This window comes from Peromyscus californicus, unplaced genomic scaffold (assembly GCF_007827085.1).
Source record: "Peromyscus californicus insignis strain IS unplaced genomic scaffold, ASM782708v3 Scaffold_2__1_contigs__length_46816999, whole genome shotgun sequence".
NCBI lineage: Eukaryota > Metazoa > Chordata > Mammalia > Rodentia > Cricetidae > Peromyscus > Peromyscus californicus.
The window spans coordinates 35,127,897-35,368,766 of NW_026294540.1; the positions used below are offsets into that span (position 1 = coordinate 35,127,897).

Consider the following 240,870-nt stretch of genomic DNA (forward strand, 5'->3'; position numbering starts at 1 on the left):
AAGAAGGTAAGGCCTCCCATGGGGAATTAGCAAAGCCTGGTACATTCAGTAGAGGCAGGTCCAAGTTGCTCTCCCTGCCTCAAGGCTGTGCGAGGTGTCCCACCATAGGTAGTGGGCTCCAAAAAGCCAGCTCGTGCACCAGGGATGGATTCTGATCCTACTTCCAAGGGGCCCCTTAAACAGCTACACAACTGTCTCGATTATGCAGAATCGAGGCTCCACAGGTGTTGGTTAAATTTCATGAGTTCCCACTAGTTTGGTTTGGTTGTCTCTGTAGGTTCCCCCATCATGATCTTGATGTCCCTTGCTCATAGAATCCTTCCTCTTCTCTCTCTTCCACTGGACTCCTGGAGCTCGGCCTGCTGTTTGGCTGTGGATCTCTGTATCCGCTCCATCAGTTACTGGATGAAGGCTCTCTGATGACAATTAGGATAATGAACAATCTGAATACAGGGTAGGCCAGTGTAGGCACCCTCTCCACTATTGCTAGGAGTCTAAGCTGGGGTCATCCTTGTGGATTCCTGGGAACTTCCCTAGCACCCGGTTTCTCCCTATCCCCATGATGTCTCCCCCGATCATGGTATCTCTTTCATTGCTCTCCCATTCCATCACTGTTCCAGCTAGAATATTCCATTCCGTTATGTTCTCATCCCCCATCCCCTACCCTCCATTGCTGCCCCCCCCCTTCCCAGGGCAATCCATGCATCCCTCTTTGGGTCCTCCTTGTTAGCTAGCTTCTCTGGAGCTGTCACCCACCCATTTTTAATAGCCATCCGGTTTGCCTGCCTTGCTGTGGGATGGTCTGTATGTCAAATGTGTTGCTGATTGGTCAATGAATAAATCACTGATTGGTCAGTGGCCAGGCAGGAAGTGTAGGCGGGACAAGGAGGAGAATAGAGCTGGGAAGTGGAAGGCTGAGGAGGAGACATTGCCAGCCGCCATCAGGACAAGGAAGATGTAAAGTACCGGTAAGCCACAAGCCACGTGGCAAAGTATAGATTAATAGAAATGGATTAATTTAAGCTGTAAGAACAGTTAGCAAGAAGCCTGCCACGGCCATACAGTTTGTAACCAATATAAGTGTCTGTGTTTACTTGATCGGGTTTGAGCGGCTTGGGACTGGCGGGTGAGAGAGATTTGTCCTGACTGTGGGCCAGGCAGGAAAACTCAAGCAACAAATGGCGTCCAACGTGGTGGCAAGAGTTTCCACCTAAAAACTGACAAAAAAGATTCTAAAACGGAGCTAAAAACAGTTCCTAATTGTTTCTCTCAAATGAGCGGCAGCTGCCGGTTTGAGCTACTGGCGGGTTGCTGGCGTGCGCTCTCGACCTGCAGTATGGCGGGAATGAGGCCTCTGCAAGTGGCACATTAAGCTGCTTGATGGATTTAGCCTTTGCTAGTACAAAACAAAAAAAAAGAGGTTTCTGGGCTACATGCTGCTTGGATAAAAGCATAGACCCACGATGGCTCCCAGAACTGGCGGTAAGCATACCGCCGTCGCCATGTTGGGAAGCTGAAGTGGGCGGAGCCAGCAGCCACAGCACCAGCGCCGTTTCAGGCTTAGAAGGCTGCAGTTCAAAGCAATAGGCTCAAGCTAATATAAAAAAATAAGCCACGTAAAGATGGCTACCACACAAAGAATCTGGATTATGTTCTCTTTGATATTCGTAACTAAAGAAAAACATTTGATTACAAAAGCTGTTGAGTTATGCCAAAATGTATATTTTAAAGGTACCTTGACTTCAAAATTTGGATATAAGGATATGTTGCTTTGGAAAGGAGATTCTGCTTTTGTTTCCACAGAAAGCCACAGGCTATGGATTTGTTCCAGATTAAGACACATCAGGTTTGACCAGCCAAGACCACCTGAAAGGTCTCCGATGACACCATGGCACAGATGATCCAACATCCAGAACCGTTTCAAGGCAACTGGCTCAGACGATATACCCTCATGGACTACTCCATAACCCTAAAATTTTCTTTGTTTCCCCAGAAGATACAGCGCCCCCCTCCAGCAGGAAGTAGTAAGAGAAGCTACGCCCAAATTCCCAAATATACCAAGCTGACTTTGGAGATGTGTAAAGGTTAAAACCTTCCTTTTTAAGAAAAGAAAAGGGGAGGTGCTGTGGGATGGTCTGTATGTCAAATGTGTTGCTGATTGGTCAATGAATAAATCACTGATTGGTCAGTGGCCAGGCAGGAAGTGTAGGCGGGACAAGGAGGAGAATAGAGCTGGGAAGTGGAAGGCTGAGGAGGAGACATTGCCAGCCGCCATCAGGACAAGGAAGATGTAAAGTACCGGTAAGCCACAAGCCACGTGGCAAAGTATAGATTAATAGAAATGGATTAATTTAAGCTGTAAGAACAGTTAGCAAGAAGCCTGCCACGGCCATACAGTTTGTAACCAATATAAGTGTCTGTGTTTACTTGATCGGGTTTGAGCGGCTTGGGACTGGCGGGTGAGAGAGATTTGTCCTGACTGTGGGCCAGGCAGGAAAACTCAAGCAACACTGCCTGCTTTAAAAAAATATGCCAATTGAAATAGCCGAATGAATAGTGGGAAGCAGAAAAAGGAGATTTATTTAATGTGACCACATTGGGAAGGGTCAAAGGGCTTCAGAGACCCCCCCCCTCTCCCCCCCACCCCCCACCCCCGTCATCTGAAGTGAGATGCAAGTTTACATAGAGGTCAAGGGTGTGCACATTTGAGCAGTCCTGGTCAGGCTTGTGGCTTCAGTCTTATCCTATAAAGTGGCCTGACGCGTTGTTAGTGATAGATTCACAACATGCCCCCACGGTTGGGCATGTCTGGCGGACCTAGACACTTCCGCCTAGCCAGTTCCAGGTCAAAATAGCCATTTCCGGGTCAAGGCGTCTTGCGTGACCAGGACCCCGTGGCTTTGCGTGGTTGCATAAGAGCGCGCAACGCAACCATGTGATCTGCGCGCGTGGAGTAACCACAGGGACCTGTGTACGCCTGCGCGACCCAGCCTTTATAAGCTGGCGCCATATTCCCGGCTTCCTTTTTCTTCTCCATGCACGTGTCTCTTTAACAGGCCTGAGCACGCCTGTCTTTCTCTGTTATCGTAATAAAACTCTTGTTAGTGGATTCTGCCGTGTTTCGTGACATTTCCTCGCAGGGTAAGAGCGCCGCCAAATAACTAACAGAATTCTGTGAATTCTCTTTCCCGGAAACAAAGTTCCCTCTCCGGCTGGTGCCTTTTCCTTCTCCTAACATGAGATCCTGGGGAAACTTCCATTTCTCTGGGGTCTGTTGTTTCTAAAGTCTGATGGTCAGATGGAAAGACACACGCGTCTCTTTAGAATATCTTCCTTTCCGTCGGGGTCACTGCATTTGCTCCACTAACCTTAACAACCTGTGATGCTTAACAACTGGGCAGCGCTGCCTCGTGTAGGCACAGCCCCGCTGAGGCCACAAGAGGGCGCGCAGGGGACGGATAAACCATCATTTGAAATGCCGCTGGAAGGGTTGTCCGCTCGGTCCCGTGCCCGCAGCCCCTCGGGTCATCTGTCCGCGACAGCATCCCTCTGGATACCGGGAAGCACATGGTCCAGGGCAGGTATCCCACCAGCCCACTCTCAGTTTCTAACCCCGAGGACTCTCTAAAGCATCCCTCTGTGGGGACAATCGACATTATCCCTCAGTGCTAAACCAGATCTGCAAGACTTCACACGTCGACCTGAGGTTGCCCGTTCACAGACGGCAGTAGTTTCTGTGGTGGCAAGTCACAAGCTTTACAGAGGTCACAGAATCTGGGTCCTTCTTGAGAAATTTAGCCTTATCATGGATTTTGGTGGTACCTCATGCTTCAGGGGAAACTCAGGTGAAGTAGAGATCTATCATAGAGACTATAGGGAGGGTCCTTGAGGTCCCCATCCTGTCCTGAGTCATTCTAGGACAGGTCACTTGGTGTCTGGAATGCCATAAGAGCCTCTAGACTGTCAAAGACACTCAAACGGGGCTGAAGTTTAGACATGGCATCTCACCCAGGAGGGACATAGGACAGCTAGCTAGGATCATAAAGGAAGGTGTGAAATATTTGTCCATTATGCAGGTCAAAGGGGTATAAACCAGGCTGGTTGAGGTCTCCCATCAGTGACAGTGAGGAATAATTGGAGACTGGAAGGTCAAAGGTCAAACCGGAAAAGGTGGGCAGGGCTGAAAAACTGGCATCGAACAAAAGGAAAGCAATCTCACTTCCTGCCACATCTGGGGTTATCCAGGCTCATCTATAGATATAGAGAATACAGGGCCCTGTAGATCGTCAGGTCCCTGTCGGTCCTCAGAGGAGAGGGGGCTTATTTCCTTCCTTGCTGGCTCCATAACCTGGGAGCAGAGTCAGGGGCACTGGCCATTTTTCAAGTCTGACCTGAGTGTGAGGTACGTGTATGGATGTTGGTCCTCGATTCCAGTGGATCCCCATTTTGCTGACATGTACCTAGGGAAGTCTATAACCTGGTGGCTTTGGGCACTGCCGCCTGACACGTTCCTGACTGACCAGAGGCCAGGTTACCTCTCTTTGGCTGAGCCTAGTGTCCACTAGAGGGAGCCCTAAGATTTTTCTGAGATAGGCAGGGAAAAAGGATTGTCGCAAGCAGTGAGCTGGAGGGGACACAGGAAAGTATTAGGATACATGGGTGAGCAGGTGAGAAAGAGGAGTGAAAATTAGCTACACACACACACACACACACACACACACACACACACACACACACACACTAGGCTTTTGTGTGTGTACATGTGAGGTGTCAGATCCTCCTGGAGATGAAATCTCAAATGACTGTGAGTGACCTGATGTGGGTTGTCGTTGATGGGAACTCAGATCCTGTGCAAGGGTAGTTAAGTGTTCTTAACCACCGAGCCAACTCTGCAGCCCCCACAGTTCTCCTTTGGGGACTATGGCTGTGGAATGAAAGAGGGGATTCTCTAGGGAATCTGTTCAGGTTAGTGGACACCTAGAAATCATTCTGGGTCTCTCTGTCTCTGTCTCCCTGTCTGTCTCCCTCCCTCCCTCCCTCCCTCCCTCCCTCCCTCCCTCCCTCCCTCCCTCCCTCCCTCCCTCTCTCTCTCTCTCTCTCTCCTCTCTCTCTCTCTCTCTCTCTCTCTCTCTCTCTCTCTCTCTCTCTCTCTCTCTCTCTCTCTCTCTCTCTCACTCTCTTTCCCTCCTCTCTCTCAACCAATGACATTTGACAAAAAAAGGACCGACTCTTGGCGGCCTGCCTGAGAAAATGCACCTCATTTTCTCAGGACAGCTGCAAGGAGACCTGTTTGCCAGAAGAGGGCGCCCAAACACAGCACTTAGCTTCCCCTCCTAGTGAGCGGAGACTTTACCTACAGCACAGAGCTGTGGTCAGGACAGAGCCCGGTGATTTTTAAAAATTAATTAATTTTATATGTGCGCACGGGCTGGGAGACACGTTCCATAGCCCACATGTGGAGACCAGAGGTCAACTTGCAGGAGTCAATTCTCTCCTTCCACCACAGGGGGCCCAGGGATTGAAGCTTGGTGGGAGTGCCTTTACCCCTGAGCCATCTTGCCAGCCCCAGGAGATAGTAAAAACATCTTAAGTGACTAACTAAACCCAAACTTGTGGAAACAATTGGCAAACTAGCTTTCACCAAACGCGGGATCTAGATAAGGAGCCTTCCTCTTGTGATCAAAGTAATGTTTAAATGGTTTTCTTAGGGGCTGGAAAAATGGCTCAGAAGTTAAGAGTGCTGGCTGCTCTTCTGGAGGACCCGAGTTCGATTCCCAGGACTCACATGGAAGCCATTAACTGTCTATAACTCTAATTTCAGGGGATTTGACAACCTTCTTCTGGCCTCTAGGCAGTGATGCAGGGCCACCCCCGTGATAGGTAAATAGTCTGCCATTAATTTATATCTGAGTCCTCTGATGACCATCCCCACGTAAGGCTGGCCTTAAGGTCACTCAGTCCAGGCCAGCTGTCACCAGAGTAGCTGGGATGACAACCCTGCCTTACCACACAGTTTATGAGAGATTGTTTCTATCTGGCTAGAACTTCAGTGGTCCTCTGCCCCCTGAATACTGCCATGAAAGAAGTGAGCTAGCACACCTCACAAGTATCTTTATTTAATTATCATTATTACTTTATATGGAGGTGTGAGATGAGCTTATACCATGACACATCAAGTCTTGAATCCATTTTTATGAATTGGCATCTTCTTCACTGAGCTCTGCCTACAGCGATGTGAATGATCTAGCTATCTTTCTCATGTTCGGAAATGGCTTGAAATTATGTCTGCCCTAGCTTGGTGCCTAGGGCTTGTCAATCCAGCATTCACTTGAAAGGCTGAGGCAGGAGGATGGTGAGGTTAGCCCGGGCTATTCAGATAGGCAGGCTGAAGAAAGAGAGAGACTATGGACTGTGGAAGGAGATGGATGGCTCCTTCCTGGTTTATGGTGATGGCAAAGAGTCTTCCTGTTTGTGTTTGATGCATGATTGACTGTGAGGATTCTGTCTGCTTTTGGCTTCCTGCTAGGGTACATGCCCATTTCTCCTGAATTGCCTGAAGGATGAGGATGCATCTCACAGAAGAGCAAGTCTGCCTTTCCTTTTCCTCTGACTGGGACCCAGTGTCTGTGCTCTTACCTTAGTGTATGGAATGATGGACATGTTGCGGTTACTTCCTCTCTGATCCTAGCCTCTATGGTGCACGAGCAGGATAAAGGAGTGAACGTTTGGGATAGCCAAGAGAAGTTATGAGTCGAGAGTGGCCTGGAGAGCATTTTGAAGCACCATGAAGACTCACCACAAGATTTCAGTTCCCTTCCAGCTGTATTTCTTTACTGCAACCAAAATGCACTGTGCCTTCAATAACAGGGCCTTACCATCTGTTTGTGGTAAACAAGAGCAATATTGTGTGTGTGTGTGTGTGTGTGTGTGTGTGTGTGTGTCTGTATTTAGGACCTCCCTAGATGTAGTCTGAAATTTTTTGTCTAATACCCTAGCCCTTAGAACTCCTTAAACTGTGCTGTGGGCCACGTTAGCCCTTTGTGATATATGACCTACAATTATATGAGTATATAGAAATGGGCTGTGTGATATGTCTCGTAAGCAGTCAGGTTTTAATGGAAGTAAACAATGGGGACACGGTGGAATGTACCTATCATCCCAGAATCATAGGATGTGTGAGACCCCGTGTGATGGCTATTCTTGATTGTCAACTTGACTACATCTGGAATTAACTAAAAAGCCAAGCAACTGGGTACACGTGTGTTTTTTTAATTAAATTATTTGACGTGGGAAGACCCTTTGAGGGTCTTTGAGACAAGGAATGGGTAACTGTTTTCTGACCAGTCAAAATTCCTGGTGTTAGTGTTTTAGGATTGGATCTGGGTCAACAACAGTCACTTTCTGATTGACATTCCACTGAGAAGCTCAGCATTCAGTGGGTTGGGACAGAAGCCTAAAGTCCTTCAAGCTCACCCCTCCTTGCAATGGAAAATCTACACTTGATCAATAGTAAGGGAACTTGAAGCATGGGCATTTCCACAGTGAACCCATGCCTGAGCCACTGTTACCAAGCCTGGATCAGGGCAAGAAGGGAGCCTTGCTTTCCACCACACACACACATACAGGACCAAGGCACATTGTAACAGATCACCAGGGAGGGAGGTGTGCTGAATCACAGGCCTAAAAAGATATCTCTCCATGGGAACCCAGAGCTAGCCTCATGTTCTTGTCTACAACAGAACAGCTTTCCCACTTTTCTGACCTAGGAAGGAGAAGAAAGTAGTTTTGGTTCAAATGTCAGGCTTTCATATATACAAATATATATATATATATATATACACACAAATATATATATACAAATATATATACACAAATATATATATACACACGAATATATATATATATATATATATATATATATATATATATATATATATATATATATATTCGTGTGTATGTGTGTGCGTGTGTGTGCACAGATGCTGTGGAACAGGATCATTTCTAGATAATTGTACGACATTGGATTCTTTTATTTTTTACCACTTAACTGAAGAGCAGGCCTATAGAGCCTCTCAATGTCCTGCCAGATGTTCCAGATGTTGAGTCCCAGTGGTTTTTTGTTTGTTTGTTTTAAAGAAACATAAGATTTATTGTCTTGCATGTTTCTGTGGTGCTAGGTGTTGAACCCAGAGTCTTTTTTAAATTAAGAATTTTTTAAATTCATTTTACATACCAATCGAATATCCCCCTCTTCCCTCCTCCTGCCCCTCCAGCCTCCCCCTCCCAACCCTCCCCCCAGGGTTTCTCTGTGTAGCTCTGGCTGTCCTGGAACTTAGCCTATAGATCAGGCTAGCCTAAAACTCAGAGATCTGCCTGCCTTTGCCTCCCAAGTGCTGGGATTAATGGTGTGCACCACCACCACCTGGTAATGGCTAGGTCCTTGGATACTGGCCATGTCCATGCCCAAGATTCCCAGAGTATTCCCCTCTCGGATTTGGAGACGGGGTTTATCTGTATAACAGCCCTGGCTGTTCTAGAACTCACTCTGTAGACCAGTCTGGCCTCGAACTCACAGAGATCCACCTGGCTCTGTCTCCCGAGTGCTGGGATTAAAGGCGTGTGCCACCACCGCCCGGACCCCTTTCTCTCTCAAAGTACAAATCCCCATAAAAATCTGGTTTGTGTACCATTTTACTGGTCTCAACTGTTCCAATGGCCTTGTCAGCTGTGATAACCCCAGAAAAGCTGTGATATCTGCACATAGCAACCACAGCTTTAATAAACCACATCTACCTCTAGAGAAAGAATAAATTCCCTGTGATTGGCACTTGTTTTCTGTTGTCGCCTATGTTATCTGGAAATATATACTCTATCCTTTCCCTTGGGAGCTGTCACATTTTTTTCATAGATTGGAAATGCAGGAATTCAAAATTGAGTTTTCACTGTCCCATGCATCTTGTAAGACAGGATAAAAACTTGTCTTTCTGCTGGAGCTGCAGGTGCATTCCGTTTTCAGTAACACTTGGGCTGTGGCTTTGTCATTCCCATTGACCTCTTATCGCATAGTGTTCTCATCTCTGTATACGGATTCCATTTACACTAGATGATTAGTCACCCCATATCTCATCTCTAACCATCAAACAGGGTCACATTTTCTTAATCAGAGACAATGACTTGAACACATACCTTGAGACATGATTTAACTTGTAACAATATTGTTATAGTCATACTCTTTCCCCATTGCTGTGTTACAATACTCTGGCAAAACCAACTTAAGGGAGAAGGGGTTTGTTAAGCTCATAGTTCAAGGAACAGTCTGTCATGATGAGGCTCAAAGCATCTGGTCCCATTGCATCCACACCAGAAAGCAGAGTAATGGATGGGTGCATGCTCAACTTCCTTTCTTATATAGTTCAAACTCCCTTGGCCATAGGATAGTTCTGCCCAGTTTTAAGTTAGGTCTCACTATAATGAATGATGCTCTAGACACTGAGCTATGTTTTGCCACATCTATCTATCTGTCTATCTATCTATCTATCTATCTATCTATCTATCTATCTATCTATCTTATGTATACTGGAGATTTTGCCTGAGGATACAAAATGCAAAAGCATGTACCCTATTACTGAGGGAGGTACACTCATACCTCCTGTCACACTTGTTGTGTACGTATTATCTGTTCAGTAATGTTGGGTTCCCTCAAGGCATATACGGGATGGTATATATAGTGTCCATTGTTCAGCACCATGCTTGGCTCTGTCTACTGGGATACTGTGTCAATTACCAGCCTCCAATATGACAAGAAAGTCCAGTATGTGTGGAATAACAGAGCATCATTCATGTTTATTAGAACACTTTTCTGTAATTTAAATTGTGACTCATAATCCACGATTAACAAATCTATTTGAAAACTAACATCAAGTTGTATGAATTGATACTTTCTTCCACAGATTTCTGATGCATGGAGCATCTGTTTATGCACCAACTCCTTTATTTATTTATTTATTTATTTATTTATTTATGCCAAGTAAAGTGTTAGTAATCCAAACACATCTGAGGCTGGGCGGGAGGATCAAGACTTTGAGATTATCCAGGGTTATATTATGAGTTTGAAGACAGCCTTGACTATATTTCAAGCCCTCAGCTAAAATATCAAACACATAAAACAAAGCAAGCAAACAAAAAACTTGGCTAGGGAGATGACTCTGTAAGTAAAGTACTTGCCATGAGGACCTGAGTTTGAATCTCCAGAACCCATGGAAAGCTGGATGCAGTGGCAGACATCTGTACTCTCAGTACTCCCATGGTGAGATTGGAGGTGGAGACAGGAGAGTCTCAGAAGCTTGCATCCTGGCTAGTCTGGCACACGTAGACCCTGGCTCAAAGTGGAAGGCAAAGTCTAACACCCAGGGTTGTACTCTGACTTTCAGACATATGCCGTGGCACATGCATGCCCATGTTCACACACAAGCAGTACACACACTGCACACACACATACAAAAATAAATGAATTAAAAATAAAAATCGTTAAGATTTATTTTACTGAATGCAACCAAAGAAAGCATTATCAATGGACTGCAATTAATTTGAGCATATTTGACAACACAGGCTACTTGTATGAATTTGAAAGGATGGGTAACACATGACACAGACTCTGACAGTGAACCACATGCCAGCCTTTTTCAACCGTTGACATTCAGATGGCCTCTGCAATGCCTGTAGATGTGTGACTTTGAGGAACTTCACAATCTCGACATATGGAGGCTTCTAGCATGGACCTCTGATGCACAGATGAGTGAGGTACAGCAGCAAAGTCCCTAAGCTCTTCCTGAATGTCTGTCTTCATGGTGTTCTGATGCCAGCCAAACTTCAAATCCCACTAAAAGTTTTTAAGAGTACTTTCAGATGGTTCCAAACTGGTGTGTTTCCAGTGTCCTATATGGAGAGGATCCAATATAGTTTGACTGGACTTTCTTTATTAAAAACATTTTTATTACAAGCCAGGCGTGGTGGGACACACCTTTTATCCCAGTACTTTGGAGGAAGAGGCAGATGGATCTCTGAGTTTGAAGCCAGCCTGGTTTACACAGAGAGACCTAGTCTTAAAAAAAGAACAGGGTGTATTACTCTGTTGTCCAGGCTAGCCTTGTCTCAGTACAAGTGAAATGTAAGCATCAGTGCTCAGAGAAGCTGAGGGGAAAAGCAAGTGCTCCTTGAAACATCTCCTGATTATTCATACTCACGGGATTCCTTACTTGCCAAGGGCTCTCTAAGCTTCCCTAGACTAGCATGTTTTCTCACCTGTGTGATTTTCTGGTAGGCAGTGAGGTCTGACTTGCTGACATTTTTTCCCATGTTGTTTGAACTTAAATGGCATCACAGTTATGAGTTCTCAGGCAGTAAGTGATTTTTTTTATGATGGAAAGCTTTTCTGCATTGTTTACATTGACAGCATTTATGCCTGAATACGCCATCTCTTGTTGTGTTGAGCTTTACATCGTGTATATTCGTAGGGTTTATCACTAAATGAATTCACTGACTTATAGAGAGGTGTAACTTAAACATAGATCCCTGCATTTCCTATGGCTTCCCAACTGCTTATGTATTCTGACATATAGTGAGGCATAACTCCCGTATAAAACTTTCTCATACTTTGACATTTATAGGGTTTATTACTGGCATGAGTTTTTTGATGTTGGCTGAGGAGTAACAGCAGGACATTTCCCTACATGCATGGGGCTTCTCATCTGTATAAGTCCTCTGTTGAGTCTGACTAGTTGAAGGAAGTTCTTTATCATTTGCATCCCTACAGTTTCTCACCTCTATGTGTCTTCTGATGGCGTGTGAGGTATGACTTACGTGAGAAAGCTTTCCCACATTTCTTACATTCAAACGGCTTTTCAGGTTTATGAATTACCTGGTGTCGAGTGAGGTATGCCTTAAGATAGAAAGTTTTCCTGCACTCTTTACATTCATAGGGTTTCTCACCGGTATGAGTTGTCTCATGTTGCATCACTTGTGATTTACGAGAAAAGGTTTTCCCACATTCTTTGCATTCATAGGGCCTCTCACCTGTGTGGGTTTTCTGATGTTGAGTGAGGTGTGACTTACGGGCAAAAGCATTTCCACATTCTTTACACTTGTGTGGCTTCTCCCCTGTATGGATTTTCTGATGTTGAGTGAGGTGTGAATTACGGAAGAAAGCTTTCTGGCATTCTTTACACTCATAGGGCTTCTCACCTGAATGAGTTCTCTGATGCTGAGTGAGCTGTGACTTCAGGTAGAAAGCTTTCTTACATTCTTTACATTCATAGGGTTTTTCAGGTGCATGGATTCCCTGGTGCCGGGTAAGGTGTGACTTGTGACAGAAAGCTTTTCTGCATTCTTTACATTTATGGGGCTTCTCCCCTGTATGAGTTCTCTGATGGCGAGTGAGTTGTGACTTGTGGGAGAAAGTTTTCATGCAATCATTACATCCATAAGGCTTCTCAAGAGTAGGAGTGTGATGTTGAGTGAGGCTTGATATATAGAAGTAAATTTTCATTAATTCTTTGCATTCATTTTGCTGTTCATCTGTGTGAGCACTCTGATATTGAGACAGTAAGGAATTGTGGTAGAAAGCCTGACTGTATTCTCTACACTCACAGGATTTATCATCTGTATAAAGTCTCTGATGTTGGGTGAGGGTCGACTTATCATAGATAGCTTTCCTATATTCTTCACACTCACAGGGTTTCTCACAGGTGTGTGCTCTCTGATGGTCAATGTGCTGTGACTCGTGGTAAAAGGTTTTCCCAGATACTTTACATTCATAAATTTGTTTCTCTATGTGCATTTTCTGATCAACTGTTTGTAGTTCAGCATCCAGACAGAAGAATTTGACATTTTCCTTGCATCCTTGGGGTTCTTTCCCTGCATGTGCTTCCTGATGTTTTGTAAGGTGTGATTTGTTAAGGATGGGTTTCTCATAATCACATTTATAATCTTTCTCTTCCATGTGCATGTTGTCATGGTTGCCGAGTTCAATCCTACTAGGGAACATTTTATGATATGTATTCCATCCCAAAGCTTGCTTTCTTAACTGAGTCATATATTGGGCAGGAAGAGCTACCTCATCCAAGGATTTCTCACTGAACTTCCGAGAGGTTTCCTGAACATGAAACTTCTTAGGTGTTAATGTTGTGTTCATGTGGAAGGCTTCATCTGGCCCAAAATACTGAAAATGACCCTCTGAACACTGATTCTTGCTATGGTGAGTAAAATGGTCAGGATATGAGAGAACTTCCCGAATTCCATTCAAATCATGAGTTACTTCTGTTACCTGCCTCTCATCAGGATCACTAGGCAAAGGTACATCTTGCCATGGATTAACAAGCTCCTGATAGAACATTCTAGAGTAGACTTCATTCTTCATGTTCATATTTGAAATACAGTTTGAGTCCACATTGAATATTTTTTCTACTTCAACCATATCTTCAATTGATGTATTTCTCTTGGTGATTTCAAGTTGGCCTAAATACTTCTCTTGAGCTTGCTCTCTTGTTTCAGCCAGGGCACTCCATTTATGAACGTCTAAAATGGTATTAAAAATGATCATTTAATAAGTGAAATACGGTCTTAAGAGGCAATATTAAAAACTTGCATTTGACATTCACAGCTATTTATAGAAATTTGACTATCAATCTTAGAAATTACATAATGTCACTTTTAATAAAAACATATCTGAGGGTGCATAAACTCTCTTATATATCTTGATTATGATAGTGATGCTTATGTGACTATACAATAAACTGGAAGAGTGAAATTTGCTATATGTTAAAATAAAAATTGAGAGGTAGGCTGCATACCATCATACCCCATAGGTCATCAGGCTCCTCTGAAATCCTGCTTCTTTGTTCCTCCAGGAAGGCCTTGCTCTTTATCACCCCATAGGACACATGACTTCTCCAAGATCTCACTTCCTTGTACTGCCAGGCAACAGACTTTATGTCTTATTCTTTCAGAATCCCACTCCCCTGTGATGGATGCTAGACTACCCCTCCTCTATGGGATACTACACCCCCATGTTCTCAGTAGGTCCTCTATTTCCACAAGATTCCAGGCTCCTCTAGGATCTCATTTCCCAGTGTTCCTAGGTAGAACCACTCTCTTCATCCTATAGGTCTCCTGACATCACAGCTAGCTTTCCTAGGATCTTGTGCCCCAACTCCACCAGTTGACCAGAGCTTAACATAGGGTATCCAGGCATGGAGAGACATCAGAAGGCTGTGGAAGAGAGGGCCAGCAAGAGGTATGCTGATCACTAGATGACTGTTGGCATAGATAGTAAAGGACTCTCAAAAGACTACTAATGACAGAATGTGCAGCCCTCAATACTAACTCCACAGGGGAAATAAAGTCCCAACCCTCTTACAAATTAGTCATCTCCTGAACAGTGCACACAACTGCACTGAAAAAGAAAGGGATTTGAACAAAAAGAGAGACTCAATAAACACATTACTTCAGATGCACATCCCAGCATAGAAACAAAAACAACTTGAAAATCATGACAACTTGCTTTCCCCCAATTACTAAGCCCATAGTCATGATCCCAGTGGAATGACCTGGAAAAATTCCAAGACAACGAATTCAAAGGAATGATTGTAACTATGTTCAAACAACTCAAAGAAGGTATGAACATATTGCAAGAGAACAAAACTACAGCTGAATGAAATAAGGAAGTCAATCTAAGACATGAAACTAGAATTCAATAAAGAGACAGAATTGCTGAAGAAAATCCAAACGGCATCAAATGCTAGAAATTAAAACTCAATAAGCCAAATAAAAACTTTGATGGAAAGCCTCATCAACTGACTGGATCATATGGAAAACAGTGTGAGGGCTAGAAGACACAGGAGAGGAATTGGATTACCTAATAAAAGTCAATGATAAGTTTTAAAAAATGAACAGAACATGCAACACCATAAGACACCTAACTTTTGAATTATTGGGCATAAAAAGAAGAATACCATACCAAAGGCATAAATAAAAAATAATAAAAGAATTGCCCCAAAATCTAGAGAAAGATACACTTATCCAGGCACAAGATGCCTACAGAACACCAAATAAACAGGGTCAGAAAAGAAACTCCCCACAACATACCATAGTTAAAACACTAAAAGCACAGAGTAAAGAGAGGGCATGGAAGCTACAGGGGAGAAAGGTCAACTTACTCATAAATGCAGGCCAACAGAATAACAGTAGATTTGCCACAGAAACTTTTAAAGGAAGAGTGCCTGGAAAGATGTATTCCAAGCTCTGAATCATCAACTGCCAAGCCAAAGAAAAAAGATTAAAGAACTTATGACCAATAAGCTAGCTCTACAGAGGACACTGGAAGGAATGGGGGGATAGCAGAACACAGGCAACATGAAATAAGTGTGTGTGTGTGTGTGTGTGTGTGTGTGTGTGTGTGTGTGTGTGTGTGTCTGTCTGTCTGTCTGTCTGTCTGTCTGCCTGCCTGTCTGTCTGTCTATCTTGGAGAGGATTAAGTGAATAGAGGGATTAGGGAGAAGAGAGAGCATGGAGTGGATTTGCCAAAACTAAGGATGTTGATAAGGCTTATGGAAATCTACTAGTTTGTAAAGTAATTTAACACACACATACACACACACACACACACACACACACACACACACACACACACACACACCCAGGAGTTTGAACAGAAGTACCCTTTATGGGTGTACAATGCAGAAGTCATGAATTATCATATGAAAATTTCAGTGCAAGGTAAAGGATTCCTCCGTATGAGTTACTGGTCCCTGAGACCCCAGAGGTACCCAAAACAACACAGGCTATTGACTTTTTTCTTGGCTGCCCACTATTAACCAGATGGTTACTAAAGACACCACTCACTGTGGATGCAGACATATTGAAGCTAACCTCAGCTGAGTAGGAAGCTTGGTCTTTGCTGTGGGGCTTACAGAGTGCCAGAAATTGCTATTCAGGCTGCTGGGGGTGCAAAGGCATCCGAGGTCTTACTCTGTGCTAGACCCTGCATGACTCCTACTGATCTGCCTGGTAAGATGTGCCCGTAGGTATAACAGTGGTAGTGATGGGTAAGGGGATAACCAACCACTTTTTTTTTTGCCTAGATAGGGGGCTTGCATCACAGGAAGTATTTCATGCCTGGTATTACAAACCTGGTCAAAAGTCCATAAATGTTAGTATGTCTTTTTAAAATTTTTTTAAAGATCAAAACAGTAGCGAAAATACGATCAAGAGAAGTTCGGAATCAGGGGGATTCCCTGCCAAATTCTCCCAAACCTTCAAAGAAGAGCTGGCAAGAATGCCTTCCTTGTACTGTTCTGTAAGGAGAGAAACATCACACCCAACTCATCCTAAGACACCGACCTGATACCCAAACTTGGGAAGGATACAAGAAAATGACAGGACTATCTTCCTGATGATCGCCAATGCAAACATCCACAGTAAGATTCTTTTTTTTTTTTTTAAAGTTTATTTATTTATTTATTTATTTTTATTTTTTAATTATGTATACAGTGTTCTGCCTGCATATATCCTTTCAGGCCAGAAGAGGGAGCTAGATCTCATTACAGATGGCTGTGAGCCACCATGTGGTTGCTGGGAATTGAACTCAGGACCTCTGGAAGAATAATCAGTGCTCTTAACCTCTGAGCCATCTCTCCAGCCCCACAGTAAGATTTTTGCAAATCCAATTCCAGAGCACATTAGGGAGATCACACACAAACTGAACAGCACCCACTAAACCAACCAGATACAGACATGAAAAATAAGGACAATTGCCAGCCTCGCCAATGCCACGGGAGGGACAGGCAATAAACAGTGGTGAATAGACTGTGAGGTTAAAAACAAAAATCAAATGAATAATAAAAGGACAAGCTAAAGGAAGGAGGGAAAGAAAGGGATAAAAGAGAGAACTGGGGTTAAATAAAAGACAGAAAAAGGCCAGGCATGGTGGTACACACCTTTAATGTCAGCCCTCAGGAGGTAGAGGCAGGCAGATCTCTGTGAGTTCAATATAGCGAGTCCAGAACAGTTGCAGCTACATAATAAAGAGACTTTGTCTCAAAAATAAAACAAAATCTAGGCCCCCCAAAAAAGTGTGAGGAAGAAGAGAGCACATAATGCAAAAAGCATTTGGTTACAAAGTAAGAAAAAAAACACATAAAAGTAGAGACGGTACAAGGAGGGCTAAAATAAATAAAATAAAACTTAAAAAATGAAAGTGAACCATCAAAAAGAAAACAAGGCCGGGCGGTGGTGGTGCACGCCTGTAATCCCAGCACTCGGGAGGCAGAGGCAGGTGGATCTCTGTGAGTTCGAGGCCAGCCTGGTCTACAGAGCTAGTCCAGGACAGGCTCCAAAGCTACAGAGAGAGACCCTGTGTCGAAAAACCAAAAAAAAAAAAAAAAAAAAAAAAAAAAGAAAAGAAAAGAAAACAAGCCAGAAAAGGAACTGGTGAAGCTTTTAATCTGTTCTAACATTGCCTCCAGCAGCGAGGAGTGGAGACTGAGGTTGTGCTTGGAGTCTTTATCACATTATCAATCTGTGCTGGGTGCTGGCAGAGGGTTAGGCCCATCAAGGCTATGTTGTGACAGGCTGTATTTCATTTAGAATCTTTCCTGTTTGCAGAAAAGAGCCACTGTTGACCTCAGTGAACTTGGTGGTATGTGTGCCAGGCAGGATCCTGCTTGCTCCAGAGACTAGTTTGTGCATGGAGGGAAGGTGATGTCTACTTGAGTCTGATTGAGGTTTTAGACTTCAGAAGCAATCTGCTGACTGCAGGCTGAGTCCTGCTATTCTCTGCAGAAACCCAGAAGTGATCAGGGCTCTGTCTTAGGGTTTCTATTGCTGCAGCAAAACACCACGACCCAAAAGCAAGTTGGAGAAGAAAGGGTTTACTTGACTTATACTTCCACAGCATTGTTCATCACTGAAGGAAGTCAGGACAGGAACCCACACAGAACAGGAACCTAGAGGCCGGAGCTGATGTAGAGGCCATGAAGGGGTGCTGCTTACTGGCTTGCTCCTCATAGCTTGCTTTGGTTGCTTTCTTATAGAACCTAGGACCAACAGCCCAGGGATGGCACTATCCACAGTAGGCTGGGCCCTCCCTCACTGATCTGTAACCTTAAAACTTTCTGTAGGCCACTTTTACATTTGTTTATCTAGACTAACCAAGATTGCTGGTTTTGGTTGCTGGGATGAAACATCATCAACAAAAGCAACTCGGGGAGGAAAGGGTTTATCTGTCTTAAACATATTGCTCACACTCCATCAATGATGGAAGTCAGGGCAGGAAATCAAGGCAGGAACCTAGAGGCAGGAACTGAAGCACAGACCATGGAGGAACACTGCTTACTGGCTTGCTCTCGATGGCTTGCTCAACCTGCTTTATTATAGCATGCAGAACCAGCTGCCCGGGGGTGGGGGTGGCAGCCCACACAGTAGGCTGAGCTCTCCTCCCATCAATCACCAACGAAGAAAATGACCCACAGGATTGCCTAGGGGCCAATCTGAAGGAAGCATTTTCTCTCTTCCCAGATGACACTGGCCTATGCTGATGACTGCTGTGGGATGGTCTGTATGTCAAGTGTGTTTCTCTGATTAGTCATTAAATAAAACACTGATTGGCCATTGGCTAGGCAGGAAGTGTAGGCGGGACAAGGAGGAGAATAAAGCTGGGAAGTGGAAGGCTGAGTCAGAGAGACACTGCCAGCTGCCACGATGACAAACAGCATGTGAAGATGCCGGTAAGCCACGAGCCATGTGGCAAGGTATAGATTAATGGAAATGGATTAATTTAAGCTGTAAGAACAGTTAGCAAGAAGCCTGCCACGGCCATACAGTTTGTAACCAGTATAAGTCTCTGTGTTTACTTGGTGGGACTGGCAGGTGAGAGAGATTTGTCCTGACTGTGGGCCAGGCAGGAAAACTCTAGCTACAGATGACAATGAATTAATGTACACCATCATGATCCAGTGTTTCTTTTGTAAGTAAGTAATTCACTAGATATTAGTTCACTTGATGCTTTTCCTAAAATAGAACCCCATGCTTTTTCCTCTCCTCTGGCTCAACAACCTTTGTGCCTCTTCTCTCTCTCTTTGTTTCACTTTTCCTTCTCAAGATACATTTGTATGATGACTATTGCCACCTAAACAATTACAAAGACAACAACCCTTAAGCTAATCAAAGCTCAAGAACTGAAAAAAAAACCCAACATGTCAACAAATGCCTAATAGAAATCAGTCTATGGAAAGGAGGAAAGGACAAGTGAGGGGTGGGGGTGGGCATAGAGCTCAGTTGCTAGAGTGTTTTCCTAGAACACACAAATCCCTGGGCTTGATCCTTAGCATTGAAAAAAAAAAGAAATAGAAAAATAGGGAAAGTATTTAACCAAAAAAATGGGTGAGAAGTCCCACATAGTGGTAGTGGATTTGGGCAAATATAAGGATACTTCAATAACAGCAACAACCAAACCAAACCAAACCAAACCAAACCAAACCAAACCAAACCAAACCAAACTAAACCAAACCAGGGAAAATGGTTTGACACAGAGTCCCTGATTTGGAAAGTATATAAAGTAAGTGTCAGGTTCAAGAGCCCACTCCCTTCAGGTCTGGCTTTGATAAGAATTGGCTGGCTTTGATAAAAGTTGGTGAAAACATCTCAAAGGGACCAATAGCCGAGTTGCTCATTTTTTGCTGTCTCTTATCCAAATAGCATTGACTCACCTGGCAGGCACTGTTCTGTGGTTTCTGCACCATTCCATGGCACCAATCCTTCTTCCAACTTGGAAATCAACTCAGGTTTGGCTAAACAGTGCCCTGTAAATGGGAAATAATAAAAGATTTGTGCCAAGTCAGGTTTATGGAGAAAAGACAACGGTCCCATTTCAGGGTCTTTGTCACAGTGGCTGAACTAGAACTTGTGTTAGAGAGGGTTTACACCATAGTCTTCACTCACTGGAATAGCACCCTTATGGGGAATTCAATTGTATGACAGACACATAACCCAATGTGATGATGTAAGAAAACTCGGAGGAAACACAAGAAGTGAAGAAAAACAGAGACATTGGAACTATAACTCAAGATCTTTAAGAGAAATGGAGAAAGTAGAGAGTGATCACAAAAAAGAACCAGCCAGAAGTTTTGGAAGCAAAGGCCTCAATTCATGAAATAATAAAAGAAAGCTGATGGATGAAATCACAGATCTCACCAGGCAGGAGAACAAATTCCAGGGAATTTAAAAATAACCCAGGCAGGTTTTCAAACCTGAAAGAAATACAAAGGATGACAAAGCTGTTGATGGACATGCACTGCTGTGGAGAAAGCAAGCATTTCATCATGGTGTTCCAAAAGGAAAAGGGACATCAACACACAGATCGAACGGAAGGACTTTATGCCATGAGAGGATGTTTATGTCCAGATATAAGATGCTTAAGAACCCCTACCAGACTGGACCAAGAATAATTTTGAGTCATACTAGAGTCAAACTGACAAAACTCCATGGCAAAGAATATTCTAAAATATACTGGAGAAAAGTCTATAGTTACTTATAAAACAAAGGCCATTAGAGGAATATGGTGGTTTGAATGAGAATGGCCCTTATAGGCTCATATATTTGAATACTTGGTTCCCAGCTGGGGAAACTTTTTGGGAAAGATTAGGAGGTGTGGCCTTGTTGGAGGAGGTGTGTCACTAGGGGTGGGCTTTGAAGTTTCTAAAGCCCACACAAGGCCCAGTTTCTCTGCCTCCCTCCCTCCCTCCCTCCCTCTCTCTCTCTCTCTCTTTCTCTCTCTCTCTCGTGGATAAGATGCAAGCTCTCAGCTACTGTTCCATCAGGCCTGCTTGTCTGCTGCTATGCTCCCTGCCATTATAATCAGAACCCCTGGAAACTATAAGTAAGCACACCCCAAATTAAGACTTTGTTTTTATAAGTTGCCTTGATCATGGAGTCTCTTCATAGCAATAGAAAAACAACTAAGCAAAGTCTCAACCACTGTAGCTGTAACGATTTTAAAGCTGGCATGGACACAGCAAACCAACTACACACCAATAGACTTCAATTCTCAGCAAGACAGAAAATCAAGTGGAATGGAATATAAAAAGATAATAAACAGTGACTCTAATTTTTTGGATTTATTTATCTTGTTTTATGAGTTGTTTGCCTGAATGTATATCTGTGTATCATGTGCATGTCTGATGCCCTTGGAGGTGAGAAGAGGGCATTAGATCCCTTGGAACTGAAGTTATGGATGGTTGTGAGCCACTGTGTATGTGCTGGAAATTGAACCTTGGTCCTCTGCAAGAGCAACAAGTGCTTTTTAACCACTTAGCCATTCCTTCCAAATGCTAAACTGTGATTCTCTGTAATTTGTTCCAGGGTATAACTTTCATGTTATGAAAACTCACAAGTGTAAACCACCTTACCAACAGAATGAAGAATATAAAGCCACATGAACATCACTATCCATGCATAAAAAGGACTCGAGAAAATTCAACATCCTAGCTTCATGAAACTCCATAATTAGAGACAGAAGGACTATACTTCAGTGCTATGGGAGTTATATACAACAGACCCATAGTCCACAGGTTAATGAATGACGAAAACCAGAAATTATTTCCTCTAAGCTCTCAAACAAGACAAGGATGCACTATTTTTTTTTAAGATTGATTGATTGATTGATTATGTATACAGTGTTCTGTCTGGATGTATGCTTGCGGCCAGAAGAGGGCACCAGATCTCATTACAACAGTAGAGTAAGGGAAAGAAATAAAAGGAATTAAAACATGAAAGGGCAATATCAAAAATGTCCTTTTTTGTAGGTTACATGATTTTTATATAGAAGACAAACAAATAAACAAGCACAATACATAACTAAAAATAACAATAGTTGGATTAGTTGAATCGGTTCCCTGGGAGTATGGAACACAAAGTAAAAACACGCAGATCTGAAGTTACATGCTTATTAATAACGGAATTGCTGAGAAGTAAATTCAGAATTCAATTCAATCCCCAATAGCTATAAAATATTTTTATTGTTTATGTTTATTTTATTATTTATGTTTGTGTATGCTGTGTATGTGGGTGATGGTGGAGGCCAGAGGAGGAGTTGGATCCCTGCCCTCAGGGAGAGTTACAGGCAGTTGTGAAACACCTGATGTGGGTGCTGGAAATTGACCTCTGGAAGAACAGCAGGTGCTCTTAACTACTGAGCCATCTCTCCAGCCATTACAAATTATTTTTAAAAATTAAAATAATTTAAAAATTCAATAACCAGGATACACATTGAAACTCTAAAACAGAGAAAAAATGTTTAAGAAGACACACTGACAAACTGACACACGCACAGACACAAAAATATCCTATGTTCGTGGTCTAAAAGTAAATTGCTAACATTTCCAACTGACCAACATGATTTACAGATTTAATGAAATTCCCATTTCAGTACCAATCATATTCTCCACAAAACTGGAAAAATACTGTCCTAAACATCTTAAGATCTAAAACTGTGAAAGCAACTTTAAACAAAAAGAACAACCCTAGAGTCATTATAATACATGTCTTCAAAACACACCCCAAAGATACAGTAACTCAAATGGTGTGGACTCAGCATCAAAAGAGACATACACCAGTGGAACAGAGGGGAGAACCCAGATCCAGCTCTGTATATGCAGTGTTATACTTTGAATGCTACACTTTGAATCCAAAACATGTTAAAGATCATGGGACATCATCAGCTGCTGGGAGATGAGACCTAATGTAAATGGGGTCATAAGGACAAATTTGAAGGGGATATTGGGCAACAGTTTCTCCTCCTTTGCTTCCTGGCTTCAATGAGGTGATCAGCTTTGTTCTAACACATGTGCTCTGCCATGATGTCACCACAGAACAAGAGTGACAGGGCCAACTGATCATCGACTGAAACCTCTGAAAAACGTAATCCACAAGAATTCTTCTTTCAAGATGCTTGTGTCAAGCATCTTTTTTGTTTTTCCCAGTGACAGAATTCTGACTAACACATTCAGCCAACTGATTTTCAACACAGCTTTCATGCACTTGCACCCAGGAATACTCAGTAATAAATCATACTAACTGAGAAAAGGAATTAAATTCTCATTTCTCGCCATAGATGGAAATCACCTGAAAACACTCAAAGAAGGGGATGTAGGACCTGAAGCTACGAACTCATACTATCTATGTGCAATTCTTCAGCACAATGACCTAGGCAAAAAGTCTTCTTGACATAATGCCAAAAAACAAATCAATAAAAGCAAAAATCAGTGACTATTATAAAAAAATTCAGAATTGTCTGTTCAGAAAAGCAAGCAATCAGAGCTGACATATAGAATGAGAAAACATAGGCCAACAACCTGTCAAGACATTAGCTTTTAGAATATATGAATACTTCAGATGCTGTTGTTTTAACTTCAGCATAGTGGGGCTCTGCCTAAGTCCACTGCTATTTCTGCCCACAATTACAACCCCGCAGTTACCAGCCTGCTTCTCTAGCAGCAGCCAGGTGAGAATTCTGTTCCTGCAGGCAATGGGCTCTGTCCTTGCCTCTAAAGGTAGCTGTAACTAAATCTCCATCGTTCTACGTATAAATAAGACTCAAGATTCAAAGACCCGGGTGAAAACCTGCTAGCTCAGAGAGGCTGGGTCACAATTAGCTAACCTTCTCTCCTTGCTGGCCTCTCTGAAAGACCTGTGTTTTGGCTTCACCAAACTAGAAAAAACTGTGTCACTCCAAACCCCACCCTATTACTTTCTCTCTTTCTCTATCTCTCCTAGATGCCCACTGAAGCTCTATGATTACTTTCTGTCAATTAGTTGTTAATGGAGCTCCTGACCGACCCAAGGTTAATTTTATTTAACTAACGTAAATGCAAACTCAGGGCTCACAGTGTGATTGAACACCCCCCAACAAGATGCCTATGGAACAATGATGTGAATGAATGCTTCTCCATCAGGACACACAAATAGCTTCAGGAATTCTCAACACCATCAGAGAATGCCTGGGACAACCACACAGGATATCAGCACACTGAAGCTAGAATGCTATCCAAGGAACAAAATCACAAGTGCCAGAAGGTCCTACACACTGATGATGGGCAGGTAAATTAGTCCAGTTACCATGAAACCAGTACAGAGGTCCTCAGAGTCTAGAAACACACTGGCACATGGATTGTTTGCACATGTCTTTAATGGATGTGCTATTGGAGTGCTGAAACCTGCATTTGTTGTTATTGATTTCATATTTTACTTCTTAAAATGATTTATTTTTATTTTAAAAGTTGTACGTACTTGTGTGTGTCTGTTCTGTGTGAGGATACGCACATGTGAGTACATCTGCCTGTGGAGGACAGAAAGGGGTGTTGAGTTCCTGGAAGCTGGAGCTGGAGCTACAGCTGGCTGTGAGCCACCAGATGTAGGTTCTGGGAACAAACTCAGGTTCTCTGCAAGAGGAGCAAGTGCTCTCAAGCCCTCATCCATCTCTCCAGCCCTGTTTTTCATTTTGAAATAGTCTAATGCAGCCTAGTTTGGCCTTGAACACACTATATAGATAAAGAATAACCTTGAACTTCTGATCCTCTGCCTCCACCTCCTGAGTGCTAGGATTACAGGAGGGTAATGAATAGTAGTTTATTCCTGGTTTAAAACCTTTGGTCTTGTGTTCATTACAGTACTGTTCACAAAGCAAAAAGATGTGATCAATGTAGGTGTTTATTAACACAGGAATAGTAAGTAAAATAAAATAAAATAAAAAGTATACTTAGAAATGGAACATTTTCTATTAAAATAAATGAAAATTCTTTCCTAGTGACGTGACAGAAAAGGAGGGTGGTACAGCTATAGTACATCTAGTTCCTCTGTGAACAGTCACCACCATCTTGAAGTAGAGCAGCTGTGGCCTACAGGAGACACTAGCCTACTCACAGCAACAGAATGGAGTGAACTATATAGCAGACATCTAGGTCTATGACAGAAGTTCTCAACCTGTGGGTTGTGACCCTTTGGGGGGTTGAATGAACCTTTAATAGGGATTGTCTAAAGCCATCCTGTATATCAGATATTTACATTACAATTCATAACAGTAGCAAAATTACATTTAATGAAGTAGCAATGAAAATAATTTTATGGTTGGGGGTCATTACAACATGAGGAACTGTATTAAAGGGTTGCAGCATTAGGAAGGTTGAGAACCACTGGTCTGATAATAGTAATGGGATGTTAACATCCCCTCTTAAGACAGTCATTAACACCTCACATGAAATTCCGATAATGGCTCCCTCCTGCCCAACTGTACATGCGCTTAATAAACTAACTTTGGAGTTTCGGCAAAGGGAATATATACTTCTGTCAGCTTCCTCTTATTTGGGGTGGGCCTAGTTTCTTTTATGCCTCTCCAGGAAAACCACAATACATAAGTGAAATATATCGGATAAAAAGCAAAAAACAAAACCAAAAGCTAAGAAAGAAATAAGGAAAGAAAGAGAAAATCAAAAGGACAGTGCTGCATGTTCTCATTGAATGCTTAAGTTGAACTCGAAGAAGTAAAGAACAGAGCAGTGGTTACAGCATGTGGGAAAGGAGAGGGGTCGGGGATGGTTAGTGCATCCTGGGGTACGGTGAAGGGAGGAACAATTTCTAATGCTGTATAGTCTGAGTACTACATGGCAGTTGAAAATGTATACTACCAATGAGTATGAACAGATATTATTAACTTATCAACAAAGAAGAAAGCAATTACTGCTGAGAGTTGCCTCGGAGTCAGACTCACCCAACCACACCAGGCTCTTGTAGTTCTCCAGCATCACATCTCTGTAGAGGGTCCTCTGAGCAGCATCCAGCTCCTGCCACTCCTGCCAGGTGAAGTCCACAGCCACGTCCTCAAATGACACCAACCGCTGCAATGACACACTTCTGGTCAACCCAAGTCCTTAGCCTTGAAAACACAAAATCAGAGTTCGTGTATTTGTATTTCTCTCTCTCATACACACACACACACACACACACACACACACACACACACACACACACACATACACACACCACACCACTGTCTTGTTAGTGTTTACAGAAGGTACAGCTTGATTTATATTGTTTTATGTGATAAAGAAAACTGAATACAAACATCCTACCTTGGGTCAATTCATGGATTAAAAAAAATTGGTTTCCTAGGAATCACAATACAAACAAAATCCATGGATGAAAAGTTTTATTACTTTTTTAATAGAATTAAAGTAATGGAGGCACTAGAGGGATGGCTCAGCTGTAGAGAGCGCTGGCTGCTCTTCCAGAGGACCCAGGCTCAATTCACAGCACCTGCATGGCAGCTCACAGCCATCTGTAACTCCAGTTCTGGAGGAGCTGACACCTTCTTCCGACCCCTGTGGGCACCAGGCATGTACATGGGGCACATAAATACATGTAGGTAAAACACTAACTATGCTGGATAGTTTTATGTCAGCTTGACACAAAAAGTGTCATCTGAGAGGAGGGAACCTCAAGAAAATGGATTTCTGTGAGTTCAAGGCCAGCCTGTTCTTCCAGGACAGCCAAGGTTACACAGAGAAACTCTGTCTTAAAAAAACCAAAAACACCAAAACAAAACAAAACAACAAAAACTGGGTGGTGGTGGTGGTGGTGCACGCCTTTAATCCCAGCAGAGACAGACAGATATCTGTGAGTTCAAGGCTAGCCTGGTCTATGGAGTGAGTTCCAGGTCAGACAGGGCTACACAGAGAAACCCTATCTCAACTGTCTCAAATAACCAAAAAAAAAAAAAAAAAAAATCAAGCAAGCAAGAAAAAAAATTGGGTTGCAGGCAGGCCCATAAGGCATTTTCTTAATTAGAGATCAATGGGGGAGGACCCAGACAATTGTAAGTGGTGCCATCCCTGGGCTGGTGGTCCTGGGCTATGTAAGAAAGCAGGCAGAGCAATCTATGAGGAGCAAGTCAATAAGCAGCACCCCTCCATGGCCTCCAAATCAGCTCCTGCCTCCAGATCTCAGCCCTGCTTGAGTTCCTGTCCTGAGTTCCTTCAATGATGGACAGTGATATGTAAACAAATGAACACTTTCCTCCCCAAGTTTCTTTGGTCATGGTGTTTTGTCACAGCAATAGAAACCCTAACAAGACATTCATATACATAAAATAATCTTTAAAAAAATAGCAATAGGGGTTGGGGAGATGTGCAGTGGGTAAAACATTTTCTATGCAGCTGTGTGGACCTGAGTCTGAATCACCTAGCCTGCATAAAAAGCTTGGCATGGATGTATATATCTGCAAGCCCAGCACCGGGATGGGGGAGGGAGGGATAGAAAATGATGGCTCCTGAGAGCTTGCAGGCCAGCCAGCCCAAGTGAAATAGTGAGCTTTTAGTTCAGTGAGAGACGGTCTCTCAGGAAAACAAAATGGAGAGTGACAGAGAAAGACACCTAGTGTCTATCTCTGGCTTCCACATGTGTATGCATGTTTGAACATTTATGTGCACGTACCACACACCCCCAGCTCTCTCTCTCATATGTCTGTCTCTGTCTGTCTCTTTCTCTCACACACAGACAGTAACAGTCTATATAAATGTAACTATAAAAATTAAATTAAACATGAAAAGAAGGAACAATGAAAAGGCAGATGTTGGGGCTGGTAGTACAGGACTATGGTACAGTGTATGTCCAGAAGGTACAATGTCGTACATCCTTACTCCATCCATGAACAATCTGAATGAACATGTAGATATGTTTCAAGTCTCTCTCTAGGGCATAAATGAGTTGACAGACTTCTGTGTACTAAGAATTTGTGGAAATACTCCCTATCAAATGGGTAGGGAAAGCAGAGGCACACCTGGCAACCTTTGGCAACATACCATGTCATTGAGAAATGATCCTAACAAATAATGCGAGTGGAAGATTTGGAAATCTTGCATGCATATGGTACCCTATCTCTATAGTCTTATATGGGTGGATATTAATTCATCTCACACTGGGAGGACACAGATCTAGGCAAGTATGAATCTACCTAGACCATAGAATGAACTCATGGGTTTGTATGGGTTTATAAGTACTCCTCTTGACTTCAGCCCCTGGGATCAGGGCAGAGGAGACCCAGTTTATCCCTGGAAGGGATATATCAGCACAGCCTGCTAATTGATGAGCTGATAGCTAAGCTTTTATGCAGCCTGCCCCAGAGAGTTAATCCAGAAAAGATCAGTAGGCCTCTGGCAGCTTACCTGGGAACTCTGCATATCCTGAGCCACCCCACCCATCCCCCACTGCCCACCACACTGACATCTCCCAGGTCCTCTGGTTCCTCCAATATGGAATTTGCTATGCACTGAGTGTCTCAACTTTAACACATTGTATTTGAGGGAATATATGCCAAATCTTCAAGATCTGGGAGCAAAGGCATCTGGACATGTGCAAATAACGCTGGATCCCAGGAAAACAAATGTCCTAAGTGGCATACAGTACTTCTATAGCCTCAAATCTCTAGCATGAATACAGGGATTGATGGGAAGGTACAGATCTCCATTTATTCCCAGAGGAACATTTAAGTACTTTCCAGTGCCTACTTCACAGCCTGGCTCTAATAAATTTCCATTGTGAAGTACACACATCCCTGAAGACATGGTGGAATGCCTGCAGCCTGAGCAGTGGTCAGTGCTATGATTAAAACACTGTCAGACAAAAATAGCCTTTGAGAGGACACTGATGCACCAAGGAGGAAACCCTAGTGCTCTGCTGGAATTTCACATCAATGCAGTGGGGCTGGAGAGATGGTTCAGCAGGTGAGAACAATGGCTGCTCTTTCAGAGGACCTGTGTTTGGTTCCCAGCACCCACATGGTGGCTCACAATCATCTGCAGGGGATATAGCACTTCTAAGGACAGATTGTCATTGTCATGTTTGGAGACAGAACATAACTGGAAGAGGTCACTCTAAGGAAAAGGCACTATGTCCATCTAAGATCCAGAGAGGTCTGGCATCTTGAGGCTTAGTCACAGATAAAGATCACCCTATAAGGAGTTTTAGACTTTTAATGACCTACCCTCCTTGTCCTTAGATCTCTATTAGAATACTCCATCAATACCACTGAAATCTCCAACTGGCTACATACTTAACCAGCAAAAACAACTTGACCTGGATAAGCTAAAGAGAAAGCACCTTTATTTATTTATTTTCCTACAATATGGTCTGGTTATAATATAGATTAGAGAAATTACAGCAGTGGCTGTTTCGTGGCAGCCTTAAACACATTGTAGTACAATTAGGCTTACTTTATGAGAGAAGTCAGATGGTCAGAGATGTCTTACATACAGGCAGGCCTTCATGGTCTCTTACTAAGGACCTTTGGTTTACAAAGGAGCCAAAGGAGCCTGGAAGGGACTCCACTACAGACCCTGATATTGTGACTAATCCACTCCTGAGAGGTCCATGTGTATCAGGGATAGTTACAGCCTCCTCCCCTTACCCTCCCTCCTCTTACGCTCTACCAACACAAAGGCAAAGAATGTCAATCACACAGCATCTGAGGGCCATAACAGAGATTCTCTGCTTTGTGATAACTTGCCTACAGGATGTTTCTACCATGTATTTTAAAGCATCTTTTTATATAGAAAAAGCTACATAAAACTGTTACTACACAGGGATGTGGAGTTTGGGGTAACCTAAACATGTGTTCACAGGACATGCATGCATACCTCAGAGGATGGCACCAAGCCACGAGTGAATAAAACCAGAACAGTAAGTTCTTATCTGCAGGTATTTTAAGGTAGAGCTTTCTGTGGGAGAATCTAGCCTACCACTGGACATTTGCATTTAACTTTGCACATAAGGTCATATCAGCTCATGACTTATATATGTATAATATCAGAAACAAATAAAATAAAATTTAAGGCAGACATATAACTTTATTGATTTATGTATTTTTTTAAAAAGATGTTTCCCCTCAGCACTTAGGGGTTAGATGAAGGTGGATCTCTGAGTTGAGGCTCACCTGGTCTGCATGATAGCAATGTTCCAGGATTACACAGAGAGACCCCATCTCAAAACAACAGAAACATTAAAAAAATTTATATTACGTGTTTGTCTGTATTTATGTGTGCCACATACAAGCCTGTTGCTAGAATTACAGATGATCGTGAGCCACCATGTGGGTGCTGGGAACTAAATCCAGGTCCTTTTCAAGAGCAGCAAGTGTTCTTAAACTGAGCTATTTCTCCAGCCCACTTTATAAAAGTTTTAAAGGTAGGCTGTTGGAACATAGTTCAGGAATGGAGTTATGTGAAGAGAATTCTGAGTGCTTGTGAGAACACTCCAAGAAAACAGAACAAGAGTCTTGTGACTTAAGTTTCTTCAAAACATGGGATTGTTCAGGGGATGTGTTTTCATGCCTTCCCGGGAGCGGCAGAGAGGAGTGGGCTTGCTTCAGAGTACCCATTGCCACTTGTTATTGTTATTCAGAATGTTTACAGCTTGAATCATGTGCTCTTTACTCATATGACCTTTTTTTCTGTTGATTTTTTGTTTGTTTATTTATTTATTCATTTTACATACCAACCACAGATCCCCCTCTCATCCCTCCTCCTGCTCCCCCCTCACCTTCCCCACCTACCCCTTATCCCTTTCGCCAACAGGGTAAGTTCTCCCATGGCGGGGGACAGCTAAGCCTGGTATGTTCAGATGAGGCAGGGCCAAGCCCCTCCCTGCTTTATCAGGGGTGAGAAAGGTGTCCAGTCATAGGTAATGGGATCTAGAAAGCCGGCTCATGCACCGGGGTAGATCATGATCACACTGCCAGGAGCCCCTCAAACAGACCCAGCTACACAACTGTCTGCCATATGCACAGGGTCTAGTCCAGCATATGACCTTTCTTAATTCTCAAAGTATATATTGTCTGATATTCTATATAAAGTTGGCTATTGCATGAGATTTCAGGCTGCCTCATTCATCGGATCCATTCTCCCGGGTCCCACCACCTCTGGAGTGATGACAGTGGGCCATGGAGATGGTTCAGTGAGTAAAGGCACCTGCCACTAAGTCTCACTACTGTAGTTCCAACCCCAGAACCCACAAAATGAAGGGTGAGAATTGACTCCCAAAAGTTATCTGACTTCCACATGTGTACTGCTGGATGTTTGCGTGTGCTTATGCACAACCACTGTGGTGGTTTGAATAAGTATGGCCCCCATAGGCTTGTATTTGAATTCTTCATCATCAGGGAGTGACACTACTTGAGAAGGATTAGGAGCTGTGGCCTTGTTGGAATAGGTGTGGCCTTGTTGGAGGAAGTGTGCCACTAGGGGTGGGCACTGAGGTTTCAAAAGCCCAAGCCAGGCCCAGTGGCTCACTCTTCCTGCTGCCTGTGGGTCTGGTAGAACTCTCAGCTATTCTCCAGCACCATGCCTGCCTGCATGCTGCCATGCTTCCCAACATGGGATGATAATGGACTAAATCTCTGAAACTGTAAGCAAGCCCTAATTAAATATTTGCTTTTATGAGTTGCCTTGGTCATGGTGTCTCTTCACATCAATAAAACAGTGACTCAAACAACCACTAAGTCAGCAAATAAAAAAAATTAAAGTGACTTTAATTAAAAATGTTGATGTACATTTATTGTGCATGGTGATAGGTTTCACAGATATCTTAATGCAAGCATATCATATAATTTGATCATATGCACCCTGCCATCTCATTTCTCTCTCTTCCATTCTTCTGCTTTGTTTCTCCAGTCTTGCTGCTACTCTCACATCATATAAGTACATATAGGATTCTAAATTTAGGATCCATAGTGAGAAAATGTAGTATTTGTCTGAGTCTAACTTATTTCACTTTTGATGATATACAGTTCCACCCATTTCCCTGAAAGAAATGGCTTAATTTTGCCCTTTGTATTTGAAAAATGCACATTCTTTTTCATCCAGTCACCTGTTTGAAATCTAGGCTAATTCTGTAAGTTGTCTAGGTTGAGTAACACTGCACTAAACAGACACATAAGTATCTTTGGACATATATCCAGTGGTGGTATGTTTGGGTGACAGGACTAAATTTAAAGTATTTTGAAGACTCTCCACACTGATTTCCACTGGCTGGACGAATTTGCATTCTTACAAATAGTGTATAATGTCCCCGCCCTGCACTTTCATCTTCACCAACATTTATCTGTTTTCTCAATGGCAGTCTAACTGGGGTGAGATGGAGTCTCACAGCACTTCCCCAATGGCTTAAGGATGTTCAATATTCTTTATATATTTACTGACCATTTGTATTTCTTCTCTTGAGATTTTTTTTTTGAGACAGGGTCTCTTTTCATAACTCTGGCTGTCCTAGAACTCATTATATAGACCAGACTGGCCTCAAACTCACAGGGATCCATCTGCTTCTGCCAGGCTGGCCTCAAACTCACAGGGATCCATCTGTTTCTGCCTCCCAAGTGCTGGGATTAAAGACCCGGACACTGAGAACTGTCTATTTCATTTGCCCATTTATTAATTGTTTAGCTATTGGGTATCTGGCTGTTCTTTTTGTTGTAGTTGCTGTTTTTCTGGGTCTGATTCAGGCATGTTGGCTTTGTACTTACTATGTAGCAGAGGAGGACTTTGAACTGTGTGTGTGTGTGTGTGTGTGTGTGTGTGTGTGTGTGTGTGTTTAGGGCAGGGATGCACGCATGTGCCAGGGTCCATGTATGGAGGTCAGAGAACAACTCTGTGGAATTGATTCTTCCTTCTACCTTTATGTGGAGTCTGAAGGTTAAACTCAGGTCATCAGTCTTTTGTGCAAATGCCTTTACTGTTGGGCCACCTCACTGGCTCTGTGTTCTTTATATGTTCTAGACATTAGTCCTGTCAGATGTAGAGCTAAAAAAGGCTTATTTCATTTGTAGGCTGTATCTTACCCCACAACTGTTTCTTTTGTTGTGCAGTTCTTATTTAATCCAATCCTTTGGACAATTCTTAAGTTTTTATTTTCTGAGCAACCAGAGACATTTTCAGAATGTCTGTAACTATATCTTCAAGTGTTTTCTCATTTCATGTTTTACATTAAGGTATTTGATTCATTCTTAACTGGTTCTTTTTGGGGGGTACAGGGTGATATTATAGACCTAGTTTCATTCTGCTATATACATGTGGGTAGTTTGCCTGTACCATCTGTTAAAGAGGGTTGTATTTGCTCCAGTGTATTTTTAAAAAAGTCTTTATCAAAGGTTAGATGCCTGTAGCCATGTGGGTTTATTTCTGGGTCCTCTCTATTCTATCCCATTGATCTACATGTCTGTTTTAAGTTAGCACCTTGCTGCACAGTTTTTCACATCTCTCTCTGTTCCACTTGTTGACCATTCTCACTGTATATCTGGATAATAGCAGTGAGCAGTAACCATGGCACAACCTGAATATTATACCGTGTTGAAACTTACCCCACAAAACAAATTAATCCACCATTTAAAAATTTTAAATTACATTTATTTATGCAGTTATATGTAAGGAGGGAGGGTGCGAATGTGCCATGTAAGAGAAGTGGTGGGAGCTGGTCCCTTCTTCCACCATGTGAGTCCCAGGGATCAAATTCAGGTCATCAGACTTTGTAGCATGCATCTTTACCTGCTGAGCCATCTTACTAGACTGGCCAATTACACTTGAATCAAGATTCATGCAAGTTCTCATCACATGAAAAGAATGAGGCTAGATACTTAGAATGTAACATGAATGACCTCCAGCCCAGTTCCTGGCAAAATCCTTATTCCCCTCTGAAACCTCATGAGCCAGGTCTCCACAGTCCACATTTCTCTCAGCAAATGCTCCACTAAGCTCTGCTTACGGGATTCTAAAACTTTCCTAGTCTGTAAGCCTTCTTCAACGTCTCTATCACAACCAGTTCAGAGGATGTAAGAGCCATATACTCAGATTTCTGGAAACAGTGTTCCCACTCCTGTTACCAATTTTCTGCATTGGTTACTTTTTTCATTACTATGATAAAATACCTGGAAAATCAACTTAAGGAAGTTTCTTTTGCCTCACAGTTTGAGTGTATAGACCATATTACAGGGAAAACAGGAGTATGAGGCAGCTGGTCACAATATATCCAAGTCAGGAAGTCCAGTGAAATAGATACCGGTGTGCTAACTTTCCCCTTTTTTATTCAGTCTGGGACCTCAGCCTATAAAATAGTGCTGCTCACCTTCAGGGTGGATCTTCCAATCTTAGTTAAACCTCTCTCTCTCTCTCAGTTAAAGACCCTCCTACACATACCCAGAAGTTTGTCTTCTACATCCCATCAAGTTAGCAAGCAAGACTAACCATTACAATCACAAACAGATCTCTAATGGTTTAACAGAATCTACAGTTGGAAATAATTTTTTAGCTTGAATTTAATTAATGTAGATGAGGTTGTAACATTTGTTTTTGCATAATCCATTCCTTATGACTCCATATTAAAATTCACCAGTGGTCTAGCTTGCATAAGGATACAAAGAAGAAAAGAAAGGTGTTAGGTTTTGTAGCTATTGTACTGGTGGATGCAATAAGGCTACAATGTCATGCTTGGAACATATTTTTATGATACTTTACCCTGCCAATCAAGAGTACTGTCATGTGTTAACAGCATTTTAGTCAACAACCCACACAATATTATGGTAGCTCTTATAATGCTAACACAAAAAGTTCCTATCATTCAGTGATGTCATGACAAATACGCAATAGTACAAAGTGTGGAATTCTCTGTACCACACTTGAATCCTCATGTTCAGAAGGAGATGTAGGAAGACACTGGGGTCAACTTCAGGTTCTGTTTACATGGAATTGTGGCTGGCAGGAACTACTTACAATCCACAAAAGGAAGGTGAATCTGCCTGTAGACTGACCTTCTTCCCTGCATTCTACAGGAATGGGAATAATTGAGCTGTCCAATCAGGTGCTTTGCTGAAAGAAAAGGGGTGGGGTAAAAGGGGCTACTGAGTTAAAGTACATGAATATGTGTGAATTGTGGTATAGTTTGTGATAGACACATGCTATGAGGCTTACAAACTTCAATGGCTATGCAATATCATCTTCTGTACTATAACTTATATGGCAATCATAGGGAGGATATCAGGGCAACCGAAGGCAGGACATGGTGAATTTGGGCCAGGAAGTCCAGAAGTGTAGATGCATAAGCTATTGAAACCCACATAACTAGCACTTACCACCCTGGGTCTCCACTTGTCTAGAGCCCAATTTCACAGCTGTCCACTCATCCACTGGCTCCTGTCTATTTGTGGTATGGTTCTGGGACCTAGGCTCTTATCTGAATGGTGTCTTGGGACCTGGGGCCCTCTTCAGATGAATGTCCACATGCCCACAGCTTCCCAAACTCTGGAGAGATAAAGGGAGCAGGAACAATGAGGTAATGTGTGGGCTTTGTGCACAGGAGTGTCCATAAAATAGTTCTCATTCAAAGGGAATAAAATGCACTTTATTCCAAGTCAAATATTAGTGGCTGTGGCCTAGCAACATGGATTTAGGTGGAAGTGGTTACATGAACTTTTTTTTTTTTTGGTTTTTCGAGACAGAATTTCTCTGTGGAGCTTTGTGCCTTTCCTGGAACTCGCTTTGTAGACCAGACTAGCCTCGAACTCACAGAGATCCGCCTGCCTCTGCCTCCCAAGTGCTGGGATTAAAGGTGTGTGCTACCACTGCCCGGCTACATGAACCTTTATAGTCACAAAACAAAGTCATAAATCAAGGCATTACTCAATAGAGTGGTATAATAGAGTGGTTGTAAGTGGATGTATTAGTTACTTGTCTGCTGCTATGATAAAATACCATGACCAAAAGCAATGTAAGGAAGAGTTTATTTTGGCTTATGGTTTAAGAGAAGTAAGAGTCCATCATGACAGGGAAGGCATGGCATGGTGGCAGGAGCAAGAAAGTGGTTGATCACATTTTTATCCATGCACAGGAAGCAGAGAGGGAGAGTAGGAAGTGGGGTAAGGCTTTAAGTCCTCAAGGCCTGCCCAGTGACGTACTTCCTCTAGCAATGCTGTACCTCCTAGAGGTTCCATAACATCCCCAAACAGTACCACCAACTGTGGAACAAATGTTCAAATACATGAGCCTGTGGGGGGCATTCCTCATGTAAATCAACACAATGGGTTTAAGCAAAGTGGGCAAACTTCTGGCATCAGCTGCGAATGCTATCTGTAGTTAGCTTTGGGGTGGTGGGAGCCAGTGGTCTGCTAAATTAACACATTCTGAACATTTTACTTGTTACAAAAGGTATCCATTTTTGACACAGGAGGTAGTAATTACATGTCCCTTATATGATACTTCACTGAGCTATATAATTTTGATGTTTGTCACATTTTTCTTTTGTGCAAGGAAATGTTTATTACACAAAATATGATGGGGAAAACATAAAGGAAGGATTGTAAGGACACTATAAAACACAATGGGATCATGGGTATGTTAATTCTGCTGGCTGTGGTATAGGTGCTATGAATGTAAGCATGTTAGTAAACAATATATATATGCAATTCATGTCAATTATAAGCCAATAAACTTCAAGAAGATATGTCAAATCCTGGTGTTAAAAATAGTATTCATTAGACAAAATCAATATTAAGTAAAACAACAAAGAGACTAAGAATTCATTACCTAATCTATGATCTCAATAACTGAGAAAATAAATATTTTGTTTAAAAAAAAAAAAGATGAAGCTGACAAAAATGACTTAACTGGTAGAGACAAAAGGCTTGACACCACGGCTGATGACCTCAGTTCGATTCCCAAGACCTACATAATGGAAGGAGAGAACTGACTCCTGAATGCTGTCCTCTGGTCTCTATATAGTCTCTGTTTCAGACTCACTCACTCACTCATACACACAAAATAAGTAAGTAAATGCAATTTTCAAAAAAGGTTGCAGGGAGACTAAAAAAAAAATTCCAAAATAAAGAAAAAAAAAAGAAGAGGTATTGAAAAGGAGCATATCACAAAGAATATCAGCAATTCCAGGTAACTTCAATAAGGAAAAATTACATGTTCATTTGTGTTATATATTTGAACTCATATCTCACATCATAGTAGAGACACCCTATGAGATGTGTTCTTAGTGATTCTGACATTCTGAAAACATTACCAAGTAAACTTATACAAACCTTGGTTACATGTTACAGCTGTTATCATGTATGAATCTACTGTGAACATAATATCTTGATGTATCACATGTCTATGTATTATAAAGCTATATAGCATGAACTTGGCAATGAGAAGAATAAATACAACTGTGGAAATGAAGACAGAGTCCTTAAAAAAAAAATCCTTGCCTTTCAGATTCATAGATGACAGAGACTGAACTGCACAACAATAGGAAAATACGCTCTTTCCAATGAAAACTACAGGAACACTGGGGCAACTGTATGGCTACAGATGTTTGCATACCCTTTCCTCATACCACGCAAGAAATCATTTATAACTATTTAGTTTATAAATCTAAAAGCATACTAAGACATTCAGAAGGTGTTATGGGAGATAGAGTGATTGCTCTTCAAATATACACAAAGCTATATTTAAAAATTCATAATTTAAACTACACTGAAATAATTGTATTCATCAAATAAAACAAAGGGTTAAAAATGAAGTGGCACAGTGGGAGAAACCCAATTGCCTCACACACATCTAATCACTTATTAATAAGGAAGGCAAAGATAGAGACCTAGGAAGAAAAGTAGGCAAGGGATTTGAAAAGCTGTTTTATATAAGAAGTATGTACATGTTCAATAATCATAAAAATGCAGAGCACATTTAGAAATGAGAAAAAACATAAAACAAAATAACAAGATAGACGAGTAGTATTGATGAACACAAGGAACAACTGTACATAAACTCACAATGAAGTGTAAGTTGTTATTCCTTTGGAGAAAGCAGCTATGAAAGAGACAAAATATTTTCTGTTGCAGGTATAAATGTGTGCCATGATAACACCGGAGACACAGAAATAATAACACAAAAGCTGAAATCCTGGGAGGTGGAGACAAGAGGAGACACAATCAGGAAGTGACAAATAATTACGTGGCCTAGGTGACAATCACACTCAAGGTCTTCTACGAGTAGTTAACAAGGAAGCACAGACTAAGTTCTGCATAGATATTATATGCCTGTCATATTTCGCTTAGACATAAAATTCATAAAGGAAATAGGCAGAACTTATGAGAAAATAAAAATTCAGAGAGGCACATATAAATGACCAAGTTACATATACTGTTTGTGTTGAAAAATTTATAAACATAACCTTTTCTCCTAAATTAATTAATAATATTATCCTATCAGAATTTCAACATGGTTATTTTTAATAGAAGTAAAAGAATCACAAAACCCTGGAACTTTTCTGGAAGGTTCAATATATGCATATAAAAATATATATGTTTGTGTATATGTGTGTATCCACAGTATATATGAAATTAACCTAGAATAAGAACAGTAATTATGGGCTATTATTTTTTTTGTATTTTTTTATTTCATCTCTGTATTCTTTTTTATCCTTTATTTTATTTTGCATACCAATTACAGTTTCCCCTCCCTCCTCTCTTCATGTTCCCTCCCCCAACCTCCCTTCTACCTCCATTCAGATGGGGTGAGGTCTCCCTTGGGAATCCACAAAGCGTGGCACATCAAGTTGCAGCAGGACCAAGCTCTTCCTCCCTGCATCAAGGCTGAACAAGGCATCCCACCATAGGGAATAGGTTCCAAAGAGCCAGCTTATGATCAGGGACAGGGCCCCACAAAAGACCAAGCTACACAACTGTCACCCAGATGCAGGGGGCCTAGATTGGTCAATTATGGGCTATTATTACATAATACTAACACACATTATGTAACTCAAATACTATAACAAACTCCAAGGCATCCCAATATAAGTAAGAACCACTGATAGGTTTATATGGATATGAGGTCTGTATTAAGAGCAACATAAAAATCACATATCAATCCAGCCATATTAAAAAAAAAACACTATTAGCTAGTAGGAAAAAAATAACAAAAGAGTAAAACCTCTGGCATCCAGAATGGGTGCTCAGCACTTTCTAAGCTCCCCACCCTCACCCCAGCTCACCCCATCTACAAGGTCCACCTCCTGGGATGAGTTTTAATACATACCAAGTGTCTTGGTTTTAACGTATTCGGTTTCAAGGAATTAATTCTAAGTCTCAGAACTCTCGAAGCAGAGGGGACTGGGCCTGTGCAAATGGCCATGAATCACAGGAAAAACTGACCTTTTAAGATGGACACACAAGCACATCGTTGGCCCTCAACTCTCACCATTAATGAAGAGTTAAAAGTCACAGACCCCTGTCACCCCAGAAGAGGTTGTGAACGTTCTTCCAGTGGTGACTCCCCGAATCCCAACAGGGACTGGCTACTCCAAACAGCAGACCTCCTGTAGCTTCGGTATAGAGCAAATAGTATCAAAACCATGCCAGACAACAAGTGTTCGAAAAGACATGGACATGGCAAAAGAGGAATCCTAGTACACTGCTAAAGAGAATATAAATTATTCTGTGTTCCATTTCAAAGAACTAAGCAGAACTACGATATAATCCAAACATACAATATTGGTTATGTATTCAAAGGAATAACACATTGCCAAAGAAATGGCATCATTCCCACGATTGCTGTAGCATTAGTCACACTCACAGACCAGACACGGAAACAACTGAAGTTCCTTTTAGATGACAGTATACCAGGGTATTCCTTCCAGTAGCAGGGCATCCAGGTGCTCCCCTGAGAGGCTGCACCCCCACACCTCAGAAAGCCTCCTAGAGGAGGAGAGGACCCAGTACCCTAGAATAAGAGCAGTAAGATTGGCTATCATTACATGACACTAACATGCAGCTTATAACTCGATTACTGTGATTAACAAAGTCCAAGGGTCCTATAAACATAAATATCATCCATCGAAGGATATACATGGATGAAAGGATTGGACTGTTAAGAGCAATAGAAAGACATATCAACATAACCATATGTAAAATAGCATTACTATTAATAGAAAACACACACACACACACACACACACACACACACACACACAACCAGCAGCAAATAAAACAGTGGACCTCTTGGCAGCCTGATGGGACCTTGGCACTTCCTACACCCTCTCCCACAGCTCGCCCCACATTTCAGGTCTACTCAGTGTTGACTTGACAATCACAAGAACTTGGTGTCGGGCAGTTCTGAAACCTACCAACTGGAAAAGACATGAGGGGGGATGAGGACTCTGACAGTTCCCAAATGGGAGGGAACACAAAGGCATTCTCATAAGCTGTCCTGGCCTAGAGGGGTTTTAAAAAAAAAAAGACAAAAGGTACAGTCTTTGTGTAACAAGGACTCAAGTGATTCTTCTCCTGAAATGTTCACAAACATCCTTGGGACTAGAGAGACAGCTCAGCAGTTAAGAGCAGCTGCTGTTCTTCCAGAGGACCTGGGGCTTGGTTCCCAGCATCCACATTAGGCAGTTCACAACCGGCTGTAACTCCAGATCAGGGATTCACACGCCCTCTTCTGGCACTGCCCTCATTTGGTGCACACACACACACACACACACAACACACACACACATACATACACTTTAATTTAAAAAATGTTAATAATCCATTTTTTTGGTACCTGGAAAACAAAACATTTTTTTTTTTTAAAAAAACTGTGTTTTAGATATATCATTAGGAAAATATACTATGAGGAACAAATGGGAGGCTTTCAGGGCAGCCCTCTGGGGGAGCACCTGTGGGAAGCTCAGGGGCGCACAAACAGTGGAAGGGGAAGTTAGAGTGTTTAGGAGTGTGGGCGGGGATGTGGAATTTTAAGAAGATAGAATCAGACTTCAGGGAGCTGGCCTAGGTTCTGGCTTTGAGATCCTGCTTCCCGCACACCTGTAAAGTCCAGGGACTAGGTGGGCCATGGAGAGGATGAAGGGGATTCTAGGGAACATACACAGCTCCTTTCGTGAACGAACGTCACATTGAGAGATCCCCTGATGATCCACCAAGTCCTCGCCACACATGATCCGGAGCAAACGGGCAGCCAGCACAGAGCTAGGACGGCTGCAGTCGCTGACTCAGGAGCGACAGGACGCCCCGGGCTCGGGCAGCCCCACCGCCCAGGCAGGGGACCCAGCGCGAGGCCTCACCGCAGACCCCGCTCGGCCACAGCGCCTCCCGCTCGCGCACCGCCACCTCCGGGCGCCACACGCACACTCACCATGTCCATTTCTTGGGGACGCCGGCGGCGTCTTCCTACCATTGCCCTGCATCCACCGCGTCCCGGCGCTACCAAGACTGCGCAGGAGCTTCCCGGGCAGCAGACACCGAGCCCAAAATGGAGGGTCCCAGACAAAGGCCGGGTGACCCGCAGAGCCCGCCCCCGCCCTCCGTCTGTGTGTCTGATTGGACACGCCTCAGCCCACGGCTTCTGATTGGACAGGGCTTCAGGTCCTGCCCGCTGAGTGACAGTAGTTGGCGCCCACGCACAGCTGCTGGAGCCCAGGATGACAGGTTCTCAGATGCAGCTGTTGGGGACTCTGGCTCCCGTCAGGTCTCAGAGGTTGGACTTCAGTCATCTCTGTGGGAGGCTTGCTCCTTGGTCCCCTCCGGCTATGGGGTAGGGACTTGGCCTGCTGCCATGAGTCCTGTTGCAAATTTAGCAGATTTCAGCCTCTGCTAAGTTCCCTCAAGTCCTTACACTGTGCTTTTAGCCTGCTAGAGTCCTCTCTGGGCCACAGGTCACACTTGCATTTAATTTTATATATAAAGTCATATAAGATTATGAGTTAAATACGTGTATGTGTGTATTAGTCACAAACGGTAAGAAGGTATCAGTTTTCAAAACCCTTCTAAAGTTTCCAAACTGTTCTTTAACTTGGCCTTCAAAATGGGAAGAGATGTCTAATGTAAAGTTTTTTTGTATTCATATTAAAAATGGAAAAGAAACAGGCAAAGTCAATGTTGTTAGGCACATGCCTGTATGTACTTTTAGAACCTGCAAGGTATAGGCAGGGAAATTGCAATCTCAAGTCCAGCTTGGTTACAAGATGAGTTTCATGCCATCTTGGAATGCATATGTAGACCCTGTCCTAAAATAAATAAATACAAGATGTGAAATTGATGGTAACGACCCAAGGCACCTAAAATATCTCTATAATCTGATCAGTGTAACACTGGTGACTTTTTTTTTTTTTTTTTTTTTTTTTTTTTTTGGTTTTTTGAGACAGGGTTTCTCTGTGCAGCTTTGCGCCTTTCCTGGATCTTGCTCTGTAGACCACGCTGGCCTCGAACTCACAAAGATCTGCCTGCCTCTGCCTCCTGAGTGCTGGGATTAAAGTCGTGCGCCACCACCGCCCGGCTAAAACTGGTGACTTTTATGTACTATTGCGACAAAAACAAACAAACAAACAAACAAACAAACAAACTTCACAAATCAACAAATGTTTTAAGCCTCCAGCTTGTCTCAGTTTAGAAGAGCCACAACATCCTTTTGAGAGCTGTGACTTTCTCAGGAAGTAGGGCCTGTTATCCCAGAGGGGAGGGAATTCCTATCGGTATTTCTCCTAAAATCCAAGGAAGGGAACTGTAGCAGCCTAAAAGGGAACAGAGAACTTCAAGCAGAAGTGCCCAGAGGTAAACCACTGCTTCCCAACAGCTGGTGAGGACAGGTCTATTCTTCCAGAGAGTGGACAGAAGCAGGCAGAGAGAGACTGTAGGGTCACAAGAGGAGGAAATGCTGTCTCTTCACATCTGTCTACAGCCTTGGTCTGCAGAGTTCAACAAAAAGATTACCTTTTAATTTTGCTCTTTGGCCTTGTCACTGTTGTGTGATATGTTGATTGCAATGATAATTTGATTGCAACAATAAAGCTTGCTTTTGAGTTAGAGGGCAGAGCTAGCCACTAGCTAACCAAAATTAACCATAGAGGTTTTGGAGGACTAGAGGACTGAGGACAGGTAAGAGACAGAAAGCAGTAACGTGGGGCTGAGAGAGGATCTCAGCCCTTTTGGGTGGAGGAACGGAAGAGATCAGAGGTCACTGGTGGCTTTTCTGCTGCTTCTCTGATCATTCAGATTTTAACCCTGATATCTGACGTCTTTTTTTTTTTTTTTTTTCCAAGATAGGGTTTCTTTGTAGTTTTGGTGCAGGTCCTGGCTCTTGCTCTGTAAACCAGGCTGGCCTCGAACTCACAGAGATCCGCTTAGCTCTGCCTCTGGAGTGCTGGGATTAAGGCATGCATCACCACCGCCTGGTTTGACTTCCAGTTTTTTGTTGATAAAGAATAATTAGATAAACATACCAGGTTCTTAATGGTCAGCCTGTGGGTGTGGCTTTCTCCTGTGATGTGGGATATTGTGTGATTTTTTTTATTTTATAATTAATTTAATTTTACATATCAGCCACGGATTCCCCTGTCCTCCCTCCTCCCACCTCTCAGCCTTCCCCCCCAATCCTCCTCCCATTCCCACTTCCTCCAGGGAAGGTCTACCTTGGGGATTCAGCTTGGCTTCGTAGATTCAGTTGAGGCAGGTCCAGTCCTGTCCTTCCCACACCAGGCTGAGCAAAATGTCTCAGCATAGGCTCTAGATTCCAAAAAACCAGCTCATGCACTAAGGACAGGTCCTGGTATGGTGATATTTTATTTGTATTAAAATGTTATTTGTATGTTAATAAATAAAGTTGCCCGGGGTTAGAGCTATTAGCAAGCCATAGGAAAGCAGGGCAGTGGTGGCATACGCTTGTAATCCCAGCACTTGGTAGGCAGAGCTAGGTAAGTCTCTGTGTGTTCAGGGATACAGCCAGTATTGGATACACATGCCTTTAATTTCAATACCAATCATAGAAAACCTGGAGGTCTATACAGACAGGCCGTCATGAGGCGGTCATGTGGTTGGGTTTACAACCAATGAGAAGGCAGAACAGAAACTACATATAAAGACTTTAACACAGAAAGTAGCTCTGGTTCGGAGAGATAGGACCACCGCAGGAGGAAGGGTAAGGTTTTAGCTCTTAGCTCTGACCTCTTGGTTTTCTTCTTTGCATTGGTTCTGTGTTTCTTATTTAATAAGAAGGTTGGTTACATCTACATCCTGGTTTCACTGCCTGGGGGCCTCCTAAAGAGTTCAAGCTAATCAACTGTCTCACTTATCCAGAGGGCCTGATCCAGTTCCATGGGGGCTCTTCAGCTATTAGTTCGTAGTCATGTGTTTCCACTAGTTTGGCTATTTGTCCCTGTGCTTTTTCCAATCATGGTCTCAATATCTCTTACTTATATAATCCTCTCTCTCTCTCTCTCTCTCTCTCTCTGTCTCTCTCTCTCTCTCTCTCTCTGTCTCTCTCTGTCTCTCTCTGTCTCTCTCTCTCTCTCTCTCTCTCTCTCTCTCTCTCTCTCTCTCTCTCTCTCGCCCATTGGACTCCTGGAGCTCCACCTGGGGCTTGGCCGTGGATCACTGCATTTGCTTCCATCAGTCACTGGATGAGAGTTTCTATCATGACAGTTAGGGTGTTCGGCCATCAGATCACCAAAGTAGGTCAGCTTGGGCTTTTTCTTGACCATTGTCAGTTGTCTGTTGTGGAGGTATCTTTGTGAATTTCTGGGGACCTCTGTAGCACTTTGCTTCTTCCTGTTCCCATGGGGTCTTCATTTATCATGGTATCTCTTTCCTTGTTCTCCTACTCTGTTCCTGATCAAGCTGGTAACTCCCACTCCCCTAAGCTCTCTTTCCCCCAACCCTTGCCCTCCATTAACCGCCCCCCGCCCAGGTCAGGTTGCTCATGTAGATCTCTTCCATTTCTCTGTTGTTGGGTGATCCCTGTGTCTTTCTTAGGGTCCTCTGTAGCTTGAGTTTTCCTGCCTGGCCCACAGTCAGGACAAATCTCTCTCACCTGCCAGTCCCACAGCTGTCAGACCCAACCAAGTAAACACAGAGACTTATATTGCTTACAAACTGTATGGCCGTGGCAGGCTTCTTGCTAACTGTTCTTACAGCTTAAATTAATCCATTTCCATTAATCTATACCTTGCCACATGGCTTGTGGCTTACCGGCATCTTCACATGCTGTTTCTCATCATGGCGGCTGGCAGTGTCTCTCTGACTCAGCCTTCCACTTCCCAGCTTTATTCTCCTCCTTGTCCCGCCTACACTTCCTGCCTAGCCAATGACCAATCAGTGTTTTATTTATTGACTAATCAGCAACACATTTGCCATACAGAACATCCCACAGCAGTCTTCTTTACTAGGTAGCCTCTGGGGAGTTGTGAGTAGCAGTCTAGTCATCCTTTGCTTTACATCTAGTATCCACTTATGAGTGAGTACATACCAAGTTTGTCTTTCTGAGTCTGGGTTACCTCACTCAGGATGATTTTTCTAGATCCATCCATTTGCCTGCAAACCTCATGATGTCATTGTTTTTCTCTGCTGAGTAGTACTCCATTGTGTGTATGTACCACATTTTATTTATCCATTCTTCAGTTGAAGGACATCTAGGTTGTTTCCAGGTTCTGGCTATTACAAATAATGCTGCTATGAACATAGATGAGCATGTGTCCTTGTGGTATGATTGAGCATTCCTTGAGTATATGCCCAAGAGTGGTATAGCTGGGTCTTGAGGGAGATTGATTCCCAATTTTCTAAGAAAGCACCATATTGATTTCCAAAGTGGTTGTACAAGCTTGCATTCCCACCAACAATGTAGGAGAGTTCCCCTTGCTCCACATTCTCTCCAGCATATGCTGCCTTTGATGATTTTGGTCTTAGCCATTCTGACAGGTGTAAGATGGTATCTCAAAGTCGTTTTGATTTGCATTTCCCTGATGATTAAGGATGTTGAACAATTCCTTAAATGTCTTTCAGCCATTTGACCTACTTCTGTTGAGAATTATCTGTTTAGCTCTAGAGCCCATTTTTTAATTGGACTGTTGGTTATTTTGATGTCTAATTTCTTGAGTTCTTTATATATTCTGGATATCAGTCCTCTGTCAAATGTGAGGTTGGTGAAGACCTTTTCCCATTCTGTAGGCTGTCGCTTTGTCTTGTTGACCGTGTCCTTTGCCCTGCAAAAGCTTCTCAGTTTGAAGAGGTCCCATTGATTAATTGTTTCTCTCAGTGTCTGTGCTACTGGTGTTATATTTAGGAAGTGATCTCCGGTGCCAGTGCATTCAAGACTACTTCCTACTTTCTCTTCTATCAGGTTCAGAATAACTGGATTTATGTTGAGGTCTTTGATCCACTTGGACTTAAGTTTTGTGCATGGTGACAGATATGAATCTGTTTGCAGTCTCCTACATGCTGACATCCAGTTACACCAGCACCATTTGTTGAAGATGCTTTCTTTTTTGTACAGTTTTGGCTTTTTTGTCAAAAATCATATGTTCATAGGTGTGTGGATTAATGTCAGGGTCTTCAGTTCGGTTCCATTGGTCCACATGTCAGTTTTTATGCTAGTACCAAGCTGTTTTTACTACTGTAGTTCTATAGTAGAGCTTGAAGTCAGGGATCGTGATGCCTCCAGAGGTTGTTTTATTGTATTCTTTTGGCTATCCTGGGTTTTTTGTTTTCCCTATGAAGTTGAGTATTGTCTTTCCAGGTCTGTGAAGAATTGTGTTGGTATTTTGATGGGGATTGCATTGAATCTGTAGATTGCTTTTGGTAAGATTGCCATTTTTACTATGTTAATCCTGCCTATCCATGAGCATGGGAGATCTTTCCATTTTCTGACATCTTCTTCAATTTCTTTTTTCAGGGACTTAAAGTTCTTGTTATACAGGTCCTTTGCTTGCTTAGTTAGAGTTACAAGGTATTTTATATCATTTGTGGCTACTGTAAAGGGTGATGTATCTCTGATTTCCTTCTCAGCCTGTTTGTCACTTGTATATAGAAGGGCTACTGATTTTTTTGAGTTAATCTTGTATCCTGCTACATTGCTGAAGGTGTTTATAAGTTGTATGAGTTCCTTGGTCGAATTTTTGTGGTCACTTATGTATACTATCATGTCATCTGCAAATAGTGAAAGCTTGACTTCTTCCTTTCCAATTTCTATCCCCTTGATCTCCTTATGTTGTCTTATTGCTCTGGCTAGAACTTCAAGTACTATATTGAATAAGTATGGGGAGAGTGAACAGCCTTGTCTTGTTCCTGATTTTAGTGGAATCGCTTTGAGTTTCTCTCCATTTACTTTGATGTTGGCTGTTGGCTTGCTGTAAATTGCCTTTATTATGTTTAGGTATGTTCCCCGTATTCCTGACCTCTCTAAGACCTTTATCATGAAGGGGTGTTGAATGTTGTCAAATGCCTTTTCAGCATCTAGTGAGATGATCATATGGTTTTTTTCTTTCAGTTGTTTATATGGTGTATTACATTGACAGACTTTCGTATGTTGAACCACCCTTGCATCCCTGTGATGAAGCATACTTGATCATGGTGGATAATCGTTTTCTTGTCTGTTTGCCAGTATTTTATTGAGTATTTTTGCATCAGTGTTCATGAGGGAGATTGGTTTGTAGTTCTCTTTCTTTGTTGCATCTTTGTTTGGCTTGGGAATCAGGGTAATTATAGCCTCATAGAAGGAGTATGGTAACGTTCCTTCTGTTTCTATTGTGTGGAACAATTTCAAGAGTATTGGTATTATCTCTTCTTTGAAGATCTGGTAGAATTCTGTGTTGAATCCATCTGGTCCTGGGCATTTTATGGTTGGGAGACTTTTTAATGACTGTTTCTATTTCCTTAGGGTTATTGGTCTATTTAAATAGTTTATCTGGTCTTGATTTAACTTAGGTATGTGGTACCTATCAGACAATTATCCATCTCTTTTAGATTTTCCAGTTTTGTGGCATACAGGTTTTTGAAGTATGACCTGATGATTCTCTGGATTTCCTCATTGTCTGTTGTTATGTCTCCCTTTTCATTTCTGATTTTGCTAATTTGGATGCTCTCTCTCTGCCTTTTGGGTAGTTTAGATAAGGACTTGTTTATCTTGTTGATTTTCTTAAAGAACCAACTCTTTGTTTCATTGATTCTTTGTATTGTTTTCTTTGTTTCTATTTTATTGATTTCAGCTCTCAATTTTATTATTTCCTGGCGTCTATTCCTCCTGGGTGACTTTGCTTCTTTTTGTTTTAGAGCTTTGAGGTGTGCTGTTAAGTCACTAGTGTGAGATTTCTCCAACTTCTTTATGTGGGCATTTAGTGCTATGAATTTTCCTCTTAGCATTGCTTTCAAAGTGTCCCATAAGTTTGGGTATGTGGTGTATTCATTTTCATTGATCTCTAGGAAGTCTTTAATTTCTTTCTTTATTTCTTCCTTGACCCATTAGTGATTCAGTTGAGCATTATTAAGTTTCCATGAGAAATTTCTGTAAATTTTGTTGTTGTTGAAGTAATCGATAACTACAGAACATTCCATCCTAACAAGAAAAGAATATACCTTCTTCTCAGCACCCCATGGAATCTTCTCTAAAATCGACACATACTTGGCCACAAAGCAAATCTCAACAGATACAAAAAAAAAAAAAAAAAATGGAATAACTTACTATGTTCTATCAGACCACCATGGTTTAAAGTTAGACTTCAACAACAACAAAATTTACAGAAATTTCTCGTGGAAACTTAATAATGCTCAACTGAATCACTAATGGGTCAAGGAAGACACTTTGAAAGCAATGCTAAGAGGAAAATTCATAGCACTAAATGCCCACATATGTTAAGTCCTTTATTTGTCTGTTAAGTTTCAATTTGGCAGATCTGTCCAGTGGTGAGAGTGGGGTGTTGAAGTCTCCCACTATTAAAGTGTGGGGTTTTATATGTGATTTAAGCTTTAGTAGTGTTTCTTTTACATATGTGGGTGCCCTTGTGTTTGGGACATAAGTGTTCAGAATTGAAACTCATCTTGGTGGATCTTTCCTGTGATGAGTATGTAATGTCCTTCTTGATCTCTTTTGATTGATTTTTGTTTGATGTCTATTTTGCTGGATATTTGGATGGCTACACCAGCTTGGTTCTTAAGACCATTTTATGGTGGTATTTTATTTGTACTGAAATGTGATTTTATTTGTATGTTAATAAATAAAGTTGCCTGGGGGTCAGAGCTAATAGCAAGCCATAGCAGAGCTGGGCGGTGGTGGCGCATGCCTTTAATCCCAGCACTTGGTAGGCAGAGCTAGGTAGATCTCTGTGTGTTCAAGGATACAGCCAACCAACAGTGATGAGGTAGTCATGTGGTTGGTTTTACAACCAATGAGAAGGCAGAACAGAAAGTCTATATAAAGACAAACAGACAGGAAGTAGGTCTCTTTTGGAGAGGTGTCTTGGCTGAAGAGGATAGCTGTAGTAGGCGGGTAAGGCTCTTAGCTCTGACCTCTTGGCTTTCTTCTTTGCATTGGTTCTGTGTTTCTTGTTTAATAAGATGGTTGGTTACATCTACACCATTTGATTGGAAAGACTTTTCCCAGCCTTTTATTCTTAGGTAGTGTCTATCTTTGAATTTGAGGTGCGTTTCTTGTATGCAACAGAAAGATGGGTCCTGCTTTCATATCCATTCTGTTAGCCTGTGTCTTTTTATAGGTGAATTAAGTGCATTGATATTAAGGGATATTAATGACTAGTGATTGTTCATTCCTGTTACCTTTTGTTGGTAGTGTGTGTGTACTTCTCTTCTTTGGGGGTTTACTGCTGTGGGGTTATCTGTTTGCCTGTGTTTTCATGGGTACATCTAACTTCCTTAGGTTGGAATTTTCCTTCTAGTACTTTCTGTAGGGCTGGAATTGTGGATAAGTATTGTTTCAATATGGTTTTGTCTTGGAATGTCTTGTTCACTCTGTCTGTGATGACTGAAAGTTTTGCTGGGTATAATAGTCTAGGTTGTCATCCATGGTCTCTTAGTGTCTGCATTATATCTGTCCAGGTCCTTCTGTCTTTCAAAGTCTCCATTGAGAAATTGGGTGTTATTCTGGTGGGTTTGCCTTTATAAGTCACTTGGCCTTTTTCCTTTGCTGTTCTCAATATTCTTTCTTTATTCTGTAGGATTAGTTGTTTAATTATTATGTGGCAAGGGGACTTTTTTTGGGGGGTCTAGACTGTTTGGTGTTCTATAGGCTTCTTGTATCTTCATAGGCATTTCCTTCTTTAAGTTGGGAAAGTTTTCTTCTATGATCTTGTTGAATATATTTTCTGTGCCTTTGAGTTGGTATTCTTTTCCTTCCTCTATCCCTATTATTCTTAGGTTTGGCCTTTTCATGGTATCCCAGATTTCTTGGACATTTTGTGTTATGAGTTTTTTGGCTTTGGAATTTTCTTTGACTGATGAATCCATTTCCTCTGTTGTATCCTCTACACCAGAGATCCTCTCTTCCATCTCTTGTATTCTGTTGGTTATACTTGCATCTGTGTTTCCTGTTCATTTACTCAGATTTTCTGTTTCCAGCATTCCCTCTGTTTGTGTCTTCTTCATTGTTTCTAGTTCCCTTTTCATGTCTTGAACTGTTTTCCTCACCTGTTTCATTGCTTTTTCATGGTTTTCTTTAAGGGATTATTGCTTTCTTCCAATTTTTTATTTGTCTTTTCCTCTATTTCTTTATAGATTTCTTCCCATTTTTTGTTTGACTTTTTTCTCAATTCTTTATTGATTTCCTCCACTTTTTTGTTCATCTTTTCCTCAATTTCATTTTTCATTTTTTCTTTAAAGGCCTCTAGCATCTTCATGATGCTATTCTTAAGGTTGCTTTCTTCTGCTTCTCCTACCTTATGATGTTCAGGTCTTGCTGTTGGAGGAGGGCTAGGTTCTGGTGATGCTGTAATGTTCTTTATGTTGTTGTATATGCTTCTGCCTTGATGTCTGCCCATTTCCTTGTCTAATAGGTATAAAAAATGCCTGTGTCTGAGGGAGTTGCTGTTGGTCCACTCTGTTCTTGTTGTGTCTGTGTCTCAGGGGGCTCTTCTAGGTCTAATCTTAGCTCTTGGTCTAACTGGAACAGGCAGCTTCTGTTTCTTGGAGAGCTGCTCTTGGGTCAACCAAAGCTAGTTGATTCTGTGACTCAAGTATTCATTCTTGGTCTTATCAGGGCTCTTGGTCCAGTCAGAGCTGACAGATTCTGTGTTTCAGGAAGCCTCTCTTGGTCCAATGAGAGGTGGCAGATTCTGCTTCTCAGAAAGCCACTCTTGGTCTAATGAGGGCTGGCAAATTCCCTGTCTCCTGAGGTTACTCTTGGTCTAATGACAGTTCTTTGTCCAATGAGAGCTCTCTCTCTAGGCCCCATGAGAGCTCTCTCTCTGGGCCAGATGAGAGCTGGAGGTTGGTTTTCAAGCCTAAGGAGGTGGTGTGTGTGTGTGTGGGTTCTTGGGTAGATGGGTGTGGGTACAGGGTGTGTAGGTTGCAGGTTCCACTCGGGGGTCTTGGAGAAGGGGAAACTTCCTGCAGGAGCCCTGCCTGCTGGCCAGCAACTGGGGCCGATTTGGGCGGCTGTTCCCTGGGAAAGGCTGGGGCCCAGGAATGGGTCCTAAGGGCAGGCCTCCCTGGGTATGAACAGAGTCACTCACCTCTGGACTGGATGGGAGCTGGGGGTTGTTTTCCAAGCCTCAGGAAGTGACAGGGGTCTTGGGTGGATGGGTGTGGGGGCAGGGTATGTAGATTGCAGGGTCCACTGGGGGGTCTTGGAGAAGGGGAAACTTTCTGCAGGAGCCCTGCCAGCTGGCCGGCAACTGAGGCTAAGTTGGGCATCTCTTCCCCGGGAAAGGCTGGGGCCCCTGTGTGATTTTTTTTGGAACAATATATTTCTATACATACTTCTGTGAACTCAGCAACATCCAACAAAAGGAGAGGGAAATCAATATCTATATGGCACCTATTCTTAGCCAGGTAACTCTTTCCTACTGTAGGCATTTTTACATCATGGAATGAACCATAGTGAAGTTTGTTGGAAATGATTTACTTTTTAGCTGTTCTGGATGATGCACTATGTCTATTAACCTAGCATGCTTGTTGTGTTTTGCTCTCCTTGTTACAGACCTGGAGAGCCACCCTGACTCAGAACATGGAGTTTTGGAGGAGAGAAGGGAGGGCCTTCTTACTTCCTGAGTTGGTTTTCTATATGCTTAAAATAGTACATGACAATTTGCTGATGTCATTTACATTACATTCACATCTGTCTGTTAAGGCTATGACTAATTAGATAAGGCTGGATACAAGCTCCTCCAAAAGTTGTTAGTTCAGATTTGGGCTGGTTAGCAATCTATGCTGAAATCCACTGGGCTCCTTCTGATGTATGTAGTTATCTGATGCCTGACAAGGTGGCTCAGCTGCAGAAGAGGATCTGGTTGCCAACTGGAATACCAGTTGATTTTCCTCCAAACAATATTTCATTTTCTAGCTAGTTACTAGGAACTTGTTCTCATGGAGGTGGCAAGATTCTTGAAGTAAAAGGAAAATGACTCCTCAAAATCTTTCCTGCCTATGTACCAAGCTAATAGGCACTTTCATATTACAGCTTTGTATGAGCCACAGTGGACAAGATCAGTCAAGATTCAAAGTGTGAGGAGCAGATTTTCCCGTTCAGCGGGAGCATCAGTTAAAGCACGTTGCTGACAGGTCGGCTAATTATTGGCTCAGTGATTTTGGCACTTGTGCATTAACTCTGGCATTTAGATTCATAGCACCCATGCAAAAAGTCATATGCCATCCCAGCACCGCGCATGTGGAGACAGGAGGATTGCAAGCTCAATGAGAGACCCTGTTTGTCTTGGTCAGTGTTCTGTTGCTGTGAAGAGACACCATGGCCATGGTAACTCATAAAAGAAAGCATTTAATTGGGGCTGGCTTACAGTTTCAGAGGGTGAGTCCATTATTAGCATGGAGGGAAGTGTGGTAGCATGCAGGCAGACATGGTGCTGAAAAAGAAGTCAAGAGTTCTACATCCAGATCCACAGGCAGCAGAAGAGAGAGCTACTAGGACTGGTCTGAGTTTTTGAATGCCCAAAGCCCACTCCCAGTGATATACTTCCTCCAACAAGGCCACAACTACTCCAACAAGGCCACACCTCCTAATCCTTGTCAAGTAGTACCACTCCCTAATGACCACACATTCAGCTATATGAGCCTATGGGGGACCACCACACTGCCAGAAAGAAAGAAAGAAAGAAAGAAAGAAAGAAAGAAAGAAAGAAAGAAAAGAAAAAGGTAGAGAATGATAGAAGACACTTGTAATCAACCTGTAGCTTTCCCATGTACTCACAGGCAAAAGTACCCAACAATACAAACATGTATGTATATATTTATTCCCCTAATAGCCCAAAGCCTCAACTGTTAAACAAGTGGACTCAGGATGGACTCTGCCTGACTCCAAAATCCAAACACTGTAGGTAGAAGTTTCTCCAATCCCACCCAGCTCCGCGGTCCCACAGCCACTTATAAAATAATCACTCAGAGGCTTAATGTTATTTACAAACTGTATGGCCTATGGCAGGCCTCTTGCCAGCTAGCTCTTATATCTTAAATTAATCCATTTCTATTAATCTATGTTTTGTCACGTGTTCTGTGGCTATACTGGTCTGCTGGCATGTTGTTGCTTCTTGGGCAGCTCGCTCACGTCTTCCCCACTTTGCCTTTTTCTTCTTGTCTCTCTACTCAGATTTCTTGCCTACCTCTAAGCTGCCTTGCCATAGGCCCAAATAGCTTTATTTATTAGCCAATGGGAGCAACAGATATTCACAGCATACAGAAAGACATCCCACAACATATGGCTCATGTACTTCCTTTTGTCCTTTTAGATCTTTGATATACTTTCTTAGTTGATATTATCCCAAATTTTCAATATGTTTACTTTTAAATCATTTATTTGTTTTACTTATTTTAATTAGTCTGTGAGTTCCAAGACAGCAGGACAGGCAGAGTCCATCCTGAGTCCACTTGTTTAAGTCCAGCCATAGAGTAGGCTGGCCTCGAACTCACAGAGATCAGCTTGCCTCTACCTCCCATTGGGCTTTCCTCAGAAGAAGGCATTGGATCCCCTGGAACTAGAGTTTGGGGTGGTTGTGAGCTGCCTGATGTGGGTGTGAGAGCCAAACCCTGGTCCTCTGCAAGAGCAGCGAGTGCTCTTAACTGCTAAGCCATCTCTCTAGTGCTAGCAGATTTCTTAAATTAACAGGAAAATATTTGCTGCTGCTTTGTAGCTTTCTAGTCTTAACTGCATTACTTAATTTCAATCTTTTGCTGGATTCAACTGTTCATCTTGTTTCTGGTTGAACTAGTTCCCCAAGTACCCACTATACGCACAGATTGTGTTAATTGGTAACTGTGGACTGAGAACTTTGCTGAAAAAGAAATAATGTCATACAAAATTGAAACTGCCTGGTATAGTGACACACACCTTTAATCTCAGCTCTTGGAAGACAGAGGCAGGCAGAGCTCCCTGACTTTGAGGCCAGCAGGGTCTATATAGGTCCAGCCAGAGATACATAGTGAGACCCTGTTGGAAAAAAATATATTGAATATTGTACTGTGGACATGACAAGATGGATGCATTCATGAACTCATAGCAGCTGTGGATGCTTGTTAGAGAATAAAGTCAGTCAACATTTCAGAATGGAGGGGGAAAGGCACAGGGACCTACCTTTCCAGAGGCCCTCCTCCTCAACATGAGATGAGGACCTATGGACAGTTGGGGGCTTCTGGGGGAGGGAGAATCTGTTTTAAGAGTAAGAATGTGGACCATGGTAGGTCAATCATCCTTCGGTAGATGGTCCCACATCCATGAGTATATAAGCAGCACAAACTGGGCTCAGTGGGAGAGCAGTAACTCAAAATGGAACGAATCTGGGCAAGTGGGGTTAGAGGAACACAGGTAGGCAGGGGAAAAGAAGGCAGCATCTTTGAGATAGTGGCTTCTTGTTCCTGGAAGACATTGTGAAGGGAAATGGCAGCAAGAGTGGTATCTAAACAGGACCAATAGTGGGAAGGGGAGGACTCAGGGGTTCCTATAAAATACCCAAGCCAGTGTCCACTGAGCACTGAGTGAATGCCCAGGCTTATGGCTTGTCCCACCCTTAAAGAAAAAAGCAGTTACTTTTACTTTTCTTGTGGCTTGGTCTTCTATCTTCCCAGATAATCAATTCTCTGTCTGTTCAAGAAAATGAGCTCAGAAAACCACTAGGCAACTACCAGCATCCCTGTTACAGTGGGGTGATGATGGTTGGATCCAGAAGGGGGAAGAGTCCCAAGTGAATATAATGAAAATACATAGTGTATGTAAAAAAGAGAGGGGAAAACTTCTTTAAAAAGTGTGTGGGCAGGGGAGCTAGCGAGCTGGCTTGGTTGGTAATGGCACAGGCCTCTCGGCCTGACAACCCGAGTCTAGTCCTCGGGACCCCACAGTGTAGAAGGAGAGAATCAGCTCCCACAAGTTGTTCTCTGACCTCTATATATGCACACCAGGGCATATTGACACCATATGCACATACCAACTAACCCCCAAAATTAACGACCAGCTAGTTTCTGACGGACACTTGACAGGGTTAAAATAAAGTAAAAATGTAGCTCACAGGGATACAAGAAGGCAGGGCATCTTCAATGTAAACAAATTTAAGTCTTGATAGGTGACAGTCCTTGGCTATGTCTGGGAAAAGCAATGAGGCCTGCCCAAGATCATATACATTCAGCCTTTAAGCATTACCCAGACTCAGTTCTTTTGATCAAACCATATGACCTAGCCTACTTGCCAAAAGTCATGGAGGCAGACACTGTAACATAGCAAGCTTTGCTTATATACGTGTGTGTGTAATCTAGTTCTCTTAAATCATCAGCTACAGGGCCCATAACCTAATATTAGAGACTTGTGAAAAGTTGGCATCTTATTTCTTCTTGTGACTAGTATGCGTATGTATGCACACACACACACACACACACACACACATACATATCTAATTCATAAGCTTATATGATATTAGATATAAGGATATAAGGTTAAACCACAAATGCCCAATTACAGGAATATATTGTGCTTCACAAGAAGCCCTCCCTACTTAAAATTAGCTGCAGCCAAGAACCTGTCATCCTGGGCTCCTTCAGCCCTGCGTTGGCGCCAACTACTGTCACTCAGGGGGCAGGACCTGAAGCCCTGTCCAATCGCAGGCCGTGGGCTGAGGCGTGTCCAATCAGACACACAGACGGAGGGCGGGGGCGGGCCTTGGCGGTCGCCGGGCCTTTGTCTGGGAGCCGCCATCTTGGGCTTGGTGTCAGCAGCTCGGGGGGCTCCTGCGCAGCAGCTTTGGTGGCGCGGTGGGTGCTGGGTGATGATGGTTGGAGGGCGCCGGCGTCCCGGAGAAGCGGACCTGGTGAGTGTGCGTGTGGCGCCCGGAGGTGGCGGTGCGCGAGCGGGAAGCGCTGTGGCGGAGCGGGGTCTGCGGTGAGGCCTTGCGGGGCGGCCGCGCTGGGTCCCCTGGGCAGTGGGGCTGCCCGAGCCCCGGACGTCCTGTCCCTGCCGCTGTGGCGACCGACGGCAGCTCTGCGCTGGCTGCGTGGTTCCTGCAGGTTGTGTTAGGTTGTGTTCGTCCTATTCTGTGAAGTTTTTGCTGGAGACGAGCTGTCGTCCCCCGGACGCTTAGTCCCCCCTTCCTTCCTGTGACCCCCGCCTGTTTCCTCTAATTTTCCCTAATGTTTGGGCGTTGGAGCCCCAAATCCAGACTCCTGAATGCCAGCCAGACCCGCCCCTCCTTCTTCCATGAGAGCGCTTCCCCCAAATTTGCCTCTTTGCCCATATTCTCAAGCACCAAGTTTCCGTTATGTTAACTGTACCTCATTTCAAATATGCAATATTGTATAATTTATTTTTTTAAAATTCCGGAGTACTAGAGAAAAAATAATTTCTCAAGGACTTAAAAAAAATTTCCTGTGAATATAACACAAAAAGAGAGGAAAACAAGTCATTTGACTCCTGAACATTGTGCAAAATGTCATCAAGTTTTACATGAATGATTTGTGAATGTGTTTTAGCATGCGTGCTACATCAACAAAAAGTAATACTTGTTAACGATTTGCATACCTAAGTATCTGAGAATAACAATAGATCTTAGTTTTGTTTTAATGTTGGCCATGTTCACACATGTCTTTGTGAGATCAGTTGTAGTATTTTGAGGTATTTATGTCATCACCCTTGGGTGAGCCCTAAGAACTGTCAATTTTCGTTTCAATTTAGTGAGTGGCATGGCTTTAGTTTTTGGATGATATGTTTCCCCATGTAGTGCTCATCTTATAGTAATGCTCACTGAAGCTAGGAGAAAACCAAAGTGTTCCATACCTTATTCATGGTAGGACACATCTGGTATTGACTTCAGTCAGGAATGAAGCAATTGCTGAGTTGAACAAATGATATTGATTAGGTAATCTTTGTCAGTAGGTAAGACTGAAACACAACTTTGCAGTAAATTTATTTTATTTATGCGTGTGTGTGTGTGTGTATCTGTGTGAGTGTATGCCATTAACATTCAGGTGTCTCAGAGGCTAGAAGAGGCATTGGATATCCTGGAGCTGGGGTTACAAGTTGTGAGCTGCCTGGGAACTGAACTTGGGTCCTCTGGAAAACCAACAAGTATCCTAAAATGCTCTAGCCATCTCTCTAGCCTCACGATTTTAAATATTACCTAAAGACCAACTTGCAGATAAGCCAACAAAAGATGATGGCTTAAAAAGCAGTGGGTTTGGCCCTTCCCTCACGTTGTGTACTACTGGAAAGCATTAGAGTATTGCTTTCTAGGTTGGGTATTGATTTCAAGGTGGGCTAGTACAGCCATTCTAATTTCATTGGCCCATTTCAACTTGAATTTTGAAGATTTTAAGTCTTTCTGGGCTTAGGAATGGGAGTTCAGGGTTCTAGAAACATTCTCCGTGTGCTATGTATATTTGCCTCATTGCAGCATCCGTTTCAAGTGTTTGGAAACAGCTTTGCCTAGCGAGAAATCAACGAACAAATTGAGAATATTTAGATGTGTCTTTCTCCAAAATTCCAACAAGAGAAAATGCTTTCTCTAATCATATTTTCAGACCACTTTCACAGTAAGATGTTCCAGGCATAGTGATTTGTTTTTATCTGTACAAGAAATCATATACTTGTAAGTGCTGAAAGTGATGGAAATGATTGGCACACCTGTGGGATGCATTATACATGTTTTCAAATTTCTCCTGTGATGAGAAATCAGAAATGTATTATTGCCCTTTGATTTCTTGAGTTCTGCTACTAGAATCAGTGTTCATTATCTAGGACTGAAAAAGACAAGGTCAGTTACATGAGTCATGTTGTCTAGTGGTGATACATGGTCTTTATAGTCAGGCTGAATTGACTCATGTCCTGTATTATCGGCTTTTTTTTTTTTTTAAGATGAGAGCTCCTGAGTAAACTGGGGGTGAGGGGGAGAAATAGAGGGTAGGGGGTCGGGGATGAGAACATAAGGGAATGGCATTGTCAAGCTGGGACAGGGATGGAGTGGGAGAACAGTGAAAGAGATATCTTGTAAGAGGGAAATATCATGGGGATAGGGAGAAACCGGGTGCTAGGGAAGGTCCCAGGAATCCACAAGAATGACCCCAACTTAGACTACTAGTAATAATGGAGAGGGTGCCTGAGCTGGCCTACCCGGATAATCAGATTGGTGAATACCCTAACTGTCATCATAGAGCCTTCATTCAGTAACTGATGGAAGCAGATGCAGAGATCCACAGTCAGGCACCAGGCCCAGCTCCAGGAGTCCAGTGGAAGAGAGAGAAGAGGGATTCTATGAGCAAGGGGCATCAAGATCATGATGGGGGATACTTGTAGATACAACCAAACCAAGCTAGTGGGAACTCATGAACTTTAGACCAACAGCTATGGAGCCTGCATGGGATTGGACTAGGCCCTCTGCATAAGCAATACAGGTGTGTAGCTTGGTCTGTTCAAGGGGCCTCTGGCAGTGAGATCAGGATCTATTCCTGGTGCATGAGCTGGCTTTTTGGAGCCCACTACCTATGGTGGGACACCTTGCACAGCCTTGTTGCGGGGGGAGGGGCTTAGGCCTGCCTCAACTGAATGTACTAGGCTTTACTGACTCCCCATGGGAGGCCTTACTTTTTCGGAGGAGGGGATGGGGGGGGTGGGCTGGGAAGGAAGGCTGGGGAAGTGGGAGGAGAGGTGAGAGGGGAATCTATGCTTGGTATGTAAAATGAATAAAAAAATTTCTCAAAAAAAGAATATTTTTTATGACTGGAGAGACAGCTCCATTGAAGGCTACACTCACAACCAAAACATACAACAGTATTTTTTAAAGTTGATTCTTCATCAGTTTCGTACATGTATAAAATGTGTCTTAATCATATCACCCCTGCTCCCCTCAGGCACTCCCAATAGGCCCTCCTCCCACTTTCATGTTCTTTTCTCCCCTATAACTTAGAGTCCAGTTAGTTAGGTCAGCTGCTTAATACTTGTTGGGAGAAGTTCCTTGACTTGGAACTGGTACAGAAACTTTATCTGCAAGGAAAGACTGAATGATACTGAGTGTCAGAATGTTAGCAAGTTGCCATTAATTAGTTCTCTGGATCCATAACCAGGACAGTCTCATTGAAAGGGAGCTCTATTTCCTGAACCTTGGATCCAGAGTTGCCTATTTATCACGTCGCTTGTGAAGCTGTGAGTGGGAAAGTGTAGTAGAATATTATTTTAAGGTGTGTTACTTTTGTTTATGTTGCATTTGTTTAACTCTGTGAAGCTGTGTTACTGTGCCTGTGTAAAACACCTGATGGTCTAATAAAGAACTGACCAATAGCAAGGCAGGAGAGAGAAATAGGCAGGGCTGGCAGGTAGAGAGAATATGTAGAGAGGGAGAAATCTGGGAAGGGGAGGGGAGGCGAGCAAAGAGAGATGGAGGAGTGAAGAGAGCTAGCAGCCAGAGGAGGAGGATGACTCCAGGGGCCAGCTACACAGCCAGCCACAGATTAAGAGTAAGATTTACAGAAGTAAGAGAATGGAAAAAGCCCAGAGTCGAAAGGTAGGCTGATAAATTAAGAAAAACTGGCTAGAACCAAGCCAAGATAAGGCTAGGAATTTGTAAGTAAGAATAAGCCTCTGAGTGTGGATTCATTTGGGAGCTGGGTGGAGGGCCCCCCAAAAGAGCCAAAATACCAACAACAGGAAAGTGTATTAGTTTGGTACCTGCACTGAAAAGGTCTTTGAATGTATTCACCCTTTCTTTCAGATCGCTGCTATCTCCATGAGAGGAAGACTGCAATAGGGCACTGGAGGAGGAGAATCAAGGAGGAGAATCAAGATGCACCAGTTGACAGTCAGGTCACTCTCTGAAGCTCAGCTGCCTCTTCAGCCATCAGGTAGGTACTCATAACAAAAAGAGCCCACCTGATCCTAGCCTAAATTATTGACCAGCCCAATTACACTATGTTTAATAACATTTTAAGGGGCTTGCTATCTAGTGTAGATAATTATCACCCCCTATGATAGATAGGATTCCAAAATTTAATGACACCTTGCTTATATTGGCAAAACAATAGGTACTTTTAGGTACTGATTTTCTGTAACTGAAAGATACTGTTAGGTCACACAGAAATACATGTAGACATGTATATGTATGATTGGTGTTTCAACTCACAGTACCTGTTATGCTGGTTTTATTCTTTCATGGGTTGGTGACTCTACTGGTACTTAGAGCTCCAGAGGCAGGCCCCCCCCACCCCCCCTGTACAACTAAAGGCACTGGGTTGAGGAATGTCTAATCAGGCAGATGAACAATAGGGGACAGGCTTGCCCAGTCTTGCTAGGACTTTTTACTCTGAAGCTCGTCATCTTGGGATACGTCCCTAGGCTCAGTCTCCTCTACTCTGGAGGTCTAGGTGGCTGTGCTGTAGACTCTGTTGCCCTGTGACGTGCTGGTGCGGGGAGTTCCATAGGGAGGACGCTCGATGCCCTGGAAGCCAGAAATGGTGAGTGTGTGGGCCAGCGTCTTGAACCAGGGACTATAATTGGTGGGAATCATTTGTGGCTCTGGAGTCAACCGGCTGGAACCCTGTATTGGGTCTTTGGACCCCAGGTCCCCTCTTTCTGTGGGGTGGGTGATGGGCTGGTACTTGGGACCCAGGTGGCCTGTCTCATTTCTGCAAGGTTACTTCAGCTCCTATTGGAGCTCTCTCTGTGCCTTTAGTTCCCTACTGACTGTAGGGCAGCAGGCTGAGCCATCAGTGGGCACAGGGTGCATTGTGTTCTGTTCTCAGATGATTAAAATTTTTTTTAAACTTTCATGAGTTTGACTTTTAACATAAATGATACAACTTTAAAAAAATTGTTTCATAATTTCATACGTATGTGTAGTATACTTTGATCCACCCCCATTATCCTTTTATCACCACTGAAAATACCACCCTGAATATTTCTTTCTAACAAGCCTTTCTCTTCCTTTTTTGTATTTTATTTTTTTAATGGCCTTCTGCATTTAAGTAGAGTTGCTGGCATGAGTGTGGGTAGGGGATTATTGGCTGCAAGGACTGTTTAACCAGTGGCAATACCACTAAGGAATACTCAGCTTTCATTAACTGTCCATACTCCTGATGGGGCCTTATGAGTACCACCCTATCCATGATGGATTGTGATGGGCCACTTCTTGTGTAGGTAGCTACTGTCAGTCTGTTTTCCCCAAGGCTACCTAGCTTACCTCATAGATATGTCTTTGGCTTCTTTCCTCTCTGGGTTGCTTGAGCTGAGGCCACTGGCCCCACTTCTACTTCTCATTGCCTCGTCTTTCTCACTGCATTTCAACTTATGCTGTCCTCTTTGGTGTTTCTTAGTGTTCTTCCCCTCTGTTCAGAATAAAGTCTGTCTTTTGTTACCCTGATCATCTCATTCTTGGAGTTGCCTGTAGACAGCTTCTGCTCCTCCTTCTGACCCAAGAAGTCCCCATTTTCAATTAATTTTAATCTTTCTTACTTTTTTTTTCATTATAGGATTTAAAAAATGTGTCAAACATGGAACTTCACACATGCTAGCTGACTGCTGTGGAAATGAGCTACAGTCCTAGTCCACAGAACATTTTTTTTCCTGTTTTTTTTTTTTTTTCCCTGCCCGAACTAGAGGAGGCAACTTTTAAACTATTTTAAAGCATAAAAGATGAGATGGAAACATGTTTAGATTTTAGTACTGCATGTCCTCAGATGTCCACTGGTTCCTTGCTCCTTTTTATGCTTATAAACTGGCATGTGTATTCTGTCCATTAATAACTGTATACCTTGGCCAAATGCAGTGACCGGTACCTGAAATATACTGTTGTTTATGTTTTAAGTCCCTGTAGTAAGCACATGACATGCCGAGCAACACTTGTATTACATTAATAGTTATCCTAAATAATATAAGTAAAACATAGCTTAAGTTACACCACTGGTAGGGGTTAAGTGTCATTTTATATTTAGTATTTGTTCACTTTTAGTTAGCATTTAAGACAGTTTAACAGCATTCTTACACTGCTTGTTATTTCAGGTGATGTTTGTTATGATAATTAATTTTTCAGTAAGATCAGAAGCAAATTTTTCTTTTCTACTTATACTAACCAGTCCATCAAGAGTATAAGAGTATTTGCTTCTCTGACTCAGAGTACCAGAGGAAAAAGATTTTTTTCCTTTGTGTAGTACATTCTCAGCCCTCATGTGAATTTGTGGGTGACACCTTTGACTTCTCCTTAGAGAAGACTGTGCACCCCTTACATGTGACTCCTCTGTCTTCTTCTCAGAAGACTGTACATCACTTGCATTCACATTGTGAAGGGAGCTCAGACAGCAAAGGGAGGCTCCAAGTTGGCTTATGTGAATGTTGCGTTTTGTCAGTATTTCACTTGGATAAAGGCATGGCAATCAGGGCTATTTATGAAGTGTTTTATCCTTTCCTCAGAATTTCTCTATTGAAGCCTATATCCAAATCCACCTGCTGACTATCTGGAGATAGGGCTTATAGGAGGTAATTAGCATTAAATGAGGAAATATGTGTGGGATGCTAACACCATACAGCTGAACTTCCTTACCCAAAAGAGGAAGAGCATTTGTCTACCATGCCCAAAACCACAATTTGAGCCCCAGAAGAAATTAAAAGAGGAAGGGAGAATTATTTTGTTTTTGCATGGAAAGACACTCTGATTAGGCTGTCAACTGGATGTCAGGAAGGGAGACCTTATGAGGAACTGAACCACCTGCAGCCTTGACTGTTGAATTAACTTACACAACTGTGAAAAAATTTCACTTCATCCATTCTGTATAAGTTTTTATTGCAACCCATGGCAACTAATACAGGGGGAAGAATTAGATTTTGAAGAACAGGAATTTAACCTACACTACTCTGTTGGTATTTGTATGTTAATTTTTTAGGAACTTATTTTTTTGTGGCATATATGTCGAGATCAGAGGACAACTTCTGAGAGTTGGTTCTCCTTCCACCGTATGGGGCCTTGAGATTGAACCCAGGTCATCAGATTTCCTAGTGGGCATCTTTAACCTCTACCCATCTTACCAGTATATAAATTTTTTTTTTTTGTAACAACATTGAAATAAACTGTTTTACATCTAAGAAGAAAATGTACTGACCTAAGGAAAATTAATGATATTGTGATGTAGACTTCATCTATTTATTGTATTTTTTGTGATACATAATTTTGTCCATGAATGTGGTATTTATTTTTTTATAACCTTAATTTATTTTCTTATCTGATAAGTTGGTATATTTTTGTTGCTACAGTAGGCACCTTGAATTTGATATTCTGTTATTGTCTGAACATACTCTTATGTGTGAATATTTTCTGTGATGGCTAATCTTGCTTGCCAACTTGACATACCTGGGAAGAGGGAACTTCAATCGAACAATTGCCTCCATTAGATTGACCTGTGGTCATGTCTGTTGGGAATTCCCTTGGTTGCTGATTGATGTAGGGGTCCCAGCTCACTGTGGGTGGTACCATCATGAGTAGGTGGGTCTGGGCTGTATAAGAAAGGCAGCTGAGTAAGCCAGAGGGAGAGAGCCAGTAGCTGCATTCCTCTGTGGTTTCTGCTTCAGTTCCTGCTTTCAAGTTCCTGCTTGAGCTCTTGACTTGGCATCCCTTGAGGATGGGCTCTATCTAGCCTGAAAGATGTAATAAATTCTTTTCTCCTAAAGTTGGTTTTGGTCAGTGTTTCATTGAAGCATAGAAAGCAGTTAAAACAGTTTCCTTTGCTGTTTATTTAGTCATTACTGGGTATTGAAACCAGGGCCCCATGTGCTAGGAAAGCCCTCTACGACTGAACTACAGCCCCAGCCTTTATGTCACTTGTATAGTGTGTTTATTGAATCCTCCTATTTGGAATAATGTCCAGGGAATTCTCTTGGGATTTTAGGTATATGTTGTAAAGATGATACTCTTTCTTGTGTTTTGTTGGATTTTTCTATACCCTTCATAGAGTGTTAAATACTTTTGTGATTGAGCACAAAAGTTTACCCTCTAGTTGTATGAATATTTTTTTTTGGAAAACATCAAATTTCCATTCACCCAGGTAAAGCACCAATGACAGGTGCAAGAAGCTATTCCACTTAAGTCCCAGTGAGCCAGTGTGCTTATTAGTTAGGGTTACTTCATAGGCACATGGGTAATTCTTAAGCAGTTACACCACTGAAGGGAATGTCTCTCTGCTAACTGTCTATAAATCTTTGAGAGTGGTTGAGGTCTTGTGAATCTTTCTCCTTGTAACCATCAACTGCCTATAAATCAGAGGTCAGATTAGTGATGTAGATGGTCATTTGTTATCTTGGTTCATGTAATTTACATATTTTATAGTATGACATGCCTTTTTTTAAACCTTTTGATTTAGGAAGTGGGTAATATAGTCACTTATGTGTGGATCCTAGCAGTTTTTTTTTTTTTTTTTTTGATTAAGTAAGAAAATACAAGAATGGCCATAACTGCAATTACTATTTTTTAAAGCAGGTTTAATTTTTAAAAATTTTATGTATCTCGGTGTATGGATGTTTTACCTGTGTGTCTGTGTGACATGAGTGTGCTTGTGCCCTTGCACACCATTTGATCCTCTGGATTGTGATTCTAGATGATTGTGTTCCACCATGTGGGTGCTGGGATCAAATTTGGGTCCACTGGAAGAACAGCTGCTAATCCATTTCTCTAGCCTCTGAATAATTACTTATGTATGTAATAGACTACTAACAAGTCGATGAAATTAAATTGTTGAATTACTTAAATGCAAAATCACTGGATAATAAATGATTTGAACATTTACTGGTGTTGTCACTCATTACAATGTGAGAATACTCAGACTGGTATTCTGTATAGTTCTGTTAGCCTATCTTGTGTCTTTTGTGCTGTCATAACTGGACTTGTGTTGCTTCATATTCATGAGAATACATTCATGTAAACATTTAAGAGTTCTGTTGTATGTAAGTAGCAGTGTTTTCTATTTCACTTGTCCTGTTGTACATAGAACATTAACTTTTTAAATACACATCAACAATGTGTTTGTACTTTTGTCTTTGGACTATATCAGGTGCTTTCCTGAGGAGAATGTTATTAATGCTGTTCTTCTTAGTAATAAGGATTGTTCAGCATCTATAAGGGGAACTGTATAATTATATTTTCTTGAATTATACTAAATTCATGTGTAGGTAAAATATTACTTTCTCCCTTGATAATGAATACAGATAAATTTTGTGTTATGTAAGACAGGTATCCATAGAAGGATGAGCACTCAGGCTGAGGAGAAATGTGTCATTACAGGGGTTGGTGTCATTTGAGGATATAGCTGTGGAATTTACCTGGCAGGAGTGGCAGGACCTGAATGAAAGTCAGAGGACCCTCTACAGGGATGTGATGCTGGAGAACTACAGGAACTTACTGTTTTTGGGTGAGTGTAGAATGGAATGTAGACTCTATCAAACTAATTGGCCCCATCATTGGTTGTCTCCTCAAATGAAGGTATTTTCTTTCTTTTCTCTGCCTGACTTAGTGGTTTAACATCTCCCATTTACAGGGCACTGCAAGACCAAACCTGAGTTGATCTTCAATTTGGAGCATAGACTTGGGTCATGGATTGTAGGAGAAGCCTCAGACCAGAGCATTCCAGGTACATCAATGCATACTAATTAGGAGGGTGCTCAGAACTGAACAGATATGGTCACCAAATTTATCCCCATTCCAGATCTAAACATGGCTAATCTTATATATTAGACATTTGTCTAATATACTCTCCAAAGATTTGGCTTTTGTTGTTGTTACTGAAATATGTTCTTTTAGATTTATTATAAATCCATTCCCTATATGGATCTTAGAGAAAGAACATACATAGTTTAGTTTAGGAAAAGTCTAATAAACTGAGTTGTAAGGAAGTAGTTAATGCATTTATTTTATTTAGGTAATTTTCCAAGTTTGCTACATAATATGTAGGTGGCTATCTAACAAAGACTTGATAGTAGTCATGAGTATTAATAGCAGAGATATACAAATTAATAAATGAGTAGCTTAAGGCTAGTATTTAATTATAGTTATTTTGGCAGTTACAGGTGGAATTTGAGAGAATAGCATCAGAGTGTTCCAGAGTAAAGTAATAGATTAAAAGTGCTTTATGATTGTCTGAATAAAGAGAGATAGGGTAATAAAGGAGAAAATATCCAAAGTCTTAAGGGCAGCTGAAAAGAAGAAAAACAAAATTGTAATGCATGAGCATGTACCTACACACATAAACACTCACACGGACACACACACACAGACACACATACACACACCCTACATACCACACACCACACAAAGAGGAGGAAGCCTATAACTATCTCCCTGTGCAGAGGAAAACCAAAAGCCATGAGCATAAGGGAAGCCTGGAACATGTAGGCATCCTTGGGGACAACTAGACACAGGAGAAACCTACAGTTTTCAGAAGGCTTAAATCCAGTTGAACATTCCTTGTCTGAAAATAACTTCTTCATAACAGACTAACATTGGAGAAGAAACCAGTTACATTACTCCCTTTACCTTGAAGTGCTATACTGTTGGGGGACCAGCCCCAACCTTTTTTCCCCCTGGTACTCTTGAGGAGTGAGGGATAAGAGATTAAGATAGAAGGATAGAGGGGAGAGAAAAATACAGAAACACAGGATAGCCTTGGGAGGGCCCAGAACTTTATTCAAAAGGACTTTTTATAACAATGCCAAGGGGTGAGACAAAAGACCTCCCCCTTGCTAGATACAGCTAGATGTAGACCCTTCCAAACACCTGGTACCCAAGCCTGTGGTCCAATCATCTTCTAATGCAGCCCTGCTTTTGAAGCAAGCTCAAATCTCAATAGGAAACCTCTGTGGGCTCCCACAGGTCCCTCTTAATATTTTAAAACTCAAGTGAGGGTACAGAGCTTAATTCTGAATCCACTAGGAGCTTGCAAGTAGCTGGAATTACCACAGCATTACTCCTGCTCCCTAGGGCTGCCACATCTCCCAATAAAGGAGTAGAGGATGATAAAAATGGAATATCCTTGTTGAATGGGTCTCAGATGTCTATAGAAGTCTTAGCTGCACCAAGCACTTTTTTAAATCAATAAACTTCTGATGCAACCACATCAAATAAACTCCAGATGCAACTGCATCAAACTTAAAGACTCCCTTAGCTTCACCAAACATTAACAGGTTAACATAATTCTAACATAAATATTACTGTACATAATTACAGTTCTCTCAAACTTACATCCAAAAGCAAACTCTTAATAGAACCATTAACACTTTAAAGACTTTAGCAAAAATACACTTTAAAGCAATCTCTTAATAGAATCATTTGCATTTCTTGTGAATAAAACATAGGATAAACTTCTGATGCATCCACATCAAAGTTAAATAAGCTCCCTTAGCTTCACCAAACCATGGTGCATCAATATCAACAGATTTACATAATAACTCTAACGTAAATATTACTATACACAATTACAATTCCTACAAACCTACATCCAAAAGCAATACTCTCAATATAATCATTAGCACTTTAAAAAATTTAGCAAAAATCCAAAAGCAGTTTCTTAATAGAACTATACAAAACATAGGGTATATTAACACAATTTAACATCATTCCATTTAAGGGACAAGAAAATATTTTTTTTTAATTAAATTAAATAGGCTGGAATATTAACTTCCCTTTTTCCTTATAGTTTTTTTTTAAGTTGCATTTTGAGCTTGAGAAAAGAAACCCCAAACTTCTCTGTTTAGACAGTTCCATTTTTAACACAAAGCAGTTCATGAATCACCACAGTTAATAGAGCCTATATGTGTAAGTAAAGTCAAAATTGTCCCATTACTATGGCATCACTCCTATCCGTCTCATTTCTTAAGCCTGAGAAGTTCAAAAAATAAATTCTTTTAAATATGAAGAAACCCATAACCAAAATCTTTTTGCAGTTAACAATTCTAGTTCAAACAAGTGTCTCTGAAACTTTCGTTCTTGGCCACAGAGGCATTTTCAGTTACAGCATCAGTTTACGGCCAGTCTTTCTTGAGGAACCTTGCCTCAGGACAAAAGCTATTAACTGGCTGAGGCAGAGTCCTTTCAAAAGATTCTTTTCTTACAACTAGCAAATAGAAACTGCAAGGCTTTTGGCTCCTGGCTTTCACAGCTTTCACTGTCACAATCTGTGCCTCCGGTAAACTGGCAGTTTCCAGGATCCCTGTGTCCTGAGGCCCCGAGGGCTTTCAATCACCTCACACCACTCGGGCTCAAGAGGCTGCCCCTGCTATGATCCGCAACTCTCAGCACACAGGATCCGGGAGGAAACCCAGCCTTGGCCAGTCATGGCTGCTGCACTCTGGCTGCATTACCTGCTTTGTTGGGAGTCCTCCAAGAATGCTGTCCTGCTTGCACAGCTGAATGCTGCCCCCAGGGTGACTCCATGGTTCCAGCCACACCCTACTGCTGGGAGCTCGGGCTGGCCTAGATTCTAGCATCTCTGCCATTCTGCCTGAAGCACAGTTCTCACCTCTACAGCTCCCTGGGCTCTAGCGCATCTTAGCTGCTCATTTGGCTTCGACATCTCTGTTCGGCACTCTCCAGGGTCTACTCTCTCTGCTGCACTCCAAGCTGCTCGCTGTTCACCTTTCTCTCAGTGTGGCATTTCTGCTTGTCTCACCATGGTTTTTTCACCACAGAAAGCTTGCAGAACCTTGCTTGTGCTGGCTCTTGGGCATCTGCCACCTGTGCTGCGCTGATGCTCTGTGGGTCTCAGCTGCAGATGCCTGGCTGTTGCGGCTTGTGCTGGCTCTGGTGTCCGCCATTGTTGGTGGCTTCTGGAGCTTCTGAAGCCGCTCAGACTGCTAAGTTTACAGTCTGCCGTGGATGCTGCTTTCTGCGTTCCAGGTTCTGCTTGTACTCAGAGGTGGAAAAACTACTCTAAGTTTCTACTATACCTAAGTCTTATTCTACCCTAATATACCTAAGCCTAAACAATATCCTTATGCTTATAGCTTATTCTACACTAATATACCTAAGCCTACATTTCTATGACTTACTTATACTAACATTTTAAAACCTAATTTTAGTAGAGATTTGAGAGAAGAGAAAAAGAGAAACTTCGAAAGAGATATACGCTGCAGCCTCACTTGGGTATCTTTCAGCCACTTTACTTTCACTCTCGAGAATAACATACTGTCACCTTTATTTTTTCAATTCCTTATCATCATGCCTTCTTATACCCTCGACGCCCCCTCTACTTTTGCCAAGTCCGTGGTCCCTGTTTAGGCACCATTTGTGGGGGACCTGTCCATATCTTTTCCCCCAGGTTACTCTTGAGTGAGGGATAAGAGATTCAGATAGAAGGATAGTGGAAAGAGAAAAAAAGAAACACAAGATAGCCTCAGGAGGGCCTGGATCCTTATCCACTGCCTTTTCATAACAGTGCCATGGAGTGAGGCAAAAGACCTCCCCCTTGTTAGATATTGCCAAGTGTAGACCCTTCCAAACACCTGATATCCAGGTCTGTGATCTAATCATCCTCTTAAGCAGTCCTGCTGGTAAAGCAAGCTCAGATCTCACTAGGAAACCTTTGTGGGCTCCTACACTATATGCAGACTCCAGCTTGAAAGGGGAACTTGAGAGGGCACTCATTCAGTTTTTGAGACTGAGCTATACTGTAGACATGAAATCAAATAATCACAAATCACAGAGAATGTAGACATGCTATCACCATTATTAATTTAGCATACCAGAAGACCTTTTAAGATAAAGATTTAGTGTGTGTCTTCCAATAAGAATCCTAAATATAATTGCTTTTAACTTTAAAGCAGATGGCCAGAATGGAATAACAACTAAGATCTTGTTGTTTGCTGTCTGCAGCATCTCCTCACTGGCAGAGGTACATATGGATTTAAAATGTGAGCAATGTTTCTTGAAACAAACAATGTAAAAGGACTCATAAGTAGCTCTACTCACATGAGTAAGCCAATTTCATGCCTAATTAGCTTAGAAGGCATAAAGAAGTTTACTGAATATTCATAAAGGGACCAATCCATTAAAATATAATTATTCCAAATGTTTATGCACTGAATATTGATGTTGAGTTCCATAAAAATATTTCTAGATACAAAGGAAGACAGAAGTTCTGGATAGAGCAGTAATGAGTGACTTCAGCATTCTAGAATTGTATAATATGCCAATAAATAACAAATCTGAACTAGACAACATCCACTTTCATGAGTGAAGTACATACTGGAGTTGAGTGACTAAAATAGTCTACTATCATGAATGGATAACTCAGGAACAAGATTTAGTAGAACCACTTCATAGTTAACAGTGCTTCAGTGTGACTAAAGAGACATCTATAGTGTATACTGTCTCAGTGTCTGTGAAATATACTTCTGAGCTTTCTCTAAAAGAAATCAAATTTGAGGTCATAAAGCAAGCCCTAATGAACAGATAACACTGGAAATAATTTGTTGTATCTTTTAAAAGTAAAAACTGAGAATGCTGAAAACCAATAGCCAGAGAAAATAAACTAAATAAATATGTGGCTGAATACAGTTTTGAATGATCAGTGACTTGTAAAACAGATGGGGGTTAAGTTTTCTAGAATGAAGTAAACTCAAAAAAGTAGAATGAGCCGGGCGGTGGTGGCGCACGCCTTTAATCCCAGCACTTGGGAGGCAGAGCCAGGCGGATCTCTGTGAGTTCGAGGCCAGCCTGGGCTACCAAGTGAGTTCCAGGAAAGGCGCAAAGCTACACAGAGAAACCCTGTCTCGAAAAACCAAAAAAAAAAAAAAAAAGTAGAATGAGGAGTATCTGGAAGGAGGAAGAGAACCTACAGCTCTGGGCAGAGAAAGGTAGACATGAATTTTACCAGAGTACATTGTGTACATATATAGAAGGAAGACCATGAAATCCCTTTGGGTGTGAATAGCATAAAAACAACATAATATACCTTAGTTTGTACAATTAATATATGTTAAATTTAGAAGTCACATATGACACTGAGTTAGATAAAGGAAAATGGGTATCATTTTGGTAAACAATATATTTTCCTAGTTTTTTCATTTTTGATAAAATGATTAAAAAGCAAATAGATGGCTAAAGCGTAATAGGAATTTTTTTTTGGGGGGGCATTTATCCTCTAGTGGGAAGGAAGACATGTGCATATTAATTTTTATTAATGTCATTTCAGATTCCCAGGAAATGAATACCCTGACCAAGTTCTGTTCAGAAACCAAAGCAAGAAATGTGTGGCAAGTTGTATTTGACCGTGATACATCAAAGGAGTTGACTAGAGTAGGGAAGGCATTCAATGTGAGTGCAAACCATGTTTCAAATGAGAATATAAAGAATGAGAACCCACTAGGAATGAGTCCTAGAAAGCTTATTCTGTGGAAGAATGTGTATATTCATAGTGATGCTGATGAGCTAGAAGTTGGAGAAGAACCTGATGATCTTATTGGAACTGTAAAATCCATCAAATATCCAGAGCATGTTAGTCTCTACAAGTCTCAAAGTTCACAAAGTTATTTTCGAAGTCTTATACCAGGGAAATCTTTCAACACAAAAGCAGTGTTACTGACTCATAAGTTCAGTGAATATGCAAAATCTTTAGGTGATACAGCATTTATTGGCAAAGAGATGGCTCAGATAAGGGAGAAATCTTTTGAATGTGATATATCAGAGATAAAATGTAACAAGTCTGACCTTGATGAAAATGAGCAAATACACTTTGGAGAGAAACATTTCAAATGTAGTGACTTTGAGAACCCTTTCATTACTGAATCATATCTTCTAAAACATAAGGGACAACATGCAGGAGAAAAGCTCTTTGTTCAGGAGGAATATGAGTTTTCTCAGCAGTCAGAAGAGAGTCTCCATCAGAAAATCCACAGAGGGAAAAAGTCCTATGAATGTAAAATATGTGGAAAGTGCTTTCATTGGAAAACGAGCTTCAACAGACATCATAGTACTCACACTGGTGAGAAGCCCTATGAATGTAAGGAATGTAGGAAAGCTTTCTGCCAAAAGTCACACCTCACTCAGCATCAGAGAGTTCATACAGGTGAGAGACCATATATATGTCTAGAATGCAGGAAAGCTTTCTATCGTAAGTCAGAGCTCACTGACCATCAGAGAATTCATACAGGCGAGAAGCCGTATGAATGTAAGGAATGTGGGAAAGCTTTTTGCCAAAAGCCCCAACTCACTCTACATCAGAGAATTCATACAGGTGAAAAGCCCTATGAGTGTGCAGAATGTGGGAAAGCCTTTTCCACCAAGTCCTATTTAACTGTACATCAGAGAACTCACACAGGTGAGAAACCTTATGAATGTACAGTATGCAGGAAGTCGTTTATTTGTAAGTCGAGTTTCAGTCATCATTGGAGAACTCATACTGGTGAAAAACCCTATGAATGCAAGCAATGTATGAAGACGTTCTACCGCAAGTCAGGCCTGACTCGACACCAGAGAACTCACACAGGTGACAAACCCTATGAATGTCAATTATGTGAGAAAGCTTTTTATTGCACTTCACACCTCACTGTACACCAGAGAACTCATACAGGTGAGAAACCCTATGAATGTAAAGAATGTAGGAAATCTTTCTATGATAAGTCAAATCTTAGACGACATCAGAAGATTCATACTATGGAGAAAGCCTGTGAATGCAAACAGTGCAATAAATCTTTGCTGAGTAACACATCTCAACATCAGACAATGTACTATGAATATGAAGAGTGCAAGAAAGCTTTCCAACATAAAATAAACTTTACTTAAACATGTAACACTTCTTATAGGTAAGGGAACCTGTGAATGTAAAGAACATTGGGAAACATTTACCCACAAGTCAGATCTTACTGTACATAGGAGTACCCACATGAGAGATTAAACTGTATGAATAAACAGTGAAAGAAAACTTTGATTTATGCTTGTTTATCAGAGAACTCACAATTGACTATGGCAAGTAATTTTGCTAGGTACATAAAAGTGATGGCTTTTAAACCAACATAAACAGATGTTTATGGTGGAGGGTCACTTGTACTCAGGCAACAGAGGAAGACACCATGGCTTAAAAGAAAACTGGGCAAAATTTTCTACTTGAGGTTTTCCTGACATGATATCAGAGCTCAATGGTGTGAAACCAATGAAAATGAAGAACTGCCTCAAGCTCTGAATAGAATTTGCAACTGATTAATGTGTGTGTTGGTGCATGCTTGTATTCTCAATACTTGGGAGGTCAAGGAAAGAAGATCAAGAGTTATAGTTCTTGGCTACAGAGCGAGTTCACTCCCAGCCTGTGTTACATGGGACCTTAAGAACAAAAAAACAAATAATTAAAAATACAAGAATTTGAGAATCTAATGGCTTCACAAACTCTATAACTGACAAAGGACAAAAATACAATTACATACCTTAATGCCATTTGAATCAAATATGCTATAGGAGTCCTAGTCATGTAAGTTTTGTAGAAACGTGGAACTTTGTGGAAATCATGTTACTGGACATCACTTCACTCATAAAAGTGAGCCCACTTGAATTTAAGCAGTTAGGAGGGCTGTGGATGTAGTTGAGTGGCAGAGTGCTTGATCAATATAAATGTTGCCTTTCATATAGATTACCTGTTACCACCTTAAAAGTTTTGTTATATTTATATGTGCATACATTCCATATCATATATGTCAGGGTCAGAGGACAAACTCTCCAAAGTTAATTCCCTCCTACCTGGTGGGTTCTTCATATCAAACTTAGGTTGTCAGACTTGGCAGCAAGTGTCTTTAGCCTCCGTCTGAGCCATCTACTGCCCTTGTATTTTATACTCATTAATTTTTGTAAAATAAGCAGTTCTGGAGTTATTTCAGTCAGTTCAGAATTCTTTAATGGGTAAGGACATTTCTTTGATCATTTTAAGTGAAGTTTCCCCAACTTTTCAATTTGGAGATAAGGTCTTGCTACAAACACCCTGGTTGATATCAAAGTCCTGTTCTTACCTGTGAATGCTTTGATTACATGTATATGCTACTGTGCCCAGCATAAAATTTTAAGGCTTAAAAAAAATTAAGAACGAACACTTCTGGAGCTTTTTTTGGCTGCTGTCTGTATGGTCTAAATGTTCCATCACTGTGTTACAAAAACGTTGAACAAATGAAAGATTTGATTTCACAGCACGGTGAAAGGATGCCAAATCTGTCAAGATCCAGAAGAATGCAGGTCATGTGAAGTTCAAAGTTCACTGCAGCAGAAACCTATGCCTTGATCATCACAGACAAGCAGAAGTCAGGGAAGCTGAATCAGATAATGAAGGAGCTGAAATAAAACACACCCTCATTTGGATTGTATTAAAATCCTACAATGTAAAAAATCTGTTCGTATAACTTGAGTGTTAATTGGAAGTAATAAGTTATTTAAAAAATTATTTCAAATTGTGTTTAGTTGTGTACAAATAAGCAGGGTGGTCATCTTCAGTCAGCATAAACTGGTCTCCAACCTGGGACACTTGTGGTTGACATAAATGAAAGTTAATAGTTAATACTCAAATCTAGTGAACAGGCTTGAACCACATCTCAAATATAATTATGTTCTATATTATATATTTTTTTTAGAAATCTGAATTGAGTGCACTCAGAATAAGTACAGAGAATTTGTTACATGTGTAACAAATACATTGGGAGACTACTTAAGAGGTAGGGTGCATGCCCTTTTATGTTTGTAGTTCTGATTGCAATTTCAGACATAAGTATTAAGATGCTGTGGTTGTATTAGTTAACTTGGTTTTACTGTGGGCAACCATCTGATAGAACCAATTTAAGGCTGTACATACTTATTTATTCATATAGTCAAGTTACTTGACCCCCCTGACCATGAGCAGATCATGGTTGTCAGAAGCGCTTTTTATTTAACTTCTAGATAGGAAACAGCAAAGAAGTGGCTGAATATCAGGTTTATTCTTTAATTACGTTTAACAGTGACATACATTTAAGATGAAAATAGTCCTTCCTGAAGTTTATATCACTTCTAAATCATTGCCACAATCTGAGACCCAAGCATCCAACACAAGCCTTTGTGCAACATTTCAGATTCAAATCAGAATATACAGTTTTCATATTAAACAACTATCCCATTCATATTTTGTTAAGTATATTCATGTTCATATAGAGTTGTATGGGTTGTTTTATAAAACTATTTCGATTGAATAGAAGCACTATCCACTGCCCCAAGAAGGTGACTGGTAATGTTTTTACAATGTTTAACCAACATATCAGCAATTAATGTTGAAATGTAGAAATCTGATACACAACTGTTTATAGTTGATATCTGAATTAAAGCACTTTTGGTCAACAATTCTTGTTTCATTTTTCATTTTTTTTAACATTTTTAGTTAAGATAATTATATCACATATCCCACTATCCTTTCCTTCCTCCAGGCCCTCCCTCCAATGTTCCCTCCCTCAAGTGATAGCCTCTTTCATTATTATAGTTACATGTATAGCTACAAATATATGAATACAGCCCACTGGGTTAATTTTTTTTTTTTTTTTTTTTTTTTTGTGTGTGTGTGTGTGTGTGTATGTGGTTTCAGGGCTGACTACTTTCTAGTAAAAAAACAGTCGTGAATCCTATTGAACTCTTGTAAAGAGTAAAGACCACTAACCCAAATTTTTTGGTTGAATTAAGCAAGCTTTATTTTCTGTCAGAGCTATCTCCCTAAAGCAGGGTTTAAGAGAATAGCACAGAATATAGGATAAGTTTTTTTTATAGTCCCCAAACTGCAAGGCTAGGGGGTTTCCAAGTGATTTTTAGTTGTGTAGGAACTTGGCAGAACATCTACATTTGGTAGAGCATCTTATCAGTAAAAGTCAGGGTATAGGGTGTAGAACATGTCAAATTCCAGAAAATGGGTAAAGACATGGTCCAACTTAAGTTTTACAGAAAACAGGAATGAACTTATTTTTTACCATGTAACAAGGTGCTTCTAATCTTAAGAAAAGTCAGGTTGGTCTATCATTCCCCCATTGTCTTATGGGTTCCTTTCAAGTCCTTGCTTGAAAAGGGAATAGTCATTTCTATCTATTGTACGGGCTGATGGTGCCAGCAGAGGACAAGTATCTTAATATTTTTATTTGGCAGGAGATGGAATTTGTAGCACTTTGGAATACAGAAGTCCTTGATTGTGAGCATTATGAGTATTAGGAGCCTGCAGCAGCTGAAGCAAGAGTAGTCCCAGGGGGACCAGTTGAACAGGGATTGGTACCCATTGTTTCCGTCTTGTTGGTTTGAGATTGGTTTTTGTTCTATATAGAGCATGTCGAGTATTCTTTCATATTATAAAACTGCTTTAGCTAATAAATTGGTAGATCTTGATCTATTTGATTTTAACATTACCTTTTTGACAATGAGGAACCTGGTATGCCAATAGGTGTTATATGTAGCCATTTCTTTCTCTTTGCCAGGGAGTTTCTAGCCTTTTTTGAAGGCTTTGTTGTTTGTTATACTGATTAGGTCACTGTCTTGCTGCTTCATAAAATGAATTTAGTGTTTGGTGCTCATAGCTGTGGCCCTAATTGTTTAGCTTATTTTAGTTTTGGGTAATAGTGCTGTCTGTGGCTGAGTTTTCCAACCTGAATTGTATTTCCATCATGGAGTCAGTTGTGCTAAGTTTTGGAGGCCTGGTAAGGTTTGGGGCGTCTGTTCTATCACTCAAGAGAGAAGAAAGAGGGCACAATCATAATCTGGACAAGGGAAGACCAAACTTCAACAGTATAAACAATTCAATATGTAGGACTTATTCATGATCCTCTGGGTTTCTCCAAGAGGTCCAGGTCACTTGTCTGGTTTTGCCCTTGGCAGCATATATAGCCTGTCCCATAGAATCTAGCTGGCTGCACCTCATTGTGACTGCTGTTCTTGGTGGCCATAATTTGGCATTGGCATCTCTAAAATTGGTGGGGTCCCTTATTGCAACTGGGCTGCATTTTTGTTATCAGCTTCTCCTGGGATATTTTAGGAAATTAAATCCTGTCATATAGTGCCAAGCTTCAGTGGCCCTCCATGATGCTTTCATGTCTTTAAAACCAGTACCATCTGGGTGACTCATATTACAACGTTTGACTGCCAGAAAAAGGTAAATTTTTATATATAAGTACATGGAGGTTCAGCTTTAATATTTTATTAAACAAGTATTGTTTAATTTGGACAGAGGTAGCTAAACTGGTTAGTTGAAAGATTATAGGAACTTGGTGTTGGACCTGTCCTTGGAGATTGGTTTCTTCAATACCCCCAAACCCAACCCCAAGAATCTTTATTATATAGTCCAACCATATCTTTTAATTGGGGACAGGATTTTCAGCTAGGAGATATTCTTCTGTCATAGAGTAACAAGATTAAGTGGCTTACCAACGTAGGACAGAAAATTAAGAAAAAAAACATGCTTGAGTCTAGAGGTGAGGAGAAGCCATATCCAATTCTAGAGCAAGACTTAAGTCCACTTAAACAATTCTTACCACCAAGTTTTAAGTGCTCCTATTTCACCCTTAGGGATATCTTGCCATGCTGGCCATCACTATGGCTCATGAGCATCACAATTGGATAGGACTAATAATTGCTTCCCTCCTTTGGCAGTTTGCATAGTACTTTCTGGTACTGTGGAAGGTGGATTGCAGGGAGAAAGTTTTCAAGTTAGATCCAAGTTAAATAATCTGAGTCTTGTGTCCTAAGCATGCTCAACAGGAGGGAAATCACACCTGGTACTAGAAATCTAGCTAACTACCTAGGGCTAGAGACCTTAGAAGAGAATCTATTGCTGCTACTTTGCTAGACCAATATAATTCAACTAATCTGCTTAATGAAATGCAGTCTCTGTAATTATTTTCCTTTTGTTCCTATTCCCATCTCTAAATAGGATAGAAAGGAAAATAGTACCATATGATATAAATTTCGTATAGCTAATGAGCATACACTGCTTGAGTGTGCTTGCCAGTAACTTAAGAAAACAATCATGCTCTCTCCCACCCAGAGAGTTCCTGCCACTAGAACCCAGGCCCTGGGACACAGCCAATTCCCGGGAACCACCACCCAACTCTGCCCCAGTTGCCGGCCAGCAGGGAAAACTCCTGCAGGAAGCCCCCCCCCCCAAACAAAACCTCCCATCAGACCGGTCCTGCAATCTACAAGTTCCATGCCCTGCCCCACTATCCATCTGCCTGTGACCCCAGTAACTTCCTGAGACGTGGAAACTAAACTGCCAGCTCTAATTGGACCAAGAGCTCTCACTGGACCAAGAGTAACTTGCTGAGACAGGGAATCTGCCAGCCTTCATTGGACTAAGAGTGGCTTTCTGAGACACAGAATCTGTCAGCTTGTATTGGACCAAGAGAGGCTTCCTGAGACACAGAATCAGCTAGCTTGGATTTGGGCCAAGAGCAGCTCCGAGATACAGAATCTGCCAGCTCCAATTAGACCAAGAGCTAAGATTGGACCCAGAGGGGCCCCCTGAGACACAGATACAACAAGCACAGAGTGGACCAATAGCAACTTGCTCAGACACAGGCACCTCTTACACCTATTAGAGGAGGAGATGGACAGACATCAATGCAAAAATACATACAACAACATAAAGAGCAATATGGCATCACCAGAATCTAGTCCTCCTCCAACAGCAAGACCTGAACATCACAATGTAGAAGAAGCAGAAGAAAGCAACCTTTAAAATAGCTTCATGAAGATGCTATAAACCTTTCAAGAAAAAAATGAAAAATGAAATTGAGGAAAAGACAAACAAAAAAGTGGAAGAAAACAATAAAGAAATTGAGGAAAAGACAAACAAAAAATTGGAAGAAATCAATAAATCCCTTAAAGAAAGCCAAGAAAACCAGAAAAAGCAATTAAACATGTGAGGGAAACAGTTCAAGACCTGAAAAAGGAAATAGAAATGAAGAAGGCACAAAGTGCTAGAAATAGAAAATTGAATAAATGAACAGGAAACACAGATGCAAGTATAACCAACAGAATACAAGGGATGGAAGAGAGAATCTCTGGTGTAGAGGATACAATAGAGAAAATAGACTCATCAGTCAAACAAAACACCAAAGCCAAAAAAGTCATAACACAAAATGTCCAGGAAATCTGGGACACCATGAAAGGGCCAAACCTAAGAATAATAGGGATAGAGGAAGGAGAATACCAACTCAAAGGCACAGAAAATATATTCAACAAGATCATAGAAGAAAACTTTACCAATTTAAAGAGGGAAATACCTATGAAGATACAAGAAGTCTATAGAACACCAAACAGACTAGACCCCCCCAAGTCCCCTCACCACATAATAATCAAACCACTAAACATACAGAATAAAGAAAGAATATTAAGAGTAGCAAAGGAAAAAGGCCAAGTGACTTATAAAGGCAGACCCATCAGAATAACACCTGACTTCCCAATGGAGATTTTGAAGCCAGAAGGACCTGGACAGATGTAATGCAGACACTAAGAGACCAAGGATGCCAGCCTAGACTAATATACTCAACAAAACTTTCAACCACCATAGATGGAGTGAACAAGACATTCCAAGACAAAACCAGATTTAAACAATACCTATCCACAAATCCAGCCCTACAGAAAGCACTAGAAGGAAAATTCCAACCTAAGGAAGTCAGATGTACCCATGAAAACACTTTCTATCCTTACTTATATTACTAACAGAGAATTATCTTATAATGTCTTTCAAATTTATATACTTTACACCTCTTAGTGAGTTTCTTTTCTGAAATTCTTAACAAGGAAAACTATATCTATGACTAATCTTCCACTCACTATAACTGTAACTATCTAATCTTCAGCTCACTATAACTATAACTATCTAATCTTCAACTCCCTCAGAGAACCTAGAAGGAAATAATATTACCAAAAAACCCCCCAAACCCAAAAAACAAAACAAAACAAAGCAAAAAACAACAACAAAAAAAGCATAGGAAGTGCACACAAGCGGCTTCCAAAAAAATTGTGAGTTGACAGAAACAGCCAGCTGTCTCGACAGTCACCTAAGGTTTCTCCGCAATGTTGGGGCATCATTTTCCACCTATAGGCTTAGCGTATCTGACAGGTTCATTTGTGAAGTAAGATGTACAACAGGCCTACAGTTTGAGCTCATATTCGGTGAGAGTAGTTCATGTACCAGAGTCACCTGAATTCCACTAGTGTCCTATCATGATTCAGGATTTTAAATTCTGGAAATTCTTGATGTTTTTTAAATTCAGCTGTCCATTCTTCTTGGCTTGTGGGTGGCTTCATCTTGTATCCTGTTCTTCTCTGCATCCCATTCTTCTTGGCTTGTGGGTGGCTTCATCTCTTTTATTAAATGCCAGTCTACCATTGAGAGGTTAGACTCTGTCAGCTTAGTTACTCTTTCAAAAATAACTGTTTCAGCTACTGTTCCACTGCACGTCAGAAGCTATCCGTCCACTGCCTGTACAGTTGCCTTCAAAGAAAGGGGCACTGTACCTTTTCTGGATTGCAAAGGCCATATTGTCTTGGCCTCAGACGATGCCTGTTGCTAAAGCCACAACCACACTTGTCTTGACAAGAATCAGTAGTCCTTTGTTTCGTGTTCTGTCTGTCCATTTTGTCCTTTTGTCAGCAGTTGATTTGAGGACACTTTGTTGTCCAGTGGCTAACTTTTGCCACAGTGAAAGTTAACTCCATATGTAGTTTCTTCAATGCCCATATCTTCTCTGAAGTAGATTGGTGCTGCCAGGAGCTGACATGTCTCATAGTCATAAAAAAAGGAAAAAATTCTAAGTTATTAAAACATTTTAAATGCCATATTCTGTAGATCTCTGAAGGGTTTGAAGATGACCTGTCTATCTAAAATACCTCTGCTCAACCTTGAAAACATGTCTAATATGACTCCAAGTTCAATTGTAATGTATAACTACTAACTTTCATTTCTTTATATCCTAATAGTTGATAATAATAACATTTAAGGATTAGCAAATTGTATTACATTGTTTTTTTTTTTTTTTTTTTTTTTTTGGTTTTTCGAGACAGGGTTTCTCTGTGTAGCTTTGCGCCTTTCCTGGAACTCACTTGGTAGTCCAGGCTGGCCTCGAACTCACAGAGATCCGCCTGCCTCTGCCTCCCAAGTGCTGGGATTAAAGGCGTGCGCCACCACCGCCCGGCTGTATTACATTGTTAAATGAACTGTATAAGTACAATATCTTGAACAAGATTAGAAATATATGTACAGCATTTTCAAACAATCTCAATCTCAATATATGTAATTTGTACACAATATACAAAAATCCAATCCAATGTAAAGTATTTAAAACTAGTAATTGTCTTTTAAAAGTAGATTCAATAATTAACTATATCATATCTATATCTTCTCTTTACTTTTCAGAGTAGATTCAATAATCTACCCTCTATTCTATCATTTCTATATATCTTTTTTTTTTAAAACAAGAACCTTAAATCTAATCTCCTTTGCTTATCCCTTTTCTTAACCCTTAGCAACAACTTGTAACCAACCCTCCTAAACAATGAAAATTATCCCAGACCCAAAACCCATTAAAAGACCAAAAACCACCCGCCCCACACCACTTCTTTGGGAATGTGAGTGTCATGTTCTTAAAATTGCTTCCTGCTGGTTATGGGCAAAGGCATCTTTATTCTGAAAAGAAAAATTTTGGGTTAATTGTCAAATTCTAGGAAAGGTAGCTATATCCTTTGTTGTCCAGTCTGTGCATAATGCCAAAGTTCAGGGCTTATCTCAAGTCCTTATTCAAGTAGTTTGTGAAACTGGGTCATCTCAGCTAGCCATCTCAAAATTGATCTGAACAGTTTGTAGTCTAAAGCTTATCTGTAGGTGATGTTTGTCAGCTTAGTGGTATTATTATTGTCCACATGGAATTGTTGTTGTGGGGCTCCACCATCTTTCTGGAGACTTCAAATTTGATGTTAGGCCTGGTCGTGATTTCCTGCAGAAAACTGATTAAGACTTGAACAAAATGACATGTATAGGCAGCTAATTGAAGCCTTTTTTCTAGAATTAGTACTCTATATTAGCATTGATATCTTAACAAAGTTTAAAATATATATATATTAATCTTATAAACTTTGATATAAAATTCATAACTTAAGAAAAGTTTAAAGAATCAGAATAGAATCAAAGAATTGAGATTAGTAGTAATAGAATAGTCCCTTTATTTTTTTTGTTTTCTCCTGTCCCATGTCAGAAGATGGCTTTCTTCTGGCATGATACAGGGAGTTTGCATTTTCCTTTTAACAACATGGATGTTTCCTGTACAATGGGAGGCAAAATCCAATCAGCTCTCTTTATAAGATCAATTCAATCGCTTTTGGAATATTTGCTGTTAATCTCTCCCAAAAAATTACTGCAAGATTTTTGCCAAGGTTCACTTTCTGCCCATAATTTTTCAATGTCCTCCTTAGCTAAAGGTATGACAATTTCTGCTGGGTCTATTTCTGCTATTTGATGAAGTCTCAATTTTCCTTTCAAAATCAAGTCAGAGATTTTTTTCCACATAAGTTTTTAATTTTTTATTGTTTATTTGGTAAAATTATCCATTCTAATATAACATCTAACCTCTGCATTATTTTATTTTTTTACTGTTTATTTGGTAAAATTATCCATTCTAATATAACATCTAACCTCTGCATTAAAATTCCTGTAGGAGAATGCCTAGAGGGTAAAATAACCAAAATGCAATCCAGCTTTGGATCAACCCGATCCATATGTCCTTCCTGTACTTTCTTTTCTACCAAGGCTAATTCTTTCTCAGCTTCAGGTGATAATTCTCTTGGACTATTTAAGTCCTTGTCACCTTCTAAGGCTTTGAACAAATTACTCAGTTCATCATTTTTTACCCTAACAATCGTTTGTAGATGGGAAATGCCTCCAAATAATCTTTGAAAGTCATTAAGAGTCTGTAATTGTACCTAATTTGTACCTTTTGGGGTCTAATTTTTTGTAGACCTATTATATATCCTAAATAATTAATTGATATCTCTAAACCAGTTCAGAATTATTATAAGTCCGCACTGTGAAGGCAAATCTTTCTCAGTCTTTTTCTTGTAAGGGTATTGAAAAGAAACAGTCTTTTAAATCGATAACTATAAGAGGCCATCCTTTAGGTAACAGAGTAGGCAAAGGAATTCCAGACTGTAGAGAGCCCATTGGCTGAATTACTTTGTTAGTTGCTCTAAGTCTGTTACCATTCCACATTTACCAGATTTAATTTTAATAACAAATACAGGAGAATTCAAAGGGTCAGTTGATTGTTCAATATACTGAGCATTTAACTGTTCTTCTACCAGCTTTTCTAAAGCCTGGAGTTTCTCTGTTGTTAAAGGCCATTGCTGAACCCATACAAGCTTGTCTGTTAACCATTTTAAAGGTAGAGCTGTTGGTGTCTTTGGATGATCATCAGTTGTTGTGCCCTGTTCTAGTACAATCTGGATGGCTGGTGACTACTCATTAGAATAATACCTTCTAATATTTCTCTCAGAAAGGTGTTAGTTTATGATTTGTTTCTGTGGTTGGAGGGATGTTAATCTGAGTATTCCATTGTTGTAGCAGATCTCATCCCCATAAATTCATAGCTATGTTAACCACATATGGTTTTAATTTTCCTCTCTGTCCTTCTGGACCTATACATTCGAGTCATCTTGCACTCTGTTTCACTTGAGATAATGTTCCAATCCCTAACAGCTGAACGTTTACCTCCTGAAGAGTCCAAGTTGGATGCCAAAATTCTGGTGCAATTATGGTCACATCAGCACCTGTGTCTACTAAGCCAGATAACAAAACATCATTTATTCTTATTGTTAATTTTGGTCTTCATTCATTTATAGAAGTTTGCCAAAAAAATTTGCTTTATGGCTTCTCCTGAATTTTCTATTCTCTCTTCCTCAGCTGTTTTATCACCCTGAGCAACCTGGTTTATTCCAATAGGCATTTGGTTATTTAATTGCTCTGAGTAGGGGTTTCTTCTATGACGGCAGGGAATGCCTGAACTGGATTTGCTGTGGGGGCCTCCCTGAGGCCCCTCTGGGAGTTTCCCAAGGACCAAGGCAAAGGGTTACCTTGTTTGTCCCTTGTTGATCTACATTCATTGGTCCAATGTTTACCCTTACCACACCTCCTGCCTACTCCCGAAGGAAGGGGCATTCTGTTGCCTTTGCTCTTTGAAGAAACATTGTTTCTAGGAATGCCCTGTTTACAGTCCTTTTTCAAATGACCTTGCTTTCTACATCCAAAACATCTGACATTGCTTTTGAAATTGCTTCTCCTTTTTACATATCATCATGGCCATGAGACTCAACATTAATTGTGTCTCTGATCCAATCCTCCAAGGGTACAGATCTTGCCTTTAACAGCCTGATTATTCTCTTGCATGCTTCATTCACGTTCTCAAAAGCCAAAGATTTGATTATTATCTGGCTAGTGTCTGAATTGGGGACCATTCTTTTTACTGCTGAAGACGGTCTTTATAAGAATTCCGTGAAGGATTCTTTTGGGCCCTGTATAACTTTTGTGAATGACTCAGTTTTCTTTCCTGCTTCCTCAAGTCTGTCCCATGCATTCATGGCTGCCATGTGACATAGAATTAAGGTTTGGTTATCATATAAACATTGTCCTTGTATTTCAGCATATTGGCCTTCTCCAAGAAGCTGATCCTGGGAAATTTCCACACCTCTAGCCATCCTTTAACTTTCTATGTTTTTAGCCTCATATTGGTACCACATGCACCACTGGAGTTGTGCTCTGGGTTCCAGGACAGCGGTATCAATTCTTTCCAGTCTTGAGGGATAATCCTATTACAAGTTGACCAGGAGTTTAACATTTTCTTTACAAATGAGGAATGCATGCCATAAGATGCTGTTGCCTCCTTAAACCTTTTTTTATTTTTAAACTTTATAATTTAATTTAACTTTACATATCAGCCACAGATTCCCCTGTCCTCCCTCCTCCTGCCCCACCCTCGCCCTCCCCCCAATCCACCCCCATTCCAATCTCCTCCAGGGCAAGGACTCCCCTGAGGATTCAGCTCAGCCTGGTAGATTCAGTCGAGGCAGGTCCAGTCCCCTCCTCCCTTCACCCAGGCTGAGCAAAGTGTCCCAGCATAGATGCCAGGCTCCAAAAAGCCAGCTCATGCACTAAGGACAGGTCCCGGTCCCGCTGCCTGGGGGCCTCCCAAACAGTCCAAGGTAATCAACCGTCTTACTTATCCAGAGGGCCTGATTCAGTTGGGGACTCCTTAGCTATTGGTTCATAGTTCATGTGTTTCCACTAGTTTGGCTATTTGTCCCTGTGCTTTTTCCAATCATGGTCTCAACATCTCTTGCTCATACAATCCCTCCTCTTTCTTGACGACTGGACTCCTGGAGCTCCACCTGGGGCCTGGCTGTGGATCTCTGCATCTGCTTCTATCAGTCATTGGATGAAAGTTCTACCATGACAGTTAGGGTGTTCGGCCATCTGATCACCAGAGTAGGTCAGTTCAAGCTTTCTCTTGACTATTGCCAATAGTCTGTTGTGGAGGTATCTTTGTGGATTTCTGGGGACCTCTCTAGCACTTTGCTTCTTCCTATTCCCATGGGGTCTTCATTTATTATGGTCTCTCTTTCCTTGTTCTCCCTCTCTGTTCTTGATCGAGCTGGGATCTCCCACTCCCCTAAGCTCTCTTTCCCCCAACACTTGCCCTTTATTAGCCCCCCTCATGTTCAGTTTGCTCATGTAGATCTCATCTATTTCTCTGTCATTGGATGATCCCTGTGTCTTTCTGAGGGTCCTCTTTACTAGGTAGCCTCCCTGGAGTTGTGAGTAGCAGTTTAGTCATCCTTTGTTTTACATCTAGTATCCACTTATGAATGAGTACATACCATGTTTGTCTTTCTGAGTCTGGGTTACCTCACTCAGGATGATTTTTTCTAGATCCATCCATTTGCCTGGAAACCTCATGATGTCATTGTGTATATGTACCACATTTTTGTTTATCCATTCTTAAGTTGAAGGGTATCTAGTTTTTTTCCAGGCTCTGGCTATTACAAACAATGCTGCTATGAACATACCTGAGCATTCCTTGGGAATATGCCCAATTGTAGTATAGCTGGGTCTTGGGGGAGATTGATTCCCAATTTTCTAAGAAAGTGCCATATTGATTTCCAAAGTGGTTGTACAAGCTTGCATTCCCACCAACAGTGGAGGAGAGTTCCCCTTGCTCCATATCCTCTCCAGCATAAGCCGTCTTCAGTGTTTTTGATCTTAGCCATGCTGATGGGTGTAAGGTGATATCTCAGAGTTGTTTTGATTTGCATTTCCCTGATGATTAAGGATGTTGAGCAATTCCTTAAATGTCTTTCAGTGGCTGGGCTGTGGTGGCGCATGCCTTTAACCCAAGCACTTGGGAGGCAGAGCCAGGCAGATCTCTGTGAGTTTGAGGCCAGCCTGGTCTACAAAGCGAGTTCCAGGAAAGACACAAAGCTACACAGAGAAATCCTGTCTCAAAAAATACCAAAAAAAAAAAAATGTCTTTCAGCCTTTTGACCTACTTCTGTTGAGAATTCTCTGTTTAGCTCTAAAGTCCCTTTCTTAATTGGACTGTTGGGCATTTTGATGTATAATTTCTTGAGTTCTTTATATATTCTGGATATCAGCCCTCTGTCAGATGTTGGGTTGATGAAGATCTTTTCCTATTCTGTCGGCTGTCACTTTGTCTTGTTGACCGTGTCCTTTGCTCTACAAAAGCTTCTCAGTTTCAAGAGGTAATTGTTTCTCTCAGTGTCTGTGCTACTGGTGTTATACTTAGGAAGTGATCTCCAGTGCCAATGCATTTAAGACTACTTCCTACTTTCTCTTCTATCAGGTTCAGAATAACTGGATTTATGTTGAGGTCTTTGATCGACTTGGACTTAAGTTTTGTGCACGGTGACAGATATGGATCTGTTTGCAGTCTTCTACATGTTGACATCCAGTTTTGCCAGCACCATTTGTTGAAGATGCTTTCTTTTTTCCATTGTACAGTTTTGGCTTCTTTGTCAAAAATTATATATTCATAGGTGTGCAGATTAATGTCAGGGTCTTCAGTTCGATTCCATTGGTCCACATGTCCTGGTTTTATGCCAGTACCAAGCTGTTTTTATTACTGTAGCTCTATAGTAGAGCTTGAAGTCATGGATCATTGATGCCTCCAGAGGTTGTTTTATTGTACAGGTTTCTTTTGGCTATCCTGGTTTTTTTGTTTTTCCCTATGAAGTTGAGTATTGTCTTTCCTGGTCTGTGAAGAATTGTGTTGGTATTTTGATGGGGATTGCATTGAATCTGTAGATTGCTTTAGGTAAGATTGCCATTTTCACTCTGTTAATCCTACCTATTCATGAGCATGGGAGATCTTTCCATTTTCTGACATCTTCTTCAATTTCTTTTTTCAGGGACTTAAAAGTTCTTGTCATACAGGTCTTTCACTTGCTTAGTTAGAGTTACCCCAAGGTATTTTATATCATTTGTGGCTATTGTAAAGGGTGATGTATCTGTGATTTCCTTCTCAGCCTGTTTGTCACTTGTATATAGAAGGGCTACTGATTTTTTTTGAGTTAATCTTGTATCCTGCTACATTGCTGAAGGTGTTTATAAGCTGTATGAGTTACTTGTTCGTATTTTTGGGGTCACTCATATATTCTATCATGTCATCTGCAAATACTGAAAGCTTGACTTCTTCCTTTCCAATTTATATGTCCTTGACCTCCTTATGTTGTCTTATTGCTCTGGCTAGAACTTCAAGTACTGTATTGAATAAGTATGGGGAGAGTGGACTGCCTTGTCTTGTTCCTGATTTTCCTGGAATCGCTTTGATTTTCTCTTCATTTAAAATTCTTAAACCTTCTTAAATCTAACATTTCAACTGGAGTCCAGTTATTATGTACATGTCCTTGATCAGGTAGCTGCTGTCCAATTACCAGATAAATTAAGTTTGATTGTTTGAAAACAGGCTTTCTTTCTGTAACCTTATAATCCAATCCTGAAATAATTTCACCTTTAAATTCTTTTGTCTGAGTCTGAATTTCTCTATAACTAATTTTAACAGGTTTTTCTAAAGCTTTTTATTCTGGCACTTAAATTGACTATCTTTTTAAATTGTAAAATAAGGATAAGTAAACTAATAATATGCACAATTGATGTTATGTACATTACATCAACATTAATCCTCTCATATAATTGTTTTATTATCAGATTGCCTAATGTTTTATCAAACAAAGACCAATTGCCTTCTATTATAAAGATATTACCCATTTTTTTAATTTGGAAAAAATTTTCTCTTTTAAATATTTTCTCCCTCTAACATATCTGATATCTTAATTGACTTACCAAGTCTTCATAGAATGGTAGAAGTCTGAGGGATTTCAAAACAGCTACCTAGCCTGGTTGGAGAGAGAGAGAGAGAGAGAGAGAGAGAGAGAGAGAGAGAGAGAGAGAGAGAGAGAAAGCAAGTAATCAAGTGCCTAATGTCTTCCAGTAGAAGAGAAAAAAGCTATGTGCCATGTGTTCTGGCTTGATCCAATTTGGGGCCTGAACTCCAGCTTCCTTAAGCTCCAACCAGGTGAGTTGGTGATCTGGCTGCAAGCATCTCCAGCTGCTGTGTGTAGCTGCTGCAGCTACAACTGAGTGCAGCTCTGACCATGTGCAGCCAGATCTGACCGATTATAGCTCTGACCAGGCCTGGGGTCTGTTAACTCTGTCTGAGCTGGGGCCTGTAACCCCTGTCTGAGCAGTGTCCCCTAACCACCAATGGTTTTTATAGAATTTTTGCCACATTGGGCACCAAATGTAGTCGAATTTCTAAACAGTTTTGTTAAATAGGAAACAGAGCCAAATACAGAGTTAAAGCCTAAGCGATCAGAGCAAGTGCCACGACTCCCTTTAGCTTACCACTCACTGTCATCCTTCCCCCTAAGAGAGAGACCTTCTCCTGTGTGTCTTGCATTTTATTGCTTTCCTGTTCTGCCTTCTCATTGGCTCTAAGCCCAGCCACATGACTTCTTTGTCATTGCCTGTCTATACAGACCTCCTGGTCTCTATGGTTGGTACTGGGATTAAAGACTCAAGAGTCACCATGCTTGGCTGTGTCCTTGACCACACAGAGACTCTGCCTGCCATGTGATTGGATTAAAGGCATGGGCTGCCACCGCCTGACTTCTATTCCTGGCTTGCTAGTAACCTCTGATCTCCAGGCAAACTTTATTTATTAATATACAAATAAAATCACATTTCAGCACAATTAAAGTATCACCACAATTCCTTAATATCAATGGACTTAGTTCACCTATAAAAAACCACATGCTAACAGAACGGATACAAAATCAGAACCCATCCTTCTGCTGCATACAAGAAACACACCTCAACTTTAAAGACAGACACTACCTCAGAGTAAAAGGCTGGGAAAAAGACTTTCCAATCAAATGGTCTTAAGAAGCAAGCTAGTGTAGCTATTGTAGGGAAAAGGGGCTGGCTAAAGAAATCCACCTTGACCCTGGAGCCCAGAACTAGGAAACATAGCTCAGGGCAGAAAGAAACACAGTTTGGCCCAGTCATATCAGAGGCATCTCTGTCCCTGGCCAACTGACTTGTGAAACCAACCAATCACAGAGCAGGATAGTAGAACCCATAGTTGACTCCATCCCCAAGACTTCCTGTGTAAACCGCCCTGCCTAGTCAGAAAAAAAGGCTGTTCTCTCCACCCTGGTAGAGGCAGTTACTCTCCTGGACTCCTCCTTCCCAAATAAATCTCTTTCTCAAAAGAGTTTTTTGGGTGTGAACGTCTTCATTCACTGGTATAGAGAAGATCCTTGCTGAGACATCCCCCAGTGGACAAAATAAGGGAGAGCTGAAAGAGCAAGGAGGAGCTGAATAGAAGATCTTTGCTGAGACATCCCTCAGTGGATAGATAGATAGTTAAAGAACTAATAAGTAACACTTTTCTCCAGAGCTAGAGGAGAATGATGCATTTCTGCAGGGATTTCCCCTTTTGTAGAGTGAAGCAAAAGAAGCAACATTTAGACTGGAGACACAGAGCTCTGCTAGGGAGCCCCCTTAAGTGGGGGTTGAGCAAAGCTCAGTTGTAGAGGTTCTCCAGGAGAGGAGCAGGATTGCTATATCCTGTGGGGAGACCATTTCCCATCACACTAGGTATACCTTGACTTTCCCAAAGAGTCAGGATACCCTTCCCTGCTGAAGCAGTTCCAGGCCTGACTCTCCCAAGAAGTCAGAAAAAATTCCCTTCCAGGGTTGGGCTGCTTCTTTGCAGTTTCAGCTGTCAGGGCTGTGCTAAACAGCTCTAGATGTCTGGGATACCTTCAGGGCAGAGCTGTTGTTCTGAGCAGCATGAGGTGTCCAGGTTACCTTGCCCTCCAGGGTTGAACTGTCTCCTTGCAGTTCAGCCATTAGAGCTGTCGAAGCAGCTCAAGGTGTTGCCTGACTCTGCAGGTAGTCAGAACACCTTTCCCCAGAGTTGTTGCAACCAATTTACCTACATTTTTGGTGCCAAAACCCAGCACACCAAATCCACAGAGTTGCAAAACTCATGTTTTGCAACCAGTTTTCTAACATTTTTGTTGCTGAAACCCAGGACACCAAATTCACAGAGTTGCAAAACTCAAACGATTTGTAACAATTTACTTACAGCTATCTTAATATCTAACAAAATAGACTTCAAACTAAAATCAATCAAAAGAGATTGAGAAGGACATTACATACTCATCATAGGAAATATCCACCAAGATGAAATTTCAATTCTGAACATTTATGCCACAAATACAAGGGCACCCACATATGTGAAAGAAACATTACTGAAGTTTAAATTACATACCAAACCCCACATATTAACAGTGGGAGATTTCAACACCCCACTATTACCATTAGAAAGATCTGCCAGCTCTAAACTTAACAGAGAAATAGGGGCCTAACAGATGTTATGACTCAAATGGAATTAATCAATATCCACAGAACATTCCCCTCTAAGAAAAATGAATATACCTTCTTCTCAGCACTCCATGGAACCTTCTCTAAAATCAACCACATACTTGGTCACAAAGCAAATCTCAACAAATACAAAAAAGTTGGAATAACCTCCTGTATTCTATTGGACCACTATGGCTTAAAGTTAGATTTCAAGAACAACAAAAATTACAGAAGCCTAGAATATCATGGAAACTGAATAATGCTCAACTGAATCACCAATGGGTCATGAAAGAAATAAAGAAAGAAATTAAAGATTTCCTAGAATTCAATGAAAATGAATATATGACATACCCAAATTTATGGGACACTATGAAAGCAGAGCTAAGAGGAAAATTCATAGTACTAAATGCCCACATGAAGAAGTTGGAGAAATCTCACATTAGTGACTGAACAGCACACCTGAAAACTCTAGAACAAAAAGAACCAAACTCATCCAGGAGAAACAGATGCCAGTAAATAATCAAATTGAGGGATGAAATCAATAAAATGGAATCAGAACAATACAAAGAATCAATGAAAAAAGAGTTGGTTCTTTGAGAAACTCAACAAGATAGACAAGCCCTTATCTAAAATAACCAAAAGGCAGAGAGAGAGAGAGAGAGAGAGAGAGAGAGAGAGAGAGAGAGAGAGAGAGAGAGAGAGAGAGAGAGAGAACCAAAATTAGCAAAATCAGAAATGAAAAGGGAGACATAACAACAGATAATGAGGAAATCCAGAGAATCATCAGGTCATACTGCAAAAACCTATATTCCACAAAATTGGAAAATCTAAAAGAAATGAACAATTTTTTGGATAGGTAACACATACCAAAGCTAAATCAAGACCAGATAAACAAGTTAAATAGACCAATAACCCCTAAGGAAATAGAAACAGTCATTAAAAGTCGACCAACCAAAAAAAAAGCCCAGAACCAGATGGTTTCAATGAAGAATTCTACCATATTTTCAATGAAGCATTAATACCAATATTCCTCAAATTGTTCCACACAATAGAAACAGAAGGAGCATAACTAAATTCCTTTTATGAGGCTACAGTTACTCTGATTCCAAAGACACACAAAGATGCAAAAAAGAAAGAGCATTATAGACCAATCTCCCTCATGAACATAGATGGAAAAATATTTAATAAAATATTGGCAAACCAACTCCAAGAACAAATCAAAAAAATTATCCACCATAATCAGTTAGGCTTCATCCCAGAGACTCAAGGATGGTTTAACATATGAAAATCTGTCAATGTAATACACCATATAAACAACTTGAAAGAAACAAAACACATGATCATTTCATTAGCTGCTGAAAAGGCCTTTGACAAAATCCAACACCCCCTCATGATAAAGGTCTTGGAGAGATCAGGAATATAATGAACATACCTAAACATAATAAATGCGATTTACAGCAAGCCAACAGGCAACATTAAATTAAGTGGAGAGAAACTCAAAAGTGATTCCACGAAAATCAGAAGCAAGACAAGGCTGTCTGCTCTCCCCATATTTATTCAATATAGTACTTGAAGTTCTAGCTAGTGCAATAAGACAACAAAAGGAGATCAAGGGGATAGAAATTGGAAAGGAAGAAGTCAAGCTTTCACTCTTTGCAGATTATATCATAGTGTACATAAAAGACCCCAAAAACTCTACCAGGGAACTCCTACAGCTGATAAATGCCTTCAGTAATGTGGCAGGATGCAAGATTAACTAAAAAAAGTCAGTGGCCCTCTTATACACAAATGATAAATGGGATGAGAAAGAAATCAGAGAAATATCACTCTTTACAATAAGCCACAAATAATATAAAATATCTTGGGGTAGCTCTAAGCAAGTGAAAGACCTGTATGACAAGAACTTCAAGTCTCTGAAGAAAGAAATTGAAGATGTCAGAAAATGGAAAGATTTCCCATGCTCATGGATAGGTAGGATTAACATAGTAAAAATGTCAATCTTACCAAAAGCACTCTACAGATTTAATGCAATCCCCATCAAAATCCCAACATATTTTTTTCACAGACCTGGAAAGAACAATACTCAACTTAATATGGAAAAACAAAAAACCCAGGATAGCTAAAAGACTCCTGTACAACAAAGCCACCTCTGAAGGCATCACCATCCCTAACATCAAGCTCTACTATAGAGCCGTAGTAATAAAAGCAGCTTGGTATTGGCATAAAAACCAACACATGGGCCAATGGAATCAAATTGAAGTCCCTTACATTAACCCACACACCTATGAATACCTGATTTTTGACAAAGAAGCCAAAACTGTACAATGGAAAAAAGAAAGCATCTTCAACAAATGGTGCTGGCATAACTGGATGTCAACATGTAGAAGATTGCAAATAGATCCATATCTATTGCCATGCACAAAACTCAAGTCCAAGTAGATCAAAGATCTCAATATTAAACCAGTTATACTGAATCTGACAGAAGAAAAAGTAGGAGGTAGTGTTGAACACATTTGCACAGGAGACCACTTCCTAAATATAACACCAGTAGCACAGACCCTGAGAGCAACAATTAATAAATAGGACCTCCTGAAACTGAGAAGCTTCTGTAAGGCAAAGGACACAATAAATAAGACAAAACGACAGCCTACAGAATGGGAAAAGATTTGCACTGACCCCACATCTGACAGAGGGCTGATCTCCAGAATACATAAATACCTCAAGAAACTAGACATCAAAATAATGTACAATCCAATTTAAAAATGGACTATAGATCTAAACAGAGAATTCTCAACAGAAGAATCTCAAAGGGCCGAAAGACATTTAAGGAATTGCTTAACATCCTTAGTTATCAGGAAGAGGCAAATAAAAATGACTCTGAGATACCATCTTACACCTGTCAGAATGGCTAAGATCAAAAGCACTGCAGACAGTTTATGTTGCAGAGGATGTGGAGCTAGGGGAACACTCCTCCACTGTTGGTGAGAGTGCAAACTTGTACAGCCACTTTGGAAATCTGTGTTTTTTCTCAGAAGATTGGTAATCAATCTTCTTCAAGACCCAGCTTTAACACTCCTGGGCATATACCCAAGGAATGCTCAATTATTCTACAGGGACACAAGCTCAACTATATTGGTGAAATTATTAATGCCACTCCACATAGTTAAAAGGAGATTTATTTAATGGCGTAACTTACAAATTAAGGGATAGGTAGGTCGCGGGGTCTGGGGAAGGTGTATCGCAGTCCAGTGGTGTTTTCTGGAGCTCTGCTTGGCCCACCTCCACCATTCAGGGTCCCGGAACCGAGAGAGAGCGCTGGCTCATTCAGATCTCGGGTCTCCAGGCGCCTCCCTTGGCCCCGCCTTGTAGGCGTGACAGTTGCCAAAGTCTCAATGGGGATTGGAACTTCCAGATCAAAGCTGGAATGGCTACCCACTACATCTCCCCCTTTTTGTCTAAATAAGAAGGTTCTAACCTAATACAAGACTATATACAAAGGAATGGTTATCAAATATTGTCCAGAAATAATGAGGGATAATGACCTAGATAAGATGGAACTACAACCAATGCAAACAATATCAAGCAAGAAACACATACTAAAATCCAGAGAAGTATAGAGCATAGGTAAATGGCATGTTACAAAGATCATTCCAAAAGGTGTCCTATCCTAAAGAACCTGAATTTGATACTTAATATGTTCTATCTACTAAGTTGTAACTATAACTGCTAGTCTTCAATCCCATCAAAGACCTGAGAAGGAATATAATGGTACCTGAGAAGTGGTAGATGGATGCAAACAACTTTCGGGAATCTTGCAAGAGTAGATCGAGACAGCTGGCAGCCTGGACAGTCACCTAATGTTTCTCAGCATTGTTGGTGCATTCAAATTGGCTACAGGCCTAGAGTATCTGACAGACCATTTTCAGAAGCAGGAATTCTGAAAGACCATCTTACCCTGTCTTGGCAGAGTACAGTGGTCGCTTTCCTTGTGACCCGCTTGTTCAGAAAGGACAGCATTGCATTTGTACTGTCAGCTGTCGAGGCAAGGTCAGTTCTTTGCCCAGTAGGCCATTTTGTGCCAAGAAGACAAACTTCCAAATGGAAATGTCTTAGAAGCCCAACATTCTCTCAGGATCAAATTGATGCAGCCAGGAGCAATTGTGTCTCACGTCAACAGAATTCTAAGTTATTTAAATGCCATATTCTCTAGGTCTATGAAGTGTTTGAAGATTACCTGTCCATCTGACCTATGTATCTGTAAATCTGGATAACCTAACTAACATAACTATAGTGACGACAAGCATAGGTGACTATAAATCTATAAGTCTTATCTACCGAAATAACCTAAGGACTAAGGCTTCACATAAACAAGGTAAACAGTCTATAAGCAAATGTATGGTAAAGAACGATGACTTCAAAATTGTGACCATACACAAGATATTTATAACAGAGGTAGGAATATATAGTGCTATATGCAATATGACAATAATCTTAAATATATATCAATATACTGAATATCCTAAACAGAAGTAGAACATACATAAAGTATGACAGATATAAATTTACATTTGTATCAATATACAAATTTTTCAAATAAGAGTAGAAATATATGTACATTATAACAAATATAGTTCTGTATTTGTATTAATATACAAATTATCTTAAACAGGAATATAAAAATAGTTTTCATTTGTATCAACATATAAGAATCCATAACAGTGCAAATTACAGTGCAAATTATCTAAGGCTGCTATTTTACTAAATTTGTTTACTAGTATATACAATAATCAACCATAATATCTTATACCTATATATTCCACTTCTTCTTTTCCCTTTTCTCTCTTTTTTTTTTAGAATACTGAGTCTAATATTTTCTTCCACCCCCAACCCTATAACCATCATCCATAACCCTGAGAATTATGAAACCTAAGGGAGAAGGGGTGTCGTTTTCTTAGAATTGCTTCCTGCTGTTTAGGGGGTGATGTTATCTCTGTTGGGTACTGTGAGAAAGCTCAGATAGTTAAATCTCAGTTAGACTAACTGTAGGTTCTGCAGCAAGTCTTAGAGTAATGGGTAAGACTGTCTGAAATTCTGGCAAGAAGTGTAGTATGATGATGATTACCATGGCATCATTCTGGATTGGGTAGAGTTGTTGTTGCAGCCCCATCTTCCTTCTGGAGACTTCCGAGATTGCTATTGGAAAAACTTATTTGTTATCAAAATGGAAGGTTTGGATTTAAAGAGGACATAGCATGTAAGAAAGGATTCTGAGAAATCAAGAGTAAGCATGGAGAGAATTAGAATCTAGAAGACAATGGTCCCTTTTTATTGGTTTCCTTCTGTCCCACACCAGAGGCTCTTCTGATATGGGACTGAAGAATCTCTCAATCTTTTCTTTTAGCAATATGCTTGGTTTTAGAGAATTAGTGAGCCAATTCCATCTCCAAAGCCAGCTTGGCTTATAATTGAATTGGAACCACAACTTTTCTAGATTGATAGAGAGATAGATGTTAGACAGTGAGATTTTACCGTGTGTAGATTGGTACCAATAGATTCTTTCTTTCTGCTGTAAACATCCGGATATCCAAGGCCTTATGATTTTTGGAAGATGGGTATTTCCATTATCCTGGAAAAACAAAAACAGAACCCTACCCCAACCTTTGATTGTTACATTTTTCTTACAACTTGTAGAGATGTCACATTGGTGGATGATCTTTTACTTCTCCTCATCAAGGGGTTTTTCCTGTTCAAATCGAATTTTTATTAATTTTGTTGGTATCGATAGCTTTTCTTCTCCTGCAGAAACAAAGGCAAAACCCCTTCCCCAGCGTAGAACATATCCAGGTTTCCATTCTGAGGTCAGCACATCCTTGAAATAAACCAGTTGGTTTAGCTCAGGAGTTTTGTCTGTCATCCAATGTCTCTCCGCAGCTGTTGTTCCTTTCTCATCAGCATTGAGAAAATTCAAGGTTAATAAAGCACTATGTAATGTATTTCTAGGAGTCATTGTTACCTGTTGCTGTTTATTTAGTATATCCTTTAAAGTTCGATTGGATCTTTCTATGATTGCTTGGCCTGTGGGATTGTGTGGTATACCTGTAACATGCTTTATATTGTAATAAGCAAAGAATTGTCTCATTTTATTGGAGACATATGCTGGGGCATTGTCTGTCTTAATTTGTACAGGTATTCCCATGATGGCCATAACTTCTAATAAGTGTGTAATCACAGAATCAGCCTTTTTAGAACTCATAGGAGTTGCCCATTGATATCCTGAATAGGTGTCAATGTTATGATGTACATACTTTAATCTTCCAAATTCTGCAAAGTGAAACACATCCATCTGCCAAATTTCATTTCTTTGTATACCTTTTGGATTGCTCCCTGTAGGTAGTGGAGTTTGGTTATAGATGGAACAAGTAGGACATTTTTTTCACAATATCCTTAGCCTGTTGCCAAGTGATGGAGACATCCTTCTTCAAACCTTTGCTATTTATGTGGTATTTCTTATGAAATTCTGAAGCTTCTAGCATATTACCTATTAGTAACTGATCAATTTCATCATTACCTTGTGCTAGAGGTCCTGGCAGACCTGTATGGGATCTGACATGTGTTATATATATAGGATGTTCCCTTTTTCTGATGATTTCCTGCAATTGTATGAATAATGAAGTTAATTCTGTATTATCAGGAATAAATTCAGCAGTTTCAATGTGTAAAACAACTCTCTCTGCATATTGAGAGTCAGTGTCTATATTGAGGGGTTCTGTGAAGTCCATCAGTACCATAAGAATGGCATACAGTTCTGCCTTTTGTACAGAGCTGTATGGACTTTGTACCACTTTACTTAAGTCTCCTGATTTATATCCTGCTTTCCCTGATTTATTTGCATCAGTATAGAATGTGAGGACTCCAGAAATTGGCTTTTGTCATACAATGTGAGGAAGGACCCATTCAGTCTTCTTTATGAATTCTATTCTCTTGCTTTTGGGATAGTGGTTGTTAATCTCTCCCAAAAAGTTACTGCAGGCTCTTTGCCAGTATTCATTATCTTTCCATAGTGATGAAATTTCCTCATTAGTTAAAGGTACTACAATTTCTGCTGGGTTCATTCCTGTCAACTGGCGAAGTCTCAGTTTACCTTTTTGAATCAAATCAGAGATCTTTTTCTATATAAGTCTTTAATTTCTTATTTGGTTTATGTGGTAGGAATATCCATTCCAATATAATATCTTCCCTCTGCATCAAAATACCTGTTGGGGAATCTCTGGAGGGGAATATGACAAGAATGCATTTAAGTTCTGGATTCACACGATCCACATGTGCTTCTCGAATTGTCTTTTCTACTAGAGCCAATTCCTTCTCAGCTTCGGCTGATAATTCTCTTGGACTATTTAATTCTATGTCCCCTTCTAGAGTATTAGCCAATTTTTGTAGTCCATCTTTGGGTATTCCCATGATACCCAGTAAGTTGGAAATACTTCCTAATAACTTTTGAAAATCATTAAGAGTCTTCAATCGATCTCTCCTTAGTTGTACCTTTTGGGGTCTAATTTTTTTGTAGCTCTATCTTATATCCTAAGTAATTAATAGAATCTCCTCTTTGTATTTTTTCAGGAGCAATTTGCAGTCCCCAGTGAGGCAAAACTTTTTTTACTTCTTCAAACATGCTTTCTAATGTATCTAACTTTGGATCAGCTAATAGGATATCATCCATATAGTGATAAATTATGGATTGTGGAAACTTTACACAAGTTACCTCCAATGGTTTCTGCACAAAGTATTGGCACAAAGTAGGGCTGTTTAACATTCCCTGTGGGAAGACCTTCCATTGATATCTCTTGACTGGCTGAGAATTGTTATAATTAGGTACTGTGAAGGCAAATTTTTCTCTATCATTTTCTTGTAAGGGTATGGTAAAGAAACAGTCTTTTAAGTCAATAACTATTATAGGCCATTCTTTAGGTAGCAAAGAGGGCAAGGGCATCCCAGTCTGTAGGGAGCCCATTGGCTGAATTACTTTATTAATAGCTCTCAGATCTGTCAGCATTCTCCAATTACCAGACTTTTTTTTAATAACAAATACAGGAGAATTCCAAGGGCTGGTAGGTTCTTCAATGTGTTGAGCATTTAACTGCTCTTGAACCAGCTGTTCTAAAGCTTGTAGCTTCTCTTTTGTCAAAGGCCATTGTCCAACTCAGACAGGTTTATTACTTAGCCATTTTAAAGGTAAGGCAGTTGGTACTTCTGAGAGTTCAACAGCAGTCGTGCTCTGTTTGTGAACAGCCTGAATGGTTGGTGACTGATTTTTATAGCATGTCATGATATTATTCCTAGAAACATGCATTGGTCTGTATTCCTTTTCTGAAAATGTAGAAATTTTAATCTGGGTATTCCACTGTTGTAACAGATCTTGAACCCAAAGATTTACTGCTACATTTGCTACATATGGCTTTAGCCTTCCTCTCTGTCCTTCTGGCCCTATGCATTCAACCCATCTCGGACTCTGTTTTATCTGAGATAGGGTGAAAATCCCTAAAAGTTGGACATCTATATCTTGAAGAGGCCAATTCGGATGCCATGATTTTGGTGTAATTATAGTCACATCTGCACCTGTGGCTACCAGGCCCTCCATAACCAGGCCATTAATTCGAATTCTAAGCTTTGGTCTTTGTTCATTTATGGAAGTCTGCCAAAATATTTGTTTTATACTGTTCTTTGTAAACTGTGATCCACCTATCAGAGCTGTTTTATCATCCATTGCAGTATCGGTTTTTACATTAGGCATTGGTTTATTCAGTTGTCCTGGAGAGAAATTTATTCCACAGTGGCTGGGAATGTTCATACTACATTTGATTTGAGGGCCTGCAAGAGGCCCCCTGAGGCATTTCCTGCCAGTAAAGGGTTGCCTTGTATATCTATTTTTGATCTGCACTCATTGGTCCAATGTCGGCCTTTGCCATACCTTCTACATAATCCAGGAGTTGGTTGGGGCTCCTGTTTAGGCTATTCCTAAAAGGAGTATTACTTCTAGGAGTACCCCACGTACAGTTTTTTTTTTACTTATATGACCTGGTGTACCACATTTAAAACATTTGGTAACACCGGGCCTTCTTTCACCTCTGGGATTTGTCTCTCTTATCCAAGCCTCATTACTGTAGTTATGAGACTCAACACCATTAGTATACTGAATCCATTCTTCCAAAGGAGCTGATCTGATCTTTAATGGTGTAAGTATTCTTCTGCATTCTGCATTAGCATTGTTGAATGCCAAGGACTCAGTTAATACTTTTCTTAATTCTTTATCTAATACAGCTTTTGTTATAGCTGTGTTTAGCCTTTGTAAAATATCGGTGAAGGGTTCGTGCGGTCCCTGAAATATCTTTGTGTATACCTCAGTTGGTTTTCCAGGTTCTGGAATTTTTTCCCAAGCATTTAGAGCTGCTGTATGGCGTAGGGATATTGTATGCTCATCATAAGTGGCTTGTATAATCCTGTCAGCGAAACATCCCTCACCAAGTATTTGATCTTGGGAGATCACAAAACCTCTGAGTTTACCTTGTTCTAAATTTTTTGCCTCTTCTCTCAACCAGCTTTTCCACTGTAGCTGTTGGCTATATTCTAGAACAGCTGAAATTAACTGATGCCAGTCATCTGGGATGATGCTATGTGAGGTAGACCACGAATTTAACATCTGTCTTACGTCTGTAGAGTGTATCCCATAGGTAAGTACTGCTTCCTTTATATTTTTAAAGTCCCTTGTTGAAATTGGTTGTAATGTATTTGTATTATATGACTCGGGGTGTGTGTCATCCGCTGACTTCTCATGGATGATAACAGGATAAGCCATTGTATGAGAGCCATTTGGAGATGTTACAACCTCTATGGTCTTGCTCTTCTGCTTATTAGGTCCCTTGTCATGTTTACTGAGAGTTTCTTCTAAGGCTTGCAAACGAGCACCTAGGGTCTGTTCTAGGGAGTGAACCTCCTCTCTGGCAAGGGACTCCAGATTTCTCATGGAATCATAGAAGTTTTTATGTTTCTCAGAAACACATGATTCCATGGACCTTATCTTATCAATTAATGATAATCTTTCCTCCTTATATAGTGTCTGGAGAGTTAGTGTTCTGTCCATTAAATATTCACATTTATTATCAATAAGATCAATTTTTGGTACAAGCCTGTTTCGTAAATCCTGATCAGCAGATTCCAGAGAAAGAATCTTTTTCTGTAAGCTTTCATTGCTATTTTTTAAAGCAGATTCCAGAGAGAGAATCTTTTTCTGTAAGCTTCATTGCTATCTTTGAAAGCCTGTAAATCCTGGTTAGCAGATTCCAGAGAGAGAATCTTTTTCTGTAAGCTTTCATTGCTATTTTTTAAAGCCTGTATCAGTCCCAATAATGACTCATCTTTGTTCTTGTTATTAAACCAGTGTTTGAACACTGTGTGAATTATTATGATGAATGCCAAAATGGTACAGGCCAGATATGCCTTAGGAAGGTCATATATTTCCAGGAAGATGTCATTTATCATACAGGCAAAAAGGTTTTCAAATTCTTGTGAGGTAATGTTGTTGGCCATATTACAAGGATTACTCAAAATTTGTTAGTCAATTTTAAGGTGTAAAATTATCAAGTACTTTTATTTGAAACAATATGCTTACCTTTCGTGGTTTTGAGGGGTTTAGTAGCACTTTGCGGGCAGCAGGTGGCATTGGTACAGCTCCAAATCAGGCCCTGCTGGTAATCTTGGCTGACTGCAGCTCGCTGGAGTAGAGATGGCGGGAGCCGGAGTTGGCACTTAGGAAGCGGGGGGAGTGCCTCTTCCACTGGTCTTGGGGCTAAGCTAGGGAACTGAGACTGGACTAGCTGCTCCCTTTTTTGGGAATGGAACCATGTAGGCGTTCCCTGATTATATGGAACTTTGCAGGCGGGTTTAGGTACCCGCTAGCCGGGGAGGAGGCTGAGGGTGGGAGCCACCCAGGCCTTTGGAATTTGTCCCACATGAGCACCAGATATTGGTGAAATTATTAAGGCCACTCCACGTAGTTAAAAGGAGATTTATTTAATGGCATAACTTACAAATTAAGGGATAGGTAGGTCGTGGGGTCTGGGGAAGGTGTATCGCAGTCCAGTGGTGTTTTCTGGAGCTCTGCTTGGCCCACCTCCACCATTCAGGGTCCCGGAACCGAGAGAGAGCGCTGGCTCATTCAGATCTCGGGTCTCCAGGTGCCTCCCTTGGCCCCGCCTTGTAGGCGTGACAGTTGCCAAAGTCTCAATGGGGATTGGAACTTCCAGATCAAAGCTGGAATGGCTACCCACTACACAACTATGTTCATAGCAGCATTATTCATAATAGCTAGAACCTGGAAACAACCTAGATGCCTCTCAACTAAAGAATGGATTAAGAAAATGTGATACATATACCGAATGGCGTACTATTCAGCAGAGAAAACCAATGACACCATGAAATATGCAGGCAAATGGATGGATCTACAAAATATCATCCTGAGTGAGGTAACTCAGAGTCAGAAGGACAAACATGGTATGTATTCATTTATAAGTGGATACTATAAGTAAACAAAGGTTAACCAGACAAGAACCCACAACTTCTAACAAGGTAGCTGACAAGGAAGACCCAAAGACAGATGCATGGATAGCCCTGGGATGGGGAAATAGATGACACCTCCATGAGCAAAATGGGGGTGAGCAGTGTGCATTGAAAGGTAGGCCATGGGGTATCAGAACATAAGGGAATGGGATGGTTGAGCTGGAACAGGGATGAAGTCGGAAAGCAATGAGAAAAATACCATGATGGAGGGAGATATTATGTGGATAGAGAGAAACCCAGGGCTAAGGATGTTGCCAGGAATCCCCAAGTTTGACCCTAGCTTAGACTACTAGAAATAGTGAAGAGGGTACCTGAACTGAACTGGCTTTTTCCAGTGATCAGACAGGTGAATACCCTGTCATCACAGAGCTTTTCTCCAATGACTAATGGAGCCAGATGCAGAGATCCACAGGCAAACACCAGGCAGAGCTCCAGGAGTCCAGTCAGAGAGAGAGAACAGGGATTCTATGAGCAAGTGCATCAGGATCATGATGGGGAAACCTGCAGAGACAAGCAATGCAGAGACGACCAAACCAAACTAGTGGGAATTCATGAAAGTTAGATCAATGGCTGTGGAGCCTGCATTGGAATGGACTAGGCCCTCTGCGTGGGAGACAATTGTGTAGCTTGATTTACTTGGGGGGCCTGCTGGCGGTAGAATCAGAATCCATCCCTAGTGCATGAGGGGGATTTTTGGAGCCCACTACCTATGATGGGACACCTCATGCAGCCTTGAGGCAGGGGGAAGGGCTTAGACTTGCCTCTACTGGACGTGGCTCCCTTTGGGAGGCCTTGCCTTATTGTGGGGGGCAAAGGGGGTTGGTTGGGGGGGAAGGCTGGGGGTGGGGTGGGAGTAAGGAATAGGGGGACATCTGATTGCTGTGTAAAATTAAAAAAAATTTTTTCTTAAAAAATGAAAAAAAAGAAAAAATATTGGCAATAAATGAGTTTGTTTTTTTTTAAAAAAAGAAACTATAAGACATTGATGTGGCCAAAATCAGTAGCACGATAAAGCCTGATGGAAGGAAAATTCATGTGTATGGCTGCCCCTAGATTATGATTTTCTAGATATTGCCAGGGAAATTGGGGTCTAAAATATGTATAGCAGATAATTTTTTACAAAATTTTTCCTATAAAACATTTATTATTTCAGTTCATTTTATTTTCATCAAAATATTAATGTGCCATTTATGACATACTTACTTTATGTTGGTCATCTATTCTAGGCATTGTTCCCCAGACAAGACTTTCCCCATCCCACTGCATCATCTTTATTTCATCACACAATTTAAAATAAACTATTTAAAAAGCATAATTTTAAGTTTTTGAAACCATATTTATATTTATAATTTTGGAAATATTGAAGACTTAGATCTTTGTATCTATAGTTTCATGATTTCCAGCTTGGTTTTGGTTCCCCTAAGATCATCAGAAAGGTTGGGTTTGAGGGCCAGTGTCTATATGTTTGATGTCCAGCATAAGGAGTGACCATCATCTCTCAATAAATAGGTTTTCATCACTATTACAGCTAGATCTTGTGAGTATAAGACATCATACAAATGTACATAAATGCTACCAGTTTGTACAATAAAAGCCCAAAGGCCTTAAGGATGCTTTTGGTAATAGAATCTGCATTTAGAGAGGAATATCTTGTATCTATCATTAGAAATTGCCTTGAGCAAAAAAATATTGAAACATCAGTATTTGCCAAGGAATCTGTCAAGTTATGAAGTTTATAGTTGTGAAATTTCTCATTTTTATGGCTAACCTGTGTTGTTGTTGAAGGATTTCAAACCTTAAAGAATATACTCACTATATCATCAATACTTGCGTCCTATAGTTTATATTCTCAATATTTGAACATCATTACATATGAAACATTATTATTGTGGAATAATAATGCGATAAGTAACAGAAACAGCAATGACCCCTTTGAGCAATATTACTAGAGTTAAAAATCCAGGCAAAGGTGTCCACACTTGTGCTCTCACCATCTCTGGCCATTCAGAAAGTATAAAATAAGCACAAGATAAAATCATCATCTCAGTGGTTTCATACAACAATTGATAGAAAAAATGCAGAGATTCCCCCCAGCCAAACATTAGGCAGAGTTCAGTGAATCCTTTGAAGACAGGGAGATAGAAGCCACAGGGTCAAGGACACCCAAAGAATACCCATAGAATCAACTAACCTTGTCTAATAGCATCTCACAGAGACCGACCCCCAAATCAGGGAGTCTGCCTGGCTCTGACCTAGGCACTATGCATATATGTCATAGTTGTGTAGCTTAGTCTTCTTGTGGGACTCCTATATTTGGATAGGGATCTGTCTCTGACTCTTTGGCCTGATTCAGGGAACTTTTTCCTCCTCCTAGTTTGCCTAGTCCAGCCTTCATAAAGGGAAGTGCTTAGTCTTACTACAACTTGATTTACCATATCTAGTTGATATCCCAGGGAGGCCTGCCCTTTTTAGAGAGGGAAGTGGTGGAAGGGGTGGGGTGGGGAAGGAACTGGGAGAGGAGGAGGGAGTGGAAACTCTTGTTGCAATGTGTAGCTGGAGACTTTCTCTCCAGCTCCCACCAAGCTCCTACAGTCCCGCAGCCCACTTATAAAATAAACATACACACTCTTATTTAAAGTCTTTGGCCTAATGGCTCAGGCTTCTAGCTATCTAGTTCTTACATCTTAAATCAACCCATTTCTATTAATCTATAAGTTGCCACGTGGCTCAAGGCTTACTGGTACCTTACATCTCGCTTGTCATGGCAGCGGCTGGCAGTGTCTCCTCACTCAGCCTTCCTGTTCCCAGAATTCTCTTTTCTGTTTGTCTTGCCTATACTTCCTGCCTGGCTACTGGCCAATCAGCATTTTATTTATACAGAGCGATATCCACAGCACTTCCCCTTTTGTTTTTTCTTTTTTTCAGAAAGGAAGGTTTTAACTTTCACATAGTAAAATTACAGATAACAAATCAATTATCAAGCAAGAATTACAGTTACAATATTTAGTCTATTTATAATATCTAATCTGTTTGTATTTGACAAAATTCAAGAAGATATCCTGTCTTATATTTGTGAGTCTAAGGTTTCATATCTAACTTATTTCTTATCATAACTAAGGAAATTATAACTATCTAGTCTTCAACTACATAAAAGACCTCAGAAGGATATAATATTACCTGAGAAACGGGATAAGGATGCAAGCAACTTTTGGGAGTCTTGCGAGAGTAGATAGAGACAGCTGGCAGCCTGGACAGTTATCCAAAGTTTCTCTGTAAAGTTGGGGCATCTGTCTTCAACCCACAGGCCTAGAGTCTCTCAGTCACTTTTCTCTGTGTCCTCTAGAATGTCTGGCAGTTTCCTCTGTGAAGCAGGAACCTGAAGGACCATTTATGGCATGAACCCGCGAACGGCACATTACACTGCCTGGTGCCTTTGCTAGTACAAAAAAAGAGGTTTCTGGGCTATATGCTCAGAGTAGCTGGCAGTAAGGCACCACCACCATGTTCGGAAGCTGAGGTGGGCAGAGCCAGCAGCCACAGTGCTGTTTCAGTCTTACAAATGCTGCAGTTTAAAGCAATAGATTCACAATAAGATATTCAGATGGAACAAGACTTTAAATGCTTTACAATGTGTGTAAAAATGCAGGTAGGCTTGGAAGAGAGAGAAAGGAATATATACAGTTATATAAAGAAATAGTTTTTAAAAATAAAGTCTTTAAAGAGACAGTAAAAGTAATATAAAAAGTAAGCCACATAAAGATGGATGTTGCACAGAGAATCTGGATTGTGTTGTCTTTGGGATTTTTAATTGCAGAAAACCATTTGATTGTAAAAGCTGTTGAGTTTAGCCAATATGTATATTTTAAAGATACTTTGACTTCAAAATTTGGATCTAAGAATATGTTGCCTGGAAAAGAGACTCTGCTTTTGTTTCCACAGAAAGCCAGAGGCTATGGATTTGTTCCAGATTAAGATACATCAGGTTTGACCAGCCAAGACCCCTTGAAAGGTCTCTGATGACACCATGGCCCAGATGATCCAACATCCAGAATGGTTTCAAGGGAACTGGCTCAGATGATACACCCTCACAGACTACTCCATAATCCTAAAATTTTCTTTGTGTCCCCATAAGATTCAGCACCCCCCTCGAGGAGGAAGTAGTAAGAGAAGCTACGCTCAAATTCTCAAATATACCAAGCTGGCTTTGGGGATGGAATTGGCTCACTACTTCTCTAAACCCAAGCATATTGCTAAAAGAAAAGGTTAAGAGATTCTTGTGTCCCATATCAGAAGAGCCCTCTGGTGTGGGACAGAGAAAAACCATTATTTTTATTTAAAACAGTTTGATTATAAATGCAATATCTTTCTAAAAAAGAAAAGGGGATATAGATATGATAGGATAAAAGGGTAGATTATTGAATCTGTTTTTAAAGAGCAACAACTTGTTTAAAATGTTTTATATTGGTATAGATTTTAGTTTATTAATACAAATTTAAAGTCAATTTTGTTATACTGTGTGTATATTTCTACTCTTGTTTAAGGTATTATGCTTGTACATTTTTAATTAAAATTGTAATGGATAATTAAGAAATAGATTAATAATTAGTCATCTATGATAATCATACTCGTAGCCATATTAGTTAAGTCTTCTAGGTATACATAGATATATTTCAGATAGATAGGTACTCTTCAAACACTTCAAAGACCGACAGAATATAGCATTTAAAATGTTTTAAAAATTTAGACTTTCTGGACAGTGAGACATTTCTGCTCCTGGCAGCACTGATTTACTTCAGAGAGGAGGATGGGCATTGAAGACACTCTATGTAGAGTTTATCTTCACCTTGGCAAAAATAGCCATTTGGGCAAGAAATTGTTCTTGCTTGGACTGCTTGATCGACTGAACATGCAGGACCCAAAGGAAGGTGACCACTGAACTTTGCTTGGCAAAATGTTCCTTCAGGTTCCTGCTTCAAGAGAAAATTGCCAGATGTTCTAAAGGACACAGAGGGAAGTGACTGAGGGACTCTAGGCCTGTGGGCTAAAGAACATGCCCCAACTTGACAAAGAAACATTAGGTGACTATCCAGGCTGCCAGCTGTCTCTGTCTACTCTTGAAAGACTCCTGAAATTTGCTTGCATCCTTCTCCCGTTTCTCAGGTAATATTATATCCTTCTGAGGTCTTTGATGTAGCTGAAGAGTAGATAGTTAAAATTTCCTCAGTTATAATAAAAGATAAGTTAGATATGAAACCTTAGACTCACAAATATAGGATAGATAGGATATCTTCTTTAACATTGTAACTGTTATTCTTGCTTGATAATTGATTTGTTACATTTAATTTTACTATGTGAAAGTTAAAGCCTTCCTTTTTGAAAAAAAAAAGAAAAGGGGAAGTGCTGTGGATATCGCTCTGTATAAATAAAATGCTGATTGGCCAGTAGCCAGGCAGGGAGTATAGGAAAGACAAACAGAAAAGAGAATTCTGGGAACAGGAAGGCTGAGTGAGGAGACACTGCCAACTGCCGCCATGAGTACCAACATGTAAGGTATCAATAAGCCACGAGCCATGTGGCAAGGTATAGATTAATAGAAATGGGTTGATTTAAGATGTAAGAACTAGATAGCTAGAAGCCTGAGCCATTAGGTCAAAGAGTTTAATTAATATAAGAGTGTGTGTATTTATTTTATAAGTGGGCTGCGGGACTGTAGGAGCTTGGCGGGAGCTGGAGCTGGAGAGAAACTCTCCAGCTACAGCAATGTAATATATAACAGAAGAACAAATGTAAAAAGAAAAATAAAGAAAAATCTAAGTTGGTCTGAGTTCTTCATTGTTTCACTGGGGAGTTTTGATTATTCATCATAGACCAGTCTGAATGATGGACTACTAAATCCAAAAGAATTGATAATTTTTCAAAAAGTAAATTACATTCCTTATTAAAATTCATTGAAAACCCATCATGGAAAGCATATCTGGATATATAATCTCCCTGCATGGAAATTCTAGTCTCTGCATAAAATTTATTAAATAAAGCATGTTAAAATTTGTTTTCCTACTAAAAATAAATCCAGTAATATGGTAAGACATGATTTGATATGGTTTGACTGTTGAGTCTCTTAGAGATTTTTGTGATTGAGGCTTGTTTGTCTAGATAATGCTGTTGAGGTATTTGACATTATTAACTAGCAACTATTATGAGTCCTCTACTGGCACATTCCATCGCTAATCAACCAAGTTTCTCCCTCATGAAATTATTTCATTCTCTCTGTCTCTGTCTATCTGTCTCTGTCTCTATGTATGCCTGTGTATGTGTGTGTGTGTGTGTGTGTGTGTGTGTGTGTGTGTGTGTGTGTGTGTGTGTGTATGTTTTGTCTTATCATAGGTGTCATATTTACTTGAAATGTTTTTTACAGGATCACATCTTCCTAACTACCATAGTTATCCTAGACTACATAGTTCAACACTTGATATACTTTTTAAATACTTTACTTAAAAAATTTGGTGTTTCTGTATTCTAATAGAATAAAAAATATGTAGTACTAGATGTAAAAAGATTTGATTTGACTTATAATGTAACAATTGTTATTAATTTGTATTAGTCATTTCTTGACCCTGAGAAAAATGACCAGACACATAGAAAACAATGTAAAGGATGAAAATATTTTACATTGTGTGCCTCCCAAGAATAAATTCAGTGTTTCCATGCAGACACATTTGAAGCTCAGGATGAATTACAGAGTGGGAGAGGTGAAGGCATAATTCACCCCTCATATGGTAGACTACAAGGAAGTGGAGACAGAAAGCCTGAGCCAGTAGGTGGTATAACATTAAAAGTCCTAAAGCAATGATCTGCTTTCACCAGTGAGGATCAAATTCTAAAAGTTTCCACAGTCTTCCCAATATCAAAATAATCTGGAGAAGATTTCTAAGCTGGTCACATGGTGTCTTAATTCAGACAGTAGCATTCTAATAGTGGGCTAGCTGTCCCCTTTATTTGTGCCTGAGAAAGAGTTGCATGTCTGTATGTTGTGACTTTCAAGATCATTTCATTCTTGATAAGCCAGTCACCTTGGAGGCATCTTCAGAGATTAACATTTTGCCCATAATATGTTAAATTTATGAAAATCATGCTTCACAAACAACCAACGTTGTAGTGTTGACTGTACAATTTCCAATAGCTGTGTCACCTTTTTTTCCAGCCTAATTGATCATAAACTGCATGCAATAACATTTTTATGTTGTATACCATTTAAGGGAGGGATTGTTATACTTGATTACAATAATATTATACACATTATTTTTTTTGCTAATGTTTAATTTCCAATCCTTTGACATTCTTATGACATGTCTCTGACCTATAGAAAATAATTTTGTAGCAGTGTGAACTTCGGTCTTGTTGTTATGATTCTGAAGGTGTTCAAATTAAGGGTCCTCTGTATTGAAATTGCATATTGTACTATATCCTACAATGATCTTTCCTTTGGTTCTTACCTGCACTTTTTCAGGTGTGAATTCATGAACTGACACAAATTAGAAATCACAAAAAATAAAGGAACCACTGCAGCTTGTGGGACCAATAGGGAAGGGAAGAGTAGGACACAGGTTTTCTGAGTATAGAATTGGGAAAATGGAGTGGGGTGTTTCTAAAATAAGTATGTGGACAGAGGTAAATTCAGAAGTGTGAGGAAGAAGAGTGAAGTGACAGACAGGATGTCTGTAAAATTTATAGGGAAGCATAATATTTATTATCTACATAAAATACCTAAGATACTAAATATATATATATATACTAGCTGTGGGACAGGGGAAGCCAGGAGCGGAATGGTGAGTAAGGAATGCTGAGAGTGGGAGAAATAGTCTCCCGTAGGGAGGTGTGCACCACTTTGAAGAAGAGACTAGAATTAGGACACATGGAAAGTGATATGAAGTAGACAAAATGGGGCAGAAGGGTACACTGAGGATGTATGGGTGCATAGAGGATGGCAGGAGAATCATAACATCTAAGCTAACAGGAAAATATTTTAAGGATATCCATCACTTTTAAAAGCTAGTGTTAAGTCAGAGCCTGACTGACTCAAAATCTTTTTCTGCATCACAGTTTCGAAGACCTCTCTCATCTCCGTATCCATTTTTCCAACTTGCACAATCCTGTCCCCAGTGCAATGCAGTATAAGGGGTTTTGATTTCTATTCTGACACTGACATTTGAACTGTAAGCTAAATTAAGTGCGACAGAAACACAGGATCAGATCTAAAGTACTTATTGCTATCATGAACTATCAGACCCAAAAATACAGAATGAGAATAATAAATATTCTAGTTACATATACTAGGAATTGTATGGTAAATTTGGAGTTATTCTGGTGATTATTTGTAGTAAACATTTTCTACTAGCCCAACCATCTATAGAAATAATACTTTTATCTGGTAATGTTACAATAAGGAACCAATAATGTGTGCTTTAATACATGAGAATTCTCTTCTTTCACAACTCTGGCACACAGAAATTCAAACCCAGTGTTTCTCTCGGTCTGCTTGTCCTCTGAGCCTCTGAAAAAAAGAGTAACTTGTCTTTTCTGAGAGTCAGGTTGTAGAAGTCTCAGCAGCCCTGGATTCTGTTGTCCACATTTTTGCCATGCCATAAGAGGTTCTTTCCTAACACATCAGGTCCACCCATAATGACCTTATCCACAACTGACCACCTCAGCAAGCAACACATTTCCAAACTGGACTCACAAGATATCAGGACTTCGAGTTTAATAGAACTTTTGGGAAGACCTTAGTCTATAGTCACTTAAGATTTCCCTCAAGATAAAGTGCAGGTGATTGTTATAATCAGTAAATGTTCTTTTTTTCAGAAGGGAAACCCTTCCAGTCTATATATAACAGAGGTATGTTGACACGAGTGACAGTGCTCAGGGTAGGAGCTACCTGCTCTATACACCTTTGTCACTTAGATTATGCAATCAAAAAGAAGAAAGGCCTTGCCTAAACCATAGAACCTATATGAATCTATGGCTGAGCTGTTAGGCATAAATATTCATGTGAAATCCTTGAAAACTTAAATTATCAGTCATAGAACTTTTGCCCTTTTAGGTTAACTTCCATTAAATATTGTGAACTAACATGTGGTTGGTGGACTACATGAACTCTTTTGTTGTTTTTGAAAATGGAACAGTTTCATAAATACTTCATGTTCAAAGTAAAGCATAAATAGAGGGTAATGTTTTGTATGGATATAGTGAGGAATAAGAATTTTATATTGTATGAATGATTCACAGTTGACAAGAAGACACACTAGCAGAGTAGATCAGAGTTCCAAATCTAAATAGGGAAACTAATCTAAGCAGTGATATTAACTCATTGTTTTGAAGTTAATGAATTCTCCCTATCAGGTTCCAAGGAATGAGACAGAGAGTACTTTAGACTCTAGAAAGACATTGATGTAATATTGGTTTGCAGACATGAATGATTCATACAGAAAGGGTTTTAAGACTCCTCCAGGCCATTGCCAAGTTAGATTGGCATAGGCAATAATCAGTTTTAGAAAGCAGGGTGTCCTACTGACTTTCAATGCACTGTTTCTGGATTATACATTCTTTCCACATTTTCCATCTCACTCCCCATGGCATCCTCTGTTGGAAGACATTTGCATCATCCCAAGTCACTGTTGCATGTAACTATTATATTACAGAGTTTTGGGCAAGTGTACTTAAGAGAAGTGATCCCTGGGGTCTTGGTATTTGTCCTTGTACATGAAATTGTGTGGCCTGAGGCTAAAGAAGATCTCCAAATATTTTTGGAACTTGTTTTTATCATGAATGCAGGGTCTCACATGAGAAGACCAAGGGAAGGAAGTTTTAATGAATTCTCCATAGAGTGGAAGAGGCTTGCTTAAGAAATATGTGATTAGAGTGATGACTTCACTCACCATTATTACAAATGCATGTGCTCACAAACACACAAACTGTGTATATACCTGATAGCCACTTTCAGACCCATGTGCCCATGCTTGCACTGTGGTAGACACATCTATTTTAAGATGTGCTCTTGGATTTTTATCTTCTGGCTCCTGCAGACTCTTGTTCTTGTGTGCTCCTTCAATGCTTCTCAGTGCTATTTGAAAACACAATGGAATCGATATAGTGATGGAAATGTGGTGATTGCTGCATTTGTTACTCTTTATAATTATTTATCCCAGGAAAATATGATTGATTTTACCACAGAAGAAAGTTATTCCAACCAGTAAGTGCTTTTAAAAATGCATTCATTTTCAGAATTCATTTTCTATTGTACTCAAAGAAAATTGGATGCACACAAAGGTACCTTTTATTTCTGATCCATGCACCACTCTTTTGTATTCACATAACTCTTTTTAAGGTGTGTTTTTCTGATCGTCATTTTGTACTCTCAGGATAGAAGATGGGTTTGTTTTTATTTATACTATTTAAACATTTGATACTCTGATCCTCTCTACCTTCCTCTACCATGCTTTTAGCTGCTCAGGGGTGGAATATTGTCATGGTTTTCTGTGCAGAAGAAATGTTGAATCAATATTAACACATTGCTTTGGATAATTTTCAAAGTGTAGTTGTTCTCCTGTGAAAAATAATGCCAATGATTGTAGTGACTCCGGAGTTCCTTATGTGTGTTACAATGACAGAGACAGGTGCTGGCTGCTTCAGATTGGAGAGGAGGAATGTGAGAATTTGGAGTTGAGATATCTTATATTACAATCCCTTTAGATGACTCACAATATTTTTCTTTAATTTAGATTAGAAACCTTGTAGATTCTGTTAATTTAGCTTCATTTCCCCATTTCATTCTTGTTTCTAAGTATTTGCAAATTGATACAGATATGTTCAGGAAGAAACATTGGTGTTGATGGTGGCCTGTGAGGGTTGTTTCTTATTTAGTTTGATTCCTATAGGATTAGAGGGCACTGGCAAACAATTTGGTAGAATTGTATGGACTCTGCTAGAGAAAAATGCCCATGTATGATTCTTTTTGTAGGATATAGGATTTATTTCATTCCATGAATGCATTTCTGTAGCTGTAGGATCCCGGTATTAAGGTCTGAAATGGAGGAGGATGGCTTGCATTCAATTTAGAACACAAGCCTATAAAGTGGAAATGCAGAAGCAAGTTCCAAGTGGAGAGTCAGCTGATAGACAATTAAGAGTGAAGATAAATTTAGGTTCTTGCTATTTGATTGTATTTTTCATGAAATCTGGGTGAAGTGTTAAGTCACCAGCTAATGGTCAGTAGAGCAGGAAAACTGGTCAAGTAGAAAATTTGGTAGGCAATAAGTATGTCTTGACAACTTAGGCTGAAATGGACACAGCCAATGTGTCCACAGAAATCCAATTATAGATGCATTCTCTTGTCATTACATGCAGAAAGTGGGTTTATTTGTCTTTTTTCCTCTTCAGTTTATTTTCTTCATTTTGATTGAATATACATAGCTATATTCATTCTGATCTGCATAACAGAAGGTCATTAAATGTGAGTTCAGTGATATTTTCTGTTATGGTAATTTTGTGGATTTATCTGTTATTAGGTCATCTTTCATGTAATAATTAAAAAGATGATAAGCAAATAATCCTTAATTTCTGTTAGTGTACATGAAAATTTATAGCCATGTTATGGAAATTGTTTTTCAGGCTTCTCAAACTTTAAAACAGGAGTAAAATACTATATGACCAAATTATGCCACTTCTGGCCTCATTAGTATAAAACTACATATCCTGCCATGGATAGTTTCTATTATTTTGGATAAAGTTCTTATCATTCAGTTGTAAATTTAAAATATTTTTCAAATAAATATTTATTTTTTCAATGTACTTATATAGCTAGATATACTTTATGCAAAATTTGAACCATTTCTTCATGATGAGAGCATTATATGTTCTTTTCTAGCTCTTCAAATCCCATAGTTATTTTCAGTTGAAATTGTGTATCATATGGGTTAGAATAAATACTCCAGGTCCTTTTAAGCATCTTTCATGTTCTATGAATATTTATATTTTTCTATTTGAGTATATGTTACCATTCTAATTGTTATGCTCAATACTAGGTTTTATTATCACTTTACTTGTGCTGTTATTATCATGTGCTTCACTCTTCAATGGATACTTTCCCCTTTTACTTTACACTTTTATTTAGTTTAAAAAGACATATGATATGAGCGACAATTAATCATTTTTTTTCAAGTGTGTTTGATTCTCTGGCTCTGTTCATAAGTACCACATAAATAAGTCTTAGGGCCCATGCTTAAAACCCTAGCACACAAGAGGTGGAGCAGAATAAAGGTTAAGTACATCCTCAGGCCACAGTGAGTTTGAGATTAGCCTGACTCATACTGTATCAATAAATAAAGATATTGAGAATAGCATATATGCTTTCTCAAGCAATTCATTTATTGCATCTCGTCATTAGTTCCCATAATTTTCTAAGTTTTTCTCCAAGGGTCTTTCTTTGAAATTCAGGTACTATTTTTTGCATAGCTACACAAATACATGAGCTACCTTCCTAACCCAATTTTAAATTTTGAGATGTTCAATTTTATGAGTTGTTTTTATGACTGTGTGTCTTACACTCTCTTTTTAGTGTTTCCATATCTTTATACCTCTCACAAATGTTCTTCTCTTTCCATGAATATAGCATTGATTATGATATGTAAGAGGAATGATGAGTAGCCTGACCCATTAGTCCCCCCTGGAGAGAGGTCACTTGAACATGCTTTATATGTTTATGTAGATCTTTCTTAACTTTTTTTTAACTGAACAAAGGGGTGATGTAGAAAATGATATAGATATATAGGATATAGATAAGATAAAAGCATAGATTATTGAATCTACTTTTAAAGAGCAACACCTTGTTTAAAATGTTTTACATTGGTATAGATTTAGTTTATTGATACAAATTTAAAGTTAATTTTGTTATACTGTATGTATATTTCTACTTGTTTAAAGTATTATGTTATGTAACTCATTTAGATTGCAATGGATAAGAAATAAAGATTAATAATTAATCTTCTATGATAATCAAACTTATAGTCATGTTAGTTAAGTTTTCTAGGTATACATAGATATATTTCAATTAGGTAGGCAATCTTCAAACACTTCAAAGACCTACAGAATATGGCATTTAAAATGTTTTAAAAACTTAGACTTCCTGGACAATGAGACACATCTGCTCCTGGCAGCACTGATTTATTTCAAAGAGAAAGATGAGCATCGAAGACACTCCATATAGAGTTTGTCTTCTTTTTTTTTTGAGATTTATTTATTTATTATGTATGCAGTGTTCTGCCTACATGCATGCTTGCAGACCAGAAGAAGGCACCAGGTCTCATTACAGATGGTTTGTGAGCCACCATGTGGTTGCTGGGAGTTGAACTCAGGACCTCTGGAAGAACAACCAGTGATCTTAACCGCTGAGCCATCTCCCCTGCTGAGTTTGTCTTCTTCTTGGCAAAAATAACCATTTGGGCAAGGAACTGTTTTTGCCTGGACTGCTTGACAGAATGTTGTATTGACTGGACATGCAGGACCCAAAGGAAGGTGATCACTGAACTTTGCAAGGCAAAATGGTCCTTCAGGTTCCTGCTTCACAGAGAAATTGCCAGACAATCTACAGGACACAGAGAAATGTGACTGAGAGACTAGGCCTATGGGCTGAAGATGGATGGATGCCCCAACGTTACAGAAGAACTTTGCATGACTGTCCAGGCAGGCACTGTTTCTGTCATTCTAGAATTTTGGAAGTTGCTTACAATGCTCTTCCTGTTTACTTAGATAATATTATAGCCTTCTGAGGTCTTTGATGTAGTTGAAGACTAGATAGTTATAATTTTGCTTAGTTATGATAAAAGATAACTAAGATATGAAACTTTAGACTCACAAATATAGGATAGATAGAATATTTTCTTTAATTTTACAAAATACAAATAGACTAGATATTGTAACTGCAATTCTTGCTTGATAACTGTTTGTTATATGTAATTTTACTATGTTAAAGTTAAACCCTTCCTTTTTGATTAGACAGAAAAGGAGAGGTGCTGTGGGATGTTTTGTATGCTGTGAATGTGTTGCTCTGATTGGTTGATATATAAAACATTGATTGGCCAGTAGCCAGGCAGGAAGTATAGGTGGAATAAGCAGACAAGGAAATTATGGGAAGAAGAAGGTTGAGTCAAGAGATGCCAGCCCACCGTCCAGGGAGCAGCATGTAATGGCACACAGGTAAAGCCACGGAACATGTGGCAACATATAGATTAACAGAAATGGACTGAGTTTAAATGTAAGAGCTAATCAGTTGTAGGCCTGAATTAATGGCCAAGCAGTTTTAATTAATATAAGCCTCTGTGTGTTTACTTGCATCTGAGTGGCTGCGGACCAGGTGGGATACAGGAAAACTTCAGTTACAAGAAAAGGAATCAGCTAGGCTGCCTCAGAGAAGAGTCCTTCTAAGGGTTTAAAATAAAATGAGAAATAAAAATATTCTGATCATAATACAGGCACTGACAGCAGCATTCATATTAGGAATGTGTTATGTGAGTGGAATCACATCAGCAACACACAAACTCAAACTGTCAGGACATTATAATTCCTATTGAGAATGCAGTTAAGATCATATTTGGCATAGTTTTCCCTCAGAGTAGGAAGAAAATAGGCAAGAAGCAATCTAAATACTAACAGCAGGGTTTGTCATGGCTGTTAGAAGATGTGCTTTTTGTCACTGTTGTAAGGATAATAGTTTGGTGGAAACATTTGAGACACTTTGAGCCTAACAGTGGAAGTTCAGGATAAGCTGCTTTCTCTCCTCTATTACAAAGTTTTGGGAAACAATAAGAGGTAAAGTTTGAGCACATACTTTTAGCATCATTATTAGTATGAGTTTTGTTTAGTAAGGTAAAATGTGAATCTTTTCTGGTCTGGGCCATGTTGTAGAGCCTTCATAAAGAAGGTAAGTTTAATCAACTGTTTGCTACATCAGACTTCTGCATAAAGAACAGCTACATGGTAAGAAAAGCCAGTTGAAGTCCAAGGACCCTATGTGGGATTCCAGAATAATCTCTAAATTGGTGAATTTTGAGACAGAATGCCATACCACCCCTTTAAATCAGAGAGCACGAATGGTTAGTGTACTGAAGGACACATTCTACCTGTGAGAAGTACACATTGTGAAAGAGATGATGTTCCATAGTTGGTAAAAACAGCTTTTAGATTTGACATGAGATTTAAGAAGATTACATGGTTTTCATGAGCTGTTGATAGTCACTGTGGTGCTGACGTAAGCTAAAATCTTCTATGGGTAAATTGAACTCTGCATTTATCTTAAGAACAATAAGAAGTGAGAAATTGTTGTCTAAAAACATTTCATGTAATTAAGCATAATTTTTGAGGACTGCCGGCCCTTAAATTGCTAAAGAGACACATTGAGCATTTTAATGGGGATCATACTTTACTGGTGCACACTTAAGACTGCATTTTAGTAAAAATTAAGTTCTGTTTTTGTTCTGTAGAGGTCTATTGAGAATTCAGGCCTAAGTGTTCTCTTGGGCTTCTGAAGAATCTCTGATTGTTCAATCCATTCTTGTGCTATTGTCTTTCTTAGTGAACATAAGTTGACAGCCTCCCTTGGCCTGACTGTGACTTCCCTTGGAAGCACTGAGCGAATTATATCACTGTCCTGAGTCTCATTGTAGAATGGACACAGGGAAGAAGTCAATCTAAATGACAAACAGTTCTTTATAATTGTTTAACTTATTCCACAAAGACTTTAATACCATATGTATTACCTTTAAATCTCGATCTCTATGTACATTAGCCCACTTGTAAGTTCATAACTTGAAAATGCTTTGTTGTTTCCCCCCTCCTTTGGAAAACTCCATATATCATAATCTTGGTATATAAATACTTCCTTTAAAAAACAATTTCAATCTTCACATCATTCTAACATTTTATTTGGTTAATACCATAAGACATAATGAACTTAACACATAAATTTACAAAGTATTGTGAGAATATTTTTTCAGGAATGTCTCCTATTTTTAATTTCTCAATGATACCATGTTTCAAATTCATACCTGTACAGCCAAGAGATGCAGAGAAATTAATTGACTTACTTACAGAAAATTGTTAACATGTTTCTGATGAGAATGTTGGTAACACAGAATCAGTCATATTGAAAATTCTTTACTTAGTGTGTACAAAGAAAATTTTGCATCACATCAATATTCCTTCCAACCTTTTAAAAACACTTGTTTGTCAACTCCTTTCTTATGAAAGAGTATTTACTTTTACCTAGTTTCTTTTTTTTTTTTTTTTTTTTGGATTTTTCGAGACAGGGTTTCTCTGTGTAGCTTTGCGCCTTTCCTGGAACTCACTTGGTAGTCCAGGCTGGCCTCGAACTCATAGAGATCCTCCTGGCTCTGCCTCCTGAGTGCTGGGATTAAAGGCGTGTGCCACCACCGCCTGGCTTACCTAGTTTCTTAATCCACCTCATTCAAAGGTATGAAGATTGCTGTTGTTTAACTTAAAAGATTGGAGAGATCCCTGTGTTGGATCTTTCAAACCCATTTGTTCATTTTTTGTTTTTAATGAGTCTCTGGTGGTTAGAAATATCCTTAAAATTATTAATACAATTTATATCTATATATGCATTCCTATATATATGTATCAGATTTAAAATCACAGATATAAATTAATCTTATTCTTAAAAAGTAATTTTATTCTTCTGCCATCCAATACATTACAACCACAGCTTCCCCTAGCTCCCCTCTTCCCAGTCACCCCCACCTCACTTCTTCTCCAGATCTCCTGATCCTCTGTTTCCCTTCAGAAAAGAGCAGGCCTCTCAGTTGATAACATGGCATAACAAGATGCAATAAGTTTTGACTTTAAGCCTCATATGAAGAGTGGGTGAGGCAGCCCAGAAGGAGAAATAATATCTCAGGAGCTGGCAAAAGTGGCCCAAACTTCACATTCTAGCTGTTAGGAGTCCAACAAAAACACAAGGTAACAACCACAGCATGTACATGGAAGGCCTACAATCTTTCCTTCTCCTCTTCTGCTGGGTTCCCTAAGGTTGTCTAATTTTTTACTGTGGGGTCAGTATCTGCTCCAATAAAATGCTAGAGTCAAAAAGGGCAATATATAATATGAGAAATATATGATAAACATCTCTTGGTCTAGGAGTAATAATCACTTAAAGGTAATTTTTAACTGTAGGAGTAGGGAACATGATGGAGAACCAGAATTGGTTCTACAAATAGAAGATTCCATTGGCTGATTATTTCTCTACAATGTCAAAATACTGGTGGGTCTGCTATGTGGATCTCCTTATTAAAAGATATAATATGCTATCAGTTCAACTCAGCTTTTTCCCTAAGGACTTGTAGATCCACCCAAGACTTTTAGGTGATGAAACTATCACTTACTATATATGCTGGACATTTAAATTATAACCATTCCTGAAATGATATAAAATTATTTGTTGGTAGAAATATGACATAAAAATTACAAAAGCCATTGCATCAAACTGGTAGGCAGTATGGTATGAGTCTTGTTCAACAATATTGACAGAACTTTTCTGCAGGTTCAAGTGGAAGAACTACAAGTGTTCTTTGGCCTTCATATTTGCCATTGAGGAGATCAACAGGAACCCTCATCTTTTACCCAACACATCTCTAGGATTTGATCTCCATAATATCCAAAATGATGGAAGGGATTTGCATAGGGAAGCTTTTCTTTGGCTCACAGGAACGGGGATCAACACTCCCAATTACACATGTAGACAGGAGAAGGAAGCTGCTGCTCTACTTACAGGAACATCAGGGTCAATATCTGCACATATTGGAAGACTGCTGAATCTCTACAAATATCCACAGGTGAGGGATGTGGGTGTGAGGGAGCAGGTAAACTGTATTAAAATGCTGACATTTCAAGTGTTTTCTCATGTAAAGGAGAGAGGTCCATCATTTGTCTATCAAAAGAAAGTCAGGCATTTGTTTATGTAGCCTCATATGTTTTGCTTGAGATAGAAGGAGGTTGGAATCTACAGTGGGTATTTAGAAACTCTATGTCTTGTCAGGAATTTTCAATAAAAGTCTTCAGAAGTAAGATATGATTTAAAAACACTATGAAGAGCAGTTAGACACTACCAATCCCAAGTGCTACCTCAGGTCTAAGATTGTGTTCTATATCAATGTTTTCATTCTTGTTTCTGATTTTAAATTCCCTTCAGCTTAGTTTTGGGCCGTTTGACACCATCCTGAGTGACAGAGGCCAGTTTTCTTCTCTCTACCAGACAGCTCCAAATGACTCATCTCTGTCACTTGGCATTGTCTCTTTGATGATTCATTTCAGCTGGACCTGGGTGGGGTTGGTCCTCATAGATAACCATAAAGGAATTCAGATTCTATCAGACTTGAGAGGAGAGATGCACAGAAACAGAGTGTGTATAGCTTTCATGAAAACGATATCTGAAAACTTGAGTTTCTTTAACTATGCATACAAAGGAACTCTTGAGCTGCTCATGATATCATCTGCAAACGTGATTATCATTTATTATGACAATGAATCCTTACTTTTCATGATCATAAATGCAATGAATTTGTTAATAACATGGAAAGTATGGGTCATGAATTCACAATTGGATGTCGGTACTGTTAAAGAACCTTTTCCTTTTGATTCATTTCATGGGACTCTCCTTTTTGCAAACCACCATGATGAGATTTCTGATTTTAGAAAGTTTATGCACAAATATACCCCTTCTAATTACCCAGAAGACCATTATCTTGCTCTTATTTGGAATACGTTCTTCAATTGTTCTTTGTCTGTACCTGGTTGTGAAATATCAGGTAACTGTCTATCCAATGCTTCATTGGAATTATTTCCTTCAAATCTGTGGAACATGGACATGACTGAAGAAGGTTACAATATCTATAATTCTGTATATGCTGTGGCTCACAGTCTTCATGAAATGAGTGTCAAACAAGTGCAAATTCAACCTCATGTAAATGGGGAGGATAAGGCCCGCCCCTGGGAGGTAATGTCTCTTCCTGTGTATTTTACCAATAGCGATGTGACATACTGTGTATTTACAAAAATACGCAATATACTATTGTACTTCATAGCAGATTTTACCAAAGATCACATGCCAAGCTGTTTGCAATTACTTGTCTAAAAATCATTACATTGCAGATAAATTGTGTCATTGGTAATAAAAAGGATGAAATATATGTATGTCAGTATCCACTTTGTATTACAAATGTTCTCAGAATCTCATGATAATAGGCTCAATTTGATACCCAATTCTGCTTAATACATTTCAGTACCGAAATAGGTGAAGTAGATCCTAAGCTGTCATTTGCTATTAAAGCTGTAAAGTTTAAATGTTGAAGCAATGACTATGTTAGCTAACTGACCATTTTATTACACTTTGGAAATCAACATAAAAATTTAAAAACTGAAAATTGATCATTTTCCTTAAATAATTGTCTATAGCTACCAATTGCAAATTTTGAATATTTGCCTCAATGAGCATTCTTGTGATATCCTTGATTTTCTATGTGTGTGTGTTTGTTTGTGTTGTGCTTTCTTTTGACACTCACTCAAGGTGTAGAAACATTATGAGTGTGTCATTTTGGGGACTTTCATCATTAAAGTCATTAATAGCTTGTAACTTGCATTCAGATAAGAGATTAAAGTCAATGTGAGACTTTGGTTCTTTGGGTTCTGTTGAGTATTTATGGGACTAAATTCATCATAAGATTCTACATCTCTTTTAGCTTCTCCCTTTTCTCAATAAAATCCATTTCAAAAATGGTGCCGGACACAATGTGGTTTTGGATTCACAACGAAATTTAGATGCAGAGTATGACATTCTCAACTACTGGAATTTTCCAAATGGTCTCAGAGAAATGATGAAAGTTGGAACATTTTCTCCAAAAGCTCCACCAGGTCAACAAATGTTTTTGTCTGATCATATGATACAGTGGGCTGTAGGATTTAGTGAGGTGTGTTGAATCTTATATCATTGCCTTGCATTACTTGTAAATAAACATTTGTTTCCTAATGTAATGTTTTCTGATTCTTTATGAGATACTATTCAATATACACAAAACAATTGTCGATATGATGAATTTTTTGTTGACTTATCATGGGCAATATGTTTATTTTTCCATACATTTCTCCCATGGTTAATATTTCAAGTGATAAATTGATTGTCCGTAGTGATATATTGTACATCAAATAAAGCTTGCCTGAGGATTAGAGGACAAAGTCAGCCACTATATCAAACATAGAGGCCACAGTGTTGGCACATATCTTTAATCTTAGTACATGGGAGGCAGAGTTCCATGGATCTCTGTGAATTCAAAGTCACTGTGTACTATATGAGATTGATTCAGTCTAGGAGTGAAACAGGCAGGCAGTGGTGGTACACACCTTTAACCCCAGTACATTGGAAGCACATGCCTTTAATCCAGGTACTAACATGGCTGGGTGAAGAAGGTACATAAGGTGTGAGGAGACAGAAAATAAAGCTTTCTATGAGAGTCTTTCAGCTGGGGATGCAGAAACCAACAGTCAGGCTGTCTTTCACTGAGGAAGCCTTTTGGCTTAGACTCTTTCAGCTGAGGAGGCAGAGGCAAATAGTCAGAGGATTCATAGAGTTGGTGAGGTAAGACGTGGAGGTGGCTTGTTCCTTTGTCTCTATGATTTTTCAGTATTTCTGGCTCTGTTTTTTTAAATTATATGTCCTTTAGAAATTTGAGCAACAATTGTCTATTTATTAAGTTTCATCCTTGTGCTAAATCTATAGTGAAAAGAGGATTAATTTGACTCTAAGAATTGGAAATATCAGTGGATAGTCACTTGCCCTTTTGGTTCCAAGCCATGGAAAAAGCATTGGAGCATGGAGGGCACAAAGCTGTAGGTTAATTAAATGTCTTGCTCCTGCTAAAGGAAACATTTGATCAAACAATCAAAATCATATATCAAACAGAAGCAACTTAAGATCATAGACATAACAGGGTTTCATGTGGCAGGTACAGTCCATCAACATTTAGACAGCCTTGGCTGCAGGAACCTGAGAAAGTTATTCACATTGCTTCTTCAGTCAGGAAGTAGATAAAGGTGAAAACTGCTCTTCACATTCCTTCTTTTTTTTCTGGCTAGAAAAATAGTCAATGATATGGTGATACCTACTTTTAGAGAATATCTTCCTTTTTCAAATACCCCAATATAGATCTCTCACACCATGTCCCCAAAACTTGTTTTCACTGTAATTTGAAATCCTTTCAAGTTTGAAACAAAAGAGCTATTAAATATCACTATTATAAAAATTTTGCTCCCTCCAGCCATTAGAAAGCACACAGCAGGGACACTTTCTGGCATTCTAGTTGTCCTTCCAGACATATATTCAGTGATGTAACTTCAAGTCTATTTTTTTTTTGCCTTACCTCTTACACTCCAACAAATCTTCAAAGATTTATCATTGGATCATTGTTTTAATATATTAAACTTTGTAAGACATACCATATTAAACTAGAAGCATCAACAGAACAATCTACCATTATAAATATAAAAACTTGCCATCTCATTGTTCAATATTGAAAAATAATCTATTTATTATCTTCAACCTTTCTTCTCCTGAGTATTTTCTCTCGTGTGTTTCATTCTCAGCTTCCTCGCTCTGTGTGCAGTGAGAGCTGTGTTCCTGGATTCAGAAAATCCCCCCAGGAGGGCAAGGCGATCTGTTGCCATGACTGTATTCCTTGTCCAGACAATGAGATTTCCAATGAGACAGGTAAGGGTCAGTGTAACGGGCATTTCTACATCGCCACAGTGTTTGGCAATGTCTAAGGAGATGGAAAAGTTCATGAAAGATCAGCACTGATAATCTCTATTGTGTCCTTTAAAAGAAAAAATGTTTCAGTTTATTGTATCATTTTAAATTGCAATCTGGGCCATTGAAATTCATAACTGATCAATGTTGTTTGTTCTCTCTAGGCATTGGTCTTTGTACAAAACCACTTTGTCTGTCCTACTCTGTTGGCTTCATTTTACTCCGGTATTAATTATCAACTTTCCATGTTTTTGAAAGCATATTTAGTTCATAGTGTGCACACTTTTAAAGGTTGTGTCTTTATCATCCTTACTTTCATTATTCCAGTCATGGCTCTGGATTCATCAAAGATGTTCAGAATTTATTTGGTTTACACCTGGTTATATTTATAAATGTTTTAAATAAGGATTGTTCATGTTGTTTTGTCTCTGAATGCTTTGCATGCATGCATGTATGTATGTGAACCATATGATTGCTTGGGACACATGGAAGATAGAAGAGGGCATCATATCACCTGTATATGAAATCAGAGATGGCACTGAACCACCATGTATGTGCTAGTGACAGAATATGGGCCCTTCTTAAGAGCAACAGGTGCCTTGTACCAAACAATCTTTTATCCATATTCCATCCTTTTGATATCTTGCATAAATAACTTTCAACATTCCCTTAATGAATGTCTTTCCTTCCTTGTTTACCTCCATCTCCATATGTGTACAGGAAGCATAATGCTACATAACATCTAAGGGTGGTGAGAGAAGTCTACAGCATAGGTATTAAATTCCTAAAATAGTTGTTGACCACAACATATATGTAAGTGTAGAATGTTACAAACCTACCATGAGAATCTTCCATTGAGCACAATTTTTTAAACCAATGGTTGTCTTTGTATTATGGAATCGAATCTAGATTTGTATCACTTCTTTTGTTTGATTAACCTAAACCTAAATCAATTAAAGTGCTCATTTAGTAACTTATACAAATGACTCTATTTTGTATAATGTGTTAATGGAAGCATTATTTTACATAGAAGGTAAATTATAAAATACTGTCTTGTGACAACTAGTTGAAATGGCATCATCACTTCCATTAGTGTTAGTGTTGAGATTAACCCATGTAGAGATGCACACTTCTGTTCCTACAGCAACTCAAAACTGAAGTGAAAGATTCTGTTTTTCATGGCAGATCTGGTCACAATAGAGGAATCTTGTGTGGGAATACATCAAAGGTACAGGAAATAGGCATGCGGTAATTGAAACAGTGAATTTGAAGATCACACATAGACAAAATCGTGAACATGGCTAGAAAAGCAGAAAGGATTTCCTATGTTGCACAAAACCTAACTGATCTTAATAAAAACTGGAGCCAGATATCAGGGTAAATGCTGAAAGATCAGAGACAAAACAGCAAGCCACAGCCTCCAGCTCTTACCTTGCTAACTCCTGAGCTTGAAAGGAACTGAGCTCCTATCTCCTCTTGCCTTATATTCCTTTCTCTGCCCAGCAATATCACTTCCTGTCTCAATATCTGTGGTGATGTGATTAAAGGCATATGCCTCCCAATTACTGGGAGCAAGGGCATGCGATTCCAAGTGCTGGGATTAAAGGTGTGTGCCACCACTGACCAGCAGCTCTGGCTAACCATTGGCTGGCTTTGCCATCTGAAATCAGGAAAGCTTATTTGTTAGAGCATACAGAAAATACTACCACATCCTATCATTATTATTTCTGTCTAATGAGAGTCTTTGTTTATTAATTTGAATATTTTGAATCAATATTCCTTTCCCCATACATGTAGAGATTTAAAGATTTCTTCATGAAAATACAAATTTTCTAATTTTAGGGTGTTTTTTAAAATTATTATTTTATTTTATAATTAATTTAACTTTACATGTCAGCCACAGATTCCCCTGTCCTCCCTCCTCCCACTCCCCAGCCTTCTCCCCCAACCCAACCCCTATTCCCACCTCATCCAAGGCAAGGTCTCCCCTGGGGATTCAGCTCAGCCTGGTAGATTCAGTTGAGGCAGGTCCAGTCCCCTCCTCCCTACATCAAGGCTGAGCAAATGGGGTGTCTTTTAAGGTGCCTCATTAAAAACATGTATATTAAGAATGGCTATACAGACCGTCAAAGACTAATTGTGCAGATAGATGCTTTGTGTACACTGGTGGCATGATAAGTTCATGAACATGTTACATTTATACATTGGAGGAAACCTAACACCTTGCCCTCAAACTGTAAAAGGTTGCAGTTCAAGAAGACAATTCAAAATAGTTTGAGAAAGAAGAAACTAAAACAAAGCTGTTAAACGGCTCAAAACAGAGAATCTTATTCTTCAAATCACGTAGAGTAAGTTGTATTTACCTTTGAAAATTACATATTTAAATCTGAATGAAATATTTAGCATGTTTTATATGCCCTGTGCTCTTTACTAAATAAGACATGGGGTTATGGCTGTGATGAACTTATGCTCTGTTAGAAACCAATAGCCAGTAAATCCATGGGAAACCGAAGAGGAGTGCCTTGAGAGAGAGGATTGTGTGAAGTCACACAATGCAAGATACCCTTGAGAGCTTGTGTGGAGGTTCTAGCAGGGCAGTGCAGCTACCTGTATACCTGTGACTCAAGACTGGTCATCCTCTATGTAGGGAAGGCCCTCCTCTTTGAACAAGTGTGCACCTTTAGGAAGGATGCACAGGGAGTGGTGAGGGAGGAAGGGGACACCTGTCGGCCAGCCAGATCACATGAATCGAGCCTGGTCTTCAGTGGGGTCATAGAAAGACCACCCTCAAACCATCCTTGCAAGGAACTTGCTAGAGAACTCAGATGCTGTGAGTAGTCACAAGAAGACACAGCACCCCAAGCATGTGTGGATGATATCTTGAGATATTTACCTGTTAGTGAATGTGCAATCAGACCTATCAGTGAAGTCCAAGAGTGCTAACTTTACTAACAATACAGTGAAGTCCAGCACTATCATTAGAGGATATAAAAGTAATAAATATAAAACTATTTCAATACCAATATCTTAATGTTTTCACCTTTTTAAGAAATCAATTTGAAAATGGTCAAATATTATGTAGCATATGACTTAATCGTTTTAGGATATAAAAGTATTGTTTTAGCTTAGTGCTCTGTGTTCTGGTAGCTTATGAAGATTTGGATGCATAAGTATGGCAATATTTTCTCAATAACTGCACATTCTGTTTATATAGGGGTATCACTTTTACAGAAAGTGGTAACTAAATATATAATATTCACCTATGATATCTTTATATACAGTTATGTCTAATTCAAAAAGCATTCGTTCATGTTTACATTGAAATAGCCCTAATATGTCTATTTCAACAACAGCTGCATGTGTGCTATGTAAAATGTACACGACTCCTCTGATTTGTGGAAGAATAATATATATGCATATTTGTTCATCGGTTTAGTTACTTTTCTTGATGCTCTGACTAAATACTTGACAAACTGGCTCTTAGTTTAAGAGTACAGATCTCATGGCAGCAGAAGCAGGATCTGCTGGCCATGTTGGTACTGTAGTCAGGAAGCTGGAAGAGAGATGGATAACTTGTGCTCCATTAGCTTTGTTTCTTTTTATTTAGTCTGGGACTCTAGGCAGTGGAAGGGTGCCCATACTCCTAGTAGGTTTAGCACCTTCCGCCAGAGTGAAACCCCAACTGAAGTGCTCTCACAGACTCACCCAGACATTTGTCTCCTCTGAGATTCTGAATTCCATCAAGATTAACCATTGCAATCTGTCTCTCTTTATTTCTTACTTCCTACAAAATTATTAACAAATCTACTCTATGAGAGTATGAAGTCACTAAGCAAGAAGTGCCTTGTTCTTATTTTGGAAGATCATGCATATGAATATGTGTGTGTAATCAGCTTTTGGTGCCTGTAATAAATTCTTGACATAAAAAAGATAATCTTGGCACTAGCAAAATCATGAATTCAATAAATTGTTGGTAAGAGTTCAACAAATACCAATTTGAAAAAGTCAGTTTGCAGAATATTGAATATATTAACCAAATGAAAATATGGAATAAGTACATTGATATTTATATATTGTTTATTTTAGCTATAACTCACAAGTTCTCATTGGGAAATATTAAAAAAAATCACACCATCACAAACGAAGACTAGTACAAATGTCTTATATTACAAGGCAATGGGGGCCAATGCCTTAATCTAAGCATTCTAGAGGCAGAGGCAGACATATGTATGAATGAGTTTGAGGCCAGCCTATTCTACAGAGTGAGTTCCAGAACATTAGTGCTACATGAGATCCCTGTGTAAAAAAACTAAAAAAAAAAACAAAACAAAACAAAAAACCTTTTATACCTAAGTGTTAAATAAACCTTTTCTCCATGCAAACGACTAAACACTAAACAGTTTCACAGAGGGAAGTTTTCAGGCTATGAGGAATCTAATGATTCTCATTTCTGCATCAACCTTCAGCAAATTAAGAAACTGGAGAATCCAATTAACTCCATAAAAATAGATAAATTTTGGGCCAATGACTGAAGACGACATTACCAGAAAAAAATTTGAAAGTACATTTTCCTGTACTGAACTCAGATAAATTCACACTTGACGTGTTTCACAAGGGTGGAGTCTAATGAATGAGTTAGGTCTATGCAATTTAGGTTAATAATTTATGACAATATAAATAGGAGAAGATTGCCACTTAAATATAGACATATACGAAGGTGAAGAGAATAGAATTGTTCATATCAAGTCCCAATAAAGACAATAGGCAGGATCAGTTTGGAATTATTGATTTCAGACAATTTAGGAATTTTGACTATGGAAGACTAATTTATTGAATCTGAAACAATGAAGGGAAGAGATGCAGGTAACATGCCAGACAGCTGGTGCTGGAAAGGGGCTTGGGATAAAAGGGAAGCCAGAGCACAAACTCGAGATAACATTTATTCCTGACTAGATTTGGATCATTGTGTGAAGTGTCCTGAGAGTCATCATTCAAACACACAACAGAACCACTGCCTCCAGAAAGCTGTGACATTTCTGTCCTATGAAGACCCCTTCGGAATGGTACTCACCTGCATGGCCCTGGGCTGCTCTCTACTCACAGCTGGTGTTTTTGCTCTCTTTGTGAAGCACCACAACACTCCCATTGTCAAGGCCAACAATCAGGCTCTCACTTACATCCTGCTCATCACTCTGATCTTCTGCTTCCTCTGTCCATTGCTCTTCATTGGCCATCCCAACACAGCAACCTGTATCCTGCAACAGAGCACATTTGCAGTTCTGTTCACAGTGGCTCTCTCCACTGTCTTGGCCAAAACTCTTACTGTGGTTCTGGCTTTCAAGGTCACCATTCCAGGGAGAATGGTGAGGTGGCTGATGATATCAAGGGCCCCTAACTTCATCATTCCTATCTGCACCCTCCTCCAGCTTGTACTCTGTGGAGTTTGGCTGAGCACCTCTCCTCCATTTGTTGACTCAGATGCTCACTCTGAACATGGGTACATCATCATTGTTTGCAACAAGGGCTCAATTGTAACCTTCCACTGTGTCCTGGGATACCTCTGCCTCTTGGCACTTGGGAGCTACACTATGGCCTACCTCTCCATGAACCTACCTGACACATTCAATGAAGCCAAGTTCTTGACATTTAGCATGCTGGTGTTCTTTAGTGTATGGGTCACATTCCTCCCTGTCTATCATAGTACCAAGGGGAAGGTCATGGTGGCCATGGAAATGTTCTCTATCTTGGCTTCCAGTGCAGGCCTTCTGGTCTGCATCTTTGCCCCCAAGTGCTACATTATTTTGTTAAGACCAGATAGGAACTCACTGCATTGCATCAAGAACAAGGCACATTCTAAGAGAAATTTCCAACCTATAGCTTAATCCGCATGTTTTTTTTTAATTACATGTAAGTCTTTAAGAAAGTTTAGCATCATTCCAACAGTCAGGTGTAGTGAATGTTTCTGTTTCCTATTTTTTGTTTATTGGTTTCATGTATTGATGAAATCAAGATTTAAGCTCTCTTCTTCAAATATGATATATATATTTCTCTACATTAGAAATTTGATTTTTATAATGTTCATTTTACTTGTCTATTAGTGCTAAAGAGAAAAGAAGTGAGTTGTATATTATTCTTTATCTCTTTAACATTTCATAACTCTGCCTGTAAAGTAACGAATGTTTTCTTTCAAGAAAAGCTCAGTTTTGACATGAGTGAAATATTTTGCCAACTGATTGCTTAATGACCCACATGCTACAGTAGAATGACCCACATGCTACAGCAGAATGTAAATCTTTATATTATAATCAAAAGTCAGATATCAGAAAACTGAATTCTCCAGACAACAGATAATTACAGGAAGCTTCTTTTAAATCTGTGAAGAATATCAATTGCCCATCTGTGTCCAGATCATCGGAACATGTACTCAGATCTCTCCCTGACCATTGATATCCAAATAGTAGTTTTTGTACTGCCCTGTTCACAATTCTCCAATTTAGATAAAATTTTGTATATTATTTCAATTGAAAAATGTATATTGTGTGAATCCTGAACATTTATGAATATCTTTTTCTCAGGAATTCATCAACATTTCATAAAAGCTCTCCAATTCTCTCTCTGAGAACACTTTTTGATCTTTTCTTTTCTAGTGTACTATAATTTGCATAAATATGTAAGTCTTTCTGTGTTGTCTGCCTTGTATATTTTCATCTTTAACCTTCATTAGTAGTACTCAAGGTATAAACTTGCAAGAATAAAGTAGGGGATAAATTATTTGAAGCTGTACAGTTAAAGTAAAAACAAGCTCGAATCTGTCTTTGAGAATTGGTTCATTTGTATGACTCTATCTATCTATCTATCTATCTATCTATCTATCTATCTATCTATCTACCTACCTACCTATTGGCTATCTATACTTCTCTAATATTTTACATTCCAAAGATAGTTTCCCCTCATTTTCCTCTTCCCAGTTGCCTCCCCCTAACCTCACCTCTCCACCAGATCCATTCTCCCTCAATTTATCTTCAGAAAAGAGCAGGATATCAACCAAACATGGCGTATCAAGTTGCAATAAGACTAGACTACTCCTATCATATTAAGGCTGGATAAGGCAATCAAGTGGGAGGAACAGGGTCCCAAAAGCAGACAAAAGAGTCAGAAACAGCCCCTGCTCCCACTGTTAGCAACCCTACACAAAGACCAAGCTGCACAGAGTGTTCAAGGACTTTACATTATTCCATTTTGAAATACATTTATTTCATAAAACATATTGTGATCATGGTTTTTCCTCCCTCATTTACTCCATGATCCTTCCTAGTTGTCCACCCAGCCAGTTCCCTGACTTCTTTCTCTGTATTTTTTAGAGAACAAGCAGAGAAATAAAACAAACAAGCCGATGGAAAACAAAACTAATCAAGATAATGCATGAAAAATCACATACAAAAGCAGACATACCGCACACACACAAGCAGACACAGGTGTGTGTTTGCAAGATATGCTAGTGCAATGTGGGCACAAAGCTTGGGGGAGTAGTCACCACCCTTGATTTGACTTTAGGCCCCTAGCAAGAGGTAGAAAACATACCCAACACTGCTTTGGCGAACAAGCACCTTGGACCAAATAAGTCAAGTACCTATTGTAAAACAAATGACTACAGTTCTAATAAAGGACTATATCAATAAAATGATTACTAATGATGTTCTGGCATATGTCAATGTCTTGCTCAGTCATCATCCGAGAAGTTTCCTCCTGCAGGTGATGGAAATAAATACAGATGACACCCACAGGCAGACGTTATACAGAGAATGAGAGAATATGGAAAACTCAGCTCAAAAGTTATGTCTCCATCAATTCCTTCCCCTTAGGCCTAAGAGAACCCTGTGGCAGATGAGGTAGAAACAGTGTCATAGACATAAGGGATAGAGGACACCATGAAAACAAGACCCTCTAAATCAACAGTATAGATGTAGATATGAAGTCACAGAGACTGAGACAGCGTGCCTAGGGCCTACACAGTATAGAAGTATAGATTGCAGCACATGGCGTTTTAGAATTGAAAGGAGACGTACACACATGTGGCCACATCCCCTTACACAGTAGCTATCTCTTTGCAAAGGAAAATCTGAGTTTCTCCTAGGGAGTCTCACAAGGCAAATAAACAGCTTTTTAGAGTAAGATGTGATTCCAGCATTAGATGGGCAACAGAAAACAAACTCAATAGAATGTTTAAATGTTCCTTGTATCATAGTATACTTTCATGACTTTCCCTTTTTCCCTTTTTACGTTCTATCTTATATTTTATTTTATATTGCATATATATATTTTAACTCCCTTTTTACCATACAGTTATATATTAACTATTTACCCTTTGTGTACATATTATGGCTCCCAGTTAAGTGTTTTATGAGATTCTAGAGCATGTGAACAAATGGGTTCTTGTGTTTGTGTTTCTTGTGCTTTTTCTTGGGCAAATTTCCTTCTGTTTGTTAATTTTTTCCATTCTGATGTGTTAATTTTTGTTTTATATTGACTATATTATTATGTTATATAAATTATACTATATTATATTTTATTACTATCCTTTAGATGCTTGTTGGTTTTCTAATGATAGAAAGAAATGGGGTTGCTTCAGAACAGAGGGGAGATGGGTGGAGCTGGGAGGTGAAGAGGGATGGAAAACCAAAATCATGATATACACTATAAGAAAAAAAATTATTTTCAACAAAAGAAAAAAAAGATTTTTAAAAATGTCATAAAAACACATAATTGAAAATCAGTAAGGTCAGCTTGGCAAATAATGCAGAAACAGAATTATGAGACAACAATATTTTAAGATATTACTGATTTTAACGTCATTTTTTATTGAAAATAGATTTGCTTTTATCCTGTACTTTCTGATCATGGTTTTCCCACCCTCAGCTCCTTCCTGCTCCTCCCCATCTCCCTCTCACCTTAATCTGCACCCCCTCTCATTGGAAAACAGCCATATAAAATAAATAAATGATTAACAAACAAACAAACAAACAAACAAATAAATAAATAAAAAACAATCCAGAATAGGACAGACAAACAAAGGACCAGAAAATAAAGGTAAACCACCTTTTACATAATTTTGTGTAAACATCTGTTCTTCAGCATGGGGCTTGCCATGTGTGTGTTTTTTTTTTTTACATCCGTTGATACACAATTGGAGAAAGGTAATTTTCCCATTAATTTCCTAAACAGATCTGTCTCTGCAGTGATTATTGAAGAAGTTGGAACTTCTTAAAGCAACTCAGTTATGAGAAAGTCATCATAAGAGAAGTGGGAATTTCATACCACTAAAATCTGGGTATTACAGAAGACTAAATTAGAGACAGTACAGCAGTATCATGTTACAAACACCCTGTAACCTTGGTGCACATTACTTTGACCTGTTTGTGTTTACATCTTGTTTGGCTTCCTAGTTGACAGAACGTTTTAAAATATTGTCTTATTCTGCCATCATTTTAACCTGCAGCCTGTCCATGTGAGTATAGTTACAAAGGCCTAGACAACTAAAATTAGCTCTCTTGGGACTATTATGAATGCATGGTCTACCTTCAAGATTTTACTTAATCTGGATTACATATCATGATGATTTTAGTTTTGGTGAGACCTGGGATTATATATATATAAATATATAATATATATATATATTATATTTATATAAAATCTCATAGAAACAGGATATTCAAGGTAGAAAATCCAGTGCATTAAATTCATAGAAATGTTGCACATGAGTCCTCTTCATCAATAATTACAATTCCTCTCTGGTGGTCGAGGACAAGAAACTACCAGTTTTCTTTGTCTTTCATATTATCCACTAAGGATATAATTAGAATCCTAATATTTTAATCAACACATCCTTTGGATTTTATTTCTACTATGTCAAAATCAGCCAAAGGAATGTTTTTCAGGAAGCAACATATGTATATATTGGGAGACTGCTGAATCTCAACATATTCCTATTGGTGAAGGAGGAGGTTGTGAGGGAATAGGAAACCAGATTTCCTCTGGTGATACTTCCATTTTCTACATATGAAAGGGAGAGAGGTTGAGTCATTCTTCTTTCAAAGGGAAGTAGTCAGGCATGCCCTCATGTAACCTTATGTACTCTACTTGGGACAGAGAAGAGAAAGAGCCTGGAGTTAACACAGGTATTTTTGAAACTCCGAGTTTCATCAGGAATTCATTGTAATACTATTTAGAAGTGAGAGAGGACTTTAAACCAAGAAGATAAGCAGTTATTGACCATAGTATTTCCCAACTTTTGATGCAGGAATAAGATTGTTCTGATGCCAATGTTATTCATCATATTTCCAATTAATTTTTCTTTCAGCTTATATTTGGGTCATTTGAACTATCCTGAATGACCATGTCCAGTTATGTCATTTCTGTCAGACAGTCCCCATGGGTGCATCTGTCATTGGATATTGTCTCTTTGATGCTTACATCTATTTGCTCCTCATGGTGATGACGGTCTTCACACTTGACCAAAGAGGTCATTTCAGATTCTATCCAAATTGAGAGGAGAGAGATGGACAGGAAAAAAGTGTGTATGGCTCTTGCAAATATGACTACAGTCACCCTGCTTTTCTCTGTAAACACTATCTTGAAAATTCACCTACTGTTGCAAGCATTACTATCAAATGTGATTATAATTTATAGTGACCCCAATTCTCCAAAGGGTTTAATAGTTACTTTATCACATGCTTTTTTGACATAGAAAGTCTGGGTCTTGAAGTCACAATGACATGCTCCTGTACATCCTTATTGGCTCACGTATGTTCATTCCATTAGAGTTTCACACTGTCATGCAGTATGTGCATTTTGTGGCTCACAGTCTCCATGAGATGACTCTCCATCAAGTACAGATTCAGCTTCCCAGATATAGGGAAGGAATTTCTCCCCATGGCAGCTAAATTCTCTGTCTCTCTTTTAACTCTAGCTGTGTGATGTTCTGCTGTATTATGAAAGCATCCAAAACATTATTTTACGTATTAGTATGTTTTACCAAACTGCATTGGAGAGAATTTTTGTAATTCTCTGCACAAAATTCAATGCAGAACCATGTGTCAGTGTCTCTTCTGAGTTGGGTGTCATTAGTTGGGTGTAGATTAAACATATCTACAGAGAGTAGATGTATTTAAGTAAATATCTAGTCTGATTACAAATATTTAAAAAAATTCCTCATAGTGATATCTTCAGTGAAATTTGAAAATCCAAGATTCCCCAAATATTTCTCATAGCAGATGTAGGAGAACTAAACCCTCACATATCAGCATGCTGGTGAACACGACTACAGTTGTTTTCAGTTTAGTTACCTTTTAGACACCAACACACAAGCTTTGTACACTAACCTCTGACTCTAATCCTTAAATAAATATGAGAAGATAGCTCTTCAAGGAAGCATAAATATGCCTTAGTCAACATTCATGGATTATTTGAAGTTGTTATTTTATCAATGCTATATGTCCACATTGACTGACATTCTAGAAACAGGGATTATTTGAGGGTATTTTATCAATGCTATATTTCCACATTGACTGAGGTTCTAGACATATAAGGATAGTTCTGTTCTCTGATGTAATCATTTGTTTACTATCATACATATTTGGGTTTTAGTTTCATTTTAAAGACATTTAGGAATTTTTCTTAATTGTGCACATCTGTTAGATGTTACTCTGTCTTGAATATCATTGGAACTTGCATTATTATTTATCATTACCCTCTTTAAACATATATTCAGTTTAAAAATCATGCTGGTGCCGGGCGGTGGTGGCACACATCTTTAATCCCAGCACTCGGGAGGCAGAGGCAGGCGGATCTCTGTGAGTTCGAGGCCAGCCTGGTCTCCAAATCGAGTTCCAGGAAAGGCGCAAAGCTACACAGAGAAACCCTGTCTCGAAAAACCAAAATAAATAAATAAATAAATAAATAAATAAAAAAAAATAAAAAAAATAAAAATCATGCTGGTGACAGGGTGGGTTTTAATTGGAATTTGATCCAAATTACAATATTCTCTATCTCTCATTCTCTTTTATTTTTGTCTTTCAAGAAATGATTTTTCTGTGTAGTATCACTTCCATATTTTGAATAAAGTCTTAGACTAAAGACCTAAATGGAAAAATTTCTCCAAGTGCTTCATGGGGTAAACATGTAATTTTGTCTGAGCATAAGATAATATGACCCATAAGACCCTTATAGAAGTGGGTTCATTCTTATCTAAGAGCACTGAACTGCACATAAATGAAAATGTTTCTGAATGGAATGGCTTTGGTGGCTTATTCAGAACCTTCCAAATAAACATAGGAACAGACTTTAAAGCATCTGAAATTTTTTATTGCAGGTCAATGTAACTGATTATTTTCCAATATGTTTCTTCATAGTGACTTATTTCATGTTAAAAATACAGTGTATGTTTAGAAAAATTTCTGTTGCTGTCAAAATGCTTGACAAGGCGATTTGTTCAACAACCAGCTTAGGAAATACCAGTGCATGACCACTTGACCTTTGATTTTAGTTCGAGGCCAGCCTGGACTACCAAGTGAGTTCCAGGAAAGGTGCAAAGCTACACAGAGAAACCCTGTCTCGAAAAACCAAAAAAAAAAAAAATCTTAACAGGAGGTGGGAATGGGGAGTGGGCTGGGGGGAAGGGGAGGTGGGCGGGAGGGGGAAGAACAAAGGAATCCGTGGCTGATATGTAGAACTGAATTGTATTGTAAAATAAAATAAAGAAAAAAGAGAAAAAAATCTTAACAATTTCAACTTAGAGAAGGTGGGAATTATTTTTCTCATGTTTTGAGATGCAGTTATCATGGAATGAATATGCAGGAGCCAGGGAAACGAGAGTCACAGGCTTCCACAACCATGAAGCGTGGAGCAAGTATGATGTTGCTTACAACTATTTTTGTATCTTTTAATGTCAAGTGGATGTCTATGTGGAGATGTGTTCTCATGAGTTTAAGTACTCAGAGTTCAGACGAGAATTCTGGAACTCTTATAGGTTGTATTTTATGGGTCATTAGATGTGGGCAATGAGAAGAAAAAAAAACTCAGGTCCTCTGTGTGAGCAGTAGATGCTCTTAACTGCTGCATCCTTCTCTATACTTCTTCCCGGCCAGTTTCTTTTTCATTTGATGTGGGACAACAGCCAGTAAAATGATTCCACCTGCTATTGCAGTGTATCTTCCCACATCTAGTCCCCTAATATAGAAACTACCTCACAGAAATGCCTAAAGATTTGATTTTGTGTTGATCATAAGTCTTGTCAAGGTTACTCTAAGTTTAAGCATCACATTCTGATCACTTCAGTAAAAAGAAAGCACACAAGCAACAGCTATCTTGAGTCACAACATGACCGTCTACATGATTCAGTGATCTAATTTGCTCCCACTTGGTTGTATCTCTTAATATTTCCACAACTGTTCAGTAGAGTCATTGTCCTAGGGACAGTCTTTCAACTCATGTACAACTATCTGGCATACCTTATTGAAAAATAGCATGGAAACATAATATGTATTTTAGATATAAACACTTGTCCCTTGACTGTTCAATATTGTTGAATTCATAATAATATGAGCATTTGTTAATATATATGTAATTCTCAGGTTCCTTGCTTGAAGTGCAGGACTGTGGTCCAGGATTCAAAAATCCCCTGAAAATGGGAAGCTTGTTTGTTGCTTTGACTACACTCTTTGTCTAGACAATGAGATCTCCTATGTGCCAGTGTAGTGTAATTCCCACTGGGAACATTTCTATCATTTAAGACTTGGACCTTTGTTTCTGTAGTTTCCTGATTGTCAGTTGTTTTTTGATTCTCCCAAGGTGTCAGATAGGTTGAGTTTGATGGCCAGTGTCTATGTTTTTGATGTCCTATAAGGAGCAACCAGCAGAAACTGTATTTACAATTTTTTTTTCTGAATTTACATTACCTTTTCAAAATTGAGCTCTTGCATTACACAATGATACTAGGGTCAAATAATGTTTATTCAACATAGTTAAATAACTCGTAACTACATAAAGAGAAAAGATATCACTAATTGCAAAGGCAGTGTGAGTAAAGATAGAGGAACACAATAAGCTTGCCCCATTTATGTTCCAATAAAAGGAGTGGCTGTATCTATCAGCAATAAATAACAGTAGACCATTTGCAATTTTTCACTGTAGGTGCTGTATCATTACAGTCTGAGTCAATGAAGGCGCATTGAATTACACTCTAGAGAGGTGGGAAGTGGCTTGGAAAAACTACATCAAAGCATATTTGGGGTTCTGTTCCCACTGTGGCTCTCTACTGTCTTGGCCAAAACTCTTACTGTAGTTCTGGCTTTCAAGATCACTTGTCCTGGGCTTATGAGGAGGTGACTCATGATAATAGGGGCCCTTAATTTCATTTTTGGCATCTGCACAATCATCCAACTTGTGCTCTGTGGAATTTGGCTGAGCACCTCTGCTCTCATTGTTGACACAGATGTTCGTGTTCTGACTATGACCACACCATCAGTGTATGCAACAAGGGCTCAGTTGTTACTTTCCACTGGGACCTGGAATACCTTTGCTCCATGACACTTGGGAGCTAACGTACAACTTTCAAGTCCAGGAAACTGTCAAACACATTCAATGCAGCCAAGTTCCTGACATTCTACTCGCTGTTGTTCTTGAGTGTGGGGGGTCACCTTCCTCCTTTTCTACCACAGCACCAACAAGAAAGTCACAGTTGGGCTGAGCTCTGCCATGATTCATAGGAGAGCTGGCTCTGTCCTTTGCCTGAGGGGAGCAGTTCCAGTGGCCCGGACCTACTGGTTCAGATACCACACATACCTCACAAGCTGGGCCTTAGGTTACCTCTCCCTAATATCTACCCCATCTAGGACCTGCTGTAGTGTGTAAAAGGACTGGTCCTGTGGAACAATAACTGTAGGATCTTCATGACTTGGGGCAACAGCATGATATCCTAGAGGAGTTTCTATGATGGTCCAATGATGATAGGCCTTGAACCAAACCAATGATTCACTGTAATGAATATTTGTGGTATTGGACTGATTAGATGAAAGGGTATATTACATGACATACTGCAGGTCCCAATGCCACTAGAATGAATGAAGGGGTGTTGGAAAGACAGAGGAATGAGTTATTTTTTAATTTTTTGTTTTGTTTTTACATATTTTGGGGGGTTCTTTTGGGGCAATATGCTGCACTGGTGAGGTGCTGATATGGGGAAACTGGGAGGTGATCAAGATTGGGGTACATGATGTGAAATTACCAAAGTGTCAATAAAGAATTATGTAAAATAAAACAAAACCATAAAACCAAAAGAATTGGATTAAAGAAATAAGCTTATATTCTTTGTTAAAATTTTTTAAAAACCCACCATGGAAGACATGTTTGGATATATAATCTCTCTGGAAAGAAATTCCAGTCTCTGCATAAAATTTATGAAAAAAGCAATGTTTAAATTTATTTTGATAGTAAAAATAAATGCAATAATTTTGATAAGACATTAGTGGATATAATTTTGGCATATTTAGTCTCTTAGAGATTTTTGTGATTGAGGCTTGTTTTTCAAAATAATGGTGTTGAGGTATGGGCATCATTAGCAACTAGTTTGAGTTCTCTACTGGTACTTTGTATCACTAATCATGCAAGTTTCACCCTTACCAAATGCTCTCTCAATCTCTCTCATTTCTATCTCTATCTCTTTCTCTTTGTGTGTGTAGATGCCTATGTCTAATCATAGATGTTATTTTTATTTGAATTACTTTTTACAGGATTACATCTCCATAGTAACTACAGTTATTTCAGAATCCAAAGTACAAAACTAAATATATGTTTTTATATATAACTTCACAAGTTAGGTATATCTTTAATAGAATCCAATATACATTAGCAGTAGACATATAAAGAAGGTTTGATTTGACCTATAATATAACAATTGTTATTGACTTGTATTAATTACTTGTCTGTTCGCTGAGAAAAATTACCAGACACATACAAAACAAGATAAAGGAAGAAAGGAATATTTTACCTTGTGTATCTCAGAAGAATAAGTACAATGTTGCCATGGAGACATGTTTGAAGCTTGGGATGAGTTACAGAGAGAGAAACATCAGCTACCCCTCACAAGACAGAAGACAAGGACAATGAGACTGAAGGCCAAAGACAATAGGTGGTACAACCTTAAATGTTCTGATGCAATGAGATATTGTCACCAGTCAGGATCAAATTCTTAGAAGTTCCACAGACTTTCAAATATCAACACAACCTGGGGATCATGAAAGGCTGATTTATAAGCTGGTCATATGTTGTCTTAAGTGAGACTGTAGGAAGGAAAGCATTCTGATAGAGAGCTACCTGTCCCCTTTATATGTGCCTGAGAAACTGTGCATGCCTTTGTGTTTTGACACTTAAGGTGGCTCATTCTTGCTAAGTCAATCACCTTGGAGGCATCTTCAGATAAGAACACAACTTGTTCTGTTGGCTGCACATTTCCCAATAGTTGTGACATTTTTTTCCTGCCTAATTTATCATAAGCTGTATGAAATGACATTTTTGCATTTTATACCATTTAATTGAGTTGTTGGTATTCTTGATTACAATAATATTCTACTTTGTATTTTTTTTGCTTAATGTTTACTTTCATAGCCTTTGATATTCTTATGACATGCCTATGAACTACAGAAAACAATTTTGTAGTGGTGTGAGCTCTGCTCCTTTTGTTATGACTGTGAAGTGTATTCAAACTTAGGGTCTTCTGAACTGAAATCACATAATTACATTATTTCCAACAATGACCTTTCCTTTGGTTCTTAGTTATACATCCTCAGATGTGAATCCACACACTGACATAAATAAGAAATCACAAAAATAAAGGACTCAGTGCAGCATGTGGGAGCAAAAGAGAGAGTAAGAGGAGAACATTAGTTATCTGAAGGTGGAAATGGGAAAATGGGTTGGAGTGGTTCTAATTACAGATGGGGATAGAAGTAAATACAGAAGTGAGGGGAGGAAGAGTGAAATGACAGGATGTCTGAAAAGTTTATAGGGAACCATACTATTTATCATCTATATAAAACACCTCTAATGCATGTAAGTCAAGGTATAAATATACATAGATAGTTCATTTGAAACTTTGCCCTCTGGACTGACAATGCTCTTCTGAATAAGCACAGGCCAACTAAGGAAACCTTAACACCTTCCAATAAAGCACTCTGTTGAGTGGTTGGTCAGGAATGTCCAAGAGACTCTGAAAACAGCCACATTTAAGTCCCCTGTAGCTAGAGTTTTCCTGCCTGGCCCACAGTCAGGACAAATCTCTATCACCTGCCAGTCCCACAGCTGCTCAAACCCGACCAAGTAAACAGAGACTTATATTGGTTACAAACTGTATGGCCATGGCAGGCTTCTTGCTAACTGTTCTTACAGCTTAAATTAATCCATTTCCATTAATCTATACCTTGCCACATGGCTCGTGGCTTACCGGCATCTTCACATGCTGTTTCTCATCATGGCAGCTGGCAGTGTCTTTCTGACTCAGCCTTCCACTTCCCAGCTTTATTCTCCTCCTTGTCCCGCCTACACTTCCTGCCTAGCCAATGGCCAATCAGTGTTTTATTTATTGACTAATTAGCAACACATTTGCCATACAGAACATCCCACAGCACTTCCCCCATTGCTAGAAACACCATGAAATTTGGAAATAGGTCACAGAGTCCTATGAGTTTGAGCCAATTTGAAAATCTCATCCCTGAGGACTAGCTTTCAGAGTAAGAGAAGCCACCATGTAAGTTCTCAAGGGAGAAATTGTGAATAAGGAATACTGGGAGCTGGAGAAATAGTCTCCCCTAGAGAAGAGTGTACCACTTTGAAGAAAGGACTAGAAATATGTGGTAGGAGGTTGGTATAATGGGCAGAATGGTATTCTGAGCCTACGTGGATGAGAATTGATAGCATCTAAGCTTATTGGGATGTATTCTGAGGAAACCCATCATTAGGTAATTTAAAAAACCTAATGATAAGTCAGAGCCTGACTAACACAAGATCTTTGTTATGCATCACAATTTTTAAGATGTTTCTCACCTCCATGACCATTTTGTTTCAATTTTCACAGTGCTCTCCACATTATAAGGGAAATATAAGGGGTTTCAATTTTTATTCTAACAATGACATAAAACTGTAAGCTAAACAAAAGTATGACAAAACACAGTATCAGATCTATATTCCTTAGTACAAACTCAAAGTATCAGACACACACACATACACACACACACACTCACTCACATACTCACACACACAAGACAAAATGAGAATAAAAAAGTGTGTCAGTCATACAGTAGGAATTGCATGGGTCTTTCTGAGTTACACAGGCAACTATTTCCAGAAAATGGTTGAACCAATCCACCTATCTATAGAAATAATTAAAATTTCTGGTAATTGCAATAAAGAGTAAAAAAATGAGTGTTTAAAACATGATAATTCTATTCTTCCACAACTGTGGCACACAGAAATTCAAGCTTAAGGTTTCCCTGGCTTAATTATCCTCTGAGCTTCTGAAAAATAATAACTCTTGTTTTCTGAGAGCCAGGTAGTAGAAGTTTCAGCATTCCTTGTTTCCATGTTCAACATCTTGGCCATGCCATAGGAGGTTCATTCTAACCACATCAGATGCATCCATAAAGACCTTATCCACACTGATTACCTTAGTGAACAACTCATTTCCAAACTGGACTCACAAGGTATCAGGTCTTAGAAGCTTAATAAAAGTTTTGGAAAGACCAAAGTCTACAGTCACTTATAAATTTCCTCAAGATAAAGGAAATGCAAGTAATTGTGATAATCAGTAAATGCCTCTATTTTGTTCAGAAGGAAAACCTCTTCACTCTATACATAAGAGATGTATATTGGACATGTGTGGCAGTGCAATGGTTAAGACCAACCTGATATATGTACCTATGCCACTTAGATTACATAATCAAGTAGAAGAAAGGCTTTCTTTACATCACAGAACCTATGTGATTCTATGGCTGAGATGTTAGGCATACATATTCATGTGAAATCCTTCAAAATTTAAATTTACAGCCAAGGCACTTTACCTTCTTCAGGTTAACTTCATTAAAAATCTTGTGAACTAATACATGGTTGGTAGACTATATGAGCTCTAATGGTTTTTTGAGAATGGAAGGCTTTCTTCAAATACTTTATGTTCAAAGGAAAGCATTAATAGATAGATGGTGAAGCTCTTTGTGTGTAGGGCAGGATCAGGATTTTATATTGAATGAGTGATACACCGTTGAGAAGAATATACAATAGCAGAGTAGTTCAGAGTTCAGAATATAAATGGGAAACCTAATCTAAGCATTATGTAGTTGGCATTGTCCTAAAATTTTCTTTGTGTCCCCATAAGAATACAGCGCCCTTTTTCAGAAGGAAGAAGCATAGAAAACTATGCCCACATTCCCAAAAAGTGGATTATGGACGGATGTTTGTCTTTGTTTAGGCTGTTGGTTACAAATTGTTATTGTAATTGTAAAATTAGTCCATATTTTTCTAAAAGACAAAAAGGGGATATGATATGGAAATATAGGATATAGTTATGATAGGATAAAAGGGTGGGTTGTTGAACCTACTTTTAAAGAGCAACTTGTTTAAAATGTTTTACATTGGTATAGATTTTAGTTTATTGATACAAATTTAAAGTATATTTTATTATTCTATATGTATATTTCTACTCTTGTTTAAGGTATTATATGTATACAACTCATTTAAAATTGTAATATATCATTAAGAAATATAGGTTAATCATTAATCATCTATGATAATCAAACTTATAGTCATGTTAGTTTAGTTTTCTAGGTATACATAGATATATTTCAAATAGATAGGTAATCTTCAAACACTTCAAAGACCTATAGAATATGGCATTTAAAATGTTTTAAATACTTAGACTTTCTGGACAATGAGACATGTCTGCTCCTGGTAGCACTGATTTACTTCAGAGAGAGAGATGGGTGTCAAAGACACTCCATATGAAGTTTATCTTCTTCTTGGCAAAAATAGCCATTTGGGCAAGAAACTGTTCTTGCCTGGACTGCTTGGCAAAATGTTGTATTGACTGGACATGCAGGACTCTTATAAAGGTGACCACTGAACTTTGCAAGGTAAGGTGATCCTTTAAGTTCCTGCTTTGCAGAGGAGATTACCAGACACTCTAGAGGACGCAGATAGAAGTGGCTGAGAGACTCTAGGCCTGTAGGGTGAAGAATGGATGCCCCAACGTTGCAGAGGAACTTTGGATGACTTTCCAGGCAGACAGCTTTCTCTGTCATTTTTTGGAAGAGATTTTTGGAAGTTGCTCACAATGCTCTTTCTGTTTATATTATACACTTCTGAGGTCTTGATGTAGTTGAAGACTAGATAGTTATAATTTTCCTTAGTTACGATAAAAGACAAATTAGATATGAAACCTTAGACTCACAACTATAGGATAAATAGAATATTTTCTTTGAATTTGCCAAATATAAATAGACTTGATATTTTAACTGTAATTTTTGCTTGATAACTGTTCTGTTACATATAATTTTACTATGTTAAATTTAAAACTTTCCTTTTTTTAATTTATTTTTATTTTTATTTTGCAATACAATTCAGTTCTACATATCAGCCACGGATTCCCTTGTTCTCCCCCCCTCCCGCCCCCCTCACCTTCCCCTCAGCCCACCCCCCATTCCCACCTCCTCCAGGGCAAAGCCTCTCCTACGGACTGAGATCAACCTGGTAGACTCAGTCCAGGTAGGTCCAGTCCCCTCCTCCCAGGCTGAGCCAAGGGATCCTGCATAGGCCCCAGGTTTCAAACAGCCAACTCATGCAATGAGCACAGGACCCGGTCCCACTGCCTGGATGCCTCCCAAACAGATCAAGCCAATCAACTGTCTTACCCATTCAGAGTGCCTGATCCAGTTGGTGACCTCTCAGCCATTGGTTCATAGTTCATGTGTTTCCATTCGTTTGGCTATTTGTCCCTGTGCTTTATCCAACCTTGGTCTCAACAATTCTCGCTCATATAAACCCTCCTCATTCTCGCTAATTGGACTTCCAGAGATTCACCTGTAAAACTTTCCTTTTTAATGAAACAGAAAAGGGGAAATGTTGTGGGATAATGCTTTTGTACACTGGTTTAACAAAACGCTAATTGGCCAGTAGCCAGTCAGGAAGTATAGTAGGGATAAGCAGACAAGGAGAATTCTGGGAAGAGGAAGGCTGAGTCAGGAGATGCCAGTGTGCTGTCCAGGGAGCAGCATGTAATGGCATACAGGTAAAGTCATGGAACACATGGTGACATGTAGATGAACAGAAATGGGCTGAGTTTAAGTGTAAGAGCTAGCCAGTGGTAGGCTAAGCAGTTTTAATTAATATAAGCCTCTGTGTGTTTACTTGGGTCTGAGTGGCTGTGGACTGGGTGGGACACAGGAAAACTTTCAGCTATAGCATTGTTATTAAGTCACTGATTTGGGGTTGATGAATTCTTCCTGTCATTTTCCCAGGAATGAGTCAGAAAGTATTTTAGGTTGTAGAGAGACATTGATGGGATATTGGTTTGTAGACCTGAATGACTCATATAGAAAGAGTTTTAAGAGTCCTCCAGTCTATTGATAATTTAGATTGGCATAGGAAATCATCAGTTTTAGAGAGCATGGTGTCCTACTGATTTCAATGGACCATTTCTGGCTTAACATTTTCTGGATGTTTTCCTTTTACCTCCTATGGTTTCCTCTTTTGGAAAACATTTGCATCATCCCAAGTCACTTTTGCATATAAACTATTATGGAAGATGATTTTGTGAAAGTATACTCTAGAGGAGTCATCCCTGGGATTTTGCTGACTGTTGTCATATGTATAATCATAAGGCCCGAGGTTAAAGAAGATCTCCAAAGATATTTTGAAGCTTGTTTTTATCTTGAATGCAGAGTGACATATAGGAGTAGTCAGTGAAGACAGTTCTGGAATTCTCCATAGAGTAGAAGAGGCCTGACAAAAAGATATGTGATTAGAGTACTGACTTCACTCAGCAAGGATATTACAAAAGCTTATGCTCACAAACACAGTAGCTGTGTATCCAGCTGATGCCTACTTTCAAATCCATGTCCCCATGCTTACAATGTGGCAGACACTTCTGTATGATAATGTTCTCTTGGATTTCTATCTTCTGGCTCTTGCAGACTCTTGTTCTGGAAGAAGAGTCCAGAACTTTAGAAGCTTCTCAGTGCTCTTTGAATTGATACAGTGATGGAAATGTGGTGATTGCTGCATTTGTTCCTCTTTTTAATTGCTTTTTCAAGAAAAAAATGATTGATTTTAACATTAAAGAAATATATAACATGACACAGTAAGTGCTTTTCAGAAATTCATTCGTTTTTAGAATTCAGTTTCCATTGTCCTCAAGGAAGTTTGGATGCTCATCAATGTGCCTTTTATTTCCCTTCCATGCTTACTACTCTTGCTGTCACATAATTCTTTTTCAGGTAGGTTTTCTGTTCACCCATTTCCTTCTCTCTAGGACCGAAGAAGACTTTGTATTTATTAATGTTCTTTAACATTTGATTCTCCGATTCTCTCTAACTTGCTCTGCTTTGCCTTTAGCTGTCAGGGGTGGAATATTGTCATGGATTTCTCTGCAGAAGGAACGTTAAATTCAAAGTTGACACATTGCTTTGGGTAATTTCCAAAGTGTAGTTGTTCTCCTGTGAGAAGTAATGTCAATGACTGTAGTGACTCCAGAGTTCCTTATGTGATATACAATGACAGTAACTATGTGTGCTGGCTGCTTCAGAATGGAGAGGGGGAATGTGAGATTTTGGAGATGAGGTATAGATGACTCATAATATTTTTCTTTAGTTTTGATTAGAAATCTTTAAGATTCTGTTTATTTACCTTCATTTTCCTCATTTGACACTTGTTTCTAAGTATTTGCAAACTGATTCAGATATGTTCAGGAAAACGCATTGATGTTGATGGTGGCCACTGAGGGTTGTTTCCTAGTTAGTTTGATGCCTGTAGGATTAGAGGGCATTGGCAGATATTTGATAGTATTGCGTAGGCTCTGCTGGAGAAAAATGCCTCTGTCAGATTCATTGTGAAAAATTTAAGATTTATTCTAATCCATGCAGACATTTCTGTAGCTGTAGGATCTAAGTATTAAGATCTAAAATGATGAAAGATGGCGTGTGTTCAATTTAGAACACAACCCTGTAAAATAGAAATGCAGAAGCAAGTTCAAAGCGGAGAGTCAGGTGATAGAAGATTAAGTGAGTGAAGATAACTTTGGGTCTTTGTGGTGTGAGAGGGTTTTTGCTAAAACCAGAGTGAAGTGCTAAGTCACCAGCTGAAGAAAGTAGAACAGGGAAAATGATCAAGTGATCAGTTAGAAAACTTGGTAGATTCTATGTATGCCTTCACAACTTAGGATGAAATGGGCACAGTCAATGTGTCCACAGAAATCCAATTATAGTTGCTTGCCTGTGTGATTACATTCAGGAAGTGGGTTTATTTTGTCTTTTTTCCTCTTCAGTTTATTTTCCTCTCATTTTGATAGGCATGTTCATTCAGATCAGCATAACAAAAGGTCATTAAATGTGGGTCCAGTGATAGATACTTTCCATTACAATAATTTTTGTGGCTTAATCTCTTATTAGGTCATCTTTCATGTAATAATTAAAAAGATGATAAGCAAACAATCTTTATTTTCTTTTAGTGCACATGAAAATTTATCAAGTGTTATCAAAATTGTTCTTGAGGATTCTCAAACTATAAAGTAGGAATAAAATACTATATGATCAAGTTATTCCACTTCTGGCTCCATCCCTAACTTCACATCCTGCCATGGACATTTTTTCATGTTGTGAATAAAATCTCATCACGTAGATGTAATTTTAAAATATATTAAAAAATATACATTTATCTCTATTCACATAACTAGACACACTTTTATGCAAAATTTGAATTATTTCATTATGATGAGATCATTATATGCTCTTGTCTAGCTCTTCAAGTGCCATGGTTAGGTTATTTTGTGTTGAAATTATTTATCATATGGATTAGCATAGATACTTTAGCTTCTTTCAGAGGTTATCGGAACATCTTATGTGTTTACACAGCTCTCTCATAACTTTTTGAGCTGACCAAAGGAGTGATGTAGAAAGGGCAACAGTTAGGCTGCTTCAGAGTAGGGTTCTTCTAAGGGATTCAAATAGAAGTAAACAGATGACAAAGACTGTGAACATAAGACAGACATTTACTGACAGCATTCATGCTAGGAGTGTGTTTTGTCAGTGTGGTCACATCTGCAACACACAAACTCAGACTGCTGGGACTACTATAATTCCTAGTGAGAGTGTAGTTAGAAATATAGTTGGGGCAGTTTCCCCTTATTATAGAATGAGAATAGGCAAGAAAACCATCTAAAATACATGGCAGTGTTTGTCATGCATGGTAGAAGACTAAGGATTTTGGTTACTGTTGTAAGGACAGTAGTTTGGTGGAAACACTTGAGATATTTTGCGTTGACCTGTGTAAGTTCAGAATCAGCTACTGTCTCTCCTATGTTACAAAGTTGTGGGAAACACTAAGAGGTAAATTTTGAGCAAATATGTTTAGCATCATTGTTAACATGAGTTTTGCTTGGTAAGATGATATGTGAATCTCTGCCAGTCTGGATCAAGTTCCAGGGCCTTTCATGTGCTATTGTCCTTCAGTGAGCATCATAAGTCAAGAGTTTTGCTTGCCCATGCTGTGATTTCTTTTGGAAGCACTGAAGGAATTGTCTCTGTGTTTTGACTCTTCTCACTGTAGACTTGACACAGTGAAAAATTCAACTTAAATTATATCCAGTTTTTTAAATAATTGTTAATCTTATTCCACTGAGATTTTATTATTACTTTTAAGTCTCATACTGTGTGCACCTTAACTCACTTATAATTTCATACCTTGTAAATGTTGTAGATTTTCCCAATTTTGGAAACATTCATATGTCATAATCTTTATATATAAATCCTTCTTTTAACAAAACAATTTCAAACTTTACATCATTCTAGCATTTTATTTTTATTAATGCCATAAGACTTAATAGGCCTAACTTATTAAATTACAATCTATATTGAGAATATTTATTCAAGAGTGTCTCTCTCCTCTTTTTGAGTTCTCAATGATACCACAATTCAAATTAATACATGTTAACACTAGAGAACCAATGAAATTATTCTGATTAATTACAAAAATTGGTAAGGTATTTTTTGAGCAGAGTGTGGATGACCCAGAAAAAGACACATTGAAAATTCTTTACTAAGTATGTATGAAGATAATTTTGCATCACATAGATAAATAGGCCTTCCCACCTTTAAAAAATATGAGATGGTCACTACTTTTTAAAAGATGTAATAACATTTCACTAGTCCTGTTGTAGTTACTTAACCCAACAGATTTGAAGGTATGAAGATGGCTATGCTTTAGCTTGAAATATATGTCAAATCTTTCTTTTTTTTTTTTTTTTTGGTTTTTCGAGACAGGGTTTCACGTGTTATTTCTTTAAACAACCATTTGTTCATTTATTTGTTTTTAATGAGTCTGTAGTGGTCAGTAATATCCTTAAAAACAGCTAGTATCCCCTTATGAGTGAGTACATACCTTGTTTGTACTTCTGAGTCTGGGTTACCACACTCAGGATGATATTTTCTAGTTGTATACATTTGCTTGCCAATTTCATGATGTCATTGTTTTTCTCTGCTGAGTAGTACTCCATTATGTATATGTACCACATTTTCTTAATCCATTCTTAAGTTGAAGGGCATCTAGGTTGTTTCCAGGTTCTGGCTATTATGAATAATGCTGCTATGAACATAGTTGAGCATGTGTCCTTGTGGTAAGATTGAGCATTCCTTTAGTATATGCCCAAGAGTGGTATAGCTGAGTCTTGAGGAAGACTGATTCCCATTTTTCTGAGAAACCACCATACTGATTTCCAAAGGGGCTGTATAAGTTTACACTTCCACCAACAATGTAGGAGTGTTCCCCTTGCTCCACATCCTCTCCAACATAAGGTGTCATCAATGTTTTTTTTTCTTAGCCATTCTGACAGGTGTAAGTGGTATCTCAGAGTTGTTTTGATTTACATTTCTCTGATGACAGAAGATGTTGAACAGTTCCTGAAATGTCTTTTGACTATTTGAGATTTTTCTGTTAAGAGTTCTCTGTTTAGCTCTGTAGCCCATTTTTAATTGGATTATTTATTATTTTGATGTTTAGTTTCTTGAATTCTTTATATATTTTGGATATCAGCCCTCTGTCAGATGTGGGGTTGGTGAAGATCTTTTCTCATTCTGTAGGCTGTCCTTTTGTCTTATTTGCTGTGTCTTTTGCCTTACAAGAGTTTCTCAGTTTTGTTTGGTCATATTTATTAATTATTGCTTTCAGTGTCTTTGCTACTGGTGTTGTATTTAGGAAGTAGACTTCTGAGCCAATGTGTTCAAGACTACTTCCTACTTTCTCTTCTGTCAGGTTCAGTGTAACTGGATTTATATTGAGATCTTTGATCCACTTGGAATTGAGTTTTGTGCATGGTGACATATATGAATCTATTTGTAATCTTCTACATGTTGACATCCAGTTATTAATATGCTTTCTTTTTTCCATTGTACAGTTTTGGCTTCTTTGTCAAAAATCAGGTGTTCATAGGTGTGTGGGTTAATGTCAGGGTTTTCAGTTTGTTTCCATTTGTCCATTTGTTTTTATGCTAGTACCAAGATGTTTTTATTAGTATAACTCTATAGTAGAGCTTGATGTCAGGGATGGTGATGCCTCCAGAGTTGGCTTTATTTTATAGGATTGTTTTAGCTATCCTGTATAGCATGAATCTTAAAAAGTTCTTATTAATAAAATTAAACCTGAGCCAGGTATTGGGGTGTACACTGGAAGATCAGAGAGACAGAACAAGCTACAGCTAACCTCACCTGACCAACTTCTCAGCTGGTCTTGTTTCCTCAGACTGGAAACCTCTGTGTCCTCATATCCGAATGGCTCTCAGCTGAACTGTGCTGCTAGAAGCCTGAAAGCTTAACCAGCCAAATGCTTAACCAGCCAAATGCTTCTTGTTTCTGGTCTTCATGCCTTATATATCTTTCCTTTCTACCATCACTCCCTGGGATTAAAGGCTCGCTTTCTGGGATTAAAGGTGTGTGTCACCATGCCTGGCCATTTCCAATGTGGCCTTGAACTCACAGAGATCCAGAGGGATTTATTTCTACCTCTGGAGTGCTAGGATTAAAGGTGTGAGTGCCACCATTTTCTAGCCTTTTTATCTAGTGGCTGTCTGTTCTCTGACCCCAGATAAATTTATTAGGGTACACAATATTTTGGGGAACACAATACCACCACAATCCTGTTTTTTTTCATATGAATTTGAGTATAGTTCTTTCCTGGTCTGTGAAGAATTGTGTTGGGATTTTGATAGGGATTGCATTGAATCTGTGGATTGCTTTTGGTAAGATTGCCATTTTTACTATGTTAATCCTGCCTATCCATGAGCGTGGGAGATCTTTCCATTTTCTGATATCTTCTTCAATTTCTTTCTTCAGAGACTTAAAGTTCTTGTCATACATGTCTTTCACTTGCTTAGTTAGATTTACCCCAATGTATTTTATATTATTTGTGCCTACTATAAAGGGTGATATTTCTCTGATTTCTTTCTCATCCCATTTATCATTTATATATAGGAGGGCTACTGATTTTTTTGAGTTAATCTTGTGTCTTACCACATTACTGAAGATGTTTATAAGCTATAGGAGTTCCCTATATTTTGGGGGTCACTTATGTACACTATAATATCATCTGCAAATAGTGAAAGTTTTATTTCTTCTTTTCTAATTTTTGTCCCCTTGATCTCCTTTTGTTGTCTTATTGCTCTAGCTAGAAATTCAAGTACTATATTGAGTATATATCGAGAGATTGCACAGCCTTGTCTTGTTCCTGATTTTAGTGGATCACTTTGAATTTCTCTCCTTTTAATTTGATGTTGGCTGCTGACTTGCTATAAATTGCCTTCATTATGTTTAGGTATGTTCCTTGTGTTCCTGATCTCTCCAAGACCTTTACCATGAGAGGGTATTGAATTTTTCAATGGCTTTTGCAGCATCTAATGAGATGATCATGTGTTTTTTTTCTTTCAGTTTGTTTATATGGTGGATTACATTGACAGATTTTCATATGTTGAGCCATCCTTCATGTCTGGGATGAAGCCTACTTGGTCATGGTGGATAACTTTTGATGTATTCTTGGATTTGGTTTGCCCTCTGCATTGTGAGACAGTTGTGTAGCTTGATCTACTTAGGAGGCCCCTGACAATAGGATCAGGATCCATCCCTGCTGCATGAGCAGGCTTTTTGGAGCCCACTATCTATGATGGGACACCTTGCATAGCCTTTAGGCAGGGGGAGGGGCTTGAACCTGACTCTACTAAATGTACCTCCCCATGGGAGGCCTTACCTTCTTGTGGGAGGGAGTAGGGGTGTCTTGGGAGGGGGAGGTTGAGGGGCAGGAGGAGAGAAGAGGGGGATCTTTGAGTGGTATGTAAAATGAATTAAAAAATTTCCTTAATAAAAATGTTTGAAAAACCATTAAAAACAGTAACATGATTTATGTCGACATATACATTATTATATGCATATATTAGATTTAAAAGCACAGATACAAATTAATCTTTCTCTTAAAAAATAATTTTATAATATACAATACATCAAAACTACAGCTTCCTTTAGCTCCACTCTTCTCACTCACTAGTAGAAAGAAATTTATCTCAGGAGGTAGAAACAGAGTCAGAGACACTTCACTCCCAGTGTTAAGATTCCAACAAAACTCCAAGATAACAACAACAGCATATATGTGGAGGGCCTAGCACAGACCCATGCAGGCTACCTGGTTTGCTCCTTCAGTCTCTCTAAGCCCCTATGAGTCCTGCTTTTTGATTGTCCTTTTGGGTCTGGTTCTCCTGCTGTCCTCAACACCTCTGGCTCCTACAATCCTTCCTCCTCCTCTTCTGCTGGGTGCCCTGAGATTAGCCTAATGTTTGTGCATCTCTTTATCTGTTCCTATCAACTGCTAGAGGAAAGAAAGTTCAATATACAGTATGAGAAAAATCTTCTGGTTTAGGAGTAATGTTCTTTTATAGCTAATTCATAACCATAAGCTATGGGGACAATTTTGGAGAGTCAGAATAGGTTCTCAAAATGAAAGATTTCATTGGATGATAATTTCCCTAAAGTGTCAAAACACTAGTGGGTCTGCCATGTGGATCTCCTTATTCGAAGATATCACCAGTGCTATCTGTTCAACTCAGCTTTTCTCCCAGTGATTGTAGACCTACTCAAGACTTTTAGGTAAGGAAACTATTGCTTAATATGTGCTGCACATTCAAATTATAACCATTCCTGGGCTTACATAAAATTATTTGTTAGTATAAATTGACATTAAAATTATAAAAGCAGTTGCATCAAACTGGTAACGCAGTATGGAATGGGTCCACTTTAACAATATTTACACAACTTCTATGCAGGTTCAAGTTGAAGAACTACCAGTGTTCTTTGGCCTTCATCTTTGCCATTGAGGAGATCAACAGGAACCCTCATCTTTTACCCAACACATCTCTAGGATTGTGGAATCTCTATTATGTTGATCAATATGAATGGGATTTTCTCAGGGAAGCTTTTCTTTGGCTCACAGAAATGGGAATCAAAATTCCTAATTACACATGCAGAAGGGAGAACAGAGCTGCTGCTCTACTTACAGGAACATCACAAGAAACAACTAGCCATATTGGGAGACTGCTAAATCTCTACAAATATCCACAGGTGAGGGATGTGGCCATGAGGGAGCAAGTAAACAGTACCGAAATGCAAATATTTTAGGTGTTATCTCATGTAGAGGAGAGAGGCTCATTGCTTGTCTAAGAGAAGCCAGGCGTTTGGTTATGTAGTCTCATATACTTTGCCTTTAGATGGAGAAGGTGAAGAGGTTGTAGCCCACAGAGCCTATTTAGATAACTCTGTGTCTTGTCAGGAACTCTCAATATGTCTTGAGGAATGAGATGGGATTTTAAAATACCATGAAGACAAGTTAGTCCCTACTGAACCCAAGTGCTTCTTCAGGTGTAAGTTTGTGTTCTATATCAATATTTTCATTCTTGTTTCTGATTTGATAATCCCTTCAGCTTAGTTTTGGGCCATTTGACACTATCCTGAGTGACAGAGGCCAGTTTTCTTCTCTCTACCAGACAGCTTCAAAGGATACATCTCTGTCATTTGGCATTGTCTCTTTGATGCTTCATTTCAGCTGGACCTGGGTGGGATTGTTCCTCATGGGTAACCATAAAGGAATTCAGATTCTATCAGATTTTATGAAAGAGTTTCAAAGGAATAATATGTGTGTAACTTTTGTGAAAATGATGTCAAAAAGTTTGATTTACTTTGAATATGCACACAAAGAAACTTCTCGGTTGCTCTTGATATCACCTGCAAATGTGGTTATCATTTATGATGATACGGAATTTGTGTATGGCATAATGCCATATGCAATATATTTCTTAAACACATGGAAAGTTTTGGTCATGAATTCACAATTGTATGTTGGTACCATTATAGAACCTCTGATTTATGGTTCATTTCATGGCACTCTTTTTTTTGGAAACCATCATGATGAGATTTCTCTTTTTAGAAAATTTATCCATACATATATTCCTTCTAAATACCCAGAAGACCATTGTCTTAATAATTTGTGGAATACTTTCTTTAATTGCTCTTTATCTTTACCTGACTGTAAAATATCAGGTCATTGTCTATTCAATGCTTCTTTGGAATTATTTCCTTCAAATCTGTGGAAAATGGAAATGACTGAAGAGGCTTACAACATATATAATTCTGTGTATGATGTGGCTCACAGTCTCCATGAGATGACTGTCAAACAAGTACAAATTCAGTCTTATAGGAATGAAGAGTGGAATGCCCACCCCTGGAAGGTAATTTCTCTTCCTGTGTATTTTAACAATAGCACTGTGACATACTGAGGCTTAGTAAAAACACTCAATACAATATTGTACTTCGTGGCAGATTTTACCAAAAAGGACATGAAAGAGTCAATGCAGGTTCTTGTCTAAATATCATTGCAGACAGATGTCATTGTCCACACTGAATGGATGGCAATAGCACAGTTAAAATGTATGTATGTCAATATCCACTTTGTGATAAAAATAACCTCGGAATCTTTTCTTGGTAACAGGATCATGTTAATTTGATACCCCATTATCCCTAAATACATTTCTGAACGGAAATAGGAAAAGTAGATCCTAAATAGTCAAATGCTACTAGACCCTTAAGGTTAAAATACTGAAGCAATAGCTATGTTACCTAACTGACCTTTTAATTACACTTTGGAGATCAACATCAAATTTTGCAAACTGAGAATTGAACTTTTTCTTTAGTGGTTCACATTTGTCAATTTTGAATATTTGACACAGTCAGCATTCTTGAGTAATCCTGGTGTTTTGTTTTTATTTGTTTATTTTTTTGTGTGTGAGCATGTGTGTGTGTGTGTGTGTGTGTGTGTGTGTGTGTGTGTGTGTGCCTGCCTGTGTGTGTGACTGTATGTGCCATTGCTTTCTTTTAACACTCACTGACAGTCTAGAAATATTATACTTGTGTCATTTTGGAAGCTTTCATCATTAAAATAATAATAGCTTGTTGTAACTTGCATTTCACCTCAGGGATTAAAGTCAATTAGAGATTCTGTTTTATTTGGTTTAGTAGAACTTTTAGGGGACTATATTCATCATAAGTTTTTACATTTCTTTTAGCTTCTCCCTTTTCTCAAGCAAATCAATTTCATAAATAGTGTTGGACACCACGTGGTTTTGGATTCACAAATGAAATTAGAGGAAAAGTATGATATTCTCAATGTCTGGAATTTTCCAACTGGTCTCAGACAAAATATGAAAGTTGGAACATTTTCTCCAAAAGCTCCGCAGAGTCAACAACTGTTTCTGTCTGATCATATGATACAGTGGGCCACAGGATTTACAGAGGTGGGTTGAATTTTATGTCATTGCATTGATCACTATGTAAATTGTTTCCCAATGTAATGATTTCTGGTTCTTTACATGGGACTCATCAGTATATACAAAACAACTGTCAATAAGAGAAATTTTTGTTGCCTTAATCTTGGCAATGGGATTGTTTATTTTTCCATACATTTCTCTAATGGCAAACATTTCAAGTGATAAATTAATTTCCTTTTTTATTAAGTTTCATCCCTGTGCTGAATCAACACTGAGGAGAGGATTAATTTAACTCTGAGAGTAAGAAAAATCAGTGCATGATCATTTGCCCTTTTTCTTTCCAGACATAGGAAAGGCATTGGAGTGTGGAGCATTGGTGGCCTTGGAGTTCAGCTCTGCAGGGCCACCTCCTGGGTTCAGGTGAGAAGCCATAGTGAGGCCAAGGGAATTTAGGATATTTCTAATCTCAGTGGTAAAGAAAAAATTCACACAAATGATGTCCAGTCATGTCCCTTTTTTGTTCTGCCTCAAGTTTCAAATGTTTCCAGTTTATAAGCACATAAAACAGCAATTCTTTGGCAATAACAAGATTACAAGGCTTTTTTTCTCAGCGCCATAAAGTCGAGAAGAGTCATACAAAGCATTACCTGTCAGCTTTTTTATGGCTGTTGGTGGGTATGGCTATAAAAATGTTCTGGCTACCTCTTAAAGGGGAAGAGGTCATAAAGAAAAAAACTAAACCAAAAGAAATCAAAGAAGGGAAAAGGGAATTCATGTACTATTCTACATTTCTTTTTTCTTTTTTAATAAATATTTTTATTTTATAATTAATTTAATTTTACATATCAGTCATGGATTCCCTTGTCCTCCCTCCTCCCACCCCCCAGTCTTCCCCCTCTATTCACTCCCCATTCCCACCTCCTCCAAGGCAAGGTCTCCCCTGGGGATTCAGCCCAGCCTGGTAGATTCAGTTGAGGCATATCAAGTCCCCTCCTCTCTGCACCAAGGCTGAGCAAAGTATCTCAGCATAGGCCCTAGGTTCCAAAAAGCCAGCTCATGCACTAAGGTCAGGTCCTGGTCTCACTGCCTAGGGGCCTCCTAAACAGTTCAAGCTTATCAACTGTCTCACTTATCCAGAGGGCCTGGTCCAGTTCCATGGGGGCTCCTCAGCTATTGGTTCACAGTTCATGTGTTTCTGCTGGTTTGGCTCTTTGTCCCTGTGCTTTTTCCAGTCATGGTCTCCATAAGACAAAACAACAGCCTACAGAATGGGAAAAGATCTTCACCAACCCCACATCTGACAGAGGGCTGATATTCAGAATATATAAAGAACTCAAGAAATTAGACATCAAATATCCAACAGTCCAGTTAAAAAATGGGCTATAAAGATAAACAGAGAATTCTCAACAGAAGTAGGTCAAATGGCTGAAAGACATTTAAGGAATTGCTCAACATACTTAATCATCAGGGAAATGCAAATGAAAATGACTCTGAGATACCACCTTACACCCGTCAGAATGGCTAAGATCAAAATCATCAAAGACAGCATATGCTGGAGAGGATGTGGAGCAAGGGGAACACTCCTACATTGTTGGTGGAAGTGTAAACTTACACAGCCCCTTTGGAAATCAGTATGGTGGTTTCTCAGAAAAATGGGAATCAGTCTTCCTCAAGACCCAGCTATACCACTCTTGGGCGTATTCCCAAGGAATGCACAATCAAACAACAAGGACACATGCTCATCTATGTTCATAGCAGCATTATTTGTAATAGCCAGAACCTGGAAAAAACCTAGATGCCCTTCAAGTGAAGAATGGATAAATAAGATGTGGTACATATACACAATGGAGTACTATTCAGCAGAGAAAAACAATGACATCATGAGGTTTGCAGGCAAATGAATGGAACTAGAAAATATCATCCTGAGTGAGGTAACCCAGACTCAGAAAGACAAACTTGGTATGTACTCACTCGTAAGTGGATACTCGATGTAAAGCAAAGGTTAACCAGACTGCAACTCACAACTCCAGGGAGGCTACCTAGTAAAGAGGATCCTAAGAAAGACACAGGGATTGCCCAGCAACAGAGAAATGGATGAGATCTACATGCGCAAACTGGGGGAGAGGGGGGTAATGGAGGGCATGAGTTGGGGGAAAGAGAGCTTAGGGGAGTGGGAGGTCCCAGCTGGATCAGGAACAGTGTAGGAGAACAAGGAAAGAGAGACCATGATAAATGAAGACCCCATGGGAATAGGAAGAAGCAAAGTACTAGAGAAGTCCCCAGAAATCCACAAGGATACCTCCACTATAGACTACTGGCAATGGTTGAGAGAGTGCCTGAACTGACCTACTCTGGTGATCAGATGGCCAAACACCCTAACTGTCATGATGGAACTCATCCAGTACTGGGTGGAAGCAGATGCAGAGATCCACGGTCAGGCCCCAGGTGGAGCTCCAGGAGTCCAACCAGTGAGAGAGAGGAGGGATTATATGAGCAAGAGATGTAGAGTACATTTCTTTTTTTAATTAAGAAAATTGTTATTCATTTTACATACCAACCACAGATCCCCCTCTCTTTTCTCTTCCAAACTCTACCAGACTTCCCTCCTAACCCACCTCCCATTCCCTCCTGCAACAAGTTGAGACCTTCTGTGGGAGTCATTAGAGCCTGGTACATTCAGTTGAGGCAGGACTAAGCCCATCCCCCTGCGTGAAGGTTGTGTAAGATGTCTCACCACAGGTATCAGGCTCCAAAAAGCCAGCTCATGTACCTGGGATGGATCCTGATCCTACTGCCAGGGGGCCCCTTAAGCAAATGCAGCTACACAACTATATTGCTTATGCAGAGGACCTAGTCCAGTCCCATGGAGGCTCCACAACTGTTGTTCTAAAGTACATGAGTTCCCACTAGTTTGGTTTAATTGTCTCTGTAGGTTTCCCTATCATGATCTTGATGCCCCTTGCTCATAGAATCCCTCTTTCCTCTTTCTGACTGGACTCCCAGAGCTTGCCCTGGTGCTTGGCTGTGGATCTCTGCATCTGCTGCCATCAGTTACTGCAGAAAGGCTCTATGATGGCAGTTAGGGTATTCACCAATCTGATTAACAGGGTAGTCCAGTTCAGACACCCTGCCTACTTTTGCTAGTAGTCTAAGCTGGGGTCATCCTTGTGGATTTCTGGGAAATTCCCTAGCATCCAGTTTCTTCCTATCACCATGATGTCTCCCTTTATCATGGTGTCTCTTTAATTGCTCTCCCACTATGTCCCTGTTCCAGCTCGAACCTCCTGTTCCCTTATGTCCTTATCCCCTATCCCCTACCCTCTACTATCCCCCTCACCCTCAGTTTACTTATGGAGATCTCATCTATTTCCCCTTCCCAGGGCAATCCATGAATTCCTCTTAGGATTCTCCTTGTTAGCTAGCTTATCTTGAGCTGTGGGTTGTAGTCTGGTTATCCTTTGCTTTACATTTTGTAACCACTTATGAGTGAGTACATACCTTGTTTGTCTTTCTGAGTCTGGGTTACCTCACTCAGGATGATATTTTCTAGTTCCATTCATTTGCCTGCAAACCTCATGATGTCAGTTTTTTTTCCTGCTGAGTAGTACTCCATTGTGTATATGTGGCACATTTTCTTTATCCATGCTTTGGTTGAAGGGCATCTAGGTTGTTTCCAGGTTCTGGCTATTACAAATAATGCTGCTATGAACATAGATGAACATGTGTCCTTATGGTGTGATTGAGCATTCCTTGGGTATATACCCAAGAGTGGTATAGCTGGGTCTTGAGGAAGATTGTTTCCTAAATTTCTGAGAAACCACCAAAGTGGTTCCAAAGTGGCTATACCAGTTTGCGTTCCCACCAATAGTGGAGGAGTGTTCCCCTTGCTCCACATCCTCTCCAACATAAGCTGTCATCAATGTTTTTGATCTTAGTCATTCTGACAGGTGTTAAGTGGTATCTCAGAGTTGTTTTGATTTACATTTCTCTGATGTTGAGCACGTCCTTCAATGTCTTTTGGACATTTGAGATTTTTCTGTTAAGAGTTCTGTTTAGCTCTGTAGCCCATTTTAAAATTGGATTATTTGGTATTTTGATATATAGTTTCTTGAGTTCTTTATGTATTTTTGAGATCATCACTATGTCAGATGTGGGGTTGGTGAAGATCTTTTCTCATTTTGTAGGCTGTTCTTTTGTCTTATTTACCATGCCCTTTGCCTTACACAAGCTTCTCAGTTTCAAGAGGTCCCATTTATTAATTGTTATTCTCAGTGTCTGTGCTATTGGTGTTATATTTAGGAAGTAGTCTTCTGTGCCAATACATTCAAGACTACTTTCTACTTTCTCTTCTATCCAGTTCAGTGTAACTTTGGATTTATGTTGAGGTCTTTGATCCACTTGGACTTGAGTTTTGTGCATGGTGACAGATATGGATCTATTTGCAGCCTTCTACACGTTGATATCCAGTTATGCCAGCACCATTTGTTGAAGATGCTTTCTCTTTTTCACTGTACAGTTTTGCCTTCTTTGTAAAAAATCAGGTGTTCATGAGTGTGTGGATTAATAATAGGGTCTTCAATTTGATTCCTTTCATATGCATTTCAGTTTTTATGTCAATACACAGCTGTTCTTATTACTGTAGCTCTATAGAAGAGCTTGTTGTCAGGGATGATGATGCCTCCAGAAGCTGCCTATTGTCCAAGATTGTTTTAGCTATCCTGGGTTTTTTGTTTTTCCATAAGAAGTTGAGTATTTTTCTTTCCAGGCCTGTGGAAAATTGTGTTGGGATTTTGATGGGTATTCCATTGAATTTGTAGACTTTTCTTTTGGTAAGGTTGAAATTTTTCTATGCTAGTTCTACCTATCCATGAGCATGGGAGATCTTTCCATTTTCTGATATCTTCTTCAATTTCCTTTTTCAAAGGCTTAAAATTCTTTTTCATACAGGTCTTTCACTTGTTAGAGTTACACTAAGGTACTTTTATTATTTGTGGCTGTTGTAAAGGGTGATGTTTCTCTGATTTCTTTCTCAGTCCTTTATCATTTATATACAGGAGAGATACCAATTTTTTTGAGTTAATCTTGTATCTTGCAACAATTCTGAAGGTGTATTTCAGTTGTAGGTGTTCCCTGGTAGAATATTTGGGGTCATTTATGTATACTATCTTATTATCTGCAAATAGGAAAAGTCTGATTCCTTCCTTTCTAATTTGTATCCCCTTGATCTCCTTTTGTTGTCATATTGCTCTAGCTAGAACTTCAAGTACTATATTGAATAGATATGGGGAGAGTGGACAGACTTGTCTTGTTCCTGATTTTAGTGGAATTGCTTTGAGTTTCTCTCCATTTACTTTGATGTTGGCTGTTGGCTTGCTGTAAATTGCCTTTATTATATTTAGGTATATTCCTTGTATTCCTGATCTCTCCAACACCTTTATCCTGAAGGGATGTTGATTTTGTTGAAGGCTCCTTTAAGCATCTAATAAGATGATCATATGTTTTTTTCCTTTCAGTTTGTTTATATTGTGGATTACATTGACAGATTTTCATATGTTGAACCATCCTTGCATCTCTGGGATGAAGTCTATTTGGTCATGGTGGAGATTTTTTTGATGTGTTCTTAGATTAGGTTTGCCAGTATTTTTTTAAATTTAAATGTGGTTTTTTATTTTTTGATATTGTAAGATATTACTATATTAAATATGAAATCACTTTCCACAGCTATTAATTGTAGCCCACCCACACAAATATTCTTTATTCAAAAATAATACACTTTAAAATTTTAATTTAGAACCCTCATACACACATTCACACAAGACACACTTAATAGCAACTTAATAATAATTAGTATATGTTTAAAAAAGCCAAGAGAAGAAGAAAGACTTGCATCATACAAGAAAGGTATGTTAGCTTTTGGATACATTGTCAGAGGACCTTTTGTGTCTGCCAATCTTTTCATGTATTTGTACCTGTCTAAATACCGTATCCAAATTTGTATTTTACCAAACCAGAGGCTATATGTATATATTGTATATGCTATTTTCCTTTTGATATAGAATTATTTTTCTTCTTGAGTAGAGGTTGCTAATAGCACATGAGGGAGGGAGCTGACCTTGAGGTTCTTAGTGTAGAGTACTAACCAGAACTCCTAAGAGTGAAGAGTTGTTTTGACCCATTTTCCTCTTCACTGAAATATAAATTTTGGATAGTAATCTATATCCATGTGAATTAGATATATTTATGAGTTCATGCACTGTTTTGAAAACTGCCACATAGAGTTGGACAGGCACACATAGAAATGTGTGTGTATGTGTGTGTGTGTGTGTGTGTGTGTGTGTATGTCTGTGCATACCCATGTATGGGTATGCTTGTGTATAACTTATTTTCAAATACTTAGATTTTCTTGTGTAGTCTCCTATTATATAACTGTTCTCCTCTCTCTCTCTCTCTCTCTCTCTCTCTCTCTCTCTCTCTCTCTCTCTCTCTTCCTCCTCTCTGTGTAACTTTTTTCTTTTTAATTTTTTTTTATTAATTTATTTTGCAATACAATTCAGTTCTACATATCAGCCACGGATTCCCTTGTTCTCCCCCCTCCCGTCCCCCTCACCTTCCCCCCAACCCCCCCCATTCCCATCTCCTCCAGGGCAAAGCCTTCCCCACAGACTGAGGTCAACCTGGTAGACTCAGTCCAGGTAGGTCTAGTCCCCTCCTCCCAGGCCGAGCCAAACAATCCTGCATAGGCCCCAGGTTTCAAACAGCCAACTCATGCAATGAGCACAAGATCTGGTCCCACTGCCTGGGTGCCTCCCAAACAGATCAAGCCAATCAACTGTCTCATCCATTCAGAGGGCCTGATCCAGTGGGGACCCCTCAGCCATTGGTTCATAGTTCATGTGTTTCCATTCATTTGGCTATTTGTCCCTGTGCTTTATCCAACCTTGGTCTCAACAATTCTCGCTCATATAAACCCTCCTCATTCTCGCTAATTGGACTCCCAGAGATCCACCCGGGGCCTAGTCATGGATCTCTGCATCCAGATCCCTCAGTAGTTGGATGAGGTTTCTAGCACAACAATTAGGGTGTTTGGCCATCCCATCACCAGGAGTAGGTCAGTTCGGGCTGTCTCTCGACCACTGCCAGCAGTCTGTTGTGTGGGTATCTTTGTGGATTTCTGTGGGCCTCTCTAGCACTTTGCTTCTTCCTATTCTCATGTGGTCTTTATTTACCATGGTCTCCTATTCCTTGTTCTCCCTCTCTGTTGTTGATCCAGCTGGGATCTCCCGCTCCCCCAAGCTCTCTTTCCCTCAACCCTCGCTTTTCATTACCCCCACTCATGTCCAGGCTGTTCATGTAGATCTCATTCCATTTCTCTGTCATTGGGTGATCCCTGTGTCTTTCTTGGGGTCCTGTTTTCCAGGTAGCCTCCCTGGTGATGTGAGTAGCAGACAAATCATCCTTGTTTCATGTCTAGTATCCTGCTATGAGTGAGTACATACCATGTTTGTCTTTCTGAGTCTGGGTTACCTCACTCAGGATGATTTTTTCTAGATCCATCCATTTGCCTGCAAACCTCATGATGCCATTGTTTTTCTCTGCTGAGTAGTATTCCATTGTGTATATGTACCACATTTTGTTTATCCATTCTTCAGTTGAAGGGCATCTGGGTTGTTTCCATGTTCTAGCTATTACAAACAATGCTGATATGAACATAACTGAACAAGTGCTCTTATGGTGTGGTTGAGCATTTCTTGGGTATATGCCCAAGAGTGGTATAGCTGGATCTTGGGGGAGATTGATTCCCAATTTTCTAAGAAAGCGCCATATTGATTTCCAAAGTGGTTGTACAAGCTTGCATTCCCACCAGCAGTGGAGGAGAGTTCCCCTAGCTCCACATCCTCTCCAGCATAAGGTGTCTTCAGTGTTTTTGATCTTAGCCATTCTGACAGGCGTAAGGTGGTATCTCAGAGTTGTTTTGATTTGCATTTCCCTGATGATTAGGGATGTTGAGCAGTTCCTTAAATGTCTTTCGGCCATTTGAGTTTCCTCTGTTGAGAATTCTCTGTTTAGTTCTATAGCCCATTTCTTAATTGGACTGTTGGGCATTTTGATGTCTAATTTCTTGAATTCCCTATATATTCTGGATATCAGTCCTCTGTCAGATGTGGGGTTGGTGAAGATCTTTTCCCATTCTGTAGGCTGTCGCTTTGCCTTGTTGACCATATCCTTTGCTCTACAAAAGCTTCTCAGTTTCAAGAGGTCCCATTGATTGATTGTTTGTCTCAGAGTCTGTGCTACTGGTGTTCTATTTAGGAAGTAGTCTCCTATGCCAATGCGTTCAAGACTACTTCCTACTTTCTCTTCTAGCAGGTTCAGAGTAGCTGGATTTATGTTGAGGTCCTTGATCCACTTGGACTTAAGTTTTGTGCACGGTGATAGATATGGATCTATTTGCGGCCTTCTACATGTTGATATCCAGTTTTGCCAGCACCATTTGTTGAAGATGCTTTCTTTTTTCCATTGTGCACTTTTGGCTTCTTTGTCAAAAATTATATGTTCATAGGTGTGCGGATTAATGTCAGGGTCTTCAATTCGATTCCATTGGTCCACATGTCGGTTTTTATGCCAGTACCAAGCTGTTTTTATTACTGTAGCTCTATAGTAGAGCTTGAAGTCAGGGATCGTGATGCCTCCAGAAGTTGTGTTATTGTACAGGATTCCTTTGGCTATCCTGGGTTTTTTGTTTTTCCATATGAAGTTGAGTATTATTCTTTCCAGGTCTGTGAAGAATTGTGTTGGTATTTTGATGGGGATTGCATTGAATCTGTAGATTGCTTTTGGTAAGATTGCCATTTTTACTATGTTAGTCCTGCCTATCCATGAGCATGGGAGATCTTTCCATTTTCTGACATCTTCTTCAATTTCTTTTTTCAGGGACTTAAAGTTCTTGTCATATAGGTCCTTCACTTGCTTGGTTAGTGTTACCCCAAGGTATTTTATGTCATTTGTGGCTATAGTAAAGGGTGATGTATCTCTGATTTCCTTCTCCGCTTCTTTGTCCATTGTATATAGGAGGGCTACTGATTTTTTTGAGTTGATCTTGTATCCTGCTATGTTGCTGAAGGTGTTTATAAGCTGTATCAGTTCCTTGGTGGAATCTTTGGGGTCGCTCAAGTATACTATCATGTCATCTGCAAATAGGGAAAGCTTGACTTCTTCCTTTCCAATTTGTATCCCCTTAATCTCCTTATGTTGTCTTATTGCTCTGGCTAGAACTTCAAGTACTATATTGAATAAGTATGGGGAGAGTGGACACCCTTGCCTCGTTCCTGATTTTAGTGGAATTGCTTTGAGTTTCTCTCCATTTAATTTGATGTTGGCTGTTGGCTTGCTGTAAATTGCCTTTATTATGTTTAGGTATGTTCCCTGTATTCCTGATCGCTCCAATACCTTTATCATGAAGGGGTGTTGGATTTTGTCAAATGCCTTTTCTGCATCCAGTGAGATGATCATATGGTTTTTTTCTTTGAGTTTGTTTATATGGTGTATTACATTGACGGACTTTCGTATGTTGAACCACCCTTGCATCCCTGGAATGAATCCTACTTGATCATGGTGGATAATTGTTTTGATGTGTTCTTGGAGTCTGTTTGCCAGTATTTTATTGAGTATTTTTGCATCAATGTTCATGAGGGAGATCGGTCTGTAGTTCTCTTTCTTTGTTGTATACTTGTTTGGTTTAGGAATTAGGATAATTGTAGCCTCATAGAAGGAGTTTGGTAATGTTCCTTCTGTTTCTATTGTGTGGAACAATTTAGGGAGTATTGGTATTAACTCTTCTTTGAAGATCTGGTAGAATTCTGCGCTGAAACCATCTGGTCCTGGGCTTTTTTTGGTTGGGAGACTGTTTCTATTTCATTAGGGGTTATTGGACTATTTAAATAGTTTATCTGGTCTTGATTTAACTTAGGTATGTGGTACCTATCCAGAAAGTTATCCATTTCTTTTAGGTTTTCCAGTTTTGTCGAATAGAGGTTTTTGAAGTATGACCTGATGATTCTCTGGATTTCCTCAATGTCTGTTGTTATGTCCCCCTTTTCATTTCTGATTTTGTTGATTTGGATGCTCTCTCTCTGTCTTTTGGTTAGTTTGGATAAGGGCTTGTCTATCTTGTTGATTTTCTCAAAGAACCAACTCTTTGTTTCATTAATTTTTTGTATTGTTCTCTTTGTTTCTATTTTATTGATTTCAGCTCTCACTTTGATAATTTCCTGGCGTCTATTTTTCCTGGGAGACTGTGCTTCTTCTTGTTCTAGAGCTTTCAGGTATGCTGTTAAGTCTCTAGTGTGAGATTTCTCCAACTTATTTATGTGGGCATTTAGTGCTATGAATTTCCCTCTTAGTACTGCTTTCATAGTGTCCCATAAATTTGGATATGTGGTGTCTTCATTTTCATTGATCTCTAGGAAGTCTTTAATTTCTTTCTTTATTTCTTCCTTAACCCATTGGTGATTCAGTTGGGTATTATTCAGTTTCCATGAGATTGCAGGTTTTCTGTAGTTTTTGTTGTTGTTGAAATCCAACTTTAGACCATGGTGGTCTGATAGAACACAGGAGATTATTCCAATTGTTTTGTATCTGTTTAGATTTGTTTTGTGGCCAAGTATGTGGTCAATTTTAGAGAAGGTTCCATGGGGTGCTGAGAAGAAGGTATATTCTTTTTTGTTAGGATGGAATGTTCTGTAGATACCGATTAAGTCCATTTGAGTCATGACATCAGTTAATTCCTTTATTTCTCTGTTAAGTTTCAATTTGGGAGATCTGTCCAGTGGTGAAAGTGGGGTGTTGAGGTCTCCCACTATTAACGTGTGGGGTTTTATATGTGATTTAAGCTTTAGTAATGTTTCTTTTACATATGTGGGTGTCCTTGTGTTTGGGGCATAAATATTCAGAATTGAGACTTCATCTTGGTGGATCTTTCCTGTGATGAGTATGTAATGCCCTTCTTGATCTCTTTTGATTGATTTTAGTTTGAAGTCTATTTTGCTGGATATCAGGATGGCTACACCCGCTTGTTTCTTAAGACCGTTTGATTGGAAAGTCTTTTCCCAGCCTTTTATTTTTAGGTAGTGTCTATCTTTGAATTTGAGATGTGTTTCTTGTATGCAGCAGAAAGATGGGTCCTGCTTTCGTATCCATTCTGTAAGCCTATGTCTTTTTATAGGTGAATTAAGTCCATTGATATTGAGGGAAATTAATGACCAGTGATTGTTCATTCCTGTTATTTTTTGGTGGTAATGTGTGGGTACTTCTATACGTTGGGGTTTACTGCTGTGGCTTTATCTGTTGCCTGTGTTTTCGAGGGTGTATCTGACTTCCTTAGGTTGGAATTTTCCTTCTAGTGCTTTCTGTAGGGCTGGGTTTGTGGATAAGTATTGTTTAAATCTGGCTTTGTCATGGAATGTCTTGTTCACTCCATCTATGGTGATTGAAAGTTTTGCTGGGTATATTAGTCTAGGTTGACATCCATGGTCTCTTAGTGTCTGCATTACATCTGTCCAGGTTCTTCTGGCTTTCAAAGTCTCCATTGAGAAATCGGGTGTTATTCTGATGGGTTTGCCTTTATATGTCACTTGGCCTTTTTCCTTTGCTGCTCTTAATATTCTTTCTTTATTCTGTACGTTTAGTTGTTTAACTATTATGTGGCGAGGGGACTTTTTTTGGGGGTCTAGTCTGTTTGGTGTTCTATAAGCTTCTTGTATCTTCATAGGCATTTCCTTCTTTAAGTTGGGAAAGTTTTCTTCTATGATCTTGTTGAATATATTTTCTGTGCCCTTGAGTTGGTATTCTTCTCCTTCTTCGACCCCTATTATTCTTAGGTTTGGTCTTTTCATGGTGTCCCAAATTTCTTGGACATTTTGGTTCATGACTTTGTTGGCTTTAGTGTTTTCTTTGACTGATGAATGTATTTCTTCTACTGTATCTTCAACGCTAGAGATCCTCTCTTCCATCTCTTGCATTCTGTTGATTATACTTGCATCTGAAGTTCCCAATCGTTTTCTCAGATTTTCTATTTCCAGCATTCCCTCTGTTTGTGTCTTCTTCATTTTTTCTATTTCCCTTTTCAGGTCTTGGACTGTTTCCTTCATTTGTTTCATTGATTTTTCTTGATTTTCTCTCAGTATTTTATTGTTTTCTTCCAGGACTTTATTGATTTCTTCTAATTTGTTTGCCCTTTCCTCTAGTTGTTTACAGCGTTCTTCACATTTTTTTGTCTTTTCCTCTACGCAAGCCTCTAGCTTCTTCATGATGTCATTCATAAGGCTGTTTTCTTCTGCTTCTTCCAATTTCTGATGTTCAGGTCTAGGTGTTGGAGGAGGGCTAGGGCCTGGTGATGCTGTATTGCTATTCATTTTGTTGTATATGTTTCTGCCTTGACGTCTGCCCATCTCCTTGTGGTTCGTTCTTGGCCTTATCCGCACACTTGGTTCAGACAGACCAGTGTTCCAAAAGGGAAGTCAGTGTTCCAAAAGGGAAGTCCGGAGCAAGATGGGAGCTGGGGGCCGGCCTCTAAGTCTCAGGAAGAGGCTTGGGGCTCAGGCGGATGGGCGTGGGGGCAGGGCGTGGAGACTGCAGGGTCTGCCAGGGGTCTTGGAGAAGGGGATCCTTCCCGGTTGGGCTAGCAGGGAACCTGCCCGGTGGCTAGAACCTGGCGCCGAGTTGGGCAGGTCTTCCCTGGAGTGGCTGGTGCCAGGGATGGGGTCTGGGGCAAGGAAGGCCACTCACCAGTGTTGTAAAAGGGAAGTCCGGAGCAAGATGGGAGCTGGGGGCCGGCCTCTAAGTCTCAGGAAGAGGCTTGGGGCTCAGGCGGATGGGCGTGGGGGCAGGGCGTGGAGACTGCAGGGTCTGCCAGGGGTCTTGGAGAAGGGGATCCTTCCCGGTGCGGCTAGCAGGGAACCTGCCCGGTGGCCAGAACCTGGGGCCGAGTTGGGCAGGTCTTCCCTGGAGTGGCTGGTGCCCAGGGATGGGGTCTGGGGCAAGGACGGGCACTCACCAGTGTTGTAAAAGGGAGGTCCGGAGCAAGATGGGAGCTGGGGGCCTCTTTTTAATTTTTTTAATTAATTAAATTTTGTTATTTATCTTACATACCAATTGCAGTTTCTCCTTCCTCCTTTCCTCCCGCCCCCACCAAGCCTTCTTTCTACCCCACCCCCATTCTCTCATCCTCTCAGTTTGTGTCTTTTTCATTGTCTGTTTCAGTCTTCAAATCTTGAACTGTTTTCTTCACCTGTTTAATTGCTTTTTCTTGGCTTTCTTTAAGGGCTTTATTGATTTCTTCCATTTTTTCATCTTTTCCTCAATTTCTTTAAGGGAATTTTTCATTGCCTCTTTAAAGGCCTCTATCATCTTCTTAAGGTCAATTTTAATGTCAATTTCTTCTGCTTCTTCTGCATGGGAATGTTCAGTTCTTGCTGATGTAGAACCACTAGGTTCTGATGGTACCATATTGGTCTTTTTGTTGTTGACTGTATTTTGCACCGGTGTCTATCCATCTCTTCCTCCACTTGGTGCAATTGGTGTCTGTGTCTGAAGGAGCCTCTCTTGGTCTGATGGATACACTTATTCCAATGGGAGCTCTTCGTCTAATCAGGGCTCTTGGTCCAATTGGTGCTGATGGACTCTGTGTCTCAGGGAGCAACTCTTAGTCCAATCAGTGCTGGTTGGGTTGGGTGGCGTTGGGGCTTGTGAGTTCCAGGATCTGGTGGTGGTGGTGGTGGTGGTATTCTGACCTGTCTGGAGGAGACCTGTTCTGCTGGCCTGAAACTGGGACTGCAATGGGTGGTGGTGTGGGAGTACAGGGTTGTGCCCCTCGGCCCAAAGCCTAGAGGATGGGGTATTTGGATGAGAACAAAGACTCACCTCTTAGTCCAATCAGCAGTGGCAGGCTCTGTCTCATTGAGCAGCTGTGTCTTGGAGGGTTGATTTGTGTCTTCTTCATTGCATCTTTTTTCTTTTTTCAGGTCTTGAACTTTTACCTTCACCTGTTTAATTGCTTTTTCTTGTTTTTCTTGGCTTTCTTTAAGGGATTTATTGATTTATTCCAAATCTTGTTTTTTCCTCATTTTCTTTAAGGAAATTTTTTATTTCCATTCAAAGGCCTCTATCATCTTCATAAAGTTATTTTTAAGATTCCTTGTTTCTGCTTCTTTTATGTTGTGATGTTCAGGTCTTGATGTTGTAGAATTGCTACTTCTGGGGGTACCATATTGTTCTTTATGTTGTTGCATGTATTTTTGCACTGACATCTACCCATCTTCCTCCAACAGGTGCAAGAGGTTATTGTGTCTGTGGGAGCTGCCTTTGGTCCAATCTGTCCTTGCTGTGCTTGTGTCTCAGAGGGCCACTCTTGGTCCAACCAGACCTCTTGGTCTAATTGGAGCTCTCGGTCCAGTCAGAGCTGGTGGATTCTGTGTCTCAGGGAGCCATTGTGGTCACAGGGGAATGGGTGAGTTTGCTGTAGGGAGTGGGTCTTGTAGATAACAGGGTCCATTGTGGGGTGTTGGTGGGGAGACCTGCCCACAGGGTTCTTCCCTGCTGGCCTGCAACCGGGGCAGCAATGAGTGGGGGACACAGATTGTGCCCCATGGCCTAAGGAATAGAGGCAGGACACTCTGGGTGGGAGAAGAGTCATTCATCTCTTGGTCCAATTAGAGCTGGTGGAGTCTGTGTCTCAGGAAGCCACTGAGGGCTCAGGCAGGTGGGCGGGTTTGGGGTAGCTAGTGGGCTTTTTAGATTGCAGGGTCCAATGGGAGGTGATGTTAAGGAAGCCTGCCTGCAGGATTCTTCTTATTCTACATTTCCTAAGTGTGACTAAATATATATACTAAAAGTTTGTGATCAATAAAATGTAAGAAAAAAGGAAAATTCAGCAGAAGCCTTTCTTTTCTAGTGCACCTGGAATGACACTGTGTCAATGTATCTGTGGTAACACATGTAAACTATGGGGGAAGCATACATAATTTACACCAGCATATTAGCCACATGTTAACTGTTAATAATGAAACTTTCAATTTTCAAAAAAATAGATCTTTTACCCTAAATGGTTGGAACAAAGAGAGGACCTTTAACTATTTTGTACAAAATCTAGGGCCTGGCACCTCCAAGCCACTCTGGCCATCAGTGGTGTTCATTCCCAAGATGACAGTGTGAGAAAATTACTTCTCTGCAGAGCTGGTCAATCAATTAACAACATCTACTTGTTAATCATACAGATCCCAGGTCTAAAACATAAGCAATTAGCCTCCTAAGCTAAATCTTGCATCAATAAACCCAGTTGAAAGTGATAATAGCCTTCTGAGGTCAAAGCAGGGATAGCTGAATTGCACTCCCATTATTTGCAGGCAGGTTGCTTTCAGGGCGCTCTGTTGTTTTTAATCTCAAAGGGGCTTTGGTTCAACAAATGCTGAAATTCTGTCTTTGAGTCTCTCTGTGAAAGTCCCATTTGTGATCTTTTTGCATAAACACCTCCTCTGGTCAAATTGTCCTGCTATAAAGTTAATTATAGAGAACAGACTTCTAGGTATTTATCAGACTGTTTAACAAAGATTTGACTGTGCAATTTATTTTTCTCACCAGTATTACACAGTGTGGGTAGAAGTCATCCTTCTATTAGTAAAAGGAATCATTGTTTCTGACAAAAGAGGAGAACACTGCTAAGGTTGTGAGACAAGTCCCAAAGCTGCTACAGAGAGTGAAAGGCATGGCATCACACAAGAGATTTACAGTAATAAGCAGCCATCTATTCAAAAGACAGTAATCCTCATTGCCTTACCTATGAATTTGTCCTCAATCAGATATGCATATTTCTGGTGGGTTGATCTTCTAAATATCAGCTGTAGATTACATAATCTTGATGGGACATAATGTTGATGGGACTCCATCAACAGAGGGCACATTTCCTTTGATTAATTAAATGTCTTGCTGCTGAAAAAGGAGTCAGTTCATAAAAAAAAATCAAAAACATACACCAAACAAAAGCAACCAAAGATCATAGATTTAATAAGGTCTCGTGTGGCAGGTGCAGGTGCATCAAGATTCAGTCAATCATGACTGCAAGAGCTTGAGAAAGTTATTCACAATGCTTCTTCAGTCAGGAAGTACATAGAGGTTAATACTTCTCTTCATATTTCTTCTTGTTTTTCACTCTGTCCTGGACAATAGTCAATGAAATGGTGCTACCTACTTTTACAGTATGTCTTACCCCTCTTCAAGTACCCTAATGTACATCATCTCTCACACAAAGGCCCAAAGACTTGTTTGCATTGTGATTCTGAATCCTTTTAGGCTTATATGCAAAGAGATATTACATATCATCATTATAAAAAATTGCTCCACCCAGCCATTCGAAAGCACACAGTAGGGACACTTTATGACATTCTACTTGCCCTTCCAGACATGTGTTCAATGATGCGACTTCCTATTATTTTGCCCTGCCACTTAATACTCCCAAAACTGTTCAGAGATTTGTTGTCATTGGATCATTGTTTAAACACATTGAACTTCATTAGGTATATAATTTCAAAGTTTAAGCATCAAAACCATAATATGCTGTTATAAATATAAAAACTTTCCATCTCATTATTTAATATTGAAAAGTACTCTTTATTACCTTAACCCTGTCCCCTCCTAAATATTTCTCTCATGTATTTCATTCTCAGCTTCCTCGCTCTGCGTGCAGTGAGAGCTGTGGTCCTGGATTCAGAAAATCCCCCCAGGAAGGCAAGGCTGCCTGCTGCTATGATTGTACTCCTTGTCCAGATAATGAGATTTCCAATGAGACAGGTAAGTGCCAGTCTAACTGGGGTATTTCCCACCTCTTCACAGTGTTCTGCAATTTCTAAGCAGATGGAAACTTTCTGTGAATGATCAGCAGAGATAAGCACTATTATTTCATTTAAAAGTTATAATGTTTCAGTTCATTGTATCATCATTTCAAAATTTCAGTCTGGCCATTGAAATTCATAATCGATCAATGTTTGTTTTCTCTAGGCATTGGTCTCTGTAGAAAAACCACTTTATCTATCCCAGAGCAGTCTGCCCATTTTGTCATAGCTTTTAACACACGGTACAAATTGTCAACTTTCCTTGTTTTTGAAAACGCATTTATTCATAATTTACACAAATTTTATGGTTGTGTCCTTACCATCCTTACTTTCATAATTTCAATCATGGCTCTGGATTCATCAAAGATGATCAGAATTGTATTTGAACTACTCTTTGTTATAGTTATGAATATTTTAAGTAAGGTTTTTCATGTTTTTTTGTCTCTTAATGTCTTGCCTGCATGCATGAATATGAACCACAGGCAGGCTTGCTTGGAACACATGGAAGGTAGCATAGGGCATCAGACCACCTGGACATGGAGTCTCAGATGGCATTGTCTTACCATGTAGGTGCTTGTGACAGAATATGGGCCCTTCTGGAGAGCCACAGGTGCCCTGTACCAAACAACTTTTTTTTTCAGTACTTTATCCTTAATATCTTTCATAAATAACTTTCAACATTCCCTTAATTATTATCTTTTCTTCCTTGTTTACCTACATCTTCTTATGCATACAGGAAACACCATGGTACATAATATATAAGGAGAGTTTGATCAGCATATAACATAGGTTTTAAATTCCTAAAGTAGTTGTGGAGCAAAAAATATACATTAGTGTAGTATATCACAAAAATTATCATGAGAATGTTCCATTGAACAAAATATTTTTTAAATTAATAATTGTCTATGTAGTATGAAATTAAATCTAGATTTGTATCACTTCTTTTCATTTGATTAACCTAAGCCCTAAAGTACTGGTAATACTCATTTATTATTGCATACAAATGACTCTATCTTTATAATGTGTTAATAGAAGCATTGCTGAACATAAAATAGGTAAATTATAGAATACTGACTTGTGACAACAGTTGAAATGGCATCATCACTCCCATTAATGGTAATGTTGAGATTAAGCCAGGCAGAGGTGCACACTTCTGTGGCGGTATTTTACTTGTACTGAAATATGATTTTAATTGTATGTTAATAAATAAAGTTGCCTGGGGGTCAGAGCTATTAGAGCCATAGCAAGTGCGTGGCGGCGGTGGCACACGCCTTTAAGGACCTGGAGGGAGGTACATACAGGCAGTGACGAGGCAGTCACATGTTTGGGTTTACAAACAATGAGAAGGCAGAACAGCTAGAGTATATAAAGACATACACACAGGAAGTAGGTCCCTTTCGGAGAGCTCTCTTGGCTGAAGAGGATCCCTGAATCAGGAAGGGTGAGGCTCTTAGCTCTGACCTCTTGGCTTTCTTCTCTGAATCGGCTCTGTGTTTCTTATTTAATAAGACCGTTGGTTACATCTACACACTTCTGTTCTCAGAGCAACTCAGGATTGAAGTGCAAGGATCTGTTTTTCACAGCAGATTTGGGCACAATAGCAGAATCCTATGTTGAAATACATCCAAGGAACAGAAAATAGGCATGAGGTGACTGAAAATAGTGAATGTGAGAAGCACACACAGACACAATGTTGAATATGGAGAGAAAACCAGATAAGATTTCCAATCATTATGATTTCAGTCTAATTAGATTCTTTATTTATTAATTTAAATATTTTGAACTATAATCATTTCCCCAAACAATCAGGGATTTAAATATTATTTCATGAAAATGTAAATTTTCTAATTTTAGAGTGTTTTTGAAGTGCCTATTTTCAAAATGTGTATATTAAAACTATATTATATAGACTGTCAAAGACTTATCGTGCATATAGATGCTTTGTGTGCATTGGTGGCATGGTAAGTTCAGGCACATGTTCCATGTATATATTGGAGGAAGACTGAAACCTCAACCTCAAACCCTGAATGATTGCAGTTCAAGAAGACACTTCAAGACAGTTTGAGAAAGAAGACACTAAAACATAAATGTTAAATGGTTCAGAGCAGAGAATCTTACACTTCAAATCATGTAGAATAAACTGTACTTATCTTTGAAAATTACATATTTAGTCTCTGTGGAATACTTGGAACATTTTATATACCCTGTACTCTTTACCAAATAAGACATGGGGTTATGGCAATGATGAATTCATGCTGTTAGAAACCAATAGCCAGTAAATCCATGGGAAACTGAAGAGGAGTGCCTTGAGAGTGAGGATTGTGTGAAGGCACACAATGAAAGATACCCTTGAGAGCTTGTGTGGAGGTTCTAACAGGGGAGTGCAGCTACTTGTATACACATGATTGAGGATTTGTCCTGCTCCATTTGGGGAAGGTCCTCCTCTTTGAACACGTGTACACCTTCAGGAAGGATGTACATGGAGCGGTTAGGGAGGAAGGGGACACCTTCCTAGCCAGTCAGATCATATGAATCAAGCCTGGCCCTCAATGGGGTGACAGATGTTGCAGCCAGACCAATCTCCAACCATCATTGCAAGGAGCCTGCTTGAGAACTCGGATGGTGTTAGTAGTCACAAGTAGACACAGCACCCTAAGCAGGTATGGATGACATCTTGAGAAGTTTATCAGTTAGTGAATGTTCAATAAGGCCTGTCAGTGAAGTCCAATAGAAGTTTACTAACATTACAGTAAAGGCCAGCATTATCATTACAGGATATAAAAATAAATAAATATAAAACTATACATGAGGTCTGTCATCTTTCAATACCGAAATCTTAATGTTTTCACCTTTAAAAAATCTATTTGAAAATGGTCAAATATTATGTAGATTATGAGGCATATGGCTGAACCATTTTAGGATATGAAAGTATTCTTTCAGCTTAGTGCTCTATGTTCAGGTAGCTTATGAAGTTTTGGATGGATAAATATGGTAATAATATTTTCTCAGTTACCTCATACTCTGTTTGTATAGGGGTATCAATTACTTTTGCAGAAAAGGTAACTAAACATATAAAATTCACCTATGATTCAGTATATCTTAATATACAGTTATGTCTAATACAAAAAGTATGTGTTGGTCTTTACACTGAAATATCCCTAACATGTCTGTTTCAACAACAGCAGTATGTGTAGCTATGTAGAAGGTACACAACTCCTCTGCTTTGTGACAGAATAATACATGTTTATCAGTTAGTTATTTTCTTGATGCTATGACCAATTACTTGACAAATTGGCTCTCAGTTTGAGAGTACTGTCTTCATGTCAGCAAGAGTAGAAGCTGCTGGGCATATTGGTACTGTAGTCAGGAAGCAGGGAGAGAGATGAATACCCTGAGCTCCACTTTTTTTGGGGGGTCTGGGACTCTAGGCCATGGAATGGTGCCCATACTCTCTCAGTGGGTTTAACCCCTTCCACGAGAGTGAGACCCCCCCAAACTGAAATGCCCTCACAGACTCAACTTAATATTTGTCTCCTCAGAAATTCTAAGTTCCATCAAAATTAACCATTGCAATCTGTCTCTCTTCCTGCAAAATAATTAACAAATCTACTCTATGAGAGTGTAAGTTCACTGAGCAAGAGGGGACTTATTCTCATTTTGGGAGATCATGAATATGAATATGTGTGTGTAGTCAGATTATGGTGCCTGTAGTAAATACTTGAAATAAAAAAAAGATAATCTTGGCAAAATCGTGAATTCAATAACTTGTTTAAATAATTTCAATAAATATAAAATTGAATAAGTCAGTTTGGAAAAATTTTCAACCAAATGAAAGGATATAAATACATTGATACTTATGTATTGTTTATTTTAGATGAAACTTACAAATTGTCATTAGGAAATTATCAAAGAATTACTCCATCACACACTAAGACTAGTAAAAATGTTTATATTATCAGGCAGTGGGGGCACATATCTTAATCCAAGCATTGTAGAAGCTCTGGCAGACATAGCTATGAATGAATTGGAGGCCAGTCTTTTCTACAGAGTGAGTTCCTGAACTGCCAGCACTACACAGAGATACCCTGTGTAAAAAACAACAAAAATCACTTTTATGCCTATTTGTTAAATAAATCTTTTCTCCATGCAAATGACTAAACACCAAACAGTTTCAGAAATGGAAGTTTTCATGCTATGAGGACTCTAATAATTCTCATTTCTGCATGAACCATCAGAAAATGAACAAAGTGGGGAATCCAATAAACTCCATGAAAATAGATAAATTTTGGGCCAATGACAGAAAAATATAATACAAAGAAATTAGAAAAAAACTCTTGATAGTGAACTCACATTACCAATTCCTACTTGATGGATTTCACAAGGAGGGAGTCTTATGAATAAGTTAGGTTTACATAATTTGTTAATAATTTATGACTATATAAAAAGGTGTAGATTCCATGAAAAAACAAACATTTTTATGTACAACGATGAAGTGAATAGAATTGTTCACTTCAAATCCCAATAAAGCCGGGCGATGGTGGCGCACGCCTTTAATCCCAGCACTCGGGAGGCAGAGCCAGGAGGATCTCTATGAGTTCAAGGCCAGCCTGGACTACCAAGTGAGTTCCAGGAAAGGCGCAAAGCTACACAGAGAAACCCTGTCTCGAAAAATCAAAAAAAAAAAAAAAATCCCAATAAAGACAATGGGTAGAGTCAATTTGAGGTTATTGATTTGAGATCATTTAGGAATTTTCACTATTGAAGACTAATTTACTTGAGTCTTAAACAGTGAAGAGAAGAGATGTAGGTATCATGCCAAACAACTGGTGCTGGGAAGGGGCTTGGGATAAAAGGGGAGCTTGAGCACAGCCTCAACAAAACTTTTATTTATGATCAGATGTAGATAATTGTGTGAAGTGTCCTGATAGACACTATGCAAACACACAACAGAACCACTGCATCAAGAAAGCCATGACATTTCTGTCCTATGAAGACTCCTTGGGGATGGCACTCCTGCATGGCCCTGGGCTGCTTTCTACTGACAGTGGGGGTTCTTGGTGTCTTTGTGAAGCACCACAACACTCCCATTGTCAAGGCAAAAAAATCAGGCTCTCACTTACATCCTGCTCATCACTCTGATCTTCTGTTTTCTCTGTCCATTGCTCTTCATTGGCCATCCCAACACAGCCTCCTGTATCCTGCAACAGAGCACATTTGCGGTTCTGTTCACAGTGGCTCTCTCTACTGTCTTTGCAAAAACTCTTACTGTGGTTCTGGCTTTCAAGGTCACCATTCCAGGGAGAATGGTGAGGTGGCTGATGATATCAAGGGCCCCTAACTTCATCATTCCCATCTGCACCCTCCTCCAGCTTGTACTCTGTGGAGTTTGGCTGAGCACCTCTCCTCCATTTGTTGACTCAGATGCTCACTCTGAACATGGGTACATCATCATTGTTTGCAACAAGGGCTCAATTGTAACCTTCCACTGTGTCCTGGGATACCTCTGCCTCTTGGCACTTGGGAGCTACACTATGGCCTACCTCTCCATGAACCTACCTGACACATTCAATGAAGCCAAGTTCTTGACATTTAGCATGTTGATGTTCTTTAGTGTGTGGATCACATTCCTTCCTGTGTATCATAGCACCAAGGGGAAGGTCATGGTGGCCATGGAAATGTTCTCTATCTTGGCTTCCAGTGCAGGCCTCCAGGTCTGCATCTTTGCCCCCAAGTGCTACATTATTTTGTTAAGACCAAATAGGAACTCACTGCATTGCATCAAGTACAAGGCACTTTCTAAGAGAAAATTCCAACCTATAGCTTAATCCGCATGTTTCTTAATTACATATAAGTCTTTAAGACAGTTTAGCACTATCCCAACAGTCAGATATAATGTAGCAATTTCAGATTTTTTGTTTATTGGTTTCCTGTGTTGATGAAGTCAGTATTTATTCTCTTATCTTCCAATATGACTTACTTTTTTCTCTGCATTAGAAACTTGATTTCTATAATATTAATTCTATTTGTCTTCTAGTATTAAAGAGAAAGGATATGAGTTGTATATCATTCTTTACCTCTTCAAAATTTCATAACTTTGCCTGTGAAATAACATATACTTCCATATGTATCTGAATGATTCTGATGTTTTTGATATGTTCCACGAATACATCCTGCTTTCATTTCATGTATGCTTTCACTCTGAATAAAAGCACATTTTAAATAGTGAATCAGATCTTGACATGGTGGAAATATTTTGCCAACTGTTTGCTTAATGAGGTGCACGCTACAGGAGAATGCAGGACAATTTATATCTTTATATCATAATCCAAGGTCAGATTCAGAAAACTGGACACTCCCGTTAACAGATAATTACAGGAAGCTTTTGTTAAATCTGTGAAGAATGTCAATGTCCAGCTGTATCCAGGTCATCAGAACCTGTACTCAGTTGTCTCTCTGACCTTCAATATCCAAATAGTGGTTTTTGTACTCCCCTCTTCACAATTCTTCACTTTTGATATTTTTTCTGTATTCTTCCAATTGAAATTGTGCATTGTGTGAATCCTGCATATTTGTAAATACACCTTTCTAAGAATTCATGAACCTATTCTCTGAGAACAACAGGCTTTCATCCTCTCTTTTCTAGGGCACTGCACTTTGCATAAATATGTAAGTCTGCGATGCATGCTTTGTATATTGTCATCTCTAACCCTCTTTTAATAGTCCTCAAGCTGTAAACTTGCAAGAATAATGTAGGGGATATGTTATTTTAAACTGTATAGTTATATTAATAAGAAGCTAGATTCTATCTTTGAGAATTGGTTCATTTGTTTTTTTGTATTTATATATGTATATGTATACATGTATTTATTTATTTATTTATACTTTTTTAATATATCAGATCTTGACTATAGTTTCCCCTCCCTTCTCTCTTCCCAAGTCTCTACCCCAACTTCCGCTATCCCCTAGATCCATTCTACCCACATTTTTCTTCAGAAAAAAATAGGCCCAACCCAGGGAAACCGACCAAACATGGCATATCAATTTGCAATAAGACTAACCAACTCTTATCATATTAAGGCTGGATGAGGCAACCAGTAGGAGGAACAGAGTCCCAAAAGCAGCAAAAGAGTCAGAGACATCCACCATTCCCACTGTTTCCAGTCCCACACAAATACAAACTGCACAGAGGGGTCAAGGACTCTACATTATTCCATTTTGAAATACATTTATTTCATAAAACATGTTGTGATCATGGGTTTTTTTCCTCCCTCATTTGCTGCCTGATCCTCCCTAGTTGCCCACCCAACCAACCTCCTGACCTCTTTCTCTGCATTTTTTAGAGAACAAACAGGAAAATAAAACAAAGAAGCTAATGAAAACTAAAGAAATCAGATTAAAGGATGAAAACATACATATAAAAACAGATACACACAAACAAGCAGACACAGGTGTGAAGCTTGCAAGATATGCTAGTGCAAAGGTGGTACAAAGCTTTGGAGGAGTAATCACCAACCTTGATTCGACTTTAGGCCCCCAGCAAGAGGTGGAAATCATACCCCACACTGCTTTTGGGAATTATCACCTTAGACCAAATAGGTCAAGTATCTATTGTAAAACAAATGACTACTGTTCTAATAAAGGACTATATCAATAAAATGATTACTTATGATGTTCTGGTGTATGTCAGTGTCTTGCTCAATCAACATCTGAGAAATTTCCTCCTGCAGGTGCTGATAACAAATACAGATGACACCTATAGGCTGACATTATATGGAGAATGAGAGAATATGGACAACTCAGGCCAAAGGTTATATCTCCATCAGTTCCTTCCCCTTAGGCCTAAGAGAACCCTGTGGCAGATGAGGCAGAAAGATTGTCACAGCCAGAAGGGATAGAGGACACCGAGAAGACAAGGCCCTCTAAATCAACAGTATAGATGTACATGTGAAGTCACAGAGACTGGGAAAGCGTAACCAGAGCCCGCACAGGACTGCATCATATAGAGTTTTAGAATTGAAAGGAGAAGTGCACACATGTGGTCACATGCCTCCATTCCTAACTCAGTAGCTATCTCCAGTTTGTAACTACTTGCAAAGGAAAATCTAGTTGTCTCCAGGGGAGTCTCTCTGTGGTCACAAACTACTTTTTACGGTAGGCTGCCATTCCAGCACTAGATGGCCAACAGAAAACACTCAACAGCATGTTTAGAAGTTCCCTGTGTCATAGTATACTGTCAGGACTTTTCCTTTTTCTCTCTTTACATTTTCTCTTATATTTTATTATATATATATATATTATATATACATAAATTCCCTTTTTACCATACAGGTATATATTAACTGTTTACCCTTTGTGTATACATGATGGTTTCTAATTAGTGGTTTTATGAGATTGCAGTGTATGTGAATAAATGGGTCCCTGTTTCACTATCTGTACTTTTGTATTTTCTTGGGCAAATTTCCTTCTCTTTGTTAATTTTTTCCATTCTGATGTGTTAATTTTTGTTTCATTTTGCTACATTATTATTTCATATCAATTATAGTATGCTATATTTTATTGCTGTTCTTTTAGATGCTTGCTGCTTTTCTAATGATGGAACGAAATGGGGTTGCTCCAGAACAGAGTGGAGATCTGTGGAACTGGGAGGTGAAGAGGGATAGAAACCAAAATCATTATATATAATGTAAAAAAAGTATTTTCAATAAAATGAAAAAAGGATTTTTAAAATGTCATAAAAACACATATTTGAAAATCAGTAAGACCAGTTTGGTAAATAGTGAAAAATCAAAATTATGAGACAAAAATCTCTCAATATATTACTGATTTTATTTTATTTTATTTTTTTATTGAAAATAGATTTTGTTTTCATCCTGTATTTTCTGATCATGTTTTTCCCACCTCCAGCTCTTTGCTGTTCCTCCCTATCTCCCTATCACCTTAATCCACACCCCCATCATTAGAAAACAGCCATATAAAATAAATAAATATAGAACAAACAATGCAGAATAGGGTGAACAAACAGAAACAGTCAAAGAATGAACAGAAAATAAAAAGGTAAACCACCTTTGATATCATTTTGTGTTACCATCAATTCTTTGGCATGGGGCTTGTCCTGGTGTGTTTGTATATCCAGTGAGACACCATTGGAAAAAACTAATTTTACCTTTAATTTCCTAGGCAATTCTGAATCTCTTCAATGATCACTTAAGAAGTTGGAACATTCTTCCTAAAGCAACTGAGTTATGAGGAAGTGATCAAAAGTGAAGTGGGAATTTTTTAAAAAATAAGCTCGTGTTCTTACTTTCCAATTTAATAAACACCTGGTAATGGAATGCACAGCAGGACAATTAATCTGCTAGGAATAAGATTGAATTGAAATTAAAATTTATGAAAACATGCAATGTCAAACCTTTTCTTCTTCTAACAACAAATGCAACTGCCATGGTGAGAGCATCAGGTACAACAGAGATATTTTCATCTTCAGGTCCCAACTTAAAACTAAGGTGCTTCTTGTATAAGCATCTTTCCAGTTCACATATTGCCATTCTCTTATAGAATGCAACATATACATCAGTACACACACAAATATTGTGTGTACTTATGCACAACAATTGTTATTTCTTTGTATTAGTTACTTCTCTCTTTCCTGAGAAATTATTACCTGAAATGAAAACTGCAATGGAATATAGGCTTATTTTACTTCATAAGGACATCACATTGTTATTGAAGGGCAGAAACAGCTGGATTAATATGAGCTGTAGGCAGTGAGAGCTTGAGGTATCACCTTTTCACATATTAGAGGACAAGGGAGCTGAGACTGAATGCCACAGCCTGAATGAAGCAGAACCTATAAATGTCTTTAATAACCTACTTCTACCAGATAGACTCAGAGTCTTAAAAGTCCAACAGCCTCCATATCACCAAAATCTGGGTATCACAAAGGACTAAATTAGAGCAAGAACAGCAGTATCTTGTTAGAAACACCCAGAATTTCAGATCCACATTCAACATCTAAGAGTAGTACTGGGATGATCTGGTTTCCATGAGCACATCCCATACTTTCACATCTGCATGTGTAGACGCATTACCTCTGCTCATTTTAGCTACACACCATGTATATGGCTTTCCTCAGCAGAAGATATCCTAGATGCAGTATACTCTCAAGGTCAATTTATAGAGACTCTGAGCCAGCCTTACCTTACTTGTTTTCCACAATTCTGAAACCTATATACAAGCGACCTTGAACCCTTTATTTTTGCATCTTGTTTTGCTTCCGAAATGACAGAAAATTTAAAATATAGTCTTATTTTGCTACCATCTGAAAGTGTAGTTTTGTCTATATGGTATGGTTGCAAATACCAGGAGATTGTGTTTTTTAAGGGACTTTTTTTGATTCATAGGCAGAAAGTTGTGGTGTACCCACACATGGAATAGACAAGTAAAGCAAGCTCTCTAGGGGCTACTGTGAATGCATGGTCTCACTTCAGAATTTTACCTAATGTGTGTTATACATCATGATGATTCTAGTTCTGGTGAGGCCTGGGATGACATTATACTTTTTTTTTATAGAAACAGAATATTCAGGGTAGGAAATATAGCCCATTAAATTAATAGAAATTTTGCACATGAGTCCTCTTTCTCAATGTTGACGATTCCTCTCTGGTGGTTCAGGACAAGAAACTATTGGTTTTCTTTGGCCTTTATATTATCTACTAAGGTTGTCAATAGAACCCTAATATTTTAATCAACACATCTCTTGCATTATATCCTTACTGTCTAAAACATCCAAGGAAAAGTTTTTCAGGAAGCAACATATGCAAATATTGGGAGAGTGCTGAATTTCTACAAATTCCTATAGGTGAAGGAGGAGGTTGGGAGGGAATAGGAAATCAGATTTCCACTGGAGAGAGGTGGGGTAATTTTTCTCTGAAAGGGAAATAGTCAGAAATTTTCTGATGTCACATCATATGCTCTGCTTGGGATAGAGAAGAGAAAGAGCCTGGAGTTAACACAGGTATTTTTGAAACTCTGAGTTTCATCAGGAATTCACTGTAAAATTATTCAGAAGTGAGAATGGACTTTTTCAACATTTTTTTATTAGTATTTTCAACTTTTGGAACACGAATAATATTGTTTTGATGCAAATGTTATTCATCATATTTTCAATTAGTTTCTATTTCAGCTTATATTTGGGTCATTTGAACTATTATGAATGACCATGTCCAGTTCTGTCATTTCTGTCAGACAGTCCACATGGATGCATTTGTCATGTGTTATTGTCTCTTTGATGCTTAAATTCATCTGCACTCATGTGGATGGTCCACACACATGACCATAAAGGTCATTTCAGATTCTATCCGAATTGAGAGGAGAGATGGACAGGAAGAAATTATGTACCAGTGACATGCTCCTGCACATTCTAATTTACTCATGTTTTTTCATTCCGTGGGAGTTTAATTTTTCATACCACCATACAGAGATTTCTTGTTTTATGCAGAAAATTATCCTTCCCAATATCCAGAAGACATTTATCTTGATATTTTTGTGGCAAATACTCTTCAACTGCTCATTTAATGGACCTGATTATGAAACTTTGGGTAACTGTCTACCAAATGCCCCCTTGGACAAGTTGCCTGGTAAACTTTCAAATTTTTTTCATGACCAAACTGAGTTATTGTGTATACACGTCTGTGCATTTTGTGTCTCACAGTCTCCATGAGGTGACTCTCCATCAAGTATAGATACAACTTCCCAGGTATAGATAGGGAAGGGAATTTCTACCCATGGCAGCTACATTATGATGTATCATCAAAGGCTTTAAATACTATTGTACATATTTGTTTGTTTTACTAAACAGCATAAGAGAATTTTTGTAATTCTTTGCACAAAAATCAATGCAGAACAATGTATCAGTGTCTCTTCTGAGTTGGGTGTCATTAGCACAGAGTAGATGTATTTAAGTAAATATGTAGTTTGTGTTATAAATTTTCAAAAATTTCTCATATTGTTATCTTCAATGAAGTATGAAAATCCCAAATTCCCCAAATATTTCTCACAGCAGATATAGGAGGACTAAATTCTCACATGTCAACATGCTGGTGAACATGACTACAGTTGTTTTCATGGAACTGATCAGTTTAATTACCTTCTGGACACCAACACACAAGTTTTGTACACTAAACTCTGAATGTAGTCCTTAAATATGAGAAGCTAGCTCTTCAAGGAGCCTAAATATTCCAAGTCAGCATTTAGGGATTATTTGAGGTTGTTTTTTTATCAATGCTATATTTACACACTGACATTCTGGAAAGAGATTGAGGATGTTTTTGTCAATGCTGTATTTTCACACTGACTGAGATTCTAGAAATATAAAGATAGTCCTATTCTGCAATGTAATCATTCATTTACTATCATTCATATTTAGGTTCTAGTTTCATTTTAAAGACATTCAGAGACTTTTCTTAATTGTGCTTCTGTTAGATGTCACTGTCTCCTGAATATTATAGGAACTTGCATTGTTGTTTTTTTCCCACTGTCTCCTGAATATTATAGGAACTTGCATTGTTGTTTTTTTCCCACTTTAAACATACATTGAATTTAAAAATCATATTGGCAACAATGTTGGTTTTGATTGGAATTTGATACAAATTAAAGTATTCTATCTTTATGTCCCATTCTCTCTCTGTTTTATTTTTGCTTTTCAAGAAACAATTTCTCTGTATAGTGTCACTTCCAGATTTTGAAGAAAGCCTTAGACTAAAGGCCTAAATGAAAATTTTTCTCCAAGTGTTTCACAGGGTAAAAATGTAATTTTGTCTGAGCATAAGATACAATGACTCACAGGATTTATAGAGAGGGCTTCATTCTTATCTAAAAACTCTGAACTGTACATAAATAAAAATATGTTTCTGAATGGAATATCCTTTGATGGCTCATCAGAAACTTCAAAATACACAAAAGAACTGCCTTTACAGGATTTTTAATTGCTTTTTAATGTAATTGTAATCAATGTAACTGATTAATTTCCAATATGTTTCTTCGTGGTGACTTATTTCATGTTAAAAATACAGTGTAGCCGGGCAGTGGTGGCACACAGCCGGGCGGTGGTGGCGCACGCCTTTAATCCCAGCACTCGGGAGGCAGAGCCAGGCGGATCTCTGTGAGTTCGAGGCCAGCCTGGGCTACCAAGTGAGTTCCAGGAGAGGCGCAAAGCTACACAGAGAAACCCTGTCTCGAAAAACAACAACAACAAAAAAAAAACAAAAAAAAATACAGTGTACATTTAGAAAAATTTCTGTTGCTGTCAAAATACCTGACAACAGCTTAGGAAATACCAGTGCATGACCACTTGACCTTTGCTTTTATTTCTTTAAAAAAATTAACAATAAATATATAGGATATAGATATAATAAGATAAAAGGGTAGATTATTGAACCTACTTTTAAAGAACAACAACTTGTTTAAAATATTTTACATTGGTATAGATTTTAGTCTATTGATACAAGTTTAAACTTAATTTTGTTATACTGTATATATATTTCTATTCTCATTTGAGGTATTATGTTTATGTAACTCATTTAGATTGTAGTGATAATTAAAAATACAGATTAATAATTAGTCTTCTATGATAGTTAAACTTGTACCATGTTAGTTAAGTTTTCTAGCTATACATAGATATATTTCAGATAGTCAGGTAATCTTCAAACACTTCAAAGACCTACAAAATATGGCATTTAAAATATTTTTAAAAATTTAGACTTTCTGGACAATGAGACATGTCTGCTCCTGGCAGCACCAATTTACTTCAGAGAGGAAAATGGACATTAAAGACACTCCGTATGGAGTTTATCTTCACCTTGACAAAAATAGCCATTTGGGCAAGAAACTGTTCTTGCCTGGACTGCTTGATCGACTAGTCATATAAGACCTATAAAAAGGTGACCACTAAACTTTGCTTGACAAAATGGTCCTTTGGGTTCCTGCTTTACAGAGAAAACTGCCAGACATTCTACAAAACACAAAGAAAAGTGACTGAGAGACTCTAGGCCTGTGGGCTAAAGACAGATGCCCTAACTTTACAAGAAAACTTTAGATAACTGTCCAGGCTGCCAACTGTCTCTACCCTACAAGACTCCCAAAAGTTGCTTACATCCTTCTCCCATTTCTCAGGTCATATTATATCCTTCTGAGGTCTTTGATGTAGTTAAAGACTAGTTACAATTTTCCTTAGTTATGATAAAAAAAAAATAAGTTAGATATAAAACCTTAGACTCACAAATATAAGATAGATAGGATATCTTGTTTAATTTTGCCAAATAAACTAGTTATTATTAATAGACTAGATATTATAACTGTAATTCTTGCTTGATAATTGTTTTGTTATCTGTAATTTTACTATGTAAAAATTAAAACCTTCCTTTTTTAAAAAAAATGGGCAAGTGCTGTGGATATCATTCTGTATAAATAAAATACTGATTGGCCAGTAGCCAGGCAGGAAGTATAGACAGGACAAGGAAACAGGAAAATTCTGGGAAGTGGAAGGCTGAGTCAGAGAGACACTGCCAGCCACCACCATGACAAGTAGCATGTGAAGATGCCAGTAAGCCACGAGCCATGTGGCAAGGTATAGATTTATAGAAATGGATTAATTTAAGATGTAAGAACTAGACAGCTAGAAGCCTGAGCCATTAGGCCAAACAGTTTAAATAATATAAATGTCTATGTGTTTATTTTATAAGTGGGCTGTCGGACGACGGCTGGGGTTTGGCGGGACCTGGAGAGAAAACTCTCCAGCTACAAATTTCAACTTAGAGAAGGTGGGTTTTATTTTTCTCATGGTTTGACATGCAGTTATCGTGGTGGATGAATATGCAGGAACCTGAGAGAGTGAGTCACATGCTTTCACAACCATGAAACTTTGAGCAAGTAATGCCACTGCTCACAACTATTGTTGTATTTTTAAAAGTTAAGTGTATGTCTATGTGGAGATGTGTTCTCATGAGCACAAGCACTCATAGAGTTCAGAATACAATGTTGAAACCCTTATAAGTTGTATTTCATGAGCCATTGGATGGCGGGTAATGAGAAAAAAACTCAGGTTCTCTGTGTGAGCAGTAGATGCTCTTAATTGCTGTATCCTTCTCTATACTTTTTCCCTGCCCGGTTCTTTGATATGGGACATGAGCCAGTAAGATGATTCCTCCTGCTATTGCAGTATATCTTCCCACATCTAGTCCCCTAATATAGAAACTACCTCACAGAAATTTCTAAGGATTTGATTTCATGTTGCTTCTCAATTTTGTTAAGGTGACTATAGATATTAAGCATCACAATGGTAAAACAGCTGATCACTTCAATAGAAGGAAGCACACAGGCAACATCTATCTTGAGTCACAACATGCCCTTATATATATGATCTCCCTGAGCTAATTTACTGCTACTTGGCTCTATCTTTACCATTTCCACAATTGTGCAGTAGAGTCATTGTTCTAGGGACATTATTTCAACACATGTACAACTCTATGGCATACCTTTTAAGTAGCATGGACACATAGTTTGCATGTATAGGTATAAAAATTTGTCCCTTGACTATTCAGTATTGTTGAATTCATAATACTGTGCATTTGTTAATATATTCTTGTAATTGTCAGGTTCCTTGCCCTGTGTGCAGTGCTGTTATCCATTATTCAAAATTGTCCTGGAAATTTGGAAACATGCTTCCTCATTTGATTTCAGTCTTTGTCTTGACAATGAAATGTTGATGAAGGAGAATAATGTAATTCTCAGTGGGAAGTTTCTCACCTCTTTGTAGTCTTCTACAGTATGTTAGCAGAGTTTAAGACTGGGAGAGAATGGTATTAACAAGCTTTTTTCTTCACTCAGAAGTTTAATTATGCATTTTGACAAGATTTCACATATGCTAACAAAGATGGCCCTTCCACTGCCATAGGGAGTAAGGCAAAGCAAAGGCTCGGAAAACCAAAAAGGCTATGCAGAGGATCATCCACAAAAAGAAAAATATCTTAACCTCAAGTACTTTAGGAGGTCAAATACACTGTAGCTCCAGATGCAGCATAAATATTCTTGCAAGAGCAGAGCCAGGAGAAACAAACTTGACCTCTATATCATCATTATGTTCCCTCTATTCAACTGGTCAGGTAAAAATGTGACAAAGCACAACAACACATTTGTGTTCATGGTTTATATCAAGTCTAGCAAACCCCACTTCTTAACAGCTATAAAGAAACTATAAGACAATGATGTGACCAAAATCAGTAACATGATACAGCCTGATGGAACAAAAAGGTGTGTTTATGACTGCCTCTAGAATATGATTTTCTAGATATTGTCAGAAAATTGGGATCTAAAATATGTACATCAGCTAATTTTAAGCAAAAATTTTCCCCATAAAAGATTTATAATTCAAGGTCATTGTATTTTTGGTGGTGCTACTAAACAGATTCTATGATTATTGCTTGGCTAAGGAGCAAAGTTCCAGTTCTTATAACTTCGTAAAAGAGACTGTAGACGAATTTCTAAATGGTCTTTTTAAATAAAAAAACACAGAGCCAAATATAGGGGTGAAAAACCTTAGAGATCAGGGAAATAGGAATAGCTATCGGCCAACCTTATCTCATCAGCTCTGTGGATTCCAAATGCCACAACTTCCTGTCTACTCAGGCTTTAATTGCCTTGCTGTTCTGCCCTCTCATTGGCTATTTTAGCCCAGCTACCTCAGTTCCTCTTCCTATGCAGCTCTGTCATTTTCTGTCTGTCTGCACAAACCTCCATGTCTCTATGGTTGGTACTTGGATTAAAGGCATGTGTCACCGTGCTTGGCTCTGTTCCCTAGTATGGCCTTGAACAGAGACCCTGTCTGCTAAGTGATCAGATTAGGGGCATGTGCTACCACTGCCTGTCTTCTGTGTTTACTTAAAATGGCTTGCTGTTTCCTCTGATCTCCAGGCAAACTTTATTAAAGCACAAATAAAATATTACCACATTTCCCCTTTTTGTCTAATAAAAATAAAAAAAATTAAAGAAAGTTATAACTAATATAAGAAAAACTATATACAATAAGTACAATAACTATACACAATATATACAATCAATAAATATATCAACAATGTTTAGTCCATTTTCATTGACAAATTTAGAGAAAATATTTTATTATCTATCCTATTTTGGTGAGTCCAAAATGTACCTAACCGTTTATCAAATTATTATTCAAACTTCTTATAAATGAAACACATAATTGTGAAATAATATTGTGATTACTAACTAAAATGGCAGTTAACCCTTTCACTAGAGTTAAGCCTTTCACTAGAGTGAAAAAGCCAGTTGTACACGTGTCACAACATCTCTGGACACTGAAGAGGGGAATCCTGATTTCTAGGCTATGTTGTACAAAATATAGAAACGTCTATATTGAAATTCATTCAGAAAACATAAAATAGGCAAAAGTTATAATTATCATCAGAGTGGCTTCATTCAGCAAATGATAGATACAAATGTGGATATACACAGACAAATATTAGGCATAGCTCAGGGAATCCCTGGAAGACAGGGAGGAAGGAGCCAGAGGGGTCAAGGACATTAGAGGGACCCAGAGAGGTTTCCTCTTGAGAACCTACTTAGGGTCCAAAAATCTGAGCTTGCTTTTTCCAATATGGCTGCATAAGGGGATGATGTGACCATGGATGTGGTTACTAGGTATTTGGAAGGGTCTACACTTGGCTGTGCAGTATGCTTTGATCTAGCAAGGGGGAGGTCTTTTTTACCCACCCCTTGGCATTGTTATAAAAAGCCCCTTTGAAGAGACAGAAGGGATTGATCCAGATTTTCCCAAAGCTATTCTGTGTTTCTGTCTTTCTCCTCTTCAATATCTTTCCATCTAATGTTTTCTTATCCCTTGCTCTTCCTCATAGGAACCCTTTAAAAGGTGGGAGCTGTCTTACCACAGGGCACTACAGAAAAAAAACCCACAGAATCAAATATCCTGGGCTTATAGGGACTCACAGAGACAGACCTGACAGTCAAGGAGCCTGCATGGGTCTAGTCAAGGCCCTTTGCATATATGTTGTGGTTGAGCAGCTTTTTCTTCTTGTGGGACTCCAAATAGTGGGAGCAGGGTCTGTCCCTGACTAGTGCCTGTTGTCTTCCTCCTACTTGTTTGCCTAGTCAGTTGTTAATAAAATGGGTGGTGCCTTGGCTTACTAAAGCTTGATATATCATGTCTGTTTAATACCCCAGAGAGACCTGCCATTTTCTGAAGGGAAAGGAGGAGGAGGAGTGGATGGAGGAGAGGTAGGGGAGGAACTTGGAGTGGAAGTTGGTGGGGGAACTGTGTTTGGGATGTAATAAAGAAGAGACGAATAGAGGAAAAAAAATCTAATTTGGGCTGAGTTCTGAAGTGATTTACTGAGACATTTTGTCTATTTATTATAGAGCAGTCTAAATTATGGACAACTAAAAACAAAAGAATTGATAATATTTCAAAATAAATTTTCATTCACTGTTAATATTTATTGAAAACTCATCTTGGAAAACATATCTGGATATACTATCTCCCTGAATGGATATTTTACTATCTGCTTAAAATTTATGAAACAACATAATGTTAAAATGTAGTTTACTAGTAAAAATAAATACAGTAATTTTGGTAATACATTAGTGGATAGTGGTAATGGATACATTACCCCAGTCTTGGTTCAGCTACAAACCATTCATATGGCTTTCCTCAGCAAAAGACATCTGAGATGCAATATTATTTCAAGGCCTTCTTACAAGACTGTGGACATACCTCATACCACTGGTCAGTGAATTATGAAACCCTGATGGAAGCTTCCTGGAACCCCTCATTATGACAACTCTTTTTTTTTCTCTTGGAACACAGAACCAGTTCTAAGATCCTGACATATCCTGCCATCACCATCATTTTAAACTGTACCCTGGTGCATGGGTCAAAGCAATAGTAATCTCTTTTTGATAATCCATGGGAACGTGTCTACATTAGATCACTCTCTAGAATGGCTCTATATGATCAGCATTCTCAGTCAAATATATTTCAATTGTCATTTTCTCATTTTGAGTCTTCTATAGGTGCTGTTTTACTCCATGGTAACCCTAAATATTTTCACTGTGCAGAACACAAGTTTTCTGCTTAATGATGTTAAACTCTTTGGCAGTTACAGGAGCTTGGTCACAAACTGTGCCTGCAGCTTTAACTCATCAGGTTTGATCCAAGATCAAGTAATTCCTCATTTCTTCTTTTATTACTCTTTGTGAATTTTGTTCAGTTTGGATATATCTTCAGAGATTCGCCCAGCATTTTGCACATCATGATTCGATAAACTGAAAATAATCCTTCACAAAAACAGATGATAAAATGTTAACTTCATATTTCCCTATTGCTGTGATATCTTTTTCTGCCCTGTCGATCATGAGCTACATAAAATGGTATTGTTCGTATTTTATGATATTTAATTGAGGGGTTGGTATATCTGATTTCAATAATATTATTCTGTTTTTATAGTTTTTGTTTTAATGTTTGTTCTTCCAGCCTATGATATTCTGATGACATGTCTCTGACCAGTTGAAATTAATTTTGAAAGTGTCTGGACTTTGGGTCTTTTGTCATGACCATGACAGGGTTCAAACTGAGTGTCTTCTGTATTCAAATCATAGCCTGTACTACTTCCTTCAATAGCATTTCCTTTGGGTCTTGGCTCCACATTCAGATGAGAATACATGACTCAAAGTAATTGAGAAACAAGAAAATAGAAAGGAACCATGATAGGAAAAATAGAGAGGGGGGAAAAAGTACACCAGTTTTCTCAAGGGGGAAAGGACAAAGTGGGATGCGGTGACTGTAGGGAGGCAGGTAAATACGAAGTGGGAGGAAGGAGGGCCTAGTGACAGGATCAGTGACACTGTCAGAAGGAATCAAACCATTACATATTTATACAAAAATAACTACAATGCATGCAAGTCAATGTATAAATATGCATAAATAGTTCATATGGATATTTCCCATCTGACTGAATGTTGCTCTGAAGAGTAACAAACCACCTAACAAAAACAGTAACACCTGACATGAGAAGCATTGCTGAGTTGTTGTTCAGTGTTCTCCAAGAGATTTCCAAAATACCAGAATTTAAGCCCCTGCTGCCTCAAAGAACACGTGCTTTAGAAATACTGGCCAGAGACCCCTAAGTTAAAACTATTCTGAAAATATCCTTCCTGAAGTCTTGCATCATTGTGAGAGAAGTTGTTCTGCAAAGTTCAAAGGGATAAATGATGAGTAAAGAATTCTGATAGCAAGAGAAATAGTTTCCCTTAGGAAAGGCACACATCTTTAAAGAAAGAACTGAAAACAGGACACATTTAAAATGGAAGGAGATAGGTATAATGCGGCAGAAGTGTACTCCAAGGATGTGTAGAAGGATAGAAAATAAAAAGGAGAATCAATAGAATCTAAGATCCTATTGAAATATCCTAAGTGAACTCATTACTTTGTAAGGTAATTAAAAAAGTAATGTTAAGTCAGATACAGACTAAATCAAGTTGTTTTTTCTGAATCACAGTTTCTAAGACCTCTCTCATCTCAATGTCTATTTTGTTTAAATTTCCACATTTCTATCCACACTGTAATGAAAACGTAAGGTGTTTTGATTCCTCTAATACTGACATATGAACTGTAAATTAAGCATAGGCATGGCAGATTATAGAAAGGGATCTAAGTCCTAGTACTAATATTAATCCCCAAGTATCAGGCACTAAAATACGAAATGAGAATAAAAATATGTCAGTCATACAGAAAAATTGTATGGCTCATTTTTTAATTACACAGGAGACTATTTGTTATAAAACATTTGTGCTATTCCACCATCTAAACACTTAGTGTCTTTTTTCTGTAATGCGACAATACTGAACCAAAAGTGAGCGTTTAAAACCATGAAAAATATATCCCCTCACAAATCTAGAACACATAAATTCAACCTGAAGGTTTCCCTGAACCTGACTATACTCTAACCTCTGAAAAAGGGGACTCACTTTTCTGAGAGTCAGATTGTAAAATCTCAGCAGTCCTGTCTTCCATGTTCTCCATCTTGGCCATTGATCTTTCCAACCACATTGGTTCCAACAATGACCTTATCCACACTCATCACCTCATAATATAACCCATTTTCAATCAGGAGTCACAGTTATCAGGGCTTAGAGTCTTAACAGAGCCATCTGGGAGACACAAGTCTAAAGTCACTTATAACCTTTGTCAAGATAAAGAAACTGCAGGTCCCTGTGACAGTCAGTAGATGTCACTGTTTCTTTCAGACCTTGCTTCTTTTTCTTTTTCTTTTTTTAAATTTTTTTTTCTATTTTGCAATACAATTCAGTTCTACATATCACCACGGATTCTCTTGTTCTCCCCCCTCCCACAGCAGATGAATATTAGAGCTGAATGGCAAGTGTTCAGGTTAGAAGCTAGCTGCTGTGTTCAACTTTTTCCACATTTGGTCTGTAAACTAGTACAATGTAACAAATATGAAGCTATGGCTGTGATGTTAGTTATATGTGTTCTTGTGAAATTGTTCAGACTTTAAGTTTACAATCATGGCACTTTCTGCTTTTCAGATTAATAACATTTAATTATTCTGAATGAATGTTTTATACATGATGGGTGGAGTATATGAGCTCTTATTTACTTACTTATGGAAAATGGAAGGGGTTCTTTTAATACTTCATATTCAAAGAAAACATAGTGGCTGAATCTTTTCTTTATGACTCAGCATTGAAAAGACACACAATACAAGAGTAGGTGAGAGTTCAAAAAGTAAACAGAATACCTAATCTCCTCATTGATTGAGCCATTGATTTGGAATTCATGAATTCAGTCTATCAGTCTACCAAGACTGAGACAGAAAACATGTTGGAGTATGGGGAGACATGGAAGGAATATTGGTATGCAGACATGCAAGATTTGTAGAAAAAGTCCTTTTAGACTCCTCCATGCCATTTGCAAGTTAGTTTGGCACAGGCAATAATCAGTTTTAAAAAGCAGGGTGTCTTACTGATTTCCATAGGGCCATGTCTGGTTGGGACATTTTCCAGGATGTTTTCTGTCTCATCTCCCTTGACATCCTCCCTTGCATCATCCTGAGTCGCTGTCTTGTGTAACTTTTGTGATAGAGAGCTTTTGACAAGTCTATTCAAGAGGAGTCATCCCTGGGGTCTTGATGTTCTGTCCTCTAAGATGAAGTCATGGGGCCTGTGGTTAAAGAAGATCCCAAATGTATTTCGAAGTTTGTTTTTATCTTTAATGGAGGGTCTCAGATGGGAAGTCTCAGGGAAGAGAGATTTCCAAAATTCTCCATAGAAAGTAGAAGAGGCCTGTCTAAAATACATGTGTTTAGAGTAATGACTTCAGTCACCAGGAATATTACAAACTCTTGTGTCCACAAAAATATGAGCTCTATATGTAGCTGTTAAACACATTGGGATCTGTGTCCCCCATGCTTACACTGTGGTAGACCCTTCTGCTTTTTGATGCTCTCTCGAATTTTTATTTTCGTGCTGTTGCAGACTCTTGTTCCTTTGTCCTCCTTGGATGATTTTTTGTGCAAGTTAAAAGCACTAAGTCCTTTGCATAGTGATGGAAACATGGTGATTGCTGCCCTTGTTCCTCTTTTCCATTATTATCTCAGGAAAACAGATGATCTTAGAGGTGAAGATATGCGTGATCTCTGGTAAGTTCTTTTATAATTTGTTCCTTTTTAAAATTCAGACTTCAGTGTCCTCAAGTAAGTTTGGATTCACGTGAATTTAACACTAATTTCCCATCCTGGCATTCCCTCTCTTGTGTTCACTTGTGTTGTCCTGTTCCCTTTTCTTCTCTCAAAGAAAGAAGAGTTTGTTTTAGTTCCTGTTATTTTGCACATGATACTCTGTATCTCTCTAGGTTCCTCTGCCTTGCTTTTAGCTGTTCAGGGGTAGGACATGTTCACGGTTTTCTCTGCAGACGGAATATTTTTAAAAAGCTTACACACTGCTTTGGGCAATTTTCAAAGTCTAGTTGTTCTCCTTTGAGAAGAAATGATGCCATTTATTGCAGTGACTACAGAGTCCTTATGTGATGGCAGAGTGACAGGAACTGCCTGTGCTGCTGCTGCTGTTTTGGAAGTCAGAATACAATAATCTGGAGTTGGGACCTCTGCTGTGAGAATGCTTTCAAAATGATTTACAGTTTTCATCTATAATTTTGATTAGTAATCTTTTAGACTCTGTCAATTTTGCACCGTTTGCTCCATTTCATTCCAGTGTTTCTGATTGTTAACAGTTGGTATGGATGTGTTCTGGAGATCATATAGATGTTGAGGGCGACCTCTGAGTGTTGTTTCTTAGTTAGTTTTAAGGCTGTGGGGCATTGGCAGACAAATGGGTAAAATTATGTGGACTCTGCTGGAGAGAAACGTCTATGTAGGATTCTTTGTGAGGGATATGAGATTTATTTATTCCATGCAGACATTTCTGTAGCTGTAGAATCCATGTATTAAGAAATAAAATGGAGGAAGATGGCTTGCATTCAATTTAGAACAAAACTCTGTAAAATGGAAATGCAGAAGCACTGTCCAGATATAAGGTCAGCAGATAGACGGTTAGGTGTGAAGAGAAATTTTGGTCCTTGTGATGCAATTGTGTTTTTGCTGAAACTTGAATGCAGTGTTAAGTCATCAGTCCTGGGAATATACAGCAGGATAAATGATCAGAGAGGAAAATTTGGTAGATGTAAGTATGTTTTGACAGCCTAGTCTGAAATAGACAAACAAATACGGTGAGAGAAATCCATTCACAGGAGCGTGCCTATCTGACTATATGTGGAGAGTGGGTTTCTTTTGTTTTTTCCCCTCTTACTTGATTCTCCTCACATTTTGATTGAATGCACACAGGCGAGTTCTTTCCTATAATCATAAAATGTACATGGAATGTACAATAATGTTTTTGTGGCTTCATCTCTAATTTTATTTTATTTTGTGAGGTCCTAATTTAAAAGGTGATAAGGAAACACTATATATATTCATATATAGCATTGTAAATACACACACACACACATATATATTCCAAGATAATAAATATGTATTTATTACTATATATACATATATTACTAAAAATAATATTTCTTTCCAGATTAATGCATATTAATGCCTATGAGAAGTATGGCTAGTTTCCTGGTCAGGTACTTTTTAAAGTCACATTGTAAATGGACAATAATATCCCCCATAAGAGACTACAAACAGAGAATCTCTCTACTCGTCTGTGAGCATCATTTTTTCTTATTTACTTAAAGGTGAAGGTGACAAGACAAGTCAAAGTAGCATTTGAACAACACAATTACAAGTACATCTGTTGTGTTCAGAAACTGAAACAAATGCATGCTTCCTCCCATCCCCTTGAGCCCTCCTCATTACTTAGCTTTTATGGGTTTGTGGATTGTAGCATAGTTCTCATTTATAGCTAATATCCACTTTTAAGTGAGTATATACTGTTTTTGTCTTTCTGGATCCAGGTTGCCTCACTCAGTATGATCTTTTCTAGTTCCATCCATTTGCCAGCATATTTCATGATGTTATTGTTTTTAACAGCTGAGTAGTACTCCATTGTATTAAAGTACCAACATGTCCTTATACATTCTTTGGTTGAAAGGCATCAAGGTTGTTGCCAGTTCATGGCTACTAAGAATAAAGCTGCTATGAATATAGTTGAACAAGTGTCCTTCCAGTGTAGTGCAACATCCTTTTGGTGTACTTGCAAGAGTGGTATAGCTGGGTGCTTGAGGTAGATCTATTCCCAATTTTCCAATAAACCATCATTTAGATTTCCAAAGTGGTTGTACAAGATTGTACTCCCAGTATCATTGGAGGAGTGTTCCCCTAGCTCCACATTCTCACTAGCATGAGCTGGCACTTGGATTTTTGATCTTAGCCATTCTGACATGTGTAAGATGAAAGACCAGTGTTGTTTTTATTTGCATTTTCCTGATGGCTGAGGATGTTGGCCATTTGAGATTCCTCTGTGGAGAATCTCTGTTTAAGTCTGTACCCCGTTTTTGAATTGGATTATTTGATTTTTTGATACTTAGTTTCTTGAGTTTTTTCATATGTTTTGGATATCAACCCTCTGTCAGATGTGGAGTTGGTGAAGATAATTTCCCATTCTGTAGGCTGCCATTTTTGTCTTTTGACAGTGTCCTGTGCCTTACAGAAGGTTTTCAATTTCATAGAGAATATACTCCTTGATAATTTGGATTTCATAATGTTTCTAATTAGATGCTTTCTTCCTAATAAAAATATTTCATGTTAAAGGAAATAATACTTGCTTTGTGGTTATCCTAATAATTCTCACAGGGTTATGTTCATTTCAAACACTTTTTATACTTATTATTGAAAATAAAAATATGAATTTCAAGATTTCTCAAAAGATTTCCATTCTTATCTTGATCATTCATTTTTCTCATGTATAGCCATGGTCTAATTATGGATATAATCACCTCAAGTTTTCTACTCCATTTCCCTTCATTAATAATATGAACTGCATGTGATTTGGTTTCCCCTGAAATATCAATGGATTAACCACCCATTAATTTTTCCAGTGTTTCATATTCTCCTTTTAACTGAGTTTCTAACAATTCTATCTTCTTGAATTTTCAGTGGAAAAGATGTGAAACAGCAAACATTCAATATTCCATAGCAGGCATTTCTGTTCTTCATCTCTTCCTGCTGATGTATCTTTGAATCTTGAAACATTATCACTGAAACAATCAATACTTTTTTTTTTAGTTTTGCATTTATGTGATGATCATTGATGTTGAAAATTTTTGAAAGTGGCTGCTGGCTATATGTGGTTTTCTTTTGTACAGGATCTGTTCATGCCATTACCCATTTGTTGGTTGGATGTTTTGTTTCCTTGATTTATAACTAACTTCTTTCAGTTAATTAAAACTTTAGATATTAGATCAACACCTAGAGAACAAATGGAAAATGTTTTCTCTCATTATATGGTGTTCTGATAACAATTTTCTTTGCTCTACAGAGTATTCTTTTTCATTTGGTTGTAGTTGTACCTTCATTTTGTGTGGCTCCATCTTTTGATACCCAAGGCTAGTTTATGTAACATTGGCATTCTCTTCAGTAAGTTCTTGCCTACACCAATGTCTTGACAATTATTAAGTGTGTGATCTTCTATCAATTTCAGTGTTTCATGTTTCAATCTAAGGATTGTGATTCATTTTGAATTGATTCCTATACAAGGGGAGGACAATGATCCAATTTCTTTCCACTTCATGTTGATACTTAGCCTGTCAACAGAATTTGTTGTATAGGCTGTTTGTCCTCAATTTCTCATTATCCTCCTTGGTTATAAATAAAATACTTGGCTGTTCCTTTTGTGTTTAAAACAAATTACAACTATCTAGAAGTATGATAGTTATCACCAAGAAATCTAACCATAAGTATTTGAAAGGCTGTTGGCAAAGAGAAATCCTTATTTTCTATTGGGGCACGAAAATGTTTAGAGATATTATGGAGATCATGTTGGAGGCTCATCAAACTTTTAAAATAGAAATAACATGACATATGACCTAATTATTCCACTTCTGGGCTCATCTATAGGAAACACTACATGCTGTCTTGGTAATTTTCTATCATTGAGAATAAGGTTGTTAACATTTTTTAGTTGTTGTTTTGTTTTGTAATTTTAAAATATGTTTTGATTTTCTTCAGTATATATTTATATTTGTTTCAATATGTTTTCATAACTAGGTACACAATTCTACAAAATATCCATTTTTTCATGAAGAGAGAATTCTGTTTCTTTTCCTTGCTCTTCAAATACATGGGTTTGTGTGTGTGTGTTTGTATGTGTGTGTGTGTATGTGTGTGTGTGTGTGTTTTGAATTTTTGTATAATGTGGTGTAGCATGAATACTTTATGTCATTGGAAACAGCTTTCAAATTTTATGAATATATTATTTTTTATATTTACATAATATCTTTTTTATTTTCATTCTATACATTAAGGTTTATTTTATCTCTGTTGCCAGTGTAGTTATTATTGTGTGCATTACTACTCAATGGATATGCTTTTTTAAACTTTACACATGCTTGCATGTATAAATGTACTCCTCTGAGTACATTATGTAGAGGATCAAGGTAAATACCATAATTAGATATTTCAAAGCCACATATCTTGATATATATTCTAGAATCCAGAAGGAGTAGGTTCTAATGCCAGTGAAGGAATGGATTAAGTAGTGGCCTGATAGCAAGCAGCAAAGAACAAAAGCTTCCTTCTCCCATGTCCTTATATAGGTGCCCATCAAAATTAGATGTACATTAGAAGTGTTTCTTCCTGATTAAAGATCAAGATTAAGGAAGTGTCTAAAATACCTGGATTAAAAGGATGTTTCCCTACCTCTAAGATCCAGATTATATGTCATCAAGTAGATAACCAAGAATAATGATCACAAGTCTATCCCTTGCCAAAGAGACACATAATCATACCTCGTTTTGTTGTGATTAATTTTCAAATGAAAAGACCACGAGGCATAGGAGGTTTAAGAACTAAATTTACTATCTATTGTGAGAATATTCTCTCATTGGGGAAGCCTCAAGTAATGTCCATCCCTTCTCTTTAAGTTCTCAATGACACCAAGTTTCATTCTTGTCAAAGTTCACCATAGGGAACCCATGAATTCATGAGGCTTACAGAAAATAAGTAAGGTCTTTCTGATGACAATGTGGGTGGCCTAGGTTTAGTCACTGGAAATTCTTTACTCAGTTTATACTAAGATAACTTATCATTACATAGATAGATAGATATCCCCCTCCCACCTTTTAAAAATATTGTCAAGTCATGTTCTCATTTTTTAAAGTCCTATTAATATTTAACATGTTCTGCTGTTGTCATTTTAGTCTACCAGAATTGAAGGTAGATTCTGCTTGTTGTTGTTTTACTTACTAGACAGGACAAAATGCCTGTGCTGGATCTTCAAACACATATTTATTTATTTATTTATCTATCTATCTATTTATTTATTTATTTTTAATGAAGCTTCATTGGTGGGAAATGTCCTTATAATCATTAAAATGTTTATTTCTTTATATGCATTCATACATACATCATATCTATATATATCACATTTACAAGCACAAATATATCTTATTCATATATAAATGATGGCTATATTCCAATATGACTAAAATATCCTGGTTTAGGAACAATAATATCTTAAAGGTTATCAATAACCTTAAGTGATATGAGCTATATTGTAGAACCAGAGTTGGGATAAGCATCAAGGAGATATAATTTTGACCAGAACTGTATTATTCCATAAGTCTTGGTCTTAAAAGTAGACATTAAATTTATATGTAAAACCTCAGGTTAATTATTCCAAAGAAGTGTTCAGAAACATAGTCATTTCTATTTATTTTATCTATGTGGTCATGTTGATTAAATACATATTTGTATTTAAGATTTTTTTACCTTTAATATTACTATGAACAAAATAAATGAAGGTCAAATCAACAATTGTAGTTCACAAGAGCATTTACCTATAATCATTTTGTTATTTTGTTATTAAACATGATATGAACAACAAACCATAATTTCAAAGGAACTGTCTATACATAAGTAATGCAAAAGACAAATGCTAATGAATGAAAATCTTATGATTATTGCTTGTTGGCATTAGAGTTTTATCTTTTTCATTGTGAAAGGGAAACTTAACATAAGGATCCTTAGTAAATATTTTGTAAGTTCGTGCAGAAACAAAAGAAGATATTCAGAGAACAAAGGAGCAAAAGACATTTTAGAGAAAAAGTTGTTTGGACTTACTAGTCTGAATCAGCAGTGAGACCTAGTTGAGGCTACTCTAGTAGCGCTTTCCTGGCTGCACCTTGTCTCTCAGTTGGCAATTCATTCTTTGCGTCTTTGTTGGGATCTGTGAATTTCTATTAGTTTATCTTTGGAAGTCAGCAATTATATCATGCAAAGCCTATTGCGGTTAAAACAAAACACTAAAAGTTACAAAATAAACACCATAGAAGTCCAAAATTTTCTCCATGGTTGTATATAAAATGGGTGTGGTGGTCCTATTGGACTCAATGGGACCATGAAGCATAATGGTGGCCACTATTTTGACTTGTCCCAAGTGGTGACATTAACCAAGATGGTGGTGAAGTCACATGGCATGTGCTTTCTTTATGATATTGTTAGCAAAGTTAGCAGTCAAGTCACATGATGGTTCTATCTTGATGAGAATCCTCAAGTCATGTGTGCAATAAACTTGGTCATATTTTCTGTTCAATTGTTGAAATCAGCTGCAGGGTAATGAAATTACGTCTGTCATCTGGTATTTGAGGTTGTTGTGTAATTGACTTTATGTGGGTGGTAAGAACATAGTGAAAGGAGAGCAAAAGAGGCAGTCAGATTAGGGAAAATACTAAAACTGAGCACACACACACACACACAAAACCCCCAGAGGATTCAAGTCAAGCCTGTAGGCTGTTAAACCATTGGGAGCTAACTGAATCCTTCTACTCTTCATTGTATGGCTCTCAGAAAGGAGAGAGAAATGGCAATGGAAGAGAGGAAAGGAATTCAAAGGGATGTGCTTGGGTGTGGGATACCCCCAATCTCCTCCCAGGTTTAGATCCAAATGTTGCTTTGGGGTTGATGCATGTGACACAGGTAGACATCACCATAAGCATCATTGGTCCTCCATCAGAACAACTGAAGGGCTACAGTCTCTCCATCTATGTACAGACATAGTGGGTGTGGTGTGGAGGACTTGGGGGTTTTATAGGATAGAACAGGGGAGCTTTAAAGGATGGAAGCTTAACATCTTCTGGTTATTTCACTACAGTGTCAAAGAATTAGGGGAGTTTGTTTGTGTTTGTCCTTACCAGAGAGTCCAAGGTTGCTATCAGCTCAGGTCAACATTTTTGTCCAGAAATTTTAGATCCATCTGAGGCTTTTAGGTTTAAGCCATCACTTACTATATACACGGGTATTCAACTTATAACCATTACCGTGATGACAAAAAATATTACTTGTAGATATACAATATTGAAGGTATAAAAGCCCTTGCATCATACTGTTCAATATGATATGATTCCCCTTCATAAATATTGACAATCTTTCTGTGCAGGTTCAAGTGGAGGAGCTACCAGTTTTCTTTGGCCTTCATATTTGCCGTTGAGGAGATCAATAAGAATACTCACATTTTACCCAACACATCTCTAGGATTTGATCTCTATCATGTCCCAAGCAATCAATGGCATATTCTCCAGGAAGCTTTTACTTGCCTCACAGGAGCTAGAATAATCATTCCGAATTACACATGTAGAGGACAGAAGAAGGCTGCTGCTTTACTTACAGGAACATCATGGGCAACCTCTGCACATATTGGGAGACTGCTCAATCTCTACAAATATCCACAGGTAAGGGACTTGACTGTGAAGAAAAAAGAAACCAGTATTATACTGCAGACATTTCAGGTGTTTTCAAATGTAAGAAATGATGCTGTGTCATTCATCTTTCAAAGCGTATAAATCAGGCATTTGGTTATATAGCCTCATATACTTTGCTTGAGATTAAAAAAAAATATGGTGGAGCCTATACTGGTTGATTAGAAAAACAAGAAAAACATATTCTGCCTTTGAGTAATTCTATAAAGTTCTTCAAAAACAAAATGAAAGTTTAAAACACCACGAGTAGAAGTTAGTCTATACCAATCCAAAGTGTCACCTCAGGTCTTAAATTGTGTTCTATGTCAATGTTTTCACTCTTGTTTCCTATTTGAAATTTCCTTCAGATTAATTTTGGGCCATTTGACACTATGCTAAGTGACAGAGCCCAATTCACTTCTCTCTACCAGACTGCACCCAAGGACACATCTCTGTCACAAGGCATTGTCATTTTGATGGTTCATTTCAACTGGACCTGGGTGGGACTGGTTCTCATAGATGACCACAATGGGGCTGAGATTCTCTCAGACCTGAGAGGAGAGATGGACAGGAACAGAGTGTGCATAGCTTTTGTAGAAATGATTCAGGACAACTTGATTTCCTCTGACGACTTTTCCAGAACAACTTACCTGAAGATTCTGAAATCATCTGCAAATGTGGTTTTCATTTATGGTGACACCGAATCTTCACATGGTATAATCATAAATACAGGGATACGTTTAATGAATGGGAAAGTTTGGATCATGAGGTCACAATGGGATTCAACTACTGATTTTGAGTATTTCATATTTGATTCATTCCATGGGAGTCTCATTTTTGCACACCACCGTGTTGAGATTTCTGATTTTAGGAAGTTTGTCCAGACATACAACCCTTCCAAATACCCAGAAGATGGTTATCTTGCTGTTTTGTGGAACACATACTTCAATTGTCCTTTTTCTGGACCTGATTGTAAAATTTTGAGTAGCTGTCTACCCAATGTTTCCTTGGAAATGTTGCCTAAAAATGTTTGGGAAATGGATATGACTGAAGAGAGTTACACTGTATATAATTCTGTGTATGCTGTGGCTCACAGTCTCCATGAGATGACACTCAAACAAGTACAAATTCAGCCCCATGGAAATGGGGAGATACATAACTTCCCTTGGGAGGTAATTTCTCTGCCTATGTATTTTATCAATGTTTGTATACCTGTATATTTTATCAATGTTTTAGCCCAGTGACATTCTGAGGTTTTACAAAAGCACACATTACATGATTGTACACTGTGGCAGGTTTTGCAAAAAAGCACCTGAGAGACTGTATGTAATTCCACATATAGAAGTGATTGCAGACACGTGTCATTGTTCATGAGAATGGGTGGCAATAACAAGGTTTAAATGTATGTCGTTATATACTTTGTGTTACATTTAACCTCAGAATCTTCTCATGATATAATACTCAATTGAAACCTCATTATGTCTAAATACATTATAGAACAGAAATAGGAGAACTATATCCATAATGGTCAAATGCTATTAAATCCTTATGGTTAAAATTCTGAAGCTATGGTTATCTTTCCTAACTGACCATTTTCATTACATTTTGGACATAAACACCCCAGTTTACAAACTGAAACTTTGACTAGATTACTTAAATATTTGGATGCAGCTAGCACTTGAAGACTGTGGATATTTGCTTGAATTCACATTCATCAATTAAATCTATTTGTTTATTTGCTTGTTATTGTGTGTTTGTGTGTGTCAATTCTTTCTTTTGAAACTAACTTGTGGTGATATTTTATTTGTGCTCTAACAAAGTTCACCTGGGGATCAAAGGAAAAAGTCAGCCACTATGTTAAGCATAGAGGTCAGGCAGTGGTAGCACACGCCTTTAATCCTAGCATTTGGGAGGCAGAGATTCATCGGATCTCTGTAAGTTCAAGGTCACACTGGGAACAGAGCCGGGGTGGTGGTATACGCCTTTAATCCCAGCACTAGTTAACCATGGAGGTCTGTAGGTCTGTACAGACAGACAGGAACTGAAAGAGCTGGGTGGAGAGAGGAAGTAAGATGGCAGGGCACAGAAAGGTATATAGGTGTGAGGATACAGGAAGTATCTCTTTTGGGCTGAGGATTTCCTAGTGGTAAGAACTTGTGGCTGACTTATTCTGTTCCTCTGATCTCTCAGCTTTCGCCCCAATAACTGGCTCCAGGTTTTTTTTTTTAAATAAGACCATTTAGCAATTTGTGTTACACTAAACTGTCTAGAAACATTATGACAATATTCACATTTGGTCTTCATCCTTTAAAAGGTTGATAACTTGGTATAGCTAGCAAATAATGGCAGGGATTTAGGACAATAAGGTGCATTGCTTCATTGGGTTCCTTTCTGGGAACAAATTCATCATCAAATTCTGCATCTCTTTTAGCTTCACCCTTTTCTCAAGAATGTCCATTTAAAAAATGGTGCTGGAAAGCTTGTGGTTTTGGATTCACAAAGGAAATTAGATGCAGAATATGATATTCTCAACTTCTGGAATTTTCCAGATGGTCTCAGACAAAAGATGAAAGTTGGAACATTTTCTCCAAAAGCTCCACAGGGCCAAGAACTGTTTCTGTGTGACCATATGATACAGTGGGCTATAGGATTTACAGAGGTGGGCTGGATCTTATCTCATTGTTTTGATCTTTATGTCAATAAACATTTGTTTGTGGATGTAATGATTGTTGTTTCCTTACTCAGTGCCCAGCTGTATGAACAAAACTACTGTTATATGAGAAAGTATTTGTTGCCTTATTCTGAGAAATGGGATTGTATATTTTCCCACACCTTTTTCCTGTGGGTACTTATTTCCATTGATAAATACAGTGTCTATTTATTAAGATGACATTCCTGTCCTGAAACCACCTGACAAGAGTACTAGTTTGACTGCCAGATTTGGAAATATCAATGCATGGTCATTTTGCTTTCAGGCACCTGGTAATGCACAGTAGCATGGATGGCACATGTGAATGGTTTAATTACATGTTTTGCTGCTGAAAAAAGGAAGCAATTTGTCAAACAACAAAAAAAAAAGAAAAAAGAAAAAGAAAAACCTGGTAGACATAGCTTAAGAACATAGACTTTATTGGGTTACATTTGGCATGAGCAGTTCATAATGATTCAGGCAATCATGTTGGCAAGGATCTAAGAAAGTGAGTCATAATGTATCTTCAGTCAGGAAGTAGACTGACGTGAACACTGCTCTTCACATCCCTTTTTGTTTTCTTTTTCAGTCCTTAGCAATAACAACCAATGAAATAGTGCACATACTTATAGAATATGTAATCTCTCATAGAAAGTCACAAAGACTAGTTCATATGTTTATTCTGAATCTTGTCAAGCTGACAAATGTTAGCTAAGCATAACCATTGAGAACACAAAGCTGCTCACTCCAGCTGTCAGGAAGTACACAATAGGATCAGTATGTCATTTAGACACTTGCCCATTTAGACACATACTCCATGACCTAACTTTTTATTTTGCCCTATCTCTTATATTTTCACAATTGTTCAGATTTCTGTTGTCTTTAGATCATTGTTTAAACACATTGATCTTCTTAGATATACTATATTGAAATTAGAAGCAATGCATCAAAACAAAAATCTTCAAATAATAAATGTAAATCTTGCCATATCATTGTTCTATATTGAAAAATATCATTTTTATTATTTTAAAACTATACACTCCTGAGTATTTTCTCTTCTATATTTAATTCTCAGCTTCCCCGCTCTGTGTGCAGTGAGAGCTGTGTTCCTGGATTCAGAAAATCCTCTCAGGAGGGGAAAGCTGCCTGCTGCTATGATTGTACTCGTTGTCCAGACAATGAGATTGCCAATGAGACAGGTAAGTGTCAGTCTGACTGGGGTATTTCCCACCTCTCCACAGTGTTCTGCGATGTCTAAACAGATGGACAAGTTTTATGAAGGAAAAGTAGAGATAAGTAGATAAGTCCTGTGATTCTTTCAGTTAGAAGTAAAAATATTTTAGTTCATTTTTTCAGCAATTTGGATGGTGCTCTGGACATTGGAACTCATACTTGATGTATATTGTTGATCTACTACAGCCATTGCTTCCTTCGGAGATAAGCTTTCCCCCATCACAGAGTAGTCTGCTTTATTTCACCATGGCATTTAACACACACACACACACACACACACACACACACACACACACACACACACACACACACACTATAAATTACTGACTTTTCTTTTATTTCAAACCATAGTTAGTTCATAGTTAGCACACATTGAAGGGTTGATTTCTTATGGCCCTTAGTTGGATAATTTCAGTCATGATTCTGGGTTCATCAGGAGTGATCAGAAAGGTCATATTTGATTTACCCATGTACATATTTAAAATTTTTATTTTACATTTTTTCATTTTGTTTTATATGTGAGTGTTTTGCCTGCATGCGTGTATGTGCACATGTACTTGCTTAGTGCACATCAAAGTTAGAAGAGGGCATCAGATCTTCTGAAGGTGGAGGCACAGATAGCACTGACATCCATGTGGGCGCTTGCAACTAAAACTAGGTAGCAGTATCCTGAACCACAGAACCATTTATCTACCTTTATCTTTTTGATTTCTAGTATAAATAACATTCCACATTCCCTTAATGAGTATCTTTTCTTCCCTGTTTTCCTCCATCCCCATATGAGTACTAGAAACATCAAACTATGTAACTTCCATGGCGAGGGATATCCTTCAATAACATAGGTATTAAAGATCTTATACATGTGGGCAAATATATATCCACTGGGGAGGTATGTCAAAATCTTATTATGAGAATCTTACATTGAACACAATTTTTAAAAAAAAGTATTATTTCCTGTAAAACATTCATATCAACAACCAAATGCAATAATTACAACTTTGAGTTCTCATTGACAATTAAGCTACTAACACTAGCTTCTTAAAACTGCCAAGTATACAATAAACATTCAAAGGACATTTTCTTAATAAACAAGTAAATTAAAAGAAAGAGTGAATAACTGCCAAAGAAAACTTGACTTTATCAGTTACTCAGATTAAATTCTCAAGTCAACCTCTTATTTCATGTATCTTGTATGCTCACAATCAAGTTTTCTGATAGTTAAGTTGTTAACTTCCTGGAACTGAGTCTCTAGACTTTTCTCTATTAGTAACTGCCTCCTTTTCCATTTTCCTAGAAAAGCCCATTAGATACTCTTCTAGTTTGCTTCTCTGTTTCTGTGAAAAACTCTGACCAGAAGCAACTTGAGGGAGGCAAGGGTTTGATGCACACTGCTCTTTACAGTCCTTTACTGGGAAGCCAAGGCCGGGACTCAAGGCAAGAGACCACAGGGGAGCAATGCTTACTGTGTGCTTCATTACGTTTCTTATATCCCAGATCCCATTGCCCAGGGATGTTACTGCCCACAGAGAGCTGGGCATTCCTATACCAGTTAGCAATCAAGAGAATGCCCCATAAATATGCCCACAGGCTAGTCAAGTGCCAGCAATTTTTAAATTGTGATTCCCTCTCCCTAGGCATATTTAGACTTAAGTTGACAAAATAACCAGTGCAGATAGCTACATGTATGCCATGATTTCCACAGTACCTCATCACAGAAATCTATACTACCTGAAGAACAGATCTTAACCTATTCACAACAGATATATAAAGTAGTTAATAAGTAGACAAATGAATTAGTGTGCTTCTCAAAAGAATTACAAATGACAAGTGAATACACACACACACATACACACACACACATACACACACACACACACACACACACACACACACACACACACACACACACACTTCAACATCCTTAGCCATAAGGGAAGTAAAAATCAAAATTGCATTGAAATTCTTCCTCAAACCACTCAGAATCATGATCTTTGAGAATATAAGAATAATATATGGAGGATATATAAAACTAAGAACTCTTATATGGCATAGATAGGAATGTAAATTTGTGTAGCCAATGTGAACACAATTTTTTTAAATCAATAGATGCTATGTGTCATAATTTGAATGTAGATTTGTATCTCTTCTGTTTTAATTTGATTAATATAAGTCCAAGAATGTGATAAGTACTCATTAACTTGTTTTATACAAATGACTCTATTTTCTATAAAAAGTTAATGAAATCATTATTAAACATAGAAATGGTAAATTATGAAAGAATGTCTTGTGACAACTAGTTGAAATGACACATTACCACTTCCGTTAATGACAGTGTTGTGGGTATGCAAGGCATAGATGTACACCCTTGTTCTTAGAACAAGACAGGACACTGAATTTGACGGATCCTCTTTTCCAGTCAAAGGTGGACATAGTAGAGGAACCTTATGCCAAAATATATTCAAGGAACAGAAAATAGGCATGAGACAATTGAAACAGTGAAAGTGAGGAGCACACACAGACACAATGTTGAATATGGAGAGAAAATAAAAGAGGATTCCTCAACCTTAACATTTATGTCTAATGAGATTATTCATGTATCAATAGTAATGTTTTGAGCAATATAATGGTTTTCCTGAACATTCAGATGTTTTAACTTTGCTTCATATAGATAGAAACTTTCAATTTTTTTTTTGGTTTCTTTAATTTGCCTAATTTCAAACTTCATATTGATACTGGCTATACATACCATCGAAGATTTAATGTGCATATAGGTGCTTTGAGTACATTTGTGCCATAGTAAGTTCATGCGCATGGTAATTATATTCATTGGAGGAAACCAAAAACATCAATATCAAATTCCCAATCCCACATGGTTGCAGATTAAGGAGACACTTTGAAATATTTTTAGTAAGAAAGAAAAAGCTAAAACATAAATGCTAAATATTTCAAAACAGTGAATGCTATAACTCAAACCACATTGAATGAGGTGGGTGTATATTTTAAAAATGTGTTTAAATCTCTACAAAATATTTATCATAACTTATTTACTCTGTGCTTTCACTAAAGAATATAAGAGGTTGTGCATATGAAGTATTCATGCTCTGTTAGAAACCAATAGGTGTAAACACATGGGATATAGTAGAGACAAAGTGTCTTGATAGTAAAAGGGTAGCAAGAAGGCACATCTGGAATAAACAACAAATAAAATGCTGATAATGGAATAAAAGACTTTGTAGGCAATATCGAAATGATGAATTCAATAGGTTTTTAATTAGAATTTTCAACCAAAATTAAATTTCAAATTCCACTTTGCAAAACTATGTACATTTTACGAGAAATACAAAATAGAAATATTTAATGAAAATATGGAATAAATACATTGATATTTACATGTTTTGAATTCATGATGAAACTCACAAATTATTGTGGTGATATATTGTGTATCAAATGAAGCTTGCCTGAGGATCAGATGACAGAGCCAGCCACTAGATTAAACATAGAGGCCAGGTAGTGGTGGCACATACCTTCAATCCTAGCACTTGCAAGGCAGAAATCTGTCTGGATCTCTGTGAGTTAAAAGTCACCCTGGATTACATGAGATTGATTCAATCTAGGAGAGAAACAGAGCCAGGCAGTAGTAGTCACACACCTTTAATCCCAGCACTTGAGATCTCATGCATGTTGCTACCAGTATTTGGAAAGCACACATACCTTTAATCCCAGCACTAGGAATTAAGTAATATGGCTGGACAGAGAAAGGTATATAAGGTGTGAGGAGACAGGAACTAAGTGCCTTTCCACCTAGGTCCTTTTGACTGAGGACACAGAGGAAAACAGAAGATTCATGGAGTGGCTAGGTGAGACATGGCAGTGGCTTGTTCCTTTGTCTCTCTGATCTTTCAGCATTTACCACAATATCTGGCTCTGGGTATTTTTTTTATTATAAGACCCTTTAGAAATTCAAGCAACAAATTATAAGTAGTAAAGTATCAAAAATTATTCCATGGCATACTAAAATTAAAACAAGTATTTTATATCTATCTATTAAATAGATATTTTCTCCCTGGAAATGATTAAACAGTTTCTCAAAGGGAGTTTTTCCATCTTTCAGGAATCTAATAATTCTCATTCCCACAAGTACTGTCAGAGAAAGGAACACAATGAAGAATTAAATCAATTCTATAGGAATAGTTAACCTGAACCTGATGACTGAGAACAACATTACAAGAAAGAAATTTCAAAGCACATACTCCTTATACTGAACTCACATGACAAAGTCACACAAGGTAATTCAGAAGGAGGTGATCCTATGATCAAGTTAGGTTTATGCAATTTAATTCAACAATTTATGACAATATAAATGAATAGAAATATAAATTATTACTTAATTGAAATTATATTTAAGTATAACAATAAAAAGTATAGACTTATTCACATTATGTCCAACAAAGAAGATAGGCAGTATCGATCTGGAATGATTGATTAGAGAGCATTTAGTAATCATCACTATTGAGAACAGATTTACTTGAGTCTGGAACAACAGAGGAAATGTGGGCAAATGCCAGAGAGCTGGTGCTGGGAAGTGGCTTGAGACAAAATGGGAAACTGAACAGAGACTCATAATAACTTTAATTCCTGAGTAGATATGGATCATTGTGTGAGGTGTCCAGAAAGTCATTATGCAAACACAGAGCAGAACCACTGTCTCCAGAAAGCAGTGACCTTTCTGTCCTATGAAGACCCTTTGGGGATGGCACTCATCTGCTTGGCTTTGGGCTTCTCTTCACTAACAGCTGTTGTTTTGGTGGTCTTTGTGAAGCACCACCACACCCCCATCGTCAAGGCCAATAACCAGGCTCTCACTTACATCTTGCTCATCACTCTGACCTTCTGTTTTCTCTGTCCATTGCTATTCATTGGTCATCCCAACACAGCCACCTGTATCCTGCAGCAGAGCACATTTGCAGTTCTATTCACTGTGGCTCTCTCCACAGTCTTGGCCAAAACTATTACTGTGGTTCTGGCTTTCAAGGTCACAGTTCCAGACAGACTGACAAGGTGGTTAATGATATCAAGGGCCCCTAACCTCATCATTCCCATCTGCACCCTCATCCAAATTGTGCTCTGTGGAATTTGGCTGAGCACCTCTCCTCCATTTATTGACTCAGATGCTTACACTGAACATGGCTACATAATTATTATATGCAACAAGGGCTCCACTATTGCCTTCCATTCTGTCCTGGCATACCTCTGCTCCATGGCACTTGGAAGCTACACTTTGGCTTACCTGTCCAGGAACCTGCCTGACACATTCAATGAAGCCAAGTTCATCACTTTCAGCATGTTGGTGTTCTTCAGTGTGTGGGTCACCTTCCTGCCTGTCTACCACAGCACCAAGGGGAAACACATGGTGGCCATGGAAGTCTTCTCTATCCTGGCTTCCAGTGCAGGCCTCCTAGGCTGCATCTTTTTCCCCAAGTGCTATATTATTTTGTTAAGATCACATAGGAATGTGCTTTCTCATGTCAGGAACAAAGCATATTCTAGAGAAAAAGTCAATCTTACAGCTTAGTCTGTGTTCTCTTAATTACATGGAATTCTTCAAGCCTTTTGAGCACTAATTCAATTGTCAGAGATAATATAGAAATTTAAGATTATATATATGTATATATATATTTCATTATAAAGTCATCTTTATTCTCTCATCTTCTATTATTTACACATTTGTTTATATTAGAAGCTGACTTCTAATTTAGAAGCCTTCAAGCCTGTTTAGTACCAATCCAGTTGTCAGAGATCATACAGCAATTAAAGATTTTCTATTTATTGGCTTCATTTATTGGTGAAATACATCCTGATTCTCCCATCTTCTAATATTTTTGCACATTCCTCTAAATTAGTATGCTTACTTCAATAAAAATTCATTATCTCTCTCAATTAATATCAAAGAAAAAAATGAATGGGATATGTGTGTATTCTTCACCTCTTCAACATTGTATAACTTTACCGTCATAGTCCCAAAAGTTTTCATACATATCATGTGTTTTTGATACACTTGATATGTTTCCTGGATTCATCAGGCTTACATTTTATGTATGCTTTTGCTGTGAACAAAGGCACATTTTAAAAAAATGAATATGATTTTGACATGAATATATTACTCTGTCAAATATTTGTGTAATGAGATACATATTAGGATTGCGCAAAGACAATTTTATTTCTTAATTATAACCCAAGCTCAGATATCAGTTAATCAGATACATACCCAAACAGTCAATTACATGAAGCTTCTGTCAAATCTGTGGTTTGAAAAGCCCTTCTGTAACCACTTCTGTACAACATGTGCTCATATCTATCTTTGACTAGAGATATCCAAACTGTTTGTGTGCTCAGTCATCTACAATTCTTCAATTTTGATAAATTGTTCTATATTTTTTCAACTGAAACTGTTTATTGTATAACTTCTGCATATTTATGAGTACTCATTTCTCCATATTGTATCAACATTCCATAAAAATATGAAATTTTTAGGAACAGCATTTCTGACTCTTCTAATTTCTTGTGTAATGTACATTTGCATAAATTTCTAAGACATTATGTGCTGTGTGCCTTGTATCATGTCATTTGTCTGTAATCAGTCATTTTCTAGTTCACAAGCTGTAAACTTTTAAGAATAAGGTAGAGGATAAATTATGTCAATCACTATAGTAAAACTGAAAACAAGCCAGATTCTAATTTTGAGAATAGGTTCATCAGGGTAACTCTCAAAATACATTTTTGTACAATACTTTGTGATCATGGTTTGTCCTCCCTCATCTCCTCCCAGATCCTCCTTAATAGCCCACCCACCCAACTTAATGACTTCTTTTTCTCTCTATTTAGAAAACAAACAGGAAAGAAATCCAAAAAGAACAAAACAAAACAAACAAAAAACAACAACAAAACAAGGTGAAGTATGTAGAATACATGGAAATGTAGACACACACACACAAACATAAACACACACACACACAAACATAAATTCACACACAGGTGTATATACAGACTGCAACATAAGCTACTGTAATAGTAGATCTTGGGGGAGTAACCAAGCTACATCTACTTTGACTTTAGGTCCACTCCATGAAATGGAAAATATATCTGATACTGTTTTCATGTGTCAAAGCATCTGAAGCAAGATAGCTCAAGGGCCTAGGGTAAAACCAAATACTACAGTTCTATTAAAGGAACACAGCAATAAAATGAATACTAATGACATTCTACAATGTATCCGTGTCTTCTTCAACTGTTGTAAAAGTAGCTTTCTTCTGCAGCAGATGAGAGCCAATATAGAGACCCACATCCAGATATTATGCTGAGAGTGATAGGCAGTGGAATTCTCTGCCCTAAATTGCATGCCTTCATCTAATCCCTCCCCTCAGGACACAGGGAACACTGTGGTAGGTGAGGCACAAGGAATGTTGGGCACAGAAAGTATAGAGGACACCAAGAGAACAAGGCATCTAAATGAACAAGGTAGATGCACATTTGAACTCACAGAGACTGAGGCAACATGCACAGGGCCTGCAGCAGTCTGTACCAGATGAGTTCCCAGAGCTGAAATGTGAAGCATTCATATTCCTCTATTCCTAACCCAGTAGCTATTTCCAATTGCTAGCCAATTGCAAATTAAAGTCTACTTGTTTCTAAGAGTCTCCTGAAGGCAACAAAAACTTCTTTTAAGTATAGGCTGCAAATGTAGCACTAGATTGCCAAGCGAAAGCAAACTCAGTGGTGTTGTTGTAGTATCATAATGTCCTGTCAGGCTTTTCATTTTTACTCTTTTATATTATATTACGTATTTTGTGTATGTACTATGGCTTCTAGATAAGTGGTTTTATGAAATTCCTGAGAGTGTGAACAAGTGGGTCTCTGTGTCTATATCTGTTTCTTATGTGCTTTCTTGGGCAATTTTCCTCTTGTGTGGTAGTTTTGAACTATTTTGGTATGGTATTTTTAGTTTCATATGCTACTATATTATATTTTATTTTATAAGTATTGCTTAGAAGCCTGATTGTTTTCTTTTTTTTTCATTTTTTAAAGAGATTTTTCTACTCACCCTACATAACACCCACAGATCCCACCTCCTCTCTTCTCTCACCCCCCAGCCCTCCCTCACAAGCCACCTCCCATCTCCACATCCTCCAAATCAAGGTCTCCCATGGGGAGTCAGCAGAGCCTGGAATGCGGAACCTAGGTAGGTCCAAGCCCCCAGAGTAGACCAGTCAAGGCATCCCCTTGATCACTGCCAGTAGTCCAAGGTGGAGTCATCCCTGTGGATTCCTGAGCGCTTCCCTGGCATCCAGGCTCTTCCTACTCCCATGATGTTTTCATCTATCACAGTATCTCCTGCCCTGCTCTCCCACTCCATCCCTGCTCCTGCTCGACCCTCCCATTTCCCTATGTTCTTGCCCCCCATTCCTTGCCCTCCACAACCCCACCCCCTTCCCCAAGCCTGCTCATGCAGATCCCATCCACTTCTAGTTCGCTAGGCTATCCATGTGTTGCTTCCAAGGTCCCTCCCTGTCAGCTAGCCTCTCTGAAGCTGTTGTCTGCAGTCTGGCCATCCCTTGCCCTGCATCTAGTATCCACTTATGAGTGAGTACATACTATGTTTGTCCTTCTGAATCTGCGTTACCTCACTCAGGATGATATTTTCTAGTTCCATCCATTTGCCTGCAAAATTAATGATATCATTGTTTTACTGCTGAGTAGTACTCCGTTGTGTGTATGTGCCACATTTTCTTGATCCATTCTTCAGTTGAGGGGCATCTAGGTTGTTTCCAGGTTTTTGCTATTACAAATAATGCTGATATGAACATAGTTGAGCAAGTGTCCTTGTGGTTAAGATTGAGCATTCCTTGGGTATATGCCCAAGAGTAGTATGGCTGGGTATTGAGGAAGATTGATTCCCAATTTTCTGAGAAACCGCCATACTGATTTCCTGTACAAGTTTCCATTCCCACCAGCAGTAGAGGAGTGTTCCCCTTGCTCCACATCCTCTCCAACATAAGCTGTCTTCAGTGTTTTTTATCTTAGCCATTCTGACAGGTGTAAGATGCTTTCTCAGAGTCGATTTGATTTCCATTTCCCTGATGACTAAGGATGTTGAGCAATTCCTTAAATGTCTTTCAGCCAATTGAGTTTCTTCTGTTGAGAATTCTCTGTTAAGCTCTATAGTCCATTTTTTAAATTCGATTGTTCAGTATTTTGAAGTACAGCTTTTTGAGGTTTTATGTATATATTTTGGAGATCAGCCCTCCGTCAGATGTGGGGTTGATGAAGATATTTTCCCATTCTGTCTTATTGACCATGTACTTTGCCCTAAAAAAGCTTCTCAATTTCAGGAGGTCCCATTTATTAATTGTTTCTCTCAGTGTCTGTGCTACTTGTGTTATATTTAGGAAGTGGTCTCCTGTGCCAATGAGTTCAAGACTACTCCCTACTTTCTCTTCTATCAAGTTCAGTGTAACTGGATGTATGTTGAGGTCTTTGATCCACTTGGACTTGAGTTTTGTGCATGATGACAGATATGGATCTATTTTCAATCTTCTGCATGTTAACATCCAGTTATGCCAGCACCATTTGTTGAAGATGCTTTTTTTTCCATGGTACAGTTTTGGCTTCTTTGTCGAAAATCATATATTCATAGGTGTGCGGATTAATGTCAGGGTCTTCAATTCCGTTCCATTGGTCCACATCAGTTTTTATAGCAGTACCAAGCTGTTTTTATTACTGTAGCTCTATAGTAGAGCTTGAAGTCAGGGATTGTGGTGCCTCCAGAGGTTGTTTTATTGTACAGGATTCTTTTGGCTATCCTGGGTTTTTTGTTTTTCCATATGAAGTTGAGTATTGTTCTTTCCAGGTCTGTGAAGAATTGTGTTGGGATTTTGATGGGGATTGCATTGAATCTGTAGATTGCTTTTGGTAAGATTGTCATTTTTAATATGTTAATTCTATCTATCCATGAGCATGGGAGATCTTTCCATTTTCTGATATCTTCTTTGATTTCTTTCTTCAGAGACTTAAAGTTATTCTCATATAGGTCTTTCACTTGCTTAGTTAGAGTTACTCCAAGGTATTTTATATTATTTGTGGCTATTGTAAAGGGTGATGTTTCTCTGATTTCTTTCTCAGCCCATTTATCATTTGTATAATAGGAGGACTACTGATTTTTTTTGAGTTAATCTTGTACCCTGCAAACTTACTGAAGGAGTTTATCAGCTATAGGAGTTCCCTGGTAGAATTTTTGGGGTCACCTATGTATACTATCATATTGCCTGCAAATAGTGAAAGCTTGACTTCTTCCTTTCCAATTTGTATCCCCTTGATCTCCTTATGTTGTCTTATTGCTCTAGCTAGAACTTCAAGTACTATGTTGAATAAGTATGGGGAGAGTGGACAGCCTTGCCTTGTTCCTGATTTTAGTGGAATTGCTTTGCGTTTCTCTCCATTAAATTTGATGTTGGCTGTCTTCCTGCTGTAAATTGCCTTTATTATGTTTAGGTATGTTCCTTGTATTCCTGATCTCTGTAGAACCTTTATCATGAAGGGGTGTTGGATGTTGTCAAAGGCCTTTTCAGCATCTAATGAGATGATCATGTATTTTTTTCTTTCAGTTTGTTTCTATGGTGTATTACATTGACAGATTTTCATATGTTGAACCATCCTTGCAACCCTGGGATGAAGCCTACTTGATCATGGTGGATAATTTTTTTGATGTGTTCCTGCATTTGGTTAGCCAGTATTTTATTGAGTATTTTTTCATCAATGTTTATGAGGGAGATTGGTCTGTAATTCTCTTTCTTTTTTGCATCTTTGTGTGGTTTGGGTATCAGGGTAACTGTAGCCTCATAAAAGTTTGATAATGTTCCTTCTGTTTCTACTGTGTGGAATAATTTAAAGAGTATTGGTATTAGCTCTTCTTAAAATCTGGTAGAATTCTGCATTGAAACCACCTTGTCCTGGTGGGTTTTTTTTGTTGTTGTTGTTGTTGTTGTTGTGTGACTTTTAATGACTGTTTCTATTTCCTTAGGGGTTATTGGTCTATTTAAATAGTTTATCTGTTCTTGATTTAACTTTGGTATGTGGTATCTATCCAGAAAATTGTCCATTTCTTTTAGATTTTTCAACTTTGTGGAGTACAGATAAATATGACCTGATGATTCTCTGGATTTCCTCATTGTCTGTTGTTATGTCTCCCTTTTTATTTCTGATTTTGTTAATTTCGATGCTCTCTCTCTGCCTTTTGGTTAATTTGGATAAGGGTTTGTCTATCTTGTTGATTTTCTCAAAGAACCAACTCTTTGTTTCATTGATTTTTTGTATTGTTCTCTTTGTTTCTATGTTTTGATTTCATCCCTCAATCATTTACTGATTATTTACTGGCATCTGTTTCTCCTGGGTGAGTTTGCTTCTTTTTGTTCTAGAGTTTTCAGGTGTGCTGTTCAGTCACTAATGTGAGATTTCCCCAACTTCTTTATGTGGGCATTTAGTGCTATGAATGTTCCTCTTAGCTCTGCTTTCATAGTGTCCCATAAATTTTGGTATGTTGTACGTTTGTGTTCATTTTCATTAAATTCTAGGAAATCTTTAATTTCTTTCTTTATTTCTTTCATGACTCATTGGTGTATTACATTGACAGATTTTCATATGTTGAACCATCCTTGCAACCCTGGGATGAAGCCTACTTGATCATGGTGGATAATTTTTTTGATGTGTTCCTGCATTTGGTTAGCCAGTATTCAGTTGAGCATTATTCAGTTTCCATGATATTCTAGGCTTCTGTAATTTTTGTTGTTGTTGAAATCTAACTTTAAGCCATGGTGGTCTGATAAGATACAGGAGGTTATTTCAATTTTTTTGTATCTGTTGAGATTTGCTTTGTGACCAAGCATGTGGTCAATTTTAGAGAAGGTTCCATGGGGTGTTGAGAAGAAGGTATATTCTCTTGTGTTAGGGTTGAATATTCTATAAATGTCTATTAAGTCCATTTGAGTCATAATGTCTGTTATTTCCCTTCTTTCTCTGTTAAGTTTCTGTCTGGCAGACCTGTCTGCTGTGGGATGGTCTGTATGTCAAGTGTGTTGCTGATTGGTCAATAAATAAATCACTGATTGGCCAGTGGCCAGGCAGGAAGTATAGACGGGACAAGGAGGAGAATAAAGCTGGGAAGTGGAAGGCTGAGTCAGAGACACTGCCAGCCGCCACAATGACAAACAGCATGTGAAGATGCCAGTAAGCCACGAGCCACGTGGCAAGGTATAGATTAATAGAAATGAATTAATTTAAGCTATAAGAACAGTTAGCAAGAAGCCTGCTACGGCCATAGAGTTTGTAAGCAATATAAGTCTCTGTGTTTACTTGGTCGGGTCTGAGTGGCTGTGGGACTGGCAGATGAGAGAGATTTGTCCTGACAGTGGGCCAGGCAGGAAAACTCTAGCTATACCTGTCCATTGGTGAGAGTGGGGTGTTGAAGTCTCCCACTACTAGTGTATGGAGTTTGATGTGTGATTTAAGCTTTAGTAATGTCTCTTTTACAAATGTGGGTGCCCTTTTATTGGGGGCATAAATATTCAGAAGTGAGACTTCATCTTGTCAGATTTTCCCTGTGATAAATATGTAATGTTCTTCCCTATCTCTTTTGATTGATTTTAGTTTGAAATCTATTTTATTAGATATTAGGATAACTACATCAGCTTGCTTCTTAAATTCATTTGATTGGAAGGTCTTTTCCCAGCCTTTTATTCTGAGGTAGTGTCTGTCTTTGAAGTTGAGGTGTGGTTTTTTTTGTGCAGCAGAAGGATGGATTTTGTTTTCCTCTCCATTCTGTTAGCCTGTGTCTTTTTATAGGTGAATTGAGACCATTGATATTAATAAATATTAATGACCAGTGATTGTTAATTCCTGTTATTTTTTGGTGGTAGTGTTGTATGTTTCCCTACTTGGTAATTGTTGGTGTGGGGCTATCTATTACTTGTGTTTTTGTGGGTGTATCTAACTTCCTTAGGTTGGATTTTTCCTTCTAGTGCTTCCTATAGGGCTGGATTTGTGGAAAGATATTGTTTAAATCTGGTTTTATCATGGAATATTTTGTTTACTCCATCTATGTTGATTCAGAGTTTTGCTGGGTATAATAGTCTGGGCTGGCATCCATGGTCTCTTAGAGTCTGCATAACATCTGTCCAGGACCTTCTGGCTTTTAGAATCTCCATTGAGAAGTCAGGTGTTATTCTTATGGGTCTGCCTTTATATGTTACTTGGCCTTTTTCCTTTCCAGCTCTTTATATTTTTTCTTTATTCTGTATGTTTAGTAGTTTGATTATTATGTGGTGAGGAGACTTTTTTTTGCATCTCATCTATTTGGTGTTCTGTAACCTTATATCTTCATGGGCATTTCCTTCTTTTGATTGGGAAAGTTTTTTTCTACGATTTTGTTGAATATATTTTCTGTGCCTTTGAGTTGGTATTCTTCTCCTTCTTCTATCCCTAATATTCTTAGATTTGGTCTTTTCATGGTGTCCCAACATACCTGGACGTTTTGTGTTATAACTTTTTTGGTTTTAGTGTTTTCTTTGACTGATGAATCTATTTCCTCTATTGCATCTTCAACACTAGAGATTCTCTCTTTCATCTCTTGTATTCTGTTGATTATGCTTGCATCTGTAGTTCCTGTTTGTTTACTCAGATTTTCCATTTCCAGCCTTCCCTCAGTTTGTGTCTTTTTTATTGTCTCTATTTCAGTTTTCAAACCTTGGATTTTTTCATTCACCTGTTTAATTGCTTTTTCTTGGCTTTCTTTAAGGGGTTTATTGATTTCTTCCAAATTTTTGTTTGTCTTTTCTTTGAATTCTTTAAGGGTAGTTTTCATTTCCTCTTTAAAAGCCTCTATCATCTTCTTAAGGTCATTATTAAGGTCTATTTCTTCTGCTTCTTCTGCTTTGCGATGTTCAGGTCTTGCTGATGTAGCACCACTAGGTTCTGTTGGTGCCATATTGGTCTTTATGTTGTTGACTGTATTTTTGCATGGGCATCTACCCATCTCTTTCTCCACTTGGTTCAAGCAGTGTCTGTGTCTGAGCGAGCCTCTCTTGGTCTGATAGATACTCGGTCCAGTGGGAGCTCTTTGTCTAATCAGTGCTGATGGACTCTTTGTCTCAGGGAGCTGCTCTTAGTCCAATTGGCACTTGTGGGCTCTGTCTCAGGGAGTATCTGCAATGTAGGCATGTGGGTGGGTTGGTAGGTGTGGGGCTTGTGGGTTCCAAGGCTGGTGGGAGATGGTGGTAGTCTGACTTGTCTGCAGGAGGCCTGCCTATTGGCTTGAGACTGGGGCTGCAATGGGTGGTCATATAGGGGCACAGGGTTGTTCTCCTGGGTCCCACCTAGACAAAGACTCACTTCTTAGTCCAATCGGGTCCTGGTAGGCTCTGTCTCAGGGAACAGTTGCAGTCTTGGAGGGTGGGTGGTATTTGGGGGAGGTGGGGGCTTGTGGGTTACAGAGTCTGATGAGGGATGGTGGTAGTTTGACCTGTCTGCAGGAGGTCTACCTGTGTACTGGTCTGTAACTGGGACTGCAATGGGTGGTGGTATGGGGGTGCAGGGTTGTGTCCCTGGGCCCAAAGCCTAGGGCCTGGGATGTTTGGGTATGAGGATAAAGACTCATCTCTTAGTGCAATTGGGTGCTGGTGGTCTCTGTCTCAGTGAACAGTTGCAGTCTTGTAGGGTAGGTGGGGTTTGGGGGAGGTGGGGCTTTTGGGTTACTCGGTCTGGTGGGGAATGATGGTAGAACAGGAGAGCCTTTCTGATGAAGAGAGGAGATAGCTAAGAGTTAAATTGGCCTAATGGCATAGTATATTTCCAAGAGGATAAAATTTTATAAGTATTCCTAAATATTTGTTTTTGTTATCTTTTACAACTATATAAGCAAATGGTCTTTTTGTAGTCCCAATTTAATTAAAATTTAAAACTTGCTTTAGGGTTGGAGTGGGGCTCTCTCCTTCTCTAAACCCAAGCATGTTTGTTAAAGGAAAATCCAAAATCTCTGTCCCTTGTCAGAAGATCCATACAATATGGAACAGAAGAAAACCAAATTTTAGGGACTTTTTTTATTGCCAATAATCTCATAATCCTTTGGTTTTATTTTAACTATTTAAAAATTTTCATAGACATAAATATTACGTTATAAATTTATGACTATTCTATATATGACATTTAAAATGTTTAAGTTTTCTGCAGTGAACCATTACTAGTCATAACAGTAAACTTGATGTCTCTGGTAGAATACGGGACCCCATAATGACAACTGAATAGGGATTGTGGTAATACCATTACAGGGGCAGGCACCATCCAAAGATCAGTATCAGACAACAGACTGCTCAGGACAACTCTAAAGGTTCTCGCTTAGAGTGTTCAACCTCATAGGACACTTTAGCCAGGATTTCAGGTAAGCTCTGCGCTTTCCCATTACATAAGCACTGGACAATGAAAGTTGGAGCTGGTTTTCTCAGGACTTGGACAAAATTTCAGTTTTTCCAGGGTATCATTGCTCCCAGACAATAGGGAATAATTTGGGGGGTACAACACCCACATTCCTAAGAGTTGGGGAGAATGGTATTTGGTCATTTGGTGATGTATGGATGATTGTCATCATTTATGGGGATTGTTTACTAATTATTACTGGTATTGGCAAGGGAGAAAATTATACAAATGATGTTACATTCATGGATCTGTTTTAAAAAAGAACAAAGAGAGAAGGATATAGGAACGACAAAAGAGAAGGGTAGATTATTGAATCTACTATAAACTAAGGGACAACTATTGATCTCAAATATTTTACATTTGTTAAGATTTTTGTATATTGACACAACTTTAAGGTAATTTTTGTTGCAATATACTGTATGTATGTTTCTTTTCTTGTTTGGGGGTTTTTTGTATGTTGATAAAAATTTAAGGTTATATTTCTTACAACATAGTGTATGTATGGTTTTTTTTGCTTGAATTATTGTGCCTATGCAATTCATTTTGAAATGTAGGGTGAAGTTCTAGAGTTTAGAATGCTATTATTATATACTATATAGGATTATCAAAAAACATATATTAGTGGTTAGTCATTTATAACAATCAAAATTGTAGATATGTTAGGTGTGCTTTCCAGAACATATAGAGATACATATCAGATATATATGTCATATATATATGGTCTTCAAACCTTTCAAAGACCTACAGAATATGGTATTTGAAATGCTTTGTTAACTTAGGGCTTTTCATAACAATGAGATACATTGTTGTCAGCACCAATTTTCTTAAGAGATGATGGGCGTTGAAGAAATTCCCTATGGAGTTTGCTTTCAATGTGGCAAGGCTAGCCATTTGGGCAAGAAGCTGCTCTTGTCTGGACTGATTGACAGTATGTTGTATAAACTGGACACACAGGACACACAGGAAAATGACCACTGAACTTTGCCAAAACAAGGTTTGGGTGGTCCTTTAGGGTTCCTGCTTCACAGAAGAAACTGCCAGATATTCTGCAGGACACAGAGGAAAGTGACTGACAAACTTTGCCAATATAGGCAGGATAATATTTTAAATTTCCTACTTCATTGAAAAGTCTGAAAAATACTGTGGGCCTGTAGGATAAAGATGGATGCCCCAACATTGCAGAGGAACATTGGGTGACTGTCCAGGCAGTCAAATGCCTCTGTCATTTATAGAGATTTGGAAGCTGTTTACAATTCACTTTTTGTTTACTTAAATAATATTATATCCTTCTGGGGCCTTTGGTGGAGTTGAAGACTAAATAGTTATAGTTGCAGTTTTCTTTAGATGATATAAAGTAAATTAGGTATAGAATTTTGGATTTACTAAGTTAGGATAGGTTATGGAGTATTTTCTTTAAATTTACCAGACACAAATGAATTGGAATTCTGTATATTGTGAATGTAATCTTTACATGATAATTTTTCTTATTGTATATAGTCTTGCTATGTTAAAGTTAAAAGCTTTCATTTTTGTTTAGGGAAAAAAATGGGGAAAAGGTTGGGGAACATTTTTTTAAACTGTTGCATTTTTTCCGACTGCTTTTGTTAACAATTCAAAGAGGAGTTTGAATAAATAAAATTAACCTGTGAGCAGGAGGCTGAGTCAGCAAGTAGCTGACAGGAAGTGGTAAGGAAGAACCCCACGTAGCATTTTTTTTCTTGTGTGTGTGTGTGTGTAGGGGGGTGCTAAGAGAAGGATGTTGTTTTCTTTGGAGGACACCTCCAAAGGGGGAAGAACAGCTAGCTACATGCTATTCAGCTTTTCTGAGTGAGAAAAATTCTACCTAAACTGTTGAATTGTGAGTTCTTCAGATTTGGATAAAGATTTTTTAGAAGATTTGAAAGAGTTGGTGCCCGAGGGAAGAGAGTGGCCCTTGTCCTGAACCACTGCTGGTAGCAGGAGAGTAGCAATCTCTGACTCTGATAGCTGATGCTTAAGGGGCAGCCACTGTAGATAATAGAAAGTACATAACAGCAGATAAATGCAAGCATGCAAAAGATTCATATACACAAAATTAAAAATAAAAAGTATTTTTAAAATACAGCTTTTGTGAGTCATCATCTGTTCTGATGTGGGGATTTGATGCTGCAGCTGCCAAAGCCCATTCATGCTGTGCAAGTAACCTTTTAAACAAATTCCGGTAGCAACCTCATAAACTCATGTCTCTCCAAGGTGGACTTTGGAGGTCTACATTGATCTGTCAATTGTCCTACTGAGGTCAAAGGGTATTTGCTCCCTTTTTTGCCAGAAAACTTGAATTGCATCATGTGTTAACCAAATGGTTACCCTGGTCTTGGTGTCTCTTCACAGCAATAGAAACCTTAACTAAAACAAATGCACATACATATATAAATACATGTTCACATATGTGCTCACTCATGAATTCATGTATAGATTACTCAAGGTCCGGAGATTTCACTACGTCTGGCGTGGGATATTTGAGGGGAAAAAAAAAAAAATCTATGTACACTATGTTCTTATGTCTGTTAACTTTATTCCTCTAGGACAAAATTCTATCAATACAGCTACAGCTCCATCAGGCATTTAGGGCAGTAATAACTCTAGATGCACCAAGCTCCTTATCTGTCTAGTTTATTTCTTCCTGCAAACAACTGAGCTCTTATGCTTCCAGCCTCATCTTCATCCTCTGTTTCTTCATCTCCATCTCTACTCTACTCCTGGCTCCAGAGTTCTGCCTTACCATCTACATTACCTCTGTGTTCTTCTCTTCTCCCTGGTCATGCCATTCTGTCTGCTCTACAAAAAATAAATGCCTGTCTTTCTTTCCCTGGCCAAGAGGTTCTCTGCCTCCTCAGGAATGTAGTTCTACCTTCCACCTTGATATGTAAAAACCTCTTTTGTTCTCAGTCAGTTGCACTGGAGAGCCACTAGGCCTCAAGGCAAGAGAATGGTCTGAGCTTCTTTAGCACAAGAAACAAAGCTATGCATGTCCTGCCAGTTTGTCTTTGCCTACATAACCTTATCCAAGTACTAGCTGTAGCAGGGAAGTTATTTACCTAGAAGTTCAACAGGTCTAAGGAGCTGAATTGTTTGCCAATTGGTCTGGGCACACAAGAATTTCATAGCAGAAGACAGTTGAAATATTAAAGGCTAGATAACACCAAATATTCATAATAAATGGCTTGCCTTTTGTCAGACCCTTGGCTGGTCAAAGTTTAGCTTTAATATACAGCTGAATCTCTATAATATATTCTTGTGGCTTGCCACATTCATGTATATTATTGAATATATATGTATATATACATTTTTAGATATAAATATTGTCAACTACAAGAATTTATTCATTAAGGTTTCATGTGGGCAGAATATAGCATAAATTTCAGAGCTTTAATTACCTCCACCTACCATTTCATTATAAACTTTTAGGTTAACTTTGGATGGTCCCGATACTAGAGTTAATGTGTAATAAAACTTTCTAACCTTGAGTTTGAATGTTACTAAGGAACTCACCAGAATTAGCAAATAAGCAAACATTAGCAATGTGGTTAACTTGCAGGGCAAGATCCACATGCTCCCTCTTGAATTGTAAACAGTGACAGTGAGGTTACTCAGAGGGGGAGGATAGCCCACCAGCACAGCCCCTGACAAGACTCTCTGATCTGTCTTATCCCTCAGCCTGAAAATTGTGCAGAGCTTCCCAAGTGCAGCTTTTGTGTTGGAGAGATGGTTCAGCAGCTAAGAGCATTTGCTGCTCTTGCAGAAGACCCAGCTTTTGTTCTCAGCACCCAAATAACTGCTCACAATGGTCTACACTCCCAGTCCCTGGGAATGTAATGGCTTCTCTTTAACTTACATGGGCATCAAGCATGCATGGGATACACATACGTACATGCATGTAAAACTTTCATATGTGCAAAATTAAAAATAAATATTTTGAAGATAAAGCTTTTGTGAGTCATTATGTGTTCAGGTGTGTGGTTTTGATGCTGCAGCTGCCTTTGAGCCACTCATGCTCCTGAAAGTAATCTTTCAAACACATTCCTATAATAACTTCATAACCTTATGTTTCTCCAATGTGGACTTTGGAGGAACAGCTACACTGATCTGTCAATTATTTCCTACTGAGGTCACAGGTTATTTGCTCCCATCTTTCCCAGAAAAGTAGAATAGAAATATGTATTTCTCAAATAAACTCACGAGAGAATGAGCTACATAAAGCATCTTTTCTCTGTCCTGTTTCTTCCTAGACACTGGACAGCAAAATGGCAGCTTTCTGTACTAAAATGATCAGTCACAAGGCACTTAGTTATTATGTTGGTAATACAAAAATCCCTGTGACAATACTCTCTGGAAAGGCAGGCCTGAGTCAAAGTAATCAATATGTCACAGATATTAATGATTTTTAATTATTTCCCTCATTAGGAGTTCTAGGTCCCTCAAACCTTCCTGCTGCAAAGTGACAAACAAATGATAAGATTAATGACAGAAAATAAACCAAGAGAAATAGCTTACTATAACCATTTATAGGCTGCTCCTGATTGTGCACAACTCTGGCTCATAAATAAGAGCTGAGAACATTTGGCTGAAAATTTAAGTGAGTTAAATAGTTTAGTTTACAGCAGAAATGTGTTCAACTGTGGGAGTATGTATTTCCATTGGATTATATCTTTTGGTTTTTTGATAGGGAAAAAAGGCACAAGAATTATCCCAATTCTAAGGCCACAGAGGAGAGGTGTCCAGTCAATTACTCACAGGTGGAGGAGCACCAAGATCTTATCAGTACACCATGCTTCTGTGGAATTTTGGAATCAGGTCTATTGCTCTTCCTTCAGCAAATCTTTTCTGACTTTTCCTTATAGATGTGGACTTGAGTTCGTCTTTGGAGTCCAGGTGTGAATCCATGAAGCTAATTTGCAGTACTTATGTGCTAGGAAAGGGGGTAGAGCAGTCAGTAAAAGGACCAACTGTGTATCTATCATGGGTGTTGAGAATATGAGTGTCCTCTTCAGTTGACAATAGTTGATAGTTCACAATAACATACATTTTGACTTTTTCATAATTAATTTTATGTAGGAAATTAATAAATAACTAAATCAATATTCTTGGTAAGACCAGAGGTCATGGATGTTTACTGGAAATACAATAGAATGGGTGAAATTAAATTTCCTTTAATATTTCATGGCTATCTTCTTTGCAAAACACATTAAGCCTTTCCACAGTAGCTCCATCTATAAATCTGTTTTATTAAGAATATTTTTATTCATTTTATATACCAATCACAGATCCTCCTCTTCCTACCTCCCACCCTTCCAACCTTACCCATCTCCTCCTACAAGAAGCTAAGGTCTCCTATGGGGAGTCAGTAGAGCCTGGTACATTCAGTAGAAGCAGATCCAAGCCCCTCCTCCAGCCTCAAGGCTGTGCGAGGTCTGCATAAGCAAGACAGTTGTGTAGCTTGATCTGCTTAAGGGACCCCTGTTGCTAGAGTTTTCCTGCCTGGCCCACAGTCAGGACAAATCTCTCTCACCCGCTGGTCCCAAGCCGCTCAAACCCGACCAAGTAAACACAGAGACTTATATTGGTTACAAACTGTATGGCCGTGACAGGCTTCTTGCTAACTGTTCTTACAGCTTAAATTAATCCATTTCTATTAATCTATACCTTGCCACGTGGCTTGTGGCTTACCGGTACTTTACATCTTCCTTGTCCTGATGTCGGCTGGCAGTGTCTCCTGACTCAGCCTTCCACTTCCCAGCTCTATTCTCCTCCTTGTCCCGCCTACACTTCCTGCCTGACCACGGGCCAATCAGTGATTTATTTATTGACCAATCAACAACACATTTGACATACAGACCATCCCACAGTAGACCCCCTAGCAGTAGGATCAAGATCCACCCCTGGCCCATCTACAAATCTTTATACATGTGGTATTCCTTTATCTGGGTTGTTTTTGTACCATAGGTGATGAACTAGATTTTATAACCACTTTGTCAAAAAAAAAAATCACTTCATCCCTTCATAAACTAAAAATTGCCATGCATTTCTTTTTTTCTTTTCTTTTCTTTTTTTTTTTTCAGATTTTTTGGGTCAGAGTTTCTCTGTGTGTAGCCCTGGCTTTCCTTGACCTCACTCTGTAGACCAGGGTGGTCTTGAACTCACAGTAATCTACTTGCTTCTGTCTCCAAAGTGATAGGAATAAAGGTATGTACCACCACTGTCTGGCTCCATGCACTTCTTGTGTTGTCTTTTTCTCCACCGTTAATGGTTTCTATACATATTCTCCTTACACAATGTTATTATTAAGGGAATAGTCTGGGCATTTCTCACTATGATATTCCCAGTCCCTGTGTCAGTTAAATGAATTAAAGATATGCCAACAGGCACCAAACTGTGTTAGTGTCACCTCAGCACTTCCTTTTGGAGTAGTTTGACCAAGAGAAACCCAGGCTCTATCTTTCCACTCCATCTACACATGCCTCTGTCTGTGTGCAGAATGTGATGGTCTATCTACAATCTGTGCACTTGAATTTGACTGCACCTATTGCTTATGTATGTGTCCCAACAAAGCACTTAGCTCTGCATTTATTAGACATCATAGAACACATTGATGACAAAAGAATAATGTCAGATTCTTTAGAGAAAACTCGAGCAGAGTTTACAGAGAAAGAACTAATTTATTGACCCAAACAAACCCTGAAACACTCAGAAAACAAGAAAATCACTGTAAAAACAAATATACACTAGTAAGCAATATCTATGTGCTGATTGCATCATTAATTGTGGATATTTGTTTATAGGGTGGCTTCTAACTTGTTAGCTGCTTTCAACAAATGATTAGCACAATCCACACATACAGACAGGCATCATTCTGAGTCAGAATTATAGGGAATTCATAATTTAAGATTAAAGCTGTGCATTAGTTTAGGTTCTAAAAGCTGGTTGTATGGGAATCCAAGGTACGTAAAGTTACTTGTTATGTTGTTCTCTTATAGGCAGGCTAAATAGACGGGGTGAGTACAGGTTAGGGGATCAAGGTAAGTGATCTCAAGGTATATAATTAACATGACTGTCAGACCCATCAAAAGTTCATTCTCTTATAACATTGTAAGATACCTAGAAATGTATCAATAAACAGTCCTAATCAGATTGAACATCCAAATAGATTGCTGAAGTTGAGTTGAAGGTGTTTTTAAGTCATAAATGAGTTTATAATCGTTCAAAAAATGGTATGCTCTATATGGATGACCTAACTGATGGCTTCACTGATGCCGAATTCACAGGAAGAAAAAAAAAAACAACCTTAGAAATATTACTTTATGGTGATTTCCACTGTCTCCTGTGAACTCACACCATACTCCTAAAGGGACAACCTTGACAAGTGATTTTTTTTTTTTTTTTTTTTTTGGTTTTTCGAGACAGGGTTTCTCTGTGTAGCTTTGCGCCTTTCCTGGAACTCACTTGGTAGCCCAGGCTGGCCTCGAACTCACAGAGATCCGCCTGGCTCTGCCTCCCGAGTGCTGGGATTAAAGGCGTGCGCCACCACCGCCCGGCGACAAGTGATTTTTTAAAGAATCACACAGTAGGGGCTGTGGAACAACTGCATAGTTAAGAGTTCTTGCAGCTCTTTAACAGAGCCCAGTTAGGATCCCAGTTTACAACTCCCAGTAACACCAGTTGCAGTTAATCTGCCATTCCCTTCTGACTTCTATATGCACAAAGCTTCTATGTAGTGCACAGACATACACTCAAGCAAAATACTTGTACATATAAAATAAAATTAAATATTTTTTTAAACAAAATAAGGCTATGTTTGTGAGCATCATTCCTTTTGTCTTCTTTCTTACTGTCACACTTTCCACAGTAATACACAGACTGTACACCAACTGTAGTTGCAGGAATGAGGCATCTTGAAGTTCTGCCTTGGAAAATAGTTAACACACATACACTCCTATTGGACCTTCAGTGAATTCATAGTCTGTGGGATATTGATTTACACAATCAATGTTACCAGCAAACCTAAAGATTACCAAATATCTATCACTCACTCACTCACTCACTATTACCATTTTTAACCTACAAGCCTCTGGTGGTATATGCACACTGGCTAGTGGTAGGAGGATTCTTCATGGTACAACATAATCACTAGTTCATCTGCTTGCTTGCTTGCTTCTTTAGGTGTTGTTATTTTGTAGATGGTGGTGATGATGGTTTTACAAATGTGCATATGTCCTGTTGTATCTGGAAGACACTGTTTCCCAGGAGTCACCATCATTTGTGGCTCTTACAATCTTTCAGCCTCCTTTTCTTTATAGATCTCTGAACCACGAGGGTTGCTATATTGAGACATACTATTTAGAACTGAATGTTCCAAGGTCTCTCACACACTGTACATTGTCCAGTGGTTGGTGTGTGTTTTATTTTCCATTTACTGCATTAACATGTGTCTCTGATGAGAGCTGAGTGCTCTCATCAAGGTCTAACACTGATGTATGGGTATAGAAATATGTCATTAGAAGTTGTGGTAATTTGAAGGTAGTTAGCCTCCATAAGTTCATGGGAAATGGCACTATTGAGAGTTTGGCTTTGTTGGAGTAGGTATGGCCTTGTTGGAGGAAGTGTGTCACTGTGGAGGCGGGCTTTGAGGTCTCATACATGCTCAAACCATGTTTAGTATCTCAGTTCACTTCCTACTGCCTGTGCAAGACTCTCTGCAACCTCTCCAGCACCATGTCTGCCCGCATTCCATCATGTTGCCCTATGACAATAATTGACTAAATCCTTGAAAATGTAAGCCACCCCAATTAAATGTTTTTCATTTAAAAAGTTGCCATGGTAATGGTGTCTCTTCACAACAATAGAAACCTCAATTCTATTGCTATGCAATCTATGCTGTTGTAATTTTATTGCTATGTTCCATTAGAAGAACAATAGCATTGTTTTTTTTTTCCTCTAGACCATGACCCATCTAGTCTCAGGTTATTTTTCACTTTAGCAATGTCAGGTATGGATTCCATCTCATTGAGTAGGCCTTATCCATTCAGAAACTGGTTATTTACTCTAATAATACTTGTGCCATTATTGCACCAGTATATCTTGCAGGAAGGTCACTGCTGTAGGTTGTGGGGTTTGTAGCTGGAATATATTGATGATTGCTTTTCTTCTCTGATAGCCCTTTGAATACATTCAGGTACTGAGAATGCTAGTCATTATGGTTGAAGCTACTATCTGGGTAACAACTTGACTTCTTTATGTTTGATGACAAATATAAGTCTTTTATTCTGCAGTAGGACCTTATCATCAGGTTGTGGAGAGTAACCAATAGCCTTGGCAATACATGGAAACATTTAGGGGTTCCAGTTGGGCCCCTTTGTTCAATAATCAATAAGGTGTAACTCCAGACACTGAGGGTTTTACTTGGTGGCACATCATGTCTACTGGGGGCATTTCTCCTTTATTATTTGTTGACTCTATTCAACTTCCTTTCATACTTGTATATATTTTAAGAAGCTTTTGAAGTAGTAGGTTTTCCAAATGGCTTTTATTGTTATTTATTCCTTACAATATTCCTTCCTTTACCCTTCTCTTGCACTCACTCTTTTTTTAACCCTCCTGTTTCAGATTCTACATACTCTCTCTCCATAACAATACATTCCATTTTACTTTCTTTGGAAGACCATCTCCTCCCTAATACTCCCCTTATAGGTATCTAACTTCTGAAGTTATTCCAATTGTAGCACATATATCAAAAGATTAAAAGGTAACATCCCCATAGAATTATGGTGGTATTTAATTGTACTGAAATGTGATTTTAATTGTATGTTAACAAATAAAGTTGCCTGGGGGTCAGAGCTATTAGAGCCATAGTAAGTGCATGGCAGTGGTGGCGCACACCTTTAAGGAACTGAAGGGCGGTACATACAGGCAGTGACGAGGCAGTCACGTGTTTGGGTTTACAACCAATGAGAAGACAGAACAGCTAGACTATATAAAGACATACACACAGGATGTAGGTCCCTTTCAGAGAGCTCTCTTGACTGAAGAGGATTGCTGAAGCAGGAAGGGTGAGGCTCTTAGCTCTGACCTCTTGGTTTTCTTCTCTGAATCGGCTCTGTGTTTCTTATTTAATAAGACGGTTGGTTACGTCTACATTTGGCGCCCAACATGACAAGAATCCATTAAAAACCACTTAACTTGGCTTGGCGGCAGGTCTGCTTTCCCGCCAGGGCGGCTGGCAGGTCCGGTTTCCCGCCAGGGCGGCTGGCAGGTCCAGTTTCCTGCCAGGCCAGCCGGCTCCCTAGCTCGGGCCCAGGTCGGCTTGGCCTCAGGCCGGACTAACCTTGAGCTACTTGCTTAAAGCCGGTGCTACAAACAACTCAGGCCCACCCTGCCGAACAGGGCCCCTGCCTGTAAAGCCAACACACGTGGTTGGAGCTTAAGGTAGCCAGAGCCAAGGCTTGACTAGGCTCAAGCGGGAACACGTGGCTGGATTCAAGTTCTTAGGCAGAACTTGCGGCTAAGGTTCTTGCGTGTTCTCTCTCTCTCTCTCTCTCTCTCTCTCTCTCTCTGGACTCACACCTTGGACACTAGGTGGCTGTTTTGAAATTCCCTTGGATTGGTACTGTTCTATGAGGACTTGGTAAGTCACTTAACATATCAGATATTTTAAAGGAAACTATTTAAAAGAGAAATTTTTTTCACAAAAAAAATGGGTTTTCTGTGTACATTGGAAGAAAATTGGGCTTTGTTTGCAATTTTAGGCAGTCTGACAATGGAACAGCTATATGAGAAGATTAATGTTGATAGAATTATGCATTTTATTACTATGCTTATCCTCATTTTACTATTTAAAAAGATAGTCAATTTAAGTGCCAGGGTGACAGCTTTAGAAAAACTTGTTAAACCTGTAAAAACTCAGACAGAAGAAACTAACAGTGAAGTTGCTTCAAGATTGGATCATAGGGTTACAGAAAGAAAGCCTGTTTTCACACAGTAACCCTTAGTTTGTCCAGTAACCGTACAGCAGTTGCCTGATCAAATGACTACACAAAATATTTGGGCTCCAGTTGAAATGTTAGATTTACGAAGGTTTAAGGAGGCAATAGTATCTTATGCCATGCATTCCCCATATGTAAAGCAAATGTTAAACTCTTGGTCAACATATAATAGGATTGTACCACAGGACTGGTGGGAGCTGGCACAAGCTGTTCTTGGACCCAGTCAAAGGCTTCAGTGTCTAACTTGGTTCAAGGATGAAGCTAAAAACATAGAAAAACAGTGGAGGGATAAAGGAATGCAAGTCTGCCAGGATCAGCTTATTGGAGAAGGTCATTATGCTTCAGCACAAACACAATGTTTTTATGATGTCCAAACCCAATTTTATGTCGAACAGCAGCCTTGAATGCATGGGACAGAGTTGAGGAACCAGGAAAAAAAACTGAGTCATTTACAAAGGTTATACAAGGCCCAAAAGAATCTTTCACAGATTTTTTACAAAGACTGGCTTCAGCAGTAAAGAGAATGGTCCCGGATTCAGAAGCTAGTCAGATAATAATTGAATCTTTGGCCTTTGAGAATGCGAATGCAGCATGCAAAAGAATAATCAGGCCGTTAAAGGCAAGATCTGCACCTTTGGAAGATTGGATTAGAGAGACACGGTTAATGTTGAAGCTCATGAGCATGATGATACATGGGTAGGAGAAGCAATTTCAAAAGGTTTGAGCAATGTTAGATGTTTTGGATGTGGAAAGCAAGGACATTTGAAAAGGGACTGTAAACAGGTCATTCCTAGAAACAATGTTTCTTCAAGGAACAATGGCAACAGAATGCCGCTTCCTTCTGGAGTATGCAGAAGGTGTGGTAAGGGAAAACACTGGACCAAGGAATGTAGATCAACAAGGGACAGACAGGGTAATCCTTTGCCTCAGTCTTCGGGAAACTCCCAGAGGGGCCTCATGCAGGCCCCAATAGCAAATCCAGTTCAAACCTTTCCTGCAGTCGTAGAGGAAACCCCTACTCAGAGCAATTAAATAACCAAATGCCTATTGGAATAAGTCATGCTGGTCAGGATGATGAAACAGAGAGAATAGAAAATTCAGGAGAAAACATAAAGAAAATTTTTTGGCAAACTTCTATTAATGAACAAAGACCAAAATTATCGATAAAAATAAATGGTGTTTTGTTTTCTGGTCTGGTAGACACAGTTGCGGACGTTACCATAATTGCACCAGAATATTGGCATCCAACTTGGCCTCTTCAGGAGGTAAACATTCAACTGTTAGGAATTGGGACATTATCTCAGGTGAAACAGAGTGCAAGATGGCTCGAATGTATAGGTCCAGAAGGACAGAGAGGAAAATTAAAACCATATGTAGCTAACATAGCTATGAATCTGTGGGGTCGAGACTTGTTGCAACAACTCAGATTAACATCCCTCCAATCTCAGAAACAAATCATAAACTAGCACATGTTTCTGAGAGAAATATTAGAAGGCAATATTCTGAATGGTCACCAGCCATCCATATTATACAAGAACAGGGCACAACAACTGATGATCTTCCAAAGACATCAACAGTTCTACCTTTAAAATGGTTAACAGACAAGCCTGTATGGGTCCAGCAATGGCTTTTAATAACAGAGAAACTCCAGGCTTTAGAAGAGCTGGTAGAAGAATAGTTAAATGCTCAGCATATTGAAGAATCAACCAGCCCTTGGAATTCTCCTGTATTTGTTATTAAAAAGAAATCTGGTAAATGGAGAATGATAACAGACCTTAGAGCAATTAACAAAGTAATTCAGCCAATGGACTCTCTACAATCTGGAATTCCTTTGCCTACTCTGTTACCAAAAGGATGGCCTCTCATAGTTATTGATTTAAAAGACTGTTTCTTTTCAATACCCTTACAAGAAAAAGACAGAGAAAGATTTGCTTTCACAGTGCCTACTTATAATAATTCTCAACTGGTTAAAAGATTTCAGTGGAGGGTCCTCCCACAGGGAATGTTGAATAGCCCAACTCTGCCAATATTTTGTACAACAGCCATTGGAAGTGATACGTAAAAAATTTCCTAAATCTATAATTTATCATTATATGGATGATATTTTACTAGCCGACTCAAATGCAGATACTTTAGAAAGAATGTTTGAAGAAGTAAAGAAAATTTTGCCTTGCTGGGGATTACAAATTGCTCCTGAAAAGATACAAAGAGGAGATTCTATTAATTATTTAGGATATAAAATAGAACTTCAAAAAATTAGACCCCAAAAGGTACAAATTAGGAGAGATAGACTACAGACTCTTAATGACTTTCAAAATTATTTGGAGATATTTCTCATCTAAGAACTATTGTTGGGGTAAAAAATGATGAACTGCATAATTTGTTCAAAACATTAGAAGGTGACAAAGGACTTAAATAGTGCAAGAGAATTATCACCTGAAGCTGAGAAAGAATTGGCCTTGGTAGAAAAGAAAGTACATGAAGGGCACGTGGATCGTATTGATCCAAAGCTGGATTGCATTTTGGTCATTTTACCTTCTAGGCATTCTCCTACAGGAATATTAATGCAGAGGGAAGATATTATATTAGAATGGATATTTTTACCAAATAAACCAAATAAAAAATTAAAAACTTATATGGAAAAAATCTCTGACTTGATTTGGAAAGGAAAATTGGGACTTTGTCAATTAGCAGGAATAGACCCAGCAGAAATTGTCATACCTTTAACTAAGGAGGACATTGAAAAATTATGGACAGAAAGTGAACCTTGGCAAAGAGCTTGCAGTAATTTTTTGGGAGAAATTAACAGCAAATATCCCAAAAGCGATAGAATTGATCTTATAAAGAGAGCTGATTGGATCTTGCCTCAAATTGTATGGGAAAAAGCCATATCTGGAGTTCGTACATTTTATACAGATGCCAACAAACAAGGAAAGGCAGGTTACAAATCAGAAAATTTAAGTAAAGTGGTTCAAAGTCCTTATAATTCAGTTCAGAAATCAGAATTGTATGCTATTCTGTTGGTATTAATGGATTTTTCAGAACTTCTCAACATAGTAACTGACTCTCAGTATGCTGAAAGAGCAGTATTACATATTGAGACTGCAGAATTTATCCCTGATGCTTCAGAATTAACTTCATTATTTATTCAATTACAAGATACTATCAGGAAAAGGAGTCATCCTTTATATATAACTCACATTGGATCCCATACTGGTCTGCCAGGCCCTTTAGCACAAGGCAATGATGAGATTGACAAATTATTAATAGGAAATATGCTGGAGGCCTCAGAATTTCATAAAAAACATCATGTCAGTAGTAAAGGTTTAAAAAAGGATTTTTCCATAACCTGGCAACAAGCCAAAGAAATAGTAAAGAAATGTCCTACTTGTTCCTTCTACAATCAAACACCATTACCACCAGGATGTAACCCAAAGAGTACTCAAAGGAATGAAATCTGGCAGATGGACGTGTTGTGTGGCTAGCTTTTTAAAGGCAAAATCCACAAGCCCTTCAGGGGGTTGGGGGGTGGGGGTTTGCACTGGTGCAACTCGGATTGGTTTATTTTTATCTCTGTTCTCTTTTAATTGGGTGAGGGTATGTAACCTTTGAATTTACTGGTTGGTGGTTAGAATTTATCACTTTGGGGGCAGTCCAGCACAAGTCCCAGGCTTTGTCCTTGAGCCACCATGGGGGCTGGCTAGCCATGCACGTACTGCACATAACTTTAAGTTGGTGAGGGGCCCCAGACAATAAACATCTGGCTGAACTTTGAGCAGTCAGAGTACATGCAGAAAGGGAGCTACTGCAAGGACTATGTCTGTTGTTCATGACCCTCCCAGAAACTGCTTGCTCAAGTCTCAGGAAACTGAAATTGAGGCCTTATCTCTGAGAGAAGACTGAGCAGCCTGTTATGGCATCTGCTTGGTCCTTTCAAAAAACACTTCAAGCAGTGCATAATTACATGTTTTGTAGATTCCCCAGGTTGTGCACTAGCCATTAAAAATCCTGAATAAGTGTCAATGGTCATATATACTTATCTTAATTTGCCAAATTCTGCAATATGAGTAACATCCATTTGCCATAGATGATTAGGAAGAAGACCTTGAGAGTGTACCCCTAAGTGAGGGACAGCAAAATATTTTGGACATATCCCACATCGTTTAACTATTTGATGAGCTGCTTCTTTGGTAAGATTGAATTGCTTTCTTAAGCATTTGCTATTTTGATGAAGAACATGTGACTGTTGAGCCATTTCCACTTGGGATAATGCTACTATCTTTGTTAACTTATCAGCTATTGGATTACCCTCAGATAAAGGACTAGGAAGATTAGAGTGAGCTCTAATATGGCCCACAAAGCATGGCAGCTTTCTTTTGTGAATAGCGTCTTGAATTTGTTGAAACATTTTGACTTGACTGTTGTTAGTTCCAATATTTTCACAAAAACTGTTATTATTCAAAGGGGTCAAGAACATAGATGTTCTTTCATGAAACATATCCTTCATTAGCTTACTTTGAGAAAAAGCATTTTCAGGATTTAGTATTTTCACTTCATTAGCTTTAACTCCTGATGTTATTATTAGCAGCTGTAATATTTAGCATTGATTTCTTATAAGGAACTTTCAGGTGAAGCAACTCTTTTGTAAGATAGCTAGATTTTCTGAAGTTTGTTTCCAGTCTATAAAGCAGTCATTTCTTTTTGAATGCCTGTTTCCTTGTCTCCTTATTAGATTTGCAAAGGAATTACTCATTGCAGGCAGTTTGTTCAAAAGGCAAAGAACTTTTTAAATTTCAACATAAGTTTCTTCATATCTAAGACAATGTTCAGTGTAAAAACTGCTTTCCCTTGTTTTAAGGATTTTAAAGTGGCTTGTTTGCTTTTATAGGTAGCTTTTTGTCTGATCTGAGTTCTCAAGAGGCAAGATTAAGCTTTCCAGCATTGCTTTGAGAAGAAACTTCATTCTGAGCTGAAAAGTTTTTGGGCAGTATTGCCATCTTTAGCTGAACTACTACATTTCCCAGAATGCATTTACCTTCATCAGCTCACTGTTAAGAGCTAGCTTATGGACTCCATTTCCCATAGTTCTTTTGGGTCCAGGAGGCAACCTCCAGTTATCTTTTACCGGACTTGCTTTAGAAGTTTTTGCTTTTGCAACAAGAGATTTGGACCAAGAGTTTTAAGTTTTCAATTATAGGACATTGAGAGATTTCTATTTTCTCCTCAGCTGGCTTTAACAGGTGTCTCTCCTTCATTTGACACTGGCTCCAAATCAGACCTGCACCTGCCTCCTTAGTGTGCATTGAGGCTGGCATTCCTGATAGCAACTTTACTCAGGGCTTGTGTTTGCCTTAGCCAGTCAGCGAAAAACATTTACAACAGCTTTTCCATAGCTCCTTCAGAGAGATTTTCTCCCACTGATTTTATTCTCATTTTGCTTGTTCCTTCCCCCCCCAGATGCAGAGCTTCAGGTATCTGTCTGCGGCTCTGTACCTCTGCTAGCTGCCTTTGGAGGTAGGGGCTTTTTTTCTCCCCCCGAGTCTGCCTCAAATTCTAGCAGCTTATTCAGGTCATGCATTTTCTGGGGAGGATTATGTCCCTTCTCTTTCTTCAGAGTCTTTCTCCCAGACAGTTCCCAGTTTGGTCTCAATTTATCTCCTCTGCCCCAGAAAAATTTCCTAACGCCACAGTGACAGCTTTTTTGCTGAAGGTAGGGGCTTTTTGTCTGTTTGTTTTCAGGGTCTGTGTGGTGTGTGTACAGACTGAAAATCTCACAAGGGAGGTTTTTTGCCATATCTAAGCTCGCATTAGGACAGGTGTTTTTCCCTCAGGCCTTTCACCTGACCCAGTCCCCCAGTGGGTTGCATTTGCTTGTCTGGGTGCTCAAGGACAGAGCTTATGCCAGAGGCAATCACCCCTTAGGGCTACACTCACTCATCTCACTGGGAGTCAGTTGAAACAAAGCTTTTCTCAAAAAGATGCTTTCTCTGATAG

General features: G+C 39.0%; 5 protein-coding genes across 19 annotated transcripts; 4 read left to right on the forward strand and 1 right to left on the reverse strand.

Moving 5' to 3' along the window:
* Positions 1–9,816: 9,816 nt before the first annotated feature.
* LOC128120385 (zinc finger protein OBI1-like) lies at positions 9,817–41,417 on the reverse strand. Of its 10 annotated transcripts, XM_052754301.1 has the most exons (8): positions 41,262–41,375; positions 37,898–39,845; positions 36,744–36,800; positions 35,213–35,381; positions 34,854–34,949; positions 25,814–25,940; positions 19,761–19,853; positions 9,817–13,572 (listed from the first exon to the last, which is right to left on the reverse strand). In XM_052754301.1, exons 6-8 carry the CDS (start codon positions 25,845–25,847, stop codon positions 11,807–11,809), a joined length of 1,893 nt encoding a protein of 630 aa, XP_052610261.1. In that variant the 5' UTR covers positions 25,848–25,940; positions 34,854–34,949; positions 35,213–35,381; positions 36,744–36,800; positions 37,898–39,845; positions 41,262–41,375; the 3' UTR covers positions 9,817–11,806. The 10 variants fall into 10 exon arrangements, with proteins under 10 accessions (XP_052610261.1, XP_052610266.1, XP_052610260.1 ...); XM_052754306.1 differs by lacking the exons at positions 34,854–34,949; positions 35,213–35,381; positions 36,744–36,800 and having other exon boundaries at positions 9,817–10,935; positions 12,241–13,572; positions 37,898–38,027; positions 38,626–39,845; XM_052754300.1 differs by having other exon boundaries at positions 34,854–35,381.
* Positions 41,418–56,215: 14,798 nt separating this feature from the next.
* Positions 56,216–109,172, forward strand: LOC128120387 (zinc finger protein 501-like). Of its 6 annotated transcripts, XR_008221855.1 has the most exons (9): positions 56,216–56,361; positions 60,250–60,379; positions 60,893–60,988; positions 65,797–65,923; positions 66,050–66,142; positions 71,699–75,191; positions 101,068–101,199; positions 102,833–103,018; positions 107,024–109,172. XR_008221855.1 is itself a non-coding variant. In XM_052754308.1 (6 exons), exons 3-6 carry the CDS (start codon positions 60,968–60,970, stop codon positions 73,285–73,287), a joined length of 1,830 nt encoding a protein of 609 aa, XP_052610268.1. In that variant the 5' UTR covers positions 56,216–56,361; positions 60,250–60,379; positions 60,893–60,967; the 3' UTR covers positions 73,288–75,849. The 6 variants fall into 6 exon arrangements, 4 of the variants coding, with proteins under 4 accessions (XP_052610268.1, XP_052610269.1, XP_052610270.1 ...); XR_008221856.1 differs by lacking the exon at positions 102,833–103,018; XM_052754308.1 differs by lacking the exons at positions 101,068–101,199; positions 102,833–103,018; positions 107,024–109,172 and having other exon boundaries at positions 71,699–75,849.
* An 11,828-nt stretch (positions 109,173–121,000) lies between these two features.
* Positions 121,001–122,866, forward strand: LOC128120392 (vomeronasal type-2 receptor 116-like). Its single transcript, XM_052754319.1, has one exon. The coding sequence runs from the start codon at positions 121,299–121,301 to the stop codon at positions 122,277–122,279; it is 981 nt and encodes a 326-aa protein (XP_052610279.1). The 5' UTR covers positions 121,001–121,298; the 3' UTR covers positions 122,280–122,866.
* A 1,947-nt stretch (positions 122,867–124,813) lies between these two features.
* Positions 124,814–213,917, forward strand: LOC128120813 (vomeronasal type-2 receptor 116-like). The gene is made up of 12 exons (XM_052755020.1): positions 124,814–124,904; positions 154,552–154,846; positions 155,822–156,009; positions 156,844–157,071; positions 171,369–171,547; positions 173,760–173,883; positions 196,506–196,669; positions 204,126–204,417; positions 204,792–205,595; positions 206,855–207,082; positions 208,188–208,311; positions 212,989–213,917. Exons 3-12 carry the CDS (start codon positions 155,875–155,877, stop codon positions 213,915–213,917), a joined length of 3,207 nt encoding a protein of 1,068 aa, XP_052610980.1. The 5' UTR covers positions 124,814–124,904; positions 154,552–154,846; positions 155,822–155,874.
* Positions 129,297–131,757, forward strand: LOC128120397 (vomeronasal type-2 receptor 116-like). Its single transcript, XM_052754341.1, has one exon. The coding sequence runs from the start codon at positions 130,004–130,006 to the stop codon at positions 130,823–130,825; it is 822 nt and encodes a 273-aa protein (XP_052610301.1). The 5' UTR covers positions 129,297–130,003; the 3' UTR covers positions 130,826–131,757.
* Positions 213,918–240,870: the final 26,953 nt, after the last annotated feature.

Excerpts from the sequence above, each read along its gene's own strand:
- LOC128120385 (XM_052754298.1), bottom strand. The coding sequence starts at position 38,732 with ATGCCTTGTTCAGCCTTGATGCAGGGAGGAAGAGCTTGGTCCTGCTGC. Across the intron at positions 25,941-37,897 it reads ATAACAACTTACACTTCATT|CGGTTGGTGTCATTTGAGGA; the intron begins GTGAGTTTATGT and ends GTGTCATTGCAG. Across the intron at positions 19,854-25,813 it reads CAAGAGCCTGGTGTGGTTGG|GGCACTGTTTAGCCAAACCT; the intron begins GTGAGTCTGACT and ends TCCCATTTACAG.
- LOC128120387 (XM_052754308.1), top strand. The coding sequence starts at position 60,968 with ATGCCCTGGAAGCCAGAAATG. Across the intron at positions 60,989-65,796 it reads TGCCCTGGAAGCCAGAAATG|GGGTTGGTGTCATTTGAGGA; the intron begins GTGAGTGTGTGG and ends GTGTCATTACAG. Across the intron at positions 65,924-66,049 it reads CAGGAACTTACTGTTTTTGG|GGCACTGCAAGACCAAACCT; the intron begins GTGAGTGTAGAA and ends TCCCATTTACAG.
- LOC128120392 (XM_052754319.1), top strand. The coding sequence starts at position 121,299 with ATGTTTTCATTCTTGTTTCTGATTTTAAATTCCCTTCAGCTTAGTTTT.
- LOC128120397 (XM_052754341.1), top strand. The coding sequence starts at position 130,004 with ATGGTACTCACCTGCATGGCCCTGGGCTGCTCTCTACTCACAGCTGGT.
- LOC128120813 (XM_052755020.1), top strand. The coding sequence starts at position 155,875 with ATGGAAATGACTGAAGAGGCTTACAACATATATAATTCTGTGTATGAT. Across the intron at positions 157,072-171,368 it reads GGGCCACAGGATTTACAGAG|GTGCAAGAGGTTATTGTGTC; the intron begins GTGGGTTGAATT and ends TTCCTCCAACAG. Across the intron at positions 208,312-212,988 it reads TGAGATTGCCAATGAGACAG|ATATGGATCATTGTGTGAGG; the intron begins GTAAGTGTCAGT and ends ATTCCTGAGTAG.